The sequence below is a fragment of the Ambystoma mexicanum genome, chromosome 11 (genome assembly GCF_040938575.1).
Source record: "Ambystoma mexicanum isolate Mex_15411 chromosome 11, UKY_AmexF1_1, whole genome shotgun sequence".
Lineage (NCBI taxonomy): Eukaryota > Metazoa > Chordata > Amphibia > Caudata > Ambystomatidae > Ambystoma > Ambystoma mexicanum.
Genome location: NC_090934.1, coordinates 1,378,371,543 through 1,378,606,804, shown reverse-complemented (window position 1 = coordinate 1,378,606,804; position 235,262 = coordinate 1,378,371,543). Strand labels below are relative to the sequence as shown.

Genomic DNA, 235,262 nt, shown 5'->3' with positions numbered 1-235,262 from the left:
GCAGTTCAGGAGACACAAACTTTGGTAAATTGGAGAGATGTAATTCTCTCAAAGAAACTCCTGCCTGGGGGAGGGGAGATATCATGTCGAGAACTCTGGGAATCAGAGCCGACAAGAGAAGAAGGGAAGAACTGGACTGGCACATGCCCCAGTGCAGAAGCACATGAGGGTTGTAGCTCTTTGGAGTGCTTTTGCACCCTCCTATTCCAACGGTGCCCCGCCTGGAAGGGGATGTGAAATGATTGACCTGTCGCCTGGTCACCAGTGTTGCTGCCTGCCCCCACCATTCATGGACCAGGCAGATGAGGCCCCTGAAGCTCCGAGGTGCGGCTTTGCCGGCCCCGAACTGTGAACTGAACTGTCCTGAAAAAATACTAATTTATGTTGGGCTGGTCTCCTGTAGCTCCGCAAGTGCTCAAAATGGACTCAGTAGCCATCTTTATAAATGCTAGGAGCCTGCAGACTCTAGGCATGCCTACAGTGGCGCCAGCTAAAATGTTATGTGAAGCTGTCCTCCTGCATATTGTGGCCATGCTTTAAATGGTGCCAGGAGCTAACAATGGTGTCATTCAATGGGTTAAGTTCCCCTCACCCAGTTGAATAGGTCCCTTGCAATGGGGAATTTCCAACGTGTCACCAGCAGTCCACCAACAGTGACTGGCACCCTAAAATGTGTACCAACGCTCAGTTTGAAACGAAGAAAGTATGCTTGTAGGTAGTGATTGCCCCAACCTGAGTTCCAATGTACTTGTCTATGTTTGCACCCAGATTCCAAGTGCTACTGTTTGTGACTGTTAATTGATTTGATGTCCAGTGATGCTTGCCATTTGTTTGTTCGTTATGGAAACACAGGAGTGTGGTGTGCCACCCCTCTTAGAGAACGAGTCACTCCCATGGCTCATGCTAATGTCACATGGCTGTGACCAAGTGACTTACTGAATAAAAGGGACGAGCCATTTCTTGCTCGTCAGTCGATGCCAACTGACTCCTATGTGTTATTACTGCAGATCAATGCTGGCGCTGTGTAGCTGGCAGAGGGCCTGCCTGCACGACGGAGCCCCTGCTGGGAAACACTGCCCCCGCCCACTAGTGTTCAGCAGAGCCCCTTATGGGCAACTCTGCATGCATTGTTCCCGGAGTCCCTGCCAGGCAACTCCCGCTGTGTTAGCCTGGGTTCCTCCAGGCCATGATCTGACCGTGGGCTCACGGTCACGCAGGGTGATCCCTGCATCTGGATATGTCCGCTGGATGCCCCCAGCAAAGGCGTGCCACTAATATAGCTACTCTGTCCACAGACCCCCATACCCACTCACACGCACACTCCCAGTTTTGTCCGTGACCGTCCCGGAATTGGGCCCTCTGGCCCCTGTCGGAGAGTTTTTTTGTTTGTTTTGTTAACCCCCCTTTGACAGATCTCTGCCATCCCAGTGCAGACTAGAACTGGTGATCTTTCTGTTTACAGGCACTTCCATTTACTGAGTGTGCCAGGAGTCTGGTTAGGAAACGCAAATAGCAAAGCCTGCAATAACAATCAAACCAAAACCCTCTGTATTTAACTTGTTTACTGTCACAGCCGAATCAGCCGTTTGTATATAGGAGAAGGGCTGGATACTGCATTTATTTTAATATGGGAATAGGGGGTGGCTTTGGGCTGGGCGGCACTAGTCCTACTTTTATGCTAGTGGATTGTCCTGTTTTTTTTATTTTCCAAATCTGGTCACCCTACCATAACCACCCACTCTCCCTCCCCTGCCTATACAAACCCCACCCCAGTATTCTGCCTTTCCTCTACTCCAGCCCCAACACTGATTTTTTCAACTGTGTATTCTCAATACTGAATAAAACCCAGTGGAATAAAAGGCACCTTAAACGCCGCCATTGCTTTCAGTCATTGTTGGCCACAGCATGTAGCTTGATGCACCCTCCCCTTTCCTCATCACCCACCATTGCCACGTGCCAAGGGCCATGCTCACATAACTGCGCCTGCAGCCATTTCACGTTAATCATTCTTAAACGCAGAACGCAAAGCTGATCTCTGCAGAGCAGAGCCTTGTGGCGGCCTGGCAATGGGCGTTATGTCTCAAGCAGGCTATTGAAATAAACAAAGGCAAAACGGCACCTGCAAGATTGCACATTGATATGTGACACTGGAGTAGTCATAGCAGGGACCCAGGTTCAAATCCCTGTGAGCAAAAGCAAAACAAAAAAAAAAATATTGCTGTTTACCTGCATCCAGGAACGGTGCTACAGGTGACAAGAAAAAAGGGTAAAATGGTGGATTTCCCCAAGAAGTAGAGGAATATGTGTTGTTCCTGTTCACTTCCACCTTTGGATTTGACAGGTGCACTGATGTATTGCATGCAAATACGGACTGAAACATATACTCACCTTTGATGAAATAGAAAGTGGAGAATTGACAGTGTTGCACGTTTTAGACTTTGGGGAGCATGCAGGCTCTCGTGTGTGGGGTTGAATGTGCCATAATTAACATCCCCATCACCCCATCCCCATTGACATTATCATAATTGTGCAGGAAACATTTCAAAAATGTTTGCCCAGTTAGACTTCAGAATTCTGTGGGGCTAGGATTCCTCTCAATGCATTTACTTAAGACCACTTGACTTTTATTGCCCCAGCACCAGAATACTTCATTTTCAGAGGTCCAGTATTTTGGCAGTGTTTTTGAAGATTTTGTGTAAACCCGGTATTCGGTTATTTAAATAACTATTTTTAAAGGACCTCAATCCCTCCAAAAACTTGTCCAGGAGGTTCATGTCTATCTTGGCAGTTGGGAGGGTGGAGAACAATAGCAATGCATATTTTTGTATGCTGCTTCATGCTAGATTCCTCCTGCTTTTAAGTGCTTTAATAAGAAGCTTTATGATTACCCTATCTAAAAGGACCCCTTTTTATTAAACTAAGAGGAAGGAAGAGCTGAATCGCCCCATTCGAGGGATTTCTAACCTGCCAGGTGCAGAGTGGGCTCATGTCTCAGGTGAGTGCCCAACTCATGAGTTATCCAAGTGGATTTTAGGAGCAAAGTGTAACAATGTTAATGAACCAATCAGAGGGCTGTATTCCTGCCCGTCCATGTTGGGAAGATCCAGGTATCCATGACAATGGATCTGAGGATCTCAGTAAACAAAACAAAATTGGCAAACCTCTGTTTCGGCACAACATGATAAAATGAGGATTCTAGGGGCGGTCTTAGGGTATTATTGCAGTTTCAAAGCTACTTTGAATGGAAAGACTTTTTTTCCAGTTAAACTTTATTACTTTTTAAATGTTTATAATAGACGGAGAATAAATGCCAAATGACCATTATTACAATTCGTATTACATTTCTTGAGGACCGTCTACCTCTCTCTCTTTCATTTCCCCCCCCTTGTTTCACAAATTGAACTTAAAACTTAATTCCAGTCCCCTGCCTCTCTTCCTCCCGCCTCTGCCCAACAACAGGATCAGTCTTTTAAACTTCATTGACCGTGTGACTCAGTCTTACTTTTAACATTCTGATTGTGCAGTAGCACTTTTTGGGCATATCTTTGCACAGAATGGGATTACCATAATAAACAGTCTTGGACCCCAATGACTGGACAGACACGAAGAATATGGCAAAGTATTACTTTATTATCAATTCAATAAAGTAGGGCAATCTGGCGAACAATGGTTCGTAGTCCACACACTCAAAATTGCAGATTAGTTGCACAAAGACTTTATACCTCAAAGTGTGTCAGCTATGACAACATCCTACATGGTAAATAATAAAACCGGGCTTTAGGGATTGGTTAGAGGAACATATCTACGTATAGAGCCTATAAGTTTTAGTTACCTTATTGGCTGCTCCTCTCTGCTAGGCAATCCTCAAACCTCCTTCCAACTATATATAATACAGATTACAACAGTATGACAGTAGCGGATTGGCTCATGCACCATTGTATGCTCATCATTGCATGATAGGTTGGCATCATCTCCCAATCTTGGACACTCGGCTCACTAGCAGCACGTAAGCAAAATTAAACTCAGGTGCAGAGAACAATGTCAGACTACCCACTTGCCCAATTAGTCCATCATCTCTCATCGGACAAGCCTTCAGCCAAGGCCTCTTCTTTGTAGTTGACATTGCAAGCTGTTCTCTTATCTGGGATTTTTAAGGGAGTGTAGGTAGACCACTATCTTTGTCCGGAGCTTAATGAATAGGCCTTGTTTTCGAGTTCTGAATCACGTGTGTGAGGAGACCACAATTTTGTCCATGCCAACCTTTTATTTAGTGCTATTTAATTCAATTAAGCTGGGTGTCATTACTCCTCTTGGCCTTTGGAGACTTGGTAGCTCTACCTCAAATAGGGCCTCATCACGACTTGGGCGGTAACGGTAACGCTATTAGCGTGGGCGGTATTAGCCCTACCGCTGAACTCCCCGGCGCTAATAGCGCCGGATCACGAGTTTGGCGGTAATGTAAGTCCCCATTCCCCACTGAGCCCATTCGGGAATGCCCCATTCCCCATTGGGCTCAATGGGGAATCTTCGCGCTAATACCGCTAGCGGATTTCCTGCCGGCGGTAATAGCGTGAATTTTCGGCGGATTTCCCCCCAGCTCAGAGCTGGGGCGAAATCCGCCGAAGCCCTGATTCGGCAGACCCTTAAATCTGGCGGTAATAGCGCTACCGCCAGATTTAAGGGTTACTGCCGAAGTCGTGATAAGGCCCATAGGCTTTTCTGAATCTTTCATTGTCAATACTTGGCACTCATAAATGTTCTCTCATTTACCTCATCTAAGAGAAATATTTCCTGCGTATGTTGCTTATCTTCGTTAACTCCCCTTATACCCTTCAGTAGCTTCTTGCTGTGGCAGCCCTGATCTCTGGCCAGCAGCTATTTTTTGTTCAAGCACAAATTTGTATTTTGAGCCTCTGTCAGCTCTGCAGCTCTGGTCTCTCTCCTTTGAACTCTTTGCTTACTATCATTGAGAGCCGGCGTCCATCTTTTCAACATGGCTGCTTCACCCGTGTAATGTTATCTACTGCAGCAAGCTTCTATATAGCTCATCTCCCTTGTGTATCTGCATATATACATTCACTACTCATTTGGTTACTTTTCTCCTTTGTATATATGGGGCCTCATTACGAGGCTGGCGGTAGCCGTGCCCTTATCAAGGGCACGCCTGCCGCCGATAATGATTTTTTACCGGGCCCATGTAATGGGCAATTACCGGGTCATGCCGACCTTGGTGGACCCGGTAATTGCCCATTCCTTGGGTCCGGTAAAAATTGATCCCCATTCCCATTTGAGCCCTATAGGGCTCAAATGTGAATGGGGCGGGATCTAACAACGGGCCCATTAATATCGGGCCCGTTGTTAGCTCCCTGGTCCCCTCGCGGGACCCGGAAAGGACGTCTGGTCTGACCAGATGTCCTTTCTGAGTCCCGCGAGGGAACCTCATAATAGGGCGGAGTGGGTTTAACGGCACCGGCACCATTACCGGTGCCGTTAAACCCATTCCGCCAATCTTGTAATGAGGGCCATGGTTTCTTCTTGCTTGTACTTATGTTTACTCTTGTTTATTCAGTTCCATCTTCATTTTTAAGTATGTACTCTTAGATCATTTCAGTACATCATTGTATCTTCTCCTCATGACATCACTTTACACCTGTCAGACCTTCTTCACAACTCCTCAATATTCAGTGGTGCCTGCAAGTCTCCTGCTACCATCTCAGTATGAGGGTACATTCGATATGGTTGTCTGAGCGCATAACGTCTCTCATATACTCGATACAGTATTGGGATGACACCTGGTGTCCTGCACAGTGTCTTCTCGTTATTCATCCAGTGTGATGGAGCTGAGGGGTTGGAGTCTATCAGTGATGTACAAGTCTGCTCCTCTACAATCTCCCCTCTGGTCGAGTCCTCGACCATCTCCTACTCCTCATTTCTCTAGAGAACGACTTCTTCAGGATCCATATCTTAGTCATCCCCCTCAGGTCACCTGCATTCTTTATATGTTCATCCACACTCCAGGTCACATGGCAACACTCTCCAGTTGGTTGACAGAACACCCAACGCCCTACATGGTTCTTATGATCCTTATGGTAACAAAACTTTGTTCCTGGGAGTGCTAGAGGACTTTCTGTGCTCACAAGTAGTGTTTTTGGTCTGTGTATGCTCGTCAGTCACAGCATTCACATTGATCATTATCTTCAGCCCAATTGCTTTCTTTGCTGTCTTGCATTGTCCAAAGAATATACTTTTAAGACTGCATCCCAGCAATACTAACACTAGTTTGAAGGCATTTGCCAGCCAAGTTGGAACCCATGAAAATGGGCACAAAAACCGATCTTCATCCTAGATCTCATCCACCATTTTCGTATGCAGGGTTGATAGCATAGTTATTGCTTCGGTCAGGGTTCCATTTTCTCCATCATGGGCAGGTCTGAATGTACAGCCCGATCTTGGTGCACATGCCTCCTTCCATTGGTGTAATTAAGTCCAGGACATACCTTTTCTAGAGGGTCATGAGGTTGATTGCCTTCAGTTCTTCTTTGATCGCATTAAATCCTTTAATTGTTGTGTTGATCATTTATAGCAGCTCCCACCGAGTGATCTGTAACCACTTGGCGTTAACTGTAGTCTTAATTCCTGGCTTGAATGTAGCTGTGAATATTACTGCTCTTCTGCTGAACAGTTTATGTTCATCTGGAATGTCATAATAGGCATCTATTGATTTTGCTGATAAATAGTTCTCCCTCTTTCGTTGAATGAGGCTAAGCAATCTCTTCTTCCTTAAGTGTGTATACATTTTCAGGAAGCTGTCAATATGGAGATCACTTTGGGGAAACCCCAATGTAGGCACATGTATGATCACCAAAGAACCCGCTCCTCCCCTTATTTGTTCTCCAGTCATGGATGAATATATGAACAGTCTGCTTAACCAACTTATGTCTTTTTCCATATTCTGTGTTTTTACATAAGCATCATTATTTCTTTGATTGTAGGGTCGCCCATCTTCCTTCAAATTGTTCTCTTGTTGTGCACGCTTCTAGATGACCGAGGCACTTCGTATCGTGTGCCGGTATTTCACTTGCAATAAATGTTCAGGCTACGTTCATGGCATAAGGAATAAGAGAGCATACGTAGCAGCTTTCATTTGACATTCTCTTCCCCACCTCTCTCATGTGTTGATACCACATGTTATTTTTTAAATGGGCCGAATTGTCAAGATATGAATTTTTTACCTTCATTGGGTCTCATTACGAGGTTTGAGGTAGCCTTGCTGGTTTTACTGGCAAGGCTACCTCTAAACTCGCATCTGGGTCCCACATCCATGAATGGGCAATTACCAGGCTATTCTGGCCCAGCCGGACCCAGTAATTGCCCTTTTGCGGGTGCCGGGCCCAGTTCATCCCCATTCCCATTGAGCCCCACAGGGCTCAATGGGAATGGGGAGGGTGGTAGCACCGTTACCATTAATAACGGTATCAGTGCTACCCTCATGTTCTGCTCACGGGTGTCGGTATGGCCACCAGGTCAGAACTCCTAGCATGGTGGTATGGTAGCAACAGTGCTGGTAGCGATACCGGTGCTGTTGTTGCCTTACCGTCATACTTGTAATGAGGCCCATTGTTTTTTCCAACATCCCTTTTAGATTGGGCGATTTGTTTAGAAAAATCAGAACAAATATAACTTGTGCCTTTGTCTGGGATAGAAAGAGATGTCTCATTCTCAGGTATTTCACTTGAATTATAAAATAATATCTCCCAAAATGTGAAGAGCATAAGAAAATACAAACAACAAATAAGGGAAAATGTAGTTGTAAGAAGTATTGCCATAGTATTTAAATGTCACATGATCTCTCTTGGAGTAGCCTGTCTTCTTGTTAGTGTGTATAAAATTGAAATTCCCATTTTTTATTTACTGTGTTCACCTTTAGTTGTTTTTCAAATTTGTACTTTTTATAACAGAAACTGGAGTATTATAGCAATAATTACTCTGCGAATAATAGGACTGTTTTTAGGATTTCAAAAAAACACTTTAATGTGCTGTCCTGCTAGAACTGGATAGGTTTGTAATATGTAAACAGAAACAGCATGCAAAAATGCCTGCAACATATCAGGCAACATACAATGTGTTATGCAATTTTCATGTCAAGTTTTTCAATGTCCAATTTACTTTTAATTCAACTGAGAACGTTTCTCGAGCAGCTGCTAGTCCATTCATTTCCTATTATACTTAGGAAATTACAATTTTGTTCCAGATAGTTTTTAAACCATTGATTCTTTATCCTTGCCTTTGGTAGCCAATCTGGTCAGCATGCACAGAACTTCTTCTCTTGCTTCACTGTGACTTGGTATTGTAGGGGTCGGGGTCTCTCCTTTGTAGAGCTTCACGTCGTTCAAATGCAGCCAGCCTCTCCTCCCTTGGATTTTAACATCAGTGGGGGTAACCACCTTAACTAAATATCGTCCTTTGAAATGGGGCTTATTCCAGTTTCTAACAAAGCTCTTTGCGAGCACCTGGTCCCCTGGTTACAAACTAGTCTGCTTAAGAGAGTCAATTAAATCAGTCATTTGGTTGTCTCCCTCAATCTTCTTCGACCCTTCCCTCCGGTTGTTGATCTGTTGATAAATAAAAAAAACACTAGCAGTCATATTTGTAAAATAATCATGCATCTCATCACCTAATGTTTTTGCTACACTGTGGGGATCAGTTTTTAATTGAGTCAGAGGAGCAAGAGGTACTTCCATGCGGCATCCAGTCACCAACACATGAGGAGTTAGGTGGTGGTCTGAGCCAGGCTGGTTTCTCAGGGCAAATAAAGCAAGGGGTAGACAATGCAACCATCCCTTCTTCAAGGACATTTTCAATTTTGCAATCCTTTCTTTCAGTAGCCCATTTAACCTCTCACAGATATCATTGGCCTGTGGGTTATAGGCTGACATAAACTTGTGTTTTATACCTAATAAAAGGAATATATGTTCAAATAACTCATTTACAAAATGTGGGTCATTATTAGACCACAGGACTTCGCACACAACCCATCTAGGAAACACCTCATGCATGAAAAACCTAGCAGCGCATACGGCACTGGGGTGTGTACATGGACCTGCTTCGATCCATCTAGAAAAGGGACATACTACTACCAGCAAGTACCTATATCCATTGCATGCTTGTAACACATCCACATGATCTATATGTAGATGCTGAAATGGACCATTAGGTATAGGGATTGCTCCTCTCTCTTTTCGCAAGATGTGCCCCGCTGTAAATTATTGGCATACAATGCATGTTACAATAAAATGTGCCACATGTTCTAGTAAATTTGGTGTGAACCAGTCTTCTGAGATTGTTGCAGCAAGACTCTCTCTGGTGGTGTGCACAGGGTAGTGAAGCTTCTCCACCAAAACCTTCAATAATGCTAGAGGTATAACTGGCTTTCCAGTGCTATCCTGTCTCCATAAAGCCTCATTGATGGATAAAGAACACACCAGTCTTTTCCATAGGTCCTGCTCTCCCTGTGGGGCTTGACCTTGCACCTCAATTAACTGTACAATGGATAACATATTAAATCCTTCCTGCAGAAACATGCATTGCTCTGATCCTTGCTTAACATCTTCTTACTTGAAATAAGAAATATTTAGAAGGTATGCTGTTCTTTTTGCCTCTACGTCTGTGGCTTTGTTTTTTCTGTGCGAAATAAGGTCTGCTTCTTTAATATGGGAGGGGTACTTCACCACAGTGATAGCCAATGGGAGCTTTAGTAATTTAATAGCTTGCCCAACAGAGACACATGTTGCACTGAAGTGCTGTCTGCACAGAGGAAACCCCTCCTTTTCCAATGTGACAACCCTGCATGTGTGGTTGTCATCACGTAGGTGGAGTTAGAATACACCATCACTTCCTCATCTTCAAGCCTCTGAAGCGGGGAGAAATGCACCCCACTAATTCCACAGTCTGCGCTGAACAATATGAAGGCAATCTCACACTCGTCACTAGTTCAAATTCACCATTCCTTTTTAATTTCACTACCGCCATCCCAGTATGTCTTTCACCAGTTGTTTGGCCTATTTCTGAAGAACCATCAATAAAGAGAACTCCCTCCACTCCCCCGAAAATATTTTCTCTAACATGGGGAATATCATCATAAAATTCAGTATATCTTGTGCTCTCGTGTACATAGTCATCCTTTCCTACTGGATCTGCTATCAATGTTGCTGGATTCACTATTCTGCATCTAACAGTTTTGATGGCTGGATTTGAAATAATCACTTTGTATCCAGACACGCTTTGTGTAGTCAATGTACTTTTGGGTTTCTTTTTCAATTGCGAAAGCAGCAGCTGCTAAAGCTTGTTATGAAAGGATAATGTCATTTCATTATAGGGTCTAGAACCGCACTACAATAGGGTAGTGGTTTGTGTCCATGTCCTAATGTCGTCTTCTGTGTAAGTACTGCTGTCATCACTTCTCCATTTGAATGTGAAAATAAGTAAAACTCTTCACTATGGTCTGGTATTTCGAGCACTGGGTCTGTGCAAATCACCCTTTTTAATTTATCGAATCCTTCAGTCATGTCGTCTCCCCATACTATTTTACTTTTGTCTATCTGTGCTTCCTTGAGTCCTTTTTAGAGTGGTTGAATATATGTGCTGTAATCAAAAACCCAGGCCCTACAATAATTACATAGGCCTAGAAACTGCTGTATTTCGCTTAATATCTCAGGCTTCTGTGTTCTCATGATTGCTTCTGCTCTTTTAGGTGTCACTTTTCTCCCCTCTTGAGAGATGAGCTGTCCTATGTACTGGACCTCTGTCCAACAATATTGTAGTTTTTCTTTGTCTACCTTGTATCCTTTTTCTGCTAGTATTGTCATTAGTCGAATTGAGTCCACCCTACACCTTTCCTCTGTCTCACTGCACACCAAAATGTCATCCACATACTGAATTATCGTGCTGTTAAGTTGTATATTGCCCAAGTCCATCTGAAAGACTCTATTCAAGATTGATGGGGACTCACAGTACCCCTGAGGCAGTCTCGTGTGTTTTAGTTGCTGGTTTCTATACGAAAAGCAAGTCGAATCCTGTGAGTCTTCATGAAGGGGATTTGAAAAGAATGCATTCTTTAAATCTATGACAGTAAAATATTTTGCTTTAGCTGGGATGATACAGAATGTCGTAGCAGGGTTCTGAACCAAAGGAAATTTGGCTTCAACAACATTGTTTAGGGACGAAGATCCTGAATAAATCTCCACAACCCCCAGTTGATTTCTTCACTGTGTACACAGCTGTGTTACATAGGGATTCTGATGGCACTAATATTCCTTGCTTTATTGAAGCAGAAATGGTCTTGAATATGCCTTCATATGCTTCTCTTGACATAGGAAACTGTTTTGCTTGTGGCAGTAGTTCTCCTGGTTTAAGCTTGATCTTCACTGCAACTGCTCCACTTTATAAACCCACATCATATGGACTATAAGTTCACAAGATGCTTGGCACATTCTCCACAATGTCCTGAAAAAATGACTGTTTCTTTTTTTACAAATGCCATTCTCAATGGTACTTCACAATTCTCATCCAATAATTAAGACTTATGAAAAACACACATTCATCATCTGAATTGTCATCTCTAAAACAAGTCTTCATCTGTAAAATGCGCCAGCCTGTATCCTAGCTTAAGGGCTATCACTGTTCTCCATGCTCTTCCCTCATCATCTGTCTGATGAACAACCACCCTGTCTTGATATGCCGCTGCCGCTTCCAGCTCTATGAGAATGACCTGGCCCTCCTCATCATTCATAGGTTATTCTAGTCTAAACAAGTACTCATCAGGTATCCTCAATATTTTCCCTGTCAGTCCAGGAAGCCATGTCAACAAAATATTTACTCCATACAAAAATATTTCTGGTTCTAAAGGAACCCCTAGTAATGCTTTCTGGTCTGTAAAGGCTAATACACATTCTCTCACGCATGTATCCCAGGAGTCTAACACACTATCCTTTTGTCAGTAGAGGATATCGTCATGTTAAGTTTTGTTGTCAAGTCGCGTCTTAATATGTTAACTGGTCTCTGCCGAGAGTATAATAGTGGCATGGACACGTTGGGCCTCATTACGAGTATGCCGGTAAAATCGTGTTCATTACCGGCATGCCGGAATGAGCGGGTCCGTGCACGTATGAACCCGCTAATAGCGGGTCATTATGAGTGCGCGAGCACGCGCGTTCCCCCATGCCGGTAGTGGCAACACCGCCATGCCGGTAAAGGGCCTCCAAGCCCCCTATACCGGCATTGCGGGGCCCGCCCATTAACCCGTAAATACCGGCACGGTAATACCACCATGGTATTACCGTGTTCGCAAAAAACAGACCCGGAAATTACGTCATCGTGCAGGAACGGGAAATGGGCCGGCGGCCATCTTTAAAAACACAATCCATTGCCATCCTCCATTACTACCACTACACCCGTGTTGTTGAGTGCCAAAACAGAACCAGGATGTCAAAGGCCACCGGAAAAAGCAAACAAAGCAAACAAAGGACGAGGAAGCAGCGCTTCTCAGATGCAGAATTGACAATGCTAGCGGACACCCTACAACAGCATGATGGCATTATCCGAAGCACGGACCTGAAGCATGCGGCCCAAACGCATAAAAAACAGGTGTGGCAGGAGGTTGCGCAGAGGGTAACAGCAGTGGGGGTTACCCCAAGGAGTGTCCGGGATTGCAGAAAGCGCTGGGACGACCTCCGCCTCCGTGTGCGGAAGATCCTTGCGGAGAACCGGAGGGCCGCAATGGTGACAGGCGGTGGCACACACTCCCCTGTTAAGCTCACCACATGGGAGGAGATTGCAAGTGGATTCATCGATCCAGAATCCATCGAGGGGATTGGAGAGCAGGAGTACGGGGCAGCTACTACAACAGAGGAAGATGAGTGAACCGTCAAATCCACCTATAACAAAACATGATGTGGCACAAGTGAGGTGGGAGTCAGAATAGGCAAGGCAGTTCCCATACCCAAGGCAACATCAACTCACCAACAGAATATTGATTGCCACCCCCTGCACCACACGCATGCTGCGTGAAATCTGTAAACCCATCCATGCCCATGTCCCCCCCACACCTAGACAATCCATTGCCACCAGCCATGCAATCATTGCCAACTTGTCCCCTCAGTACACCAAATGCCACACAACAGAAATGAAATCATGCCTGAATGTATCAAGATATAACACTGTCACAAATCACAGCTGCCATTTGGCAATCTCACTGATGACCTGCATCTCTTCTATCCCCCAGGCACTGATGAGGAAGGTGGAACCCAGGACAGGGGGTCAGGCACATCCAGTGCAAGCAAGGGGACCAGGGACACCGCAACCCCCTCCTCCACTCCCAGTGTGCCACGCAAGGCATCATCTCTGCAGGGGGCACCTGCTGCGACAGTGCCAGCTGTACCGCCGGCCACCACGGACGTCCTGTCCACAGAGGTGGTTGAAGAGGCCGAAGATTTTTCGGGATCGCCCAGCCCAACACCCATTGGCCCCCCCTCCCCCCCTGCGGAGACAGAGAGCCTGGATGACCCATGTCTCCATGACTCTGACCTCGGGGACTCGGACATCGGCATATTTGAGGACGACAGTGCCCAGGACGAGGGCCCCACGCAGGTGCCTGCCACCACCCAGCCCTCTACCACCCAGCCCTCCGCCACCCAGCCCTCCGCCACCCAGCCCTCCACCACCCAGCCCTCCGCCACTCAGCCCTCCACCACCCAGCCCTCCAACAACCAGCCCTCCACCACCCAGCCCTCCACCGGTACACCTGCGACAGTTACCCCCTTTGAGGTCCGTCTGGCAAGGGTGGAGGCCCGTCAAGACGAGATGCTGCAGATAATGCGGCAACAGGTCGTTGCCGGTAATGAGGCCATGAAGGCCATAGCCACGGCCATTACCGCAAATACAGCAGCCGTGGAGGCGTCCACATCTGCATTCAGGCAGTGCATGGGGTCACTGACCGAGGCCCTACTAGCCAACATCAGGCAAGTGCAGCAGCCACACCATGGGTCTGACAGAGGATTGACAATTGACACCTCGACCACATCAACACCTTCCACCTCTGTCCAATCAAGCCCCGTGCGCTTAACGTGCAGGAGTGCACGGTGCATGGCCATGGCACCCCCAGACCTGAAAGTCGCCAAAAAGTGACTTTTTGAAAAATGGAAGAAATGTGAGGAGTAGGATTGTTGAAGGCAACACTGTTTGTTGCACACATGGGGACATCTGGGATCTGTGGGGTGGGTGAGGGAGTTTGTTGGGCTGTTCACTGGGGTCTGTGGGGTGAGTGAGGGAGTTTGTTGGGCTGTTCACTGGGGTCTCTGGGGTGGGTGAGGGAGTTTGTTGGGGGATCGTGGTAAGGGGGGAGTGGGCACAGTTTTGCACTTTCATATAATACACAAGTTTTCTGGAGAACAATCCATGGCTGGACATTGTCATTTTTGGTGTGCATCCATTTAATGTGTTACGGTGTTCAGTCTCAAAATTACAACATTCCCTTTGTGCATTTTCACATTGGCCCTGTGTCTGACTGACAAAAGTCATTCATGGTCCCTGTGTCTTAAAAGTATTCGTCAATTAGTGCTTGGCGTACAGCATGGCCGTCCCGTGCATCACCTACTGGCAGGGGGGCTCCTTCGCCTCCGTCTCCATCCCCTTCATCCTCACCCGGGCCAGGCATGTCAATGTCAGGTGGCAGTGGTACATTCCTTCGGACGCACATGTTGTGCAGCATGACACAGGCCAGGGTGATCTTTGCCACCTTCTCAGGCCTATATAGGAGTGCCCCACCAGACCTGCTTAGGCAGCGTAACCGCGCCTTCAACAGGCCAAAGGTCTGCTCAATCACGACACGGGTACGAGTGTGCACACGATTGTACTCCTCTTCATGGCTGTTCTGCGGGTTCCGCACAGGGGTAAGTAGCCATGGCCTCAAGGGATATCCTCCATCACCTGCAAGCAGATACAAATAGGTGTGTGTCACTCTGAACTGACACCTTCAGGGAGCACGGTCATGGCAGCAGCTATTAGGGGTGAGCATGCACATGTCCCTGTACGTGTACCAAATAGTCATCTATATGGGATGTATACTGGAAAGAGGTGTGGAACACTGGATGGGGTTGAATAGATGATGCAGGGTGTAATCATGCATGCTGAGGCAGATGTGCTGTGGCAGTGCAACAATGTTTAGCCTCCAATTCATGCTGTGTACTGTTTACTTTGCATGGTCACACTGGCCGCATTGGCACAGTTGCCATCCTATTCAGTCATGCATTGCTTGCCATCACCATGCTGCCCCGGTTGTGGCTCTTACTTGTTGTCATCCATTTGCATTATTTGTGATATGTGGCCCAGTGATGTGTCATTTTCCGTTTGGCTGTGTCAGGTGAGGAGTGTTTAGCTCTGCATTCATTCTCCACTCACTGGCTATTGCCACCCAGATGTACTTTTAACCCCCCCTTTCCCACCCTGGTAAACTACCCCCCCCTTTCCCATCCTGGTGTACTATCCCCCCCTTCTGCATCCGCACACATGAGTACCTCACAGCATGGCCATGGGCTTGTTGTGCAACTCACCGAGCAGCCAGGCACGTGGTCCTGCATGTCGCTCCATGTGACGGGGTAGCGTGGAGTTGCGCAGTACCATGGCATCATGTGTGGATCCAGGAAATCTGGCGCAGCAATGGATGATGATTTTGCTGGAGTCACATACCATTTGCACATTGATGGAGTGGTATTGCTTGCAATTGCGGTACACCACCTCTATGGCATGGGGGACTACCAATTCCACATGGGTGCAGTCGATGGCACCAACACAATTGGGCATGCCGGCCAGTGCATGGAAGCCTACTTTGGTTTCGGCTATCTCCTGGCCAGTCCGTGGTAGGGATATGTGGGTGCTTGCGTGCTTCAGGAGGGCATCCAGCACTTGGTTCAGCATGCGTGAGAATAGTGGTTGTGAAATGCCATGCAGCTGGCCCACTGTGTGTTGGTAGGTGCCTGTGGCCAGGAAGTGTAGCATAGACACCACCTTCAGTAGTGGGGGGATGGCAGTGCGTATTTGTATGTGGCTGGCAATGTCGTTGTGTATCATGTCCACTATGGTGGTGATGGTGTCACGGTCCAACCGGTACAGGGTGTGGATCTGCTCAGGGGTTAGGATGAATGGACTGGGTCTGGTGTGAGGGATTGGTGGCTGCCTACGAGGCGCTGGTGGCTGCGCTGGTGGTAATTGCTGGGCCTGTCTCACCCTTCTTCTCCTCCTGCGTCTCCTCTGTGCTGCCTGTTCTTGCTGCTGTAGTTGTTGTTGTTGTTGCTGTTGTTGCTGTAGTTGTAGCAGTATAGGCATGTCCTCCTGCGCCATGATTGCAAATGCTAGTGGTAGCATTTTGGTGTAGGAAGGGGTGTGGTGTGTAGGTGTGCTCCTTTTGTACTGGGTCACTCTGCATTGCCTACACCTGTGGGGGGTTGTGGTGTGTGGGTGTGCTCAGTTCATACTGGCACAGCCTCCTTTGACTCCACCTGTGGGGATTGTGTGTACCTGTGGCAGCTGCCTTGTATCTTGGTTGCTGTTTGCGGGTGGTCCGCGATGCCTGTTTTTCCGGCATCATGCAGCCCATTATTACCGTGTTCGCGATGCCGGTATTTGCATGTTTGCGTGGGTTGTGATTGCCCCCTATTACCGGCATGCCGGTATTTACTACCTGAGGAGGCACGTGTACGCGCCTATGCCGCTATTAGCGGCACCGTAAATAACAGTGCCGTTAATACCGGGTTTGTGGGTCAGAATGCTACGGAACGTTAAATGATGCCGGTATTTACATACAGGCATCATTTTTCCCTTACCGGCATAACTCGTAATGAGGCCCGTTATGTTCACGTAGAGAAAGTGGTAATTCATCAGTAAAAGGAACCAAACTTGTGGCCCCAGAGAATCCCTGTGTATTCGTGGCAATGGCAGACATTAGGTATTTTCCCTCTCAAACACAGGAACAAGTTGCTCATGTGTCCACAAGGAACAGGAATGTCTTGCCTTCTATCATTACCCTAACCCTTGGTTCCTATTGTGGGTCTCATGTCACAGATAGTACTGAACACATCAAGTTGCTCTGTGGGCCTTCCTATTGTGGGTATAAATGTATCCCTGTACCTGTAAAATGATTCCCCTGGGCGTGGAAGCCCGTGCAGCTCCTGTGATTGCTTTCCATTGTGAAATTGTTTCTTGCTGCACTGGTGTGTACTGTGGTTGCTGTACTTGTGTTTGTTGTGTCTGCATGGGTGCTTGCTGTGGTTGCCCTTGTGGCAACTGCATTTGCTGTGGGACCTGCTGTGCTTGCTTTATTTGTGGCACTCTTGTCTGATACTGTATGTGATCTTGGGCATAATTTTCATGTGATTCTGTATTGTACTGCAGAGAATAGCCCATCCCCCTCTTGGGGTTTGCCAGTTCTGTTGCATGCCTCCTCCTCTACTTTTACATGTTCGGGATATATGTCCTGTTCTCCCACAATTCCAGCATTGGTGTCCCCCATTAAATCCTCCTCCCCTTGAGGGTTTTGAAATCCTCCTCACCCTCTAGGTGCAACCCTGTCTGATCCATAGGGTGCACTACATTGCTTTGCTGCACTGACTGTGCTTTGTATGTGGTCACACCTTCACCACTCATCAATACTGCTCCTTCTATAGCAAATTTTGACAATTTCTTCTAAACTAACTTTGCTTCCTCCTGCTTTCTGTTCTCAGCTTTCTTCTCATTTTTCTCTTCTAACAATTGACAATGGTGTACAATAGTCAACTGTAATTCTGGCCATGGCTTCGCTTCCATCCCTGCCTGTTTCTTCATCTGCCGTTGCACTGGCTCGGGCAGTCCCTGACATAAAATAGGATCAAAAAATGCCACTTTTTTATCCCATGTTTCTCTCGTCTCGAGACACCATCACTCTTGAATATCTTAAATAAAAGTAACAGGATCTTCATCCTCACGTATTTTTCTAGTCATAATCGCACCTATGTCAGATGTGTCAGGATACTGTACCCTAAGCTCCCTCCATATATCTGCCCTGCAATTATTAAATGGCACCCCATCATGCATCGTGTTGTGTGCGGTTACACTAGCATACCCTGCTTGCCTCCAAATGTCACCAACTCTCTCGCCTAGGATGGCTGCCAGTAGGCCTTTTATATCACCCACTGCTAATACCATTCCTGCTGTCATTCTATGTAACTCATAAATCCATTTCACCACACCTGCAGTCAAACCAGGTAATTTACATTTTAGATTTTCCTTGTCCATTTGTGGCCGTGGAACATATTGTGGTCATTGTCCCCCTTTCTCAAATAAAGGGAATTGTGTAAATGCTGGTCCAAAATCATATCCCCCTACACTAGAGGCATCAGAGAGTGGCACGTGTGGAGGAGACAAATAGTCGCTGGTTTGTTGAGACGGAGATTCAGAGAAAACAACTCATTGAATATACACATGTTTCTGTGAAGGGACAGATTATCAGTGACCGGCTGTGAGATTGAGACGCATGATTATTTTTTTGTGAAGTGACAGGAAATCAGTTACTGGCTGTGAGTGACATGTGCTACTTATTTGATCGGTCACCTAATAAAGCAGTCAGGCTAGGCACATTGATTTCAAAGCCTCTTGGCACTTTTATCCACTAAAGGAACAAAATGAACCTTTGTAGGGATGGTACAATTTCCTGGTTTAGCACAGTGCATCAAGGTTTCAACCATGTGTCAGATGTTCAGCAAAACAGCAGTCTAGGGTCCATGAATGCCCATGTTTACCTTCTGCAAAGATCAGCGGCACAGTGAGAGAGCGACATGTGGTGTTTCCTGAGCAAACAGAAAGTCAGTTAATGGTGGCTGATTGACACAGATGATTTATTTCCTCAGCAGACAGGGATTCAGCAACTGGCTGAGCGTGACACGTGCTAATTCTTCCCCTTATTGGACAGCAAATCGGTGACTGGCTAATAAAGAGAAAGGGATGCTTGCTTAAAAAAATTAATTCTGGTTGATTACAATGTCTTTTTGGGAGGAACAGAAAACCTGTGCCTGGCTGACAGCGAGACACGTGATTTATTTTCTCTTAGTGACAGTGTAAGCATGCAGACGTGGTCTGCTTCTAAAACATTGTAAGTAGCAACCTTCATTTAAATGCCTGTTTGCATTTTTCTAATTTTGTTTTTAATCCCTTCGAGTAGGGCATTATATAAGCTTCGGGGCAGAGTATCAAGTTTCAATTCTTTCATATAAATGTGTGTATATGTGCATTTTAGATAAAAATGTTTTAACTAGTTTACAAACTAAACCATGAAACTCTAAGTATAAGCACTCACTGCATACCACTGCAAAGCCAACCAACACACTCTTCATTTATGGTGTTGATGTAACCGGTCTAAATCTTGAAGTGAGTGTTAAGGTTGGCTTTTTAGTTTTATGCAGTGAGTGTCTATGCCTAAACACTGTTGTCCCACTCTTTGTTGACTTTACCTTTTGCTAGATTAACCTGAACTCTTTTTTGAAAAAAGGTTTTATTTTAAAGTGTTTTATATTTGTGAAGCATGACGCATAGCACATGAGTGCATGTCATCTGAATGAGTGTTGGAGTGTATGGCGCATGTACATGTATGCAAGTTACATCACTTATATATCTTTTATATATTATGTAAATTCACATCAAAGTCAGTCCTGACTGTGATGTGAGCTTTTATATATATAATAGTGTACATGTGCGTAATATACATTGCATACGTCTGCATTTCCACTTCATGTAGGAGCTGTCTATTCATTTAGCTCATGTCTTCTAGTCCTCCTATATGTAGGCATTTGGGTGGCATAAGTGTGTGTGTGTGGCAGAAGTGTGTTTGCTCTGTAAGTGTTTGGCATGTACATAGCGTATACTGTTTAGTGTAAAGTCCTGCACTCCTTCTATAGTATGAAAACTCACATTATACTGAAGTTTGACTGCTGTAATTTTTTATCATTTTGGGAGACATAGGGCCTGATCACGACTTTGGCGGTACCGCCGGCGGTATTAGCCCTACTGCCGAACTCCCCGGCGCTAATAGTGCCGGATCACGAGTTCGGCGGTAATGTAATTCCCAATTGAGCCCATTCGGGAATGCCCCATTCCCCATTGCGCTCAATGGGGAAAATTCAAGCTCTTACCGCCGGCGGATTTCCCGCCGGCGGTAATAGCACGAATTTTCAGCAGATTTCCCCCCAGCCAAGAGCTGGGGCGAAATCCGCCAAAGTCCTGATTTGGCGGACCCTTAAATCCGGCGGTAATAACCGCCAGATTTAAGGGTTACCGCCAAAGTCGTGATGAGGCCCATAGTAAAGTTTTACAGTTTATATATGTATGCAGTTTAAATCTCCTATATGTTTTATATACATATGAAAAGTGACTTCAAAGTCAGTACTGACTTTGTGAGTTTTCACATGCATATTAGTGAACATGTACAAAATGTACATCTCCTACAAGTCCAGCTCCATCTAGCATAGAAGATGTACATTCATTCTGAGAATGTGTCATAGTAGCTTGTGTCGTAGGTGTGACAAAATGACTTCTACTTTGCAGCAGTAGAAGGGTAAGTATTGTCTTAAATTCCTAATCAGCCCCCACACTTCTACTCACAAACGGTGAACACAATCAGAAAGTTAAACAAGTAGAGCCTTTTCCCTATGCCAACGGCCATCTTTAAAAAAAACAAAAAAAAGTATCTTCCTTGGGAGATTGGCCGTGCAAGCGACGCCAATCTCCTGAGGGGGGGAGGGGGAGCATTCGCACCACAGATAAACCCAGAGGTGTGAATGGCTTTTACCCCCGCTGTGGGGGCGGACACGGCCTTTAACAGGCTTTTCTCTGGCCTACCGGGGCAGAGGCTTGCGGGCAGTTAAAGGCTGAGTCCACATTCCACAGATGGTATGAAAGCCATTATAGTTACAGCCAGCAAAACACTTCACCCTCTGCCACCCTCTTCTGTACTGAAGCACTGTGACGTTGTCCCTGAGCTGGTCATTTGTAGTTCTATGTATGTGATGGAGCTAGTCAACGTGACTATTCAGATATCAGCTGGTTGATTAGCTCTGTAGGATAAGTGGCCACTGCCAAGGTCTGTTAATAGCCTGCAGGTTACTAAGTTGAATCCCGGCAGGGCTGGTTTAGCCCGCCATTTTTCCAAGGTAAGAACCTTGACTATCTTAAATGAGGTAACAGCATCAGTTCTTTATAGTGCTACAAACCTGAAGTAGCACATGCTATGAGAAAACAAGTTGTTATGAATAGGCTATAAAACCACCCCCGTCGCATTGTGGGGTACATTTAAAGGCCCCAAATAGAAGTCCCTTTCACATGAATAGCAAGATTTCAAACACTGAAACAAAAAGGGCTTGGCATTCGCTTTTGATTCTCAAGTAAAGTTAAAGAGCCATGTGGAAAGAGGCCTAGCTGTCATTACCAATGGACAAGCAGCATTTTAATTACTAAAGGAGGAATCAAAGATCCCTGTCATATGGAAAAAAGTATTTTTAAACATTGAAAATAAAAATGGCCTGCATTTGTGTGTGCAAATAAAAACGGCTTTAAAAAGCAAAAGTGAAAAAAATATCCCTGCTCGCAGAACATTGTCAGTAAAACAAAACATGATGTGTGGGTTGACAAAAGTAATGTATATTATGTTTCACCTACAAAACTCCAGTGACACTTGAAGAGCAAATTTGTTTGCAGGGAAAATGTCAGCCCTTTCTGGCTGTGGGCAAAACTTCACAAAGGAAAACTCCCACTTCCAGCCTGGATGTCCATCTCCCATCTAATGACTACCCGCAATAAAAATGTGCTGCTAAAGGCGTTAAAATTCAATGTTCTCTAGACCTGCTGGCTATGAAAGCAAGAACTTCAAGGAAATTCACCCTTGGCAGGAGCATGACTAATATGTGTGAAAATGGGGGCACCCACTTCAAAGAGCAAGCTTCCAACACAAAGGAGACTAATGAAGGTACAGGCTGGCCCAGTGAAAACAAATGGCTGTAAGGCAGAAACTGCCATTTGTCCCACATGAACATTCACAATTAATTTAAAAGTACTATTATCATTTAGGCCTTTTTCTCAGCAACCATAATGTGGATTGATTTCATTTTTGTACCATTGTTTGTGTAATTTCCAGGCGATCTTGGGGATATAAAATGCATCTAGCTGTGACTCTGGGAACTGTAATGGCCAGTTAGACTAGGTTTCTGGCTGATCTGAACATGTTCCAAATGTGAGAGTTGGTGAGCGGGTGGAAAATGAAATTAGAGATATGCTCAATAACTTACATATTCTTTATAACTGTTGTACTTTTTATGGAAATGGCAGAAATGTGCCACATGGCCATGCTACATCGTACAGATTTGGTGGTCGACTTATCTTATTCTGCATGATTAGCTAAATCAGAAAATATGTTTAGCATGGCAGTTGCTAGTAAAATTATGAAGTTGTGATACAAAACTAGTTATTGCCAAAAAGTTGAAAGGAGAACAAAGGGGTGATGACAAATGGGAATATACATATGTTGCTCCAGACCCCTAAACCAATTCTGACGTGGAAGCTGGGTTGGGGCAGAGAGAGTGGATGACTGTCCAATCCTAGTGGCAGGGATTATTGCAGGGTACTTCTCCAAGATTATAAAATTGGGATATCTTTGCTGCTATATAAGTGGGACTGCACTAGGACAGAGGACACACAAAAACCAGACAGACAGAAAAAGGAGAAAGACAGGAGGAAGGCGAAAAGAGACAGACCATCAGGAAGGTTGCTGAAACTAACCATCTGACAGCTGTAAGGAGACACCAGAGGAGATTGCTGAGAGTGCATCTGGGTGGAGCTGTCTATTTCTAGGGAGGTCTCAAAGCTGACTGGGTTCCTGTGGTGGAGAGCGGGAGGTCATCTTTGCGAGCAGAGGGGCCAGACCACTGCCCTATCTTTCCAGAGTGTCCTGAGATGCTTATGGCTTTCCTGAACCTTAAACAAGAGCTTGCTATGTAAGTAGAACTAAGCCCTGGAAAACCAAAAGGTGGAGGGAGTCTGCTTGCCTTGAATCCTTTCCCTTTATAGTGGGTGGGCAAAACTGTGCAGAGTCTTAGCCTATGTAAACAAAAGTATTAATGTAATGAACTCCCCATTTGGCAGAACAATACAGTGTCAATTTTGTTAAGATTAAAAATTAACAAAGCTCACTTCCCAGTGTGCGCTGAAAACTATAGCCCATCATTTAATTGGGTAATCCTTGTTGTCCAGCTGACCCCGACATCTTTCCAACCTTTTTATCCATTTTCCCCAACACAGGCCTTTCAGTAAGGGGGGTCTGAAATACAAAATTCCCAAAAGCATTCCAGTTTTTCTGTCTGACTTCCCAACACAGACCACAGCAAAGGGGGCGGGGGGATCTGACAAATCACCCGGTGTTTGATTTAAACCAAAAGTGTGGGCGAAATTATATTATTGATCAGTGTAATTATTTTGTGAAGTGAAATTGGCAGAAAGTGTACAATTTTGATTGTGTTCTTGTTAACTCACTTTGGTGATTTATTTATGCTGAGAGAAGTTGATTGTGTTGTGCCACGGATAAAGTGGTGCTTTCAGTGGGCCTCATTACGACCCTGGCGGTAAAGGGTTAACGCCAGCGTTAGCTGCGCCGACCCCTTACCGCCAATTCCGAGTTCCCCTAGCGCCATGGAGGTTTTAACACCCGATTTTAGCGGGTGTTAAAATCCATGGCGCTAAGGGACCATGGAGTTAATTACGCCACCGTAATTTACGGTGGCGTAATTAACGCCTTCCCCACTCCCATTATGCCCTATGGGGCAAAAATGGGAATGGGGAAGGGTAAATGGGGATTGGGGACTTACCGCCCCGCCAAGGTCGGAATGGGGCGGTAAGTCCGCCAACCACCATGGTGTAAACGTAGTTTACACCATGGTGGTAAAGTCACGGCCCAGGCGGTAACTTACCGCCTGGGTCGTAATGAGGCCCAGTATGTTTGTGCTAATTTGTATTACTGTTAATTTAAATAAATAGCAATATATTTCCCGTAAACCGGCCCGGTTCTTGGCTCATTGTTAGCTCAGGGGAGAGGGATCCAAAGGGCATGATATGTGTCTGAGATGGGGCTAAAAAAGAATCTGTTAAACAGTTTGTTGAATAACCACTTGAGTGGGGAGGGAAGGAACTCCCCGTCTTCAGGATGGCTTCTCAATAAACCGTTACAGCATGCTCCTATTTCCAATATGGGAGCAGTGCAACAAAGGGTTGGGTGCTGTGGCGTTGAGTTTTATTACAGCCGTATTGTTGGCAGACCAGGATATTCACAGAATACTACATATGAAGTGATGCAACTGTTTACCTCCTGAAGGTCTCAGAGGGCATGCTGGTTATAATTAGACATTATTGCTGGTGCTCTACCTCTGAAAGTGAGAAGGATTGGCATTGTTGAGAAATCCTACCTGTGACTCTCCGATTACATGTGCTGGCAGTGTATGCCCGAATTAACATTGTCATCGCAGGTGCCACTAAATGAGTTGTTGCTGCACTGAAAGGTTTAATTAAGCTAAAAGATCCCGGTGGTATATGAATGGTCTCCCCATCAGCTGGCAGCCTTTGTTTTGACCCTCGTTGGCTCTTGAGGTTATATGAATCTGACTCGATTGATTCCCAAGCTATGCAACACCGCACAAACCCACTTTAGTTTTGCAAATATGAAGGGCAAGTTAAGATATATTACTTCCATGACAGCTGTGCAGTTGAGACCGGCATCTGTGGGTGGGGCGCTTTCCGGGTCGTTTGCCAAATGATGCCTGTACTCGGGCATGGCCGTGAGTAGTCACTAAATCCTCCATGAGAATTAGTTTGATGGTGAGATGCTAAAGTTACAGCCTATAGGTGGCCTCTGGGGGCATTTTCCTTGGAATGCATTTATCCTGAAATAGGAGGCGCTATGGGCTACATCAGGCCAGAACTAAATTAACTTTGGTGTATTCTAGGGTTCTTGGTTGACTCCACTTACATTGCCCCTATGGCAAAGGTCCGCAATCTGCAGCTTTTCAGATGTTTTGGACTATGAATTTCATAATCCATTCACATTCATAATCCAATTAAGTGGCTGGAAACGCGGGCAAGAAATCTAAGTGCACTGCCCACATTTCCAGCTACCTGAGACTCTTCCCTAGGTGCCACCATTTTTTTTTCCGGTGCCTCCTCCCACCCAGATCGACCCCATTAACCTGTTGGGGGTACTGGCACTCCCACTCCTTCCCGTTGTGCAACCATCCCAGAAACAGAAAACGGACTTGGTACCTTTTCAGTTTTCTATGGCGGTGGCCATCTTGTTTTTGTTCTTTTTTTACACGGGAGTGGGATTGTGCAATACTCATGGAGTCCATCTCATGTTTAAATAGAAATAACTGTTTTCACCTCAGTTGAAACCCCGGTGTGTGAATAGCAAGCAGACTTCCTAAGATCGGGATGGCGGGCTCTTACTGGCCCTAAACGTCCCCTGATGGTGGTGATTGCTCCATTATCATTGACCATACTGGCCAAGGATGATGGGAGTTGCAGTCCAAAACATCTGGAGACCCAAGGGTTGCAGATTCTACTCTACAGCATTGGCTCAATCAAAATAGAGAATAGGGCAGACAACACTTCAATCCTGCTAAACTAAATAAAAGATGCGCAATTCATGACAATTGGTTTTGCAAAAGGTTTAAGCACCAACAACAACAAGGTGCTCCTACTTTGCAGTAGATCTATGCCTGGGTGGGATTTCTCATGATTCAACGTTATGCTAGGTTTGCTTGAGTTATGCAACGTAGTGAATGTAAACCCCTGGGGTACTTTGAAAAATAATGGGTAGTGGGAAAGGAATTACAAGAGGAAGATTTTCCCCTGAAAGACCACAGCATTTCTGAAAAGGTAATTTGGGAGTGGGGGAGCCGGTTCTTCTTTAATCATGGCCGCGAGCAGTGTCCCCAACTTTGAAACTTTATCAATCTCAGGCTCTGGAGGCAGCTCTGTATGGGGCTCAGCTATGTGGTCATGGTAAGGTGCCGGCACTGAGCATAACAGAGATTGACTTCCTGAGAGCTATTTTTATGCAACCAAGGGGTGCCCCAATGGCAAGCCGTTGTTGGGAGTGTAATCTTTCTCCAATTATAGGGGTCATGGGGATAAAACCTTTGCTGTACTGGGTGAGAATATAGAATGCCCGTGCTTGGTAAATACAGGGAAGGTCTGGGTAACCTACTGAGAGTACCTGGCTCTGGGGCTGTGCCCTAATTTAAATATGTGCACATTAGTCTTGCTGGTGTTGGCTTGGAGGCCTATTGGCCAAACCCAATAGAGTTGACCTCAGGTGCTAAAACAGTGGTTAAGACGGCATGCAAGAATTCCATGTCTGCAGGTATGAGATGAGCCTGCCAATCACTGAGCACTGGGGCTAGATATTATGACCTAAAACAAGCCCTGGGGTTTGAGGATTACTTGAACTGGGTGGCCCCTAGTTACCATTGTGCGTTATTTTTACTGCTCTGCACTAATACTCTTAAATTAGTATCTTATACAGCCAAGTGGATACCCCAGAATGGCACACTATGCAGGGTCTGTGGGGCACACGAGGAGACCATTGGTCATTATCTTCTTTTTTTGTTCAGGCTATCTGGACCTGCGGAGGCAGTATTTATTCCCGCTTTTTAGAATTAAGAACATCAGGTGGACCATACACGCTGCGAATTACTGTAAATGCACTGATGATTAAATGCAGTTTTTTATGTATCAAAATATGTTTTTAGAGCCTTGCTGAGAAGACGGTGTATTTTAACAATGAAGTGAAATCTGTTTGTTTTATATTTCAATGCATTTTGATGGGTAATACTCCCTGAAATTGGTCTTAATTGTGTTTTATCCTAATTTATTGTAATGCTTTTATGGGTTTACAACAATAACCTATGTGGCTGGTGACAAGTGAGGCAACTACCGCAGGATGCAGGTGCACAGGCAGAAAAGGCACCTTACGAAGGACCTTCAACAAGAAGTGTACTGTCTTGCAAACTGCACTCACCGGATGGCCCATAGAAGGAAAAGAAGAGAGATAAGCAACCGCTTGGAAGCATAACTTACTGAAGAGGCGTGTGACGGGGAGAGGGATAGCGGATGCCTTGGAGGCACCACTGAAAGACCCGACACAGGGTTGGTGAGCAGCAGCAGTCCTACTGACAGAGGAATGCTGAGCCGGCGAGAGAACTGAATGAGGGTCTGCAATGTAGGGGAAGCTTTCCAAAAGTAAAAGCTTTGCCGCATCCATGTGCCCCAATTCGGAAACACCAGTGAGTCTGCCCATGGGTGTTAGGCACTCCAGGGCGTGCCGAAAGGCATATGAAAAATGTAACATTTATTTAGAATATCGACCAAGTAGCTTAGAAAGCCAGCATTTACACGAGTCCTCATATAAGAGAAGTCAACATGGGGAAAGTTGGAGTAAAAGTTGAAAGGCACATTTTGTACAAGTTTCCACATACGAGATGTCAAATGGAGAAAATTGGAACAAGCATTGCCACAAGCAAATAAATACCAGTGAAGAAGTTAACAGACAAGACTTGTACAAGTCTCCATACATGAGGTACCAATGTGGAGAAAGTTGGAACAAATAGTGCCTAAAGTCAAAACAGTATAAACAGTGAAGGAGTACAACTGTCTTCTACTGAAAGAGAATATTGTAGAAAGTCCTGGTGAAAGACACACATCAGGCAGTGAGCCTTTGTGAGAAAGACACCTGGTAGGGAAGTATACCAAGGCATCTACAACACCCAAAGGGGGATTCCTGGCTGGAGAATATACCAAGTAATCCATTTTGAATATAGCGAAGTCATGGCCAATGTCAGCCCAACAGAAGCAATTTTGCAGTCTGTGCTACTGCCTTCGTTGTTGGGTGGAGATTGCCATCGCAGTCTTATTTGAGCGAGCTACAGAGCACTTGTATCAGCGCTCCACTATCCAGCCTGGGAGCGTTTGTCGGCTCGGCGGGATAGGTGATCTGCTATTCAGTACTGCATTTCAAAAACCCACTCCAAGCGCAAAGCGTGTGCAAAGTAGTGGGCAATGTCAGCCCAACAGGAGCAGTTCTCTGGGTTCTCGGTCTTGGAGCAGAGCTGGAAGCGGACCATTGCTACCTAAGTCGTAGCTGTTTTACATTTTGTTTATAAACCGTGCGCTCAAGGTCTGACGCGTTGGAACATTTAGGCTGCATTCTGTTGGAACTTCTAGGATGCTTTCTGTTGGAACATTTAGGCTTCATTCTGTTGGAGTTTGGCCAATTAATTTTAATTTGACCCCTTATTTTATCGATTATCTACTCCATAAATCATGGGAGAACAGGTGGCTATTCTTAAAAAATCTATTTATGACTTGAGGAGTGGAGCAAAAGTAGGCCCTATGTTTACCGCCACGCAGTTGGATGCATCTGCTGCTCAGTTGGATGCATCTGCTGCTATGTCCCTTGCCATGGACCTACCATTCCCTGCCTCCCCGGTTGCCCCCTTGGTTAGTCCTCCCCTTGTTCTTGACCAGCCCCCTACTTTGGGGCAGCCCATCCCAGGTTGGGAGGAGCAGAGGGGTGAGACTATAAGGGAAAAATACAGTCTCCAAATCAATTGCCTCCTACTTTTCAAAAATGCAGAAAACGAAAGGGATAAATCTGCAGCAGCCTACAACATCGGGAGTGACTGGGGAATTAATCCTGGCATTTCCTACCCAATGTGGGCAATCCCATTTAGTAAAAGAGCGGGTTTGTGTGGCAATGCAGAAGGCTGAGCAAGAGGACTCGGGATCAGAAGAAGACTTTTTTTAATACACTATCTATTTTTTCAGAGACGGCAGATACTGACTCAGACTCTTCAATTATATCTTATTCCTCAGCACCTGCACAAGCATAGCACAAAAGATTATCATCAATAATCAAAAGCATGGAACAAAATACTATGGGGGTTACAGACTCAATTTTGTTAGAATTGAATCAGGTACTGAGTTCACTATTGGCCCTATTTGAAAATCTACAGCGAGATTCTCAATCTCAAGCTGTGTTGTTGGATTTAATATGGGGAAAATTGAAGTACATAGATGTAGATGTACAGAGTACCGTAGCTGATGTAACAACAAAGCATTCTGTCAGGGTATCTGAGCCAGTAGTGGAAAATGGGGTAATTAACTCTGTTCTGTAGCCAAGAGAGTTGATTATAGCACAAGAACAGAAGGTGTGGCTGTGGTGGATGGTGTGGTACCTCCACCCGCCTCCCCCCATATTCCTTCCAAATGTCTTGCAAAAAACCAAATGGCAAACAGCCAAAAAAATCAAAAAATGGTAAACAAACAAAAATCCCCAATCCAAGTACAAAGTCATTCTTTAATGCTCTGCCAATGCCAGTAAGAAATGTGCAGGCCTCTAAGCCTATGGTGACACAGGAGGCGGTTGTGTTTGGTGGGGCTGTAGCCAGGGAAAGCCATTCTTCTCATGATTTGGGTGGCCAGAGGGCTACTGGAGCCGCAGAAGACGTAAAGGTTACTACTAGGGACTCAGCGGCTCAGACGGGCTCTTCAATTGAAAAACATACAATGCGATCTGGGCCGCCTAGCTCTTAGCTTAGGTGGTGATGAGGTATCTGCTTGTGGCGAGTTTGGGAGGGCCCCTTGGGGGGCAATAAGATCTGTGAATTTGGAACCACACGGCAGGAACCCAGCTGGTTCTGGTGGGAGCCAAGGGGTAGGAAAGGGTAAAACTAGGTGGTACACAACTCAGGAGCTTGCGCTGCTAGCAAAACATATTCAGGTGGATTTGACGGGGTTTCCAAATTCCTCCATTGGAGGGGCCTGGATATTCCGGGACCTCTGGGGATCTCCTGAAGGATGAGGGGAGAAAATATGATTATGCACCATGTTGTTTTCCGCATTGGCCCAGAGGTCCTGAGGGGAGGATTCAGGAGGAAAGAGAAGGTTCTCAATCTGCCCTCCAGCATAAGTGGCAAGTAGTTGGGAAAAACGAACAAATGGCCAAACAAATAATAAGCATAGCCGCCAGTCGTTTAAAATTGAAAGAGTATGTTATGAAAATAGACACATCCTGCTGAATCACTCTGGTATCTTGAGGGTGCTCTCTGAGATCCCCGGCCTAAGGGCCATGTGTACAAAAGATTTGGAAAGAGTCAACTTTCCCTATACTAACAGAACAGACATAGTAATGGTTGTGGTTCTGTCAAAGATGGTCTTTGACCTCATACTGAGCAAAACAATGGGCCTCATTACGGGTCCAGCGGTCACCGTGCTACTGCTACCGGCAGGTTACCGCCGGACCCGTAATGAATTACCGGTGCCTGACTTCCCGTTAACACCGGTGATTAAAACCCTGGCTGTCTGGGAAATCAGGCGCAGCAAATGGTAAGTCCCCATCCCATAGAGTCCTATTGGAAGGGGGACCACAGTGAAAACTCTGCGGGCAGGTCGGATGGCACCCATCCACAGATTTGTAATATGCCAGTCTGGAAACAACAGTGCCAGTAACCTAATCAGCACCGTATTTTTTGGACCGGCATAGTTGTAATGAGGCCCATTATCTTTCCTCCATCTGGGTTTCGATCTACTTCAGATAGACTCCCAGCTGGAGAAGTCTCCTGGGGGAAGACTGTGGGGGACAAATAAGGGGGATATCCATGAGTTAAGAGCTCTATCTAGGTTTGAAAATAGGGGTTCTAGTATTGGCTAGGAACAAAGAGAGGAACCAAGTGTGAGGAAGGAGTGGGCTTGGGGCTCTACTGCGGATAGCGAAAACCCACAAGCGGGGCAGAGGGAAAGATATTGGTAAATTATCAATTCTCTCTTGAAATAGCTGCGGTCATAATCATCTATATAGAAACCCAATTTTAGTGAAGTCCCTACGACAGCATACAATCATCTTTATACAAGAAATGTTGATGTTAAAGCCTCCTGCCGTTGATGCTTTTGTGTCTCTATTTTCTCTGGCAGACAAGGGGCCTATTGGTAGACCCTAAGGTGGTCTGGTAACACTAATAAAAGAAGCGGCAGGGGTAAGGATTGATCACCAAATTATGGTGAATAAAAGCATGCTTGCCATTCAAATAAGCATAATGATTAGCAGTGTTAAAAAGAGGATTTTATTAATCAACATCTATTGGCACTCACTCCCTAGTTTGTAGTTTTGATACCATCTTGACTGAAGTGACTGAAGTGGTAGATTGTATAGGGAACTGGTCATCCATTTGGGTGGACGGCTGGATAATTTTGTCCGGGGATCTGAACTCATTCTGCTTTTTTGAGGCCAGCATGCGTGTTAGGGTAGGGCAGAACCCTTCTACCATGAAATCCAAAAATGGGAAGAGTTGGTTGGAAAACTTGGAATAATTGGGTTTGCATAGGCCGAATGGCTCGGTTTAGGGGGACCTAACAAGCCAGAATACGTGGGAAAGGGGTCAGAAACAGTCCATTTTGGACTGCATGTTTGTTGGCCAGGATCTTTTCCATGTCTTTATTCATTTTCGAGAGATTCCTTGTGAGTGGAGTGACCATGACATGATTGTCGCTGAGTTTGACATTCCTCTTTGTAAGGATATAGGGTATAAATTGCCTTCAATCATGGTCAATTAGAGATCCAATAAAATAATGTGGAACCATCACAAGGTTTCGCTTATTAATAACAGGGCGTCAGGTATGTTGGCTTCTACTACCCTGGATTGGAAGATTGATACATTTAACTCTAATCACTTTGACTCTTTTCTTGGGGAATTACTAATAACTTCAGAATTAGTCTAAATCAGGCCCCACCAAACACTGTATTCAGTTTGACATTGTGGTGTGGGGCAAAAAAAGGGCCTTGAGAGGAACAATTAAGGTAATTAACGATAAATATAAAGGTGATCTGCTGATCCACATTAAATAGGATAAACTGGCTAAAAAAGTTTACTGCATTTGGTCCAGATAACATAAGGCTCAGTTGTTTCAAAATGATGCAGAATTAATATTGGAATCGCTTTGTAAGTCAAATACTGCATCCTTCTGGCACCTTATTAACAACATAGAGTGAATGCAGTCGGACTTTCAATTAAATCCAATAGGTGAACAGCAGTGGGCAACCTTTTATGAGGCAACATTTTGGCTGAAGCGGGTCTTAGATGAGCAATCTTCCACTGTGTGGGGACAGAACAGGGACGCCTTGCAGGTAACAATTAATTTTGATGATGTTTTGGACATTAGAAAGGGAATCAGTAAGTCCAGAGCCCCGGGCCCTAATAGATTAGCCAATATGTTATTTAAACAGGATCCAGTCACCTGGTCTAGGATCTTAAGAATATATTTTCAGCAGATCCTCAAAGAACGGCTATTGCCGGTTACTTGGCAGACTGCCCATTATGATTCCCATTTTTAAGAGGGTGGGTAGGAACGACCCTAGACATTACAGGCCTATCTCAGTATTAGTCACTGACAGTAAGGTCTTTGTGACCTTGATGTTAAAACATCTGGAGGCCTGGTCAACCAGTCAAGGACGGATTCAGAAAAGGCAGACTGGCTTCCAGAAGCATTACAGCACCAATTGCTAAGATATGTTCAAATTATTGCTCGTAGTGGGAAAGTTAAGGCCACTTACATGGCAAGTATTCATCTAACATCCCCCTTCAACATGGTGAATAGAAATCTTCTATGGCGAAATCTTGCCAGTTGGAATATCTAGATCGGCTATTAAGACTTTCAATCGCTCTTCATGCCAACTCAAATATAAGAGTTAGATTGAATGCTAAGGAGACTCTAAAAGAGTGATTCCAACTCTCTTAGGGGTGAGACACGGATGTACACTTACTCTCTGTGTTTTCAATTCATATGTGTCAGAATTGGGCAAGTTACTGGAGCAGTCTATTTTTGCATCCCCCAACTTCAATAATTAATGTTTAACGTGGCTTGCCTACGCTGGCAATGTTTTACTTTTTGATCAGACACCTAAGGGGTTGAAGAAATTAATGGATGCTTTTAGGGGTTTGTTCTGTGACTAATAACCTTATTGTTAATCCTTCGAAGACAAAGGTGATCAGATTTACAAGAAAAATAAATAATAATCATTTGTCTTGGTGGAGCGAGGGTCATAAATTGGAGAATGTGGATTCCTAGGTTTATGTGGGCTTTCATATTACTGTGAAACCCTCTAGGGCTTCCACAAGGTGGCATCTTCTGCAGAAAACCATCAGGTTAATAAATAAAATGACAAAGATGGCTGGAAGTACGGTACATTTTCAATATTTCCTGCCGTAAAGTTTCATCAAGGCAAAGTAATCCCTAAATTACTTTGTGGCATAGAACTCAATGATTAGGTAATCTTAAATCTGTTGCCTGGCCCTGAATCTTTAATTTGGAGGAGGTTGTTTGATCTTCCGAATTCTCTTCCAGCTGCGGTTATTAGGTATGAATTGGACATTCAATCCCTTAGATGGAGGGGGGGGGGGGTGAAATGATTTGAATTTATACCAAAATATTTTGATGGCAGAGGATGCCTCACTTTATGGTGATATCATTAGGTCTATAAACACTTCTAATGAGGGGCATAGTGAAACAACGCTGTTTGTATTTACTAAAGAATGTGAGAGGTTTTTTTTACAAGATATAAGATCAAAGAACGCATAACATTCAAGGCCCTCACGATCACACACAAATGCCTCTCCCAGACTGACCCAGCCTATCTATCAGAAAGAATACGCCAGGCTCCAGCCTACAGACCAAAACGTGACCAATACTCCCACCTACTCTCAGTCGCAACTTTCAACAAAGCCAAAGCTGGCGACACAAGTTTTGAAGTATTAGCCCCAAAAGCCTGGAACGCACTCCCGCTCAGTTTAAGAAACGAAGAATCCCCCACAGTATTCAGAAAGGTGCTAAAAACAAAACTATTTAACTAGACTACCTCCACAATGTACAGTCCCCAACTGTAACGGGTATCTGTGTTATTCGCAAAGTTACGCCTGATTCCAACATGGCGGTTTTCACAGACCGCTGCAGTGTATGCAGCAGTCTAGTCGTTGAGCCCCAGAATGCATTGTGACGTTTCCGAGTCGATTCTCCTTCTGCTTACCAACATGCAGATCCCGGAAGAAGACGCGTTGCTACTCTCCAAGGAGCTGGCGAAAAGTACGACGCTTCAGTGCCATCCAGTTTCGGTTTCTGACCGAAGCTGTAGAAGCAGCTCACATCGGAGGATTATAAATCCTGTCTCCGCTTTCGGCCAGTGTTGTTTCCTAGGGTCTGTTCCTATCCGACGCCTCTTGTATTCTTACACCAGGAATACCTATTATCACTTGATGTAGAGCCGGTCTCTGCCGATTCAAGTATACTTAGTACTCCTGCTTGTACCTGGTCCTCCGGTGTACTAACTCCAAGAACTCTGTACCATCGGATTCTGTGTCATCTCGACACCTCAGGCCTGGATCAGATCCTCTAAAGACACATCCGATCCATCACCGGGCTCCTGGGGTAGCGTAACCTACATCACTGGGACGTCTCAAGGAGTCTACGCACACTAGCAGCTCCTCAGGGTTTTATTCCCCAAGAGGGTTTCCCTGGGAATCTAGCCTTCTTGCCGGGGCGCCTGGGGTTTCTCAGGGAGATTCTATTCTCATCTGAAGGAAGATACAAAGCCTCAGTGTCCATTTGGGTATTCCATTCACATTACCAACCACCATCCTTGCTGCAACCCTCAGGTGAGAGACCTTTGTTTCTGTGTTTTCCTTGCTTGGGACATAATTGATTGCGAAACAGTAAAGTATTGTACCTTTTCATAACACCAACACTGTTCCTCTGTAACCTCGGAACACCCCTTCAACATTGTCATTGAACTTGTATTACTGCCTAAGAAATATATGTCCTAATCTGTATCCACTGCCTCTGAAATATCTGTCCTAACTTGTATGAAATGAACATTCTGTAATAGCACCACCATGCCTCTGGGCCGCTGGGCGCTTTACAAATCCAGATATGCCGAAGAACATGGCATTAAATGACTATTATCGAAAAACTGCATGGTTATCCTTCCCGGATACATCTGCAGACCGAGAATAAGAAAAAGGGAATTCTGGCACCTTTTTGTAATCTATTTACCCAAGTCGATCTGTCAGAAATACATTTCTGAGGTTTCGGTGGAACCTTAAATCGACAAACAAAATCTGTCTTAGACATAAGAATATTGATCGATCTGAAACTAATTGTAGATTCTGTGTCGATGAGAAGGAGATAGACATACTTGGGCACTTAGTGGTGGAGTGCCCCTCTCTTATACTCCTTCGACAGAAATATTTTGGTTATTTCTTTTATTCTTGGGATTCAATTGATCAGATTTATTTGTAGAATAGGTGTCTTGGAGATCGAATAACATCAGATGTGATATCAGTAGTGGGTTTCCGTAGGTATGTGGACTTGTGATGAGATGTGAAGGTCTACTTGGAATGTGGGGAGATTTTATATTTTAGAGTTGTAGCATTTTAGGAGTAAGGTTTTAGGAGTCAAATTGATTGTGAATTAATATGGTGAAATATTTTAGGATATTTTAAGGGTCAAATTGAACCTTTATTGAGTTCTAGGAATTGAGTAATTCATTGTGTGTATTTAATCAGTATAATCTGTTTTTTAGTTATATGAATTAAGATTTTAACGTATTGTGTTGTTTTATGAACCATGTATGAATGTATTGTTAAAGGTTGTTTGTCGTACCAAATAACAAATACAAATAATAATTATAATATGTTGAAGAGAACTTTGTAAGAATTCCTGGTGAAAGAAGCACATCTGGCAGTGAGCTTTTGGGAGAAAGATACCTGAAAGGGGAGTATACCATGGGAGCTGCAAAACCCAGAAGGATTCCTGTCAGGGGAGTGTAACAGGAAAAAATCCTCAAGAAAGTGTTGGGTGAAAGAGAAATGTCTGCTAATCTTGGAGTCATTGTTAGAACAGATACATTTGCCATTCTTTAGAACACTTTTTCTATCCTTCAAAGGACACTTTTGTCATTTCTAAAAAAATGTTGTATGAAAGAGACTTTTATTCTTCAAAAGACATTTTGCCATCTTGAAGAAAGTGTTGTGCAAAAGATACCCCTTTGCTAATTTTTCAAAAGACATTTTGCCATCCTGAAGACAGTGTTGTGCGAAAGAGACATTTCCGCTGCTCTTAAACTTTCATCTTTGATTTTTACACACTTTTTGCTAAATCAAAACAGAGACACTTACCTTAAACCTTTGATTGTTTATTTTAGCGTGAGGGTCAGATAAGTTTTGAACACAGGGACAGTTTGCATTATTTTGATGACGAGACACAGACTGATCTTTAGTTTAAGTTTCCTAGGAAGGGAAACTCTCTTTAGGTTAGGGTCAGGAAGGCCTTTATACAACCCCTTTTCTTTAATAAAAATGTCTGTTGTTGAGAATATTGCAACTTTGTGTCTGCCTCTCATTTCTGACCCCTCACACATGGTGTCAGGAATGGGATTGATTCAGTTGCCACAAACTGGGATCCCACATGAGTATACAAGCCTAATACATACAAATACAAATACAAATACTAGCCCCACATATGTTACATCTGGTCAAAAGTGGAATAGCAACACTCCTCCTACGAATGGGTCCCCAAGAACTTGAAAAAGATTTAACCTCTTTAACATCTCTATCTGGAGAGAAATCTAAACAAATACTCTTCTCAACCAGTAAATCAGGATCTTTAAGAAAATACCATGAGGCCATTTTCCCTTTACATTCTAATGTAAGGGTGGTTTTCCAATTGTAATTCAGTCAAGGCATTTTATCCATTAGGAAAACTGTGGAGGGCAATATTTAACATCTTTTTAATCTCCAAGACTGTCTGATACCTACAAAGGACACAATTATAGTTTCTTTGCAATTGAGGATAGATTGTCCTATTGGTATGTCCCTCTGTGTTATCCCTTGTAAAGAGGGAAGATTAAAAATGTTACCTCTTCTTTCTTGTGGTGAAGAATTAAAGTTCATTTCCTGGGAACCATCAATCAAAGACAAACCTACAAATAAATTGAACAATAACACCCCAGAGAATTTCTTTTCCTAGATACCGGCATGGCTGCCGCCGGAGTCATTTTGATCTGGCGCCTGGCAATCGTGACTGACAGGGGCATTACAACCCCACCCGTCCCGTAATTGCCCATTGCCGGGCGGCGGAAAAAAGTACTTCCAATTCGAGTCCCATTGGACTAAATGGGAATGGGGAGGACGGATGCACCGGCAGCATTCATGAATGGTGCCGGTGCATCCGTCTAGTTCTCTGAGCGGGTGCCTTTCAGTCCGCCAGGTCAGACCTGGCGGCTGGAAGGCACCTGCTTGCAGAACTCGTGGTTTGCCAGTCCGGAAACAACAGTACCGGCAAGCTTACCAGTAGTTGTTTCCGGACTGGCAAACATGTAATGACCCCCATTGATTGCAAACTAACTAAAGAAAAAACTTTGGAGAAGGAAGTGTGATGAATCATGCGCAGTCATCACTAATTCCCAGGTGGTGGATTCCCCACACATGGCCAGGGAATGGCAGCAGCTATCTCATCCTGACCCTGGGGGTGGTACTCTGAGGGAAGATCAGGTGGGAGGGGATAACCACTGGTAGGAGGTAGTCATTCCATTAGGAGAGACACGGGACACTCCCCACCTTTCTAAAGAAAACACTGTAGCATCTAAAGTGCTGATGGCATACTATCAATCTGAGCCAAATACCAGTACATATGCTGCTCACTTACCATCTCCTGTCTCTGATGTTTCTGGTTTAAAAAACACCCAAAACAATGTAATTTAAGAAGATCCAAAATTCCTATGGATTCCAACTCCCAAAAAGCTTCAAGTTCTGAGACGGGGAATAGGAAGGACTCAATGTGGATTCAAGGACACCTCAAGCCAAATGTGTGGACTAGTTGTTGTAATGGAAATAAGCTGCTCAGGACATATAAACATTTAGAAATCTGCAATAGAGAAATGAAGGAAAGAGGCAGAGCGGGCGAAGACCGCTGGAAGACTGGCAGCAGCATCAGGGTTGTTGGAGACTCGGTCTTGGTGGGCAACAACAGTTTGACTGGCAGAGGAATGCTGAACCAGCGAGAGAACTGAATACGTCTGCAATGAAGGGGAAGCTTTCCAAAAGTAAAAACATTGCCGCATCAATGTGCTGCAATTCGGAAATGCCATCAAACACTGGTGAGTCTGCTCATAGAGGTTGGGGACCTCGTGCGTGCCGAAAGACCTATGAACAATTGACATTTTTTTTAACACTGACCAAGTAACTTAGAAAGCCAAAATTAACACAAGTCCTCATATAAGAGAAGTCAATATGGAGAAAGTTGGAGTAAATGTTATCACCAGCAAATGAACATTTATGAAGAAGTTGAAAGGCAAAATGTTTGCAAGTCTCAATACATCAGATGTCAATTTAGGTAAAGTTGGAACAAGCATTGCCATAAGCAAATGAATGCCAGTGAAGAAGTTAACAGACAGAACTTGTCAATGAAGTATAAACAGTGAAGGAGTACAATTGTATTATACAAAAAGAGAACATTGTAGGATGTCCTGATGAAGGATACACATCAGGCAGTGAGCCGTTGGGAGAAAGATCAGGGGAGCATACCAGAAAATCCATATAAAAAGGAAAATACATTTTGAAAAGATACCTGGCAGGAGAGTATACCAGGAGATTACCATAAGAGGTTATTGTGTGAAAATACACTTTTGTCATCCTTTAAAAGCTATTGTGGAAAAGAGACACACTTGATATTCTTCCAAAAGACATTTTTGCCATCCTGAAGAAGGGAAACTCTCTTTAGGTTAGGGTCAGGAAGGCCTTTATACAACCCCATTTCCACGAGACATTTCCACCACTCTTATGGAATCATTGGTAGAAAAGAACACTTTACTATTCCACCTCAAACAATCCAGGAGAAGGGAACCACCCCCTGGATTCAAGGATAGTTTGATGAATTTTCACATTTTGGTTTTTACACACTTTTTGCTGAATCAAAACAGAGACACTTAACTTACACCTCTGATTTTTTATTTTAGTGTGAGGCTGGGATACATTTTGGTCTCAATGATAGTTTGCATAATTTGGACGAGACACAGACTGATATTTAGTTTTAGTTTCCTAGGCAGGGAAACTGTCTTTATCCAACCCATTTTCTTTGATCAAGATGTCTGTTATTGCTAATCTGCTTGAAGGGCTTTACCAAGTGCCATAAAATCAGAAAATAAAGAAACGGATATCTCATATTCTGATGAAAAATCAGATCCCTCTTGGGAAGAATATGAGTCTCATATACTGGGATGCTGCATTTTCGTGAGTTTAAGACATCTTACATACCACATTGTCCAACTCACCAGCTAAAACCAGCAGAGCAGCACAAATCAGATATTGGATTTTCCTGTGGAAGCAATATGTATTTTCATTGTAGAGAAACAACACCTCTAGAAAAGTCCAGTACTATACTCTGTACTGGAGATCTATTTTTTTTTTACAGAATCCCAGTTGTACTACAAGGAAAAGGTGGGCCCAATTAGATACAGGAAGGAAGGGTTGTGCCATAAAAGAAGATTTACTTCCCATCGGGTGGAATCCTATTGGCTAAAAGACCATATGGTGTATTCATGGACATGCAAAGGGACACCGACAAACCCAAATCTCTGTTACAATATTCTTAAACGAAGTACATGTATTAGTGGCTGTAATACCCAATGTATCAACCCAACTGATTTTGGGGATCAAGGTTCCACAGTTTGACCAGTGAATATCCCAGGTGGCACACATAGGACTTAAAATAAACAAAGGCACTGGCACTGTGCTGACAAAAATACCCAACGAGACACAAAATAATTATCAGAAAACATCCCTCCCATATTCTCCAATTCATTCATGGGAAAAGAAAGGATTCCCATCAACCAGCCTTGTTTGGACTTGGGAAACCCAAACTAAGGAACCTCTTCCTTATATGGGGGGTAGGGCTATTGGTTTTCATCAAAACAATGACCCTAGAGCGGGAGGCCGGATCTTTAGGGGAAGGTATATCATAAATCCTGTGGAGTCATCACTGATCCCCAGTTTTAAAACTCCTGCAAGGGGAAGGCAGTCACTACCTCATCCTGACCCTGGGGGTGGTATTATGAGGGAGGATCACATGGGAGAAGATGGCTATCAGGGAGTTGGGGTGACCCATAACTGGCAAACAAAACCCCATCTGTAACCTTGCTCATTGGGGTCCTTCGGGCTGCACTTCCCCAACTGGAAGATAATTAGCTCATCCTCCATGAGCAATGCCTCGCAAGACACAGCACAGCTCATCCAATCCTCTGCCAACCCCCTTTTTTTCCAGACACTTCTTAGGAAAACACTTGGTGATCCCTCCACCGGTGCCCAAGGTGACTACTACCTGCTCCCTCATATTGTGACTGGACACCTCTGGGGCTGGACCGCTCACCTTTGGGGCCCTGTCCCGGGGCTGGTGGATGTCTCTTACTTCGTCTGCATGCTGTCTCCGCTCAGCTGTCTTAACCCTGTCTTCAACTTCATTCTTATTACGCTGCGTGCAGCGCCCGCTCTAACTTAGTTTTTCCTGGCGTTTCGTTACTGCGGCCCTGGAGCCCTCTAGGATCCTCGTCGCCAATGATATGTTTAATGGCGAAGTGATGAGCCAAACACCAGCCGTGGTTAGATTCTTTACTGTAGTTCACAAGTATAGCTTATAAGCATATAAATCACCACAGTTACATATTCTAAACCCAAACACAAACATCCCCTCTACACTGCAACACAACTGTGCACCTTACATGCACACCGGCCATGCTGCCTCAACAATACCCACAGCACCCAAACCGGACAATCTGCCTCAACAATTAGGGTGCTGTGAGTATTGTTGAGGCAGCATGGCCGGTTTGGGTGCTGTGATTATTGGTGTGTCATCAGTGTGTCACATGAGTGATTTATGCATGTGCTGTATATTTTATGTTTGGTGGATGTGCTGCTGGTGTAGGCTAGTGGTACGGTTTTAGTGGGGAATGAATCATTAGTGGATGGTTGTTGTGGTTATGTGGTAATGATGTAGTGAGTGAATGAGGTGGTGATGGGGCTGGTCTCCTTGGGTGGTTATCTGGCTGCAGGGCCCACATGCTGGATTGTATATGGAATGAAGTGTGAGTGTGCATGTAAGGTGCACAGTTGTGTTGCAGTGTAGAGGGGATACTTGTGTTAGTATAGGTTGATTTGATTGAAAGTATTTTGGAGATGTTTTGCTGTTGTTTTCTATAAATATAAAGGGGGAAGATCTGTTGTAGTCTAGTTATTTCAACTAGAGCTTTATACCAGTGGGTGCCACAGCTATGGCACGTTAGTGTATGTGGAACGTTTCTGGCGGGGGGATTCTAGTGAGAGTGGTTGATGTGAGCCGGCCGATGGGAAGGGCTGGTGGATGTCTTTTCCCCTGTACTTAAGACTAACCGTGATGTATATGCTTATCAGCTGTACTTGTGAACTACAGTCAAGAATGTAACCACGGCTGGTGTTCGGCTCATCACTTCGCCATTAAACGTATCAATAGCGCTTCATAAAGAATGATAAAAAGGAACAGATAGGTACAAGCTACCACTGTCAGCCCTCTGCACCTCGATAACTGACATTGGAAGGACTGTGACGAGTGCAAAGCACAAGAGATCACACAGAGCAATATATATAGGGCCTCATTACGACCCTGGCGCTAAGTGGTTAACGGCGCCGTAAAAGGCTGCAGCGCCGTTAACCACTTAGCGCCTTACTACGAGGTGCCTTTGCGGGACCCGACCTGAATGGCTGGTCTGGACCAGCCGTTAAAGTAGGGACCCGCAAATGGACCTCGCAGGCAATTACGGTACTGCAATTTGCGGTACCGTAATTGCCGCCTTCCCCATTCCCACTGAGCCCTATGGGGCAAAAATGGGAATGGGGAAGGGCCATGGGGAAATGGGGAAATACCACCCCCGCCAACCTTGGAATGGGGCGGTATTTCCCCATTTCGCCATGGCGGACTTGTTACAACACCGGCACCAACCATGGTGCTAATAGCGCCATGGTTTAGCGCCGGTGTTGTAATGAGGGCCATAGTGTGCAGCGATTTATCATATAGGAGCTGCAGTATTTTGGCAGTATAATGAGGTTCCACTTACTCCTTACTGAGCAATATGGCCTCCCCATTGCACGTAAAGGAACGCCCCCACCACCTCATTAGGCCTACCTAGAATAATCGCTCCAGCACATTGCTCGGAGGCTGGAATTGGAAATGTAGTCTCTTGTTCTGGAGCTGGCTATTGTTAACGATGGGACGGATTGTTTCGCAAGAAACATGCAGAAGCTTCCTGTTACCTGTCTGTGGCATGCTCACACCACATCCATCAGATCTAAGATGCCCACATTTTGGCGCCATTTGGGGGTGGGGGGAGTCCACTGCTAGCGCAGTCCTTCACTTAAAGGACAGAAGTCTTTAACATGAAGGAGAAAAGGGGGCCTAATTGCAAGCTTGGCGGTAACAATCAAAAATGAAGTATTTGGAAATCGTGCACAATTCATTGCTACAGCCCATTGCAGGAACACTTCAATTCTGCATGTTTAGTGTGGCTGTAATTAGTGGCATGAAAGGATAGCCACATGTGCTTGCAGGTGCAGTAATATGGCATGTCGCCCTGGGACTCCACTATGAGGAGCAATGAGAATCACGCCGATGCTTCACTTTACAGCATGCTATGCGCAGGTCTTAACAGTAAATCAATGTTCGTGATATTTCCACAGAAAATACTGCCACAATTGTAATAGGGGGCAGGTTGTATTTTTGGCATCGTCTTTTAAATGAAAGTCAAGCTATATTTCAAGGCAGAATTCGAGCTTGTAATCATGGGGTCGTTTCCTAGTGCAGTATTCCTAAATTACGCTATGCGGTATGTACTGCCTGAACTCCTAATCAGGGGGGTGGCAGAAACATGGAGTATTACTAATAATTCATCTTTTTACCATTACTACAAAGCTCCTGCAGGCCCGAAAAGTCTACATTGTTCGCTTCCTCTACAGAACACATGACCGGGCCCAGGGGTGCACTGGCCTATAGGGATCTTGAGATTTTCCGCTAGGCCTCTGCACCCTGGGCCTCTTTTGTGTGGTAACCTATTTTATTTCCACATTTTCTCATAGGAAAAGGGTTGTGCTTGCTTAAAATGTGTAATACGGCCACTTTGAAAATGATCTCCAGGGCCTCTTTTGGTTCCCAGTCCACCCCTGGCTGTACCATTCTGCTGGGGATAAGGATCCCCCCTCATAGTGCAGGCACTGAAAAAGCACTCATTTCCAAGCCAAAAAAGAAACACCAGAGAGCAACCAGCAGGATTCATGTACAAGATGGCTGAGGCGCTGATCTGGGAATCAAGCATAGAGCCATCTAAAAACAGCATGCTGTTCTCGCTGTTGACTTTGTTTTTTCCTACACGTGGGGTGTGCCTAGGAGGCGGGGTTGCCCAGCTGAAAGCCTTGGTTACCTAAACTAGAGTGGTTCGCAGCTCCCCCAAGCTTCTCTGCGGATCTTTGCGATTAGTTCACATGGAGATCATAACTGTAACCGCTCGGATCCAGCCGAATTACGGGGCGCTGGGACGCATTGGGGGCCGCTTATTGAAGATCACTACCCTGCCAAATGTGCACCTCCACATGTCTATTATAGAGCAGCTGTTTAGTGGAACATATCTTGTTTGTTCGATAATGTAATGGGAGGTGGATTTAATTCCCTCCCATCTTCCTCTTTGTTGCAGCTGCTGACGTAACAAAATAAGTATTACACCTTCCATTTCTCTAAGTGTTAAATATAAGGGCCCACTGTAGCAGGAACAATGTGGTCAACCGGCTATATCTGCAGTCCCCATTTGGTATTGGAGGTTCCCTCCGTTATTTTCTGTCATTTCCCTTTGATTTTCTTGTCCGGAGGTGAGATAAGCAGCAGTAACTGTGACAGTAATTGTGGGTTTTGTTTGTCACTGAGCTGCTAAATACAAGTTTAATAGTACTGTGATTAACACTGATGTCCCCGATAATGTTTGAGTGTATCATTTTTTTCCTTGTATGAAGATCTTTCTTACTCAGTTAATCAAGAAAGGAACTTGATCACAAAAGATTAGGGGGTATTAGCCCAGAAGATTGAGGCAAGATTTTCCTATTTTGAGATTTTAACGACTTTATGAAAACAAGCTGGGATGCTATACTCTCAGGCTCGTTTTGTTCCTTCGAGGATTTCTGGTGCCGTATCCTTACTCATATTTTCAATTGTATGATAGAACCATGTTTATTCCCCGTGCCTTGGGGACGAGCAATTATAGTGCCAAACTTTAAGAATGCAAACAGAGAATTGCCATTGGCTCTTAGACCCAGCTCCCTCCTCGATTCCCATTAAAACATCTTTGGCAGGGCAGTTTTGGCACGTTTGCAGGACTGGGTCAATGAGAAAATGATCTTCATGGACAGTTTATTGATTTATTGATAAATCGTTTATGCTCTCGGAACGATGGGCACTGCCCACCATGTTTCCAGTGGAAATTCGTGTTCGCCAGTGGAGTATGCTTGTGCATTGCTTTTTTCCTAATGGTTTTACTGAACTGTAACAATGATGTCCCTCATTTTGGTGCATAATATATTCCTGTGCTAGCACACATGGACAGTAACGGGTTGCTGGCCAGCACTCCACGTTTGGTAAAAAAAAACTGCTGAAAGCATACAATCTTTTTAAGTAGTGCTTAGACCTGTTGACAAATGCTACTAAATCAGCACAACCCAAAGGACAAGCCTAAAAAGTTCAAATTCTTGTCGTTTACGATAGATGGCAAAATGTTGCAAATTGTAGGGTCCTACAATTATCTGGGTATTTCATTTTCCTGGGGTTTTAATGGAAGGGCACATATTGGAAAACAGGCATCTATGATGTCGCAGAGCATTGTGGAAATATTCAGAAGTATACAAAATTTGACAAAGCTCACTCTTTACCAATGAATGCTTCAAGTGTACAGAGCCAAGACATTTGCTATGTATGGGGCGAGCAACTGGGGCTTTGGCAATATCCTACCTCAAATAACATCGGAAAACTCGTTTATGAAATATATCTTGGGTTTACCCCTTCAATGCCGAACTATGCAGTTCACAAAGAGTTGTATGCACCATTTTAGAGGATGATTTAAGATTGGAACCAGTTAGGCTTTGGCTAAGAGTCTGGTCAAATGATAAGGGTTTAGTGACTAAAGAAATCTTGCCACATCTCGAGGACATGGGAAACATGATACTGGGAATCCCATGAATGGTCTTTACAATGAGATTCCTACAGGAGGGGACATTTTCCCCCTACGTTTGCATTGCTATGGATATCTCAAAAACGTTGGCTGGTACAACTTTTGCTGGCTTACTCTTAAAAACGTAATTTGGAAAGAGAATATTTGGAGATTATGAAACCTGCCAATAGAGCACATTCAATCTTGGCTGATGTCAGTTGCCTGCTTACATGACATGGACCGAGACAAGAAATGAACGTGTTTTTATTACTAGAGCAGGTTCAATGCTATTTGGCTGAATGGGAATACTGCAAAGTGAGAATTAGAGAGAATCTGCTAAAAGAAGAATAAGCCATTCGGTATCCTCATGATACAAGTGTAATATTAAAAAATTCTGCTTTTTTGTACTTATTGTTATATTTTTCTTAAGGTTTTTATTTTGATTTTATCTTTACTTTGCTTTAATAAATGTATATAGCGCAGCCACTGACCTGGAGGAGTAAGGGCGCTAGACATTGGGGACAGAATACAGACACTCAGGAGCCGTACAAAGACAAAATATGAGCAGAGTTAACAGCCAGAGAGGTGTTTAATTAAACAGAAGGGTTTTTAATCCCTTTATGAAGACCATGGTGGAGTTCATTTCTCTCGGGTTGTGGGGTAAACCGTTCCAGGATGTTGGTGCTACAGCATAAAAGGCTCCAGTTTTCTCCTGTGTTAGCCTGCAGGCGGGAACATTTAGTAGTGAGCGGTTGTTAGATCTTAGATTGTAATTACTGGTTTTTAATACCAGTTCGGTGTTAAGGTATGTTGACAATTATGTGTAATCACCATAAAACGGAACTGAATCCTCTCCCTAATTGGCAACCAACAATAAATCCCTTCTTGCATCCGAGATATGATTCCTTCTGCTACAATCATCAATTACTCTCACTGCATTATTCTGCATTACTTTGAGTCTGTTGATCTCACAGTTGGGTAAACCAGTCAGTAGGCTGCTACAGTAATCTAATTTCAATCCCATGAGGGCACGAGCTAAGGTTCCTCGACTTGTTCTAGACAGGAAGGAACGTGCGTGGGACAAGAGTTTGATGTAATAGACTGCAGAGGCGACTAGACTGTTAACCTGTGCCTTCATATTCAAGTTACAGTACAGATATACCCTGAGTGTCTTAACCTTCTTTTTAACAACAATAGTACACCCACCAATATGTACATTTTGCGAGTTTTGGTTTCAGTTCCCACGAGCATCAACTCTGTTTTACTTGCATTGAGTGATAGGCCATTAGCAGCTATCCAGTCACCGATAAGGCCATATATCCTGAATATCATCTGCTTAGTTTGCAAGTTCAATGCCATTGATATCCAGAAAGTCCAAGATTAGAACTGTGAAAATGTAAAATAAAGGGGAAAGGCAAGCGCCTCTCTAGGGACATGTGTATTTGTAACTTTATGATCACATTGCTATAAGTTTGATAACATTTGTTTTATGAATAAACCTCATACTGACTGACGAGAAACACTGTAGGTTTCCCCACAACAGCCCCATGCAATGAACAGCTGAGACCTGGAGCAGCCAAGGTGCAAGTCATTTGCATATGTGTGCGTATACACTCTATGTGTTATGGTGCAGATTCAATGCAAAGCTACTGCATGTCTAACAGGGTCATTAGCCATGGTCCATCACATCCAAATAACCCCACCACTTTTATTAGAGGGCCCATTAAGGTACATCCCTTGCATAATACAGAAAACATTTATGCTGACGAAATCTATGGTGCATTGCAATTGGTCTGCTTTTGGGTTTCTGTAATCTGTACCGCAGTGCACTAACCAGTGGGTCATTCGGCATGGCCAGCAGGAGTTATGATATTTGTGGCCAATAATGACCATCTTATTGTATTAACTTTGTGCTATTCATTTATACCCGGAACGCTGTTTTGGAGAAGATCAAATTCTTTATGTGGTTTGTGCCACCAATAACATATTAGTCTGTCTTCTGTACCCTTCGAGATGACCTTTTTCATAATCAGGGAGACATTTGGGCACCATTGTTAACCATGGCTTTCAATGCCTTTCTAAAGACCGGCCAATATCCACTTTCCTGGAAGTCTGCCATAACTTTTCCTATTTTTAAAAAAGGGCACCCCACCAGTCCACTTTCGGATAGACCAATCTCCCTGCTTGATACCAGCTTTGAAATGGTTGGGAGAGCGTTAGTGGGGCGTATTGAAACTTGGCTCTTAGAACACTCTATTCTTCCCGATACACAGCTTGGTTTTAGACCAGAGGTGGGCACCAGGGAACATGCACTGAATTTATATTTATCAGTGACAAATTCTGTTTTGTGTAGGAGTAAGGCTATATATCTAACATTAATGGACCTGAGCACAGCCTTTGATCAAATAAATAGGTATGAGCTATGGGCTGTGCCATGAAGTGCCCAACCCAGATCTTGACTGTGTTGCAGGAATTGCTTAGTGGAAATCATGCGTGCATGCAAAGTGGGCCTCAGGGGGCCTGCTTTGATGTTGGTTTGGGGGTCCGCCAGGGCTGTGTCTTGGCTCTGGTCTTTTTCACTTTGTACATTAATGGTTTACACAATGCCATGGTGGACTCCCAGGCTGATTACCCGAGGGTGGATGGCAAGGCTTTTCCCACCTTAGCCTATGCCGATGACACCGTGTTGATCACCAAAACGTCAGTGGCTCTTCAGAAATTGATTAATGCCTATTCCGTTTCTATGAACAATCGGGATTTGAAGATCAATACTGAGAAGTCCGCTGTGTTGGTGTGTGCTAGGGGGAAAAGATCTGTGAAAATTAAATTGCATGGTTTGCAATGGAGCGGTCATTCATTTTGACTATTTAGGCGACTGCTTTTCAGCAGTAGTAACAGGTCAAGCCATCTTAGTAAGCAAAAACTGAAGATGATGCAATATTAGGGTGGGCTTTCCCGTTTTATGATTCAATGCCATGGTCAACCACTGGACCTGATATTAAAAGTTTATGGGATCCACACAAATGCTGCAGTCTTATATGGAGCCCCCCTTTGGGGTTGCTCCAAAAGTTCTGATTTACAGATACAGGAAAATAATTGTTTTAAACATTTATTGGGACTTCACAGGCCTAGTCCTAATTTTGCTGTCCACAAGGAATTGAGAGTGGGCTTTCTAGAGGACCAATGGACGTCAACAGCTATCTTTTTTTGGCAACTTTTTTGGTCAAATGAGAATGCAAGTCTAACTCATTTTATTATTAAGACTCTAATGGCCAAGGACAACTGGCACAACATTCCTTGGCTCCCTTTTATACATCAATTTTTTGACTGAATCCAATGCATCTGCAATCTCCCCCTCCCCCTCCCGAGAACGCTGTTGTTATCTGCGCACTTAGAGTATCATAAGCGTCTGTTTCTCTCAGCATTGAGAAGTGGAATTGCAAGGAGTTGTCCATTCCAACTAATAGAGCCCCTGCTGATATTAGCAGGGTGGATCTTATTCAATCTTATCTCATTTTGAGTTTAAAAAAGGCGGACCGCTGGCTGATCACCCGTGTCCTGTTGAACATTTTGTTGTTGAGGGACGATACTGCTAGCCGGAAGGGCTTTTCATATTTAGCAAGCGGTCCAATCTGTGGAGATTCTGCATTTCATTTTGCTTTGTCCTGCCTACAAGGACATTATAAAGGCTACTATTCTTCCTGTATTTAGACATTTTAATCTGAAACTACATCACCATTCTCTGTTTATTCTTTTATCTGCTGACTCCCCTTATACTGCTTGGCTCTGCTGTCCTTTTTAAAAAATAACTATTTATATTAGAAAGGGTGTTTTACCTGTTCTGTGAACTGATTTTCTTTGTTTTAGTACTCTGCTTATTTTTATCAGAATGGACTTTCAAAGTAATGTGTTTCAATAATGGTACTTTTTCTATGTGCCGATGTGTATATTTTTAAATTTCATTAATTTGTATTTTGTATTTGTTTGATGGATGTGTTCATCCAGATAAACATATTGATTTTTTATTATTATGTCCCGGAAAGTCCTATGCCCAAGCAAAGACTCCAACTTACTCAATGTTGAGAAGAGAATTTGAAGTTGCTTTGTGGCCCATTACATGATACACTGTAGTACAGGATAGCCACCCCAACCTTGCCTGAGTCCTGAAGTAGAGGATTGTGGACCCAGACCATGGCTATCAAAAAGCAGAATGGCGGATACCACAGGTTTCAGACTTCTATCAGCATTTCTGGAACTATGCGATACTCAATATTGGCAAATATAAGGCAGTTATAAAAGATGGAGTTAAAAACAACACAATTTACTCCTATTTAGCCACCTCCCGACCCCCAGGACATAGCCTCATTGGTTTCATAAATGTGTGGCATGCGAAAGGAACAACTGTAAGCACTAATCTGTAAAATGTGCCATGATAGCTTAGTTCATATAGCATAATATGCAGCTACTAAACGTACAACAGTGCATTGCTGATAGTCTTCTTCTGTGCCTCCTTAGTGATGGAGGAAGTTCCTTCATAGAAATGATGTGTGGGTCTGGGAACTCTGGTGCTGAGGCCATTGGATATCAGATATTGACATTAATTCGTACTTCCAGCTAATACAAATAAATTGCAGGTGGATACATTTTACATTTCAAGCTTTTTTAGCAGCTTTTCAGCAGTTATGAAACTGACAAAATATTGTGACAGCAAAATCGTTATAAACTGAATAGCCTGATTTACGTTTTGGGAGAGGTCTCGCATGCACTCGTCTGAATGCTAATAGCACAACCTTCTCGCGCGTTTTGAGACGGGTGGTCCTTGATGAACCCTGTTTGCTGTATTGTAGGTTATGGTCTGTATTTCCGACACTGAGGGCTTGATTCATGGAATGTTTAGAACGTTGCTAAGTCACTTTGTACTTTGGACATTCATCCTGATTTGTCTCTCACTGGGTGCCTATGGGATTTGAGGGGCAGGGAGAGACAGAAATCATATGTCAACTAAGTACAAAGAGTGCTACTCTTAGTGCTGTTCAGGATGGATTGCCCCGACTGTATGTATCTAGGCCTCGCGCACTACCTAGTGCAGCACTGCTAGAATGCAGCAGCACGGTTGCTGCTGGACGTAATGCCCATAGAAGGCCTGGTGTTTTGTGGGATACATTGGCTGCCTCTCATGCAATGTATAAAATGCACATGTTTGTGCTTTATCTACCATGATATATGTGGATGACTTTCCTAAATGGAGAAAGTCAAACCCTAGTGACGGGAAAGAAGCTTCTGCTCATCTTACTTGTTACAGCTATATTTTCCAAATGAAACCTACAAAGAAAATAGAGATGATCCACCACAACCCTGAGAGGGATGGAGAAACTCTGTGTTCCGATCCACCACAACCTTGAGAGGGATGGAGAAACTCTGTGTTCCGATCCACCACAACCTTGAGAGGGATGGAGAAACTCTGTGTTCCGATCCACCACAACCCTGAGAGGGATGAAGAAACTCTGTGTTCCGATCCACCACAACCCTGAGAGGGGTGGAGAAACTCTGTGTTCCGATCCACCACAACCTTGAGAGGGGTGGAGAAACTCTGTGTTCCGATCCACCACAACCTTGAGAGGGGTGGAGAAACTCTGTGTTCCGATCCACCACAACCCTGAGAGGGATGGAGAAACTCTGTGTTCCTGTGTTCCGATCCACCACAACCTTGAGAGGGATGGAGAAACTCTGTGTTCCGATCCACCACAACCCTGAGAGGGATGGAGAAACTCTGTGTTCCGATCCACCACAACCCTGAGAGGGATGGAGAAACTCTGTGTTCTGATCCACCACAACCTTGGAGGGATGGAGAAATTCTGTGTTCTGATCCACCACAACCCTGAGAGGGATGGAGAAACTCTGTGTTCTGATCCACCACAACCCTGAGAGGGATGGAGAAACTCTGTGTTCTGATCCACCACAACCCTGAGAGGGATGGAGAAACTCTGTGTTCTGATCCACCACAACCACAACCTTGAGAGGGATGGAGAAACACCACAACCTTGAGAGGGATGGAGAAACTCTGTGTTCTGGAGAAACTCTGTGTTCTGGGAAAGCCGTGAAAACTCTTTGTCGGACAATGGTCATAATCCATCATCTACGATGTGTAGTGTATCATGGTTGCTACCATGCAGCCACAGGTAATGAGGGTGGCAAATATTAGTTTCTAGGAACAACATAACAAAATAATTGCTCTAAAATTCAAAAACATCTTCTCGTCCTCTGTATACACAGGTTTTGCTTCTGTATTTTATTAACTAGGACTCATTCTAATAAATAATACACCACAGAAACCTGTGTTTCATTCAGTGCATACACAATAAATTTTAAAACTGATCACACTGTGTACACTCTAAACACAATTACATATAAATGTCGACCGATAAACCCTTCAAAGGCCTCTCTGTAGGCACAGCGCCACCTGAGTCAGACCATGGCCTGCAGGGGGCAGCAGGGCAGCTGCAAACCACACTGAATGCTGCATTCTGGGAAGCTAGGGACGCTGTAAAATTTAATTAGCTTCTTGAAGGCATTTTTCTCTAGAATGATTACTTTTTCGGGCACTTTGGAAAACATGTCGCCTATTGTCTGAGGCTCGCCCGACTGAACACCATCCCTAGATCCCACTTTCAGATTGGTCAGTTCTCTTATGCCATTTAAAGGGACACTGTTGCAGCTCAGGGAACGCGATTTCTTTTCCCTCTCTTTGACAGATAGATACCTGTATATAAAGGAAGATGGCCTATGTTTGGTGGCAACTGGGCTCTCCTCTGGAAAGCAGTCATCAGAGGAATCCCGCTCATTTTCAAAAGTGCTATTGACCCAATCTTTAGGCCTAACCATGTAATTTCTAGGCTGTACAGTGATCTTCTCAAAAGGTGCTTTGTGCCCTCCTGTTTCTGGAGGGGTCTTGCTCGAAGTATTATTTCCATTTGGTATCTTGGCCTCAGAAATGTTTTTCCCATCCATGGTCTGAGCCACTTTCCCTGCATAGTGCTGATTTGCCACTCTGGTGGCTGTGTCCCGGATAAGGTTCCAGTCCCGCAGAATGTCCTCTCGGGTTGTGAACTGAGAGGTCACAGTGAAGCGGATGATCAATTTGTCGTTGATGGTTGCTGGAATTAGAAACATGTTGCCGGCTTTTGTCAGGTCTTTTAAGACCTGTTCTGTCAGACTGTCCGGGCCCTGTTTGTAGGAATAAACACAATGTTTAATGCTAGAAGGACATTTAAAACATGTGTTGCAGTTGTCATAAACAATTGATTTTTAGGAACGACATGCAGAACATTAACGGATGGCTGAAGACAAATAAAGCCTTTGAAGACGTTCTTTTTACCAAAGTATTGAAAGGAGAAGTTACACCGAAAACCTTTTTCTGATAGTGATTTTAGCCCCACAGTGAATTCGGCATAGCTTTACCCATACTTATTGTTGATGCTCGTACAGAATAAGTCTCTACCAGCACTGTAATACATATACATGAATGTATTGGTGAGAATGGTGGTGCCGCTGCATATGAAGATGGCTGTCGTCGTCTTCTCACAGCTGCTCTGTGTCATTTTGCACCTTGATTCTTCCAGTGTCTAACCCTTCAAGTGGCCTGAAACACTTGGCGATCCACACATTGCAGGACTCGCAGATGCAGACATTAGAACGAATGGGTGTCCTGTGCAGCAATGCATAGGGTTACCCAAGCCACACTCAGTCCAGAGTCCAGAACATCTTGGCCCTGTACATAGCCTGACCTCCACTCACCACTAGATCTCAGGCGCAGCAGATCTAACCACTGGATAGTGCATGCTCCATTATGAATGGTGTGTTACACTGTGCGTGATCCAGGAACAACTCCTGACTCTATCAGCTGTGAGATAAATGTGTGGAGATCAGCAGTGCCCTTATCCATTTATTTTGTTTATATTTACTGAGGATAGTTTTGATGCATGGACCCAGGACCAAAAGGCAGCAGAGGATTACACAATGGTGGGGCTAACACACATGGGAGTAGTTTCTTACCTGTAAATCCATTTCTCCAGCGTTGGTATCTTTCATGGATTCACATGCTGTGAATATTCCCCGTCGTCAGGCTGGGAACCTCAGTCATTTTAAAATAGCGTTTTACCCTGCAAAACTTCGACACTTTAGTGTCCTATCAACATCTTTTTGGGTGCTTTAGCCACCAATAGGACGTAAGGTATAAATAGCCCCACCCCCGCAGCTTCCCTTCAGATTTTAACCTCCAAAGTAGAAGCAACCCGAACCAGGTTTGCATGTAGGGGTGGCCGGAGGGCGCATGTGAATCCATGAAAGATACCAACGCTGGAGAAACGGAGTTACAGGTAAGAAACTACTCCCTTCTTCAGCAATGGATCTTTCATGGTTTCACATGCTGTGAATAGATTACATAGCAGTATCAATTATGCTTGGAGGTGTGCAATGCAAACCAATACATCACAGAATCACATACATGAGACCAGAAAAACCAGCAGTGATAACGTTCAAATAGATACCCTGAAGCTGCGGGGCTTACCTTATTGAAACAGGCATTGCAGAACTGCACGTCCCACTTGTACATCCGCAACCTGCTGCTGTTCCAGACAGTAATGTCGAGTAAAGGTATGCGGCACCGACCAGAAGGCCGCCTGGCAAATGTCCACGAGCGGAATGCCTGACCATAATGCCGCCGACGAAGCCATAGACCTCGTCGAGTGTGCCTTGGGACTTCTCTCCAGAGGCTTCCCTGCCTTAGTGTGGCAGAGTGAGATAGCTGATGACACCCAAAATGCTCTTTTCACATCCAACGTATGCAACGCTCTCTCTACTGAAGTGGAAGCGGAGGCAAAGAACGATGGTAACACAATCGAAGAAAATTAATGAAAAGTGGTTGGCACTTTTGGAAGAAAGTGTGGGTAAGTGGCCAACACCACCTTGTCCTTGAAGAACCGTAAGTATGCAGGATCCACCACCAAAGCTTGCAATTCAGATATTCCCCTTGGCGAATTAATGGCCACCAAAAACGCCACTTTCCATGACAAAAACTGCAAGGGCGTCGACGACAGAGGTTCAAACGGAGGCTTCATCAGACCTGACAGCACTACATTGAGACCCCACCCCGGAGGAAACTTCTTGACTGGAGGAAAAGTTCGAAATAACCCCTTCAGAAAATGCTTGATGAGACGATCACTAAACAGAGGAGTAGCATGGCGCTTCCGATTGAATCTAGAAATTGCTGCTAAGTGTACTTTTATGGAGGAGAATGCCAAACCTTTATTTGCCAAGTACAATAAGTAGGGTAGAACTTGTTCCGGTGAAATGTTCAAAGGGTCCACACCACACACAAAACCTTTTCCACTTTCACGCATAGGAGACATTCGTGGACGGAGCTCTAGCTGCCTCCAAAATGCATCGACAGTCACCAGAAATGTTCAGCAGGCCAAACTCTGAGAAATCAGGAGCCACACTGTCAGGCTGAGAGACCATGGCCCGTGGTGCCAGACAGCGCCCTTGTCCTGAGACAGAAGGTCCAGCGTCACTTGCAACTGAACCGGCTCCGCCACGGATAGATGAAGCAGGTCTGAGAACCACGGCTGCCTGGCCCAGTACGGCCCAGTACGGGGCCACCAGAATCACACGGCATAGGTATCTCCGAATCCACTAGAGGGTCAGTCGAATGAGTGGAAAGGGAGGAAATGTGTAAGCGAACCGGTCTGTCCACGGAAACGAGAACGCATCCCCCATCGACCCGGACGACCCGGCTGAGCCCACCTGCTGGCAAACTCCTTGCACTTCTTGTTCTCCCGCGTTGCAAAGAGATCCAACGAAGGACAACCCCATTTTCAGAAGATCATGGACACCTGTTGTTCCTTCAGCTGCCATTTGTGAAGTTGGTTTACCTCTCTGCTGAGCGAGTCCGCCTGCACATTCATCACTCCCGGCAGGTGAAACGCTACAATACTGATGTCGTGTAACAGGACCCAATGTCAAAGTTCTTGAGCTTCTTTCAAAAGCACTCTGGAATGAGTGCTCCCCTGTTTCCTGAGGTAAAACATTGTGGTGGTATTGTCTGTCAACACCCTCACCACGGAGCCGCGTATGTACCCACCTTCCACTCTGCCGCTTTCTGCTTGAGCTTCTGAACTCTCTCGACGGAGGGCCTCACCAGGCCTAGTTGAGTCTGAAATTCTGCCCGCAGAAACACCAAGTTCATGGAGGGAGATAGAAATGACTTCTCGAAGTTGACGGCGAAGCCCAGTCGTTGCAACAGCTGCACGGTAGCGCTGAGACTTGCCTGCGTCAGACGAACCCCGTAGCAGCCCCGTAGCAGCCAGTCGTCCAGGCAAGGGTAGATGTGATGACCTTCTCATCAGAGCCACGCCGCCACTGGTGCCAAGCATTTCGGAAACGTCCTGGGGGACGATTTTAAACCGAACGGAAGCACTCGAAACTGGTAATGATCTTGACCTCCTACAAATCGCAGTAACTTGCGGTGTCATTGACGCATGGGGATGTGGAAATATGAGTCCTGTAAATCCAACAAGGCCAGAAATTTGCCCGGCTGTACTGACCGAATGACTTCTTGAAGTGTGAGCATCTTGAACTTCAGGCGTTGCAGAGTCTTGTTCAATGCCCGAAGGTCCAGAAGGGGTCGCCACTTGCTGTTGTGTTTCCTCACCACGAAGTAACGGGAGTAGTCTTTTTGGGCCACTGGAACCAATTCTATAGCCCCTTTCTGTAGCATAAGTGCAACCTCCTGCTGTAAAATGTGAAGATGAGGTTGCACGGTATACACAGGAGGAATGGGAACCGGTGAGCCCTTGAATTCCAGAGAGTGGCCCAACCACACTGTGACTAATACCCAGCGGTTTGATGTAATCTTGCCCCATTCGTCCACGTGTAGTGCTACTCTGCCCCCAGCACATTTCTCCGAAGACAGTCATTGCTGTGACTTAGTTTGTCTTCCCTTGGAGGAAGAGGCCTGCCCCCCTCTCCTCCTGGATGCCTGAAAGTCTCGGCTCTTTCGCGTTGATTGCACTGCCCCTCTATACCCCTGTGAGGAGTATCCAGACCGACCGTAACCCCAGTCTCTGGAGGAAGCAAATCGGGTGTTTCCTGATGCTCCACAGAAGGGACGAAAGGGGCAAAACGAGTGTCCACTCTGCAAAGCCCCCCAACGATTTTGTTGTGTCGGAGTCCTCCTTCATACCCTTGAGGGCCTCATCGATTTTCTCATTAAACAACTGCTCCCCCTCACAGGGCTTGTCCAAAACTTTGTAATGTACCTCTTGCCGAAAGTCTGTGCACTTAAGCCAGGCTTGTCGACGTAATACCACACCACTGTTAATCTGTTTGAAACCAGATTCTGCTAAATCCACAGCGATGTTAATACTTTGATTCAACGCCTCCTCACCTTCATGCACCAACAGTATGGCAGCTTTACGGTGTTCCTCAGGTAGGTGTTCCAACAGAGGAGCCAGCCGATGTCACATCTCGCGATCGTAGCGAGCCATGATCGCCAACGAGTTCGCCGCCTTCACCGCCATCGCACCCACAGTCAAAACATTCTTTTCGAAGGCATCTTGTCTTCTGGCGTCACTATCAGGGGGTGTAGCACACTTGTGCTGGGTTCTGGCTTTTCGGCTAGCCACCGCTGACACCGCCGATTCAGGGGTGGGCTGTGAAACCAAGCACTCTGGCGTAGAGTTCGGGGCCTTAAATGTCCTCTCCAGCCTCACTTTGACTTCTATTTCTGAGAAGGGATGGCGCATTGTGCGTAGGCCCTCCTGCCATACATGGTCCAGGATTGGAACGCCAAACACCGCCTTTCGTCTCTTGCCCATGTGGTCAAACAGGAAACATTCCTTTCGTTCCTCCTCCGGAGTCAGACCAAATTCAATACAAGCCATTGCCATCATGGCATGGAATGACCCCACATCATCAGGAGGAGACAGTTGTGCTGGACTACGAGGCATTTCCATTTCCACATCCGAATCCCATGTCGGATCTCTCGACGGCGACAAAGAGACATTAGACATAGTGTCCCTAGACACACAGTCTGAATCAGAGTCCGGCAGCTCACCCTCTTCAGGATGGGAACGAGGGCATTCTTTGCTCATCGGCCGAGGTGTCGGCAACTCAGTTGCAGCCGTCGAACGCAGAGGGACACCTGCCGCTTCGACAATAGGGGCTACCGGGGCCACACTCAGAGGAGACAATCTTGAATCTAGTTGACCCAACAAGGACTGTAGTGTAGACAGGACCTGGAGCGACAGCATCACCTGTGGGTTCACCAGAGGGTAACTGGATGGACCAGACCCCACTCCCACCGACGTCAAAGGGCCAACACACTGCAAGCCGAGACCCATCGGATTCACCACCAGCTCCCTTTCATTCTCCAATGATGAAACTGAAAGGGCCGGCTCATGCTGTAGAAGCGTGTCAGGCAGAAGAGCGTCAAAAGCAGAAGGCTGCCACGCCCCACCTGTTGGCAGCAAGTTGTCCATCGTCGACGAGAACCTCGGGCCTTTGTCAATCGCAGCCGATGGAGCCGAAGACACAATCGTGAAGGCAGGCACTGTAGCTGGCAGCAAAACCGTTGACGACAGGACTCCCGTCGACGATGACGTAGCTGGAACCGCCACCTGTGGCGTAGTTTTTTCAGGCGATAGCGCCCGTTTAGTCCCACTGGATCGATGCTGCGACGACTCTCTACTGGAGGTTGACCTATGATGGTCTCATGAAGAGAAGCGTTTGGAAGAGTCCTTCTTGTCTTTCACTAATGAAGATGTTTTTTGGGGCCTTCCCTCCGAGCCACGGGACTGGTCTGAATGACCATGCTTGGAAGACGACGACACCCCCTTCAACAGGTGTTTGCCCGAAGAGGTGCAACTACTCTTCTCTGTACCAGAAGGCCGAGACTTCTTAGCCGGTGGTTCAGCTGACACCGACCGGCGAGGAACTGTTTGAACAGGTCTCTCAGACGCCAGGCTACGAACCGATCCCACCACAGATGAAGGGTAGGAACCCTCATTCAGCCAACAAACCAACCGCCGATTGCAGTCCTTATGCGTTTTCTGAGAGAATCCTTTACAGATGTCGCAGAAATCAACGGAGTGATGATGATGATAGAGGCAATATAGGCAGTCCATGTGCCCGTCCCCCTCATACACCTTCTTCAGCTCGCAAGTTGTGCAGGGCCGCAACAAAGCTTTTCCCCGAAGACATTGAGAAAAACAAGCACAACACACCACAAATGTAGAATCAGAACGAGCACAAGGTGATCCCAACACTTTGGAGATGGTTGAAATCTGAAGTGAATCAACGGGGGTGGGGCTATTTATACCTTAAGTCCTATTGGTGGTGGCTAAAGCACCCAAAAAGATGTTGATAGGACACTAAAGTGTCAAAGTTTTCCAGGGGAAAACGCTATTTTAAAATGACCAAGGTTCCCAGCCTGACAACGGGGAATATGCACAGCATGTGAATCCATGAAAGATCCAATGCTGGAGAAATATGTAAATGCAGAGTAGCATCTTAGAAAGGGGGTAAAACGAGATACAGGACCTTTCCAGAGATATGTATAAGAAATGGGTTCAAGTCAATGAAGTTTCGAGTGGGTCTGTTCTTCCAGTGACCCGGTGTGTGATGGTGATATGGTCACACTTGAAGTCATTGATAAGGTGGGGAGCCAGATCAGGGACTGCCTAAAAGGAGGAAAGAGAGGAATCTGGGACACCAGAGGAGAGGCAGTCAATGTGAGACAGGTGTTTGGATTGGCAACCAGCAGATGGCTGCTGGGAGGTACAATTGTGTTTTTCTTAGGAGTGAAAGTTGGTAGAAAACGATGCAGACCTTTTCATAAAGTGGCATTTGAAGGAGACTCTGTGTGAAGAAAGAATCTGAGGGGATTTAGCACATACGTAACAATGGGAGAACCTCTCATGGCATGACTCTCTGAAGAATTGAGCAACTCTTAAAGGTTTCTCATCCCAGAGTACGAAGGGGCTGATGGTTTCGGATCGAGGGATTTAGATTTTGGGTAGGAATCTAGATCTGTAAAGTGAAGAGTGAAGAAGGGGATCTAGAGAGATTAGTAGCAAGAAGGAATGAAGGCATAAGGTTTTGGCTGTAGTATGTAGGTAACTAACTGTTGAGAACTTTGAAGGATTTGGGAACGGTATTATTGGTGCATGTAGGGAATAGGGTCAACAAAGGAACAGTGATTTGGTTGAGACAGTCGATAGGAAGGGGGATAACCCACTGTTTCTTTTTATGGGCGAGGTAATGGGAAGATCTGTTGTATTGTCTTTGTGGTGTATAAGTACTTTTATCGGTTATGTGAGGTTCAGAGTGTCAATGAGATTGAAGGGTTGGATTTTGGTGGCGGGATCAAGGGAATTTCAAAGGCTCCCAGGAAGATACTGATTGAGCGTGCCATGGACATTGAGGAGATGGATTCAGTGATTTTGTCAGCAGAATCTTAGCCATGGACAGGAGTGCAGTAAAACCAGTGTGTGGGTGTTGTTTTGGTAGGTAAGAGGGGGTATTTCATGATAGTGACAGGGAGAGAAAGGTGCAAGTTTGAGGTTTGGTCAGAGGTGGGGGGGTTATGTGTTATGGTGTGAATGTCACCTGGTTTGTGGTTGTATATCACAGTCATCCGGGATGAACTCTCCAAGGATGAGCAAGGATGCACCACATCTTTGTGATGAGCAGAGTGCCTTGGGTGTGTTAGGGGATTGGGTTGGTGATGTTTGCCAGGATTATGAATGCAGGAGTGTGGCATTTTACCATGAATTCTGGTTTAAATGATTGTTTGGATGTCATAGTGTGGCCTCGGACAGAAGGTGATGAGCTTGGTGAAAGATGAGAGCTCATGTAAGGTTTCCTCTGTTTGGAGAAGGGAATCTGGCCCTACGATCTTCATGACCCTAGCAAATCCAATGCGAAGCCACACATGAGTTGCCCTTAGCAGTTTTGGCCCAGTATGGACATAAACGTTGGATGCACTGGAAATATTTCTGAAGAGGCAGAGTGGACAGAAGATACAGAGAGGAAATGCATGGGTGACTCGAAATGTCTGTGATAGAATTGTTGAAGAGCATGAAGGGTTACCATCTGCAAGAATGGGCCTGAGTGACCACAGAAGAAATTGTGGTGAGCTGGTCTCACCAAAAGGGAACCCTCTCTCTCGCTGACAATGAATAGGTCAAAAAAGTCTTCAAAAGAGATAGCCCTCAGCTGCACAGGCTGGTCTTTCTGGCATGTGCAGAGACTGGCTTAAAACGGCTCTGTCTTTTGAGCATACGCAGAAGATGATGGCAATATTGACCCCATTGAACCACCCGACAAAGGCACATTGTGTTTGTGACGTTTCTTGAAGTATCAGCTTCTAAAAAGGATGTGGGGGTTATAGAAAGGTGTGCTAGAATGCTGTTTATCATTCAGGTCTTTGGAGTGTGTAACTTAAATCATTAAAAGATATGCTACTTACTCACTCACTCACTCTCACTCCCAACAATGCAGTGATTTTTTACAGTTATTGGATGTCAAGATAATTATCAGGAATAGTGATTAGTGTACAGTATAAACAAAACCACAAGATAGCAGCAGTGCAATATATAACAAAATAAAAAATATAAATGATTTATATTTTCAGATTTACTACAACTAGAGTCTTGTCAAGGTTGTCAAGGTTTCACAACCACTCAAGTCCTAGTATTTACCTGGTAAGATAATGGAGTAAACTTTTACCTCTCCCAATGCTTCCAGAGACCCACATCCACCCATTGAAGCATGCCAGTCTTTCACGTTTGGGGCATCAGTGGGCAGCTTCGGTCAGCCTCGCAAAACATATTGGTAATTCACAAGTGTCGGTATGAACGTTTTGGTGCTAGATGAATGGACAACCAAGGTGCCCCCTCTCGAACCACCACCCTTCACCCATCCGTCTAGAACCGCATTATCAAAGGTTCCCAAGATGACAGAAGACCCACCTGCAGTGATCTGCACCCAATTTCTAATTCAAGTGCCATCACTCGTCTCCTGAACGGTGCTAGTTAATATCCTTGCCCCCCCCTGCTCTCCCTTGCCCACCTAATGGACCCCCTCGCGCTCTGGAACAGCCTGTCGTCACAAGTGGCATGTTGGAAAACCTGAAGGTACGAGGTGGGCACAACAAATGCGCTTAAATCATAAATTAAATACTATCTCAAATAGTTCAATTAATGAAAATTCAGAGGATCTGACTGGTTGAGGAGATCCGGAGACACCTGGATCCAAACAACTGTAAAGCAAATAAACTGAGAGGTGGCCACACAGTTAGCCAGTCGCTCTCATACCGTTCCCCTTGCGGAGTTACCAATGGATTGTAAAGGAGTAAATCAAGTCAATCTCCTTTGTCTATTAAAGTTGGAAATCGAGTTTCAAACAAAAGAGTCGTGACTTTTCTTCAGTACAAAAGATGAAAATGTAATATCCAACAGTGGGGTAAGCCAGCTGTTGCCTCATCGAAGGGAGAGCTCTAGAGCCAATACATTTCAGAGTAAAAAACTCCTTTATCAGGGCAGAGCCCTACAGAATATTTGCACAAACAAATCCAACACATTTTACAAATCAAATACAATTAGTACATAGCCCAACATGTATAGGGTTTTGTCAAGATACATTGTAAATGTCATAAAAAATACATACTGCATGGTAAGTGTACAAAGATGTCAGAAAACGGGAAACATGAGACAACCCGTTATGCAGGAATACTATGTTACAGAAGTGGTACCAAAGAAAAGATATGAGAAGGTACCTTGGTAATATGACCAAGTGGTCTGGTCCAGTAATCTCTCAAACGAGACAAACGTGTAATGTACATCCAATTCCACGTGCTACAATCAAACAACAGTGAGCTATAAACATAAGTATGTGTGAGATGCACACATCAGTGTGCCCCAGACCAGTTGCAGTGATGTGTAGCACTCGCAGCAAACAATCGTTGATCACACAAATAATCATCACGCTGTAATGTTGCTCCTTGAGTCGGGAGCTAGAATGCATGGGAGTGAGCGGCACACCCGTGGGTGTGGCTCCTCCTCTACATTGCATCGCGTCCCAGCCTCTCCATGGAAACGGAGAGGTTGGTGCGTGTAAAACCAAAAGCATGGAATTGGTTAGCTAGTAAATGTCTTAAAGAAAGGAAGTTTGTTTGTAAGCACTGTGCAACTACGGGAAACTCCTAATATGTTACTTATTCAGACCGAAGCCCAATTAGGCGAAAGTGAGCAACCTACCCTACTTCAACTATCTGGAATCTTATCTGAGACAAGTTGTGTCTCTTCTCCAGCCAATGTCTGGTCACAGCAGAATTAGGGTTAGAGTTCCTAATGCACGACCTGTGCTCATTCCACTTGGTCTTGGCAGTTTGTTCACATTTCCTGATGTAAATCCCATGGAGAGGCTGAGACGCCATTCAACGAAGGCGGAGCCACACCCACTTGTATGTTGCTCACTTTCACCTAATCGGGCTTCGATCTGAATTAGTAACATATTAGGAGTTTCCTGTAGTTGCACAGTGCGTACAAACAAACATCCTCCCTTTCTTTGTAACATTTACTAGCTAACCAATTCCATGCCTTTGGTTTCACATGCACCGATCTCTCGGTTCCCATGGAGAGGCCGGGACGTGATGCAATGGAGGATGGGCCACACCCACGGGTGTGCCGCTCACTCCCACGCATTCTAGCTCCTGAACCAAAGAGCAACATTACAGCGTGATGATTATTTGAATGATCAACGTTTGTTTGCTGCATTGCTACACATCCATGATTGACTGACATGTCCCGATCTCTCCACCCATGGGGAGATTGCGAGGCGCCGTAGGAGTGGCTACATTGAAACACTTGTGTGTGACAGCAGGTAAACGGCTGCATGCCAGTCAATATTGACTGAAACCAGACGAGGACCCCTTGCTCACTGTGTCTTAGAGAGGGTTAGCTTCACCTCACTGATGAGGCCCCAGTAGGCCGAAACACGTGTCTGGGGTTGCTGATGGTACTTTTGTTCAGAGGAGATTTGCCTAGCATTTCGGTGCTGGTCTGCCCTTGTGGGTAGGACAAAGAGACATATCCAAATGAATATTCCTCCTCTGTGAAGGGTGCAGTGAGCTAAAACGTGGTTATAGACCCTCTGGAGTGGAAGAAATTCCTCAGAGCAAGGTATTTGACGAATCTATGTGATCACTGCACCGTCCATAATGTTGACTATTAAATTGCTGACTCCCATTATGGTGCTGCGCAGTGATCAAATAGATCACTGTGTCCTGCATCCCCATACCCGCCTCTCACATATCTACTTACCTTTTTGGCGGCATAAAGTAAAGTGGGCCGCCCTCTATCATCCAACCCTGCGCCGTCAGTTCCTCCCAATGTCTGAGGTAGCTGATGGTACTCGTGTTCAGAGGAGATTTGTCTAGCATTTCGGTGCTGGACTTCCCTTGTGGGTGGGACAAAGACTGATTTGCAAATGGATATCTCTCCTCTGTGAAGGGTGCAGTGAGCTAAAATGTGGTTGTAGACCCTCACAAGTAGAAGAAGTTCCATAGAACGGGGTATTTGACCAATGTTCGTTCTCAGTAGAGGGACTCCCACACTCCTTTGTACTTTGTAATACTTGGGGTTTCACCCTAAGTAACCCAGGATAATCCAGTCATGGACCCCTTGCTCAATGTGTCTTAGTGAGGCTCAGCTTTGCCTCACTGATGAGGCCCGACTAGGCTGAAACACGTGTCTGGGGTTGCTGCTGGTACTCGTGTTCAGAGGAGATTTGTCTATAATTTTGGTTCTGGACTGCCCTTGTGGTTGGGACAAAGACTGATATGTAAAGGGATATTTCACCCTGTGAAGGGTGCAGTGAGCTCAAACGTGGTTGTAGACCCTCCTGAGTGGACGAAATTCCATATAACAGGTGTAGAGGAGGTCCCAAATAAAGCCTGCACTCCAGTCGTCCATTTTGAAGTTCCAGGAACGTTCACACCAAAATACGTGACTATGATGAGCAAATAAACCGGCAGAGAGTCGCAGTGGGGCTCTGTCCAGTGCCTATTAGAAGAGTAACACCTATTGAAGAACCGATACCCAAAAAACCATGGACAGTAAGGTATCCATTGAGGAAACCCTACCAGCAAACGAAACGAAATGAAGATTGCCTAAGTAATGTCCCGGAAGAAACAAAAAAGGCCTTAATGGAAGATGAATGGTGACGTCACGAGGGCCCGGACTAATGTGCGGATAGAAGAAATGACAACCAAAAATGATGCACAGAGACGAAATGACATGAATAAAGATATTGTGACCCTAAAGGGGAGAATGATGCTGAAATACAAAGAAGTTCAAGCTTTAAGCAAGATGAAGATATTCAACCAGTTTACAGCTGTAAATATGCTTGGAACCACAAGAAAGCTAAGGAAACAGTGCGGCTTGCTATGCTAAGTAGAAAAGTAGTGTGGCAAGCGCCATTATACATAATCTACCTCAAACGAAGTACCTTATTATAAGTATATTTCCACTTCGAAAACAAAGCAGAACCAACCCAGGTTACTAAAGGCCAAATGAGCAGAGATTCATATTTAGCAAAACGAGAAGAGACGGCTGAATCGAAACTCGCCAGAGGCAACTCGTGCCAGGGAAGCCAAGGTAATACCAATAGAAGCTATGAACAGTTGCCACTTTTAATTGAAACTAAGAACAGAATATCCTGCCTCCGAGGGATCGAGATAAGAAGGCGAAGGTAGGTGGCGGGTGAAACAAAAATCAAATGCATAAATTGAGAGAAACGAGACAAATTCACGGTGTGGGAATGACGTGACCAACCGAGCAAAAGGAAGCATGGGTTCACACCTACGCTTGGCACCGGACCAAGCAGAGATATCAGAACCTTTCCAGACAGAAGATGCAGTTTTGCGGCCAACCACAGTGAACTAATTGACACATGGCTATTAAAGTAATGATTGATTGTAACCATTGTCAGAGGAAGGCCGGGCAAAGAAGGGGCACCCCGCACCTGGCTGACCGTTCTGCGTGCTGCTAAGCAATGTAGAAAATTATGCATGGGGTTGGTGCCAACCCAATCACAATGGACCAAATAATCTAGGGTCCTATAGTTAGTAGAACAAATGAGACGTCGTACTTTTAGTGACGTCTACAGTAGCCGGTTTTGAAGGAAGGGCTTAGACGCCCACCTGACAGTGTTTATCTAATCCCCTCACGCCGTTACCATATACAGATATAGCACCTATAGTAAAGTTACCTTTTTCCAACCAATAGAATTGCATGTTAACTTTTGAGTGTTACACGTCAATTATAACGAGTTTTGAGTATGAATGTTACAACTTATATGAAGTTCGTTGGAGTTGAAGCGAGAAGGACGATTGCATCACTGCTGATATCCATGACTCCCCGTTTTCTGTACTTGTCATTAAACGGACTGCCTTTGCCAAACCATTGAGTTGTCCTTATTGATTGGTGTTGGAGTAAAGAATCTGCACCCCCATCCATCTCAAGGGTGCAGCCAAACTCGTCTTAAAGTACTTCTGAGCAAACCTCGGCCCTATGGGCCGGCCGGGGGTCTCAGAGTTCACAGGGTATTTGACCCATGTTCATTCTCAGTAAAGGGGCTTCCACTCTCCTTTGTTACAGAATAATCAAACTGCTCTCTTTCAAGGCTTCAGAGACACTGTGGCCAAGGGTAGTAACGTTGCAAAAGCTGCTAAAGGGGGTGCACCTGCCCCCTAGAAAAGGTGAAGGAGGGCTCCTTTCTGAATTGTCACTAACAGGAACAGTTCAGAGTACATCAAGTCTCAAATGCAGTGGAGTGGGATGAATATAGGGTTATCTCCACACAGAACCTCACCAAAAAGCGTTCATTTTCATATTGGATGTAGAGTATGGTAAGTCTAAGTCCATGTTATCTACACCATCCTGCAGATAAGGAGTCAAATATGCCCCCAAAATTCAGAATTAAAAATGCTCCAAACAAAAAATGTAAAAGAACGGACAGACAGGAGCCTGCCCTCTTGCTTCAACCCTCACAGCTCCATGGATGTGTTTGGATCAGAGGTGCCTGCAGAGCAGTGCCTCTGGAAGGAGCCTCATATTATTAGTGCTTCAACTGACGAGAAGCTCTACATTTAAGAAAAAAAATCAACTTTTAATTTGCATGAATTACTAGGTGCACAGAAGTATGAATTGCAAAAAGGTATATGCTTTATAGCTAACCTATATTACTTGCCTAAAAATTCCCCTTTTGGGAATCAGAATTGCTTTTAACTCCCTTGAAAATAATGTTACCCCCAAACTAGAAAAAGGGAATAAAATACTCCCACTTTAAAGTCTTATCTGGAGCTAGCTGTGGCTGGCAATTTCTTTTATTTGAAAGATGTAAATATTTCCCACAAATATGTGTGTGTATTTAAACACAGTGCGGGCATTCAAACCAACCAAATTAAAAAGAAATATTGGGTTGAATTGGTGCATTTTGCAGCACACTTTTTGGGACAAATTGTATAAAACGCCATTCAATTTACAATTGGTTTTGAAGGGTAAAACCTTAGCAAACCCAAAAGATACCAGGTCTGCAGTAGTGCTCAGGGACATTTCCCAGTGCATTTTCATGATGTCTCTGCCTACAATATATGCCCATTTCTGCCGGTTTAGGGAGTTATTTTTATGCTAGCGGGGCCTAAGGTAAATGCCGGTATTCTGCAAGTATAAGAAGACATTATCATTCTGACTGCAGCAAATAATGCCAACATTACTACTGGAAGAAAACACCTAAATGCTGGCTATGTAATAGTGTCCAGTATTCCCACTAAAAACAAAATCACGTTGTCTTCACCCATAATGCCTTTAATACCACAGTAAGAAAGCGTGTCCATGCTGTCTGCGCCAATATAACACCACGAAGACGCTCCTTCCCTCTTCTCTCTGTCTATCTTCTCCTGGCCTGCACACACATCTAAAACACACTACACTTACAAACACCTGCAAGCACATACACACTGCACACACATCCACATGTGTACGCATTCACACATGCACTGAAATGCACAAATTCTCACATGCATGCAAACCTTCATACATACATACACAAATGCCCAATGTTTACAAGTACCGCCTCCGTCGCCAGCACTGCCTCATCACCGGACTCATACCTGCTCTGGGAGGCCGGACCCTTGCACCTTGAAGGCAGGAAGTGGGGGTGTGGGTCGGTCAAACACCTCTTCCCAAGTCCTGGGTCTTTTGGTGTGCAGAGGACAAGGGCCCCGCCAGCCCAAAAGTTATTTGATGAAGGAATGCACTGGATCACCCCTCAAGCTTTTTGGCCTGCAATAGCCCAGTCAGAATGGCCAAAGGGGCATCTAGCATGGGAACGCTCCTGCACATGGAATTAAAAGGTGGCCATCTTGAACAGCCTGACAAAACAGAGATATGTCTATCTATAAATCAAAAGAACTATGGGGTGGGAATGCACAGCTCATGTAAATCAGGATAATTGATCTGGAGTAGAAGCACACCAAAGGTGTTAGTTCACACTATTAAATAAAGAAATAATGTCAATGAATTTTATGGTGAAATTTCGGGTGCAGCCGGGCTAACGTCACAAGACCACTTGGGACAAAATATCTAAACAACCTAAACTACCTATTGCTAGGCAGTAAGCCCAAATGCACTCCTACCGAATCTTCGTTCGGGAGTTAAATGTTGACTCTTAATTGATCAATTAATACTCTCATGTGGAGAGAGTGTTAATTGAGTCTTGACTTTAACATATTACAAAATAGAAAATAAATAACATCAATAAAGGATAAATCAGGCATGTAAGATCACTTATGTAACCAATTATACAGATCTGGTACTGACCAATACTTTTTGATACTTTTTAATAGAACTCTCAAGGTCTGTTTTTTCAAACAAATAAACAATGTACAAAAGAATTATTCAGACAATGGTGAAGCATCCAGGAATTCTCATTCCAATTAACAAACAGAGTATAACCTGGTTTGTAAAGGTACATAAATGTAACAAAAGCAGAAAGCAAGTAGCTCAAAGCTTAGCCTTATTATTCACATCCTGTAAATGTTCAAAGGGACATGTATACATTTCATTAACCAATTGTAAACCAGCGATATAAATTTAACAAACAGCAATAAGTTCACTCTTAGGGTTTTTGTATTGTGAAGTAACACCATTCAGGGAAGCCCCTTTTAATAGGTGACATAGGTAACCAACGCGTTTCGGATCTAATGATCCATCTTCAGGGTGGGGACTTCACTGTTCCTGTATGTAGTAGAGTAGTGATTGTTAAATGCGTTCTAAAAGCCTTTCCTCAATCTGAGGCTGATAAAGTTCCAATTCAGACCCAGTCAACAGCTGAAATGCGCCGGAGGCCGGGAGGTGACAGAATGCGGCCAGGACACCCTAGGTTGCAGATAAACACCGGTCGGCTCACTCGGTGTTTATCTGCAACCTAGGGTGTCCTGGCCGCATTCTGTCACCTCCCGGCCTCCGGCGCATTTCAGCTGTTGACTGGGTCTGAATTGGAACTTTATCAGCCTCAGATTGAGGAAAGGCTTTTAGAACGCATTTAACAATCACTACTCTACTACATACAGGAACAGTGAAGTCCCCACCCTGAAGATGGATCATTAGATCCGAAACGCGTTGGTTACCTATGTCACCTATTAAAAGGGGCTTCCCTGAATGGTGTTACTTCACAATACAAAAACCCTAAGAGTGAACTTATTGCTGTTTGTTAAATTTATATCGCTGGTTTACAATTGGTTAATGAAATGTATACATGTCCCTTTGAACATTTACAGGATGTGAATAATAAGGCTAAGCTTTGAGCTACTTGCTTTCTGCTTTTGTTACATTTATGTACCTTTATAAACCAGGTTATACTCTGTTTGTTAATTGGAATGAGAATTCCTGGATGCTTCACCATTGTCTGAATAATTCTTTTGTACATTGTTTATTTGTTTGAAAAAACAGACCTTGAGAGTTCTATTAAAAAGTATCAAAAAGTATTGGTCAGTACCAGATCTGTATAATTGGTTACATAAGTGATCTTACATGCCTGATTTATCCTTTATTGATGTTATTTATTTTCTATTTTGTAATATGTTAAAGTCAAGACTCAATTAACACTCTCTCCACATGAGAGTATTAATTGATCAATTAAGAGTCAACATTTAACTCCCGAACGAAGATTCGGTAGGAGTGCATTTGGGCTTACTGCCTAGCAATAGGTAGTTTAGGTTGTTTATCTATAAATCAAACCAGTCACGATGGGGTTGAAGGCATATCATAGCGAAATTAAAGTCGTGTCAACCAGCAAATAAGTCCCTACTTACCTTCAAGCGGAAAACAACCAGTCCCAGATGTCTCTTGGCGGGAATTTCAAAGAGTTGGTCGCTGAGAACCAAAGACTCAAAATACTTGGCCATCTCGGTGCCCTGAAAAAGAAAAAGTATTTAGAAACATTTGTAGCACTGCTTCGTTTAAATCATATTTGACTGATGCAAAGTCAGTGTTTATAAAAGGAATTAAAACTCTGCAATAGTCATGCATGTTCCGTGATATGCACATTGCTCAAATAAAACGTGCTAGAACTTCCCCAGGCAACATGTTTTTACAGAGTATTTCCCGCTATAACAAACAGTTTTGTTAACATAAAGGCGACTACTCCCTTGGTTTTTTTGGGTAATATTTCTAGTGTCTGATGGTTTGATTTCTGTTTCTAAAGTCATGTCACCTGCTTCCCGACCAACAAGGATTCAATAGGACTCCATCGGCTTAACGCCTGCATGAAAATTGTCTGTTGATCGTGGCTAGAGGCTATAGCCAATGGCCCATGGCCCAGGGACCATTTATAGGGGTGAAGTGGGCAATGAACCTAGCTTCAGGTCAGACCCACTGTCTACTTAGGATGGCTGGGTGGGGCCTGATGCAAGTTGCCATGGCTACAGGCTGTAGCCAAAGTCCTACTGTGGGTGTTGAATGGCCACTGGGTCTGGCTAGAGGCCAGTCCCAATAGTGACTTTGGATTACTTGGCAGGGCCTGGGGGATGGCCTAATGGCAGGTCCCTGGCAATATCGAAACAGATGATGCATTTTTTTTAAATTGTATGTAATGATTTTTTGGTTTATTACAAACCTTTATCATAACTGCATTTTTCCCAATCAATATACAATTCATATATCCCATGCCTCTAAAAGTGCTGAGCCCAGAAACCAGCAGGCTCAAGTACAAATCAAGTTCATTTCAGACACTTCCTTTAAGATTTGTATATGGCAAAACGTTGCCAAATATTTTCCCCTAAAAGGAGAAAAGTCCAAATCTCTTCCGCATCCAGGGATTGCCAGAACGCAATCTTTTTGCCCATGTGCTTGGTTCTTAATTCAGTCAACCTAGGGCAAAACTATGTGACGTGCTTCAGCATCTCCTTCGCCTCGCTTTTAGCACAGAATCTGCACCCCACAGTAGATACCAGCTTGTAGTTCTGTAAAATGTGTTTAGTTGGATATAGGTTCAGTCTAAAACGCATGAACCGACTTCTGTACCACAAATTAGAGACTTGGTTTGGTATTTGGGAGTACAGCCATAAGGCTTGTTTTCATTTCTCAGCGAAATTAACAGGCAATGTTTTTTTTGTTCATCTTGGGTTTTAATCCAACCTTCCTCCCAGAGCTTCCGCTTCACCTTCACCGGATTGTTAGTCAGCTTTTCCAGGTCAGTTTGCCGATGTTCTAAGAGCTACCAACAGCCGCTGCTCCACTGGTCTAACGAGGCGTTCCTGTTATATACCAGTTCTCTCCCCAGGATTTGATAAGGCCCCGCTGGACAGGGCATGGTACATTTACAGTACAGGTACAACGTTTTCCAAATCGCTGTTGCATGTAAGGAAATTAGGCCCAACTCGTCAGCACTGGAAGGATAGAAAACTTGCTGTACTTTTTCTGGATCAGCCTCCCTTCTGAAGTTAGGATTTTCAATTTGGATTTTAATGCCAATTGATGAGGTTGATCGATCGTGCTGTTGTTGATAAGGGCCCCCCAGTATGTCACCTGACTGATCTGAGCCGGAGGTTCCTGCTCTATGTACCATTTAAAGGTGAACTTCGACCTGCATCCTTTTGGGCCTTGTACCAAGATGTTGGTCCTCGATGAATCAATCGACAGCCCATTGGTGGTCATATATCTGCTGCAAACCAATTGGTGTCATATCAATCAGCACAAGGTTATCTGCATAGAGGATCCTTGCCAATTTTGGAACTCCGATCTTTGGAGGGAATGCTCTAACCATATACAGGGTCACGCGCACATCAGAGAGGAATAGGTTGAACAAGGTTGGCACCAAGGGGCACCTCTGTTTTAGACTTCTGCAGGTATGAATTGGTCTGGTCAACAGTCCTCGAGAATTGAGTCGAATTTGAACGCTGGTAGATTCATGTAAGGACCTAATGGCGGGCAATAGGTCAGCTGGGCAGTGCCAGCCTTCCATTTTAGAGCACAGCAGTTGACGATCCACACTGTCGAAGGCCTTTCTTAAATCAACGAAGGCTAGGGAGATTTTCGTATTACAGTTAACGAATTTCCCTTTCAAGAATTTGAACAGGAAGAGGTTCAGGTCAGTCCCCACTCCTTTAACATAACCTGTCTGGATCGGATCTTCTCTTTTCTCTGTTCCAATTCAGTTCTGTAGTTAACTCCGCAATGAGTTTGCCCAGTGCATCCAAGAGGGCAATAGGACGTTAGTTGGAAGGATCCGCCTTATTGCCTTGCTTGTTGATCAGTACAATTATCGCTGATCTCCAGGATTCAGAGATCTCACCAGTTCTCATAATTTGGTTAAAAAGTGCAGGGATAAAAGGAAGTCATGCTTCAGGTGCTTCCTTGATCATGGAGTTAGTGAACCCGTCTGGATTAGCTTTTTTTATTAATATTTAGACATCTAACTGGTCCAACGGAAAAGGCCAACCTGAATTTGATTTGTTGGGCAGTGACTACTTCGCCTCTCCCCCCACCTCCAGTCCTCTGGGTCAAATCGTTTTTTGTAGAAGTCTATCCAAGCTTCCTCTGAAACTTCATTTGCCAAAGATATTGAACGCATTGCACCTGCCTCATTAAGCTGTTCCATGTCGATCTCATATCTTTCCTAGAGAGGGCTAGTAACATGGATTCCGTTTCCTTCTGTAGGACCTCAACTTTGTATAGAGATAGCCAGTTTTAGTATTTCTGCTCTCTCTTTTTCACCGTTGGTAGGTGCTGTCCCTCTCTCAGACGGTTTATCCGTCTTAGATCCTTACATAATAGCTTCTTTTCTTGCTTAATTCTTTCATTGAACTTGTGTTTGAGAGCTGAAACCGTTACCAAGTCCATTTTAGGTGTCAAGTTAAATTAAAAAAGCAGAGGCACATAGTTCAAATCACCCTGTTGTGCAGTTGGCTAGCATACTTATTTGAGAGGGATCATATGTCTTGCAGCCTCAGCCTTAAGCGATTTTCCCCATGCGTAAGTTCAACAATCATGTGCCTGATGTCATTCTTCATCCTTCAATTGCCGCCCCAAGTGAGTTTTAGTAAAGCATGATCGCTTGTCACCTTTGGCATTATTTCTAGCGATATGATATTGTGAATTATCAAACTCAACACAAATACATAGTCCAGAATGCTGGAGTGAGTTCCATTGGACCAAATTGTTGCCACTGGGAGGTCACCCTTCGTTTGACCATTAAGTATGTGAAAGTCTCTGGAATTCATCAACTCTAGCCATTCTGTCGCTCTAACATCTCTGGCCGTTGAAAGTCCCTGTCCAAAATTGCGATGATTTCCATTATTCCCAATATTACATTCCATTATTCCATTATTGGTCTTGGGAGGATAGCTCACGGGCAAAGCGCTCGCTTTGGAAGCAAGACGACGCAGAGCAACACAGGTTTGATCCCCGTGTCCGCGCTTAGAAACCTTTGGGAATTAAGCGCGTTATAAATAACCAATTATAATTACAATACAAGGGCAGTTCAAATCGCCCCCCAGAATTATAAAATGTGGGTTGTATCGCAAGGCAAATTTATCAATGGAGTCGGAAACTGCATTCATAAATGACTCCGTTGTTATAGCTACCGGATTCCAATAGGCATTCAGAATCAAGCATCGCCAATCTTCCCTTATCTTCCTTTGTATTTAAACCTAAGATTTGTAGAAAAGGGGTTGGGTACCCGACTATGTGCACACTCATCCCATTATCGTTTTTCACCAGAGTGAGCAACCCCGCCGAGGGCCAACCACGGGCGCCTCCATTAGCGGGGTTGTGAAAGGGGCAATAGCCATCTAAGTTGGGGTCACTTGAAGCCAGGTGTCCTGTATGCATATTACATCCAGGGCGCTATAAAGAAGGTCTGTGTCAGTTGATAAATACAAAGAACCCCTTACATTCCAGAAGGCCATCCTCCATGAAGAATCTCGTGTTTAATTGGAAGTCTGTGGAGGGGATAGGAGAGGTCCCCAGATCCCACCTGGACAGATCATCCCATCGGTTGCAGCCGGAGGAATGCTGTTCTTGCGTTTATCCATGTCAAACAGTTAAATGGGACCTTCAGCGGACCTTGTGGCCTCCCCAAGCTCCCAGGACAAATTTGTCGAACGCCTCATTGTACCTTACATTACTCTTCTCATACAAGATATCGTCTGCGTCCCTTTGCTCTGTGCTTTTCCCTACCCCGTTAAGGTTGTGTGCACCGAGAAGGGCTTACTCCAGTTGGTGTGCACAGGCTAGTGGGAAAGACTTTTTAGTTGCAGATACCCCAGCTCAAATCACATTGGTAGAAGCAAGTGAGCTATTTCCAATAGAGAAGTCCTGGCACTGTTGAATCTCAGATGAAGAATTACTTTACCTATTCTACGTTCTTTAGGGAACTCCACAATCATAATGTTCTCCGATTGGAGAAAACACAGCAAGGGAATATGATGGAAAAGTCTCATGCCATTCGATCGGCTCAGGATCAAGCTGTCATCCACTGAGAGCAGTCACTCTGAACTCACTATGTGGAACCCTTTATTGGTTCTGTTGAGTCTTTGTTGGGTCATCTTTTTGCCCTGAGTTATAATGTTATCAACACCCCCCCCCCCGAGTACTTTGCACAACACCAAGCTCGGAATGCCCCAACAATAAATCCACTGTACCTGGGTCCGGGAGGACGTGGGTCTGTAGAGTTCTCCCTTTCAATGTTAACTGGCGCGGTTTGTCTTCTAGCGTCAAAAACAAACTAGAAATGTCTGTTGTTTTCGAGTTGGTGATCTTATTGGTCAATGTAGGGTTAGATGTTAGAACAGGAATCATTCTCCCCCTCTTAAGAGTCCAGTTGTGCAGGGACCCCTGGTAGTTTACTAAGTTAACATCTAAGGCTGGCATAGGCAGAGACATGTGCTCTTCATTGCCAAATTCTCCACCATCGATCGTATAAGTGGAAAACTGTAGACAATCTGTTACGGCGGGGTCGGGATTGTCATCCGACCAACCCGGGTTATCGCACTGTCTACTCAATGATACACTCTGTAGATGTTCAGATGCTCCAGCGCATACGGGCTGTTCTTTTTTCCAAGAGATCCGAGAGTGAATCTCTCCTGGAGTCGGAAGATTTCTTATAAACACAAAGGCACTATTGGAATTCCTGTTCCGAGATGCCAGCACATTTTTTGGTTTTCTAGTTTGAGGCACCTTTTTCACGACTACTGTATTGAATTTCCTTTTTTCCTTTTTCTGAAATATAGAGAAAGGCTGTGAAGCAGAACTCAGGGCCCATCACCTCGTTAGCGGTGGAATGAATAGACTACGGTTACAATGCACCCGTCATCTGAGCCTCTAGTTTGTGGACAGCAGGACTTTCTATCTCAATTGCATGGGTGCTGCCCACTGTAGTCGGCTGTACGTTGGACAAAGTTAGAGACTTTTCCACTTGCTGGGTTGTGGAGGTTTTCGAATTCCGTTTAGTTTCTAAGTTGGACTGGATCTGGGAAGCATCCTTGCTGCTGTGAGTCAAGTTGGCTGAGAAGTCTGGAGATTGTGGAATAGGAAACCCAGCTTTCCTACTTTGGGCCAGAGACTTTAGCTGAAGCAGTTCCAACAATTAACCCAGTAAAAAAACGTATCTGCCCTTTCCAGATCTATGGCTTCCGGAAGCTTCCTTTGGTTTAAGTTTGCACACACTGCCTTGCGATCCACTCGAGTTTGCAAGGATGTAACAAATGATTCAATATGTATCGTTTTCTAGTGGATCATCGCTAGGAGTGTAGCCTGGTCTTTGGCGTTCGCGTTCATAGTTTCATACAGCTTCAAGAATGGGGCTAACCAGATCGTTAACATCGCCATCATGCTGCATTGAGATGTGAATGCCGAGGAGTTCAAAGCCGGGCTCGATTTGCCAGCAATCTTCAGAGAAAAGACTGAGTCATCTACGGAGGAGGCCACAAGTAAAGATTGATGTTCCTTTAGAAACCGATTGATGCACTCGGATGTCCGTGGAAAAGGAAATTAGGCGTTGTTGGTCTTTGTGTGGGGAAGCCACATCTTTGGAGATTTTCTGACCTACCTAAGCAGGCGGGTAAAGTTCATTCTGCAAGGGAGACTGTGGAAGCGAGGTACTTGTATACCTAGCTTCAGTTACGTTCTGGACACCTCCTCTCCACTGTATATGGGATGAGGCTTTGTGTACCTTTATTTTTGATTTGAAGAACGCCAGTCGCAGCATTTGTCTCCAAAGAAAAAAACAAAGGATCTGTGTGTTTTATGACACTTGGTAGAATGCCCAATGAAGCCTCCGGCTTGGGAAGAACAGTAGAAGAAATCTGGAGGGACGCCGCTTCTGTAATAGTCACTGGAGGATGCAGTGTCCAACTTTAAAAGCCAATGCTAATTGAAAGTTTGCTCTCCTGTGTTTTAGGTGCCGGGACCGCCACTGCACCAAGACTGGACTGGGAAATAGCGAAGGTCCCAGCTTCCCATTTGGAGCCTTCCCTTTTCATGCCTAAGTTATCAGGCAACATCTCGCTTTGTAAGATCTCTGCATCTGTTACTTCGAGAACGTTGCTACTGGTGGTAGGGAGGGGCGATTTCGTAAGGGAATGTCTCTGCAGTGCTGCCACTTGTTGCAAATTCGTCCCCAAGGGATCCATGAGTACAGAGTCATTTGCAAGAGGTGTACCAACCATCGGTTTTGGAAAGGTTTTCCCCTTCAAGGTGTTTGTCAGTCCTAAACATTCCAGGCCCCTCCCTTAGAGTCCTGAAGCCATATTTTAGCGTGCTTCATTGGAGGTTGCACTCCCCGCTTTTGAATCACCACCAATGAAGGGGATGAAAGTAATAAAGAATGTTTTTGCATTTCTAAAGATTTACTAGGCACCCCGCTCACCTGAGACTTGAGCAGATGTCTGGTCTTAGGCATCGGGAAAAATCGCATAGTCCGCAGCAGCGTCCATCTCGTAGCTCGAGTCGGCTGTGCAGCAAGGACTCTCCTCACCCTCAGAGGCCTCCCAGGCAGCACAGCGAACACTCCTGCACACTCTGTGTCGCTCCATGACTGAAACGATATTTTAACTTCTGGCACCTCAGTTCCTTTAGAAGTGGATTTCCGGGTGGAAGGCAAGTCAGCAGTTGAATGACCAACTACTCCAACTGCTGAGTGCCGACTGCTCCCACTTTGCCACCACTTTTCCGCCCGCTTCGCGTGGGATCGTGGGTTATATCCTGCTGGGCAGGGACCAGCAGGACACAGCGTTCACAAGTTGCAGTTCAGAGTGCCTGAGAAAATCACAGGTAGATTTACGCTCCGTGTAGATTCCAAGCCTGCTCCTAACGCTCTACCAGCACTCTGTGCACTGCTCACACTGCCAACTGCTCTCACTTTGCCACCACTTCGCCAGACCAAAGTTGGGATCCGTGTGCTCTACTTTCTAGTGATGTCATTGATGATGCTATAAGTGATGTCATCTGTGATGTCATCAATGCATTCATGGGCTGCGCAACAGGGGGGTTAAAGGGTAAGGTACATAGCTTCCAACACTTGCCAGATTTTAGGGTTTTGTTACATTAAACCATCACCCTAAAGTCAGTTTGACTCACATTTTTTTCCATGAAAATATATAGCGGCCGTGTAGTTATGGTTAAGTTGCTAAACCCCTAAAAGATCACTTTTTTCAGCAGCTTATAACTTTGCACCCCCTGGAGGAATCTTCACCAAACTTTGCCCAAAAAGTATATTGGAAAGTTGGGTGAGGTTTCATGGAAGGGGCAAAGTTATAGGCCTGCTTTTGTGTGTTTGGTGGAAATCCGACCAGTACTTTTTTTTGCAAAGAACTGAAATGTACGTCTCAAAAAATGTGTGATATCTGGCTCCGCTCCGCGGACCCAATTCCCTGTTCGCTCCACAGACAAAAGTCTCATTGGCTTGCAGTATGCCAAGATGTTGGCAAACATTGGACGCGGCCGGTGGTTGGCTGGAGCGAAGCGCGCTGTGTGTCAACATTTTTGGGAAACACCGCCATAGTGTATCAGAGGATAGTGTTGTGGTGTGTGTGCCAAGCCCCAAAGGCATTGTGTGCATGGCTGGGGCTCTTGTACGTTACAGTGTGCCCACTAAAATTAGTCATATCTGGCTCCGCTCCGGCGTCCCATTTCCCTGTTCGCTGCACAGTCAAAGGTTTGATTGAACTGCAGTGTGCGGTGACGTGATGGCCGTCATACTTTTTTTCGATACTGCTAGCATGTTGTATCCAAGGACAATGCTGCAGCGAAAGGGTCTGGAAAACATACTTACGGCATCTGGTGGTCGGAAGAAGGGATGGAAATGGTGGGGGAGTGGGAAGTGGTTCATCTGATATATCTCATTAGAAGATGGTGGTGTGCCAGCGGTATCCATGCCTACTACACCAATTTGCGGTTTCCTGAACAGGCAACAACCTTGTCTGGTGATTGCAAGCAGCCTTCGTAATGGCATGAGAGCTCCAGCGGCGATCTCTTTCTGTGATGAGTGATGAAAGGCTGAATTGCAGAAGGGGAGTGCTTTCCACATGATAAGAACATTTAAACATAGTGTGTATTATGGTGTGTTGTGTGTGGTAAGTCCGTTGTCCCTTCAATGCATGGCTGGCTGGAGCTGAAGCATCGAAGCCTATGTCCACTGGTTGCCAGAAGGTCTCACATTGTTGCTTTGTGTGTGTGGTTTGGCTACATTGCATACATTATTGGTTCCATTGGTGTAGTGATTGTTAGAACATCCTACAGTTGTCGGTGTATGGGTGTAGATGCTGCAGTGAGCAGTCCTGCAGTGTGTTCACTGGGTGCAGTGTTGGAATAGGATCCATATAGAAGATGGTACGGTTGAACTGGTTCTTATATGTGCGTGGGTAGTCTACATTGGGCAGATTAGTAAGTGCTGTACTGCACTATGCTGTATTGGTTCTATGCACTTACTAGAGTGTTGGGAGCAGGACCAATGTTGTGAAGATTTTGTGATTTGGTTGCCAGTAATACAATGCTTTGTGAATGGAAGTGGGTAGCGGTGACAAACACTGTGGTATGTTTGTAGATTATGGTAACTGTAATATGTTTGCATGCATCGCTGCGTTATGGTCTGGCGGTTGGGTTGAAGTGGCGGTGCCTATGTTGCCTTTGTGGATTCTGGTACATGGCTACGTGCTCGCCTGCATGGCTCTGTGATGTTGTGGTGGATGTGGGCAAGCCTTAGACTGTTGGGTGCATGGCCAAAGGCCGTAGGCAGGAGGTCATGAACCTAAGAGCTTAGGCCTTCACCACAGTCACCACAACATAATGCAGCCATCCAGTTGTAACTCTGTATCTCTTCGAAGATGGGGACCTTTACACAATGGTTGTGGAGGACATTGTACACTTGGTAGAACAGCAGAAGTGAGCTGCTATGCGTACATTAGCATATGGTGTGGGTCATTGCACGTGTTGCACATTACGGAGCCCCATGTGACCATTTGCATTTGCTGCGGTTTGCCCTTTATAAGACCCTTCCTAGGTTGCGTTTGATGCGCCCCCCTCGAGGTGAGCTCGCCAATGGAAGGGGCTAAGCACACCGGAGCTGGGTGGGTGGTCATATAGATAGAGAAGATGCAGCACCCCATAAGCAGGGTCACTGGGAGGAAAGGATAGTCGGTGCACGAAACCCGGCCCATCTGGCATTGGATCGCCTAAACAACGTAGAGTGGAGGTCGGTGGGCCAAAAAGAAAAGTGAAACTGACAAGTTGGATTGGACACCCACTGGGACCGCGGAGCACTACAGGTACGCGGAACACTTAAAGTGCATCACAACACTGTAAAGTAAGCAGCTGAGGCCTATGGGACGGTGAGAGGAATGGCATCCAAAATGAATAATGTGAAGGAAAGGCAACCTAAGGTGGACATCTTTACCAAACAGCCACAATCACTGGACGTGTCCGCGCACGCAAAGGGAGATGCATCAGCGGCTACTAGTACACCGCAGGATGATCACCAGATGCTGGAGGCTATAGCAGAGCTGAAATCCTCATGGGGATGCGAGATTGATGCGGCCATAGCGGAACTAAAATCTGCACTGGAATTCAAAATAGACGCAGCGTAGACGTTAACCTCTTGAGGCAGGATTTAAAAGCACTGGTAGAGCGCACATGTGGCCTAGAAAGTAAAGTGAAATCCAACACAGATATCAGCATGACCAACACCAAAGAGGTTCATATACTGCAGCAACAGGTGCACAATTTGGAAAGCCGGGCAGAGGAGGCAGAAGGGAGAGCTTGGCGTAACAACATACGAGTGGTGGGGCTACCGGAAGGAGAGGAAGGTGCAGAGCCGACAAATTACGTGGAGAACATGCTGATACAAGAGATAGGAGCAGGCGTGGTCACTCAAGGATTCACAGTGGAGAGGGCACACAGAGCCCAAACCAGAAGACCCCAACCGGGAGCCCCTCCCCGAGCGATGATCGCCAAGATACTGAACTACAAAGACAGGGAAAAGATCCTGGAACATTTTCGCAAGGGTGGAACGATAAGCAGAGTGTCAGCGAATGTAACAGTGTACCCGGACTACACCTTGCTGGTACAGAGACAGCGTCTACATTATGTGGCTGTAAAAAGACGACTGAGGGAATCTAGGTTTAAATATATGCTTCTAAACCCTGGAAATTGAAAGTCCAACATAAGGGCAAAGCGTTCTTCTTTGATACACCCGTGGAAGGGTCGAGCTGGTTGGACACACAGGGTTGCCCGGCTGATGCAGATGGCCATGACCGGAATGGGCAGGATAAGTGAACCAGCTTTCCATTAATAGACTGACTAGGCAGATGTTAACCTAGCGGTTCCTATACTGATATGGTCACAGGGTAGCACTGATATCTCTGGGTGCAAAAAAGGGATTGTAAATATATACTGCAGTAAATGTTTATTAGGCGGACCTTTGGACTTGAATATGACACATAATGGGCCTCATTACGACCCTGGCGCTAATGGGTTAACGGTGCCGTAAAAGGCTGTGGTGCCGTTAACCCATTAGTGCCTGATTACGAGGTCCCTTTGCTGGACCCGACCTTAACGGCTGGTCTACACCAGCCGTTAAAGTAGGGACCCGCAAAGGGACCTTGTTGCTAAGTACAGTACAGCAATTTGCGGTACCGTAGTTAGCGCCTTCCCCATTCCCATTGAGCCCTATGGGGCAAAAATGGGAATGGGGAAGGGCCATGGAGGAAGGGGGAATTACTGCCCCGCCAACCTTGTAATGGGGTGGTAATTCCCCCTTTCTCCATAGCGGAGTCGGTTAGTTACGGGCATGGACTATGGTGCTGTTAGCACCATGGTTTTCCGCCTGGGTGGTAATGAGGCCCAATGTATGTCATGCAGGAGTGGGCGCAAGATGCTGGCATGCGCAGTACACTGAGGCACTAATGTGGGAGAAGAGAGGAAACGCAACCTTACCTCCAGTAGTAGGTTTAGTTGGGATACCGGTAGTGTGGTGTCCCCCTGCTTTGTTCCAAGTACCGACAATGGCTGGGAAAGAACTAGATGTGGGGTAGCCTGAGATCCAGGGATGGAGCTGGGCGACAGTTGGGGATAGGTAGGGTGGGGTTGGGGAGGGAGTTGGGGAGTTTAGGGATGGCGCTGGGCATCCGTTTGGGGATGTTGGGGTGGGCGAGGAGGACAGCAGTCGGGGATGGGTAAGGTGAGGGGTGGGAAGGGAATTGGGGAGTTTGAAGGGGTGTTAAGAAAAGGGGACGCGCGAGCCTATACCTATAAATCACTGCGCATGGAACGGAAGACAAGGGAGGACAGGGGCGGAACGGGGTATGGATAAGATGGGAGACCTCAAGATAGCGACCTGGAAAGTCAGGGGGCTCAATAGCTATTTTAAGAGGAATAAGGTCATGATATACTTAAAGAGACAGAGAATCAATATCGCTCTATTACGGGAAACTCACTTAACAAAAGATAGACAGTAAGTGGTGGGGAGAAAATGGGGAGGGCCACCATAGGAGCAACATATTCAGCGTATGCCAGAGGGGTAATTACGTGGATAGCACTGCATGTCCCCTTTAAGCTGTTACAGTCCACCATAGAGCCAAATGGGAGGATGGTGTTAATAAAAGGACTAGTGGAAAACAGAGAGCTGAGCATTATCAACACGTATGCCCGAACCAAGATTCTACCAGCTACTTCAGAACCCTATACGGCAAGATCTGCCCATATATTGGGGGGCGGTTATATGGGGAGGAGACTTTAATTGCACACTAGATCCCAGGGTAGACAGATCCGACAAGAAGATGGAGAAGCCCATCCCAGTAGCTAAAGCTCTGAAGTTCCTACTAAGTGATTTTCGACTAGTGGACGTATAGAGGATCCACCACCGACAGGATAGGCAATATTCTCACTACTCGGCCCCACAAACCCTGCGCATGCGGTTAAACTACAAGTTTGTGGCACCTGAGCTGACGGGGGAACTAGTGCAGTCAGAATATAAAGCGAGAGTCCTCTCAGACCACTCAAAAGCCTTGAAAGACACAGGGTTTAGAGAGGACCTGAAGAAAGAAATAGTGGAATACTTTGAAAACAACACAGGAGCGTAGAATCAACTGGTATGTTATGGGAGGCATTTAAGGTGGTGGTGAGGGGGCAGCTATATCTAAATCTAAAATCCTACAAGGCGCAACAATGCATGAGTTACACAAAGCAGAAAAGAAATTAGAGATAATAATGTGCAAGGGAGGGCATTCCCCAGTGGAGGCTGTTTCCGTACGACAACTGCAACAGGATTGCAGGGGGTACTGGGAGAGATTATGCAACCTGAATTATAAAAGATACGTTGGAAGACAGCACGCGGAGGGAGATAAACCGGGCAGGTTGTTAGCCTGGCTATATAAGAATAAGACACCCAGACAAACAATCAGAGCTGTACGGGGGATGGATAGACAAATATTAGATATCCAGGAAGGGGTGAACAAAGGCTTTTTAGTGTTCTACCAGTGACTGCATAAGGTTGTTGACGAGGGAGAGGAGATTGATGTGATGGAAACACTGAAGGACATCGGCCTAACCAAATTAGAGGTAGCGGAGAGGGAGAACTTAGAGGCCCCCATTACGCTAGAGCAATTGGAAGCAGTGATCAAGCTCTTACCCACTAGTAAAGCTCCAGGGACGAGTGGACTCCCTAGCAAGTTTTATCATCCCGCTTCTTAAGCCTAATAAATCATGCATGGACTGCAGATCATATAGACTGCTATCCATGCTTAACCAAGATAGCAAAATACTTACAGCAGTGCTGGCAAAAAGGCTAAGACTGGTTATTAATAAACTCATACATCCTGACCAGACCAGGAATGTACCGCGCAGGAACATATCAGACAATTTCAGAAGGCTCCATCATGTTATAGAACAAACTGAAAGGGACCCCCAGGAGGTTGCAATAATTTCACTAGATGCAGTGAAGGCCTTTGACTCTGTCAAATGGCCTTGGCTGATGGCGGCCCTGAAAGAATATGGGGTTGGGCCCACGTACTTGAGATGGTTCCAATTGCTGTACAGCAAACCACTGGCTCAAGTTAAGACGGGAGCGACCATCTCGGACAGATGGCAACTCAGCAGGGGCACTAGACAAGGATGGCCGTGGTGCCCGATGCTGTTTATTTTAGCGCTAGAACCCATAGCGATATATTTTAGGCAACAATATGGAGAGGTGGGGATCAATACGAAGGGAGGGCAACATTTGATATCAATGTATGCGGATTACATGCTGTTATATTTGAGATATCCTGAAGAGAATTTACAATATATTCTGGAAGTAATGGGGCGATACGCGGTGCTGTCTGGCATCACAGTGAACCCCAAGAAATCATGTATATTTCCCCAGGGTAGATATAAAGGGATACCACGAGAGGAACTGCCGGTATTACAAATACAATGGGAGACCAGGACCTTTAGATACCTGGGGATTGTTGTGCATCATGATGTAGAGATCGAACACAAAAAAAACACAGAGAAGGCAGTGGCTAACATTGAAAACAGCATGAGGTTCTGGGCCAAGCTCCCTCTGACCATGATGGGGAGAGTGGCACGGTTAAAGATGGTGGTGCTGCCCAGGCTGTTAAACTACTTTGTGAATATATCATATATGATACCTAAGCAATTCTTTGTTAAAATCCAGGGCATATGTAGGGAGTTCGTATGGCACAACACTAGGAACAGAATAGCGTTATGGAAATTGCAAAACATGTATGACCAAGGGGGCATTAAATTGCCCAATTTTGAGATGTACTATCTGGCCAGCCAACTACAATACGTGGCGAGGTGGTTATCGGAAGAATCCACATCGGAGTCCAGGCTGTCGAGGGATGAATGTGTCCCATTTTTCCTGAAAGAATGGATATCGTTGCCAAAATTACAGCAATGCAGAGGGGCAAGAATGTTAGACTTGGGATGGAAGATATGGCAACAGGCTTGTCGGGCCATGGAGAGCCCACACCCGTGTTCCCCACAGATGCCGCTAGCAGCACTGAATGGAGTGGATGAGCAATTGAGGAATATAGTCCGGAAGCATTGGGAACCGATTGGTGTAGAAACGCTGGGAGATGTGTGGCAGGATGGGAAGGCTGTAGAGTTTGACACACTGGTGGAAGACATTGGACTGTACCAGGGACAGTACATCACTTATATTAGGTTGGTGCAGAAGATAAAAGATACCTGCTCAGAAATAGTGCTGGAGAGTCAGCCCGACACGGCCATAGAAACATTTTATGATGTGTCAGACGGAGGTCATGAGGTAGATTTACGAACTGCTGATGTCAAGGGTGGGTAAGGAGGTGACTCAGCTGAGGCGGGATTAGCAAGAGGAAGCTGGGGAATCTATGAGTGATGGGTTGTGGGTGAGGGTACAAGGATACCACAAAAAAGTGTCAAGGAATGCGAGGTTGCAAAAAATCCAGTTACATGTTACCCATAGAGCATGTATGACCCCTCAGAAAATTGCAAGGTTTAAGAATGCAGGAATACAAACATGTCCTAAATGTGGGGAGGAGAATGCGGACTGGTGCACATGTTCTGGGCGTGCGCGGAAATAAGGAGATTCTGGAAGGAGGTGGCCCATCGTTTGAGCGAAAAGGAGATTAGGCTGGAGGTGGAATCTTTGTGGGCGTGCATGGTGGGGGGGTACACTAGGTCACGCAAGTTGAAACATGTGAGTAAACTCAAAGACCTGGCTTATATACTTGTGAAGGGCAGGATTGCCATGAGCTGGTAAGAAAGTATTAGACCAAAAGTAGAAGTCTGGTGGCATGACCTTCAGAAATGGGTGGAGGCGGAAACGGTGGTGTGGAGTGAAGCAGTTAATAAAGGGGGAGATGAAGAAGCGGATACATTGATAGCGTGGAGGCACTTAGTAGCTTCACTGTCAGGGCCTGCCCAGACATGCCTAGAAGACGATGGCTCCTCAGGGGAAGCGGAGGAAGAAGTGTCCTCAGGTGGAGTGGTGAAGGCGGTGATGTGGGGTAAGCTCGGGATAGGAGAGGGCGGCAAAAGGGAGGCAGTGGACGCAATATGAAATTGCATATGATACCTGAAATGTATAAGTGTTGCTCACTGTCTGGTTCTTTTTGGTTGTTTGTTGAAATGAATAAAAATTGTTTAAGAAAAGTATGTCCACTGGTTGCAAGTAGGTTTGACATTGTTGCTTTGTGTGTGTGGTTTGGCTACATTTCATACATTGTTGGTTCCATGGTTGTGGTGATTGTTAGAACATCTTACAGTTGTCGGTGCATGGCTGCAGATACTGCAGTGAGCAGTGCTGCTGCGTGTCCAGTGGGTGAAGTGTTGGAATACTGTCCGCATAGAAGAGGGTACAGTTGAAGGGGATGCAATATGTTCTTAGGTAGTCTGCATTGCGCAGATTAGTAAGTGTTGTACTGCACTCTGCACTATTGCTTGTTTGCAGTTACTTCTTACAGTTGTCGCTGCATGGGTGGAGATACTGCCGTGAGCAATCCTGCAGTATGTCCACTGGGTGCACTGCTGGAAAAGTGTCCATATAGAAGAGGGAACGGTTGAACTGGTTCTTATATGTGCTTGGGTAGTCTGCATTGCGCAGATTAGTAAGTGTTGTAGTACACAATGCAGTTTTGGTTCTATGCGTGTTGAGAGCAGGACCAATGTTGTCAAGATTTTGTTGTTTGGTTGGCAGTAATACAATGCTTTGTGAATGGAAGTGGTAGTGGTGCCAAACACAGCGGTATGTTTGTAGATTATGGTAATTGGAACATGTCTGCTTGAATCCCTGTATTATGGTGTCGGCGGTTGGGTAGAAGTGCTGGTGCCTATATTGCCTTTGTGAATTCTGGCACATGGCTACATGTTCGCCTGCATGGCTCTGTTATGTTGTGGTAGGTGGGGGCGAGGCCTAGACTGTTGGGTGCATGGCCGAAGGCCGTAGGCTGTAGGCCATGCACCCAAGAGCCTAGGCCTTCAAAACAATCACCACAACATAATGCAGCCATGCAGTTGTAACTCTGCATGTCTTCAAAGGTGGGGTCCTTTACACAATGGTTGTGGAGGACATTGTAGACTTGGTAGAACATCAGAAGTGAGCTGCTATGCCTACATTAGCATATGGTGTAGGTCATTGCACATGTTGCACATTAGGGTGTCCCATGAGACCATTTCCGTTTGCTAGGGTTTGCCCTTTATAAGACCCTTCCTATGTTGCGTTGGATGCATGGCTGGAGCCCTTGCACCGACAAGTATGTCCACTGGTTGCAAGTAGGTTTCACATTGTTGGTTTGTGTGTGTGGTTTGGCTGCATTGCATAAATTGTTGACTCCAGGGGTGTGGTGATTGTTAGAACATCTTACAGTTGTCAGTGCATGGCTGGAGATGCTACAGTAAGCAGTCCTGCAGCATGTCCACTGGGTGCAATGTTGGAATACTGCCCGTATAGCAGAGGGTACGGTGTAAGTGGATTTTATATGTGCTTGGGTAGTCGGCATTGCGCAGATTAGTAAGTGTTGTAGTGCACAATGCATTATTGGTTCTATGCACTTACTAGAGTGTTGAGAGCAGGACCAATGCTGTCAAGATTTGGTGGTTTGGTTGGCAGTAATACAATGCTATGTGAATGGCAGTGGGTATGGGTGCCAAACAGTGTGGTATATTTGTGGATTATGGTAACTGGAATATGTTTGCATGCATCGCTGTATTACGGGGCGGCGGTTGGGTAGAAGTGCCGGTGCCTATGTTGCCTTTGTGAATTCTGGAATCTGGCTAAATGCTCACCTTCATGGCTCTGTTATGTTGTGGTGGGTGTGGGCAAGGCCTAGACTGTTGGATGCATGGCCAAAGGCCGTAGGATGTAGGTCATGCACCCAAGAGCCTAGGCCTTCACCACAGCCACCACAACATAATGCAGGCATGCAATTGTAACCCTGCATGTATTTGAAGTTGGTGACTTTTACACAATGGTTGTGGAGGACATTGTAGACTTGGTAGAACAGCAGAAGTGAGCTGCTATGCTTACATTAGCATATGGTGTAGATCATTGCACGTGTTGCACATTAGGGAGCCACATGTGACCATTTGTGTTTGCTATGGTTAGGCCCTGATAAGACCCTTGCTTTAGGAAATGCTTTAAGATATTGCCTCATGAAAGGAAGTGTTCAGCATCACACATGTAAAATATGGACAGTGTACGCAGCCACCTGCATACCGTTCACCACACCCAACGCACCGTCATGCAGCCCTGCATGCAAATATGTGGCCAGGGTGAAAGCTGGCAGGCTCAATTGCAGACGGGGAGTGCATTTCACATGACATGAGCATTTAAACATAGGGTGCACTATGGTGTGTTGTGTGTGGTGAGGCCCTAGCGCCTTGGAGGCTTGGCTGAAGTGGAAAGGGAAGAAGGACTGTCCCTGCTTTATTGGGGCGCGGCCCTCGCTGTAGCTAGGAAAGCACATTTGCCACATCGTGCCCTTTTAAGCATGGCAGCCATGGAAATGGAACTGTGGGAATTAGCCAATCAGGTGTCTCGGCTGTGCCGCACAGGAAGGGCCGCTACTATTTTTCGTCATTAGTCTGTGTAGTGAGGGTGGCAGACAGAGATGGAGAGACGCAGAGTGCTAATAGTGGGTGATACCTTTGTGCAAGATCTGTACAGGTATGCCGAGCAAAGGGGCATGGCTGCTAATTTTTCACTGGAAGGAGTGGATGCTTTCTGGGGCACTGTCTATGAGGGCTGTTTCAACGGTATGGGTGACCTTTGCAGATGTGTGGCCTCTGTCTGTACTGTTGTTGTTGTGCTGCATTATGGAGCTCTACATTTGGGGTACATGTCGTGTGGACATTTGCTCCAACACCTAAAGAAGTTGATGGAAGAAGTATTGCAGATTTTTTCCACGGCCAAGGTGGTTTTCTCAAGCATACCACCAAGAGGAGCATGGGAACATGCCGGTGTAATTTGTCCCCAGCCAGATCGGAAGGTGTTTCATTAACAGAAGCATGTGTCAATTTATGTCCACTGCTGGGATGTTCTCCACCGACTATGACAGCATTAATGAGGGAAATTTGCGCTGGTTCCATGCAAATGGCATTTCTTTGACCGGCATTGGCAACGCTGTTTTGTTTTACAGTGTGCAAAAAGTGTTGAAGACAATTCTGTAACAATGTAAGGAGGCAAACAAAAGAGAAACTCAGATAAAGATCAAAAACATAAAAAAGGTTCTTTGTAAGCACGAAAACAAAAAAAACATATTTTCCGAAGAAACACTAAAGACCCAATCCCCTAACCTGTTTCACACTCCCCCCCTTCCTAGCATGATAACTCTGCGGATTCTGCAGTAGTTTCAGGATTACACGTGCCACATCCAGCCCTTTTCAGGATGGTAGCCATGGAAATGGGACTGTGCAGGCTAAGGGATTGCTCAATAAGGTTTCTGGTTGTGGTGTGTATGGAAAAACTGTGGCAGAAGGTCTCTTTATACAGGGAAATGCAGAAGGCTATGGTGTAAGTTTGCAAGTTAAGGGGCAGGCATCCTGTTTGTATGCATTCACTGTATGTACTTGTTTGAAGTTGCTAACATACACTTAGTGTTGCTTTTGTGCAATCATTTTTCATACATTTGTAGTAAGTGGGGTGCTGCGGAAAAGAATTTGGTGAAGTGTACATGGTAAGTGGCAGGCATCCTGTTATGAATGCAATGTGTGTATGATATGATATTGTATGATATTGCCATTTATAGTGCGCATATACACAGGTTTTTGAAGGCGCGATGAGGGAGGGGGAGACAGAGACAACAAACCTACTAGGCCAGGTGTAACTCAGATCTCCGAAGTGCATGGGGAGGGGGAGGAGAAAGTGCAGTACATGGGAAGAAGAAAAAATGACAATAAGTAAAATACGGCCCGATGGTGGCAAGTGCAAGGATAAGTGTAGACATCAGGTGGTAGTGGAACTGTTAGGGATACAGAAAACAGTCCCCAAGTGCGGGTCTGCCAGAAAGCCAGCGCAGGGGTGCGACTGGTGGGGGAGGTAGCCTGGGGCCCAGATCATAGGGTGGCCAGGTAACCAGTGCAGAATCAGTTTCAGCCTGGAAGTCAGCAGGGGAGAGGAGGAGAAAAAGCAGAGGCAAAGAGAAAGGTTTTGAGGTGCTTCCGGAACCAGCGAAGGTTCTCCTCCTCAAGTTTCAGGGAGGCTGTTGCAGAGGGAGGCCCCAGCCGATGAAAGAGATCTACCACCAACTGGTTGCTTGCAGAAGTCAGTGACCCTAAGGGAGTTGGAAGCGGATGAGGGAAGAGCTGGAGCACAGAGATATTTAGGAAGTGAGAGTTGCAGGTATTGCGGCCCCAGGTCCCAGAAGGGCTTGTGCATAATGCAGAGGGTTTTTACCTTATTCCTTGCAGCTACTGGGAGCCAGTGCAGACATTTCAGTCCCAGAGAGATACGATCCCTGGGCTTGAGGCCAGGGACAAGGCATGCAGTCCTCTTCTGGGGGAGTTATAGAGGGCAGAGAATAGAAGCAGGTAGATATAGAACGAGGCTGTTGCAATAGTCCAGCCTAGAGAGAACCACAGGTGTGGAGACAGTGAGCTTTTCGGACCTTGCTTTAGGTTGGTAAAATACATTTAGTGCTGGTTTTGGTACCATCATTTTACGAGTTATGTAGGAGATGGGTTAGTGGGGGAAATTATTTGTAGTATTGTCGAAAGGAAAGAAGAGAGTTCCTGTTTCGATATTACAATGGGTGATATGGGTAAATGGAAACGTTGCAAGCATATACAATTGAAGTACCACTTGATGGTAGTGGAGGGGAGAAAAAAACAGCAAGCTTTTTAAAAACGCTCAGTGGCAGATACCATGCACACAGGCACTTATAACGGAGCTGTAAACATACTGCATAAAAAGTATTCATACCTCCACTTTGTGGTGATGGGTGTTCATGTGGATGAATGTTGATGCACAAATCTTGCATTCTTTAACTGAACTTTCTACTGGACGTGCTTTCCAATGACACGACACTTGGAGGCTGTGTGTGTAACGGTTCATACGAAATGTTGTACAGAAGTGACAGTGTTAGACGCGTTGCGCGGTGCTGTATTACTTGCTGGTTGCTCCTTGTAATTTTCTGTAAATCATGGGCCTTCAAGAGGCCCTTGCTGCTATTGAGGCAGCTAAAGGTATGTTACATAAACAAAAAGCTATTACTGATCACATGCATAGCAAAGTTAAGCGTATAGAGGCAGTGTTAGCTGACATAAGAAGTATGTCTACACTAACAGATGCTGGCGCACCTCTGTTTGTTGGGATTACACCCACATTAGAACTTGACATACATACTCTACATACTCCTGCTCTGGATGTATTGACTAGCATCATTATGCCTCCTCACTTACCTCCTCCATTAACCATAGATACTACTCCAGCATCTATAGAAGATTTAGCGTCTAAAACTAAACACATTAAACCTGCTGCCCATGATCATTTCATTAAAACACTACTTATTAATACTAGATCCTTGGTAAAACATGCTATAGAGATTGCTACCCATATTGAGGAACAGGATATAGATATATGTGCGATTACTGCGACATGGGCACACTCAGCTGCTGGTCCATCGCTCAACCTAGCCATTCCGTGGGATATGGTATGATTAGATGTGATAGAAAAGATGGTAAGGGAGGGGGGTTACCATTATACATAAGCTAACCCGTAACATTTGGGAAAGTAGCGCATTTACAATGGATGGTGTGGACTCCTTATGCATAAAAACCAGTTTGAGTGCAGAGAGCACCTTGAATATTCTTCTGTTATATAAACCACCTCTTATAACGCATGACTTTGTTAAAAATCTCTCGAGGTTCTTACTTACCACGGTCAAAGCAAACACTAAATATTTGATCTTAGGAGACTTCAATCTATGGTATAACCATATGGAAGATACAATTGCCCTGGAAATGCAAAAAACTCTGCATGAATTAGGCTTTACACAACGTATCCAAGAGCCTACACATTGTTTGGGCCACATCCTAGAATGGGTAGTTAGTCATGAAACCAGTATTGATAACATACTGGTGTCACCATGTCCCTGGTCTGATCACTTCTCTGTGAATTTCATGGCCACCAGGTTGTGCGAAGGGGCTAATTTTTCGCCTTTGGCCTGCAAATGGGTATTGTCTTTACTTAATAATCGAGATAGTAGAGTCTTCTGCGGCAATGCGGAATCGGAACCTATTGTAACAACTTGTGGTGTCCCACAGGGTGCTTGTACATCTCCCTGCTTCTACAATATATTTACAGCCCCCTTGTTTGCAATGCTCGATTCCAAGAATATAATTTTTACTAATTATGCAGATGACACGCAATGCGTCATCCCACTTACTGGCTGTCATGGGAAGATGAATTAGCTATTAACAGAGTCTTCACTCTTATTGAGGCCTTGATGGTCCACAACAAATTAGCACTGAATAAATCAAAAACGGAACTACTTGTTATAGGCTCACCACACACCATTAACAGAATGGGGCCAAAGTATGAGAACTTCCAATTGGGAGGAGAATCTATTAAACCCCTAAAAAAGGTGAAAACCTTTGGAGTAACGTTCGATCAACATATGACTATGAAACAACATGTCAGCAGTCTTGTATCCTCATGTGCATATTACATCAAATTGTTAGCACATCTACGGCCATTGATCTCACAGGAGAACGCTGAGACTATTGCGAGAGCAATAGTCGGTTCTAAAATAGACTACTGCTCTAGCCTACTCATGGGTATCAGTAAATCTGATTATAGTAGGCTGCAGGTATGCCAAAATGGGGCCATCAGAGCTGTTATGAATCTTAAATTTAGAGACCATGTCACACCGGCAAGACGTGAGCTACATTGGTTGCCAGTGACCTCTAGATTCCTATTCCGAACTCTGACTATTATACATAAGTGCAGATCAGGAAACATGCCTGGATACTTACAACAGCTGCTATCCACAAAAAACAATGTGCGAATACTAAGGTCGAATAATCAGCACTCTTTGGCCGAACTAATGTGCCACACTGTCAGAGCAGCTAATTCAGCCTTTTTCTTCAATAGACCTAGGGCTTCGAATGCTCTTCCTCTAAATATGAGATCCATTGACTCCCTTGAATTATTTAAGAAGAGCCTAAAGACATACTGGTTCAACTAATTGACTCTGAGACAGCTATAAACTCTCTTCTCCACAATGGCTCTGCATCCCAGACTCTTCTATTTGTTATTCGTTGTCTGTGTCTTGTAGTGCCCTCACGCCCTCGGGTTCATGGCTGCGCTATATAAATATATTAACGTAAAAGTAAAGTGAAGTTAGATGCTAACGTCTTGGATGCTTTTGGTGGATGCGTGTGTGACTATTTAACAGTACTCAATGAGGTAGTGATGGACAAACAATAGTGGAAAGGGAAGAAGGGCTGCTCCTGCTTTACTGCTTTACTGGGGCGTGGCCCTTGCAGTACTTGGGGAAGCGCACGTGCCACATTCTGCGCTTCTCAGCATTCTAGCCAATGGAAATGGGACTGTGGGGATTGTCCAATCAGGTGCTTTCTCAGGGCACTGTCGGCCACCTGTCCTTTGAAAGTTTGACATCATTGCAACTCTATTCCTATTTACAAATGATCACTCAAACCTTCATACGCTTTGAAACTTTGCCATCGTGGCAGCTGGGAACAATTCTGTGTTCCTGCCTGGAAATTAGTCCATTCATAAGTGCAGCTTTTACTTCAATTTTACATCAGGTGGAGGGTTCTGCTACCTGCAGCTAGAGGGGTGCATTGGACTTCGACTCCCATGATGCCTTTCCATTAACTATGCTGGTCTGGGCAAATGGGAGTTATAATACAAAACATCTGGAAAGGCAAAGGTTGCCGACTTCTTCTGAAAATTCTCTTTGTTCACAGAATCTACCAGGGTATTAAAATTGTTACAGCAAATGACACTAACGGGGCAATTCACAAAAACGTTACTACGAGTAGGTGACTTAGTGGTGACTTAAACCCTGAGAAAGCTACTCGATTCACAAAGGAGCTACTGACAGCAACTTCTTAGTTAAACGATACTTCGTTGTAAATCATTCCTAAACCAGTGGTAGTTAACCACTGTTACTAGCAGTAAACATTGCAGTACCGTGTGTTTATAAATACACAGTAATCCTCTGTGTCGTTGTAATACTATAACAACATGCTCCAGATTGTTTTGGCACATTTTGCTTGTTTTCTCACTATATCAGGGAGGTTGTATATGCAGCTTTGAGAGCAGAAACTACTACAGGCAGGAGGGAACAAAAACAATGAGAAAATAAGGTACAGCATGGATCCCTCACAAACAGGAAATATGCCGCCCAGGTTGAAACCAGAACTAATGTTTTAAGGGGTCAGTTATAGATCACACTCCGGGTTTTCTGTTTGTACTGAAGTTCTGTTTCCTTCCTACCTTTAGAATTATTTATATATATAATATATAACATAAATGTATATATAAAATGTATATATATGTGTGTGTGTGTATAAAACAGAAAAACCCAAGAGAGCAGGTATTTTGCTTGGTTGCTCACGCGTTCAGTCATGCTTGGCATGGGCAGCAAGGAGAGTGTAAAAAGCAGAACATGTCCTTTCGAGGCTGAATGAACGGCTGGGGATGTGGCTCATCGGGTGTACTCCATGAGTGTCTAGGTTTTTTTTTTCTTTTTTTTTTTTAGGAAACAGATCTCCGTGTGAGATTTCTTCGATCTGAGTACACAAGTCCATGTCTGCCCCATTTGAGTTCGCGGAAAAGAAGCGTTCTGTGTTTGTAAATGCACTGTGGGTAGCAAAGGTGTAGCAAAGGTGTAGATGGAGCGTGTCTTGACTTGTAGGATCCCAGCACCGTGGATCCATACATGTTATTGAGCTCATGGTTCCTCATATAGTGGCACACTTAGAATGAATCTGAAAGGGGGGGCCTAGGCTGACCTGCTTGAGCTTAGCTCTATTCATGTCCCATAACAAGCATTCAAGTGCTAAAGCACATTTCTTATTCGAGGAGATGTGAAAAATAGTTACAACATCATTTTCTATAGAGTACAAAACATACATTTAGATACATACAGATACAATGGGCCTCATTTCGAGTAGGGCGGTAAGGGTTAACGGTCACCGGTAACGAGACCGGTGGCGGTAAACCCTTACCGCCCTACTATGAGTTCCCTTTGCGTAGTTTTAGCAGGCGTTAAGGACGGGACCCGCAGAGGGACTTTAGTGCTAATAACGGTACCGTAATTTGCGGTACCGTTATTAGTGCCTTCCCCATTCCCATTGAGCCCTATGGGGGCTCAAATGGGAATGGGGAAGGGCCCTGGTGAATGTGGAATTACCTGTCCCTCCAACCTTGGAATGGACCGGTAATTACTCCATTCACCAGGGCGGAGTCGGAACGATTTTGGAGGCAGCCATGCCGCAAATAGCGACATGGTTACCTCCAAAGTCGGAATGAGGCCCAATGACCAAAATGGACACAGACAGATGGAAGTCTCAGCAATAGGAACACCATTCAATTGTGACCCTTTTTCATACAACATATTTTAAAAAAGACAAAAATACAAACAGGCCTTTGCTGAGGACGACTCCTGAATCAACACTGGCATCATCGATTACCAAGAATTGTGTCACATACGTGTCTTATGTGCTCCTGAAGATTCTTCACTCCAAAGGACCGGATAACAAACCACAGCTTTAGAGATCGAAATCTGCGGCTTAACGGAATTTGCCAGTTCTGTAACGGAAACAACAATATTTATAAACAGTCAAGTACAGATTAAAATTCGCATCCAAGCAACGTGAGACATGTGCGCCCTGAGACCTACGGGTGTGTGGCGGGCTAAAAAATAAATAAATAAATAGGCAAACATCATTCCTTTATTCTAGGATGACTTCTTCTACTCAGAACTCACACAAGTGTTTTGTTAAAATGAATAATTCACAAGTGTCCAATATTTGCAACGCAAACACTCCTTCCTAGTAAAAAAATTCAACAGCAACCTTGGGTACTTTTACATGCTCTGGCAGCAGTTCCCTGCCTCGAAAATTCACAAGAAAAGCGCCCTCAATAAATGGGCGACAGCGCAGGAGATACAGAGAGTTCACTTCAGCCTATTAATTCCCTTTGCTCGCTCACATGAATATTTCTAAATGCCCTAATCGCACAAGCCAAAAAGAGCTGCTTGTGGGGGCTCGGAGGCGCTCTCGTAAAACTTCAGCACATTCTCAAATCCCCAAGCGATTAAATGCCACTGACGTGCTTCTGAACCAAGAAAAACTGTATATGAAATGCTCATGCTCTTCATTGCTGAACTCTGAGCCTGTATCAATTGTGCACATTGCACACCTGAAACAAAGGAGAGAGAAGGGACCGACCTAATCGAACCACAGAGGGCATTAGAATGAAAGGGGGGAGAATGGCAACCAAGCAGATGGACCACGGGGCACAGGGAGCTCAAGGGCCCAGGGAAGAGGTGCCCCGTCCTCGAGGGACCCTTGGAGGCAATGGTTGCTGCACACCGGGATGTGCCAAGGGGGTAAAGTGATGAGGACATCCATTAGTCTGAACACGGGGGGGGGGGGTCACTAAACAGCTCTGTTAATAACCCACACCCCTGCACAGATAATAGAACTGGGAATTGAAGCACACCACAATGTACAACATTGGAAGGGATATGTGCTGCAGGGAGCCAAAACTGAGGGGGTACGATACGATATTGCCACTAATCAACCACATTCTTCTGCATACACCTCTCAAACTCTGAACTACCCACAACCATACCTCTTCAACACAACAAACCACACTCCATTTACTACACCGCAACGACGAAACAAACTGCACATAGCCTCGCACAACAGCACATGACGGCTACCAAATGAAAAATGTACACCTACACTCAGTGAACAATGTAAACCGAACTGAAGCTGCCAACAGCCCATCACAGCTCTCTTCCTCCTTTGTCCTGCTCAGACCTGCTAACTTACCCCCACACCTTACCCTCTTGCTTTAGAGATCCGCCAGAACCACGCAGGTGGTGATAGTGCGCAGTATAAAAAACCTTTAACAAACAATCCATTAAAAGAGTGGCACTTTGCTAGCTGCATATTGGAAAGAGCTAGTACCAAAAGAGCTAGTAGTAATTATGTTCTCACCTCTGTTATGCACTTTCCACATCTCAGACTGGGCCTAGTAAGATCGTTTTTTTTTTGTTGTTGTTGTTCTCCCCTGTTCCCCTCTCACAAACACATTCGTATCTACATTTAAGATGCTGTTTTGAAAGCTGTTTTGTGTGATGTTGTGTTTTCTTTATGAAATGAAATAATATTTTATTTATATCGCACTCATGCACAAGTGTTTCAGGCAAAGGGAGGGGGAACAGGGGAGAACAACAACAACAAAAAACGATCTTACTAGGCCCAGTGACATTAAGAGCGTGCAAGTGCATGGGAAAAGGAAAATGTGGAAAGTGCATGGAAGGGGGGAGATCTGTAATCACCTATCCTCAGCAGCCCACTTCTCCATCGAAGCAATCAACTGGATCCAGTCATTTCTAAACAATAGAACAACCAGAGTATTTGCACCCACTGCCTCTGCACACCCTTCTTCTGTCACATGTGGAGCTCAACAAGGCTCCTGTGTCTCCCCTATCCTCTACAACATATTCACAAAACCTCTCTTTGACAAACTTGACCAACTGGGCATTTCTTACACTAACTACGTGGATGACACGCAAATGCTTATACATCTAACAGGCAACCATGACACAGACACTCAACGACTCAATTACATTTATCTTATCATCCAAACTTGGATGGCCCAACATGGTCACTGCCTCAATGATGACAACACTGAGCTCCTACTTGTGGGTACCCAAGCCAGACTCAACAAACCTGACAACAAATTCAACACATTCACCATTGACGGCAGCATCATCAAAGTGTCTAAAAACATCAAAACTCTTGGCATGCACATAGACTCCTCTATCTCACTCGACAAACAAATCAGTGCTACCGCCTTTACTTCTGCTTACACATGTAAGCTCATCAACGCATGCAGACCATTCCTGACAACAGCGAATTGCATCACTTTGGCTAGAGCACTAGTACTAAACAAACTAGACTATTGCAATGCGCTCTACCTAGGCACCACTCAACACAATTTAAATAAATTACAAATCTTTCAAAACAACACACTAAGAGCAGCCACCAACTTCCCCAGGAAACTACACATTTCAGAGCTGAGACAAAGTGTACACTGGCTCTCCATCAACCAAAGCATCAAACTCAAAACTCTCTCCCTTTTACACAAATGCACACACGGTCATGCACCAAACTATCTCTGCAACAAATTCAAACTCCAACTGTCACTAAGACAAACAAGATCCTCCAACTCCAACCTTCTCAGTATACCAAAGTTTAAACTGCAAAAAGCAGGGGGCAAAGGTTTCCTGGTCCTAGCTGCCAAAACCTGGAATGCACTAGCCCCCAATATCAGAACTGAGCACTCATTCCATAAATTCCGACATATGACCACATCCTGGCTCTGTCTGAACAAACGCTTAGCTGTCTCCCAGCTAAACACACAAACACTACAAGATATCTACCTTCACTGTATATACCTACTGCCTATTTCATAGCTTTAGCTATGCTTGTAAATTATGTGATGTTTCACTGACTGTAATCTGTAAATGTATAAATGGTGTCACCTGTTATGCCTGTATGTGTAAATATAACTATGCCCTCTGTACCCAAGAAAGTGCCCAGTTGCCTCATGGCTTGGTGCGCTATATGAATAAAATACAATACAATACAATGGTTTGTAATCTCATGGGAAGATTATGACGGAATAAAGGACTTGCATTTCATAAAAGGAGGGAGGGAGCGAGCGAGCACACACATTGTGTATTGGTGCAATTTATTGTGTTAATTGAAAAGGGAGGGGCAACGGATCTTGAAAAGGACATGTTGCCATTCCCTCCCCAGGATACTATGGGAGCCTCGTTTTTTTTGTTTTACTTCGCAGAGGAAAATCGTTCCAAACTGAACACTATTATAACAAAATAAGTTAGTAAATATGGCACTGAAGAGATGTTGGATTCTTGCTTCGTGCAATGCTACAGTAAGAATTGTGGACAGAGGCTGGGAAGAGGAGATGCAGTGTCGATTGGCAAACCTTGGTGGCAATCATGGTGTGCATGTATGTATGTATTGTGGGTTTTATAAAGTCTAATCTCAGGTTGGCAGCCTGGCACTGTTAAACAGGAAAACAAAGGAAGCAAGCATAGTATAGCGCTATGTAGCACAGGAAAATGATATTCAATTGTGGCTATGTCCTGGGAAAAAAAGGTTTCAAACACTTTTCTGCAGCAAAGAAGACAAGTCTTATCACATTATGCAAACATACTGGGTGTGATATTGCAGGTGCAGGGCCTCGGATGATGGCCCAAGCCTGCGCAGGCCTGGGGTTCGCAGCACGGAGCAAAATAAGACAGGACTCTTTGGTAGGCTGCATAAACCCGGACTGGCGCCAAACCGCCAGTTCACGTGATTCTTTTATTTTCCCGGTTCCTGCCCCCCTGACACGTGACCCGGTCTCCTGTGACATTAGACATCACATTCCTCCCAAACTTAGAATGCTTTTATGCCCAATTATCAACAGTAACAGTAAACCAGTGTGGTCCATTCTAGTTTCTTAGTAGCGCGGCTTTGCCGTCCTCGATCAGTGGTAAACACCTTGGATCACATACGCTTGGAGGCGGGATGACGGTCTAGGCTTCTCTCTCAGATGGTATCGGGTGTGAGTCCTCTCTGCCTCTTCCCTCAGAGGGGTTTCCACTCAGGCCTTGCTCATGCCTGGTGTCAGTTCTCGGGCTTCTAGCGGTGTGTCATGGTCCTCGGAAGGCCTGGGAGTCTCTGGTCGATCAGGTGATCAGGGTTCTCCTCTCAGGCACCGTTGGCCCCTCTTCCCACGTCGTTGCCGGGACTTTCGAAAGTGGAATATGTTCCTGGTCACTGTTTCACTTCCTCTAGTGGCGGTGATCATGCTGTGGTTTGCAGCGTTGACTGTCCATGGCCTGAAATCAAAGTTTAGTGACATTTTCTTTGGCGGAGCCTGGTTCTTGACAGTGCCATGGGCCACCAAACCATTTGCAAGAGTTCTCTCGTCCTTGAGGCATGTGGGGTCTGGACGGGTTTGGGCCTCTGTTTCCTTGTGCTCGGCTGTTCTGGCGCTTCTTGATGGCTGTGACTTCCTCACTCTTTCTCAGGTCGTCGAGCGGTAGTCGTAGTCGTTTGCGTTGCCATTGTTAAGGGGATGGTGTTGAAAAGCCGTAGTGCCGCCGCTCCGATGTTGAGCAGAAGGAATGTGCGTTTTTTCCTGTCTGCAGTGATTTCTCTGACATCTAGATGCATTTCAAGTTGTTGTAGCCAGATTCCCCAGCGAACGGCCGCCCCTGCGGTAAATGGGTCGAAGGGCACCATGAGGGTGGTGAGTCCTGGATCTGGGTGGTCTAGATTGATGCTCCTCCTCCTCCTCGACGGGCTTGCATTGGCCCTTGAGGGGCTTGCATTCGTGCTGGACATGGTTCTTGGCAGGTGTGTGTCTACGCGTGTGGAGATTTGGTTCCTGCCTCTTGGTGCACAAGTGAGCATGTGCTGTCTGGACCCCTTCCCTTTTGGGCAGTGATGGAGATCTGGGGGTATGGCGAGCAGGCACTTCTCACCTGGTTTTCTGTGCTTACAACATTGGAGATGCTTGGCAAGGTGAAAAGGAAGAGAAATTCTCTTGTAGAGCACGTGCAGGTTGTTTGTTCAAAGCATCTCATGCACGTGCCGAGACCGAGGTTGTAAGTAAGTCCTACAGAACATTACGTGCTCCGGATTTTATGAATGGAATGTTCATGCAAGCATGAGATTGTATGCCGGTGATTCATCCCTTGGAACGTTAGGGGTCTGAAACTGAGGCTCGCGTACGACCGGAATATCTATGAATGTGCAGCGAGCCGTGAAGCGAGTGGGTGATTAATGCTGCAGAATGTTGGGGGCTTGAATGTGAGGCTCGTGGCAGCGCGGCGTTCCGCGTGAGCGGTTGATCACTGTAGCAGACCGTTGGGGGCCTGAAAACGAAGCCCCTGCCAGCACGGCATTCCGCGTGTGATGACAGCTGCTGAAGGCTGTCTTTTGATGGTATGCACGCGTGGGTTCGTATCCTGTCCTCGTCGCCAGTGTGATATTGCAGGCCTCTGTGGTGCAGGGCCTCGGGATAGCAGCGTGCAGCAAAACAAGACAGGACTCCTTGGTAGGCTGCATAAACCAGCACTGGCGCCAAACCGGCAGTTCCGGTGATTTCTTTATTTTCCCAGTTCCCGCCCCCCCACACGTGACCCGGTCTCCCGTGATACGTGACATCACACGGGGGTTCCAGGTTTTCGCAGCCTGAACAGCAAAAGCATGCCCAGCCATCTTTTCCTTCCTGCACCTTGGTACAACAAGCTGCAAGCCAAGCTGACTCTGAGCGCCAAGTGCATGGGAGTAAATATCAACAGTCTGCTAGTCAGGAAAGCGGGGTTTCATGCATCTGAAAGTAATCTTGCTGAACCGGCAGCGAGTACTGCGATGCAGGCCGCGAGGGATACAATCAGACCTGCAAAATTAAGTTGTCTGGGCGTGGATGCCTGCCCTCCTTGCAGATGAATTATTCATGTGGCTGGCAAACCCAAGTGCAGAGTGGACCTAATAAGTGGGGAAAGTGGCAGTCTGATGCAAAGATAGCAGTTCACAAATAACACGTTATGGAATTGTATAGTGCACTGCTGAAACTGCTTGGCTGTTCTTGACTATATTTTGAACCGATCAATTAATCGTGTGATGTGTTCTGCCTTCACTGTCATTCAAAGTTTGTGTGTTCATTGCAGCACAACCTGTGTGGCGTTTTCACCTCACTTTGTAGAATATATGGATCACTTGCAGTTGCCAAAGTTGCAATGCATATTGATAAGTGAGTGCCATGGTGCAGAGAGTTCACATGGCATATCACAATACCAAAGCCCAGCAAAGCAGGCTCAGGCTTTTCTCTCTATTATGTTGACAAACTTCAGTATTTCAACTTTTGTGATAGTGTCACCTGTTGTGCTAAGAAAAAGAAAGTATCCGCCCAGGAAATTGCTGGTTATAGAAACTAACATAGCACCTGTAGACTCTAGAAGTTGATTGATTCTTCCAAACAAGAGTTGTAAAAACTTGGCAGTGGGCACGCAAGTCAGGGGAGGTGTTTAGGGGTGGGACCAACGTATCACGGCGCAAACGCTGGTTTTCCCACTGGATTCTTTTATCCTGGACAGATCATCTCATCTCATCTCAATGTATGGTACTGTGCCGTCTTTGTGTGATTTTTACCCTCAAATTCTGGTGGCCCTTTCCTTTTAGCATATTGCCTGCTCTTTCTTTTCTAGAATGCTACTTAAGGGGAAGGGGTACTGGTGAAAAGAAAGAGGAGTATATGTCACAGACATATGGCAAGCTTATTTTCCGGTCTGCATATGTTCCACAGAAATAGTTCGCTTTTTGTTAGAATGGCAATGTTCTTCACCTCATGAATAATGACTGGCTAGTCCGTGTCAAACAATGAGTACAAGCAGGTGACCTCATTGCACAGCTTCTTTTGCTGAGTATATTACATTCTTGAAAATGCAGAAATACAACGTAAATGAGATTTCTATAAGAACACAACACTAAGGTTTCGGATACATTCACACTTTCATTTGGGATGGAGAAAACAAAGCTACGAGCGTGCTCTTTTTGCAGAATGCTTCTATAAGATTTTCTTTAAAAAAATATTGTCATGTTAGTTTATCATGTCCTTTGTGTCCTTTCGAAGTCAGTTCCACGTTTGTTCTACAGTTATTTGTGTTCTTGAAAAACAAACATTCAAAAATAAGTGCACCTTGCTGTATGACAAGAACTGGGGAAGAATGTGGTCGTGTGCCGAAATTAGATTAGGCTCAAATCCCAGAACTGCCAATTAACCACAGGGTGTGATCTTGGCCAACTCATTTAATCACACAGCGCTTAACTGGTCGACATAGCCAGCACCTAAATATCTCAGAATTGTCAATCACCAAGTGTGATCTAGTTCTCAGGGTAAGCTCTTTAAAGGAGCCTCACTCATCGTGTATGTGGCTTTCCTGTAGCTTAAAGTATTCGTCTAATCTCAGTCTATGCTTCGATGTCTGCACCATCCCGGTAACTCCTGATCCATGTCATCTATCAATGCTATGGTATGTGTACCTTCCTCATCGCTTCCAATCTGCCTCCTGTATCCATGCATTCTGTGAGGACGGCTGATAATCCGAGTTCTGTATCTATTTTGATATAGGCGTACCATTTTCCAAAGTCCCCTGATCTTTGCCTTGCATTGATGCTACAGCCCATACACCATCATCGTGGCTTCTATGTTATGTTATGTTATGTAACCCTCATCTTGACCTGCTAAGGTTGCCCATGAAACACCACTCATTTCTTATTCTGAACTCAGCAAGGATGAAGGGCGTGAGGGAAATGCAAGGTAATTCACATGTGTTTTGATCGCTGCCACAGCAGTCTGTCAAGCTTTGAATTCCGACAGTCATGAAATATGATGCCGCAAACCGACATTCTTGAATCCCTTCATTTCTTTGGAAGGGGGGTCGAGGGTTTGGTTGTGGCTAGGACCCCAAAAACAGAGCGAGGGATCGGGGTGGCCGCCGGCATCAGAGTATTTCAGTCTTTTCATTTCAAATGTTACCCAACGTGGAGCCTGGCCGTGGATGTTCATTTTGCCATGAACTTGCAGGTGCAACATTGAATGCTTTTAAATGCCAGGAGATCGGATAATAACTCCAGCGAATCCCACAGTCCTGCCGCAGCAATAGCAAAAGTCAAAGCTGCAAAGTTTTAAAAAAGACAACTGTAGCCAATTTACTTTGCAACACAAGTGTAATTGGAAGAAATGAAGCAAAGCATTGCTGCGTCCTACTTGAGATTCGCTGATCCCCAGGTGTGTGTCTCTGTCAATCATACATTTTAAAATGTACCATTTCCCCAGCCTGCCCACACACAGAGCTGTGCACTTGCATCTAGCTGCAGTCATCGATGCAGTGAGTGACTCAGGCCACCGGTATGTGCGCTGCCGGATAGAAAACCCTCTGATTTAAAGCGCAGGCCCTAGAGCTGGGTTTGTGTGTTGGCATTCCCAGCTTGTGTGCCACACAGCTCAGTCTTATGTCCCTCCGGGCTGACTTTTTCACAGGAGGTCCTGTAACTCTTGCCCCCCTGCCCTCCTCTAGGTCAATAAATCATAAAGGGCCGACTCGTTTCTCAGGGTGGGAATACCACTCTGTGTTATACACATGGCATTAGCACACAAACTAGCTGAGACAACCACTACACACAGAGCCGGCCAGAGGCATGGGCAGTCTGTGTGGTGGCACAGGACCGCGCTGTCAGGGGGGCTTGCAGGCACCAGTGCCTGCCTTGACTATACCAAGTCACATTATTTTAAAGAGAGGTTGTGCTGCTGTGACGAGTCAACTTCCAGGGCACAGTGGTCCAGGGATGAATATCCGTTTCTAAACCATCAATCAGCCCCACACCTCTACTACACCAGAAGGGATCCAAAAAGATTGGAAACGCAAGCAAATTATAAACGTCCTTGTCCAATTTTGGTAATGTGGACGGACAGCAGGCTTATCTCCGCAAGGTTGTGGATCGTTGGTTAGTTGCAACACAGCGAAAAATACAATTATTACCCAATGACAAAAGAGAAAGTCCAGTGAAGGTTGTATGACAATATCTACTTTATTGTTATCAAAACAGACAGTTTTAGCACACTACAACATACATTCCTACTCTGTAAAGGAAGGCAGAGACAGACAGTTTCAAGAAGGAAAGGGGATGCACTCTGTATACTGAGGGGAGGGTAGTCCGTAAAGTAATCGCAATAGTTCAAGGATACTTGGTTTCATCACAAAGGAAGCAATGGGTCGTAAAATGTCATTAGGGGCCTTCGGAGAAGGACCATGGGGACAGAACCACAATGTACCTTGTACTTGTAGAAGTTCTCGGTCCTCGACAGTGTAGAGTTGGTTTCAGGGCGCTTTGCAGCTTCTGCGACAGAGTTCAAGATGGGAGACAGCTGCGGGTATCAGGCAGCAGGCAGTTCGGTGAGCGAGGCTGGACGGATGGCTGCAGGCTAGCCTACACGGCAGCTCTGGGTCAGGAATTGTCGGCTCAGTGCTGGTTGGCAGGTCTGAAGCACTGGTCGAGGCCTCTCGGACGACGTAGGCGACTGCAGCATGACAACAATCAGTGGTGCAGTCGGTTGCAGATCGAGGGGCTCGAATGGCTCAAAAGATGTCCTTTAAGGCCGACGCTGGTTGATGCTTGTCAAAGCACTCCTCCTAGTTTCTTCACTGTGCTTGTGTTGTACTTTAAGGTGGACGGCCCAAAGCTGAGGAGAGTGTTGCAGCCAATGGCCTTGTCCTTGGTTTGGTTTAGAGACTCTCTGGCACTTCCCACCTAGGAAGCATGCTTGCAGAGCCTAGCAGGGCATGCTGTGTGCTGGCTGGGTACCGGTTCTGGAGCTGCTGGATGGTCCTCGGGATTCAGTATCTCCCTCTGTTCCTTGGGAGATGTTTAGGGGAGGAATCGTGCTTCCCTCTTGGAAATCCTGGCCTTCCTTCACTGGCGGAAGCTGTAAGGCAGACTGTAACTTCAGGCAGGGTTCAAATTAGTTCTTCTTGTTACTCCTAGCAAAGTCTTCAGATGATCTGCCAAAAGAGGGGCTCAACACTCTTTTAAAGCCAAATGGGCCCCAGTGATTGGTGTAGGTTAAGCCTACCTTAATGAACCAATCCTGGCTCCCCACCAACAATCTTCTGTTATGCGCCAGGTCATAACCAGAGTGCTTTGCAGCAGGAAAGGTAAAGGGGTGAACACATGTACTACTAAGTCCCACCCATCGTCCTGTCTGTTTTGGATCAAAGGGTCTCTCTGGTTAAGTGAGGTCTTTGTGTTTCCTGATTAAAGGCAGGTCTCCCTTGAAGTTCTGGTGTGAATAGACTGTCTGTCTCCATCAAATCACATACTCCTACCCTCTTAATGGGGTCCCCCTGCAGGGGTTGCCTAATGTAAACACATCTACCAGACATGACAGCTCACTGTCATTGATACTAAGAGGCGGGAGCGGGCTTCAGGTTGACAGAGATGTATATCAAAGGTGTTGGGGTTTCCTGTCTTTTGTTAGCACTGTAACCAAGCCTCTCGTGGGCCTGCTTAAATTAACTCTCAGCAGTATGAGCCACTGCCACCAGCAGGGCCAACAAAGGATAGGGCGAATACACAGAGCCTTTGTTATTTAGCTTTGCCCTCCCCTTTTGAGATGCCTCCATGTACTCCTGTGTGTCACCTTCCAACTAAATGTGACAGGGGGGGGCTGCGCCTGTAGGCTGTGTCCACCCAGAGTACACAGGACTATGTGTTTGTCATGCTGTGAGCATAGGAACATGTGTGCGGATTAGACCCACACATTATCCGAGGTTGATCTACCATCATTCAATTTCATACACACATTGTTAAAAGCCCAGACGAGTGCACACCCACTGTGCGGAAGGTCGAATTCCTCACAGCTGCTTCCTTGGACGATTTGCGCTTTTCTTTTTGTACGAGTGTGACCAAAGTATCACCTTCCAAGCCTCTGAGTTGCTCTTAAGACAAATACTTCCCTCGCAGCGGCCCATCAAAACTTGCAGGCCCCAAAATACCGGCTAATCACTTTCTTTGTTGGAGCGATTTATACCTCATGGCTCAATTAAGAGACCATTGATTTGTGCAAGATGTTTCCCTGTTAAGAAATGCAAAAGGGTCACGTTTATTCTAAAAATGCACACAAAGCACCAGTTAGCTGCCTAAATCTGCACCCTCTTTCAGGCCACTTAAAATAGATAACAGAAGCAGTTTTAAACTAACCTCATTATTTTCAGATGTTCATAATTAACACACCAAAAAGCATTTATTTTTGGTAGAATGTAATATTTTCATCACACCACATATAAAGCAAATATTTGTCAAACATTGAAACACAAACAGTTAACCGTTTCACACAATACCTTTTTTTATGAGACTAAGTATTGAAAGTACATTTTCAAAACTCAAAGTCCATTTTTTGCCTTCAGCTGAATTGCATTCTGGTATTTGCAGTCTCCCGTTCAAGATGGGGGAGAATAATGCCACAATTGTACACCTTTTGCCTAACATGTTTCTATAAGGATTTATATATTTGTGTGAACACCTTACCATTGTGTGTGTACTTTTTAAGTAATCTTTATAAAACAGAGTACTGTTCATAGCCAAACATGGGCGTGAGGTGAAACAATGAGAGGGGCAAACAAGTCATTTATATATGCCAAGGATGTGGTAAGCGGTTGCAATCCTGGATGGTTATTTTCCCTCACTGTGGCCATATGCTCCCTTTCAGGGCAAAAGTAGAGGATACATTTGGATGGGTACACTTTTTTCAGAGGGCAGACGCTACCCTACTTGAGTGGGTTGGAAACCGGCAAACTTGCTCAAGTGCTTGACTACAAGGATTTCCTCCAGGTTCTCATGTTCCAAGTGCAGACCCACGAGATTACCCACGAGACCCAAGGATTACCCACGAGACCACATAAAAGTGTCATCAAAACACATATTTCTTACTGGTGTTTTGTTTAACCCAGGAATATTTCACTATAGATTGCTGGGATCAAAAGGGGGGCACCTTTCACACTTTGCCGACGTACTTACTGGAAAATCTCCCCTCTAAGGTCATTTTTCTGGTGTTGATTAATTTGTTTTTAAATGCCATTGCTCTTATGTCTTGTGCACTTTCTTCTAGGGGGAAATGTCAATTGAACCAAACATGTATATTCCACTTTAAGATATGTACACTTACTGTGTGTATATGCATAGGCGCCAGCTTTTGATTTTCGCTATGGGGGCAGACGTTCCCACACTGTGTGAAGCAAGGGAGCTGTATTCATCCCAAGGTCGAAAAACCACATTTAACAGCACATTTTGCAGCAGCAAAAGGAAAAAAGCCATATGATTTACAGGAAGGTACACACATAACATCTCAGCAACTGTCACCTAACCTGCTCCGTTGCCATTGCGACATTCTGCTATATGATCCCCTGCTTCCCCCTTTAATTCCTGCACCCTACCCAACAGTCTTGGCCTGCTCGCCCCCTCCAATGAAGGCTCAGGGGGTACATTGATGAGGCTCCCTTCTCTCAATTTGAAGTGAGCAGCACTTAATAATTTTGCAAGATGCATAGGTCACCAAGCCTGAATCCAGCAGGAGAAGAGTGAGAAATCCTGCCGCACCCAGTGATTTATAGGCGCGCAGTACTCAATCTGGATTTATTTGTACCTTTTGTTGCCCCATGCAAATAGCTTGTAGAATATCTACAGGGACACAATGGCACACCTGCCCCTTTGTTCAAGGAGAATGGGTGCAACTGCACCCTCTGCCCCTGTGTACTCAGCTGTTGTGTGTATATTGATGAGCTCTGTTAATTTTGTTAAGGTTTGTTTAAAGACCTGCGAAATTGCTTACTCTCGCTGCCTCGAGCCACCCAGGTAAATATGTTCTATCGCATTATAAGGCAATCCTGCCGTATATGCAACCTGCCCTGTCACACCCAGGCCAAAAGTCTGCCCTGGCGTGGCATACTTGGAACCTGCTTAGAGTTCAATTCTTTTGACAGTCATAGTAATCATGACCTGTAGCTTTTGAAAGAAAAGCATAGTGCAAGTTTTGACAATATGGCCAAATATATACACAAAAATAAAAAACAATTGTGACAGTACTGAGAACAACAGCAGTTAGCTTCAATTAGCAAATCACAATGACCATATCTTTGCAATACCTCCCACAGTCAGATGGTGTTTTCAACCCACATTTTCAAAAATACCTTTTGCAAATAATATTTCTACAAATTACATCTGTGAAGAGATTTGCTGAAGTGCCTGAATTGCAGACTGGTCTCAAATCCCAGCTTCTCCACTTAACCACAGTGTGTGCTCTCTGGCAAGTCCCTATAGCTCACTATGCCTTGTCTGCCAAAATTAGAAGTCTCTACAAGGTGTTCAGCTCACATGGTCTGAAACTGCAAAATAAAGCCTCACTCCTCATCTTGCCACATAGGTAAATGTTAACAGGGATAATTCATATACTGGCGGTCACAGTGTGTTTGATTCCTGTCTTACTCATGGCAACATGTTTTAATGTAACTTCCCATGATACCTTTGCGTATTAAAGACTCATTCTGTGATATAATTTTCTGTAATATCACTGATGTCACCATTTATGGATATAAAGGGGTCCCCGACCATCTTATGCTGCCCAGGACCTCGCAAATTGTAGGGCCGGTCCTGACGGCACATTAGCGCGCTACCTTTCTGCATTCACCTACCTGGGGACCAGATAAGTGCTCTTGTATATCGCTCACTGTGAACCGCCTCTTGATGCCCTCACTTTTTAGAGGGCACACTTATTCCTTAACAGACACTATTAGCTGCTTTTTGGTACTGTTATTGATTTTAGTAGTGTTTGGAAACTAAGCTGTAATTTCTGATTCAAAAACAAAAAAGGGCATTCAATTGAATTGCTTCTGCTTCTATTCTAAATGTTTCTTAAAAGTGACAATAATTTATCAGCAATCATTAATCCAACCCGAGTGAGCCCTCTGCTGTTCACTGGTGTACTCGCAGTTTGTTTTTATCCACAGCAAATACTCAATGAAGGGTCTGTGGTTCGGAATTTTGGGGGAGAGAGAGAGAGAGAAAGAAAGAGAGAGACACGGACGGCCAGTCTGTCTGCAGACTGGCCGTCTGAGAGTGAAGCAGCAGCTCAGATATAGAAGAAACAGTAAATGTTTGCGGCATGATTGGACGTCTCCAGATAATGATTTCCACAGCTTTGGAGCCAGAAAAGAGAAGCAGCGACGGCCGCTTCTGGATTATTTAAAACAGGCAACATTGCCCAGGTTACGAGTAGAAGGTTGGAATTGCGGAAAGAGAAGAGATCTGAGGATTGTCACCTTGAGAAAGGCAGTGCCCGTGTTCTATAAAGATGCAGGAACTCGATGGAGTACCTAGAAGTAGATTGGATAGGCCTCTAGAAGCCAGGAAAGACCCTTCAAGTGTTTGCGCACAGTCTCTTTCTTTCCAACTCCCGCTGTTAGGTGGGCAGCTGTATTCTGAATTATTTGGTGATGATATAAACAATAATTAGGGTGTCCCAGATATATGGTGTTCCCAAAGTTTAAAAGGGAAGTCGCAGCAGCAGTCACCCTAGCTTTCATTGCATCAATGGAAAACAAGCATTGGCAATGCCATAGTGGTATTATCTGGCTATTGACGGTAGCAGGTTCAAAATGGTGTGAGTACCTGAGCATTTAATAGCAGTGCCTGGCAAATACCTAATACTTATACACAAGCCAAAACTGCTGGCTTTGCCAGTGCTTGTTTTTAACAGGACTTCAGTGAAGGACACGTATAGTGCTATAAACCGAGTGGCTGATGGCAGACCTGGTTACAATTTGTATTACACCAATAGCGGGTTTACAACTCAAATTACGTCATTAACTGTCAAAAGACTGCTTTTGAAAACACTGCTAGGCACTTCCAGTGCAGGGTAATGGTGAGGCTTGATTAAAGCGACCTCAAAGAGTTCCCATGAGGAGGTGTTTTGGGCGGGTTGGCGCAGGAACTGGGAGGAAATGGCCATAGGGATTAGCATGGCCATGCGTAGTCAATTGGTGGGCAAATAACCAAACAACACCTATAGGCTTTGTGTCCCTCCTGATATGCCATTTCTCCCTATGCGTGCTCTAATTAAATAGTTTCAGTTTACAGGTGGTGCTAAAGTATCACCTAATAGCCAAACTGAAAAGGGGGCGACGTTCCGCAGAACCCGAAAATGCAAATAACAGAAATAAGCCACATAGCTTATCTGGGTTTTCAGTGTAATTTCACAGTTGAAAAGGAAACCAACATATTTCACTGTTTTGGAGTGGAAGGGCAAAGGCAAAACCTATGCTATGCTCCATTCTCGTATGAGCGCAGAAACATGGTACTCAGCTGGTACGTACTTTGCCTCTCAAAAAGGAAAAAGGCATGTCCAAGTGGGTATGTCTAGATCCCGCCTCCCCGCCTGCCTTTCTTGGATGGTCTTCATCGCGGATCGATCCAGTTTGATGGCACAGCTGCCCTGGCGGCGAAGGGACACACAGAGGCCCTTGCTCTCGCCCCCTCTCCCACCCCTTATCTTGTGCGATCTGGCCATGTACTCTGAAAAGATAAAAACATGGTGTACTTTGAGAAGGTAATCTTAGCCTAAATGACCCACATGGAGCTGTTAACCCCCCCCCTCCCCCCACACACACACACGAGTTGAAATAGACTTTTCCTGTCATCCTTTAGACACTTCAAAGGGTAGTGCTGGTCAGCAGTGGCCTTATAAACTTTAGGCTACACTATGCCAAAGCGATCTATGCTGCCCTCTCGCCTTACGAAATAAATGTCTCCAGAATGTCTAGAATTCAGCCCAGCCGCAGGGGCAATTTATGGCATCAAGGGATCTGATTCCATTCCGCCCCTCCCCCCCAAGGTACTATCCTTTGCCCAATGATGTTCAATCTCCAAATGGAAGTCCACTATACAGGTAATATCACTCTACATCATAATGCTGGCGATACCTCACGCTCAAGGTGCCACGAGTGCTAGGCCCCTGAGCGTGCACCTAGACCCCCCCCCCCCCCCGCTATGGAACTCACTACCCTGCCGTCTTAGATTCTCTTGCTACAGACCTTCAGGAATGGACTGAAAACCATATGGTTCATTCCCTACTGTAGCGCCCTGATATAGGCAGTGGCTTCTCTCCCCACCACACAAGTAGGTTGATGTAATATTCTACACCTGACTGATGGCATTCGTAGACCTAGACACCCTACGCTGTACCTGTAAGTTGATCGTCTTGGATGTAACTGCTGATCATGGCTACACAGAGCATGCAGCCACAGGGACATATGTTGGCTTCTGCCACATAGAAGAATGGCAAACACACATGCAAACAGACGCAGACACACCAAAATGGCTTACCATGTAATCGGTGGCGGCTCCTGAATTGGCATGCCGTAGGTAGATGGGGTTGACCGTGAAGGTTTGTTGTAGCTTATATTTATCTCTGACCCTGTACAAATGTATAAAAAATGGGTGAGTTTTGCTTATAAACTGGTATGTCTTTCTTTACCGCAATGCCTTTTCCTCAGCTGGGGCTCATGAGGTGGGTAGGAAGTGGGTGTGGAGGGGGCAGCTAGGGGCGTGTTGTGGAGGTGTGCCAAGAGCATGTGAACGGGAAAGGAGGGTTTGGGAGTTTGCGGTGTGCACGGGGGAACAACCCTCCAGTGTGAGAGCGGGAAACCGGAAAGGGGAATGAAGAGGGAGGACGCCCTTAGAGGAAGCTGGTCGGGTTAAGAGAGGGGGCAGGCAGTGAAGGGACAGGGACGTGGAAGCGGGCAGACCATACTTCCTGCACCGCGGTACTTCTTAGCTTTTCACATGGCTCTCACCAGAATGCTGTGCAGTCGAAGTGAACCATCATCCACTTGGAAGGATTGAAGGTGAAAGAGTCGGCATGCTCAACTCCTTTCAGGAACTGCCTGAATTCCGGGCACAGGAAAGCAGTTCCTGCATAGGCCGCGTCAATATGAAGCCACAGACCTTCACTGGCGCCTATCATTAGAAAAACAGCAGAATTCATATTCATTCAAATTTTTTTCCGAAACTGAACCAAATTATTTTGCCAACTAGTATTCCACCATGATGAGTATTTGTTGATGGTGAATTTTGCAAGGATTGGCTGAGCGTGAAATGGTTGGACAGCGACCTCTATATTATGTCATATCACAAAATGGCCAGTTCCTGTTCTGCCCAATGAGCACAGCGTTGCTAGAAGCTCGCATAGTGCATGTGTAAGAATACGCATTCCCAGCAGAGCAAGTGTAGCCAGCTATCAGGATGGTCTTAGCAGAGAGCAATCCCTTGCAGATCCTCATCCAAGAGGGATCTCACAGATCCTTGTGTGCAAGATCACTGTAGGGCCACCAGCAGGCATCACATGCCCCTTTAGCGAAACAGAAGGTCCAACAAGACAGGCGGCTAAGGGGTTCCGGAGGCTTGGGCCTAGGGAGAGACCCAGGGGTTGTTTTGACTGTATCTCTGTTGATCGATGAAAGGCACTTGCAACATTTCCAGCTGCTAAGCACTTGCTAAACCCTTGTGCTTTGGGGGAACATATGTCACTGTGCCACAATTCCTTTTTTACACTCTCTAGACATGGTTAGTTATATTCATGGATTTTTCATCTTGAATGATGGCCAGCACAACAGCGATAGTCAACTGAGCTGTTCCTTGTTATTTTCAGTTCATTTTAGCTGATTACACTGTTAACAAAATGTTATCAACTTAACGCTGAACGGGTAAGTCAGTGGATTAATACAGGCACAGCAGGCCTTTTTTGTGTTCGGTCTTTAAAATGCGGAAATATCACATACAACCCTAAGATTGGAGTTCATAATAAACCTCCTTTTATTACTGAATTTAGGGCCTGATTCACAGAAGCGTTTTATAATGGCGCAATCCCATAGGAAAACATTCTGCAAATCAGGCCCTTCATAGCTCAATCAGGTTAAGACTACAAAAAAAGCACATTTGTGAATAATTCTACTTACAAATTGGCCCCAGTTCTGTCAGGCAGTCAAAGGCACAGACGCCAGTTGTACCCAAAGTTGCACATACCTAAAGAAATGAAGAATTACGTGAAATGTTATGAACCAGCGTAAGGCTAATGTTCAAGGCCTATAACACTATGAACTTAACAAAAGATGGTCCCTGTGGACAATGTTAAAGAGTCCAGTATGTACATTGCTGAAACATACTATCAGAAAACATCATTTTAATATGTATCTTAGTGAAAAATGAACAAGAATCATATATACAGAAATTAAATAATTATAGTAATTTGTCCAAAAATAACCAAATATCATCCAACGGTATAGTGCTCCCACAAGAAAAACAAATGTTTCTCTCCCACCCCATCTCCCCAGAATGTGTTGTTTTGATGCCTAGGCCATGGGGGAGGAAAAGACTTGTGAACATCTCGAGGGACACGCCCACCCAAGAGCCATGCTTATTGTGCAGGAGGCAGACATGCCAACATTATGCACTCCATTTGCAAGACGCTAGTCCAGTACTGGTTTTAACTTTGCTTCAGGGACCTGCAGTCCTGGCTTTATTAAGGGGAAATCCAGTATTACAGGTCTCAGAATGCAAATCTAAAACCAGGACTGGACTAATGACTCCCAAATGCAATAGATAATGTTGGCATGAAGGAGGAGGAACTGCCACCACTGTGTCTGATGTTAGTACAGATTGTGTATGAACCTACGCCACCCTGGCATCGCCAAAAGAATACATAGGCTGGGCAGGTGTTTGGGCAACATTGTAGCATCTCCAGGGGTCTGTCTGGCGAGGATGGCTACTGCGTGGGTCATATTCACAAAGTGCATTCTACTTCCTTTTCTTCTGATTGGGACCTCGGTCAGTGAGACAACAGGTCTTGCAGACCTCAGGAGGCTCATGGTAGAGACCAGCATTCCTCATTGTCCTCTTATTTATGGTTTTATGCTGGAGCTCCCAAGAGGGCTGCCTTTGGAGGATGGCCGTAAAATGAGGAAACTGCTGCAAAATCCCTGCTTTGTTCATTTTGCTGCAACTGAGTTCCATGTTGATCAATGATTTAACAACTCGTCATAATGTATATGGCACAAGGCACTTATTTGAGGAACTGTATTAAAATGTTTAGTAATTTTAGGAGGTAAAAATCAAAGCAGTCTCGCCAAAAAAGATTTCGACTAGAGAAGCTATTCAGTTAATAAAAAAATAGCAAAAACTTTATGAAATGTTAAAAAGCCTAAAACAACACTGAGGGCCTGATTCATGCAAAAGTGTGCAATTCTCCTGCAATTGCCGCGTGCTGTGAATGACACTGCGCAAGCCTTCGCTTAGAATAAAAAATGTGCACCCGCATATTCATGGAATTTACTGCGCAAACTAACTGTATTCGTCTGGAACGCCCCTGACATGCCCCCACGCAAAGCATAAACAACCAAAACAGCTATCTTTGCATGCTCCCCGGGTGCGAATACACGCACCCTTCAAACAGTGTGTGGGTCCCCCGCAAGCAGGCCTGCATCTCGGGGACCCTGCACAAGGTCCACCATAACTCTTGCCTGCACCCAGACAACATGCGTAAGATACTTCGTAATCGGGTAAAACTCAGAGAAACTGTGCGCAAACCCCGTAAACCGTTCCTGCACCCTGCTACACTGAGTATACGCACCCCCAAGTCAGATCGGAACCCGTTTGTGTACAAGCATCCCTAAATCCGACATGTAAACCCACCTCCGTGCTGCGATTCCATTGCGTTAGTGCCTTTACGCCTGCCTTCGCGTGGCATAGAGATCGAGGGATTTGCTTGGCCATTTCTCTGCTGAGAGGCTGCACGGGTGGTTCTATTGATACGTGTTGTCTGGCGCAATTGTGTGTGTGCGAGGGACTGCATGTTCTTCCCGATTTTCTGTGTTCCGCCCCCTTCCCAGCCCTCTGCGCAAGCCACACCCACGATTGGCGTGGTATCTCGCACCAGGGGCTCAACGGCTCACGGAGATGTGCCGAGCCTGCGCAAACCCCGCGCAAGTCCTGGAAAAGTACAGCGCATTCAATTTCATGAATCGACAAACGGGATTTCACACGCAGCCTGACGCGCAAGTTCCCTATTGCCCGTGCAAGTAATTCCATGAATCAGGCCCTGAGTGTCTTAAATTAACTGGGTCTTTTAGTGGCAGGGTGACATGCAGGTGCCACCTACAGGCTTTGAAGGGCAGCAAGTTGAAGAGCAGTGGTGAGTGGCAATGGGGGTGGGAGGAATACAGTGGGGAAAAAATGGGACAAGAACCAGAATCATTACTTGACTGGGGCAAACAGTGTGGAAGTGTGGTGTCTGGGGGTGCAGGTCCTCTGAATGAGCATTGTCTAGATAAGGACGAGAGATAGGAGTGGATGGCGGAAAGAGGATACAGGGATCTACACATCATAAACAAGCAGAAAACATGAGCATAGCAGGAAAGGAGGGAGGCATACGGAAGAATATTAAATAGGTCAACATTTAGGAATCGACTTTGAAGGCAATACCTTTATTTACACAGTCAATGTACAGGTGGTTGACATTTCACAGTCTAATTCAAGTGTGTCAACTATTGGAAGAACTTTTAAGGGACAGAGAGATACAGCTTACTGCAACCATTATCCACGTGAGTTACACGTTGTGGAAAATCTATTCTGTTGTTTGCTGCACACTTTTTCTTTTTTTAAAGCCTTCTTGGATTTGATCTATATTCTCATTAATGCCTTTTTGCATGCACGAATATGCAGGACCCTGTATGAAATACTTGGAATTGGGGGCAATGTTGTTCGAGTATATCTTACAAAGACGGGCATGAGGCCTCGTTTTCGGTCCTCCTCGATGGCTTGGCGTAGGGTGTCGCCTCGCAGGGAGAAGCTTTCGTCCACAGGGAGGAAGCGCACTTTCACGAGAGAGATCAAGCTGGCCTTTTCCACAGATGAATGCGCCTGGGTGCCCAGAAACATACATTGATGAGTAGAAAGTACAAAAGGTAGGAAGGACAGATTCAAAACAAACAATAGAAAACGGGATACTTCTAAATGGTACATTATCAGCAATAGCAATAACCGCCCGGGGCATAACTGGGTGTTGGCTGAGAGGTTGAACTGTGCGAAACGGACTTACTGGTACCAGTTTACACAAATAAATGAAACTCGGCCTTACACCAAACTGTACATGAGTTGCCCATCACTAGACTCTGTCCTATTCCTAAATGTGTCTGCCTGAAAGTGCATCTGTTGTTATCACCTTATTTTCAGCAGATCTCTTCAGTTATCTAAAACGATGCTACTTGTCTGAGCTGGCCACAAATTTGCCTATCTGTGAGGTTAGTAAACTACTTTCAGTTTTTTTTTTTTTACCCTGAATTTCATTAGGGGCCGCTGAGAGGGTGGTGAGCCTCCACATATGGCTTGCAGCTGGGGCGGAACCTCATTGGAAACAATGAGCCACTTCTTAGTTCTTTGGCCCAATTGCAAACTTTGAGGAAGAGGAGTATCAAGCCACTTTTGATTTCTGAGGGGAGTAGAAACATGAGCTTGGTCTAGTTGGGGGAGCTTAATTCTGATTCTCATCTGGTTGCCTTTGGACATTCTGTGTGGCGAGCCTGGAAGGCCATGGCGGGGAGATAGCGAGTTTCACCCTGCTTATGCAGGAGGTCTCAGTCAGGCCCCTACATCAGACTGTTGTGAATAATGTGTTGATGTTGTGTTAACTTCTATTGGAGAGATTTAACTGTCCAATATGTGATATTATGTTATTTTACATATATATTTGTGTGCTGTAAAGTATTTTATGATATACAATAAAGATATTTTAATTGCTTCCAGAGGTCTTTCTCAAGCAAAGCCATCGTTAGTTCCTCTACTGCTCGATTGAATTGATTCCTGTTTTATTTGTAAGTGCCAAAATTGAAAGAAAGTGCACTCTTATTAGTTTACATTTTAAAAGGAGTGAACAATATATCTATGCAATGAAAATGTTGCATTTATGTATTAACTTTGACTAATATGTCATTTGAAACAAAACTGGAATTAAATAAAAATATCTGCTCCCATTTTGTTGCACTGCTTGTCGTAGCTAAGGCAACAAAGGCAACTGTTGGGTGTGAGGGTGACCTGCTGTGCCTGAGGGCCTGAATGTCCTTGGCGACGTGGCAAGTACAGTGTTCAACTTTCAGGTCTACTTCTTAACGCTGCAAAGACGTTTCAGGCTGCCCGAAGGAGGTCCTGCTTTGTGAAGGGCATGCAACATGTGTTGCACTTCCAGACTCAACTAGGCGTCTCATGCATTGTCCGTTTGGAGTGCTCCTTGACATGGAATTTGCTCCAGATTACTTGCGTGTTGAATATGACACAACGTGACTAATGCAAACACGCATATTTGGTTAGAGATCCTGCTCGATTAAAGACCAGAAACCACTCAATAGTGTGTGGAAAGTGCATGGATTCAGATTCCCCCTTGAAGGAAATCAATCACTGGATACATTTCAAGTAGGATTGTTCCTCTTCAGAGGAACCAAGTCTATCCTGGTTGCCCTAGCTGAGGATCGCAGAAGGGAAGGGGATCGCAGCGGTATTAACGGCTGGACCTTTTCACACCGATCAGCGGAATCTGATACTGATGATTATGGGGCCCTGCCAGACCAACTCTATGAAGTCAGTGTTGGAGGCTCTATCCTGTGTCGGATCATGTCAGTCCTCTGAGACCCCTAACAAGTGGTTTCCCACCCCTCATCTCTTTCCAGCTTGTTATATTTTCCTTTGAGATTCTCTAGGGGTCAACCCTTTCACCACGTCTTTCCACCGTCTGCATGTAGCTCTTGGCAGACAGATCATGCTTCGACTCAGAACGAACTGGATGACACCAGTGTCCAGGCTGAGTGATAGCAGGGGGCCGGTGGACTAAGGGTGAGTAGGGGCAGGGACAGCCAGTGCATGTAGCATGTAAGTGTGGAACTGTATTTAGTTTAAAGGTTAAACTCTGCCCTTCCATTTTGGTCACAGTGCAAAGGGATCACTCGGTTAGTGAATGGTGAGCTTTAAAAAAACATAGTGAGGAACAAGATTATGATGATAATGTTGTTGTTTATGATAATGTTGATCATCATGATGATGCTGATTATGATGATCTTGATTATGTTGATGCTGATTATGAGGATGATGTTGATTATGATTATGATGATCATGATGATCATGATTATGTTGATGCTGATTATGAAGATGATGATGTTGATTATGATTATGGTGATTATGATGAGTTTAATGATGCTGATTATGATGAGGATTATGATGATGATTATGATGATGCTGATTATGCTGATAGTGATTGGGTTCGCAGCATAAAAAAACTCTGGTCTTCAGAGTTTTGACATGCCTGAGTGGTCCGTTGTCTGGTTACTTACGATTTTCCAAAAATATATGATTCATTAATGACCAAACGCTTTTGCCCAAATCACGGATTATTGTCCCCCTGCCCGCTCAGGGCTTTATTACCTAACAATTCTGCAAAGAGTGTTCCTTATTAACTCTAGCTGAATGAGCCAGAGTAACAACAGCTATTCTTTCATTAAAGCTGAGTTCCAGGAATATCTGGGAAAATCAGCTCATAAGGTTCACTGATTATGGCCACGTAAGGTGCTGGACCAGCGCTACCCTCAGAGTCAGTAGATGTGAAGACATTGCTTTGATCTTCCTCTGTCCCCCCAGAGTCTGGTAGACAGACTATTTAATTTCAAATGGTCCATTGTTTTTCAGCCACGAAGTTTTGTGGTGTCTCCATTTTCAAAATGTAGGTCTGCCCCACATAGCCTATAAAGTATCCCTCACTGTCGTGCGGTGGTGCATTTTCCGCAATGGCATGTGCACTCTAGCACAGCACTCTATATGCGGAAGCTGTACGGTCAAGATCTGCTGCTTGGTTCCAAATCTCTAAACATTGTGTTTAAAGGTGGCCAAGCAGAAAAGCAAATTTTGTGCAACAATAAAACATAATCAAAATGCAGAGGAATTGTAATACAAATCACTACACAACTAAAATATGAATTTCAAGATTGACATTTGGACCATAAGCCTACCTGATCAGATGCATAGGCGATGAGGCGAGAGTTAAGTGACGACTCGTCAGTCTCCGGCTCGTGCAACTTCATTTCCAAAATCATATTTTTCCTTGCTGCTAGCAACGCGATTAATGTCGATTCGCTGACAGTGCTCTGTGAGGAAAGATTCAGTATTTAATCCTATAGTACAGTCGGCACCCACCTTCAAATGCCCTACGTGACTTGTGGAGACACTTTCAAGGATGCGATGGCTTGTGCAAGATGAAAAGGGAGAACTATAGGAGAGCTTAGGAAGGAATGTGCATGTCACACAGGAAAAGTATCTGCATGCATTCGAATCTAACGTCCCTACAAAGTGCGTATTCACACAGAAGAAATGAAACAGAAAATAGTCCGGACACCAGAAATATAGTGGCACACCCAGTCAAATTGTGATGTGTGTATTTGTATGTGAACAACTGCTTAGGTAATAACTAGGGCACACTCTCAGGGACATTCGTGGCTTATTTTAAAGCACATTCACCTAGTTACATTGTCCCAAGGTAATAACTGTAAAGGTGTATAAATCATGAAAGTGGCGCACAATCAACCTACAGTGGCATGTCTGCCTGGTTGGGCATTTCACTACTTTTCTATTGCAGGGGTCTACATGCTGTGCATCGACAGATGTTTTTGACTACAAATCCCATGTTCCCTCACCATTGACTATGCTAGCTAGTGCTGATCGGGGATGAAGTGCAACACATCTGGGAGGTCAAAGGATGCAGTGTCCGTCCCTTCAGGCAAGCCTGGACTATGATCGGGAGCCTGAGATGTCTTCAGGCAAGTCTGGATTATGGCAGGAGTCTGGGAGGTCTTCAGGCAAGCCTTTTTTTTATGGTGGGAGCATATGAGGCCTTCAGGCAAACCTGGTTTACTGTGGGAGTCTGCTATGACTATCACATGGAGAAACATATGTATTCCACTTGGTTCTGCCTGCCCTGACCAAGCTAAAATGCTGCATGTATTTCTAGGGACCAGTTGGGACTGGTTTTTAGTGACCAAAACTTACAGCTGACCCAGATCTCTAGTTCTTAATAATCCATATTCAAGCAAACATGATAGCCTTAAGTAGTACACCTAAACCAGGCTTCCCTAAAGGCCTCACAGGTTGCCGCCATAAACCTGTCTTCTCTGAAGACCTCCCAGGGTCCTACCATAAACCAGGCCTGCCTGATGGCCTCCCAGCCTCCTGCCATAAACCAAACCAGGCTTGCCTGAAGGCCTCCGAGGCTCCCGCCATAAACCAGGCTTCCATGAAGACCTTCGAGGCCCCGACATAAACCAAGCTGGCCTGAAGGCTTCTCAGGCTCCCACCATAAAAAAAAGGCTTTCAGAAGACCTCCCAGACTCCTGCATAATCTAGGCTTGACTGAAGGCCTCCCAGGTTCCTGCCATAAGCTAGGCATACCTAAATGCCTCCCAGGCTCCCAACATAAACCAGGCTTACCTGAAAACCTTCCAATCTCCCGCCATAATCCAGGCTTTCCTGCAGACATCCCAGGGTCCAGCCATAGTCCAGGCTTGCCTGAAGACCTCTCAGGCTCCAGCCATAAACCAGGCTTACCTGAAGACCTCCCAGGCTTCTGCCAAAAACCGGCCTTTGTGGAAGGCCTCTCAAGCTTCCGCCAAAAGCCAAATTTCCCTGAAGGCCTCCCATGCTCCTGCAATTAGCCAAACTTGAGTGAAGGCCTCCCTGCCTCACACCATAAACCAGGCTTTCCTTAAGGCCTCCCAGGCTCCTGCATAAATCAGGCTTGCCTAAAGTGATCCCAGGCTGCCACCATAAACTAGGCTTACCTGAATGACTTGCAGGCTCCTGCCATAATTCAGCTTTACCTGACGATCTCCCAGGCGACCGCCATAAATCAGCCTTGCCTGAAGGCCTCCCAGGCTCCTGCCATAATCCAGGCTTGCCTGAAGCCCTCCCAGGCTCCTGGCATAAACCAGGCTTGCATGAAGACCTCCCAATCTCCCACCATAAACCAGGCTTGCCTCACGGCATCCCAGGTCACCACCATACACCAGGTTTGCCTCAATGACGTGCAGGCCCTTGACATAATTCAGGCTAACCTGATGGCCTCCCAGGCTCCTGCCATAAACCAAGTTTGCCTGAAGACCTCCCAATCTCCAGCCATACACCTGGCTTGCCTGAAGCCCTCCCAACATCCTGCCATAAACAGGGCTTGCTTGGCTGCCTCTCAGGCTCCCGCAATAATCCAGGCTTGCCTGACGGCCTCCCATGCTCCCGCCATAAACCAGGCTTCCCTAAAGACCTCTCAGGTTCCCGCCATAAACCAGGCTTCCCTATAAACCTCCCAGGCTCACGCCATAAACCAGGCTTGCCTGAAGGCCTCCCTGGTTCCTCCCATTAACCAAGCTTTTCTGACAGCCTCCCAGGCTCACGCCATGAACCAGTCTTGCCTGACGGCCTCCCAGGCTCCCGCCATAAACCAGGCTTGCCAGAAGACCTCTCATGCTCCCGCCATTAACCAGGTTTGCCTGAAGACCTCCCAGGATCCCACAATAAACCAGGCTTGACTGATGGCCTCCCAGGTTCCCACCATAAAAAAGGCTTGCCTGAAGGCCTCTTTGGTTCCTGCCATAAACCAGGCTTGCATTAAGGTCTCTCAGGCCCGCCTTTTAAAACCAGGCCTGCCTGAAGGCCTCGGAGTCTAACGCCATAGGCCAGGATTGCCTGAATACCTCCCAGGCTTCTGCCATAAACCAGGCTTTTGTGAAGGCATCACAGGCCCCCACCATAATCACGGCTTGTCGGAAGGTCTCCGGACAACTGCTATACAAAACTAGGCAGCTTGTTGATGTTTATATTTAGTCAGATATCCTAGGTCAATAGCTATAGAGATTTGAGCAGGAATTGGATTATGAAATGATCTTAAAATGGCGGCGCTAGTGGTTCCTATTGAAACGAACTGGACTACAAACTGCAGCAACAGAACCTGTACACAACGAATTACACAGAATATATTTCATGGCTATCAGGCTTATGATAACATGGCCATCATTTTCCCAGATCTGGGCTGTCATTTTCCCAGATCTGGGCTATCATTTTCCCAGATCTGGGCTTTAGTTTAGCCAACCAATGTATTCAGTGAGCTTTACTAGTGACTTGTATTGAAACTAACATCACTTCAACCTAACGAATAGGGTGGCCTTCAACATAAGAGACCAGCATAGGCGTAGACAAGGTAGGGCTTGAGTGGGTAAGGACCACCCAAAATCTGTAAATGCCCCCTCAGCAGCGCTGCATGGTCATTTACAGATGTTAATGTCACTGCGGTGGGCCCAACTACATTAGCTTCAGGCCCCACTTGTTAAACATTCCGGGCTACGCCTCTGGACACCAGAGATAGAAGATGTGCACCTGCAACATGGATTCACACTAACGGGGGTGCACACTAAAATCTTTTGAAAAAACTTAAGAAGAAATCAAAGTGTGGGATGTGTAAATTAAACGTTCTTCAGGTGTGTGTGGGATATAGCAATTAGGCCAAAATTGCTTACCATCATATAATACATCTAAATTCCTCTTTTCTTAAAAAGAGGATCCTAGACCCACTCCACTTGGGAGAATAGCTCTTCCCAATCCTATCATACAAAAATTATCTTTTTCTCTTCTTTTAGTAACAGTTGCTCAAGTAATTTTACAAAATATTTTCTAAAATTTCAAATGCATTATTGTAACTCAAATCTTTTTCGATTCACATACATTTTTCTCAGCACATTTTGTTTCTAAACCCGCCAAAATGTCCTTTCGTGATCTCAATACAATCAAGATAATTACAATACTTGAAGAGAGGGTCCCAAGAATGCCCCTTCTCAACCCCAGATTCATGACGAAACGAAGAGCCAGAAATGCTTGCAGCAACCCATCTTATTGGGATGAATCCGGAGTACAATGATTGACAAGTACACTGAAAGGTACCCTCTCAGCCACCCATACAGACTAAATACAATACACGTCTTCACAGGTATAGGAGAAGAAACTGAGATTGTGGACAGAAACACCTGTACAGTCTCGACTAAGCATCAAGAAGCCCTGATGCGGACTTCACTAATGACATCACGATGTAGCAGTGTTAGTCATGAAGCACACTCACAGTCCTGCACCTCACTGCACAGACATGCAGTTGCATACACGAAGAACATGCTTACACAGTTCTAAAGCTAGAGGACAGATACATATATATACTGTCAATGCTTTTATTGTTTTTTCATTAGCCAAATGCAGTAATGCAGAACCGCAAGGCGCAAGAGATCCTGAGCAAGCTTGCAGATGCTTAAACGCAAACCACCCTATGGGACTACAGGGATACATATAGAACCTGATAGGACCATGTGTGACTAACATATAGAGTATTTAGGAATAGCATGAACATGTAGAAATCATATTAGACAACTAAGTAAAATTACAGAAGGCCCAAAGCTACGGATCCCGAAGACAAGGAGAACTTATTCAGGCTGCACAGAACACGAAGCAGGCTCACAGCCAAGGTCAGAGATATGCAGACACATTCTGATCGTCAGATGACAAAGGGACCAGCTGCAGAGAAACTGAACAAATCCTCCTAAATGCAAGCTGAAGAGCTCGAGTTTGTGGTCCCTAAGCACGTGGTACAGCCAAACGAGACAATGGACATTCACCTGCGGTGGGAAAGCAGAACCGATACCAGCAAGTCAGGCGCAGACGGCAACAAGTGTTGCAACGTAAGGAGCGTATTCTCATAGGCAAAGGTAGTACACACATAATCATTAACATCACCTTGAAGAGGTGCATAGCGGGCAGAGAACCAAATCGAGTCCCAGGCCTGGGGAGATCAGCCTTAATCAATCACAGCTTAGAAAGTCAGGGGTTGATGGCAAAAGAGTATGAACCAATGTTAAGCCCATTACTCAGCAACAATGTAATAGATCGTTTTTGGGGATGGGACAGGTCAGCCACCTTATATGCAAGGACCAGTAGAATAACCTCTATAGGGATCCTCTGTAGGTAATAGTACTCTCAATACCCAATCCCTAGTGATGATAGGTTTCTGGGGAAGAACCCAGGTGATGACGCCACTCATGTAAAAAACTGGACCGCACACCATGGAGAGCTGAGACGTACCAGAGAATTCCCATTGTCTTGTAATGATCCCTGTTGGTTTTATTTGCAATAAACCACATTTCTAACTTGCCATTGGCTGAGTGCTCCATTTATTCTGGGGAGGGTGTTGGGCCCTCAAAGGGAGGCAGACCCCAACCATACTCTGGCATACCTGGGAGAACCACCCAACAAGTTTGTAGTAGAGGATGGTTGGCTGCGCTAGCCCGGCACGAAGCTGACTCTCTCGCCACAGAACCTGAGAGGCTGCAGGACCCTTGCTTATTTCGAGAAAGATGGGGAACGCGTGCCTGTGGAAAGGCCTTCAGGAGCCAGCTTCAAGCATATCCTGCCCGAGGTTTGTGAGGCGTCCAGCAGACCAGGAAGGGGAAGTGGCGGCTTTGGGGGATGCAGTAGCCGAGCAGCATCAGCAAACCACAGAATGTTAAGTATTGCCCCAGCTACACAGCAACTGGGGTTGTGGGGAAGGGTAATGAGTATTGTGGAGTATTGTTTAGTATTGTTGAGTACTGTTGAGTATTGTCAAAGTACTGTCTAGCTTTGCCAACCTTAGTAGGAACAGGAGTGGAGGTAGATGTCATTATCTGTGGTTAGGGCACATTCGGGTTTAGAGGTAAACGGTTCTGGTGAACAACCTAGACTATTGACTCGAAGGCGCGGATGATAGAAGTTATGTAAATAGTGGTTTTCCTATGGGTTGGGCGTTTTAGCTCGGGCCATAGAAGATGGTATCCCTGTAAGGTTTAGCAAGGGAGACCTAGATTGCGGAAGGTGATTCGACTGGTTTAGTCCTGAGGAGGCGTATTATTTGCTAGGCAATGCAGCAGGTACAGATCAAACACAAGAGAAAAGTGGTATACTCTGCAAGGAGGCAGGAAGACACCTGTGGGGTTTGTGTTGGGGCTTGTGTGTATTTTTGGGCAACAAATAAGGTTTAGTAATGTGCGTGCAATATTTTACTTCTTAACGCTACGTGGTCGAGTAAATTGGTGATGTCACCTATAGGTTTGTACATAGGACACAGAGAGCACGAAATATGAGGAGCTAGCATTGGAAAACTTGAGATTGGCAGACGAGGGAGACCAGTGGCGGTGCGCAGGAGGCGCATGCACAAGATTGTGGGTGTGCCTGAGGAGGCAGCGATTGTGAAGGGGGCGGTGCGTAGAGCACGCCTGACAGGTTGTGGAGCCAGAGAGGCTTGTAGTGAATTAAAAGAATTGTGATTACATTGTGTTTCTTCCTTAACAGCAGACTATCAAAACCCTCAATTTGAGGCCATGTAAGAACAAGAGCAATGTATCAAGGGAAGTGCAGTGATGACACGCCCCTACAGCACTTGCATAAGACCGCCCCACCTTATAAACACAAGATTTGCAAATATAGCATAGAATGGACTAAAAGCACAGAGGGGAAATTAACTAAACCATGGCCACCTTGCAGAAGGTTCTCCAAATATGTGCAGCAATCACGACTGACACACATACAGCGTACCTACAAGGGGAAGAAGCTAGTAAGCCGCATGGCAATATTCAAATTGTGAAGAATGTTTCAGGAGGGTGAGGGGGACGCAGCAAAGCGTCAGTGGATGCTGAGCCAGCAGGAGGAGCAGGGACCCGCGGCCCCACCCTCCGCTCCCCCACACATCCCTCCGAGCGAGGTTTCCGACAACACAGACCATGACCAAGGGATATACCCATTACGAGAGCTAAGAGCAGCAGAGGGGTATTCAAACCCGACATATAAACCGCCACCATATACTAGGGAAGACGGACAGAAAGGTACAGGGCAGCTGACCACCGAGAGAGGAGCAAGCAGCGAGGCACAGAAGGGCACGAAGGAGGGGCAAGAGGGCATAGCCACCAACGAGTGGATAGGGGACAGATACTCCTGAAGCTGGAAGGGAAGTCGAATGGGGAGGCAGAGGGGGCATGCAAAGCAATAGACGGCCTTAAGGAGAGTAGCAAAGCCACAGATTAGGCTGAGATAATGGCGGAAATGGACAGGAAGGAGAAGGAACGAGAAGAGAGGTTTGAGATAGAGGACAGTGTGAGGAGAAGAGAGGAAGAGAAAGAGCAGGGGCAGAGGGAGAGGGAAGAGAAGATAGAGAGAGTGCGTAGTGACAGGAAGAGAGAGGAGCGAGAACAGCGAGAAAGGAGAAGGGAACAAGAAGAGATCGAGAGACGGAAAGAGGCAGAAGGAAAAACGCAAGTTGATAGAGAGGGAACAAAGAAAGTTGCAGGTGGAGAGACTAGCGAGGGAGCGCGCACCAAAGGAGGAGGAGCTCGAGATCAGGGATATAAAGACACAATGGAAAGTGGACAAGGGAATTGACAGAGGTGGAGGGGGCGGCCGAGCAGAGCCGGACAGCACAACCACACGGAGTAGGACTACCATGATACCAGACAGAACAGGCCTAGGGGTCTGGGGGAAGGAAGCAGAAACGACTTGCGTGACATTGATATTTCTATTTAGCCAAACGCAGATCCAACCACTAGGTGACTGAGCTTTGTGGACGACTTTTGCAGTAACATGGGCTCGGGGTCAGACAATGAAGGAAGAAATGGTGGGGATGAGGAGGCGAACGACGTAAGCCTCTGCCCATGGGGACAAATGCGGAAAAACGGGTGACATGGGAGAGAGGGAACAGCGCATGGGAGTAGAAGGTGGCAAGGACAAGCGAACACCACAGTCGGTGGATGAGTTGTGCAACATCGATAGCCTAGTACCTCACATAGAGAAACTTAGAGACCTCCCAGGATGAAGAAAGGGGGAGACAGCTATAGTATGCTCTAGAGAAAGGCTAATGGGGGGAGCATGACGACTGTGCTTGGATACCCATAACAGAACCAATAGACGTGTACACCGACATTAGAAATGCTGACAGGCAGGACAGGCTTAATAGAAGTGCAAATGGGGAGGTAGGGTTCACACAAATGCCCCTACTGGAAAAGGGATGGGGCGACCTCAGTATATACCATGGAAGCACATTGACAAGGAAAACATGAGATGTAGGTTACCGTTGTTGTCAGCGGGTGCTAGCAAATGGATATATGAGATGGAAAGCATGACAGCGGGCCAGAGGCTAGCAGTAGTGGATGTAAAAGGACTATTAGTGGCGATCCTCAGGGAAACGGCTGATGATATATGGAAAATGGCGGGGTTCCCTGGAGTGACCACCCAGAACATGGCGCACAATGGTTCGCCATTTGCAAATTGCAGAGCTGCCGTATGGCAAGTCGTAAGAACACAATACCCTGACACGTCAGACATTGGAGTAATTATGTCTCGCAAAATGGAGATAGATGAAGACCCCTTACACTACATTCGAGTGACCCAAGAGCGTTGGTGCCTTGAAACTCGAGAACCGTGGGACAAAACAGTAGCCGTATTTTACCACATAGTATACCAAGGGTTAGTACAACCTGTTCAGAAGCAGCTAAGAAAGTTGATAGGCATGGAAGCAAACTCTTTTCCAGAAATACAGCTTAGGATCGTTCATCATTGTAGGCTATTGCAGGAGAAAATAAAGAATAAAGCTAGAGAAAGGGAAACTAGTGCAGAAAAAGCTATCAAAGCACGCCATGGAAGGGGTGGTACTGACGAGTGCCGGCGCACAGGGGACGCAGCAGCAGTACACACTGCCACCCATGGGGAGGATTCATGGGGCAGGAGAACATGCAACAAGGGTTCAGAGGAAGAGGGGGGCCACCCAGAGGACACAGATATGGGCCATAGATACATCACAACCAAGGGTGTGTTCCAGGGGTTTTCTGAGGATATGGGCCACAGGTGCAGCAAGGCCCAGGGGATTATGCAGGGGGTTTCCAGGGGCAAGGGAGAGAGCCGCCACACTGCTGGATGTGTGGGCGATGGGGCACATTTCAAGAGTTTGTAGAAGCAGGGAGATGCAGTAGAATTGGGGCACGCAGTACCAGCAGGCATATAAGTGCGACCAAGACGACTATTATACACAGGGCCAACCACAGCAAAAACACACACAGACACAGAGTACACACTTGCAGGTACATCAGCCCATGACACAGATACCACAGATGCAGGCACCCATACTGCAGTATCTGCAAACACCACAGATTCGAGGTAGCATGCAGCAGGTGCCACAGATACAGAACAGCATGCAGCTGAACGATGGCAGTGTCACATATGGACTCTATGGCGACCGTTCCCGTTAGGAAACTGGGAGGGGAACAATCCATTTACAGGGAATGAAATGTCTGTATATCCTCAATAGGACAGCCCACAGATGGACTTGATGTGTTCCATCCTGTCGATCACACCCAACCCTGTGGAGGAACCTCGCATGGGGTGGCGATATGTGACAAAATGTTTTCCTTTCTTGTAGACACGGGGGCGACTAGGTCCTGCATTTGAGAGGGGCTCAGGAAGTGGATCCTTTTACAGACAATATTTCCCTTTCTATAGAAGACATGATTTATATCTGCCTTTACTTTACTCTCGACAGACACCTGTAAATATACAGGCATGAGACATTATGAGCAGACTAAACATGGCAATTTAATTCACAGAAAAAGGGATAGCGTGCTGTACACCAGGGATAAACATGCTCAATGTAAGAGAGATCATTTAAGCCTATTGTGGATGGAAGGTACAGAGGGGGGTGCCAGTAGATGAGGAGCTGTTCCAGTACGGGACTGAGATTGCAATTGCATGGCTACCAGGAATTAAAGGAAAAATGTGGCGTCTACCAAACGAGTATCTATTTAGACCAGAGATACCATTGGATGAGGCAGAATGGACAATAATACCAATAAAGATCGAGGCAGTGGTTGTGAGGGATGAATGGATAGCAGTACATGGGATGGACGACACAGGACGATCATGGTGAGCGGTAATCGTGGGGGCAGAAGGGTACAGACTAATCACAGTGACAGATGAAGAACTATTTAAAGAGAAACGATCAGAGCACCAAATGGTGTTCAAAATGAGTGTGACTTATTGGTTGAAAGTACACTACAGAGAGGTACCACAGAGGATGGTGATGGCGCTCAAAGCACCACTATACTTCTGCGAGGAGGATCTGGCCAAGGTGCCCAGCATCCTATGGACCACAAGTCCCTAGAATGGAGGGCTTCGAAAAGGAGTGGGGGGAGCAAAGATTAAGCTGAAACCAGGAGCAATTTTACCTAGAGTAAAACAGTACCCACTATCAAATGAGGCAGACAACGGTATTTATGAGACGATTGGAGCACTGGTGGATCAAGGCATTCTGGTACCACCAGAGTCTCCATGCAACACTACTGTGTACCCAGTCAAGAAAGCAAAAGGGGGTCATGGCGTTTTATCCAGGACTTGCGCCCACTTAATCACATTGAAGAAGCAGAATATCCTCTGGTTCCAAATCCAGTGACAATTTTGTGCAGTATTCCAGCGGAAGCTGCCTGTTTTACGGTCATAGACTTGAAGAATGCCTTCTTCTATGTACCACTACACACAGCCTCACGAGACTTGACTTCCTTTATGTATAGAAACCAGAAGTGGAAACATACAAGACTTCCTTAAGGGTACTGCGAGTCACCCTCCATATTCAATAGGGTTCTCCAGATGGACCTCGGCAATGTACAGATGGACAGCACGGTTCTACAGTACGTAGATGACATTTTGATTTGCAGCACGACAGAGGACCAGTGTAGAAAAGACTAAGTGCATGTGCTGACAGTGTTAGCTGACAAAGGATACAAGGTGGACAAAATCCAAACTACAGTACTATCAGAAAGAAGTGCTATACATTGGACAGATGATCTCACAAAATGACTGACAGGTGAAGTCAGAAAGGGCGGAGACAATACGCAAGACAGGAAAACCTACAACAGTGGAAGAGATGCAGCAATTTCTGGGGTTGTGTAATTAATGCAGAGCATGCGTGTTTGATTACAGCACTTACAACAGGCCTTTACTAGGTGCCTTTTAGGAAGCACAAAAGGGACACAAGACAATAAAATGGACAACAGAAATGACTGAGGCATTTGATGAGCTGAAGGAAGCAATATGCACGGCTCCAGTGTTAGGGATACCAGACTACAAAAAGGAATTCTTCTTGTTCTCACACACACCAATGGGGTGGTGATGAAGGTAGTACTGACACAGAAGACAAGCATAGCGTACAAGCCAATAGCTTACTACAGTGGGAAAATCGACCAAGTGATGAGAGGACACTATTCTTGCGAACAAGCTTTGTCTGCTGCCGCACTTGCAGTGGAGAAATCAGCAGGCACTACCATGGGGTGCATCACCACTCTCTACGTGGAGCATGCCCTCTTCATGATACTGTAGAAACCAAACAGCACACTGACAACACAAAGAGCATCAGGGTACGAGGTGTTACTATCCAACCCATCCCTTAAGGTGGTGAGGTGCAGAGTTGTTAACCCAGCGATTTACCTAGCAGACATTTTACAGGAAGGAGACTACGCACACAACTGTGCAGGAAGCATACAGGAATTCAGTGACACCCGCAAAGTACATGAGGACGCACTTAAGGGGGGAGACATGCTCTACATGGACAGTTCTTTGACAATTGATCAGACTGTGGGGGTCAGGCATATAGGAACTGCAGTGATGAGGTTGAGAGAAGACGGAACAAGTGAGGTAGTGGTTAGTGCGCAATTGCCATCACAATACTCAGCACCGGCAGCAGAACTAGTGGCCTTAATATAAGCATTGGAGCACAGCAGAGGAAAGGAGGTGACAGTCTACTCAGACTCCGCATACGTGATGTCAACAGTACACTCAGGACTGTCACTATGGATTTCTTGCTGAACTTAAAGAACTCTGTAAACAATACATACAGGTTTTTCAGAAGTATAGAGTAGTTTCCAACTTTCAGTCAGAGTCCAGATATTATTCCATGTTATTATGCTCTTGGAACCTCTATGCATTTAAGTATGTTAATCCCATCTTCAGGAGTATCAGAACTGTCTTCCTCGTATGATCCTTTTGGGGATTAAACCCTCAGTGATAACCAAATAGTTCTTCTTCACTTTCCAACTACACAATCCTTCTCTTCAAGAATCTCAATAACTCCACTGTTCTGTTCTTCTCACTCATTCCTTCTCAGTCTTCAAATAACTAGTGTACCACTCTTTCTTTGGTCCACATTATTGTTGTAGCGAGCGTCCAACATGGAGCCATTTCGTGACCTTAATATCGACTGATGACTATGTCTGAAGACATGGAACAATATTACATCTCAATAAGACTCAAAGGGAAAGATTCAAAAAGTAGTCTGCCTGACCGAACTTTGGGCCTCATCACTATGCCAAATTCCGAGTTTGGGCATGCAGTGGAGGATTTGCCTCCTGGAAAATCCTGGAGGTAAATCCTCCAATTCACCGCCAAAAAAGCCCCATTGAGTCCAAGGGGCTCAAATTAAATGGGGAATTACACCGCCACCACCACTTGTACACCGGCTGAAATTCCGCCGGACCATGTCGCAGTAACAGTAATTCATTTGAGTGGTATTCTGGAGGATTTACCATTGGGATACCGCCCAACTCGTAATGGGGCCCTTTGACTTACACCTGGAGAAGGCTATCCAATTAAATAAGAAGATACTATGAGTTAAGTAGACTTACTCCTGACTTACTCCAGAAATATCCGGGCACATCACCCTCTCCAGTTTGAAGTCAAGGGTAAGTCAGAGTTACTCGTAGTAGAACAAGTTACTTATCAACTGTAACGTTCTTCCGACTGGATGTTCCTTCCACGTATTCCTCATCTATGATATTCGTATTTCACCAGCGTTGCTGCTTCAGATATTTTTTTTTGGCAGAGGGCGCTGTACACGATGTGGTGGCATCGATGTCCCAAGACGATCTCCGTAGCGTGTCGATGTCATCAGTCGTATAAGTAGCTTGTGCCGCGCCCGTTGGCTTCAGCTCTGTTTTTTTGTGGTATGATTCGAGGAGCACCCAGGCGTGCCTCAGACTGTAAGCTCTTCGTGAACGAGAAGTGTAAATAACGTAAACTGTACTGCGGGGTAGGATGGGAGAGGCGATGAGGAATAAATGGGAGGAACATCCAGTCGAAAGAACATTACAGTTGGTAAGTAACTTGTTCTTCTAATGAATTTTGTCATCCCACGTATTCCTCATCTATGATAGACTCCCATAGCAGTAGTAAATTTGGAGGTGGGAGTATTAATTATTTTCTATCATGTACAGAATGAAGTACAACTTTTGCAAACAGACCTTCCTGGGAAGAAGAAGAGGCATCAAAGCAGTGCTTAACAAAGGTGTGCATTGATGCCCATGTTGCAGCTGAGCAAATATCAATTACAGGGACTCCCCTCTTCAAAGCCACGGAAGTAGCCATACCCCTTGTGGAATGGGCACAAAGCCCTTCCGGTGGGTCTTTCCCAGCTAATCTGTAGCACTCTACTATATCCAAAGTAATCCAGTGGGATATAGTTTGTTTTGTCACCGCTAATCCCAGTTTATGGCCGGTGTAACCCACAAAAAGTTGGTCATCCTGGTGCAATTTTGTCATTCTTGATATATAAAAACTCAGAGCCCTTTTTGGGTCCAGTCCTTGTAACCTCTCCTCTTCTTTGCCCAAATTAGGAGGAGGATAGAAGGTTCGAAGTGTGATTTTTTTGTGACAAATGAGAGTCAGAAACTACTTTCGGCAAGAACGAAGGATTAACTCTAAGAACCGCCTTATCCTTGTAAAAGGTAGTATACAGAGGTTTGCATGAGAGAGCCTGCAATTCACTAACCCTGCGGGCAGATGTTAAGGCCACAAGAAGGACCGTTTTGAGTGTTAAAAGCATTAAAGGACAGGAATGTAGAGGCTTAAAAGGTATTCAGGTTAGGAATTTCAACACAACATTCAAATCCCAAGTAAGGACATGAATAGGTATTTGGGGGGGGTACACATTTGTGAGCCCCTTCAAAAATGGAATAATCAAAGGAATCTTAAAATAGCAAAGCTCTTCCGAGGAGCGCTTAAATATGGAAAGCACTGCCAAATATCCCTTTATTGTCCCAATCTGGAGCCGCAGATTGGCCAGATGTAATAGAAAAGATAGCACTATAGGAGTGCCACATTGAAAAGGGTCCACATTCTTATCTTTGCACCAGTTACTGAATTTATTCCAACGACACGGGTACAGAGATTTAGTTGCTGGCCTTCTGGCCGAAAGCAAAATCTCCATTACGTCATCCGGGAGGTCCCAATCCTTATATCTCAACCTGTCAGAAACCATGTGTGAAGGTTGAGTGTCTTGACCTCTGGATGGAGAACTCTACCTTCCTCTTGCGAGAGAAGATCCTCTCTTTGTGGAAGACTTTGTGGAAGAATTGGAGGGCAGATGAAAATGTCCAGAAGGTCTGGGTACCATGTCCTCCTGGCCCAATCCGGGGCAATTAGGATCATGGGTTTTCTGAACTTTCTCAACCTCCTGATTATGTGAGGAATCACAGGGACTGGGGAAACGCGTACAGAAGTGGAAATTCCCAGTCCACTACGAACGCGTCTCCTAGAGCTCCTCTTGGGCGGCAATTCCCTTGAACAGTAATGATGGCACTTTCGGTTGACCGAGGTTGTGAACAGATCCACCTGTGGGGTTCCTCAAAGGGTGAAGATCTCTTGAAGGATACAGTATCGTGGAATACTGTGCTCTGCCTGCTCAGAGCGTCCACCGCTGTGTTGTGCTCTCCGGCTAGGTGAACTGCCGACAGAGAGATTCCTTCTTGTATTGCCCGGAACCAGAGCTGCATTGCCTCTCTGCACAGTGGTAGTGACCCTATGCCTCCTCTCTTGTTGAGGTAGTACATGGCCACTGTGTTGTCCGTCATTATCAGGACATTCCTTCCCAGTACAGAGGGCAGAAAGGCCTTCAATGCTAGTCTGATTGCCCTGAGCTCCACAAGGTTGATGTCTAGTTTGGACTCCGATGGAGACCAACGACCGCTAATTGTCAGATCGTTGGTATGGTCTCCCTACCCCATGAATGAGGCGTCCGTGTCTACTGTTATCTCTGGCCATGGTTGCCAAAAAGATTCTCCCCTGCGAATGTTGTCGTTGCAAGCCCACTATAGAAGGTCCTGGGCAACTGTGCTTGGAACTTGCAGAAGATCTGACATATTCCCGAGAATTGGGACCACTGAGTCCTGAGGGCCCATTGAAGGGATCTCATTCTCAATCGGGCCTCTGGCACCAAAAAATGCAGGATGCCATGAGGCCGAGCAACCTCAGAAAAATCGAAGGCCGGCAGATGCTGGGTATTTTCGAACTTTACCATCTGCAAAATATGGTGAGCTCTCATCTCGGGAAGCGAGGTTTTCCCCGATGAAGTATCATGACTGCTCCGACAAATTGGAGTCTTTGGAATGGTACCATATGGGACTTCTTGTAATTGAGGGAGAAGCCCAGTCTGTGAAGGGAGTGGCAGGTGATTGAGAGATGTTCCTGAGCTTGTTCGGGGAAATGAGCCCTGATCAACCAATCATCCAGTTAGGGGTAAACATGAATAACCCCTCTCCTGAGACTCGCTGCCACCACCGCCATCAGTTCAGTGAAAACCCTTGGGGCGGAGGTCAGCCCGAATGGCAGAACTCAAAACTGATAGTGAGAGCCACCAGCCGCAAACCTCAGGTACTTTCTGTGCTTAAAATGTATTGGCACATGAAAGTAAGCACCCTGGAGGTCCAATGATACCAACCAGTCTTCGAGTTGGAGAGCCTGAAGGATCTGGGAAAGGGTTACCATCTTGAACTTGTCCTTCGTGAGGAACTTGTTAAAGTTTCTTAAGTCCAAGATGGGTCTCAATCCTCCGTCCTTCTTTGGAATGAGAAAGTAAGGGGAGTACCAACCCTTGTTCCTCTCCGCTACAGGTACCTGATCTATTGCACTTTTCTCTAGCAGGGTTAAAATTTACTGCACATGGAGCAGATCTGGAATCTTTGACAGAATTGTTTCCCGGTGGATGGTCCCGAGGCCTTTTTAGGAAGGGAAGGCAGTAACCTTGAGCTACTGTTTCCACTGCCCAAGCATCTGAAGTAATGCCCCGCCTGTCACGGAATTCCCCCCTTCTCACCTGAGATCGCTCTTTGCAGTATTTCTTGGAGGAAGTCTTCTTGCGCACGGATCGGGTTTTAAACAAGCCCGCGCGAGTCTCCTCTGACTCCAGCGTGCGTTCAGCGTTCCAGGATACTCGGATGCTCAGGACATCCAGGAAGCGAGGAAGTGTACACGAAGGAGGTACACGAAATCCGGGGAACAAGGTAAGAGATGAGGGAGGAATGAATTGGGAAATTAGAGGGTCCGGGAACCAAGGACAGGAGAATAGTTCAGCGAACTACGGAGCACACATCTAGTCACTACCAGCGATAGCGTTGAGATGCGCAGGGCCGCAGGGGCGTGGTCTACTTGTAGAATGTGCTACGTCCGACGTGGAAGCTGGTGCAAGGCGTACCACGTTAGAAGGCCATGTTGGGAGTATCAAAGAGTGCAAGCCCCTTTGTGACAAGGACCAGGAAGTCCAAAAGGGGCGCGTTGTGTGGATCATGACAGCATGCCTCCTCCAAAAACTTGTTCCACCAGGTTTGCCCGGGTGTATGAAATGATACCTTCTGAGCAATCGGGGGGTATTCAGATTGGAAAGTGGTTCCCAGGTTCTTTCACTCTGAGGATATCCTTTCCAATTGACCAAATATTGAAGCTGACCCCGTTTAAACCTGGAGTCGCATATTCTGGATACTTCATTTTGCAGCTGATTATCCACAACCACGGGGTTGGGTCTGCAGGATTTCCGGGAGGATCGGATGTAAGGTTTTAATAAGGAAGTGTGAAAAACTGGATGAATCTTCTTCAGGAGTCTGGTAACGTGAGCCGGAATGAAGCTGGGTTTATGATTTCCTTTATTGAAAAAGGTCCATAGTAACGGGGGGCTAGTTTGTTTGGTCGTAAATGTCGAGGCACTCGTTTCGAGGACAGCCAGACCTGGTCGCTGATGGCATAAGAAGGCCGTGGTCTTCTTTTGGTATCTGCATAATGTTTAACGTGAGTCTGGGCTTTTTCTAAATGTTCTTTGGCTTCCTTGTGAACATTGATGAGAGTTTCAATCCAGGAGTCAACTGTTGGTACAGGTGTGGGATGTGGGAGAATGGAAGGTAGAACTGACGGGTGGAATCCTTGGCTGCAATAAAAAGGGCTGGTCTTGACTGCCGAATGATCAGAGTTGGTGTAAGCGAATTCAGCCACGGGTATAAGGAGTGACCAGTCGTCCTGTACCTTGGTGGCAAAACAATGAAGGCATTGTTCCAGGTTCTGGTTTTCACGTTCCGTAGCTCTGTTAGTCTGTGGGTGATAACCCGATGAGAGAGCACGTTGTATTCCCAGAATACGACATAAATGTTTCCAGAATTGAGAGATGTATTGAGGTCCTCGATCTGATATGATCTTGGAAGGGAGTCCATGAAGGCGAATGTTCCAGGAAAATGCCAGCGAGTTCTGAGGAAGATGGCAATTTGTACAATGGTGTAAAATGGGCCATGTGGGTGAATAGATCAATGGTGACCATGATTGTCGTATAGCCCCTAGATGGTGGTAATTCCACGATAAAGTCCATAGCGATGAACTCCCAGGGCCTAGAAGGTAGTGTAGGTTGAAGTAGGAGACCTGCTGCTTTCTTGTCATCATGTTTGTTTTGATTGCAGACCGCACAGGCTTGACTGTACCGTTGAATGTCTGTTTTCATTTTGGGCCACCAAAATTGTCTTTGTACGAGACAAAGGGTGTTAGTGACACCACGATGCCCGGAGTGAAGAGTGTCATGACAGAGGTTAATAATCCCTAGTTGCAGTCTCTGTGTGGGAATGACCAGGGCATTGTACTTGAACAAATATCCGTCTCTATTCTTTCCGGTGAATTCTTTCCAGATTTCAAAGGACTGGGTTTGCATTTGAATGTCTTCCAGGAGACTGACTGCTTGAGCTACAAAAATTGTGTGGGGAAACATCTTTGGGTAGGCCCGATCTTCAAGAGTTTCATAATCAGGACGTCGAGATAGAGCGTCAGCAATTATGTTCTGTGATCCAGGGACATGATGGATGTGGAACTGGTACTGGGTAAAGAAGAAGGCCTAACGGGCTTGACGGCTATTCCTACATTCCATAGATTGCAGAACTTGAAGATTTCGATGGTCTGTACGGACCTGGACAGGATGTTTAGCTCCCAGAAGTAGATGCCGCCATTCGGTGAATGCTTGACGGATGGCCAACAGTTCCTTTTCCAAGACGGAGTAATGAGTCTCGCTGGAAGTCAGGGTTCGTGAGAAGTAAGCAATGGGGTGCTCTAATTTATCCTCAAATTCTTGCTTTAACACTGCTCCTATGGCGTAGTTAGAGGCATCCGTCTCCACTAGGAATGGTCGATTAATATCGGGTTGAGCAAGGATAGGGGCTTGAGTAAACTCCGTTTTTAATCGTTGGAATGCCTTGTCCTGGGCTGGTGTCCAGAGGAAGGGGGTGTCTTTTTTGAATAATGTGATGATCGGTTGAACTATCTCAGAAAAGGATGGTATGAATTTCCGGTAGAAATTGGCAAGCCCCAGGAAGGATTGAATCTGTTTCACAGAAGTGGTAACAGGCCAAGATAGTATAGCTTTTACCTTTGAATGGTCCATTCCTATTCCTTCTGGACTAAGGACAAATCCTACATAATGAACAGAAGTGACATGAAAATGGCATTTCTCGGGTTTAGCTAGGAGTTTGTGTTCACGTAGCGGTTGCAAAACTGCCTTTACATGCTTTTCATGCCTTTGAGGATCCTTGGAGTAAATCAAGATATCATCCAGGTAAACGATGACGAAGAGGAACAACATGTCAGAAAACACCCTATCCATGAAGCGTTGGAAGACTGCGGGGGAATTTGCAAGCCCGAAGGGCATGACCAAGTACTCAAAGTGACAAAAGCGTGTGCTAAAGGCTGTTTTCCATTCGTCTCCTTCCCTGATACGGATCAGATGGTAGGCACCCCTGAGATCCAACTTCGTAAAAGATTACCGCTCCTCTCACCGCTTCCAGGATATCAGAGATTAAGGGCAAGGGATAGCGGTCCTTGAAGGTGCACTAATTCAATCCACGATAATCAAGACAAGGTCTAAGCTCTTTAGTGTCTTTCTTGGAAACAAAAAACAACGAAGCTCCAGCTGGAGATTTAGATGGTCTTATGGTACCATTTTCAAGGTTGGTATCCAAGTATTCTCTAAGGGCCTTTTTTTCCGGTTCGGATAGAATGAACATCCTCCCAAAGTGAATCACTGTTGAAGGTTCTGTATCTATAGCGCAGTCTTCAGGTCTGTGAGGGGGTAGGGCCTGGACTATAGCAGTTGAAAACACATCAGCGTATTCCTGATAGGCCCTAGGAACCTGTATGATGTTTGAAACCATGAGTGGACCTTGCTGGTCTGTTGGCGTTCTTTCGGAAGTTGTCAAGGAGGAATCCGGGAATAGACAGTGAGACATGCAAAACTCAGAACCAAGAAACAAGGATCCTGCTTCCCAATTGATGTAAGGATTGTGCTTCTGCAACCAGGGCATACCCAGTACCATGGGGTAATGGGCTGACTTGATGATGTCAGATTTGATCAACTCTTGGTGATGGTTTATCGAGAGTTGGATTTCTTTGGTCTGCAAGGATATAGGTCCTGAAGAGAGAGGTCTTCCGTCGATCGCCTCCACAGGTTGCATGATACTTCGTGTTTCATATGGAATGTGGTGTTTAAAGACCCAATCTTGATCAATGAATATTCCCATAGCCCCACAATCCACTAAGGCCAAAATGGGGTAGGTCTCATTCTTGGATGACGATAGGAAGGCTTGTAGAATCACTAGATTGTTCTGTCCAGGAGAGTTCAAGGATGGAATAGATGTGGAGCAAACATCCCTCTCCTGAAGCCTTGCTCCATCTAGGATGGGGAGCTGGCGTTTCCCGTATGCCGTGGAGGGGCTAGAGGACATTCTCTAACTAGGTGTTTATCCGAGGCACAATACATGCATAAGCCTGTATGGATCCTTCTCATCCTTTATTGCGGGGATATGGGTCCACGGAAGGCCCCTATTTGCAAGGGTTCTGGATCGCAACCAGAGACTGGAATAGGGTCGGGTTTCAATGTGGTCTCAAGGGAAACCTTCTGGAAGGGCATCTTGGTCTTTTTCCTCTCTGCTTTCCTTTCCTGGATATGAAAGTCTATCTGCATGGCAAGATCCATAAGGGCCTGGAATGAACTTGGACGAGCCACTCTGGCTAATTTGTCTTTTATCTCTTCATTTAGCCCCCTTCGGAAAAGAGTAAAGCTTGCGTCTGAAGACCAATCCGCTTCCTTGGCCAATTGTTTGAATAGTGTGACATATGTAAGCATGTCCTGGGATCCTTGCCAAAAGTCAAGTAGACGTTCCTGGGCACTATAGACATGTCCTGGGCGATCAAACATGGTTTTAAGAGCCTGTATGAATCCATCGTAATCATCCAGGACGGCGTCTCCAGAATTGACTAAAGGAGTAGCCCAAGTCAGTGCATTCCCAGAGAGGTGCGAGATTATAAAGCCCATCTTCGCCCTGGGAGTTGAAAAATAGTAGGGCTTAAAGGTAAAGTGGACTAAACAAGAGTCAAGGAATCCACGAAGGGTTTTTGCAGACCTATCGAATTTGTCTACAATGCCACCCAGTAGCACGCTTTCCTCTGTGGCAGAATCGCAGGACAAAACTAGTTGTTTCAATGCGGCGTTTTCCGCCTTTAAATTCTGCACCTCAGTCATTAATTCTTGCATGCCACGCATGAGATCCTGAACGGCCTGTTCCATGTTGGTTTCAACTTCAGTCGTTTGGCGTCTCAAACTGTCACGGAATTCCCCCCTTCTCACCTGAGATTGCTCTTTGCAGGATTTCTTGGAGGAAGTCTTCTTGCGCACGGATCGGGTTTTGTACAAGCCTGCGTGAGTCTCCTCTGACTCCAGCGTGCGTTCAGCGTTCCAGGATACTCGGATGCTCAGGACGCCCAGGAAGCGAGGAAGTGTTCACGAAGGAGGTACACGGAATCCGGGGAACAAGGTAAGAGATGAGGGAGGAATGAATTGGGAAATTAGAGGTTCTGGGAACCAAGGACAGGAGAATAGTTCAGCGAACTACGGAGCACATGTCTAGTCACTACCAGCGATAGCGTTGAGACGCGCGGGGCCGCAGGGGCATGGTCTATTTGTAGAATGTGCTATGTCCGACGTGGGAGCTGGTGCAAAGCGTACCACGTTAGACGGCCATGTTGGGAGTATCAAAGAGTGCAAGCCCCGTTGTGACAAGGACCAGGAAGTCCAAAAGGGGCGCGTTCTGTGGATCATGACACCGCCATTCGTTCAGATACTGTGAGATTCTGCCTCCCACTGGGGTCTTGTGTGCTAAGGTCTCAGAGAGATTTGGAGGTGGCTGCAGGAGCGCTTGAGGGCAAAGATGCTGCTGCTGAGGCGGATTTCGCACCTCTTCCTCGTCCACTACGAGGGAAATTTCTTTTACATTTCTGTGCGGCCTGTCATCTTCCTCTACAAAATGAGGAGTAGTATCGAAAAGAACGACCTCTCCAGGAAGATGAGCCTGAATCAGGTTTTTGAGGCTGTCGCATAGAGGTGCTAAGTGACTTAGCTGCTGCCTTGGAGGTCTGCAGTTTTTCTAAGCTCTCATCAGCTTTACTGCCGAACAGCCTCGAGCCGTCGAAAGGCATGTTGAGTAGTCTGCACGTCCGGTGCAAACCCTGACTTCCTCAACCACGCAAATCTGTGCAGTACTGTGCTTGCAGCCATGGATCTGCTGATGCTGTCAACAGTATCCAATCCAGATTTGAGACATTCCCCCATTGCCTCCTTACCATCTTTCACAATATTCAGAAACCCTTCCCTTTCTTCACCTTCTGCAATATATTCAGCTGCCGCCTTTCCGCAATCCCACAGGGTATGGGTGAACCTGGCCAGGGTACCGGTAACATTTGCTGACTTAAGGGCCATACTGTCCGAGGTAAATACCTTGCGAGCCCAAGCGTCCACCTTTTTATCCTCTCTATCTGGGGGGATAGATTGGTAAGCTGACTGTCTTGTGGTAGTAACAGCTTTTACCACTAGACTTTCCTGCATAGAGTGTTTAATCAGATAATCAGGGTCACAGCTTGATGGCCTATGTTTTTTAGGAAAGTCTTTATTGACTACTTATACGACAGGTGACGTCGACACGCTACGGAGACTGTCGAGGGACATCAAAGCCATGACCTTGTGCACAGCGCCCTCTGCTGAAAAAAATTCTGAAGCAGCGAAGCCTGACTCAATCATATTCAGACTTTAAGTAACAAGCATCACCCACCTAAAAGAACATCAACACACGACCAGTTACAGAACGAGGCAAATTAGAGTTAAAAATAACACACAGGCGAAGGCAGTAAGGGGGTCTATGAACTGAGTGAACTTGATCTCTGCCCACTCAGATGAACATCCCCATCGGGCTGCATAGCTCAGCGAGTTAAGTTCTCACTCCAGACATTTGGGTGCAATCTGCAGGTCCCAGGTTAGAATCTCAAAGAGCCCCAAAATTAGAAAATATCTAAATATATTGCAACAGAGAGGTTCGTTTTTTATAAAGTGCTAATTGCACAGAGATGACTTCTGTACACTTATCTCCTCCGTGCAATGTTCATCATTTCACTGCGAAGTGCAAAAAAATCACGTTAAAGGTAGCAAAAACAGCTCAACATCTTTTATTCACTTAGTAGTGCAAAAATGCCATGTTGGAATAGTAATCCACGCCTCACTCTTCCTGCCAAAACTGAGAAAAACACTGTGTCGAAGAAAATGGTATTAATGGCTTTTACCAACACTTTTTTCTCTTGCAAAACGACACAGTAAAATAATCAAACAACATGCCTGATGTGCCTGTAATCTTGTGCCATGTTACACTGTCAGACAGTACAAGTGCTAACATCACCCAACGTAATGGGGCTATTATATCACCCTTACAAGGATAAGAAGAGTACCTGCCTGCGTTGGCCCCGCATAGATTCAGACCTGTTTCTAGCAGGCTGCAAACAAGGCGTGTGTAGCAGTCATTGACCCACTGAATGAACTATGTCACTGGCTTCTATAATATTATGGCAACTGAAACAAGTAGAACTGTTGTGGCAATTGCATTTGACCGCAAATGTGTCCTTTCTGGCATACACATATACATTTTATCATGCACATATGACATCCATGTATATGGGAAATATGTTAATGGAATGTCTGATTTAATAGGCAAAGCTCACAATGTGTAAACACATGTTAAGGGGCAATATTAACCCATGTGTGGATTGAAAACACATCAGTAGAGTCTATGGGCCAGGATGCATTTGCTCCTTTTCAGCATTTTTGAGATATGTTCATGTCCCAGAAGGGAATGCATTTATTGCCAATTTCCATGCAACATCACTGCATGCAGAGCGTAGGCAAATGCGTGAAGCCGACTCACCTGCAGTACTCCCCCTCCTTTGCTGCTTGGGTAATAATGCAGAAAATGGTCAGGGAGCCCCAACATTTTGGCGAGCCAGTCCATAATATTCATCTCCAGCTCTGTACAAGCTGGGCTAGAGGCCTTCAAAATACAAGTTAGCTCAGATATGAATTCATATAGAGGGATGAAAAGCAGGTGCAACTCATTTCAATAGCAATGAAGCACAGCAGATAGCTAACATTAACTCTTGTATTACACCACGCGGAAAACATCACTGAGCAATCATCCAGATTCCAAAAGTACCCATTATCTTATGTCATTGTAGATATAATGTTCATCTTCCACACATGTAACTTCCTAATTACCTCATTATGATTTTGCATTTAATATGCTGCGTAATACAAATTCGGTCAAAGATTGTGTAACAATCGAAATAAAAAAGTAAAATGTATATCTTCACAGTCAATTTCACTGAAACGATTAGAAAATGTAGGATGATCTTTTTTAATGACCTTTTGGGATGTACTTAGAGTAGTGGTAAACATGAAGGGCATGGTGGGAGATGCTCTAGAGCAGGGGTCTACAACCTATGGAACTCCAGAGGGTGTGACCTGTGGCTCCCATGATCCCTTGCCATTGACTAGGTGAGGAGGGCTGGTGGGAGTTGTAGACCAAAACATCTGGAGATCCAAAGGTTGCAGTTACTGGTACTAGAGATTTTGTAAACATTGTCTGCAGGCTGAGAAGAAAGTGGGAAGATGCTGGGAGTTTTAAGCAGCATGAGAAAAGGACAGCATTAGGGATAGAGTGTCGGTAAAGACAGAACGTAGCAGAGTAGTGTTTGTTTCAGCTTGAGTGGGCAGCAACGCGAATTCACAAAGAAACAAAGAAAACCTTGTTGTGGACTGTGTAAAAGACACCTTGTGCACAGAATGGATGATTCAAATACAACTTTAAACAATGACAAGCACATACTGGGCAACTCAGAGGGTAAGTTCCGTAATAACAAAATGCAGCTGCTTGGAAATGCCACCCACTACCAGCCTCTCCACACCCAATACACATTAACTTGGGATCTCTTTGAACTGACCTTGTGCTGTTAAGGGGATGCCAATAGTATTACTAGGCAGCCTTTTGAGAAGCAATGGCTTATTTACTGCTGTAAACCAGCTCATGGTGCATTAAAAATGTCTTCACCAAGTGTGTCTTCTGTCTCTTAATTTATAAGCAATATGTGTTGTCTTTGCATCTTTTCCTTGCACTGAAATCCTGCTAAAAACACGTGTTGGGAATATAAAAAGTTGTGTCTCTTTTATAGGCATTAGATGGGCATTTTCAAGACACTACATAATATGCCAGGTACAATCACCATTTTCTGACTTTTGTCATCTTATGGCCAGGTACTGCCCTTATGGCAATGCAGGAATCTCGTTTTTGATTCAAAGGAAGGCTTTTATAAGGTTGATCGTTATCAAACTCAGCTGATCATACGCAGTTTTCTCTGTAATTGTGTTTGGCAACTACATAGTGCCCTAAATGGATCTTATCCTTCGCTTGATTGGACATTTTCATTTGAATACGCTATAAAAGACACAATGGGGCAGATTGACAAAGAAGTTACTACGAGTAACTTACTCCAGACATACTAGAAGTAAGTCACAGTTGCTGATGCACTTTGCAGGTTCAACTCCCTTAGCCTTTCATCCTTCCAAGGTCAATAAATCAAGTACAACATACATGGGTAATATCAGCGCCTGGTATTATAGCACTTAGAAGCTACAGGAGTCTAGCATGATATGCTATATGAGAACACAATTTTATTATTAGCTTCTTTGTGAATCAACACCAACAATGTTATTCAATTGAACAAAAATGTCAGGTAACTTTGGGAAATTTGAAGATGTGGAATTTGTTAGGAGATTCTAATGCATTGGCTATAGGAAATATTACGATTGATTCAATTGAAAAGAAAAACTCACAGCATAGTATTTGGTTGGATACACTGCGTTTGTAATTATTTGAAAAATAGGGGTGTCAGTTTCAACAACAAATGACTTACAACACATTTACAGATAGCAGAGGCATCCCCTATAAGGGTGCCTGTACAATAGCACACAGATGAGAGAAAGCAGTGAGCTAGTTTAAGACGGTACGAACAAAGTGGGACATGGACACCAAAAAACCAGGTGACTTACAAAGATAGCAAAAACCTCAGGGTGAAAATGACACTAAAGAGGAATACTATACAAATATACAAAATTGCATTATTACGTGGCACTGGGTCAGGTAGGGGGGATGGAAGAAAGGGTGGCTGTGTCTTTGACAAGTAAGTGAAGTTTAAGTCGAGCTCTGAAGAGATCCACAGTTGGGCTGGCTTAGATTGTTGTGGGAACTTGGTTCCAATAAAGCGAGGTGACTAGGGAGAAAGAGTGTAGGCGAGAGGAGGCCCAGCGGTGGGCGGGTGCACGGGACAGTGAGGATGAGAGGAGCGGATGAGCAGAGAGAATGATATGGTGAGCAGAAAGAGATACAATCAGACAGGTACTTAAGAGCAAGACCATTGATAGCTTTATAGACCAGCAGAAGGAAGAGAGCAGTTGTGCATGGGGAGCCAACCAACATGTTATCCATAGGAAGAAGTGGGTGAGGATCTGGGTAGGTTGTAGAGAGTATGGGTAATGAAATTGAGGGCTTTGATTGGAGGGAGGAAGGGGGGAGGAAGGAGTAGAGAGGAAAACCAAGTAGTAGGCTTCAGCAGAGGTCAAGTTTGCTGAGCTTGAATGTGGAGATTAGAGCTTTTGTAGAGTGGCGAATAAGAAAAAGACAAATCTTCCTTATGTTCAGAAGGTTAATACTAGCAGCAGTGGTGGTGGTAGTGAAGCATTCCTTTTTTATGATGTAGTTAATTAAAACCTTTCAAAATGTATATGAAAGTACAACTATAAAAATTAAAAGATACACGTTAACAAGAGTAACATGCACAATCGTGTTAACATGTATCTTTTCATTTATAGTAATGATTAATTTTTGCAGTCATAGATTGGTGTCAAAGAGGGCCCTAAGGTTGTGAATCATGGTCGTGCGAGCCAGGTCAAACGGAATGGAGGTAGAAGAGGGGAGGGATGGCGTTGGAAGCCTAGGAAGGGAAGAGTGGTGGGGTCAAATGTTTGTGAGTTTCAGAAGATTTTAAAGGAGTGACCTTCTACATAGGGGGAAATCCAGACCAGAGCAGTTTTGTGAAACCCAAGGTCCTGCAGAGTGAGGAGGAGAGTTGAGCGGTCAACAGTGCCAAAAGCATCAGCGAGGTCCAAAAGTACAAGCATAGAAGAGAGTTTGGAGAGGTGAGCATCAGAGAGAATGTTGAAGATATGCATGAGTGCAGTCCCAGTGGAGCGTTTACTAAGGAAGCCAGATTGAAGTGGCTCTCCAAGGCCATTAGCCTCAAGGTTCTTAGTGATCCAGTGGAAGATCACCTGCTCAAGGACATTTGAGTAATGGGATAGCAGGAAAATCGGGTGATAGTTGGGCAAGCATAGGGTTTTTTCAAAGGGGTAGGGCAATTGCAGACTTGAAAGAGGCAGGGAAGAGTACAGCAGAGGGAAAGGTTAAAGAGATAAGAGAGGTGAGGGCAGGTGATTGTGACAAAACTGTTCACCCTTTGAGAAGCAAATGGGTTGATAGATGTGCAAGATAGGTTGGCCCTGCAATGGATAGGTGCTAATCCAGTTGGGGAGGTAGGGGGAGACGTGGTGGTCAGAAGGCATATGCAGGAGGATAGAGAGAGGAGGGCTGTGTGAGTGTCATGAACTTTAGAGTTGTTGGAGGAAAAGTAGGAAGCAAAGTCTTTAGCAGAGAGGGAGCAGACAATAGATATTGGCTTGGGTGGTGTGACCAAAGCTTGGAGAGTAGATGGAAGTGTGCTGGGTGATTGTGAAGGGTAGGATTACCTTTGTGAGGTAGGAAGATATGACTGAGTCCAGTGCAGAGGAAAGAGCGACAAGGGAATTGTGATAGGCTAAGAATAGTGTGGAGGTTTGTTTTGATGGTTTGGATCGCAGTGGTGATCCATGGCTGAGGGCGGTGGGGTGACTGTATGTTTATGCAGGACAGTGTTGTTCAAAGGCAGTCATAAGAGCATAGCGAAAGTCAGAAAAAGCACAGCCAATGGAAGAGGCATGAATATGATAGAGACAAGAGAGAGGTCTTGATATTATCAAGGTAAGGGGCAAGAGAGTTCTACTTGAATTTTTTTTCTTTTCTTGGTCATTGAAGAGGGGAAGGGAGGAGTAGAGGGTGGCAGGCATGAGACATTAAAGTGAACAATGCAGTGATTTGAGGAAGAAGGGTTAATGGAGTGGTCAGTGTAGGAGAGAAAAGTAGAGAGAAAGACAATGGCCTCATTACAAGTATGGCAGTAAGGCAACAACGGCACCAGTATCACTACCGGCACTGTTGCTACTGTACCGCCATACTACGAGTTCTGCTCACAGGTGCCCTTGCACCCACCAGGTCTGACATGGTGGCCGTACCGGCACCCGCGAGCAGAACATGATGGTAGCACTGGTACCGTTATTAACGGTACCGGTGTTACCACCCTCCCCATTCCCATTCAGCCCTATGGGGCCGAATGGGGATGGGAAGTCCCTTATTAACGGCACCCACGAATGGGCAATTACCGGGTCAACCCAAACTCGGCATGACCCGGTAATTGCCCATTCTCGGGTGCCATATTTTTTCGCAGGTTTGGAGGTAGCCCGACTGTATTACAGGCAGAATGGAACCCTTAGATAGAGGATGACAATATATTCATTTGTTCTTTTTATAAATACTCACAAATGATTCGATACCTTTATTTCAAAACAACATTTTCGGGTCATTTTTTGTCAGTTCTTAAACACTTAAACACGAAAATCAATTAATTGTGTACCCTTGCCTATGTCTCTAAACATCAACATGTGTTAGTGTGGACAAAATTAAACACAATTTTTTTTTTTAATGTATTTTACTCAGAATTGTTTTTAATTACAATTAACTTCATCGGGTAGTTTACATACAACTTATATTTTGCAACAGCTACATGTTACTGTTCAAATCCGAGTACCTTAGCTTTTCTAAGGGCTCTTTAGTTATGTCAACATAGATGTGATCAGCGTATAAAGTTAATAGGCTGCATCGTCTTGTTCTAAAAGCATGAAATGCTACATACCCACGTGAACCCTAAGCAGTTAATGGCGTCGGCCAGCATGTCCCCAAGCAGCGAAGGCCAGGAGGTGAGGGCAGGAAAGTAGGCATGCATATGTGGGCTCTGCCAATGAACAACCTGAAAAAGAGATGCGAGACGGTGTCATACTGAAAGTCCCACGAGGAAGCTCTCCTTTACAGGGAAATACTGCATAGTAAATATGCACATTGTTTGCAATCGCTGCGCTAATTGTGGTCATCAAGTAGCCCCATACGTACATCTACATAACCAATAAACCCAGTGGAAGGATCGATTTGTCAGTGCGTTCTATGATTGTACATCAGGGGTGTGCAACCTTTGGCTCTCCAGATCACTACAACTTCCATCAGCCCAGGCTAGCGCAGCCAATGGTGCGGGATCATAAGGGTAATTGTCCAAATCTGCGAAGCCACACACATTAGAATACAGATAATTTTGTTTAGCCAAATCAGCTGTCAACATTTCTAAGAGCTCAATGGATTCTGCAGTTTGGTAATAAACCAAATTGCATCAAACTGCTTCGTGAGTGTTATGGTGGACAGAACGGGGTGTGCATGTTATCTTTCATGCTGTACAGGGTTTCCATCAATTTGACCCAGCATTAATGGAAAGTATCTTTTCCTAAGCCTACTGGTGGACCGAAGCAAAGCCATACTTGCTTATGCCAGGCCTCTGCATCCTCAGGGGCAATCTAGCCTGCATGGGTACTGCACCGCCAATGGACAGAACCTAGGAATTTGGCAGCAGTAGCCAGCAAACTCTGTGACAAGAACCACAAATCACTATTGTAGCCCCTTCAATGCTTTCTCAGCGTGACTGGTTTTAGGGACCAGCTCCGTTGGAAGACTGTGACTTTAGAGATCGGGTTAAATTCCACAGGAACTTCTAAACAAGATGACAATACTTTTCACCAGGGTAGCCTGCTTCAACCAAGAATGACTAATGTGTTGCAGAGACCAAAACCTAAATTCTATGTGCCACCAAAAGATCGGGGCACATCAGTTCTCTGCATCTCAGCAGTTGAGCGTGGGATCCTAATGAAATGCCATGGATATTTGCTGCACGAGATTGCCAAAAAATGGCTGGCGGTGTGGACTGCGCGAGGTCCAGCCTTTACGTATATTTCTGAATAGAGAGAAGTTGAACGTGGGGACCAAGATGTGGCTTGCACGCCTGTTGTGTCCTTTCTATTACATCATGTAGCAGTAACAAAGCACATTTGCAAATCGTAATAAGCCTGTCCGAACACCTATGCTTGCTTAGCCGGTACCTACTTACTACAGCAGTGGAGGCTCTGCAGTGTGCAAGCACATCAAGAGGGCATAAATGGTCCAGACATGAGTGGCCAGATTACCTGGAATGCTAGCTATGCTGGGGATTGATGATGGGTCCCTGGGGAAGAGCTGGGTAACGTTTACATTAGGGATTTCCAATGTACTGCACGAATGGGATAATTCTAATGCCAGTGTTGGATGCAGCCACAATGTTCTTTCTGCTTACAGAATGTTTTCACCCCTAGTAGAGGAAAGCACTTTTTGATTGTTCTTGATAATGCCATTGGATTCAAGTATTCCAGAATTGTGGGCTGGACTGGTTTGCAACTTGGTTTGGAATCATTTCTGTGAACATGTAACTTGAATAGTTTGCCATTATTGTCTTCTATCTTGATAGCAATCAGCAGAGTTCTTTCGAGAACCAAGTGTGTTGGGCAATAATAATAATGTATGTAACTATGTTCTATGTAAAGCACTTTGGATAAAAGTGCTGTATAAAAAAGAAATGATTATTATTACTTTTGGTAGCTTTTTGGCTTATCTCAATTTTTGTGTTTGTGTGATAAGCAATACTCCTTCCCATTACCTTACAAAATGGGGTTGATGGTCTCCACCCCTCATTCCAGGAGATCACAATTATAATTATCATAAGTATATAAGGCTTACGGTGGTGAGGGTGCCACATAGAAAATGACCGAGTACATGAGTGAAAAAAATCAGTCTTGTCACGGAAAACATCAGCACATGAGTAGCCAATTGTATTGGTGCTCTCTAGAGACAGATGTGTAGGTTCCTCAAGCCAATTGATACCTTCAATGTACAAGCCCCAGAAGTACAGGCTGACAGGTTATTACAGAAAGGTTATTAAAGTGTAACTTTGGTCATATCACCATTGTTCACAAACGGGAATCATAATTGATGTAACATATGTCACACATCATAGATGATTAGACAGAAAGCATCCGAGTTATAGTAACACACAATAGCTTTTCATTCACAAGTCATTGTAACTACATTTTGAGACTAAACACACAAAATAAATGAAAATCAATAAAGTAAATAACCCAGACAACCAACCCTCCCCTAATGCATGCCTTCTGGGATCCCACATTCCCTCCACAGGACATTATTCATGACATTGTCATTTCACATCATAAATGGTATCATGTTTGATATCTCAGCAGGAACGCGGCGGCATCAATTACAAAATTACAGATCCTATCACACTTGCGCTACTTCTCACTTCACCTTCACCTGGTTATGACAATCCCCATCTCCTTAAGATATGTGAATGTGACACCTAATCAGCGGCAATAAAGGAGTGGAAGCCCAGCGGCCATCGACACTCTACTCACCTGATCTGCCTGGACATCTCCTGGGGCACCCCGGCCCACGCATTGAGAGCCTCCTATCCTCACCCACCTCCGAGGGAACAGAGAACACCGCCCCCATAAGTGACCCTAGCCTCCATATCTGCATCTGGCCTTCACCCGTTTTGAGAGCACTGTGTGACACTGAACCTACAGAACCAGCATCTGAGGGGCATAGGACCCTCCCTCTGCCCAGGAAAACACGATGGCCAAACAATCAAAATCCGGCAAGAATCCAGACATAGCCGCAATGCTGATGTCATCTGAAAGATCCAGGAAACAGGATCCCCCTGTCTCCTCCCCTTGCCTTGGATGACAAGGGGTCTCTTGCAACTAAAACCGACATTCGGGCATTCATGGCGGACATCAAGTCTGAATTCAGATTGTGTATGACTTAACTGACCGCCAAGCTGGAAAACACCGATCAAAGGGTGACGGAGGCCGAACAGAGATTGGGAGAGGTCGAGGACCGGGCCCAGGAGCAGGCATCCACTCTGGTGGAGGTCCAGCACTCAATCAGACTCCTCCAAGATAAATGTGAAATTCTAGAATTCAAACAAGAGGACTTGGAAAATAGGGCCTGACGTTAGCACCCTACGAATCCGAGGGGTTCCAGCGTCAGTCCAAGACAAAAATTTGGCAGAATATGTGGGTGACTTTTTCCAATCTCTTCTTCCACAACTAGAGAAGTCACAACTCCTCCTAGACAGTACACACAGGATGCGCCCTTGCCGCAGAGTGGAATCTGACGCCCCACCAGATGTTACTACCAGAGTAAATTTCTTCACTACAAAAGAAGCCATATCTGCAATCAGTCGCACCCGGGATGAAATAACCTTTCAGGGCTCTCCCCTCCAAATCTATCAAGACCTATCTGTCCTTACCCTCCAGAGAAGACGATGTCTCCGACCCTTAGCTGTCTTCCTGCAGGACCAGCAAATCCGCTACAGATGGCTCTTCCCCATGGCCCTACAGTTCTCTTACAAGGGCACCCAGAGGAGGATTATCCACCTGGAGGATGCTGAGAAAATCATGCACTCAGCCTCGCCTAAAGCCCACTCTCCCCTAGCCTCTGAAAACATCATTGACACAGACCTCCCAACATCCCCAAAAACTCAGCAGTACTCTTGGACAAAAGTCCCGAGGTTCAGAAGAAAGAAATAGCTCAATGCGGAAATGCTACCAACCTCCTGGAAAATTGAAACCCTAAGCAGCATGAGGCTGGACCCTGGCTGCTGAAACCATGGGCCCAACACTTACCCGGCCCGACCGAGCTCCCCTCCTCCATACTTCCGGACCTACCTGCGGCCCACCCGAAGGAGTCTCGTCACTCACGGCCATAAAAATGGAACTTTGACAACCGGAGCAGTGGGCCCTACCCCACGGCCTGTGCCCATATCCAAAGTACAATCCGTCTAAGTCCTTGGAATATTCAACCCACAATTTTAGCCATGTTGGCTACATAAAGTTACTTGGCCACGTTGGCCAGGGGTGGTGCCGGTCCCACAAAACTGCCCCCCTCCTAGTTAAATCTCGGTCCTCCCATTGGAGGCCAGAGCCAAAATTTCAATGGCAGGTAAAGGTGCGGCTGCAAAACTTACGAAATGCCGGCTGATTCATCTTCACCTCACATCCCCCCTCCGAACGCATCAACATCCTTACCTCTCATTCAAGGTCACCCCACCCTGAGGTTAGTCTCTCTGAACGTTAAAGGACTAAATTCCACAGCCAAACGCAAATCAATTCTGCAAAAGCTCCAAAACGAAAATGCAGCGGTGGCTATGCTACAGGAAACGCACCTCTTGCCAGCTGACTTTGGGCGTCTACGCTCTCAGTTCTTTCCGAAGCAATTTTGTGCATCAGGGAATGCAAAAAAGGGGGCACAGCAATTCTCTTTAGGAAGGGGTTAGATCCCTAGATACTAGATACAAAACTCTGCCCGGATGGCCGATTTGCTGCTGTGAAGTGCCTGTTGCTGGGACAACTATATTCCTTCGTATCAGTATACGCTCCGAACACAGGCTAAGCCGCTTTCTACGAAGCTCTGAGCACCACCCTCACCTCCTTCCTAGAGGGTCAACTTATCATTGGCGGCGACTTTAACGGTGTCCCGGACCCCACAAAGGACAAATCCCATCCGCCTTCATCCTGAGACTTTACTTCAGCACTGGCACTCTTGCAGCTATTCAGAAATCTGGAGGTGGTGGACTCATGGAGGGTACTCCACCCCTCAGAAAGAGATGTTTCTTTCAACTCCTACATCCATAGGACATTCTCCAGACTAGACTGCCTCTTGGTTTCCCCTCAGATACTCTCATTTGCCAATGATGTAACCATAGGCTCAAGGATTCTGTCTGACCACGGCGCAGTGACCCTGGAAATCCGAGTACATGAATCATCCCATTCCATGCAACATAGATGGACGCTTTATGATCCAATACTTAACGAAATGCCGCTCAGAGACTCAATCGCAACTACAATCAAGAATTTCTTCAAAGAAAACCCCACGGAAGACACCTCCCCCGCCAACACCTGGGACGCCATGAAAGCGGTCATACGCGGGGAACTGATAGCTCAGAGCGTAGCTTTCCACAAGAGTAGCTGACAAATCCGCCAGGCCCTCGAGGATGACCTCCGGAAGGTGGAGAAGATCCATAAAGAAAAAGGATGGTCCCCAAGAACACAACAAGCCATTCGCACGGCACAGAAAAAGATCGAAGCCCATTACGCCGAACACACAACACATCGACTGGCAAAAGCCAAGCTATTCTACTATTTCAAAAACAATAAAGCGAATAAATTACTGGTGGCCAAATTTGCTAAAGCGAAATGAAACAATACGATCATTGGACTGCGGAATTCGCAAGGCAGATTGCAGTATGCTGAACAGAACAAACAACGCCTGGCAGCAGATCATCTGGCACAGGTAATGACCGCCCCGCCACAGGACCTGGAGAACAAAAGGAATACCTACAAAAAGCAGCACTCACCCAACTACCAGAATCAACCTGAGACATCTTGGCCTCTCCATTCTCCAGTGAGGAGGTAGATGAGGCCATAAAATCCCTCAAATCCCAGGCCCCCGGTCCTTATGGCTACTCAACCAGGTTCTATAAGGTCTTCAAGCCCCAGCTACTTGCGCCATTAGTGCAGCTATTTAACTCTTTCAGAGACACTGGCTTCATAACCCCCTCCATGCAGGAGTCAATCACAGTCCTTCTACCTAAACCCGGAGGGGACCCGAGAAACCCAGCCTCATGCAGACCTATCGCCCTACTCAACATTGACAGCAAGATCTACTCCAAGATCCTAGCAACACGCCTATCCCACATCCTACCAGACATAATCCCACCCGACCAGAGCGGGTTTCTGAAGAACCGGTCTGTATACAACATCCACAGAGCCCTGAACTTCGAGGACCTGGCTTCCCGAGACTCACAGGGAGTAGTACTCATGGCACTAGAAGCGACCAAAGCGTTTGACAAGGTGGACTGGACCTTCATGAGGCTCACCCTGGAGGCATTCGAATGTGGGTCGGAATTTCGCACCATGCTCCTGGCCAACTATAAATCGCCAAAAAATCCTTACTCAGAATCAATGGCAACCTCTCTGCCCCTATCACGCTGCTGTGGAACCAGACAGGGATGTCTGCTGTCCCCACTCCTACTTGCTCTGATCATGGAGCCATTTGCCCAACGGATTAGGCGGAACGCCCTGATTAAGGGCTTTCAAGCTGGATCCTCACACCACAAACTAGCTCTCTACGTCTTGCTAACCATCACAGAGCCCCGCACCTCCCTGACACACGCCTTAGCAGAAATAAACAGCTATGGAAGGGTCACGGGATTCACTATCAACTTCAACAAGTCGGCAGCACTGGGGAAAGGGATATCCTAGAGGGAGCGAGAAGACTTCATCCCAATGTGCCTAATTCAATGGAAGACGAAGGCTATTAACTATCTAGGGGTTCAGGTACAAGCCAACTCAACAGACATTTATCACGTAAACTTCCCCCCGCTCTTTCCTGACCGAAACGCTGGGCGACCCAAGAAATGTCCCTAATGGGCCGGATTACCACGTGTAAAATGAATCTGCTCCCGAGATTTCTATACGCATGCTCCGCCCTCCCAGTTGCAATTCCGACTTCAGCACTCCAAAATCTGAGGAAAGTGCTGCAATTTATTTGCAAAGGTAAAAAATCCAGGATCCCCAAAGACACGATGCTGGGAAACGCAAAGCTTGGCGGCTTAGGGGTCCCAGACCTACAGAAATACCAGATGGCAGCCCAACTGGCATGCATCCAGGCATGGCAAACAATTACTAATCGCCCCAGGTGGGTGGACCTGCAACAATCACGCTTGGCCCTCCCCCTACGCTTTCTCCCCCACATTCCTCTGGCGATAAAGCGGCAATGGCAAGGACTACTGTTAGCTACTAAACACACCATCGCCGTCTGGGACAGAACCCTAAAGCAAAAGAAGATCCCAAGAGGACTTAGTCCCTCATCCCTAGTGTTCCTGAACCCAGCCTTCTCACCCGGAACAGCCTCTCAAAATTTCTAAAACTGGATTGCAGGGGGACTGGAGACTGTAGAGCAGCTCTTCGAAGGAGGACAACCGCATACCTATGAACGATGCAAGGAAATCTTCCAACTGCAGGAAAAGAACATGTTTACATACCTCCAACTACGCCACTGGTGCTCCCACCCACAGACACGTCAGGCAACAACTCGCCCTCCCACAGCTATAGAACTAACTCTTAAGGAATTACCAATCCGGGGCAAGATCTCCGTGTTATACAAGCGCCTCCAGAAAAACGTTCTCATCTCCAAGTCTCAATCCATGGCACAATGGGAAGCAGACCTGGGCCACCCCATAGAGGACCAATCTTGGGTGGACATTTGGACCCGCGCTCAATTGTCATCCACATGCGTCACGAATAGGGAATGCACATACAAAATCCTACTCTGTTGGTACTGTCCCCCTCTAATACTCCACCACATGAACCATACTCTTGACCCGGCCTGCTGGAGACAATGAGGTCAAACAGGATCCTTCTTCCACATGTGGTGGACTTGTGCAAAAGTCCAAAGCTTCTGGAGACAGTGCTTAGCAGCCATCGCTGAAATCACGCAAACAGATCTCCCCTTGGACCCCGAACGCATTCTCTTGGGTGTCCCGGTCCCCGGGACCTACCCAAGAACAGGTCCCAAAGCCAAACTCCTGTCCCAATGCCTGCTGGCGGGTAGAATCGTGGTGGCCCGCACATGGAAATCTGCAGAGGGCCCGCTCCTGCCCCTCTGGTGGGTGAAACTATGGGATGTGCTAATCGCAGAAAATGTCACGGCAGCTAGAGCAGGTCACCTCCACCGCTTCCAGAACATTTGGAACCCTGTTCTTGACTTTGATCGAGACTTCAGCTCTGACTTACAAACCCCAGCTAGCCAGGAGGGTCCTGGAGAATGGGGATGCCCCACAGGAACGAGAGGGTGACCCTCAAGAGGACTGATACATTCAAGGAGGGTGGGGAGAGTGAAAAGACATGTTTCTACTGTGATGCATAATATGTATTGATAAAGCTTTATACTGTTATTACCCTGCCTTGTTAAAAAAGAAACATATTTGTTTTAAAAAAAGATACGTGACATGTGATAAAAGGACATTGGGAATATTGGTCCCTCATCACACCAGCATGGTTTCTTCCCGATTCAAGTTAAAATCCCATACTGTTTGCAACAAAGAGAAAGAGGTTATGTGAACCAAGAGAAATACTGCATTCTGGGGGTTAAAGTAGAAAAATCCATAATGTTTGCAACCAAGATTAAGAGACTGTGTGAGCTAAGAAAAATTCTGCAACCTGGGAGTTGGAGCAAAACAATCCATAACGATTGAAACCAACAGAAAAAGACAGTGTGACAGAAAAGAAGCAGACTATATGACCATCCTGACAACTGATAACCTATCTAACACCAATTCCCATCAGGACATTGAAACGGCTACTACGAAATTAGGCTTAGATTTAGGGGAAATAGAAAATGTAAGTTCCTTTCTAGATGAGACCTTGCAAGAAAAGCAAAAAGCTAAACGACCACTAGAGACAGACAAGAACTCAAACCTACCAGGATGGGAGATAGTGAAAGTTACACTTGTGACAACCCAGAATTTACCCTCCCTAGAGGACTGTCTGGACCAGAAAACCACCCATACGTTTCTTGTTGGAATATCAGACATTTTGCTGGAGTCTGTCCTGAAAATCTGCCCCTAAATACCAAACTCTTTACCAATAGAGAGCTAGAGACTCCTCAAGAAGCTGCCCAGAAAGATCACAGAACAACAAGGGGTCTTATAACACCAGCTAAGTCTGTTCTGTTTGCTACCACATCGCTAGCGGAAGTGCCTTTCCCACTTCAAAGGGGAAAACCACTAATAAGCCATCAGAACCCAAAGCACTCCCACATAACGAAATTTGCCAGTAAGAACCCAGGGAAGAAGAGAAAAGGGAACAATATGCATAGACTACTTCTGGAGGAAGATCCACAATATCATTTACCTGTGACTGTTTTCCACCAGAACATTAAAGCCTAACTAGATTCCGGGAGCAAACAGTCTATGGTAAGACTAATCTGTTATGACCTTGTTGACCCAAGAGAGCTACTTCAACAGTGGGTTGTGTCCATGGCCACCAGGAAATATATTTAACCACTAAATTGCCTATACAACTGAATCAATAAATTCAAGAAATTGAGGTGGTGGTTGTGCCAAATTTGCCAGTAAATCTTATCTTAGGCACCAAGGCACTTGACTTCCATCAAAGGATAATATGGGTGTGTTCTGTATACCAGAAAGAAGACAAAAGACGCTGGAAGAGAGAGAAAAGAGTTAAGAGGCCAAATTCGACCAGGCTAAACCGAAGCCAACCTCCCCAGCAAAAATCAAGGAGGGAGCCAAAAATAAATGGTGGGGGTATGTGGTGAATCTAAGCTGTTCCTCGACTCACACAGATAACATATCGCTGAATCCCTGTGGCGGTGAACGGAGAGGAGGCATGCTGCAAGCATGGAGAGAGGAAAATCACTTAGCTGCAAAAAAAAAACTTCAGCCTCCCTCACCACTGAATAACAGTACAGCTGAAATAGCACAGTGGTAGTATGGTTACCTCCCATGTAGAAGACCCGGTCCAATTACATTCTTCTTCTAAGCTGTCTTGTAATGCGCCCAGATACCCTAGGGTGTGGAGCGCTTTATTAATCAATCAAACAAACAAACTATCAAACAAACAATTCCCCATTAAAGACTGTGGCTAAATGTATGAAATAACATCTACAACACAACAAAAACATGGGGAAATAAAATGAAACCTTCTTTCAAGAAGCAAAAGGAACACAGAGAGCCATACCTACCATCTACCCAGGAGGACCAAACCAGATAAAGTGGAGTAGAGCTCTTACATAGTACAGTTAATTGGAGCTCTTAATTAATGCAACCGTTTTTCGAACTGACCAACAGGGGATGACCTACCCTGGGAGGATATGATGTAATCACTACTTCCACCAATGGTGAAGCAGTCAGTTCAGCCAATCATTAGTCAGCTAAGGGGAGAAAGGACTGAATAAAAGGAGAGCAGTTCAGTTGCACGTTGTCTCAGCTGGGAACTGGTTCCCTGTCTAAGATAAAGTAGTGGAGAAGAACCCCGAGCCAGCGGAAGGAAGGCTGCCTTGTGCCTGGTAGCTACCCTGCTGTGCTGAAGAGGCCCACACCTCTCTGATCCAGGAGGCCAGAGCAGCTGGAAGAAAGGCAGCCCATGCTAGCCTGTGGAAGGGGCTAGGCAACCTAAAGTTCCCTACTGAAGAAGGGACTATGGGCAGCCTGACTACTCCTCGAGGGCAAGAGGCGAGACGGGGTGAGCCCAGTTCCCAGGAGTCACCTAAGAGACGCTTCCCCTTCGTTAACCTAACAGAGTGAAGATGCCCCAAGAGAAGGGGCGAGAGTCAAGAGACCCCAGAAGAGTGGGAGAGATTAAAGACACCCTGGAGCAGGGACAAAAGACAGAAATACCCCAAGTGGAGTGAAGGAGTGTGTGAAGCCCTGGGAGAGGGGGGCAATGGAAACACTCAAGAGTGGGATAAACAAGTGCGAATGGCACCCAGAGGTGTCAGGAGAAAGAGGGAATGAAATGCTTCAAGTAAGATTCTATTTGGAACATTTAGTCATTACATTGGCACCTGAAGAACATTTATATCCAGGGGAGAAAACTTGAAACAGAAACAGCAGTCAAGCATCTTTTAGTTGTTAAACCTTTTACATTTATGTGTGTTAGTTTTGCTATAAATGTGGTAGGCTAGTATAAGATTTGGGCTAGGGACTTAGTTTTGATTCATCCTGACAAGAATATCTTTTCCTTGTATATTTCAGTTTCAGAATAGGGAAGTTAGCACTTCAAGTTAATTTTCATTATTTTAGTTTGCTATTTTCTTTGACGCTGGCCAAGAGGTCAGTCTAATTGTAAAAGAATATAATATACACTCATAAACATGATGTCCTAGAGTCCGAGTCCTACTTCTGGTTCACCACAGTACACTGACTCAGTCCAAAGACTAGAAAATATAAAAGTCTATACACATTGCAAATGATAGTGTCAAGGTGCCAATACACTGTCCAAATGTGATTATTCCCATTAATCAAAACAAAGTAGAAAACACTACAAACATAACTCACATTACATCACTACTTCACAAGACACATTTTCATTATAGTATTAAGTTACACAAGGCAACCTAACTGTGAGTGTTGTGAAGCAGTTGTGTTGTATGAGTTAGTTACATTTGTAGTGTGTTGAATGTGTTTGCATTAGGAATTTAGTATGTGTTGGTACCTGAACATTGGTATTCACAACATTTATAGACTTGACCTTATTAGCACCCAAAGCAGAGGACCCAACTAATAGTTTTACAGAATGTTCAGTCTAACCGGCTATAACTGGCTGTGTACCCCCCAAGTCAGTAATAAAACAATGTTATACTTAGCATTGTTAACTCTTTTTAAAAACTTGTTTTTCCAAATATTTCTGCCTTGTATGTTTCACTGTTCTTTTTGTGCATATGCTATGCTACTTTGCCTGTATGCTCTTGTTTTTAATTCATAGTGTGTGTCCATACGGTCAACCCAGAAATGGACACCCTCCACATCATTGCCCATAACATTTTGCATATGTGATGGATTCATACATACAGACCTACAGATAAGGGGTGTATCATCCACTTTTAGCCCCTACAAATTGGCAAATACTCCCACTAAATTAAAAGAGGGAGTAAAAATACTCCCAACAAAAATTGGAAAAGAAACATGTAGAATCTTACGCCCCTGCTTTTACCCTCACAGCTCCACGGATATGTTTGGACTAGTCGTGCACGTAGAACCACGGGAAGAAACTACTATTTTAACTGCCTGATTGTAAGAAGTAAATATGTGTCTTTTAATGTATATGAATAACTAGGTGCAAAGAAATAAATATTAGAAAAGATTTCTGCTCTTCAGTTCAAACATTTTTACTCGTTTATAAAATACTCTCATTGGGAATTGGACATACATTTTTACTCCCAAAAAAATCATTTTACTCCCAACTTTAAAAAATAGATAGTCATATACTCCCACTTCCAAATTTGATCCGGAGCACTGCATATATATGTTCCATGTGCGTTCATGTTGATGATGGAGTCGCTATGGGCACGCCTTATACACAACAAGCATGTTCGTAACTCCAAACTCACTCTGCTTAGTGTGTGCCCATGGGCCAAGACCCACCCGTTTATGAGTGTGTCTGCATTTGTGAGTGTGTTGTCTGTCTCATCTGCACCTGATGGTGGACGACTGTGTTGCATATTGTTAACTATCTTTCTGTATGTACTTTGGTGCATGTATTTGCACTGTGGGTGTGTGTTTTCTTCGTAATGTCTGTTTCATATGGGGATGTAATCATAAACACAATATCAGTCAATAGGAGCACACCGAATATGATGCAGCTTCAATTCAATACTTCAATCTCTGTATAATATATATTCCAGGTGCTGTGGAGGAATACAAGCCCTGACACGGAGCTTGTGCAAAACATGAGACAAGAAAAAGTGTCTAATTCTAAAGACACTCCCGTCCCCTGCACACCATTTAAGCTGATAAACAATCAGTCAAAATAATATTGTTTTGACTGATTGTTTATCAGCTTGAATGGTGTGCAGTCAGCTTGAATGGTGTGCAGGGGACGGGAGTGTCTTTAGAATTAGACACTTTTTCTTGTCTCATATGGGGATGTGCAATGCTCCTATAACTGCCTCTGGACCTAATGTAAAATGGACTGCTAAATTTTCCATTCTTAAAAAGTGAATATCTCAAAATGGACTGAGCCAATTTTGTATTCAGTGCTGTGCATCAGTTACAGAACATCTCGAAATTTGAAGCATGCATCATTAAATAACGTGTGTGTGGGTCAATGGATAACCCAATGATAAAACACTTTTCTTCAACGTTCTTTATCTACTTGAAAACGTTAATGAAACTTCACCAAATTCCACATGAGTGTTCAAATCTGGCCAGATATATATCTTGCCAAATGTGGTGCGTTTCATGGACAAAGTCAAAAGTTACAGTCAAACTACTCTTTCCCGTTTTCCTATGTAAAGTGTCATGTAAACTCAACTATAATTCTGTGGTTCAGATGTGTGTATGATTGATTTTTGTTTCTTTTCGCTATACATTGTTGCGGTGCCTGTGAACCACGAATAAAAATAAACAGTAAAATATCATTCCACCTTAAAAAATAGTGGTGTATTATATATGCTGGGGATCCGAGTGAACACTATAGTGAAAGGCTCACGGTAATCCTGCAGACTTCAATAACCATAGACGAGACGAGGATGGTAGCTAAAGCCTGCAGAACAACCAACTGGCAAAGATGGCATAAGGACCACAGAAATGGAGCAACAGACAAGAAGGTGCAGAAGATGAAACCAAATAATAAAAGGAGGTGGGCTTAAATCAAGAGACGGGAAAGCGAATTGGGGTTCTCAACGATTGGGAATAATATAAGAAACATTTTATGATACTATATAGAGGACCACATTCGAGCAGTTTTCGTCAATCAATAGACCCACTACCAAACGTCTTGTGATTAGGCAAATGAAAAGTTGACTTTTTATCTGAATTCCTTTCAAACGCGTATTTGAGTTTGAATGGGCAGGTGTGTAAAAACTTCCAAATACACCCTAATAATGAGTTGAAACCCCTTAATGCATGCGTAGAGGCTAATAACACTTTACAGAAAACTGAAACAGTCGATAGTTCGAATAGGAAGAAAAGGTACCACAAAAATGTCGATTTCTAACAGATATTGGGACGAAGTTTGACCAAACATCTGATATCCAGCCCAGGAAGAATATTTTTGGAAATGTAGCTGTTTGCTTAGTGATCATTTATATATGTTTTGCTTTTTAAACCTTGCATCTAGAAATTGACGTTATCAATTCAGCTGTTCCTTGCCAATAACTTTCTGTCATTTAGCAGCAGTGCTTCAATGGAATAGGTTCTGCCACAGAATAGAGGGGGGAAGCAGCCCTATGGAAAACAGTTAATACTCTCATAATGTAGGTTCATGACATGTGAAGCTTGGGTATGTAAAGAAGCATGTGTCTGTGGTCTAATACGGCGCCAACCTTAGGGTATTCAGCTAATTAACACTATTAGGTACATGCCTCGTATGAGCTCTTATGAGCAGTGCTAGAGGGACCAGTGGCCACAACTAGCACGATTGTAAAGAATTACACCAATTGATCTGAATATATATATTTATGATCTATTTTATTTGGGCTATTTATGGAGCACACACCTAGCGCTGTGAAGCAGCGGAGTGCTGTACCTCAGAGGTCAACAGGTTTAGAAGTTAGGGGCAAAGTTATAACAGGGTTGTTTTACGTTACAGTTAAGCAACAGAAGCAGTAAACTGAGGTGAGGTGGGGTTGACTAGGGTACAACCAGTGGGATTATGGGGCGTGGAGAAGGTGCTCCTAGAACAGTAGGGTCTTGAAATCCTTTCTGAATAGATGTGAGGGGGTGCGACCCTAAGGTTGACAGGTATGAGGTTCAACAGCCTGGGGGCATAGATCGAGAAAGCCGGTTTCCTTTTTTAAAATATTTTTTGCAGCTCTATAATGACAGGCCACAGTGCACTGTTGTATGTATAGTGAATTAAATTGAAATAATAATAAGTAGTTCATGTAACCAATGTATGGGTTTAAGCAAGAACGCAGTGTCCTATTGGGTGAGCTTAACCTCATTACACTGCCCACCCAATACAATGAATTTAAGCGGACAGCTACCTCTATGAACAAAATAGATAGGTCTGTTCCCCAAAAAGCAGTCTACAGATCTGGTCCTTGGCCGGAGCAAGTATGCCAAAGGGGTGTACAAGAGCTAGCAAAAAATTCATAACATAACAATCATTCTGGAATGCGGACCTATAATTCGGAGCCACCGCAGAGTGTATGCCTTGTGTGTGAGGCAGCTGCATGGACACGTACGTTCCGTCATGTCACCTTAATACTGAACACAACCTTAGAAGAATAGAAAGGCGATGGTCTTACCCCAGGCATGATAACGCCCTCAATGTCACGGAAGATGCATTCCCAGCTCTCCGACTCGAATGGGGCGCTCTCCGGAAGGAGGGCCCTCATGTACCCTGGCTCCACTTCTGGGTTCACGCGTCTCTCCCTCACCGTGCTCAGGTACTGACAGATGTAATCCACAAGCTCCTTCCCTAAACGTGCACAGAGGACACTTTCAGGCACTACAAATCCGCAATTGTGCTCCATGGTTCACAGAACATCGCTATCGTTCCAAGGTCCGTTTGGATATTTTGTTTACCAATGTATTAATTAAAGACATGAGAATGTCATTGGTTGGCCTCACCATACTGTACATTGTTTAGCAGTTTACTATGAAGCCTTTTTTTGTAAAGCGTACATAACTGTTGCTAGCGTCCCCTCCCCCCCCCCCCCCCCCCGCTAAACATCATGAAACACCACAATTCACATGTTCAGTGTAATTATACAGTGAGGAAAAGAGACTAAAAATCGGGACAGTCATAAATATATATTTCTGAAACAGCCTGCAAAATAAAACAAACAAAGCAAAAATGTAATTCCGACTGTAAGGCCTGCAAGTGAAAATGTGTTTAAGTTGATTGTGATCATCGGAGAGGGCGAATGAAGGAGTAAATAGAAAGAGGAGTGCAGGAGAACAGAGAAAGAGCGGTGGGGACAAAAGAGAAAGAGAGGAGGGGAGAGTGAAAGAGAAGGTAGTAAGAGGGGTAATTTAGAATGTGGGAAACAGAGAAAGAGGAGCAAGTAAGAATAATGGAGAAGAGATAAGGAGGCATAAGTACGAACAACAGAGAAGAGAGAAAGAGGTAGAACTAAGAACATCAGAGAAAGAGAAAAAGTAAGAATGACTAAGAACCGAGAAAGAGGGATAAGTATGAACGACAGAGAACAGCGAAAGGGGGATAAGTACAAATGAAGGATAACAGAGAAAGAAGGATAAGTAAGAACGACAGAGAACAGAGAACGAGAGGTAAATTAGAACAATGGGAAATAGAGGAAGAGGTAGAAGTAAGAATGAGGAAGAAAAGAGACAATAGTAACTGAAAACATGGGAGAACAGAGACAGAGGGGTAAGTGAGAATGAGTGTACAGAGAGGAAAGGGGTGAATGAGATCAGGGTGATGAAAGGTGGCTGCGTGAGTTTGGAGGAGAAAAGAGGAGAGACAGATGGAGTGCGATGGGCTAAGAGAAGGGCGAGAGAAGGACAGAAATAATACAGAGTTTGATGAGAGATAATTAGGGAGAGAGAGGGCAGACATAAATGGAGTCAAAATGGTGACTGAAAAAAGATGGGGCAGTGGGAAATGGGGCGTAAAAAAAGGAACATGGGGAAGTGGAAGACAGCTAAAAGGACGAGAGAGCAAGGAGAGAGGAGGTTGGACATGCAGTGAGGTACTGGGCAGATGGGATGAGGAAAGCGAGGGGAGGCAGAAGCACAGCGTCAGAAAGCGAGAGTAGCGCATAGTAAATATAGAGGGATGTCATGCAGCAAAGTGAGTGCAAGAGAGACAGGCAGGAAGAAACCAGGCAGCGACAGGTGAAGTGAAGAAAAAGATGACGAGGGCAGGTGGCCTTTATGGCACTTAAAACCTTTCATTATGTCTGGAAAAATTGGGGCAAAGTGGTGTGTCCACCTTTCCATGGGCGGGGCTTTTAATGTAGGCAAAGCCTGGCCATTGTCAATGCTCACTCACCTGAGTGCACAGCAGAGGTGCCTGGCATACAACAAACCTGTCAAACCTTGCAATCTATCTGAGTTAAGCAGCCAAGAAATAATGCAGTGTGCCCAGAAACCTAGCTACATTTATAGGTTGGGGGGAACTGTGGGATATTCCAGCTGGCCAATCACATGTAGATCCAGTTGTGGCATATGTTTTTTAGATATCTACTGTACTGTGATCGAGAGCTTTGTAGTTGAAGCTTGGAACTGATTTTTGGCGTGTGTTGGCGTCTCTGTGTATTTTTAATTGAACAGTATATTTTCCAAGTCTTTTCAGTTGGAAATTTGATGCAAAAAAGCCACATACTGCGACTGGAGCCCTACAGTTGAATTCATTTGCAGCTGGGAGTTTCACTTGGCGTACCAACCAATGCTACAGATGTTGGAGGAGAGTGTGAATGAGGATGGAGAGGGGGATAGGGGAGGGGGGGAGGGGGGTTGCGTACGTGCGTGTGTGTGTGTGTGCGCATCTATCTTTCCTGTGTGATTTATAAATAAACGAAACACCTGCAAAATGGAACAGTAAAATAAGTAGGTTCTCCGAATGTTACAGAACATATTAGCTCGTGACGAAATACTTCATGCACAGGAGCAGCACAATCTTAGTGATCGAACACTGCACTTTCATTTATGACTTCCATGGACGCCAAATAGTGAAATTTAGAACAGAAGGTATGACAGTACACTGCCTGTGGCCGAGGGAATATAGGCATGTGCCCAACAAGGTGGGGATGCCAACGCTTATGGAGGAGACACACACACAAAGCCCTTGGTTCCAGCAAACTTGATGCAACGTGGAGGAGGCTTTTGAATGGCCGAATTTATTTCAATTACGTTTTCCTTCACAATCAAAACATGTTGTGTAGTGTTCATGGGGACCACCTCGTGCGCTCATCATAAAAAATAATCTATGACCCAAAAGTACTTCTCATGATCCGGAATCACACCAGTGCCCCAGAAACCCTGGAACTCTAAAAGACACACATATTATACTGTTCAGATATGAGATACCACAAAATATGGGACATATGAGGGTGGTTTCCAGAGCTCTGCTACCTGCCACGACCCATGACACTGCCCGTTGGCCTTGGGACAGGTGCCCACACTCTCACCCACAACAAGGGAAAACATCAGGATTGCAAATCCCACGCATTGTGATATGATATGATAGTTTATTTATATAGCGCCTATACACAATGTGCTTCAAAGCGCTTCAAGACAAGGGAGGAAACAAGGGAAAATACAATGACATTCTTACAGCCCATGAACAGTAAGGATGTGAAATTAACTATCGTAATCGGCCTGACGGCATTTCAGATAGTGCAAGAGCTAAGACATAGATACGGAAAGGAGGGGGAGAGTGGGAAGGAAATGGAAACAGACAGGCGACTACCGTACTAGGCCTTATGACATTTCAGATAGAGCTGGAGGGGAGTGGGGTGAGGAGACAGACGAGGTTGCTATCATACTAGGTCCAGGGACACTTCTGATAGAGTAAGTGCATAGAAGAAAGTAAGGGGAGGAGGGGAGGAGATAGGAGAAGAGGAGAGAACAGAGAGTAAGCATTCACTGTGATGTGATCCAGGCTGTTTGGGTCCCCCGTCAAACATCCGACCATCCCATAAATGTGACAATTACAACTCTGCCATTGACCGAATATACTGGTAAACTTTTGCAAAGTCATTAATTGAGAAAACATGAGTATGCAATATCCACACTGTTAAGCAGAAACCTGTGCAGTTCCTTCTGGGACCACTGCAAAAGATTTAGGCCTACAGGTGTTTGGCAGTAAACCCACTTGGTAGCAGTCTGTACCACACAGATTCACTTGGTCGCTGTGGCTGAGCAGTCAGACCTCTCTCAAGAAAAGTTAGGCAGTATGTGGAGTATACAAGGGCAATTTACACCGTAGAACAAGTAGACACGGAACAGAGCTTGGGTGTAAAGATATATAATTATTTATTTTAAGGACACATCTATGAAAACACTCTGGCAATAATACGGCAAATAACTTCAATTACAATTGCTATAAGTATCAATCCCCTAACAATAGTTCGACAAGTCTAGGTTCAACGGCACCACTTATTTGCAGACAGAGGTGAATGCTTTAACGTAGATGGCATTCTAATATTCGTTAGAGCGGGAGAGAAAAGGCAGGGTATGAAACCAACTCGGTACCAACACTTTTACGAAGCAAATGCAAGGCCCGCAAGGCAGGGTCCACTGTGGATCACAAAGTTCAGAGGCCAGGCCCACTCGGAGAGAGGCAAGGCGATATGTCCCAAAAAGTATCACAGTGGAAACGCACTTCGAGCCTTTGTAGCAAATTGTCACAGAAAGGTTGGACCAGTTTAGAACAAAAAGTTAAGAAAGTCTGGAGGCGACCCAATGGAAAGGTAAGGATTTAAGACACCTCACGCTAACCGTCACAAGGGAAGCCAGGCGGACACGGTACCTTGTAAGTGAAGAGACAGCTCCGGCGGGGGCAGTTGTTCCTGGTGGTGGATGCAAGTCGGGGCTTTGCCAAGAGATGAGATGATCTCGTTGTCGAAGGAAAGTTGAAGATCGTTGCACCACCAGGGAAGAGACCAGCCGCGGAGTGCTCCGTCACAAGACACCACCTTTTGGTCACCGTATGGGCTAGTGGCTATCTGGTTGCTGGGGTGCTCAGCACGGGCAATTCGACCACTACGCCCTGGAAGCGAAGAAAAAGCAAAGGGGACTGGTTTGTTCCCACCAGTCAGGGGGAGAAGACTCTCCAGCAGGGAGATCTCCTCTGTCATTGGGAAGTGGTGAGTCGGTTCAGCAGGGCTCCACCGGAGGTGTCGCCGTTGCAGGTCGGCTCAGCTTTACCCTCGTCGGATTCTTAGGTCCTGTGGCGACTTCTGAAGATCCAGTCCCAAAAGCCCTGCTTTTATGCAGCAAACCCCCATTCATTCAGCCTAGCTGTCAATCAAAAACATGCTAAGTGGTGAGCGGGGTGGCTCAATACTTGGGCCAATCACACCAGAGTGCGACTTGAGTTGGCAAGGCAACTCAGTCCAGGGTGCCTAAACCCCCTCCCACACTCCCTGTGGTACCCAGACAGAATGGCACCACTCTGGAGGGCTTCTGTGTAGAAGCCCGCCAAAAGTGGAACAAAGGGCTCAACCTTTGGTTCGGAGTTATAGAGGTGAACACAGACGCCATTTTAAGAACCGAGTTCTGGCAGAAAATACCGACCGGTGGATTTATTTAAGATAAATAAACCGGCGGTATGTTAGAGACTAATGGGAAAAAGTATTAGCCTCCAACAATGGGAAGAATCCCATAGAATGATATTCGGGGTCAAATATAACAAGTAGTTTCCACTGCCACCAGCCAAAACTCGACGAGGGGGGACGGGTCAGTGCCCCCTCGAATAACAGACCCAGGGGTAATCGAATTACCCCTACTAGTATGTCCACAATAGGATGGTTTGTACTAGTTCTGTTAGTAAATTTAGGTCTAGTAAAGCCAATGGTGACTTTACATGCCCTGGGAGACAGTAGTCAGTCCCAGGGTATATAGTCTATGGTGGGGTGTCACTATGACACCCCTGTGTTACTGCACGGAGGGTGCTGTGTAACACACATAGTAAAAACACATGAGACCCTATGGAGTAAAGGACCCCATAGCCCATAAAACACATTAACAGTCAAAGGAACACCATAAATCATGTCCCAGAGTGGGAGAAAAAGAGTCTCACTCTTGGCAGGAGGAAAAAAACAAACTCCAGAAATCCAGCAAAGTTGCTGGGGGACTCACTAGGTTAGGAAATTCAGCCTAAACAGAGAATTCTCCCTAACACACACTATGTACCATGCTAAAACATCACTAATAAATATTCATTAAACTAACATATTAAGTGCTAAAGGATGGGCCGTTGGGTCTTTGAAAAGCAGCAAAAGATTCAACTGCCTCGCAAATGCAGCCCTGAAAAAGGGGGGCCTAAAAACGATGCTCCCCATTCAACCCCAAAGTTACCTGGGCTAGGTACAGCCCTCATGACCAAAAATGTCTCCCCCCCAAAGGTGACGCCCTGGGTACGCTTGGTGAACCCTTATGGTCACCACGCTGCAGTGTCACCTCAAATCTTTCAATGGCCTGTCCCCATCTGGTCACTGCTGGAAATGTAACATCACCAGTTGTGCCTGCATAGTTACTACTGGCTGCAGTTGCAAAATATGATGTTCCGGACATTGGACTATATATGTCCTGCTAATCAAATCTAAAGGCCAACATGACTCTGCAAATGCAACTACTAACTGAAACCACCAGTATTTCACCGCCTTTAGGAAATCCTAATTTCTCCTCATCGCTCCTACTCTTTACTCCTCATGTGTCCTTCTCATTCCTCAGTCTTCATCCTCACTCCTTAGTCCACGCTCTTCTCTTCTCCTCTCCTCTGCAACCCTCTTCCCCACTCGACACTCATTGCATATTTTCAGACATTATTACTCATCCTCCTCACTGGTCTTCCTTGGGTCTGAATTCCACCTGCATAGTAATCTGTTGTCATCGTCATACCTTAAGGCCCTTCTGCACAACTCATTCATCAGTCATCACTACTCCTCTTTTAGTTGTCAACCTTCCTCCTCAGTCATTCATTATTCCTCCTGCCTAATCGTCGTTCCTCCTGCTCAATCGTCATCCCTCATTCAATCGGAGAGCATCGGAGGATAGGAATTCTAACCCCTCAGCAGGATGCCCTGAGGCTGCAACACCACCCAAGAGGACTTGTGATACCTGCTTACAGCTGAGCCTTTATTACAGAGCAGTATAATTAATGAGAGAGAAATCTTATTTTATAAAAATGTATAATGGTGTGTGTGTAGCGAGGCAGGCATTCTACATTTCCTGGACACACTCCTGTGTGCATCGAAGCACTGCGTGCAGCAGGCCAACCACCTCAGGGGGAAGCAAGATCAGCAGAGCTTTTTCATCACTGGCTACTCGCTGCCCTTCAAAGATGGCTGCAGCCTCCACCACGCAATAGGCAGGCACTGCTGCTGTTTACTGGTGGGCCTCTTAGATCCCGATTGGTCAGGGCTGCCTTCATCTGCCCTATCAAGGGTGCCAGCAGGCTTTTTCCGTCCCTGACACCGAAGACCCACATCTAAAGCCCCTGTCTGTGCCTGTCTGGGCCGATGAGGGCTCAGAGGGCCCCCACCTTTGTTCCCCCTCTTCAAACTATGAAGCAGCCTCCTGCCTAACAGCCTGCTACCCCATAGACTTGGGCCCCTGCACCCCTATGCTCTCTGCAGATCCACCAGTGAGTGATGGCTGAACTTTTCCACTGCCTCCTCCACTAACAACGTCTGAACCAAAACTATGCCTACCTCACTCTGCCTTCCTTGCCTCACCTAATCCACTTTTTCTTTCACTGCATTTGGTGTCCCTTTTTGAAATTCAAATTTAGGTGTGTGTTTTTCAACATCTTTGCACCCCTTTGCATTGCATTTGTGTCCCTTTTTGAAATGCGAATTTAGGTTGGTGTTTTTCAACATCTTTGCACCCCTTGTGCATTGCATTTGTGTCCCTTTTTGAAATTTGAATTTAGGCGTGTGTTTTTCAACATCTTTCCAACCCCTTTGCATTGCATTTGTGTCCCTTTTTGAAATTCGAAGTTAGGTGTGTGTTTTTCAACATCCCAGCACCATTTTGCATTGCATTTGTGTCCCTTTTGCCTGGTGAGTTTGTGCTAAAACTGTGCTGTGCAGCCACTCCTCTTTCCTTCAACTATCCTCCACCGCCCCTATGGCACTCACCATCTCTCTTATCGTCACTAACTGCTACACAATCACCTATCCTCCGTCTCTCATGAAGTCTGGAAGAAAAAAGCATAAAAAAGCATCCTGACCATGAATCCTGGCCTACCCATTGCACACACCTATACCAGCGCAACTCCCAGACAGGTCTTCAGAGATATCCTCTTCTGTGTCCCCTCCTCAGATCTATGGACTCCCCATCTCATCTCTACACTCTCGCCTTACACATCCTCTCCCATTAATGGTGGCACCAAATGGGAAGTTCTCTTGGCGGGGTTCAAATCATCCAGGTGTATCATTGCTGTCTATCACACTGGCACTATCTTGGTTCAGGGCCCTCAATCTAACCTCCTTCTCTTTGACCGGCGCCTGACATCCCTCATCAACTTCCTTCCCACACCTGCTACTCTTTCCTCCACTCTCGCTGCCCCTTCCTTCGACTTGTGTACCACGCCCCTCTACTCCTCCTCGGAAAGCGTTCAAAGGTGGAGACCTCTTGCAACTTGCCACCTTTAATTCTCGTTCAGCCATCAAACACTCTGCTGACATCTGCCTCCTTCTTGAAGACATTGACCTCAATATCCTTGCTCTTACTGAGACGTGGTTCAATGCCAGCTCAGTCACTGCTTTTGAATCCCTTCTCCCTGATGGCTATAAGATCATCTCCAAGCCTCGTCCTACCTGTGCTGGTGGTGGAGTTGCTCTGATCTTCCCTAAGTGGGTCGCTTCTTCCCTCAAATCCACCCAGCCCTACTCTTCCTTTGAGAGCCTGGTCTGCAAGCTGGTCATCTCTCCTCCCTCCTCTCTAACCATTGCCACTATCTGCAGGCCTCCTGCCTCCATCACGCTGTTGCTCTCAGAATGGGCTGAATTCTCCTCCTCTCTCCTTGCAAACCATTTCTAAACTACTTCTTGTGGGCAATTTCAACATCCACCTTGACTCAATCACAGCACCCACTCTCTTCCGTGACCTTTGCACCTCACTCTCCCTCTCCATCCTTCCTTCCTTCTGGTCCTACCTACTCGCTGGACACCCTCTTGATGCCCTCATCCACACTAATCTTTCATTCTACTCCCCACTGACCACCCCACTCTCCTGGTCAGACCACTCTCTATTCTCCTCTCACCTGGGTCCTCTTTGCCCTCTGACCACTCCTCCACCAGCCCTGCCAACCTCGTTCATGAACATCTATCCAATGAAACGAGTGTCAGCTGCTGCCTTCACATCTGCCGTCATGCCCTCATCCACACAGATCTTTCATTCTCCTCCCCACTGACCACCCCACTCTCCTGGTCAGACCACTCTCTCCTCTCCTCTCACCTGGGTCCTCTCTGCCCTCTGACCACTCCTCCACCAGCGCTGCCAACCTTGTTCATGAACATCCATCCAATGAAACGAGTGTCAGCTGCTGCCTTCGCATCTGCCGTCATTCTCCCCACTATTGACTCAACTTCTGACTCTACTCTCAGCAACCTTCATCTTGCCATTACCAATACCCTTGACACTCTTGCCCCAGTCATGAGGATCCATCTTAAACATGCCTCCAAGCGTCACCTCTGGTATGACTCCGAACGTGCAGCTTTGAAACACAACTGCCGAGCTGTGGAATGGGAGTGGCAGAACTCGGGTTCACCCTCTGACAAACTGGCCTGTCACCTGCTCTAAAGGAAATACAGACTTTCCATCTGCACGAAGAAAGTAGCCCACATCCAGGCTTGTGTCTCCGGTGCATCCAACAACACGGCTGAACTCTTTAAAATCTGCAGGGAACTAGCCAACTCTTCTGCAGTGTCCTCCTCACCTCTTCCCTCCCAGTCTGCAACGCACTGGCCACTCACTTCACCACAAAAACTAAGGACATCCTGAGCACTCTCTGCCTTTCTCTCCTCCTTCTCCCCTATCACACCTGGTGAGGTCACTAGAGTTGTCCGCTCCATGAAGATCTCCTCCAAACAGGTTTCCCCCTGCCCCTCCAGAACCATTAAGGACAATATTGGCTCTCTTGCCCCTGCACTTTCCCCTCCTCTCTCAAGCACTCCTTTGTGCGCCCCCTCCTGAAAAAACATTCTGCAGACCTGTCTTGTCCAGCCAACTACTGCCCCATATCTATCACCCCCTTCCTTGGGAAACTCTTGGAGAAGCTGGTCTTTCTCCAACTGACCCAGCACACTGAGCTTGTTGGTTGCCTACACGACCATCAATCTGGATGCAGAGCATCCAGAGGCATGGAAACTGCTCTTCTGAACACCGTGAGGAACTGCTTGCATCTCTTGATTCCAACTCTCCAGCTGTTCTCATTCTACTCGATCTCTCCTCTGCATTTTATATGGTCAGCCACTCTATCCTCATAAAACAGCTCCACTATACCATAGGTATCTCGGAGCAGGCACTGGACTGGCTGACCTCCTTCCTCAGCGACCGTCCGTCCCAGGTAATTCTGGGCTCTTTCTCCACCCCCACCTCTATCTCCATCTGTGTTGTGCCCAAGGGCTCCAACCTTTCTCCTCGGCTCTTTAACAACCATCTTGCCCCGCTTGCACACCTCAATTCTACCTTCTCCTTAAACTTCCAATGTTATGCAGATGACACACAACTCTTCTTCAAATGTCCCTCTAATCCACTTCTCACTTCATCTATCATTCTTGACTGTCTATCTGCCATCCAGTCCTGGTGTACTTGAAATTATCTCTGCATCAACGCCAGCAAGAGTGAGATCCTTCCTATTGGTATTCCTGCTCCAGTTGTGTCTCCCTCACTCTGGCCATCTTCTATGGGCTCTCCCCTTCTCCTTCATCTTAAGCCAGAAACCTTGGAGTCATCTTGGACTCCTCTCTCTCCTGCATCCCTCACATTCAGGAACTTGCCAAATAGTCCCACTTTCAACTTCACCTCCAAAAGGAATTCTTCCTTTCCTCACTTTCCTCCAGAGGCTCAATGTCTCTAGGCTGTGGTTCTCTCTAGGCTAGACTAGTGCAATAGCCTTTTCCTTACTCTACCCTCTTCCCCCCTTCTGTTTCTCCCAGCTAATCAATAATAGGGCTGCAAGACGTATCCGTGTCCTCAAGCCCATGGACTGCATCTCTCCAGCGCTAAAAACTCTCCACTGGCTCCTGGTTGATGCAAGGATCAAATTCAAATCCCTCTGCATCATCCACAAGGCTGCCTGGGACCGGGGAACATGCTATCTGCAACTGGCTCTCGCTAAATACTCTCCCTCCAGATCTTCATGTTCCTCCAGCACCAACTCTGTGTGTTAAAAGCTTCGCTAAACAGCGAGCTGGTGGACGATCTCTTTCCTCAGTAGGATCCCTCCTATGAAACAGCCTCCCCCTTGCTTTTCATCTTGAGGCGGATCTCCTCAAACTCCAAAAGCTCCTCAAGACTTTCCTTTTCACCTGCTCCTTGCCCACATCTCTGCTAAACCCCACAGCTGATGAGATTGGTGACCAGGGCCCTCATGTGTCCTCCTGGGCCCTGGCCTCTCATGCGCAATCGTCGACAGCCTCCACCCCTCCAAGAATTTTGCCTTGGCTCTCACTGTCCTTTGTCACCACAGGCTCACACTTACCTTTTTATTGGTAGTTAAGCGCCTTACAAATGCACAATAAATAAATAAATCACTCCTGCTCAATCATCATTCCTCCTGCTCTATTGTCATTATGTTTGTTCTATTGTTTTTTCCGGCTCAGACGTCGTTCCTCCTGCTCAGTCATCAATCCTCCTGCTCAAATGTCATTCCTATTCCCCATTATTATTCCGGCTCCTCAGTCAATCCTCCTTCTCAGTCATCATTCCTACTCCTCAGTCACCACTGCTATTTCTCGGTCACCATTCCTACTCCTCAGTCATCCATTGTCAACCAGACACATCAGACCGTACTGCTCCTCCTCATAACTCATGTGAGTCTTTGCAGGCTATAACGCATGAAATGCTTGACTATTCATGAAAATACTGTGAACAATAAAAGCAAAATAACTGCATACCATCAGATCATTTAAATTATATGAATGTAAATACTATACACCAGTTGCAGAAATAGAGTGCCTTCCTACGAAGCCCATCCGAATGCGACTGAGAAGTATGTCTAGGAGGAAGTGGTGGCTGAGTTTATTTTATTGCCAATTAGTTTTTTGTTTATTTTATTTAGCATTTAGTTTCAATAGAACATTTTTTCCATTAGATATGCTTGTGAAATCAACAATTGACAGAATATACAAGTAAGAAAGACGAGTCATCCAATTAATATAGTTAGAAAAATTAAAAATCCAGTAAGAAAAAACAATGACAAGGCGCATCAAAAGAATAAAAAACCAGTAGAAAAGGAAAAAAAACGATAAAGAAGAATTTCATAGATTAATTAGATAAACGAAACAAAATTTAGGTTCTCTTTTTTTCTTCAAGTTTGGCAATGATGATTGATACTAGCTCTAAAAGAGCGAATTTCAGAGATAGCCTAGTCCCTTGCAGCAAAAATAACCAAATGTCTTTCTTGGTTAAAGTGTGGTTGTCTGCAAAGAATCTGCATAAAAGATTGCGTTGAATAGGGTCCACGCCCTGGCAGTTCATGGTGAGGTGCGGAGTGATTCCATTTTGTGACCACAAAGCCTACATGCATAATCTCTTGTGCCTTTGAGTTTCCAGTTTCAAGATGCAATTGAGTGGATTTTTTTCTCTGCAGCGGTACCGCAGATGTCAAAACCTTCAATAGCATCCAGTGCATCCAATAGAAACCATTATTAAGTGGTCAGGTAGAATTTCGACCTAGGGGTGACAAGCCATTTTATCCTCTCAGAGTCTGAGCTACTACCCCGATGCAGTCACAGGGAGAAGCTGTACGTGTGGAGCATGTCATTGGGCAAGAACACCGTTTTTATAGCTTTAGAATGTTGTAGCGCAAGCCCAGTATGGTTCTTTGAGAAAAGACCTAATTTTAAAGCTCTCAAGAGAAAAAGACTGATTTACAATGACCAATTTTCCATTGATCGTAAAACCAGCATTTTAAAGGCTTTTCTCTCTTGAGATCTTGAGCTTTAAAATTCGTTTTTTTTTATATTCATGAGGTTTCACCCACTATCCCCCATTGATCCTCACCACCCCCACCCTCTCCCACAGGATTTCCTTGAAATCGGGTGTTTTGCCGCCCGAACCCCCATCTCTCAGCCCCCACCCCATCCCTCCCCAGACTCCCCACCCCTCCCCAGACCCCCCCACCCGAGACTCCGCCAAACCAAAACACAGCCAGACACACAACACTCACACCAACACACACACACGCGCGCACACATTCACTTACCCGTTCTCCTCGTCCTGCGCTTCCGGGTCCCGCGTAGCCTGTCAGACTCTGCGTACACTCGTGTGTGGCAGAGTCATGACAGTTCCATTTAGAAAGACCGCTCTGTGCGGTCACGGTGCGGTCTTTCTAAATCGATTTTCTTTCCATTTGGGGAAAAAAATTGTAATTTCACCTAGAATGGCCCAGTAGAGGTGCACTCACGTGTTAGCAAAAAACTACAGGATAAATACAGTGCTTTCCAGACACAAACTGTATTTTATCATCACTATGGGCAGAGGTGATAGCAAATGAAGGAGCTTGGAAGACAGGCTGTATTCTCTGGTATAAGCCAGCATTCCGGGCATCCCAAATGCTGCACACCGCCTGCCCTGCGCCTCCCTTGCTCCGCCCACTTTCCACACACCACCTCTGGCACCCGCGAAGCTAAAGGCTAAAACAAACTATCAAAAAAATGAAAAATGCACTTACCTTCATTTCTGTGACAGGCCACACAGGCAATCCGTTTTTAGTGTTGATCACGTCATCGTAATCAGCACTAAAAGTGATATCCCTCTCCCAGAAGTGACATTGCCCTTTTTATATGATTTATTTTAGCCTTTAAAACCCACACATGTACTTTTTTCGCTGCTCTCTGGTCCAGTACTTGTCTGGCAAGCTAAGACCAGTAAGACGCCATGCCGTTGCTGATTATATCTTTGCATTAAAAAGAAAACAGTAAGCTATCTTTAAAACGAGATCCCTGGATTGAATCTCAAGAACCGGCTAATATCATATCATTGAGGGGTCTGCAATCTACAGCTCTCCCTTTGCTCTGGAGTAGTAGTCCAAAACATCTGGAGCAGTGAAGGTTACACACAGCAGCCCTAATGATATGGTCAGTAAAATCTGCCGCTGTGTGGTCTGGTTTACACCCTGAGTGGAGTCACAGTTCGCCCATGCGGACAAGGTTTCAGAGCTTTAAGACCACAAGGGTGGTGATGTGAGCAGTAAAAAGCCAATTAGCATAACTGTAATGAGTAGTGGGCGAGATGTATTGCAGAAGGCGGAAATGAGCAACCAATTGTAACATAAATCCTCCAAGACATACACTGTACATTAGTTAGATTAAATTGCACCAGTGACGTATCCCATATGTCCTGTGCCTAGTTTTAAAGTGGGGTCGAGGTGGGCACACATCGACTGCACATAAATAGGTACATTGATAGATATGGTATTTTTGAAGCACAAAAAGGTTTGATGCGTGTTAGTCCAGTTTTAAAGTCACACAACATCAAAATGTTGACAGCTTTTATTGGACTAACTGAAATGATCGTGCTGAGATGGTACATTAGCTTTCAAGGTCGCGTGTATTCATGAAATCATAACATAACAGGCGTATTTGTAAAGTGCACTTTCTGCCCCAGGGAGTATCTTGGCGCTAATAACAGATGTTTATTGTTACCTAACTTAATGGTACTCATTTTATCAATCTCGGACTGAGTGGACCTGCCGGGATTCAAACCTATGACAATGCGGTCAAACACAGGCCCCTGTAGTAGTGGATGCATTAGTACACTGAGCCACAGACCCGAGTCTGTGTGCACCATCTGACGAAGTCGTCTACGGAGCTATGAAAGGTCATTGGCTGTACCATCTCATCATAGCATGCTCAGTTAGGCCAATGACGGGTATCTCAATCTGGATTTTACGTGGGTGGATGCAAAGAACAAAACGACCAAGTAATCTCTACTCGGAGGCACTGCTGTGCAATAATTACGACAAATTATACATATTAAAATATTATGCATGTTATAAAACAAAGCATTTAAACATAAAGTATAAGGGGCAAAGTGGTAGATGAATGTTTTTTTTCAATGCCGGTGTAAAAGAGTTTAGTGTTACCTGATGAGAAATACGTTTGAAACACTAAAATATATTTGACTGGACAACAACAAAAAAATAACAATTATTAACCTGAATCAAACGCCTGCTTCAGACCTGATATAACCTAAGAGTTCTCATGTTATTCTATGTCATAGGGTAGTAGCTCAAGCAGATTTGTTTTCTTTTATTTGCATTCTGGTGCTTGTAGTCATGTATTTATAAGGAGGAAAGCAAAGTAAGGACTGGTCTGCAGTAAACCCAAGCAGGACCGGATGGACATCCCACCCCATATAAGACAGGGACACCAAGTTCTAAACGCTGCAAGTCGCTGCTCCTGAGCTGGGTTTGCGCTATAAATATATTTAATAATAATCTACAAGTGTACATGAAACACTATTTTAAAGCATTTGCTTTCTTTTCATTGCTTTTATAAACTGGGATTTGTACAATAAATGTGTCTGAAGCATATGACCTATTTGTTTTAAGTGCTGCGTCTAGTAGAATATCCGGGCAATGGCTGTCACTTTTTAGATATATTTCGGTCGCCTTTCTTCCATCCGAATTTACCGATGAGGCTAAAACAGCACTTTTAAACGTTCTAAAGAATCGTTCAAAAAGTCTGAGAAGTTAAGTCCCACTGAGTTCAACGCCTGCTTCAGAACAAGCGCACAAAAAAGCACCCTAGTGCATGCACGTGGCGCTATATATATACACACACACACACACACACACACACAAACACAATAAAGCATCACATACAATGATGTCATTTTCTTCTTATCTCAGAATGCACTAACCCATCTGCAACACTTGCTTATTCAGAAGTTCGTTTTGCTTTCTAACTTCAAAGGCGGCACGGCAGCAACATTTTAAATGACAAAGTGCCATTTTCATCTCACTGTGATTGGCGCGTGGGGAAAAGGAACGCGGCTGTCACCTGGAAACCACAGCCTGTAACCTTCTGCATCCCCCTCTCTCCATATCCTTCCAAGTGTACCCTCAAAACTCAGTCCTTCTAATTGCATAAATATAATAGTATGCCCCATCGCTGCATTCAAGTTTTTTTTAGAGCACTCTGTTTCTTCCCAACTTGGTTGTATGCACAGACTGTGTTTTGCTATAGAAGGGTTTGGCACACCACATCACGTCCTATTTTTAGCTACATTCTGCGTGTGCCTAATTTATTTTTAAGGCCTGTTTGGCGCAGGCGAAATACCGACTGTTCGCAAATGCTTATTATCAGGTTAGGATGTGCAAAGTTGATTTGCGTTTTCAAATTGTAATTTTAAACTGCGCATTCAATGTGCAGATACCTGCCAGTCCTGAGTGCCTGCATTTCTTTTATTTGAAAGAAATAGTGCTGGCAGCTCCTAGCCGGAAGGCAATATTATAATGAAGCAGTTCGAGCGACTTGGCAACAGTAAGCAGATACTATGGGGGTAGTGTGTACCCGCACTTCTGTGTCATACATGCCAACCCTTCCGATGTAGGAAGAGACTCCCTATTTTTCAATAAAAAATGACTACTACAGGTCTAAAATAATTCTAACCCAATGCAATCCTATGGGAAATTTAATTTCTCCCGTTTTCTGTGGTGTAATCTCCTGCCCCAATTGCTCCAGACGACTTTAATAAAAAAAATTAAAAAAAACAAGTCTTAAAATATACACTTCAAACCTAGCGTGGCACGTGGGTGCAAAACGAATATTCTATGCACATCTGAACTTTACATGCGAAATTCTTTAAGCGCGTGACATTTTCCTGATTTTTCTCACCAAAAGTTGAGGGTGTCTACACCAGAATGTGTTTAAAATAGTAAAATGTCCGGCTTCAGTGGAAGCTATAACCCGCTTTCTCCGATACATTCCCACTACTCACCGTTGGGTGCGTCACGTGCATGCGTGGCGGCAGTTTTGCGCACCACGTTAGCGCCACGGAGACACGGCGGCGTCATGAAAAAGATGACGGCGCTCGTTCGTGCAAGACTCACCTCTTTGCCTGTATTCTTCGGAATCCATGGAGGACGCGGTTTGTTTTTTCATCCGCAAATCGTCGCGTTATTGCCTGTAGTCGTCTGCATCTCCCTGCCCAGTTCTTTTATACCTCCTTTATCTGCCCGTCGTGCGTAGCTGGTTATTTTTTTTGTACGTAAACAGTTTAGCTCAATCGGTTTCCGAACGCCTCCCCCGCCCCCAATCTCATCTCTGGCGTGTTTGAGTTTCCTGCTATCTTTGATGGCATCAGCTGAAAGCGAGCGCAATGAGCCTTTCAGACCCTCATTTCACGTGTGTGTTTGCATTCATATTTGTGTATCCTGCATACAGGGGCTGGATGTAATGAACACTCAGAGTCGGGAATCTTTTTTTGTGCCTTAGGAGTTCATAAAGCAATTTACTAAACCTCCGTCGCTTTGATTGTGCAAAAGTGGAGGAAATGATGCACAATTTCTGGCCGTCTTATTAAGTAAACACTGCAATGTATCATATAGTCCAACATTCTCAAGCACCTGGAAGGGAGATTTTGTGACAGAAAGCGGGAGACAGGAATTTCCCCTTAGGATTGCATTGGGGATTTTATTAATTTAGGTGGGAGTAAATAAAAAATATGAACATTCTTCATAAAAAAAATCGGGAGTCTGCCGCCTAAATCGGGAGGGTTGGCATGTATGACGTATGCACACGAAACATTTGCTCTGTGCATGCAGCCGTTTAAAAAGCGCTTCCTACTTTTTGGAGTGAAATAAATTGCACATTTGTTAAGACTTTGTAGTGAGAAAAAACACAAGCACATTGTGATTATACTGCAAGAAAGTAGGTAACATCCAGGGCTTTAAGTGGGCAGAGCCCAGCAGTCTCAGAAGATTGTGTTTGAGACGTGCCCTACCGTGGCTCCCCAAAGCCCCCTGATAACCCCACCCCACTTGAGCCTGTAGCTCTATTGTACAAGCGAGAGATTTAGGCTTTAGAGAGAAAAAAATCCTAGCCTTTTCTTCCTTTGGGTCTGTGGCATCCCAGCCAGGCATAGAGATGCAGGGATCGTCTGATGCAAATGTATGCCTGGCAGGGGGTCGGTGCCACAATTAAGTTGCCATACTTACTTGACTTGAATGCCGCCTGTTAGGCCAGAGCCCTTTTTCAAAATCAAGCCAGGGCTCTTATGGAGCAGTGGGCGAAAAGGGGTGCAGCCTAACAGCCAGGGCTCTTATGGAGCAGTGGGCGAAAAGGGGTGCAGCCTAAAAGGCAGAATTCAGACCAGGGAAGTGTTTGCTCTTAATTGCAGCACCAGAGTCCTGGCTTGATTTTGCATGCCACTATAAGCACTGGTAACACTACAACCCACCCTGCTTCCCCAACCCCACAACACAAGACCCAAAACAGGAGTCCTGAGTTTCCAAATACCGCAAAATCCATACCCAGCATCTCCCTTCTCCTCCCCTACAACACAAGATCCATACCCAGTGTTCTGCATCCCCATAACATACCCATTCAGGGCATACTCATTTTTTTAAAGATCATACAAAGTGAGATGAAATTTCTTTTGTTGTTGCTGAGGAGCAAAAACTTCAGGCGGAGTGTTTGGGAGTGTTCTTTCTGTTCGGTACTCTGGTGAACTGCTGTGGAGTTGAGTATCTCTACCACTTCTATTGAATAGGAGGAGGAGAAACTGTGAAAATCCCCCTACTCACGCAGAGTGTCTGGGAGTGTTCTTTGTGTTCGGTACTCTGGTGAACTGCTGTGGAGTTGAGTACCTCTAACACTTCTATTGGAAAAGGAGGAGGAGAAACTGTGAAAATCCCCCTACTCATGCGGAGTGTCGCAGAGTGTCTGGGAGTGTTCTTTGTGTGCGGTGAGAGCGGTGACAATGGACCGGCTCATGCCCACCTCCCTATCATTATCACTATCAACATTGACTCCTCTGACTCGAGCGGGATTACAGTGTTTTCAGACGGCACCTGTAGGAGCTGGACACTCCAGCTACGACAGCTATAAGGAACTCTGCTCAGTAGCCTTCGTCCTTATCCTCAAACCCCTCTCCCTCCGCTACCCCTATGCTTTTGTTACGCTCATCTGGTATCCACAGGGACGCCACCCAGCTGGGTTACTCGCTGGTATATTTCTCAGTTTTGCCCAGATGTGGTCTGCGGGGAAGGTTCTGCCTTGTGGTAGAGTTAGGCGTGCTCTCCGTCCTGTCTTCTTGCAGGGGCGCGTTGTCTTTTGTGGGCGTGTGCGGCCCAGTTACTTCACTGACGCCGGCCCGTTTGATATTGTTCAGGTAGGTCTTATTGCTGTTCTTTAGTATTGTTGCTATCCTGCATGCCTTTCTGTGTTTTAAAATGTCTCTTTTTCTCCCATAGATATGCAGAGATTAAGCGCGGCGAAAGGGCTTGGTTGAGCCCGCTGGTAAATGGTGACGTATTAAGGGCGCTATGATGCGGTAAATAAGCGCTATGCGCAGCGCTGCAAAGTCTTGCCTTTGCTAACCTGTGTTTTCCTTCCTTGTAGGTTGCAGTGTTCTTCAGCACAAGTGGAATGTCCTGAGTGGTTCCAGCCGAGAGGCGACCAGCCAGGTAAGCCTTTTGAGCAGTTCGTACTTTGCAAATGTCTCCACTGCTTACTTTAATGTTGCCTCTATCTTCCTCTTTCAGGTCCGGGAGGCGTGCAGATTCGAGGAAGCTGTTCTCAGGAGCTGCGAGTGGCTAAAGATGAAGACTGCAGGTAAGATGCTGCAGCTAATGATGTTCCTTTTGTCTCCTTGCAGGTTCTGCTTCTCCAAGGTTCGGGGAAAACAGCTGGACACGGTGAGCGTCACGTTGCAAGCTGCAAAGTAACGCAAAACGTGTTGTCTTGCTCGGGTGTGGTTTAAATAGCCCCAACAAAATAGTCCAGGTAAAGTAGTCCCTAGGCTACCACACCCAAAACACTAGACCGCATAGCTTGTTTCCTAGGAAGCAAGCTATCTGGATGCCTCCATGTTGGCTGATAATACAATTAAGCAGTTCCCAAGCACATTGCCCTTCATGGTGCATGAGCCTGGCACCATAGCCGCCAGAACTGACCCCATAGGTGCCAGGACTGGCCCCAGGAGGGTTTTTGAAGAGGGTGCCAGGCTCTAGGGGCCCGAGTCCTGACTCCTCCTGGCCAATGGGTTTGCCAGAGGGGTTTTGGGCGAGGGTCGTGACAGCTTTCCTTTGTGCCTTCTGATCTCTCCAACCCTGATTCCTTATGTCTACCTGCTTTGACCCACCCAGGGCTTACCGTTCTCGCGGTGCATGAACGCGATGCTGCGTTCGCCTTTCGATGCTCGTGTGTGAGCGGAGCTGCGGTGGAGTGTCTCGGCGCATGCGCAGCACGCCTTCAGGGCTGCGAACTCCGGGGGACAGCTGACTTGGTCTCTGCCTTGGAGTGTAGAGAAGGTGGGGCACGGGCTGCATTTTTTGAAAGCGCCTGTGAGCTCCCCACTACTTCATCAAGTCCAGCACGAGCAATTATGAAACAGAATGATGACAGTAACAAACATGACCGTAAACATGATTCTTACCACAAAGAGGGCGAAATGTTGGGAAACGCACAACCAACAACTTTCTTAACTCTTCCTCCTCCTTTGCTCAGGGTGCTTGCGTGGCGCGTGCTGGAACGGCATAAAAAAACACAAAAATGGATAAAAAAGAGAAGGCAGCTGGAAATGAGCTGACGTTGAACGATTAGCATAAATCCTCACACAATTGTCAATCTTGCCAAGAGGTGATGCGCGCCTTGTGACTGATCAAGTTATCGGTGTCAGCATTGAAACAACAACAGCATGTCATAAAAATATAAGTCAGCAGCTAGACGAAGAATTCTTCCTCGCAACAAGTGATTCAAATTTTGCAGGCTGTGATCCATTAAATGTGGGCTTGCAACAACAACGTGATCCCCATAAAGAAAAGCGAAAACTCGCTGTTCTTAGTGGATAAGTTAATAGAAGATCTTAAGAAAATAAATGCAAAGCTGACTGTTGCCTTGCCGCAGCACATGAAAACATCGGACATTGACAAAACAGACCCTTTATCTGTGCCTAAGGAAATGGGGTAAGTCTACAATCTTTAAACAGACAGAATTGGGCACTGTCGAGCTAAGTGTGCCTCTAAATTTCTACCGCACAAACGCAGAAGGATTGCGTCAAGTACTAGCCCAAGTATCGTAGCCTGCTTGCAGAACAAAAAAGTACAAATTAATTCTACACAAAAAAATCAAAAAGCAGCAGATTTAAAAATGAAGAAAAACAGAAATTGTGGGAACATAACCAGAAGGAGTCTTACATCTGACTGCACTGAGACAAGTGAAGTCAGTTCCACGGATTCAGACTCATCTATAGTTGAAAGAGAATTTCCGAAAGTAAGACAGCAAAACAACACGATAAAACAAGATACCTTACAAAGTTCAGTCGATCCCCGAACAGAATGCTTCGAACTAGTAGAACAAGTGATCAACCAGCTGAGACCGACTATAATTTCAGCACTAACAATAACTGTTGCTCCTTTGCTAAAGCTTTATGAACATCTAAATGAGAGCCTCAATGATCAAACCACTTTGACGGCATTGGTCAATTCAAAATTAATAAACATGGAGCTCTTACAATAGGAGGTGAAAATTCACGCATTGAATAATCAGAAGAACAACAAAGCTTTCATTGCTCAAGTAAAGGACCAACTAAAAAATAATGCTGAAGACAAATGATTCTTAGCAGAAGTGGCACAAGAGCACTAAAAATTCTAAAAAAACAGCAATTGCTTAACGAAGGAAATCAGCAACATCGTAATGAGGAATGTATTTGTATTTTATTTATTTGTATAGCGCACCAGGCCCGAGGGCAACCGGGCGCATATCTTACATCACAAAGGTACATGAATGGCAGGATGAATTTACAGTAGGTCAAAAAACAAAACAATCACAATGGCAGTATGATACAGTTATAATCAACATTCACAAGGGCAATATAATACAGATCAGTGCAGGTTAGCAGGCAGCGTAGCAGGGGAATGGGGGTGGAGAGGGTCAAATGGCCTAGGAGGGACGAGGGTCAGATGTGGCGGAAAGCCAGATCTTGACTTTGTGTTTGAAAAGGGTTGGAGAAGGCAAGGTTCTAATGGTGAGTGGCAGTGAGTTCCATAGTTTGGTGGCAAGGACTGGGAAGCTAACACCACCGGCTGTCTGAAGCTTGTATCTAGGGATCGTAAGACAATGTGCTTGGGTAGATTTGAGTGTCCGTGCTGGTGGGGATTCGGGATAACCGAACCATGGGGGGACTCCTCACACGCTAAAATGAAGACGCTATCAAATCAACAATACAAAAGAACTGAGGAGACCAACCTGCAAAAGAAATGTCATGATCTCTGCTTCCAAAAGGTCAGGGTTTTCCCAACTCCCTTGGAAGCAGATCCATAACCCAGGTTCCGAGGGCCAACCAGTCCCAATTGGGACCTTTTGGACCCAGTCCTGGCGCCAGTGGCACCAGGCTCATAAATGTGCCCAGTCCCAGCGCTGGAAGCGCCGGGCTCATGATGCTTGGGTGGACTTACCTGCAGCAGACCATGCTGCTTACTTGCCTGCCAGCTGAGCCTCTGATCCTCTTCTGTTTGGAACTCCTTTTCCTGTTGGGTGGGGCAGGAGCCACTCCCTAGATTCAGAACACTGGAACTCTTCTGGAAAGCAGGAACTCTTTTCTTACCTAGGCGTGGCTGTGGAAGGAGACACCTAAGCACTAGAGGAGGCTATTTAAACCACACCCGGTGGATGAATCTTGCTTTGCGTTATTCTGCATCCTCTGCAGCAGAACGCTCATCGTGTCTTCTGCATCGGATGCTGGGCCTAAGGAAAAAGGCTTACCATCCTGAATCCAGTCTTCAGCAACACCTATAAAGACAAGAAAGAACAGGTTAGCATTCCGGCATCTGAAAGACAAAGGCTTACCTACTCTTCGTGCGCTCCGGAGGTCTTCACACTGCATTCCGGCATCTGAAAGACAAAAGCTTACCGACTCTTCGCACGCTCCGGAGGCCTTCGGCGCTGCATCCTGCATCTGAAAGACAAAACAAGGTGCGTTTAAAGACATTGGGGAACTTTGATACTCACGTGCCATTACTCCTTTCCACATCAACCCCAGTGGGTATTCCGGCACCCTGCAGCCGCTCCAAACTCGTACCTGCAAAATAAAAGACAGTTAGAGCGCATCGTGAAGCAGGCAACAAGCGCTTACTTACGTGCTTCCAAGCGTTTCTATTCATCATACGGGCTCCATCTTCAACTCACTTCAGCCCGTCATCCGCCATCGCCGGAACCTGCAAAACAAGAGACATCATTGCTAAAGACTTTAAAGACAATAGAATTACTCGAAACTTACCGATCGTGCATGTAAACAACGGACAACTGTCCTCTGAAGTCAAGAGGCCTGCGCTACCGATCCAGTGAAGAAACTGGTTACAGCACCCTGCCCCGAGGCAGATGGAGAGCTCGGCATTCACTTACCTAAGACATCTTACTCTTGAAGTCAGGCATACAGTGCACAGAGGTCCAGCCCAAAGAGCCAACCGGGTGCTACACATCACCTTTGAAGATACGGTAGTCGCCCAGTCAAGACCGGCGCCTCTGCGAGAATCAGGTGAGCGTTACAGAACGCAAAGCCTACCGCAAAACTCTCGCCCAGGCGCTATGGAAACCTCGGATACTGACCATCTAGCCTGGTTACTTGGGGAACTAAGGGCAGAAGTGCATGCAGCTCGTCAGGAAACGAATGCTCTAAGAAGGGAACTAATTATTTCCAAGGAGAGAACAGACGGTCTTGCTAGACAATTGCTACAGTCACAAGCCGGACAAACCCCGTTACCCGCATCAGGGGCAAATCTTCCTTCAACATCCTCTATGAATCCAGTGCAGATCAACCTACCTGGGAATGTACCTCTGGCTCCGCCCGAACGATTTTCTGGTGACCCAAAGAGGTTTGCAGTATTTATCAATCAGTGCCGGTTGCACTTCTTATGCCGGCCAGCAGCCTTTCCAACTGATCAAGCTAAAGTAGCTTTTGTACTTTCGTACCTTAGTGGCAATGCGGCAGACTGGTCGATCCCTCTAGTTAATCAAGATGATCCGGTTCTCCATGATTTTCAAGCCTTTCAGCTTAGTATGGAAAAACTGTTCGCAAGACATTCACAGGGGCAGGCCTTGGACAATGAGCTTCTTTCGTTGCGACAGGGTAATCAAGACCTTTTGGCTTATATTGCATCTTTCAATAGACTAATAGTGGAAACTCAATGGCCTGAGGACAAAAGGATTACGCTGTTTTACAGAGGTCTACGTGGAGAGCTCAAAGACGTTTTAGCCCAAGTAGTGAATCCCCCACAAGATTGTTCGGATTATATCGACTTGGTCGTTCAAATAGATCATAGACTGCAGAACAGGAAGGCCGACCGTTCCAAGTTTGATGCTCGAGTATTTTCCAAACCGCCAACTCCTTCCAAAGGAGTAGACTCCGGGGAACCCATGCAAATCGGGGGTCTGAAAGGTCCTCTAACACAAAAGGAGCGGGAAAGGAGAAAACAGTTGCAATTATACCTATATTGCGGAAACTCAGGGCACTTTCTTCGAGACTGTCCGGTGAAACCTGCCAAGAAGGCAGTAGGAGCTGCAGTTACCAAAGTTACAAACTCTGAGCAGGGAAACGACCTTGCCCGACAAGAAAAGAGGTCCTCTTGCCGAGCGTGAAAACCAGTTCCGTGACCTCGCATTTCGTGATACCTATGGTCCTCATTAGCCCTGATAATCCAGATCGATTACGTGCAATTGAAGCTTACGTCGACAGCGGTGCCATCGGCAATTATGTGGATCATGAAATGGTTTTGAGGATGAATCTAACTCTTTGTCCCAAGGCTGTAAAAGACGTCATTACTACAGTGGATGGTACGGAGATAGCCTCCGGGCCAGTAACGCATACCACTCAAGAGGTGACGCTAGTAAGTCAAGATGGACACCATGAGAAGATCGTGTTCGATGTGATCAAGGCCCCTCAGTTTCAGATTATTCTAGGAATACCTTGGTTAGAGAAACACAATCCTCTGATCGATTGGCGAGCAAGAACGGTCCAGTTTCCAGAATGTGTCTCTACTTGTCACCCTCCACCTGGTGTTGCACTGGCAGCAATTTCTTCAGAGACTCCCCAGTTACCTCCCGAATACCTTGAATACCAAGATGTTTTCCGGAAGGATCAGGCTAACACTCTACCTCCTCATAGGTCTTATGACTGCCAGATAGACCTGATACCTGGATCTACTCCTCCTTGTAGTAGAATTTATGCCCTCACCGAGCCTGAGAACCTTCACCTTCGACAATACCTGGATCAATACCTGGCAAATGGGTTTATTCGTCCTTCCAAGTCCCCTGCTTCTTCAGCTTTGTTCTTCGTTCCAAAAAAGGAAGGAGACCTTAGAACTTGTATCGATTATCGCTCCCTGAACCAGATCACCGTTAAGAATAGATATCCGTTACCTTTGATCCCTGAACTCCTGGACCAAGTCAGAAAAGCATGCATATATACAAAGCTGGATCTTAGAGGAGCTTACCACTTGGTACGAGTAAAAGAGGGCGATGAATGGAAGACGGCCTTCCGCACCAAGTATGGGCTATTTGAATATCAGGTCATGCCCTTCGGACTTTGCAATGCCCCGACCGCCTTTCAATATTTTATGAACGATGTCCTCAGAGAGCTCATAGATGTGTGTGTTGTTGTTTACATTGACGACATCCTCGTTTATTCTTCATCGGAATCTGAACATCGGAAACACGTGAAAATGGTCCTCGAAAGATTGCGTCAACACAAACTTTTCGCTAAGTTGGAAAAATGTGTTTTCAACGTGACTGAAGTTGAATTCTTGGGATTCATATTATCACCTGGCGGAGTACGTATGGATTCAAAGAAGGTCGATGCAGTTCTCAAATGGCCATCACCATCCTCCGTAAAAGGTGTGCAAAGCATGTTAGGCTTCGCTAACTTTTACCGCAGGTTTATCCCCGAATTCTCTCGAATAGTCCAGCCCATCACTGCCTTGTTAAAGAAAAACAAACGTTTTGAATGGTCTACCGAGGCGGAACAAGCTTTCCAGGATTTGAAGACTAAATTTATCTCTGCACCAATCTTAAAACACCCTCGCCCCGAACTCCCCTACATCGTGGAAACTGATGCTTCAAGCCTTGCCATGGGGGCAGTTCTATCACAAAAGGACCCGGTAACCAATCAGTTGCATCCCGTGGCATTTTGGTCCCGCAAATTCTCGCCTCCTGAAATCAATTACACGATTACTGACAAGGAACTTCTGGCTATCAAGTCTGCCTTTAAGGCTTGGCGGCATTATCTGCTGGGGGCCCGACACACCGTTACTGTGATTACGGATCACCGAAACCTGCAATATTTGAAAACCGCAAAAGCCCAATCCTCTAGACAACTCCGTTGGGCATTATTCTTTGCCGAGTTTGACTTCATAATTACCTATCGACCTGGTACAAAGAACGGTAAAGCTGCTGCCCTTTCTCGGATGGGAGTGGAAGAACACTTGATCAACCCTAAACCTGTACCAATCATTCCCGAACAAAGAATTCTGGGTGTAATCGCCACAGAATCCATAGAGGAAGTTAAGGATAAAGCCAGGCAACTTGTAACTCCAGCAGACATACAAAATTGGCATCTGCAGGGAAAGGACTTTGCAGTAAAGGACAACTTATTGTATTTCCAAGAACGATTATACCTACCCAGCACAGATTTACAGAAAAAAGTAATCTCCTGTTATCACGATTCTTTAATGGAAGGTCATCCCGGTATGGCCAAGACCTCAGAAAAGATCAAGCGCTACTTCTGGTGGCCGTCTTGGAAAAAAGATATTAGAGACTTTATAATGTCTTGTGGAGTATGCGCCCAAAACAAGAGTCAAAAGGAAAGACCAGCAGGCCTCTTACGCCCTATTGACATCCCACCTCGCCCTTGGCATACGCTTTCTATGGACTTCATCACCGATCTACCTCCATGCTCCGGATACAATACAATTCTAGTAATCGTGGACTTATTCTCCAAGATGGCGCATTTCATTCCGCTCAAAGGCTTGCCAACAGCAGCAACTCTGGCCCGAGAATTTCTCGAAAACATCGTCCGACTACACGGTTTTCCTTCGGTTCTAATTTCGGATCGAGGTAGTCAATTTATTTCTCATTTTTGGCGAAGTTGCTGTCGGTCGGCTCAAATTGATGTGAGACTATCGACCAGTCACCACCCTCAGACCGACGGACAAACCGAGAGGACCAATCAAACTCTGGAACAGTATTTACGCTGCATGCTGCAACAAACTGAAAAAACTTGGAAAGACATCCTTTGGATAGCCGAATATGCCTACAATAACTCTGTCCATTCGGGAACTGGGAAAACACAGTTTTTTCTTTTGTACGGCAGTCACCCTCGAACCTCGGAGTTGGATCCCCTCCAAGATCTTGAAACACCAGCAGTAGACTACCTGCATTCTACAATCACCCAAGCCTTTAAGGAAGCTGTTTCTCACCTTCAAAGGGCTAAAGAACAATACAAGAAAGGAGCAGATCAACATCGGAAGGAAGCCCCTCAATATCAAGTAGGGGACCAAGTCTGGTTATCCACCAAATATCTACCTCTAAAAGGGCCACGCACATTCAACCCAAGATACCTTGGTCCCTATTCCATCACTACCATAATAAACCCAGTAGCGGTCAAGTTGGACTTGCCCCCTCACATGAAGATACATCCGGTCTTCCACGTCTCTCTATTAAAACCCGTGCAACCTCAAACCCGACTAACTAAATCTCCAAAACCCATCCTAGTTGATGGAGAACTCGAGTTTGAAGTCAAAAGCATTCTGGACTCCAAGATCTCCAAATCTAAACTATTTTACCTAATTGACTGGAAAGGCTACGGCCCCCAAGAGAGATCCTGGGAACCTGCTGAATATGTCCACGCTCCTCGCCTAATCAAAAGATTTCACCGAACATTTCCTGACAAGCCAAAACCCCCGGAGAAGCCCGGTTTGGGAGGGGCCTTGAGGGGAGGTACTGTCATGATCTCTGCTTCCAAAAGGTCAGGGTTTTCCCAACTCCCTTGGAAGCAGATCCATAACCCAGGTTCCAAGGGCCAACCAGTCCCAATTGGGACCTTTTGGACCCAGTCCTGGCGCCAGTGGCACCAGGCTCATAAATGTGCCCAGTCCCAGCGCTGGAAGCGCCGGGCTCATGATGCTTGGGTGGACTTACCTGCAGCAGACCATGCTGCTTACTTGCCTGCCAGCTGAGCCTCTGATCCTCTTCTGTTTGGAACTACTTTTCCTGTTGGGTGGGGCAGGAGCCACTCCATAGATTCAGAACACTGGAACTCTTCTGGAAAGCAGGAACTCTTTTCTTACCTAGGCGTGGCTGTGGAAGGAGACACCTAAGCACTACAGGAGGCTATTTAAACCACACCCGGTGGATGAATCTTGCTTTGCGTTATTCTGCATCCTCTGCAGCAGAACGCTCATCGTGTCTTCTGCATCGGATCCTGGGCCTAAGGAAAAAGGCTTACCATCCTGAATCCAGTCTTCAGCAACACCTATAAAGACAAGAAAGAACAGGTTAGCATTCCGGCATCTGAAAGACAAAGGCTTACCTACTCTTTGTGCGCTCCGGAGGTCTTCACACTGCATTCCGGCATCTGAAAGACAAAAGCTTACCGACTCTTCGCACGCTCCGGAGGCCTTCGGCGCTGCATCCTGCATCTGAAAGACAAAACAAGGTGCGTTTAAAGACATTGGGGAACTTTGATACTCACGTGCCATTACTCCTTTCCACATCAACCCCAGTGGGTATTCCGGCACCCTGCAGCCGCTCCGAACTCGTACCTGCAAAATAAAAGACAGTTAGAGCGCATCGTGAAGCAGGCAACAAGCGCTTACTTAGTGCTTCCAAGCGCTTCTATTCATCATACGGACTGCATCTTCAACTCACTTCAGCCCGTCATCCGCCATCGCCGGAACCTGCAAAACAAGAGACATCATTGCTAAAGACTTTAAAGACAATAGAATTACTCGAAACTTACAGTTCGTGCAGTAAACGACGGACAGCAGTCCTCTGAAGTCAAGAGGCCTGCGCTACCGATCCAGTGAAGAAACTGGTTACAGCACCCTGCCCCGAGGCAGATGGAGAGCTCGGCATTCACTTACCTAAGACATCTTACTCTTGAAGTCAGGCATACAGTGCACAGAGGTCCAGCCCAAAGAGCCAACCGGGTGCTACACATCACCTTTGAAGATACGGTAGTCGCCCAGTCAAGACCGGCGCCTCTGCGAGAATCAGGTGAGCGTTACAGAAAACAATCCGAAACCAAAAATACCAATCTGAAAGTGCTAGTAACTGTGTAGAAGAAGATCACGATCTGGACATTCGTGATGAAGTTAGAACAAAACCAAAAAAAAGGATACAAATTATGTTTGCCTGCAAAGAAAAGAATGACGGGCTCCGAAGCAGCATCGATAACAGACCAAGTAAAGAGGATGATGGAAAAAGTTGGGGTTGGGTGTCTAGCTCACTAAACTCGCAACATAACAAATAATGCCAGCCCAGTAAGGTAATGCAGGTCTTACTGATGGGTACCTGGAATACAAGAGGCTTTACCCATCTGCTTAACAACAGTCTTGGAGGTATAGAAAGTCTACATATTATTTGACTGCCAAGAAACTTGGCTCTTAACATAACCAACAGTGGAAGGCTATGAAATAGCCTGGAACCCTGCCATAAAGCAGGCTAAGGGAAGACCGATGGCAGGTTTATTGACCTTGGTAAAATGAAAACATGGGTTGAGAATAACAAATGCTGTAAATCTAACACCATACATGCAACATGTGACGATCGAAATCAAGAAGGAAAACTTCGAAGATAATGTTAAACTGCATGTAATCAACCTATACTGGCAGCAAAAGGCTTCCAACGAATGGTTATACTTAGATTCAATAGGAGATCTAATAGACTCTATATTGACTACTGAGAAGAAGGCCGCCATTATACTCTGCGGTGACCTGAACATGGAATGTTTAAAAGTACATAATGCTATGGTCTTGACATGCACAAAACCGCATGCAATGAAAAATCGTCTGATAGTTACATAGGAAGAAGAGATGAAAGCCCGAGGAATGACAATGTTGAATGGAAATCTTAAAGGGGATATTCCTCGAAAGCCAACTTGGCAAAATGATAAATCTAAATTTATTTTAGATTATGTCTATGCCTCAGAAAACCTGTTGGGAAAGATTACAGAGTTAAATTAACATGCCATATAGCGATCATGATCTGGTCAAAATCAACTTGCAAGAAATGAATAAGAATAAAGAGTTGACATGGAATCATGATATTTCCATCACCCCGGGCAGAAACCGTCTGAAACTGGGAGAGAGACAGATTATGACAATGGCAAAATTGCTGTCTGTTGAAAAAACAAAAGAAACCTTGGACCCGATAGAATATCCGGCATTATTACACGCCTATACTGAAATAGTGAAAGAAGGCAAGCTAAACACTTTCAAGAAGAATCATGCGTACGACAGAAAAGTCGTTGAAAAAAAACGTCAACTATGAAAAACTATCAGGGCCTTGCAGAAAAATCCAGCCATAGATTATTTGAAACAAAAAAGTAAAGCTCAAACAATCTATAAAAAGTGGCTACGCTCCCACAAAAGTATTATGGTCCAGAACGACGCTGAAAAAATGCTACAGACTTTGTCATCTAAAAATGTTCGTTCTTTCTGGGAAGTGATTTACAACTTGGAAGCGCCACAACAAGCGATCCAAAACAACATGTTGAGAGAAAAACAATGGATAGAACATTTTGTAATTTTTTTTACCAAAAACAATGATAGTGAATATCACAAACAAAAAGCAGCCACAACTTGGGATATTACCATCACTAAGATAGATATCTTTGAAGACATCAAAAGGTTGAGTTCGTCGACAGCCCCCGGGCCAGATGGCCTTACAAATCAGATACTGAAATTGCATCCCGACACGTGGGCTGAATTCTGTTACACCCTGTTTAAAAACATCATTGAAGAAAAAAGGATCCCGGATTCTTGGAAAAGCGCAATAATCGTGCCTTTATTTAAAAAAGGATTCAGAACGGACCCTAAAAATTACAGGCCGATCGCCCTTGTGCTCCGAGACCCCTAACCGGCCCATACAGTCGGGGTTTGCTCAGAAGCACTTTAAGACAAGATAGCAGCACCCGTGAGATGGATGGGGGTGCAGATTTATTACTTCAACACCAATCAATAACGACAACTCAACGGTTTGGCAAAGGGAGTCCGTTTAATAACAAGTACAAAAAACGGGGAGTTATGAATATCAGCAATGGTGCGATTTTCCTTCTCACATCAACTCCAAAAAATGCATTTTTACTGAAAATTCGTCATCATCGACGTGTAACACTCAAAAGTTGCAATGCAATTCTATTGGTTAGGAAAAGGTAACTTTACTATAGGTACTATGGGCCTCATTACGAGGTTGGAGGTAAGGGGTTAACAGCGCTGGTAAAGATGCCAGTGCCGTTAACCCCTTACCTCCGCATTACGAGGTCCTTTAGCGGGTCCCACTAAGGGCGCCTGGTTTTATCAGGTGCCCTTAGCGGGACCCGCTAAAGGACCAGCATGCTAATAACGGGCCCATTACTAACAGGCCCGTTATTAGCATGCTCCCCATTTCCATTCCCCCTAAGGGGGCTCGAATGGGAATGGGGATGGGTTCCTTGAATGGGGAAATACCGGGTCCTCCAAGGTTGGAATGGCCTGGTAATTCCCCATTCAGGGAACCCGGACCCGGTATAGGGTATGGGGGTAGCCATGGTGCTAATAGTACCATGGCTACCTCCAACCTCGTAATGAGGCCCTATATCTGATTATGGTAACGGAGTGAGGGGATTGGGAAAACACTGTTAGGTGCATCTAAGTCCTTCCTTCAAAAATGACTACTGCAGAAGTCACTAAAAGCACAACGTCCCATTGGTTCTACTAACTATAGGACCCTAGATTACTTGGTCCACTGTGATTGGGTTTGCACCAACCCCATGTATACTTTTTCACTTTGCTTAGCAGCACGCAGAATGGTCAGCCAGGTGCAGGGTGCCCCTCAACTCACCCGGCCTTCCTTCAATCAATCATCACTTTAGTGGCTATGTGTCAATTATTTCGCTGTGGTTGGCCTTGAGACTGCATCTTCTGCCTAGATATCTTCTTCTGGCTCAGAGTCATGAGTAGGTATGGGGTTCTTGCTTTGCTTGTTCGGCTGGTCACATGATTCAGACACCATGGATTTGCCTTTTCCTCAACAATTTGTGTATTTGATTCTATGTTCACCCCCCACCTGCCTTCGCCTTCTTATCTTGCCTCTTCAAAGCAGTATATTCTGCTCCTTGCTTCAGTTAATTGTAGCTACTGCTCGTTCATTTTGATGGCTACGACCTTGGTTCACTAGGCACGAGTTGCCTCTGCTGAGTTTCGTTTCTGCCACTGAGCTCCTGATGTCGTTGAGGATGAGAATAGTGATCCAAACCAGCTGTCATCATCAACTTCGTCCATCTCATCAATCATCTGGTTCTGCAGTTTTGTCAGCATACCTATGACTTCTGTTAGAGTTCCATTTTCCTCATCGTGAGAAGGTATAAATGTGCAACATGATTATCCGATTTTTGCACAAACTCATCCATCCATGGCTGTGATCATGTCAAGCACATATCTATTCTAGAGAGTCATCAGTCAGACTGGTCTTAACTCTTCCTTGATCGCGTTGAGTCCTTTTATGGTTGTGTTGATGGTCTGCTATCTGGTTATCTGCAACCATTTAGTATTTGCTCCAACTTGGAATTTTGGCATGAAGATTGTTGCGAACACTGATGAGGTGAGGCTAAACAGCCTGTGTTCATATGGGATTGCATGAAAGGCTTCTTCTGATTTGGCAGAGAAGTAATTCTTCCTTTTCATTCGGGTCAACAGTTCCACAGATCTCCTTTTCCTCAGGTGTGCATCTGCTTTTGGGAAACTGTCAATATTCAGGTCACTTTTTCGGGATCACCAACGCTGGAACGTGGACATTCACTATTGTGCATATGCCTCCCCAGTTTCTCGGTAGTCTGATGTATGCTTTGGATCCACATGCACAATAATGATCCATAATCACTGCAGTTCCATGCATCATTCCTGGAGCATCAACGATTCGTCCACAGTTCTGATTCTCTCCCATCTCCCCTGTGCCATTATTCCTAAAACATAATTTTGAGCTCTCCAGTGGTGCTATCTGCAAGGGTCCTCCTCTGTCTTCGACCCATGTCAGCAGTTTTACAAGCCATGGCCATGATGGCTTGCATATTCTTTGTGAATTTTCATTTGCTTCCTTGCAGGCTCTGAGGACCATCCAGGCCCTGAAAATTACTGCTCCTTTCACCCATCTGTCTGGTGAAAGCACTGCTCCCCAAATCTGCATTTTGCCTCTGTTTTTCCAACTTTGAACCTCTTCTGGAGTTTTTCCTTGGACATTTAGGGGGTAATTCATAGAATTAAGCGCACAAGTGGCGCACGCGGCTGGCGCACAGTGTGCGCGTGTGATAGTCTGCACCAGCCGCATGCGCCAAAATCCATTTCGGCGCACATCGTATTCATGGATCTTAGCCACCAAAAGCAGCCGCGGCACAGATTGGCGCAGCGACCCTGCAGCAGCGACAGTAACACCCCCAAGAACGCCCCTCGCGCAAGGAAAAGCCATCAAAATCCCCAATCCAGCGCAAAGGGCTGCGCTAACCCTGGACCAGTATACAGGGCCGCCACACAGCACACGGCAAGCGGGGAACGTGTATTACTGGGGTTCGCGGGAAGTTTCACACACGATTTCAGCAGGGTACGTGTATTCCTTGGCTGCGGGGAAGTCTAACACGCAATTTCAGCAGGGTACGTGTATTTCTGGGGTGCGGGGAAGTTTAACATGCGATTTCAGCAGGCTACGTGTATTTCTGGGGTGCGCGGGAAGTTCCACACGCGATTGCAGCAGGGTACATGTATTTCTGGGGTGCGGGCAAGTTTAACACGCGATTTCAGCAGGGTACGTGTATTCCTGGGGTGCGGGGAAGTTTAACACGCGATTTCAGCAGGGTAGGTGTATTCCTGGGGTGCGGGGAAGTTAAACACACGATTTCAGCAGGGTATGTGTATTTCTGGGGTGCGGGGAAGTCTAACACGCGATTTCAGCAGGGTACGTGTATTTCTGGGGTGCGCGGGAAGTTCCACACGCGATTTCAGCAGGGTACGTGTATTTCTGGGGTGTGGGGAAGTTCCACACATGATAGGCCCTGTGCGAGTGGGGTACGTGTATTTCGGGGGTGCAGGGGATTCCTACACGTGAATTGGCAGTGTGGGTCCTCCCAGGTGTTCCCTCTACACCCTCCACGGCCCGTGCAGGCAGACCACACCACAGGGGACTACTCTGCACCCCGGGGCATGTCCCGCAGGCAGCCCATCCAACATGGGCATGCCCCCCCGTCCAAGCCACATGTCACCTTGCACTAGTGATCACCAACGCATTACCCCCTTGCACCCGCACCCCCCAGCTGTGCAGGGCACCTGCCTGCAGGCCCCCACTCATGTCCCCCAGCACCCCCACCCCCCAGCAGTCAGGGGCACCTGCCTGCAGGCCCCCACTCATGTCCCCTTGCACCCCCACCCCCCAGCAGTGTGGGGCACCTGCCAGCAGGCCCCCACTCATGTCCCACTCATGTCCCTCTGCGCCCCACCCCCCAGCAGTGCAGGCCACCTGCCAGCAGGCCCCCACTCATGACCCCTTGCACACCCACCCCCCAGCAGTGTGGGGCACCTGCCAACAGGCCCCCACTCATGTCCCCTTGGACCCCCAGCACTGAGGGGCACCTGCCAGCAGGCCACCACTCATGTCCCCTTGCACCCCCAGCACTGAGGGGCACCTGCCAGCAGGCCCCCACTCATGTCACCTTGCACCCCCACCCCCCAGCACTGAGGGGCACCTGCCAGCAGGCCCCCACTCATGTCCCCTTGTACACCCACCCCCTAGCAGTGCGGGGCACCTGCCAGCAGGCACCCACTCATGTCCCACTAATGTCCCCTTGCACCCCCACCCCCCAGCAGTGCGGGGCGCCTGCCAACAGGCCCGACACATGTCTCCTGCACTCCCACCCCCCAGCAGTGCGGGGCATCTGCCAGCAGGCCCTGACACATGTCCCCCAGCCAACACATCATCACAATCTAGATCCCTGGCCCTTATGGCCAGCCTCCACATGCCAAAGACCCACCCAAGTATTGCATCCACCCACATAGAAATGCCAATTACATGACACAACCCCAATGGCAAGTATGTAAATGAAGACATGTCCTTCACACACACACAATGGGTGCAGTGAATCTCAAAACCCATATCATGACATGCATGAAACCAATGCGATAATACCACACATCGAAGTTTGAAGAAAAAAATGTATTAAAAGCAACATGACTGGAATTAAAATCAAACAAACGACAATGGAAATTAAAAAAGAAAAGCTGCATGTCTGTAAAATAATGAAAAACAACAAATCATAATCCAAAGGAAAGGTGTCCAAAGTCACAGTTCCAAAAATGAAATCCAAGGGAAAAACAAAAAACCATTGCTCCATGGGGAAATCCAAACAAAAAAGTAGAATCCAACAGTTAACTATATACAGATGAACAATCCAGGGTCCATGATCCCAACTGAAGAAAGGAAACCTATCAAAAACTCCTACCTAATAAAAAAAACTATATACAAAAATGTGGTCCATTGTCCAAAAGGTCCAAAATAAAGAAAAAAACAAAGGAAACCTAATACTAACCAAATAACTATTTACAAGGGCAGCGGGCAAGTCCAACGGGTCACATGTTGATGTTCCGGGCCAGGGCATCATCGAATTCCTGCTTGATCTCCCGGAGGCGGTCCTCTTCCATGGCCCCGAGGGTTCGCAGGGACAATGACATCTGGAACTCCAGGTCCCTGCGAATGTCCTCGAGGCACTCGGCCCACCTCAGGGCCCTACGCATGGAGTTCTCCGCCCTGACCATCGTGAGCTGTGCCTCTTCCGCCCGTTGCCGCTCCGCATCTATCGCATGGCCCAACCGCTGCCACACGGAAGACACTTCCCGTCCAGGGTCCTCCTGCCCTCTGGCCGATGCCTGCCCCTCCGATGTTGATGGCCCCGAGCCATCATTGCTCCCACCTACAGCCTGCTCCTGCTGCTGCAGCTGCTGTCCATGTGCCCTGTCCGATGGTGCCTGCACATCCTCCATCTGCTGGTCTCCAGTTGTGGTGTCCACCCCTGCTGGACCGCCAACTCCCGAATGTGGCAGGGATGGGGTCTCCACCAAGCTGGCTGTGTTGGTCTGGCCAGGTCCACAGTGGGCCCTGGTGGAATCTGGGCCGGAAGACGATGTGGAGAACGACCGGCGCATAGCCCCCACAGAGGAGGAAAGGTCCGCCAGAGTGCGTGTAACATGTAGGAACCGTCCGACCAGGGCCCCTCCCAGCAGTGCCACGTCACGACACTGCTCTTCGTGATGGCGTGCGTTCTCCGCCCAGGAAGAACGCACGTCATCACGAATGACACGCGTGCGCAACGTGACACCCACCAGGACGGATCCCATACGGTCGCGGGACCCCTCGTCCGCAGGTAGTAGAGAGGCAGGTGGTATGGCACTCTCCCCTACCTGCGGACGGGCCTGGGCCTCCCTGCTGGTGCATGATGGTGCAGTCACAGGGTCAAGGACAGCGACATGCACAGGCCCCTCCATGGTGACCTGTGCTGCCTCTTGACCCTGGCCCTGGACTGCACCACTTGCACCAGTGGTACTAGCCCCACCAGGCCCCATGTGCGGCTCAGTAGCGGGCTCCTCCTCCTCTATGGAGACCACCAGTCTGGATGTCTCCACACCGTCTTCCGCCATTGGAAGCCCCTGTGGGGGCTCACCCGGCCCTTCCGCCACAGCCGTTGAGGCAGACGCAGCACCAGCCCCCTCGCTCCCGGATGATGGTAATTCCTGGGAGGGTGGCTGGGCCTTGCGTCGCCGCCCAGTGGAGGCATCCCCGCCGCTTGGCTTCACAGCGCCGTCTCCGCCCTCTTCTTCACTTGACGCTGCGTAGAGGGAGACATAGAACACAAGCATCAGGGTAGAGTACAAAATGCCCTAGACAGGAAGCAATAACACATGAGTGGCACTGTCAAATGTCACTTCCATCCTGTCATTCCACAACACATGGGTGAATGCACACAACACACATGCAGAAACAGTCCGGGCGCCTGCAATCAACATCAACATCCATGTAGAAGGGCCCCTGTAAACCAAGATGTTGCCTTCAAAGTCACATGCATCCATGGCGTTTCAAAGTCACACACACACTTCTCAGGCACACACACACACATATGCACCACACATGTACATGATATCAGCACCCATTCCTCACCCCCCTCCATGTCCAGGAACAGAGACAGCCATGCATTCATGTGTGCATTCCACATAGAGCTCCCCATGTTGCTTTAAAACACATGCACCAACCATGTGGCTCACACATAACTGGTCTCACATGCATGACCATGATGTCCCTGAACACACACACATCCATATATGGCCTATGTCACACATACAGGCAAGCATCAGACTAACAGCACACTGCAACATGCCCTGTCTCTCACAGCAATGCTTGGCCACTCACCAGTCAACTCCAGGCGGGTCTGCCTCCGAAGGATCTGGGCGTGGAGCGCTGGGCCTACGCATTCCAGGACCCCCATCTGGATGGCACTCAGGCGTGCCCGGCCCCCCTCCGCGAGGTGCCGGGCCTTGTGGAGGGTCCTGGACCTGAGGTCCTCCCAGCGCTTCTTGACGTGCTTGATGTCGCGGGTTGCCACCCCCTCCGCGTTGATGGCAACCACTACGTCGTCCCAGATCCTCTCCCATCCTTCCTTGTTGGCGCGTGATGTTCCGAAGAGGACATCATAATGCCCCAGGACATGCTCCACCAGGACACCAACTTCGGTGGCAGTGAAGCTGGTGGCCCTCTGCCTCTCTGGCTGGGGGTTGCCAGTGGTGCCAGATGGTGTAGTGCCCGACATGGCAACCCCAGAGGCAGGAGTGGGTGGGCAACTGGGTCCTGGGGCTGGGCTGTGGAGCGATGGAATCCCAGTCGGGAGTCTTCTGTTCCAGCAGGGGTGGACACAACAACTGGACCCCTGCAGATGGCTGACGTGCAGGCACTAAATAGGGCATGTGGGCAGCAGGCAGACAGGCAGCAGCAGATGGCTGGTGGGAGCGTGCTCGGGGTTCTGGGGGGCAGGAAAATGGCCTTCTGGGCAGGAGCGTGGTCTTCCGTGTGTGTACGCATGGCCAGCTTGATACAGAGTGATTTGGCACGTGAAAATCTTGCACGTCAGTGTGCAATTCGAGGAAAGGCCCTTAGCGCGTAAGCGCGTCACCACACGTATGCAATATCATTGGACCAAAGGCCCTTAGCGCGTAAGCGCGTCTGTGACGTATTGTGCACGGGCGTTGCCCTTTCGCGTGTAAAACTTGCCGCGCACCCCTGAAATTCACGTACTCCCTCGACCAGGGCCCTTTCGCGTGTGAAACTTCACGTGAACCCCGTAATACACGTACCTTGTTGAAATCGCGGGTGAAACTTCACGCGAACCCCAGGAATACACGTACCCTGCTGAAATCGCGGTTGAAACTTCACTCAAACCCCGTAATACACGTACCCTGCTGAAAACACGGGTGAAACTTCACTCCAACCCCAGGAATACACGTACCCTGCTGAAATCGCAGGTGAAACTGCACGCGAACCCCAGGAATACACGTACCCTGCTGAAAACGCAGGTGAAACTTCACTCGAACCCCAGGAATACACGTACCCTGCTGAAAACGTGGGTGAAACTTCACTCGAACCCCAGGAATACACGTACCCTGCTGAAATCGCGGGTGAAACTGCACGCGAACCCCAGGAATACACGTAGTCCGCTCAACAGGGCCCTTTCACGTGTAAAACTTCACGCTGTACCCCAGAACTACACGTACCCCGCTCGCTTGCACAGGGCCAACATTCCTGGGGTTCGCGTGAAGTTTCACCCGCGATAGGCCCTGTGCGAGTGGAATACGTGTATTTAAGGGGTTCGCGGGAAGTTTCACACGCGATTTAGCTGTCAGAGCGGGGTACGTGAATTTCGGGGGTGCGCGGGGAGTCCTACACGTGAATTGGCAGTGTGGGTCCTCCCAGGTGTTCCCTCTACACCCTCATGGCCCCTGCAGGCAGACCACACCACAGGGGACTACCTCGCACCCCGGGTCATGACCCGCAGGCAGCCCATCCACCATGGCCATGCACCCCAGACAAGCCACCTGTCCGCTTGCACCACTGATCACCAACTCATGTCCCCCTGCACCCCCAACCCCCAACCCCCAGCAGTCAGGGCACCTGCCAGCAGGCCCCCACTCATGTCCCCTTGCACCCCCACCCCCCAAGCAGTGCAGGGCACCTGCCAGCAGGCCCCCACTCATGTCCCCTTGCACCCCCACCCCCCAGCACTGAGGGGCACCTGCCAGCAGGCCCCCACTCATGTCCCCTTGCACCCCCACCCCCCAGCAGTGCAGGGTACCTGCCAGCAGGCCCCCACTCATGTCCCCTTGCACCCCCTCCCCCCAGCAGTGCAGGGTACCTGTCATAAGGCCCCCACTCATGTCCCACTCATGTCCCCTTGCACCCCCACCCCCCAGCAGTGCAGGGTACCTGCCAGCAGGCCCCCACTCATGTCCCACTCATGTCCCCTTGCACCGCCACCCCCAAGCAGTACAGGGTACCTGCCAGCAGGCCCCCACTCATGTCCCCTTGCACCCCCACCACCCCAGCAGTCAGGGGCACCTGCCAGCAGGCCCCCACTCATGTCCCCTTGCACCCCCACCCCCCAGCAGTGCAGGGTACCTGCCAGCAGGCCCCCACTCATGTTCCCTTGCACCCCCACACCCCCAGCAGTGCAGGGTGCCTGCCAGCAGGCCCCCACTCATGTCCCACTCATGTCCCCGTGCACCCCTACCCCCCAGCAGTGCAGGGTACCTGCCAGCAGGCCCCCACTCATGTCACACTCATATCCCCTTGCACCCGCACCCCCAGCAGTGCAGGGTACCTGCCAGCAGGCCCCCACTCATGTCCCCTTGCACCCCCACCCCCCAGCAGTGCAGGGTACCTGCCAGCAGGCCCCCACTCCATGTCCCCTTGCACCCCCACCCCCCCAGCAGTGCAGGGTACCTGCCAGCAGGCCCCCACTCATGTCCCACTCATGTCCCCTTGCACCCCCACCCCCCAAGCAGTGCAGGGTACCTGCCAGCAGGCCCCCAATCATATCCCCTTGCACCCCCACCCCCCAGCAGTCAGGGGCACCTGCCAGCGGGCCCCCACTCATGTCCCCTTGCACCCCCACCCCCCAGCAGTGCAGGGTACCTGCCAGCAGGCCCCCACTCATGTCCCCTTGCACCTCCACCCCCCCAGCAGTACAGGGTACCTGCCAGCAGGCCCCCACTCATGTCCCACTCATGTCCCCTTGCGCCCCCACCCCCAGCAGTGCAGGGTACCTGCTAGCAGGCCCCCACTCATGTCCCACTCATGTCCCCTTGCACCCCCACCCCCCAAGCAGTACAGGGTACCTGCCAGAAGGCCCCCACTCATGTCCCTTTGCACCCCCACCCCCCAGCAGTCAGGGACACCTGCCAGCAGCCCCCGATTCATATCCCCTTGTACCCCCATCCCCCAGCAGTGCAGGGTACCTGCCAGCAGGCCCCCACTCATGTCCCACTCATGTCCCCTTGCACCCCCCACTCCCCAGCAGTGCAGGGTACCTGCCAGCAGGCCCCCACTCATGTCCCCTTGCACCCCCACCCCCCAGCAGTGCAGGGTACCTGCCAGCAGGCCCCCACTCATGTCCCCTTGCAACCCAGCAGTGCAGGGTACCTGCCAACAGGCCCCCACTCATGTCCCACTCATGTCCCCTGCACCCCCACCCCCCAAGCAGTGCAGGGTACCTGCCAGCAGGCCCCCACTCATGTCCCCTTGCACCCCCACCCCCCCCAGCAGTCAGGGGCACCTGCCAGCAGGCCCCCACTCATGTCCCCTTGCACCCCCACCCCCCAGCAGTGCTGGGTACCTGCCAGCAGGCCCCCACTCATGTCCCCTTGCACCCCCACCCCCCCAGCAGTGCAGGGTACCTGCCAGCAGGCCCCCACTCATGTCCCACTCATGTCCCCTTGCACCCCCACCCCCCAGCAGTGCAGGGTACCTGCCAGCAGGCCCCCACTCATGTCCCCTTGCACCCCCACCCCCCAAGCAGTGCAGGGCACCTGCCAGCAGGCCCCCACTCATGTCCCCTTGCACCCCCACCCCCCAAGCAGTGCAGGGCACCTGCCAGCAGGCCCCCACTCATATCCCCTTGCACCCCCACCCCCCAGCAGTGCAGGGTACCTGCCAGCAGGCCCCCACTCATGTCCCCTTGCACCCCCACCCCCCAAGCAGTGCAGGGCACCTGCCAGCAGGCCCCCACTCATGTCCCTTGCACCCCAACCCCCCAGCAGTGCAGGGTACCTGCCAGCAGGCCCCCACTCATGTCCCACTCATGTCCCCTTGCACCCCCACCCCCCAGCAGTGCAGGGTACCTGCCAGCAGGTCCCCACTCATGTCCCCTTGCACCCCCACCCCCCAAGCAGTGCAGGTCAGCTGCCAGCAGGCCCCCACTCATGTCCCCTTGCACCCCCACCCCCCTAGCAGTCAGGGGCACCTGCCAGCAGTCCCCCACTCATGGCCCCTTGCACCCCCACCCCCCAAGCAGTGCAGGGTACCTGCCAGCAGGCCCCCAGTCATGTACCCTTGCACCCCCAACACCCCAACAGTCAGGGGCACCTGCCAGCAGGCCCCCACTCATGTCCCCTTGCACCCCCACCCCCCAGCAGTGCAGGGTACCTGCCAGCAGGCCCCCACTCATGTCCCCTTGCACCCCCACCCCCCCAGCAGTGCAGGGTACCTGCCAGCAGGCCCCCACTCATGTACCCTTGCACCCCCACCCCCCAACAGTGCAGGGTACCTGCCAGCAGGCCCCCACTCATGTCCCACTCATGTCCCCTTGCACCCCAGCAGTGCAGGGTACCTGCCAGCAGGCCCCCACTCATGTCCCCTTGCACCCCCACCCCCCAAGCAGTGCAGGGTACCTGCCAGCAGGCCCCCACTCATGTCCCCTTGCACCCCCACCCCCCAACAGTGCAGGGTACCTGCCAGCAGGCCCCCACTCATGTCCCCTTGCACCCCAGCAGTGCAGGGTACCTGCCAGCAGGCCCCCACTCATGTCCCCTTGCACCCCCACCCCCCAAGCAGTGCAGGGTACCTGCCAGCAGGCCCCCACTCATGTCCCCTTGCACCCCCACCCCCCAGTAGTCAGGGCCACCTGCCAGCAGGCCCCCACTCATGTCCCCTTGCACCCCCACCCCCCAGCAGTGCAGGGTACCTGCCAGCAGGCCCCCACTCATGTCCCCTTGCACCCCCTCCCCCCAGCAGTGCAGGGTACCTGTCATAAGGCCCCCACGCATGTCCCACTCATGTCCCCTTGCACCCCCACCCCCCAGCAGTGCAGGGTACCTGCCAGCAGGCCCCCACTCATGTCCCCTTGCACCCCCACCCCCCAACAGTGCAGGGTACCTGCCAGCAGGCCCCCACTCATGTCCCACTCATGTCCCCTTGCACCCCAGCAGTGCAGGGTACCTGCCAGCAGGCCCCCACTCATGTCCCGCTCATGTCCCCTTGCACCCCCACCCCCCAAGCAGTGCAGGGTACCTGCCAGCAGGCCCCCACTCATGTCCCCTTGCACCCCCACCCTCCAGTAGTCAGGGGCACCTGCCAGCAGGCCCCCACTCATGTCCCCTTGCACCCCCACCCCCCAGCAGTGCAGGGTACCTGCCAGCAGGCCCCCACTCATGTCCCCTTGCACCCCCTCCCCCCAGCAGTGCAGGGTACCTGTCATAAGGCCCCCACGCATGTCTCACTCATGTCCCCTTGCACCCCCACCCCCCAGCAGTGCAGGGTACCTGCCAGCAGGCCCCCACTCATGTCCCCTTGCACCGCCACCCCCCAAGCAGTGCAGGGTACCTGCCAGCAGGCCCCCACTCATGTCCATTGCACCCCCACCACCCCAGCAGTCAGGGGCACCTGCCAGCAGGCCCCCACTCATGTCCCCTTGCACCCCCACCCCCCAGCAGTGCAGGGTACCTGCCAGCAGGCCCCCACTCATGTTCCCTTGCACCCCCACCCCCCCCCCCGCAGTGCAGGGTACCTGCCAGCAGGCCCCCACTCATGTCCCACTCATGTCCCCCTGCACCCCCACCCCCCAGCAGTGCAGGGTACCTGCCAGCAGGCCCCCACTCATGTCACACTCATATCCCCTTGCACCCCCACCCCCAGCAGTGCAGGGTACCTGCCAGCAGGCCCCCACTCATGTCCCCTTGCACCCCCACCCCCAGCAGTGCAGGGTACCTGCCAGCAGGCCCCCACTCCATGTCCCCTTGCACCCCCACCCCCCCAGCAGTGCAGGGTACCTGCCAGCAGGCCCCCACTCATGTCCCACTCATGTCCCCTTGCACCCCCACCCCCCAAGCAGTGCAGGGTACCTGCCAGCAGGCCCCCACTCATATCCCCTTGCACCCCCACCCCCCAGCAGTCAGGGGCACCTGCCAGCGGGCCCCCACTCATGTCCCCTTGCACCCCCACCCCCCAGCAGTGCAGGGTACCTGCCAGCAGGCCCCCACTCATGTCCCCTTGCACCCCCACCCCCACAGCAGTACAGGGTACCTGCCATTAGGCCCCCACTCATGTCCCACTCATGTCCCCTTGCGCCCCCACCCCCAGCAGTGCAGGGTACCTGCTAGCAGGCCCCCACTCATGTCCCACTCATGTCCCCTTGCACCCCCACCCCCCAAGCAGTACAGGGTACCTGCCAGCAGGCCCCCACTCATGTCCCCTTGCACCCCCAACCCGCAGCAGTCAGGGGCACCTGCCAGCAGGCCCCCATTCATATCCCCTTGTACCCCCATCCCCCAGCAGTGCAGGGCACCTGCCAGCAGGCCCCCACTCATGTCCCACTCATGTCCCCTTGCACCCCCCACTCCCCAGCAGTGCAGGGTACCTGCCAGCAGGCCCCCACTCATGTCCCCTTGCACCTCCACCCCCCAGCAGTGCAGGGTACCTGCCAGCAGGCCCCCACTCATGTCCCCTTGCACCCCCACCCCCAACAGTGCAGGGTACCTGCCAGCAGGCCCCCACTCATGTCCCACTCATGTCCCCTTGCACCCCAGCAGTGCAGGGTACCTACCAGCAGGCCCCCACTCATGTCCCACTCATGTCCCCTTGCACCCCCACCCCCCAAGCAGTGCAGGGTACCTGCCAGCAGGCCCCCACTCATGTCCCCTTGCACCCCCACCCCCCCCCAGCAGTCAGGGGCACCTGCTAGCAGGCCCCCACTCATGTCCCCTTGCACCCCCACCCCCCAGCAGTGCTGGGTACCTGCCAGCAGGCCCCCACTCATGTCCCCTTGCACCCCCACCCCCCCAGCAGTGCAGGGTACCTGCCAGCAGGCCCCCACTCATGTCCCACTCATGTCCCCTTGCACCCCCACCCCCCAGCAGTGCAGGGTACCTGCCAGCAGGCCCCCACTCATGTCCCCTTGCACCCCACCCCCCAAGCAGTGCAGGGCACCTGCCAGCAGGCCCCCACTCATGTCCCCTTGCACCCCCACCCCCCAAGCAATGCAGGGCACCTGCCAGCAGGCCCCCACTCATGTCCCCTTGCACCCCCACCCCCCAGCAGTGCAGGGTACCTGCCAGCAGGCCCCCACTCATGTCCCCTTGCACCCCCACCCCCCAAGCAGTGCAGGGCACCTGCCAGCAGGCCCCCACTCATGTCCCTTGCACCCCAACCCCCCAGCAGTGCAGGGTACCTGCCAGCAGGCCCCCACTCATGTCCCACTCATGTCCCCTTGCACCCCCACCCCCCCAGCAGTGCAGGGTACCTGCCAGCAGGCCCCCACTCATGTCCCCTTGCACCCCCACCCCACAAGCAGTGCAGGGTAGCTGCCAGCAGGCCCCCACTCATGTCCCCTTGCACCCCCACCCCCCTAGCAGTCAGGGGCACCTGCCAGCAGTCCCCCACTCATGGCCCCTTGCACCCCCACCCCCCAAGCAGTGCAGGGTACCTGCCAGCAGGCCCCCAGTCATGTACCCTTGCACCCCCAAAACCCCAACAGTCAGGGGCACCTGCCAGCAGGCCCCCACTCATGTCCCCTTGCACCCCTACCCCCAAGCAGTGCAGGGCACCTGCCAGCAGGCCCCCACTCATTCCCCTTGCACCCCCACCCCCACCCCCACCCCCAGCAGTACAGGGTACCTGCCAGCAGGCCCCCACTCATGTCCCCTTGCACCCCCACCCCCCAGCAGTGCAGGGTACCTGCCAGCAGGCCCCCACTCATGTCCCCTTGCACCCCCACCCCCCCAGCAGTGCAGGGTACCTGCCAGCAGGCCCGCACTCCTCATGTCCCACTCATGTCCCCTTGCACCCCCACCCCCCAGCAGTGCAGGGTACCTGCCAGCAGGCCCCCACTCATGTCCCCTTGCACCCCCACCCCCCAACAGTGCAGGGTACCTGCCAGCAGGCCCCCACTCATATCCCCTTGTACCCCCATCCCCCAGCAGTGCAGGGCACCTGCCAGCAGGCCCCCACTCATGTCCCACTCATGTCCCCTTGCACCCCCCACTCCCCAGCAGTGCAGGGTACCTGCCAGCAGGCCCCCACTCATGTCCCCTTGCACCCCCACCCCCCAGCAGTGCAGGGTACCTGCCAGCAGGCCCCCACTCATGTCCCCTTGCACCCCCACCCCCCAACAGTGCAGGGTACCTGCCAGCAGGCCCCCACTCATGTCCCACTCATGTCCCCTTGCACCCCAGCAGTGCAGGATACCTGCCAGCAGGCCCCCACTCATGTCCCACTCATGTCCCCTTGCACCCCCACCCCCCAAGCAGTGCAGGGTACCTGCCAGCAGGCCCCCACTCATATCCCCTTGCACCCCCACCCCCCCAGCAGTGCAGGGTACCTGCCAGCAGGCCCCCACTCATGTCCCACTCATGTCCCCTTGCACCCCCACCCCCCAGCAGTGCAGGGTACCTGCCAGCAGGCCCCCACTCATGTCCCCTTGCACCCCCACCCCCCAAGCAGTGCAGGGCACCTGCCAGCAGGCCCCCACCCCCCAGCAGTGCAGGGTACCTGCCAGCAGGCCCCCACTCATGTCCCCTTGCACCCCAACCCCCCAGCAGTGCAGGGTACCTGCCAGCAGGCCCCCACTCATGTCCCACTCATGTCCCCTTGCACCCCCACCCCCCAGCAGTGCAGGGTACCTGCCAGCAGGCCCCCACTCATGTCCCCTTGCACCCCCACCCCCCAAGCAGTGCAGGGTAGCTGCCAGGAGGCCCCCACTCATGTCCCCTTGCACCCCCACCCCCCAAGCAGTGCAGGGCACCTGCCAGCAGGCCCCCACTCATGTCCCCTTGCACCCCCACCCCCCAGCAGTGCAGGGTACCTGCCAGCAGGCCCCCACTCATGTCCCCTTGCACCCCCACCCCCCAAACAGGGCAGGGCACCTGCCAGCAGGCCCCCACTCATGTCCCTTGCACCCCAACCCCCCAGCAGTGCAGGGTACCTGCCAGCAGGCCCCCACTCATGTCCCACTCATGTCCCCTTGCACCCCCACCCCCCAGCAGTGCAGGGTACCTGCCAGCAGGCCCCCACTCATGTCCCCTTGCACCCCCACCCCCCAAGCAGTGCAGGGTAGCTGCCAGCAGGCCCCCACTCATGTCCCCTTGCACCCCCACCCCCCTAGCAGTCAGGGGCACCTGCCAGCAGTCCCCCACTCATGGCCCCTTGCACCCCCACCCCCCAAGCAGTGCAGGGTACCTGCCAGCAGGCCCCCAGTCATGTACCCTTGCACCCCCAACACCCCAACAGTCAGGGGCACCTGCCAGCAGGCCCCCACTCATGTCCCCTTGCACCCCTACCCCCCAAGCAGTGCAGGGCACCTGCCAGCAGGCCCCCACTCATTCCCCTTGCACCCCCACCCCCACCCCCAGCAGTACAGGGTACCTGCCAGCAGACCCCCACTCATGTCCCCATGCACCCCCACCCCCCAGCAGTGCAGGGTACCTGCCAGCAGGCCCCCACTCATGTCCCCTTGCACCGCCACCCCCCAAGCAGTGCAGGGTACCTGCCAGCAGGCCCCCACTCATGTCCATTGCACCCCCACCACCCCAGCAGTCAGGGGCACCTGCCAGCAGGCCCCCACTCATGTCCCCTTGCACCCCCACCCCCCAGCAGTGCAGGGTACCTGCCAGCAGGCCCCCACTCATGTTCCCTTGCACCCCCACCCCCCCCCCGCAGTGCAGGGTACCTGCCAGCAGGCCCCCACTCATGTCTCACTCATGTCCCCCTGCACCCCCACCCCCCAGCAGTGCAGGGTACCTGCCAGCAGGCCCCCACTCATGTCACACTCATATCCCCTTGCACCCCCACCCCCAGCAGTGCAGGGTACCTGCCAGCAGGCCCCCACTCATGTCCCCTTGCACCCCCACCCCCAGCAGTGCAGGGTACCTGCCAGCAGGCCCCCACTCCATGTCCCCTTGCACCCCCACCCCCCCAGCAGTGCAGGGTACCTGCCAGCAGGCCCCCACTCATGTCCCACTCATGTCCCCTTGCACCCCCACCCCCCAAGCAGTGCAGGGTACCTGCCAGCAGGCCCCCACTCATATCCCCTTGCACCCCCACCCCCCAGCAGTCAGGGGCACCTGCCAGCGGGCCCCCACTCATGTCCCCTTGCACCCCCACCCCCCAGCAGTGCAGGGTACCTGCCAGCAGGCCCCCACTCATGTCCCCTTGCACCCCCACCCCCACAGCAGTACAGGGTACCTGCCATTAGGCCCCCACTCATGTCCCACTCATGTCCCCTTGCGCCCCCACCCCCAGCAGTGCAGGGTACCTGCTAGCAGGCCCCCACTCATGTCCCACTCATGTCCCCTTGCACCCCCACCCCCCAAGCAGTACAGGGTACCTGCCAGCAGGCCCCCACTCATGTCCCCTTGCACCCCCAACCCGCAGCAGTCAGGGGCACCTGCCAGCAGGCCCCCATTCATATCCCCTTGTACCCCCATCCCCCAGCAGTGCAGGGCACCTGCCAGCAGGCCCCCACTCATGTCCCACTCATGTCCCCTTGCACCCCCCACTCCCCAGCAGTGCAGGGTACCTGCCAGCAGGCCCCCACTCATGTCCCCTTGCACCTCCACCCCCCAGCAGTGCAGGGTACCTGCCAGCAGGCCCCCACTCATGTCCCCTTGCACCCCCACCCCCAACAGTGCAGGGTACCTGCCAGCAGGCCCCCACTCATGTCCCACTCATGTCCCCTTGCACCCCAGCAGTGCAGGGTACCTACCAGCAGGCCCCCACTCATGTCCCACTCATGTCCCCTTGCACCCCCACCCCCCAAGCAGTGCAGGGTACCTGCCAGCAGGCCCCCACTCATGTCCCCTTGCACCCCCACCCCCCCCAGCAGTCAGGGGCACCTGCTAGCAGGCCCCCACTCATGTCCCCTTGCACCCCCACCCCCCAGCAGTGCTGGGTACCTGCCAGCAGGCCCCCACTCATGTCCCCTTGCACCCCCACCCCCCCAGCAGTGCAGGGTACCTGCCAGCAGGCCCCCACTCATGTCCCACTCATGTCCCCTTGCACCCCCACCCCCCAGCAGTGCAGGGTACCTGCCAGCAGGCCCCCACTCATGTCCCCTTGCACCCCACCCCCCAAGCAGTGCAGGGCACCTGCCAGCAGGCCCCCACTCATGTCCCCTTGCACCCCCACCCCCCAAGCAATGCAGGGCACCTGCCAGCAGGCCCCCACTCATGTCCCCTTGCACCCCCACCCCCCAGCAGTGCAGGGTACCTGCCAGCAGGCCCCCACTCATGTCCCCTTGCACCCCCACCCCCCAAGCAGTGCAGGGCACCTGCCAGCAGGCCCCCACTCATGTCCCTTGCACCCCAACCCCCCAGCAGTGCAGGGTACCTGCCAGCAGGCCCCCACTCATGTCCCACTCATGTCCCCTTGCACCCCCACCCCCCCAGCAGTGCAGGGTACCTGCCAGCAGGCCCCCACTCATGTCCCCTTGCACCCCCACCCCACAAGCAGTGCAGGGTAGCTGCCAGCAGGCCCCCACTCATGTCCCCTTGCACCCCCACCCCCCTAGCAGTCAGGGGCACCTGCCAGCAGTCCCCCACTCATGGCCCCTTGCACCCCCACCCCCCAAGCAGTGCAGGGTACCTGCCAGCAGGCCCCCAGTCATGTACCCTTGCACCCCCAAAACCCCAACAGTCAGGGGCACCTGCCAGCAGGCCCCCACTCATGTCCCCTTGCACCCCTACCCCCAAGCAGTGCAGGGCACCTGCCAGCAGGCCCCCACTCATTCCCCTTGCACCCCCACCCCCACCCCCACCCCCAGCAGTACAGGGTACCTGCCAGCAGGCCCCCACTCATGTCCCCTTGCACCCCCACCCCCCAGCAGTGCAGGGTACCTGCCAGCAGGCCCCCACTCATGTCCCCTTGCACCCCCACCCCCCAGCAGTGCAGGGTACCTGCCAGCAGGCCCGCACTCCTCATGTCCCACTCATGTCCCCTTGCACCCCCACCCCCCAGCAGTGCAGGGTACCTGCCAGCAGGCCCCCACTCATGTCCCCTTGCACCCCCACCCCCCAACAGTGCAGGGTACCTGCCAGCAGGCCCCCACTCATATCCCCTTGTACCCCCATCCCCCAGCAGTGCAGGGCACCTGCCAGCAGGCCCCCACTCATGTCCCACTCATGTCCCCTTGCACCCCCCACTCCCCAGCAGTGCAGGGTACCTGCCAGCAGGCCCCCACTCATGTCCCCTTGCACCCCCACCCCCCAGCAGTGCAGGGTACCTGCCAGCAGGCCCCCACTCAAGTCCCCTTGCACCCCCACCCCCCAACAGTGCAGGGTACCTGCCAGCAGGCCCCCACTCATGTCCCACTCATGTCCCCTTGCACCCCAGCAGTGCAGGATACCTGCCAGCAGGCCCCCACTCATGTCCCACTCATGTCCCCTTGCACCCCCACCCCCCAAGCAGTGCAGGGTACCTGCCAGCAGGCCCCCACTCATATCCCCTTGCACCCCCACCCCCCCAGCAGTGCAGGGTACCTGCCAGCAGGCCCCCACTCATGTCCCACTCATGTCCCCTTGCACCCCCACCCCCCAGCAGTGCAGGGTACCTGCCAGCAGGCCCCCACTCATGTCCCCTTGCACCCCCACCCCCCAAGCAGTGCAGGGCACCTGCCAGCAGGCCCCCACCCCCCAGCAGTGCAGGGTACCTGCCAGCAGGCCCCCACTCATGTCCCCTTGCACCCCAACCCCCCAGCAGTGCAGGGTACCTGCCAGCAGGCCCCCACTCATGTCCCACTCATGTCCCCTTGCACCCCCACCCCCCAGCAGTGCAGGGTACCTGCCAGCAGGCCCCCACTCATGTCCCCTTGCACCCCCACCCCCCAAGCAGTGCAGGGTAGCTGCCAGGAGGCCCCCACTCATGTCCCCTTGCACCCCCACCCCCCAAGCAGTGCAGGGCACCTGCCAGCAGGCCCCCACTCATGTCCCCTTGCACCCCCACCCCCCAGCAGTGCAGGGTACCTGCCAGCAGGCCCCCACTCATGTCCCCTTGCACCCCCACCCCCCAAACAGGGCAGGGCACCTGCCAGCAGGCCCCCACTCATGTCCCTTGCACCCCAACCCCCCAGCAGTGCAGGGTACCTGCCAGCAGGCCCCCACTCATGTCCCACTCATGTCCCCTTGCACCCCCACCCCCCAGCAGTGCAGGGTACCTGCCAGCAGGCCCCCACTCATGTCCCCTTGCACCCCCACCCCCCAAGCAGTGCAGGGTAGCTGCCAGCAGGCCCCCACTCATGTCCCCTTGCACCCCCACCCCCCTAGCAGTCAGGGGCACCTGCCAGCAGTCCCCCACTCATGGCCCCTTGCACCCCCACCCCCCAAGCAGTGCAGGGTACCTGCCAGCAGGCCCCCAGTCATGTACCCTTGCACCCCCAACACCCCAACAGTCAGGGGCACCTGCCAGCAGGCCCCCACTCATGTCCCCTTGCACCCCTACCCCCCAAGCAGTGCAGGGCACCTGCCAGCAGGCCCCCACTCATTCCCCTTGCACCCCCACCCCCACCCCCAGCAGTACAGGGTACCTGCCAGCAGACCCCCACTCATGTCCCCATGCACCCCCACCCCCCAGCAGTGCAGGGTACCTGCCAGCAGGCCCCCACTCATGTCCCCTTGCACCCCCACCCCCCCAGCAGTGCAGGGTACCTGCCAGCAGGCCCGCACTCCTCATGTCCCACTCATGTCCCCTTGCACCCCCACCCCCCAGCAGTGCAGGGTACCTGCCAGCAGGCCCCCACTCATGTCCCCTTGCACCCCCACCCCCCAACAGTGCAGGGTACCTGCCAGCAGGCCCCCACTCATATCCCCTTGTACCCCCATCCCCCAGCAGTAGAGGGCACCTGCCAGCAGGCCCCCACTCATGTCCCACTCATGTCCCCTTGCACCCCCCACTCCCCAGCAGTGCAGGGTACCTGCCAGCAGGCCCCCACTCATGTCCCCTTGCACCCCCACCCCCCAGCAGTGCAGGGTACCTGCCAGCAGGCCCCCACTCATGTCCCCTTGCACCCCCACCCCCCAACAGTGCAGGGTACCTGCCAGCAGGCCCCCACTCATGTCCCACTCATGTCCGCTTGCACCCCAGCAGTGCAGGATACCTGCCAGCAGGCCCCCACTCATGTCCCACTCATGTCCCCTTGCACCCCCACCCCCCAAGCAGTGCAGGGTACCTGCCAGCAGGCCCCCACTCATATCCCCTTGCACCCCCACCCCCCCAGCAGTGCAGGGTACCTGCCAGCAGGCCCCCACTCATGTCCCACTCATGTCCCCTTGCACCCCCACCCCCAAGCAGTGCAGGGTACCTGCCAGCAGGCCCCCACTCATGTCCCCTTGCACCCCCACCCCCCAAGCAGTGCAGGGCACCTGCCAGCAGGCCCCCACCCCCCAGCAGTGCAGGGTACCTGCCAGCAGGCCCCCACTCATGTCCCCTTGCACCCCCACCCCCTAAGCAGTGCAGGGCACCTGCCAGCAGGCCCCCACTCATGTCCCTTACACCCCAACCCCCCAGCAGTGCAGGGTACCTGCCAGCAGGCCCCCACTCATGTCCCACTCATGTCCCCTTGCACCCCCACCCCCCAGCAGTGCAGGGTACCTGCCAGCAGGCCCCCATTCATGTCCCCTTGCACCCCCACCCCCCAAGCAGTGCAGGGTAGCTGCCAGCAGGCCCCCACTCATGTCCCCTTGCACCCCCACCCCCCAAGCAGTGCAGGGTACCTGCCAGCAGGCCCCCAGTCATGTACCCTTGCACCCCCAACACCCCAACAGTCAGGGGCACCTGCCAGCAGGTCCCCACTCATGTCCCCTTGCACCGCTACCCCCAAGCAGTGCAGGGCACCTGCCAGCAGGCCCCCACTCATTCCCCTTGCACCCCCACCCCCACCCCCCAGCAGTACAGGGTACCTGCCAGCAGGCCCCCACTCATGTCCCCTTGCACCCCCACCCCCCAGCAGTGCAGGGTACCTGCCAGCAGGCCCCCACTCATGTCCCCTTGCACCCCCCCCCCCCAGCAGTGCAGGGTACCTGCCAGCAGGCCCGCACTCCTCATGTCCCACTCATGTCCCCTTGCACCCCCACCCCCCAGCAGTGCAGGGTACCTGCCAGCAGGCCCCCACTCATGTCCCCTTGCACCCCCACCCCCCAAAAGTGCAGGGTACCTGCCAGCATGCCCCCACTCATGTCCCAACCATGTCCCCTTGCACCCCACCCCCCAAGCAGTGCAGGGTACCTGCCAGCAGGCCCCCACTCATGTCCCCTTGCACCCCCACCCCCCAGTAGTCAGGGGCACCTGCCAGCAGGCCCCCACTCATGTCCCCTTGCACCCCCACCCCCCAGCAGTGCAGGGTACCTGCCAGCAGGCCCCCACTCATGTCCCACTCATGTCCCCTTGCACCCCCACCCCCCAGCAGTGCGGGGTACCTGCCAGCAGGCCCCCACTCATGTCCCCTTGCACCCCACCCCCCAAGCAGTGCAGGGCACCTGCCAGCAGGCCCCCACTCATGTCCCCTTGCACACCCACCCCCCAAGCAGTGCAGGGCACCTGCCAGCAGGCCCCCACTCATGTCCCCTTGCACCCCCACCCCCCAGCAGTGCAGGGTACCTGCCAGCAGGCCCCCACTCATGTCCCCTTGCACCCCCACCCCCCAAGCAGTGCAGGGTACCTGCCAGCAGGCCCCACTCATGTCCCTTGCACCCCCACCCCCCAGCAGTGCAGGGTACCTGCCAGCAGGCCCCCACTCATGTCCCCTTGCACCCCCACCCCCCAAGCAGTGCAGGGTACCTGCCAGCAGGCCCCACTCATGTCCCTTGCACCCCAACCCCCCAGCAGTGCAGGGTACCTGCCAGCAGGCCCCCACTCATGTCCCACTCATGTCCCCTTGCACCCCCACCCCCAGCAGTGCAGGGTACCTGCCAGCAGGCCCCCACTCATGTCCCCTTGCACCCCCACCCCCAAGCAGTGCAGGGTAGCTGCCAGCAGGCCCCCACTCATGTCCCCTTGCACCCCAACCCCCCAAAAGTGCAGGGTACCTGCCAGCAGGCCCCCACTCATGTCCCACTCATGTCCCCTTGCACCCCACCCCCCAAGCAGTGCAGGGTACCTGCCAGCAGGCCCCCACTCATGTCCCCTTGCACCCCCACCCCCAGCAGTGCAGGGTACCTGCCAGCAGGCCCCCACTCATGTCCCATTGCACCCCCACCCCCCAAAAGTGCAGGGTACCTGCCAGCAGGCCCCCACTCATGTCCCACTCATGTCCCCTTGCACCCCACCCCCCAAGCAGTGCAGGGTACCTGCCAGCAGGCCCCCACTCATGTCCCCTTGCACCCCCACCCCCCAGCAGTGCAGGGTACCTGCCAGCAGGCCCCCACTCATGTCCCACTCATGTCCCCTTGCACCTCCACCCCCCAGCAGTGCGGGGTACCTGCCAGCAGGCCCCCACTCATGTCCCCTTGCACCCCCACCCCCCAAGCAGTGCAGGGCACCTGCCAGCAGGCCCCCACTCATGTCCCCTTGCACCCCCACCCCCCAAGCAGTGCAGGGCACCTGCCAGCAGGCCCCCACTCATGTCCCCTTGCACCCCCACCCCCCAGCAGTGCAGGGTACCTGCCAGCAGGCCCCCACTCATGTCCCCTTGCACCCCCACCCCCCAAGCAGTGCAGGGTACCTGCCAGCAGGCCCCACTCATGTCCCTTGCACCCCCACCCCCCAGCAGTGCAGGGTACCTGCCAGCAGGCCCCCACTCATGTCCCCTTGCACCCCCACCCCCCAAGCAGTGCAGGGTACCTGCCAGCAGGCCCCACTCATGTCCCTTGCACCCCAACCCCCCAGCAGTGCAGGGTACCTGCCAGCAGGCCCCCACTCATGTCCCCTTGCACCCCCACCCCCAGCAGTGCAGGGTACCTGCCAGCAGGCCCCCACTCATGTCCCCTTGCACCCCCACCCCCAAGCAGTGCAGGGTAGCTGCCAGCAGGCCCCCACTCATGTCCCCTTGCACCCCCACCCCCCCAGCAGTCAGGGGCACCTGCCAGCAGTCCCCCACTCATGGCCCCTTGCACCCCCACCCCCCAAGCAGTGCAGGGTACCTGCCAGCAGGCCCCCAGTCATGTACCCTTGCACCCCCAACAGTCAGGGGCACCTGCCAGCAGGCCCCCACTCATGTCCCCTTGCACCCCCACCCCCCCAGCAGTGCAGGGTACCTGCCAGCAGCCCCCCACTCCTTATGTCCCACTCATGTCCCCTTGCACCCCCACCCCCCAGCAGTGCAGGGTACCTGCCAGCAGGCCCCCACTCATGTCCCCTTGCACCCCCACCCCCAAGCAGTGCAGGGCACCTGCCAGCAGGCCCCCACTCATGTCCCCTTGCACCCCTACCCCCCAAGCAGTGCAGGGTACCTGCCAGCAGGCCCTCACTCATGTCCCCTTGCAACCCCACCCCCCAAGCAGTGCAGGGTACCTGCCAGCAGGCCCCCACTCATGTCCCCTTGCACCCCCACCCCCCAGCAGTGCAGGGTACCTGCCAGCAGGCCCCCACTCATGTCCCACTCATGTCCCCTTGCACCCCACCCCCCAGCAGTGCAGGGTACCTGCCAACAGGCCCCCACACATGTCCCCTTGCACCCCCACCCCCCAAGCAGTGCAGGGTACCTGCCAGCAGGCCCCCACTCATGTCCCCTTGCACCCCAACCCCCCAAGCAGTGCAGGGTACCTGCCAGCAGGCCCCCACTCATGTACCCTTGCACCCCCACCACCCCAGCAGTCAGGAGCACCTGCCAGCAGGCCCCCACTCATGTCCCCTTGCACCCCCACCCCCCAAACAGTGCAGGACACCTGCCAGCAGGCCCCCACACATGTCCCCTTGCACCCCCACCCCCCAGCAGTGCAGGGTACCTGCCAGCAGGCCCCCACTCATGTCCCCTTGCACCCCCACCCCCCAAGCAGTGCAGGGTACCTGCCAGCAGGCCCCCACTCATGTCCCCTTGGACCCCCAACCCCCAGCAGTGCAGGGTACCTGCCAGCAGGCCCCCACTCATATCCCACTCATGTCCCCTTGCACCCCCACCCCCCAGCAGTGCAGGGTACCTGCCAGCAGGCCCCCACTCATGTCCCCTTGCACCCCCACCCCCCAAGCAGTGCAGGGCACCTGCCAGCAGGCCCCGACACATGTCCCCCAGCCAACACGTCATCACAATCTAGATCCCTGGCCCTTATGGGCAGCCTCCACAAGCCAAAGACCCACCCAAGTATTGCATCCACCCACATAGAAATGCCAATTACATGATACAACCCCAATGGCAAGTATCTAAATGAACACATGTCCGTTATACACACACTATGGGTGCAAGTGAATGTCAAAACCCATATCATGACATGCATGAAACCAATGAGATAATACCACACATCGAAGTTTGAAGAAAAAAATGTATTAAAAGCAAAATGAATGGAATTAAAATCAAACAAACGACAATGGAAATTTAAAAAGAAAAGTTGCATGTCTGTAAAATAATGGAAAACAACAAATCATAATACAAAGGAAAGGTGTCCAAAGTCACAGTTCCAAAAATGAAATCCAAGGGAAAAACAAAAGTGAAACCCATTGCTCCATGGGGAAATCCAAACAAAAAAGTAGAATCCAACAGTTAACTATATACAGATGAACAATCCAGGGTCCATGATCCCAACTGAAGAAATGAAACCTATCAAAAACTCCTACCTAATAAAAAAACTATATACAAAAATGTGGTCCATTGTCCAAAAGGTCCAAAATAAAGAAAAAACCAAAGGAAATCTAACACTATCAAACTATTTACAAGGGCAGCAGGCAAGTCCAACGGCTCACATGTTGATGTCCCGGGCCAGGGCATCATCAAACTCCTGCTCGATTTCCCGGAGGCGGTCCTCTTCCATGGCCCGAGGGTTTGAGGGACGATGACATCTGGATCTCCATGGCCCTGCGAATGGCCTCGAGGTACTCGGCCCGCCTCAGGGCCCTACGCATGGAGTTCTCCGCCCTGACCATCGTGAGCCGTGCCTCTTCCGCCCGCTGCTGCTCCGCATCTATCACATGGCCCAACCGCTGCCACACGGAAGACACTTCCCGTCCAGGGTCCTCCTGCCCTCCGGCCGATGCCTGCCCCTCCGATGATGAAGGCCCCGAGCCATCATGGCTCCCACCTTGTTGCTGCTGCTGCTGTGCCGCTGCATGTGCCCTGGCTCTTGCTGCCTGCACATCCTCCTTCAGCTGGGGTGCAGTTGTTGAAGTGGCCACCCCTGCTGGACGTCCGACTCCCGACTGTGGCAGGAATCTGTTGTCCACCAGCCTGGCCGCAGGGTCAGAGGCAGCTCCACAGGGCACCCAGGTGATTCATGGGTGGGAAGATGGCATGGAGGACGACTGGGGCATAGGGGGTTCAGTTGAGGAGGGGGTCGGAACAAGGTCCAGGAAATGGAGGAATCCGGCCCTGGTGAGCTGTCCCAGTGGGTCACCGCGGTCAACGAACCATGCGAGAAGACGTGCAGTCTCCTCATGAAAAGACTGCAGGTCACCTCGCATGGCACGTTGACGCAACGCCACCCCACCCCACCCAGGACAGGCTCAACCCGGTGCCAGATAGCCACATCCGCAGGGAGAGGAAGGCCAGTTGGTGTAAGCCAATCCCCTCCCTGAGAACGGGTCTGGACGTAGGCATCCCTGCTGGTGCAAGATGATGCAGTGACAGGATCAGGGACAGGATTGCACACAGGCACCTCCACGGCGGCCTGTGCTGCCTCCTGTCCCTGGTCCTGCACTGCACCACTAGCACCAGTGGAATCCCCACCTCCAGACCCCGTCTCTGTCCCTTGCACGGCCTCCTCCTCCACAAACCCCCCACCAACCTGGATGACTCCATGCCATCTTCCTCCGTTGGGCCCTGTGGGGTCTCAGCTGCCCCTTCTGCTGCCGAGGAGTCCAACTCTGACCTCCGCCTCTTGGACCTCCCCTCGGCAGCTGTGGCCTGGGACGCGGCACCAGACTCCTCACTCCCCGACGAGATGACAACCTGGGAGGGGAGCCGGGCCTTGCATCTCCGGCTGGCGGTGCGATCCCTGCCGCTGTGCTCCACAGCACCCTCTCCGCCCTCTTCATCAGTTGACGCTGCAGACAGGGAGAAATAAAACACAGGCATCAGGGCACATGACAGTTGTACATTAGTGGCATTGTCAAACTTCAGACATGGCATCACAATCCCCAACACACATGTCATTTTGACTCACACACATAAGCTATTCCACAGCCATATCGCAATAGCCAGCACCATCCATACACATACAACAGCATGAGCAGCCAAAGGTGAGCCAGACATCACATGAAACACAGGGAGTGCACTACACATGCACACACGCCACCACACTTACATGCATGTGTACACCTCCGCCAACTGTCGCAGTGTTGAGATCGGCATCCATGTCACATCTGCCAATCAGTCTTCCACATATCAGTATCACATGCATCCATGTTGCATCACTGTTGCACCCTTGTCAAATACACACACATGCACATTTACACGGTGCAGATACATGCAGCTGGAACCAACATCCATGTGTGACACCACAACCATGCCAACTGACATACACAGTAATCCAAACATGTGTACTCACCCATCTGCATTTGGCTTGCATGCTTACCCACACATACACCATCCATGTGTCTCACACATGAAAGGACTTGCATGTGTCAGCCTCACAGCCCTGTACATACACATCCATACATGGCCCTAGAAAACCACATGTACAACCTGCACACTACTGGCACACCACCACATGCACAGCTTCCAATCAGTATGCATGTACACTTACCGCTCAACTCCAGACGGGTCTGCCTCTCAAGGACCTGGACGTGGAGCGCTGGGCATATGCGTTCCAGGACCCTCATCTGATGTTCCGACAGGTGGCCCCGGCGCCCCTTAACATCCGCTGCCTTCAAGAGGCGCCGGGCCTTGTTGAGGGTCCTGGACCTGAAGTCCTCCCAGCGCTTCTTGACATATGCCACCCCCTCCGCGTGGATGGCAGTCACGATGTCCGTCCAGATCCGAGTCTGTCCTTCCTTGTTGGCGCATCTTGTTCCGAAGAGGGCATCATACTGCCCCAGGACTTGCTCCACCAGGACACCAACTTCGGTGGCAGTGAAGCTGGTGGCCCTCTGCCTCTCTGGCTGGGGGTTGCCAGTGGTGCCAGATGGTGTAGTGCCCGACATGGCAACCCCAGAGGCAGGTGTGGGTGGGCAACTGGATCCTGGGGCTGGGCTGTGAAGCGATGGTATCCCAGTCGGGAGTCTTCAGTTCCAGCAGGGGTGGTCACAGCAACTGCACGCCTGGTTGATGTGCAGGCAGCAAATAGCAGGGCACGTGGGCAGCAGGCAGTCAGGCAGCAGCAGATGGCAGGTGGGAGCGTGCTCGGGGCAGTGATTCGGCCTTTTGGGCAGGAGCGTGGTCTTCCGTGTGTTTTCGCTTGGCCAGCTTGATACAGAGTGATTTGGCACGTGAAAAATGTGCACGTCAGCGTATGATTCGAGGAAAGGCCCCTAGCGCGTAAGCGCGTCAGCACTCATACGCGCTTTCATTGGACCAAAGGCCCTTCAAGCGTAAGCGCCTCTGTGACGTGACGCACACGGGGGTGCGCGGGCGTTTCCCTCGTGACGTTAGCATAGTGGTTCAGCGCGCGTGAAAAAACTGCACGTCTGCGTGTGAATGCGTGTAATCCGAGGAAAGGGCCCATGCGCTTAAGTGACGTGACGCACGCGGGCATTTCCCTCAGCACGGGTTAAAGGTGAGCGGGGCAACAGTTCGCTGTACGTGCCTTTCGTGGAGACCGACGTGTGTTGCTGCTTCCTGTTGTTTTGCGCGCCATCACAACTTCACAGCTATCAAGGACATATCTCTTCTTTTGGCGGGGGTATTGGCTACGCGTGTTTTTCTGCATCGCGCTAATCAGACGGTGAGTCGGACACGCTATTTTTCCCACTGCGGGTGCCCCTGTGTATCGCACCCATTTTCGAGGTCATAGTAGCCTGCGTGTCCCACGCATACGCATTATTCGTGTTACTGGGTGCCACCGCATACTGCGGGAAGTTGATTCCACGCACGTAGGCTGCAGAGTTGCGTGCACGGTTTTACTGCAGTTCTGGGGTGCCTGAGCATTGCGTGATCCGTCACTACATCACCGGGGTCACATACAGCCTTGCAGGTGCAGGGGGGCTGTTAACATCTTGCTTCCCACCCCCTTCACCCGAATTGCCCAGGTCAATTGTGCTGTACACCTCCCATTGGCACTACTCCATCTGTGCCGGCACTACTACATCTTTGCCAGGGTTGGGAGGCCAGCAAAGGTGAGGGGCGCCTCAGCTGGGCGTACTCCTCATGGCGGGCGCGGTTGGGGACGTGGCCGTGGTGACCAGGGAGTAGGGGGACTCCAGGGTGTCCAGGGCGGCCACAGAGGTGGAAGAGGCAGGGGTGCGCCACTTGAGCACTATGTTGTGCCATGTGTCGGTGCAGTCCTGCCACCACCCCCTGTGGTTCCGGGAGATGCAGCTTCTGCATCTGGCACTGGCGCCCGTGTGACCCGGCGGTCCGTTCCATCGACTGCCACGGGCCCAAGGGTAGTGGTAGCTGCAGGTGCAGCTGTGGACACCGCCACTCAGGCTCAGGGTCTGCCAGCGCAGGTTGCGTTGGCACTTGAGGAGCCCTTGGAAGATTTCCAACAGGCCAGGATGGAAACCATAGGGGCATGCAGGGCTGCTCTGACCAAGACACGTGTCCCTGGGGCAGTTATGTCATCTGCTGCCCAGAACAGCCGGGTGTTGGCAAGTGCAGGGGCAGATGCACCCAACAACACCCCGGTTGTGAGTCTGCCAACCAGGACCGTTGCGGTCAATGACCCTGCCACAGCGGATGTTGCTGCGCAGGGTCCATTAGAGGGCACCCAGCTGCCACTGACACAAGTCAGGCCTTTGGTCGTCCCTCCACCTGCCACTCCCTTGGCATCTTGGAATCTACCGAACCCACTGGCCATACTGGTCAGGGCGGCATTAGCTAGCTAGGGTCTGCGCTACAGTCCAAGAGGAGGAAGGTTGCACCTGCAGCACAGGCTGGGATCCCACACACAGCCACGACCTCCTGCACGTCGAGGAAGAAGCCTTTCTGCAAGCAGGAACTGGACTTCCTCGTGGACTACGTGCGGGGCCACAGCCGTGACATGCTAGTGGGTGCCAATAGTCAGACTACGGCTGCCCACCGTGACACCCACTGGAAGTTGCGGAACATGTCAGTTCATTCGGCCATGAGGTGCGCACGGCGCAAGAGTGCAAAAAGCATTGGAATGACCTCAAATGCAGCGCTAAGGCTAAGCGTGCCTCAAATTACAACTTGACTCTGGTGACTGGTGGTGGAGGAAGAGGAGGAAGAGCTCACTCCGCATGAGTCACTCGTTGCGGAGTTCATACCTCCTGAATCGGTCGAAGGAGTGGGAGAGATGCTGGACTTTGATGCTCAGTCCAGTGAGTGTTGATGCGTGTTTGTTGAGGACGTGTGTGTTTTACTTGTGAGATGTGTTGTGCATGATTGCCACTACATGTGACGTGTACATGGTTCTAATGTGCAAGTAATGCAATGCTTCCATGATGCATGCCTGCTCTGCTGGATGGTGGACATGTGGAGCAGACGGGGACTGTCCGCATAACCACTATTACACCCTACTCACATGCTGGTTACCAGTATACCCCTCCGGTCCATGTTCCAGCTCACTGGCCCTTCTGCTTGTGGCGTGGGGTGACCTTCCTCTCAGCCCAGGCACAATGTCATAGCATGACTGACGTGCATGTGTCCTCTGCCTGCATGCGGGTACTCCACGTAGGCATGCTCCCTTGCCCCTCCTCCACCACTCTGCACCCCAGTTCCACCTTTGCACTGGTCTGCTTCAATCTTGCCATTAGGTACTTTCCTGTTCATGTGTCCTGTGTACATTCTAACTTCCAGCGGACAATCTGCCAGACATATGCTGTGTGATACAGCCTTAGTACTTGATGCAGGGTATTCCACTTGTACTGTGCACAGGTCAGATGCCCCGCAGGGACATGAGTGCCCATTCATGCTCCATGTGCATTGCATGCATGCCCCTATGTGTCCTTGACTGGATGATCAATGTAATACAAGTCCTGGGTGGCATCTCATCAGCCTTCCCATGTCAACTGTGGCTCAGTACTGCGTTGCACACGTTTAGGGTCTGACAATCTGTGTGGGTCACAGGCCTCAGCCTGTTTAATGGCCAATGACTCTGTCCGACTGTTGTAGTGTCTTCTTCACACGTGGGCGGCCTCCAGAGTTTTCATCATGTGTCCTGCTTACTGTCACATCATCATTTGCAGTGTTGTCACTTGAATCACATTAAGCTGTTGATGCCAGTCAACACTGCCTGTCAATACACAGGTCTATGGTCAGCCTTTTGATACCATGCTAGGCATCCCTGCTTTTGCACTTGGGTGGAGGGGTGCTTTGCTTGTAGATATGCTACCCATTGAATCCACATTGCACGTGATGCCTGAATTTGACCTTGCACTGCCTTCACATTTCCTGACACACACCATGAAGTCCTTGTACATGTAGGTAGTGAGTGACATACACATTTGCTGCACTGCATAGACCCACTTCTATGCAAACTGCCACCTTTCAACAGGTCTGATCACAGAAGCAATTCAAAGTTGACCCAGCATGCATGCCAGGTTCTATTTTGTGTGTCACATGTCTGCCTGATGTGTTTGTTGTCGGTGTGTGTGTGTGTGTGTGTTGTGTGCTTCTGACATGTGTAGTGACGTTTTTTCTCTATATTTTTCAGATGATGACGCAATGGAGCCAGAGGATGGTGTTGTCATACCAGACACAGGGTTGTTACCACTACATCAACCCGGCACAAGTGGGGGTCGTGGGGTGGTAGGCCACGAAAACTCCCAAGTGCTACAGTCCATCTTGTCTCTGGCTGCCCATGAGTCCAGCCCTGATGACGACTCTGACGTCCATGTCGAGTTGGATGAGCATCAAGTCCATGTGTCAGGGGTGAGTGATTCTGATGTGGACACTCCTCTGTCCGCGACACCTGCAGTGAGGGGTCAGACAGTCTTGGTACCTCTGCCCGTAGTGGATCGGGATGCAGGGTCACCCTCCACACCAGTCACTGATGTGCCTGGGACATCACGTCGACGGGGGCATGTAGTCGTGCAGCCGCGGGCGGTGCCAACACAGCGAGGACACCCGGTCCTTGGGTCCGCAGGGGTCAAGCCCAGCAACGCGGTCGCCACGCGCAACCGCAGTATACTGAGTGGGAGCAAGACATGGCTGCCAATTCAGAACGGCAGGGGGCAGCAATGGAGAACATCGCTGAGAGCATGGAGCGTGTGGCCCGATCTGTGCTCCCCACTGCTAGGCAGGTGCTTCTCCAGCAGCAAGCGGCACGGTCCACGGCCCGCTCGCTCAGGCTGGGCATGGCGGCCTCAGACAGGGCACGCCAGGCTGAAATGTCGTCTCTGAGTCAAGCAATTGCTGCTCACGCAGAGGCGCAAATGGAGGCCCTGAGGGAGGAGTATGTTTCCCTCAAATCCACTCTGGGTGTCCTTCTGATGTCCCAGAGGCAGCGGGCAGAGGAGAGGTTTGCACAGCTTAAGCGTACCATCTCGGCTGAGCTACAGGCTTGCCGGGAGGTGCAGCGGTTGTCCAGCCAGGCCATGCAGGAGGAACTCCGTGTTGCACGTGCTACCTTGCAAGAGGAAGCACGTGTATCACGTGAGGTTCTGCATGCAGACCTACGTCACATCGCCACACAGAACCAGGCTCACCCGTCCGGCAGACTTGCTGCCGTCGAGGGGCAAGCTGCGGCTAGGCGTGGCCAGGCTACTGTGCCACGTCCTCCTTTCCAGGATGAGCCAGACTCGGATGACCATCTATCTCCCACATAGGTCGGGCTGTGCAGGCGTTGAGCCCATGGAGGTTTTTTTTGGCTCAGCATCATCGCATGTGGGTGTTGAGCAGCACCCTGTACCTCCCCCTTCTAGGTGCCCCCCCCCGGGTCGTATGTGGCCATTTTTGATTTTTCTTTTAGTTTAGTTAGTTAAGTTTCTGTTTGATAGTTAGTTTAATTAGGTAATGTAGGTTTTTCATAGTTAGTGTAATTAGTTAATATAGTTTAAAATTGCTTGTTTATTGTGCTTTCATGTGACGGTGCGGTGCTTTGTGGCTTTTGAAAGCATCCACTGTCTGTTCCAGCTGGGCCCTTCAGGCTTGTCTTGTGTATGTGTTTGCTGCTTGGGGTCCTTGACTCACATATGCCACTCCTGCTTCCCTTATCCATGGGCTCGCAAGGATGGTTCGGTGTAACAGCCTATTACACACGGGCTTTGGACTGTCATATCTGTGGCATGTCTGGTGCTATGTAACATGTGTTAACACCCTTAGTAGGGATGATTGCGGTGTTATTGACCACTGTTCTGCTTTTGCTAGATGGGGTGTTTCATGATTAATGTGTACATTCATTGCTATGCATTGTGTAGTATGTTTCTTATCTTTACTGTACACGTGCTTGTTGCAATTCATGCCGTAGATAGTGTGTTCCACACTTTGGATGTGAAAGACGGACTGATGGTGTGATTTCTGATTTACATCTCTGACATGGTCCAGTAATGAGATGCCTGAAGAGACACACACAGATGACTCTAAAGCATTAATCATGTGTTTCATGCCCTTTCTGCAGGGGGATGAGCCTCCAGACCACCTTTGCCAGCAGACATGGCCCATTGGACCTCTGGATTCTGGACACGTTTGTTGGTGCCCACATGCACATGTGTGCACAAGCAGAGGCACAGGGATTGCAGACATACATCCTAGAACTGCTGACGTGTTTCAAGGGACTCCAGGCAAGGTGAGCAGAACAGGGGTGCCACAACACAGCAAAGCTTCCACCAGGCCAGTTGCACATGCAGGCTTAGTAGCAGCACTGACGGTGAGCTTGGACGAATATTGGTGTTGAAGCGCACAATACAGCTCAGATGTGTTGGTGGACTGATGGCTAGTTGATTGTAAGGTTGTCTGGGGCATCTGCAGGGGCAGTGGCACATACCCTCCGGTCCACCATGGGCCATTGAGGCACTTGTATCACCCATGTAGCCTTCCGAGACATGGAAAGGAGCAGCTCACAGGGACATACAGCAAGGGACAGACTCTGGTGCAGTGCATTTCATTTCCATGTACATTTTGAAACATGCACTGACTATTTTTTTTCGGTCATGGTGGGACACGACTTTTTCTAAAGTCATACCTTGCTATATGCGTCTTTCTGCTTACCCAGGGAACATTGCATGTTGTGTGAATCGTAACACATTGGTGTTCCATTTGCCACGCACCCTCCGGCGCCTGACTTACTGCATTGACTGTGTATGAACCATCACAGGGGAATTGTTACGTATGGGTACAAAGCATCCACACCAGATTGTCTGTTTGTAGAGTAGTTTATTGCTATGGGGCATATTTGGTGGTGTATTTGTGTGTTATGGGCACGCACAGATTATTAACTGTGGCTCTCTTTGCAGCATTGAAGTGCTCCTGTAACCGGACCTGAGAGTGCGCAGGCAGGAGGCCAGCACTCAAAACCAGAGCTGAGTGTCTTGTTGTTTTTCTTTCAAACTGCTCTACATAGGCTTGCTGGGGGGAGCACTGATGCATGGATGAATGTGTAATTCAATTTGGTATGTTTTTTTTCCCCTAATCATCCCGAGTCCTATCCAATTCTAAACCCTGTACCCTCTACCCGGTGTTCCTGCTTCCCGTACCTATCCAACCAACATTCCCTAACCCTCTTTCCCCGCTGGGGTTGCGGATGCCTGAGTAAGCCCCAAGCTTGCAGGCGCCAAAACCCTAGAGGGGGTGGTTGGTTCGTGCCACTCCTGCGCCTGGACTCCGGAAGGCCCTGACAATGATGTACAAGTTTGTTATGATTGTGTATGTGTTAATGCAAGTACTACATTTTAGTGCATTCCCTACTTTCACGTGTCATTCCTACTCCCCTCTCCTGCCCCTCATTCTAGTTATCCAGTATGCCAACGCCTGTCCCGACTGCATATCCCTGACCCTCCTTCCCCACCAGGGTCTCAGAGGCCTGTGTGAGTTTGACCTTGCAGGCACCCAGGCCACGGTGGGGGTGGTTGGTTCGTGCCACTCCTGCGCCTGTACACGGGAGCTGTGACAGTACACCTCCGTTCGTGGTGCATCATTCTATGTTATGTACCACACATGGTTCACATCATGTTGTGACATTGTTTTACTGTGCTACCTTGGTTGTTACATCATTGTGGTAGTACTTGGACTTTGTGAGGTACTGCTACTTCAAGTCATCTACTGGAGGCTGTTCTGGTTCGTTTTTCTGCCTTGGATTTTGTGTCTTTGCAAATGAAGGTGGACTCTGAGGGTGCAGGCAACTTTTAACACACAAGGTGGGAGATGGTGACGAAGGGGAAGGGTGATCCTGTGGCCAGGTGAAATTGAGGGTTGAAGGCTCCATGACCCAGGTGCAGTTGTTCAGTGGGTCATGGTCATTTGTGAGGGAGGGGGGGGGTGTTTTGTTGTTGATAGTTGCCTTGCCCTGCAGTGTGATGGGAACCCTGACATTGTAATTGTGGTATCCTATGTACATGATGTATTCTGCTGATCAATGCATGTTCATGTGTTGCATTTACCTTTCAGGTGTGAGGGGATAGTTGTGGTTTGACATGCTGGGGTGTACACATGGTGAATGTTCACATGTGATGTGTAGAGGACAATGATGGTCACTTGATTGCACATGCATATGTTGAGTGCATGTCCTTACTGACCGACTCACTCGCACTATGATGCACCACATATACAACCACCCTTCCATATCCACGTGTACACTCTGTTTGCCTTCTGCTGCCCACTGTGTCCCTGCAGCACATGTTCTGTGACCAATTATGGATCCTGTACATGCCTAATTTGCTTTTTGATGTGGTTTGTCGCTTAGATATGATGCTCAGGGTGTGCATCACACACAATGGCTGTTCACTGTGCTGTGCACTGAGCAGTGTGTTACAGGAGTTGGACACAGCACACAGAAGCTGCAGTGTTGATTTTGCAATGCACAATGTGCATGTAGACAGGCATTCATTGTTACGTTGCGGCTACTACTTTTGTGATGCATTTGGGAATGACTTATTTTGGGTGGGAGGTTGTTGGTCAGTCATTTCATCTGATTCCATGTCAGGCATCATTGTCTGATGCCAATTTACATTTTTCACATGGCAATGTGTACCTTATTGGTACTGTGTTGGTGTATAGCTATTGATTGCCATGTCATGTTGTGGTATGGGAGGGTTTGAGTGACATAACACTGATGGGGCCTCATTACGACCCTGGCGCAGTGGGTTTACGCCAGCGTTATTCGCGGCGGACCCGTCCGCCCTACTACGAGTTTCCGTAGCGCCATGGAGCGTTTTCCGCCTGGTTTTTCCGGGCGGAGAAATCCATGGCGCTACGGGACCTTGTCGTTAATTACGCCACCGTATTTTACGGTGGCGTAATTAACGCCTTCCCCACTCCCATTATACCCTATGGGGCAAAAATGGGAATGGGGAAGGGTAAAATGGGGGATGGGGATTTACCGCCCCGCCAAGGTCGGAATGGGGCGGAAAATCCGCCAACCCCCATGGCGCTATCGGCAGCTTTCCGCTGTGCTCCATGGTGCATTTTGCACCGCGATTTCCGCCAGGGTCGTAATGAGGGCCATGGTCATGTCCTGTTTTGCAGGTGTGTGTGATTCACACCTTGCATGTCAGGGTCAGCCGCTTCTCGAAGCAACGAGCTGGGGGTAGATCTCTCTCCGCGGCAGGGGCCTCCCTCTGGAACAGCCTTCCTGTCTCCCTGAAACTTGAGGAGAACCATCTCCGGTTCCGGAAGCACCTCAACACCTTCCTCTTTGCTTCTGCTTTCTCTCTCCCTCTCCCTTGCTAATTTCTTCATTGAAACTGCACTGAATCTGCAACTGGGCCACTCTCACTGACCTCGGTCCCTGGCCCAGCCACTCTCCACTTGCACTGCCTCCCTGGCAACCCCTGCACTGCGGGACTGTCTCCGTATCCCTACAGCCCCCCCTTCCCAGCACTTGTCTGCACTTACCTTTGCACTTGCCACCAGCTGGCCTATTTATTTATTTTTTTATTCTACTTGCCCTGTACTGCACTCCCCCCTCCCCTTCCCCTTGCACTTTTCCCTTCCCCCTACCCCTGCACTTGTGCGATCTAAATGGCACCTGGCCTAATAGAATCGCTGTCTGTCTTCCTTTGTTCCCCCCTCCCTGCCTGGTCGCGCCTTGAAACACTTGTGTATAGGCGCGTTACAAATGCCATATCATATCATATATCACATGTGTGCCTTTTGGTCACACAGGATAGCTTGTGTTTAAGTAGGTAGGGATGCACACAATGTGGCACTTCCATGGCAACAATCTCAGGGTGGTATGGTTGTGACAGTTGACTGTCTCTTTGTCATCATCGATTGTCACCTGGTATGTGCCAGGCCTGTGTGCACTCCGCAGGGGTGGGAGTTTAGGTGAAAAATGTGGCCACAAGCTGGGTCCGGGCTTCCTAGCCACGTGCCCTATCCCCTCCCATGGGCAGCGCCTGTGCCTGTGGTTGGGGACGTGGGGGCACCACCATGTCCAACGGTACGCCCTGCCATGTTGCAACATTGTGCAGGACACATGCTGCCACAATGATCCTGCACACTACTGGGGGTGCATGGCGGTCAAGGGAGCGAAAGGTGACTTGAGCACTTCGAATGTGTGCTCCACTATGGCCCTGGTTGCAATGTGGGCCGCGTTGTATCTTACCTGGGGTGGTGTGGTGGGGTTCCGGATTGGCGTCATCATGTGGTTGCTCAGAGGGTAGGCACTGTCCCCTCGGGAGGTGAAAATGGTTGTGATTATTGGGGTTTGTGTATTTGTGTGTGTGTGTGTGACATGGATGCATGTGCAAGGGCATTTGTACTCACCTAGGAGCCATGTGTCGCTATGCTGCCCAGCTTCCAGGGCCCGGCTCAGGGCGGACATTCTGTATATGAAACTGTCATGGGTGGAGCCAGGGTAGTTTGCATAGACAGAGGTGATGATTCCCTTTGCATCGCATACCACCTGTACATTGATGGAATGCCAGTGCTTGCGGTTTCGGTAGATGTGCTCAGTGGCCCTAGGTGGACGTAGGGCCACATGGGTGCAATCTATGGCACCGAGCACTTTGGGGAAGTGTGCCACCCTGTAAAAATCCAGGACAACGGCCTGCCTTTCTGTGGGTGTTCTGGGCATGTATATGTGCCTGCGGACTGAGGGGCGCGCTGTCATGATTGCCAAGACCTGGTGTAGGCAGCGTGACTGCGTGGCCTGTGAGACCCACCCCCACTATGGCAGTGGTCTGCTAAAATGACCCAGTGGCCATAAAATGCAGGACATTGAGCACCTTCTCCAAGGGGCTCAATGCTTGGGAGCAAAGGGTGGGGGATGTAAGGTCATCTTCCCACTCCCTGACCAGGTCTAGGATGATATGGGGTGGAAACCTATACCTGCCGTAGACCTGGTCGTCAGGCATCCCAAAAAGGCTTGTCCGTGGTGAAAAAATGCGTGTCTTGGCTATTCTCCTCCTCCTGCGGTGTCCCACGATCAGTGCTGCGACACATGGGGCATTCATCGTAGCTGTATATACGTGTTTGTTGTTTGCGCGCACTTTTATACTGTGCGCGGGGACGCTTCCGCCTGCCTTCGTGTGGCGGATGCGTTGACGCCTGTGCGCGTCTTTTGCCGTGCGTGAGTTTCCCGTATTCGAATACATGAATACGGGTTGTTCGCGTGCGTGTGGGCGTTCCGTGTAGTTCCCTGCAGTACTTCCCCAGTTACGCCTTCTTTTTCACGCGTTGTTCCCCATTCCGCGTGTTATGCCCACTGTTCCGCCCACTTTTGTTGTGTGCACCACGCTATGTGCGCTTTTGCTGTGCGCGTAGCGCACGTCGTTTGATGATTTGTGTGCCCGTGTGCGACATGCATGGATTTGGCGCACGACCAGCGGGAAACTAGCGCAGCGCCTTCCTTGTATCGCACGCGTGCGTGTGATTTCTCACGCTTGCGCCACCTTGCGCCTGCTTGCGCTGGGATTTTCGGCGCACGTTTGTTCCATGAATCGACCCCTTAGTTTCTGGTTCACTTCCCATCTGATTTCTGCTCCTTTCACTGCAGGTTTCTCGTACCTGATCACATGATTCCTCGTATGAGCTTGGTCTCTTGTCTTTATGTCTTGAAGATAATCATCTTCATCAGGATCAGTTTTTTCAGTTGCCCACTTCAGTGAGGCATCACTACCCATTAACTGGCCTCTGGTTTTACACATTGCTAGATGCGATAGACAGTGTGCTGTCTGGACATCAATTTCTACAGCTACGAAGATCTTGGAATTCCCTATGCTGTATGGTAGGAGTGCACACACAAAGCATTCCCACTCTGAACTTCGTCTTCCAACTTCCTTCATATGTTGGTACCAAATGTTTCCCAAATGTGCTGTGCTGTTCCAAGTAATCGTTTAGTTCGTTATTGTCTCTGTGCATGCTTCTCTTGATTCTTAAAGTTTTCATGTAGTTCGCTGTAACTACATCCCTGAATGCATCTATATGGCTCTTTCTTACTGGAGGATTCTCAGGTATCCTGGTCCATGGTGCAGGCCTCCTCATCTGTGCCATTTGAGTAGACAGAAGTCTGGCAGTTCTTTCCTTGTCCTCATGTGTCTTTTTCTTTCTAGTTAGAAATGTCCGCATCCACTCTGGTTTGGGTTCAGTATATGGTTGTACTGTAAAACTTGTACTTGTCCCTGTTACTGGAACATATATACTCATCGATGTTGTCTCTGTGGGTTTATTCTTCAGCTCCTCTAGTCTTTTCCTTTCTCTGGTTATGAATGGCCATACTGTGTCTGCTATCAGTTGTGCTTGTGCAGAGATTTTCTCTGGGTTTGCTCTTGTCTTTCTTGGTGTTGGCTCAAGAGTTTCTGATACAGCTGTTTCTGTTGGCTTTCTTTGCAACTCTTCTTGTCTTTTCACGACGTCTGCTTCCTTCATTTCGCTCTTTACTTTACTTGTAGTGAGATTTCCCATAGTAGGCAGTCTTTTCTTCTCCCATGCTCTGGATTGTGGTTCTGCAGTCATTGACACTGTGCCTGCTGTATGTGCATTCAATGTTTGCATACTTGCGGTTGCAAGTAACCTTTTTTTCATTCACATTCTGCTGACCCTGTCTCCGGCTTTTTCGATTTGCTTGTTACCACAAGTGTGTGTGTGTGTCATTGTTTATCACATCCATCTCAAGTTCACTCACTCCATTTTCAGATCTCCTAGGGACTGGAATTACTATAAAGGGCCTGGGTGCTTTTGTGGGTGTCATACGTACATCATTAGGTGGATATACTGGGATTGGAACGCTTCGTACACCAATAAAAAATGCAGTTCTGATAGTTAATGACAGTAAAATGATGATGAATATAATACACAAATACATTATGCCCCTGTAGGTTAGGCGGCAGCATTTACGTCCAGGGAACTGTGACCGTCTCTCCTCCTGCGGAAGGACTAGAGTACTGTTCTGGACCCCCCATCTCGATCATCTGTAAATGGTGTTAACTTTTAATACAAATTCTAAATAATATTGTCTCCAGATCCTGTTTGTTCTATTTGTGAGCTGTAGAACTTAAGTGATTGTCTCTCCTTGTCAGACCGCTGGATTTGTCTATTAGTTCTGGATACAGTTTTCTTTTTTACACTATGGGGAGTGTCAAAATCAAGCAATAATTCAACAAGTCTCTTTACTGTGCATGTTCAAAATGTATCAGTTCCCAGTCTACGCCTCTGATCTGTTTCATTCATGAAGACATGCTGCATTGATCAGTCTCCCCACAAGCTCTGGACACTCTTCGATTAGGCGAAAGAACAATACATTGATTAGCTCATTTGCTTCCTTCTAT

General features: G+C 47.8%; 1 protein-coding gene across 1 annotated transcript; it reads right to left on the bottom strand.

Moving 5' to 3' along the window:
* Positions 1 to 51,683: 51,683 nt before the first annotated feature.
* HDC (histidine decarboxylase) lies at positions 51,684 to 180,496 on the bottom strand. The gene is made up of 12 exons (XM_069624974.1): positions 180,275 to 180,496; positions 163,602 to 163,774; positions 148,315 to 148,428; positions 143,127 to 143,249; positions 119,463 to 119,597; positions 116,191 to 116,334; positions 113,376 to 113,442; positions 112,215 to 112,377; positions 111,745 to 111,835; positions 95,204 to 95,302; positions 69,858 to 69,959; positions 51,684 to 52,648 (listed from the first exon to the last, which is right to left on the bottom strand). The coding sequence occupies exons 1-12, from the start codon at positions 180,324 to 180,326 to the stop codon at positions 51,890 to 51,892; spliced, it is 2,022 nt and encodes a 673-aa protein (XP_069481075.1). The 5' UTR covers positions 180,327 to 180,496; the 3' UTR covers positions 51,684 to 51,889.
* Between the last annotated feature and the right edge of the window lie 54,766 nt (positions 180,497 to 235,262).

Excerpts from the sequence above, each read along its gene's own strand:
- HDC (XM_069624974.1), bottom strand. The coding sequence starts at position 180,326 with ATGAAAAAACAAACCGCGTCCTCCATGGATTCCGAAGAATACAGGCAA. Across the intron at positions 148,429-163,601 it reads AGGGCGTTATCATGCCTGGG|GTTGTTCATTGGCAGAGCCC; the intron begins GTAAGACCATCG and ends TCTCTTTTTCAG. Across the intron at positions 69,960-95,203 it reads TTCAGGAGCACATAAGACAC|GGCACCGAGATGGCCAAGTA; the intron begins GTATGTGACACA and ends TTTCTTTTTCAG.